A 271,785-nucleotide genomic window follows, 5' to 3' on the forward strand; every position below is an offset into this window, starting at 1 on the left:
GAAGACAGATCTGTGCATGGACTTCTGTGAATGAGAAGTCACCCCCTCTAACAAAGGAAAAAATATCAGTACCTGATCTCTCTCTTGTCTCTGTGATGGTCTCTTTGAAATGGCCGCTGCAAACTGCTAACAGAACAAGTGCAGCATTTCTGAGCATGTGCACTGTCTCTTTTTAACCTTCTCTGAAAGAGGTTATTACTATGGGGAGATTTCTGCCATGGCAACAATGCAGAGCACTGCAGCACACAGCACAGATTTAAAGAGGAACAGGCTGTGTCTCCCAGGACTTGGGAAGGATGTTTCTGCTTCGACATGCAAGTTCCAGCAGCGACTTAACTGCTCCAGGTAAGGTTTTTAAAGCCGGGCCATTTGATTCATCCTCTGAAGCCCACTGAATGTTTTTCTCAAAGTCTGCTTAGCTGGATGTGGTGCCTGATTCAAATTGCTTCCCTACTGCCTGAAAATAACAACGACAAATGACACCTGCTTTATGGGCAACTAGGAAAAACCATGGGATCACACTCAGGAACTGCAGGACATGTCACAGGTGAGACTTTGGTGAAAGCCAGGAGTTGTTCAGTCCATAGTTTGCCATTTGAATGGTTTTGAGTTACAGGGATCATAACCACTCATGCCTGCTTTCCTGGGTGTTTCTGCGATCCCAGTCCCAGAGCTGCCAGAATGGCTGCAGGAGTCCAAACTGAGTAAACTTCACCTCCCTTTTCCAGCCTGCACCTCTGTTCCCCTTCCAATGCTCCACGAGCTGTACTCCAGGACAACTCTGACAGCACTTGTGCTGAATGCAATACAATAACGGAGTGCAGATGATAAAACACTTCTTTCAAAGCAAAGCTAAATTCAGGGGTCGCATCACCCCCTAAAACACATTTCCCATCACAAATTAGACACCAGCAGTTCTTGTTCCAGAGAGAATGAGCACAGCTAAGAGCAGGCACAGCACTGAGAAGCATGCACAGACCTTCAAAGGGACCGTGCTCTGTGTTTGCTTTAGCCGGTTCAATAGGGACTCAGTCTTAAATGCTTTTATGGTGAAAGGTGGGGGCACTCAGTGTCCACAAAGGTCAGGCACACAACCTTTATTGTTTTCATGAGCAGAAACTCCTTTTCAGAATTATGACTACATTGCTGGTTAACATTTTTCTTTTCAACATGCTCTATAAACTTTCTATCCTGTACAGCCCTAGGGGAATGGTTTGCTCCCATTAATTCAACTTTTTAAGTAAGATGTAAAAATTTCACATGCTGCTGTATGAAGTCACAGCATCCATAAGCAGAGTCAAGTGGGGATTAACTATAGTACTGTCATCCCTATACATCCAAAAACAGAGAGAAGGGGAAAATAATTTTTAGAAGCTGTTCTTCTGGGCAAACAAGATTTACCATTGTTCTTGCAGAGATAACCATACAGGATTTGGTCTGATTAAGTATCTGCCTATACACAAATTACAAACGCAGAACTTTATTCTCACACCTTGGCCTCTCTTCTTGAGAAATAACATAGATACTAATTCACTTACACACACACACATCGTCCCACCCCCCGCCCCCCCACCTTTTCTTAACCTGTGCTCCTGATCATTCCCAGTAAATTTTACCCTGTTCTCCCAAATCCTGTCATTTCTTTATCACAACAGTAACACCAAGCAAGCAAACCTTGGAAGCCTGAGTGTTATCACTGATACATTCTTCTAGACCCATGCAATGGACTTCTGACTCCCATTAAATAATTTTTTAAAAATCTGTTTCTGCCATTCTCAGCTACCAAATTCCTTGCTCTAAGCATATCATACCAGCTACTGTGATGTCCCTTCTTTAGCCTTGTCCTAAATCTGCTTGTCCTGCAACGAACAACTTGCTTTTTAGCATTTTAACCATATGTCGTCTTTAGGCACTTCTCCCCGCTCTGTACTGTGCTAAGCACCATCTTTCCTTTTCACTGAAGCTAATATTTTGTCATCTGGAAAATATCAGTTCACCAAGAAGATCTTCTACAGAGGAGGCAGAAACCCCATTTTAGGATACTTTCACTTGAAAATGTTTTGAAAAAAATTATTTTGACACTTTTCAAACTGACAATTTCTGGCTTTCTGCTTCAAAATTATTTCCTTTTTAAACTAAGCTTAACACAGTAAAAATACATTTCATGCTCAGTTCATGAAATTGCAGAGTGTGAGCAGCTCTTATGTTAAGGGTATTGGGGAACATTCCCATGAGAACATTACAACACCAACAATTTCCTTATTTCCTTCATGCACAAAGCATGGGTGGTACAGATACTAGCCCAATGACACCCTGAAACTGGAAGTACAGACCAGAACTGGGACTACACAGCACCTAGCACCTGCACAACAGCCCTCAGTGGTGATTTCACTGGTGTGCCCAAAGTTGCAGTGGTGGTCATGTGGCACCTCTGGCTGAGCGTGAAAAGGGACATTTGGGTGAATGCTGGAATTCCCTGACTCCCCTGTTGCCCTGAGGGACCATTCATGAGGTAAGCAGAATTTATAGTCTCTTTATAATGAAGTTGAACACAGTGGGGTTTTTTCCATATCCCCACCAGCTAAAAAGCATCAAAGCACAGTTTCTAAGATTTCAATTTTTCATCTTGATAGCACATGTTTTTATACTGTAATATTTCTGTGGGACTGAGAGAAAAGCTCAGGCCTTCACCTTTAAATCTTTTCGCTGCTTGGTCTCTCCTTGGCCCTTAAATCTAGTACTCTGTCATAGCAGCAAACTTTCTTCCCTCACTAAAGGTAACAGATTCTGTCACTTCTCCTGCAGACACTTTTACTCTTTCTCAGAGTCTGCCCTCTAAATTACGGTAAAACTCCCCCCACAAGGTAGCATCTTGTCTTCCATCAAATCCTCTTTTAAGCTTTACCTCTGCTGCAAATCCTACAAAGCGATGCTGCCTGGCAGAGCCTGGGGAGGAAGCTGGCTGTGACTGCTGATGGTATGCAAATGTGCTCGTTATACCAATATCTTGCTGCTTCACACCTCTGGCTGAGTCCCTCTCTTGTCATCCCACCATAATACCGGGGCTGCGATAGCTCGAGGGCAGGGACTGTGTTTGCACTTGTTGGCACAGCACCACAAGGCTGGAGTGTTGATTGAGGCCTTCAGGCAGATGTGATGAATAATAATATCAAACCACCTAAAGCTGATCTCATTGCCCCACACTCTGATATATGAGCTATTCATAAAGCAAGACTCTTACTCTTTTCCTTCCAGTTTAAAGCTCTTGGGAAGTGTCAGAGTGACCAGATTAAGAAATTAAGCCGTCCTTTTTTCCCCAAAAAGGTCTCACATATCTTGGTAGCAGCAAATAATTGCAATTGTTCCTCCTTTCATTTTCCCTACCAGTAATTTTAGGAATAATTTCCTTGTCAGTAACTCCAACTCCTGCAGTCCCTATCTGTCTAAGTATAGCTCACCTGAAATCATTCTAGACCCCAAAAGTCTTGAGTTTCAGTGCAACACTGAGGCTTGGCTCAAGTCCAAGTCTGACTTTTCCACACAGCTCTTGGGGAGACCTGCATTGTCAGAATGACTTACTGCTCTTTGGATGAGATGCTAAACTGAGGTCAAATCTTTCAGCATCTCTCTGGAAGTTGAGAAGCATTTAAAAATCTCATGACAATATTCAGGAAGGGTTAGCATTAGCTGAGCTATCCTTGGCTTGCACTGTCCCTCCTGCACACATATCTTTTGGAAATAAGCTGCACTCCAAGCTGTGTTTGAGCTATTTCTAGGTACATAATAGTTTCAACTTTAACTAGTTTGCTAAGTCCACAGGGATGTTTTGAGTACTTTGCAGCAACTACACAAACACGCACATGTAAGAATGGGCTTTGAACTGGAGGGGGACCAACTGCTTTCTTTCCAAGCTCCCCATTCCAGAACCAGACTTCAGAGTCCAGGGGCCTTTTCTAACATGGGCAGCCTAGAAAGGTAAAGAAGAGATCTCTCAGCTGAGAAGCAGTGCACCATTAGCCATTTTCCTTGCAAAGGCTGCCTTGAAAAATAGCAACTGAGGAAGCTAAAGGAAATGAGATTGCTAACATTGGAAGGTTATCAAGGACTGGTTTTCCCCAAAAAGATGTTTATTATCTAAAGTCTGCACAAGGACTCTCAAACTTCAGAATCCAGAAGACTCGCAGTCAGGGGGCTCCAAATCCATTCCCTGCTCTAGGAATCAAGTCCTCTGCAGCTAGGACACCGATCCAGGATAACTTTTATGACACCAATACTTGGATCTCATTGATAATAGTTCTGACATTAAGATCTCTGTGATTTAATGGCCTAAGGATGATGTATCTTCATCCATTTACGTCTGAAAACATCATCTTTAACCCAAGTTCATGTTTACAAGATATGTACAAGCTGACAGATGCGGCTTCTCCTTTTTACAATTTTTTTCCTTTCTACAATTGCTGTGCTACAAATTGCAAGCTGGTTAGTGCAGCACTATCTTGATGTTGCACTAACTGTGATTGCACAGTTTCCAGCTAAGAGCTTACTCATGTCTGCCTTCAAAATGTCTTTTGAATTAATTTCTTATTTGTGATCCAGGGATGTTTTTAGACAGAGTCCAGTGACAAATAAGGAATTAATATTCCTTAAGTATCATTATAGTGGTCACGATCTTGGCTGAGATACTGGAAAACAGACCTGAACCACCATGGCTAGTTACAGTGTAAGTGACTGAGTCAAAAATCAGTGATCAGAGCTGGGACACACTCCCACCCCCAGGAAGTCTAGAACTTGATCTAGGCAGGGATCAGATTGTAACACACAGTAATTAACAGATTTCACTCCCTGGGTCCTCAGGCTCACCTGGCTATCATTCTAGAAGAAAGGCACAGTGACCACCAGAGCAGAATGGGTTATTTGTTCTCTGGAGAGCTTTTTCTAACTGTTGGCAAAAAAAAGTGTATGTCTACAACACTTAAACAGAGTAGGTTCTTCTTCTGAAAGAAAAAATATGAAGAATTCCTAGTCTTATTTACTGAGTTACAGTTAGTAGTAGCAATTACTGCTAACCTGTGTTTGCACCCCCAATGATGTCCATATGCACTGCAGGGCACATCCCACACTGGAGGTGACTGCCTTCCTATGCTCCACATCCAGTCCCAGTTTCTAAGCAATGCATTCTTTGATTTCTGGCATCTTCGGAAATATCTTTGTTTTCTTTCGCAGTCATCCACCTGGTTGTGTTATTGGCTTTCACTGCATACTGTTGTAAATCACATGAATTTATGCAGAAAGACAGCATCTAGGGTCTAGCTAGCACAAGATCCCCATCCAGGTTTAGGCAGACAAATGCATGGCAATGCTGCTTCAAGACTGTTCATTCACTGTTCATTTCCAGCACTTGTTGGAATACGTGAGGCAGATAAATATCTCATGCCCCAGCAATATCAGAATCATGAATCACAATGGTAGTTCTGCAGCTCTGAGACAGAAGGGCAGAGATTCATCTATAACTCATTTACCAATATGAGAAGGAGATAATGATAAATTTAATATTGGCAAATAGATTGAAGGGCATGTGAGGAGCAGCCCCACATACAGGTCAGATTGAAGCGAGATTTGCGGAGAAAAGAGCAAGCATGGTCATGCAGGATGCCAACAAAAGTGGGAAGATTAAGTTAACAGCAAAAGTGGTATGAGATAAGAAAGTAAGTTGGGTAGGGAGAGAAAAAGAAGGGCTAGTTTAGCTGGAAAAGTGGAGGAAAGATCCATTTTCTTAAACCTTTCAAGTCCTCAGACAAGGTTGGTGTAATTGTGATGCACAAGAATGCTTTATATTTGGAGGTGAACAACAAATAATTTTTTTTCTAGACCCTCTCAAAAATGTCAATAATGATATATAGCACTCTGAGGAAGAAACAGATATCCTGACTTTGAAGGTCTAAAACCGATGCATGAACTGTAGGAAGAGTATAAGGACACTGCCCAGTTGCGTAGGGATGGGGTCAGGGAAGCCAAGGCGCAATGGAAGCTGAACTTGGCAAGGGATGCAAAGAAAAATAAGAAGGGCTTCTACAGGTATGTCAGCCAGAAAATGAAGGTCAAAGAAAGCGTATACCCCCTGATGAGCAAGGCTGGCAAACTGGTATTAATGGATGAGGAGAAGGCTCGTTAACAACTTTTTTGCCTCAGTCTTCACTGGCAATCTCTCTTCCCATACCTCTCAAGTGGATGGACTACAAGACAGGGACTGGGGAGCAAAGTCCCTCCCACAGTAAGAGAAGATCTGATTCATGACCACCTGAGGAACCTGAACGTAAATAATTCTGTGGGACCTGATGAGACGCATTCCAGGGTCCTGAGGGAACTGGCTGATGTAGTTGCCAAGCCACTCTCCATGATATTTGAAAGTCATGGCAGTCAGGTGAAGTCCCTGGTGACTGGAAAAACGGAAACATTGCACCCATTTTTACAAAGGATAGAAAGGAGGGCCCTGGCAACTACAGACCTGTGAGACTCACCTCTGTGTCTAGGAAGATCATGGAACAGATCCTCCTAGAAGATATGCTAAGGCACAAGGAGAACTGGGAGGTGATTTGAGACAGCCAGCATGGCTTCACCAAGGGAATTCCTGCTTGACCAACCTAGTGGCCTTCTATAATGGAGTGACTACATCAATGGACAAGAGAAGAGCTACAGATATTGCCTATCTGGACTTCCACAAGGACTTTGACATAGTCATCTACAACATCCTTCTCTCTAAACTGAAGATATGGACTTGACAGGTGGACTGTTCGGTGGATGAGGAATTGGTTGGATGGTCATAGCCAGAGGGTAATGGTCAATGGCTCAATGTTCAGATGGAGATCAGTGACAAGTGGTGTCCCTCAGGGCTCTGTATTAGGACCAGTACTGTTTAATATCTTCATTGATGACATAGTAGGATTGAGTGCACCCTCAGCAAGTTTGCAGATGACATCAAGCTGAGTGGTGCAGTTGACAAGCCTGACAGATATGATTTCATCCAGAGGGACCTGGACAAGCTCAAGAAGTGGGCACATGTGAACCTCATGGGGTTGAACAGACCAAGTGCAAGGTCCTGCACCTGGGCTGGGGCAACAGCTGGTATCAATACAGGCTGGGGGATGGAGGGTTTGAGAGCAGCCCTGCTGAGAAGGACTTGGTGACACCGGTGGATGACAAGTTGGACATGAGCTGGCAATGTGTGCTCCCAGCTCAGAAAGCCAACCTTATCTTGGGCTGGATCAAAAGGAGCATGGCCAGCAGGTCGAGGGAGGGGATGCTGCCCCTTTGCTCTGGTGAGACCCCACCAGGAGTGCTGCATCCAGTTCTGGAGCCCTCAGCACAGGAAAGACATGGACCTGTTGGAACAAGTCAAGAGGAGGGCCACAAATCAGAGGGATGACCACCTCTCCTACGAAGACAGGCTGAGAGAGTTGGGATTGTTCATTTCAGAGAAGATAAGGCTCCAGGGAGACCTTATAGCTGCCTTCTAGTACCTGAAGGGGGCTTATAAGAAAGATGGGCAAACTTTTTAGTGGGGCCTGTTGTGATAGGACAAAGGGTAATGGTTTTAATCTAAAAGAAGGTAGATTTAGACTAGATACAAGGAAGAAATGTTTTATGATTAGGGTGCTGAAACAGTGGAACAGGCTGCCCAGAGAGGTGGTACATGTTTCATCCCTGGAAATAATCAAAGTCAGGTTGGACAGGGTTCTGATCATCCTGATCTAGTTGAAGATGTCCCTGCTCATCGCAGGGGTGTTGACTAGGTGACTTTTAATGGTCCCTTCCAACCCAAACTATTCTACAATTCTATGAACTATAAAGTATTGCTCAAGTGATGTAGACACATCGTAAGGAATGGGATGCCATTATGCAGCTTTGTTGTACGGGGTACTCTCTAGACATGTTCCATTACCATGACTTCTGTGGATTATTGTTTTAAGAAGTTTAAACCCCAGCAAATCAAGAAAAACAAGTTTCACTCTTATGCTGGAACCTAGAACTGTCAGGAAGCTGTAAGCATGTCTGTCTGATAGGTGAATCTGCCTGCCAAAACAGCTGAACACTTTTTCCAAAATTCAGCAATGCCTGAGTGGGAGTTGGACAGGTACTTATACAATTTTAATAGCTTCAAACAGTGCTTATGTTTAAAAGCATGAGCAGGTTATTTACAGTGCAGCCAAATTTTCAAGGTGAGGAGAAAGAGAAGTCACAGAAGATATTTTACTAAGTGCTTAGAGATGTGCACAAGACAGTATGGCAGCCAAGAGAAAAATGAAAGAGGTGTCTGTCAACTAAGCTCTTCCCTTTCTGACTTTGCCTCTGCTCCTTTCATATACTCCTCTTGTCTCTTATGCAACTTCTGTTGTAATTATTCATTTACTCTGGCTCTAAGCTCTTTGTCTCCCATTTGACATCCTTTGCTCTTCCAGCCCCTGATATTCTCCTGCAACCCAACGCTCAGCTGCAGCATGTGAACACTGACCTGTGGTTTGGGCCCTCAGCTGAGCGCAGTCTAACGACACTCCAAAGGAAGTTATTTGTGCACTTCTCCACCACCTTATCCCTCTGCCAAAATGCTACTGTTCTCTAGTGAACATTCTCTGGGTGAAGCAAACACATTGGCTTCTTATCCCCTTGTAGTTGACAGTCTGGAATGCTATGCCAAAACGGATCATAAAGTGCTTTGTAAAGGACGACGTGGAGTGTCACTGATTGACTACATGCTTATCTCATCTGCCAGAATTAGCATCAGCTCGGCTGGCTTTCTGCTCCTAACACAGCTAGCTCCAAGCAGTGCAGGCTGTAAACAAATAAAGTATAGATGAATGTAAAAGAAAGAGACATTCCTGTTTTTAAAAGTCACGTAACCACCCCAAGAACTTCAAACATGCATGGAAGTCTCTCAAAACACTGTGGAGATAGGTTCCCTGAGATCAGTCAATAAATTGATATGTTGGATACTGGGACTGTGCTGAATCAGTGCATATCGGCTATTTGGGGATAGTAAGACACGTGTCCCCTTTTTTTAAAAGGAATGTTATAGGCAGGGGAGGGCTGGGACAAAAATCTGCCCAATCCATCTCCCCAAAAATAAGAGCTGGCTCCAAGTCACACCCTCAGCCATTAGCAGGAGGCCATAGGAGTGCTGAAAAGGCTCTCACTAGACGTTCTCCACCAATTCCACACTGAAGCCCATCTTACCTTTTCTAGGACTTCCTACTTATTTTTAGGGATATGGGAAAGACAAGGCAGTAACCACCTGGTTATTCCTCTCCATTGCTTCTGGATGAAGATTCCTCAACAGGGAGGACTGCCTTGTCCCCAGGAATGGGGTTAGCCCACAGTACCATCCTGCATTATTTTAAGTACTGTATTTGAATCTGTGATAATGCACAAACTACTTCTCATCTCCACATCTCAAAAAAGGAAAGAAAAGAACAAGGCAGAGCCCTCAGTTGCATAAATACTTTTCTCTTGCCAAGGAATCTTCTCTAGGCAAGCATCCTGCATTTTTATCCCAGAGAACAGCATCCTCTCCTCAGAAAACAGGTATCTTTAACTTACTTTGCCACTACAGTCTGGACATTGCAGCAGAAAGGAAAAGAGATTATGTGAGGCTTAAAAGATCCAATTTTTCAAAGCATAAATTCCGGTGATGTCTATGCTAATGGTGTACTTGTGATATGCTAATTTTGCTCATGAGCAGCCATCTCTCAAGAGTATCTAATCTAATATGACCCTGAATCACTATGGGGCAATGGGTTCACATCTAGGGCATGTGGTTGTCATATGGGGAGATTTTTTAATAAGCAATTTGAAATAAATATTTTCAAGATTTACAAAAATATATATTCTAGTGGATTTATGTCAACTTTACAATATACTTGAGGCAAAGACAGGTTTTCAAGTAACATTAGTTGAAGTCTCCTTTTGACAAAGAAATAGCAGGGCTCTCTACAGTGTTTGAAAAAGCATACACTATACATGGCAGATAAATGTGCCTACAGTATATTAAAGCTGAGTTACAGCTTTTATCATGATATTCACTTAACCTCTCCAACTGCTATTTTTTTCATACACTGTCCCAGAAGAGAAGTTAATTTAGGGAAAGCACTTTAAACAGAATTGATACACTAGTGTGAGAACAAAACAAGCCTACCATTCCTCACTTGTTCCAGTAGGTTTTTTGAGCCTGAAACACTCCCACTTGGCTCAGCTGTTTTTGTATTTAAACTTCAGGTTTTGAGTCAAAAACAAAAAACATTTGTTCAGCAATTTTAAAGCTAGAAGTATTTAACATTTTTCCCTTGATGTGTAAAATTTGATTCACTGCCCTGTTGTATTGATGTTACTGGAGAGGCTTTACACATGATTTAGAAGAGAGATCAGCATTGCAGGACACCCAAGATGGCAAGTGGGCAGACAGCATGCTGTTGGGCTGGCGCAGGGCAAAGAGCCACAGCTTCTTTAGAGAGGCATTTGTGAGAGGCAGTAGCTGTCAGCTCCTAGTTCAAATTGAATCCTGGGTTCAGCAAGAGCTGCTGCCTTCCAGAGAGGCAAAGTAATTCCCATTAGCCAACCAGCTGCAGGACCTTGTTTCCTTGAGAGGCAGGATCACCTGGTTCCAGCCAGGTTTCTGCAGGAGTATATACCCTCTTTCTGAGGGGAGAAAAATTAAGCACTTCAGCAGTGTAACCCTCTTTATCCTGAACCTCAGGAGTGCCTGTCCTCATTATTATCACTTAGACCTGCAAAGCTGCTTTTCTGCTCCAGGCTTGCAGGGGAGGGGGGCAGGGGCAGGGAGAAGCATACATATATTCTGAAATTTAAAAACTCTGAAAGGGAGGAAAATATTTGCTATTTATTATCAATTATTTTATTAGTTGGACTCTTTCTACTTAGTTTTTATTTATTGGAGAAAGTGTCAGATCTATTTTTTTTTTAAGCCTGTAATTAAGCACAGTCAGGAGTCATTAGATAATTCAAAAAGCCTGCTGTTTCCCATTAACTAAGAGCAACTAGCAAAACAAGGGGTTTTTTTAATGGACTAGGCCTAGCTCTAAGTGTAGAAGTATCTTGGCGGGCAAAGGCACACACTATACTTAGAGATCCCATCTTCATGCTGTAGAATGCTGTAATTAATTCCCTCCAAACTGGAGTTGAAAATTGCCTCTTTCCAAACACTGAAATTAACAGAGGATTAAACTGTCATCTTTTGCATAAAAATGGGCTTTGAAGATTGATTGTGCTATGAGTCACCTTTTATCTTGAGATCAGCTATTTATATCTCATGCAGGTTGTGCTTTTTTGCTAGCACTTCATCTAGGTGGGAAAAGACTGCATATAGTGGTGTGGGATGTTTGTGAATCAGTGAATTCTGGCTTTTCTATCTTCTAACCAGTGTTATGTTGCAAATGTCACTGGAGAAAAAGAGAAGAGTATGAAGCTAGCAAAAATGGTAACTCCAGTATAAAGAAAATAGAGCCTTAAGACCCCATCTTCCTCCGAGACAGGCAAATGTTAAAAAATACCTTTGTTGCACCAGCAAAAAAAAAAGACATAAGAAAATGTTTGGGCGCTGTTCATGTCACACCATACTATGTTGGCATTTCCATTTGACATGCAGACTTGTCAGTTTTAAGTGTAGCTGTGAACTACAGATGCTTTTAAAATAAGGGATAGAGGAAAATAGATTCCCATTCAAAATAGAACCTGTGCTAGGTCTAAAAAGGCCTGAAATTTACTAGTCATACAGACAATTTTTCAGCTGCACTAACACTGAGGGAGGGAGAGAACATACTGAGGTGCTCTCTGTCCTTTATCTTTCAAGCTGGTTTTGAAATCTCCAAATGAAATATTTCCTCAGTTTCTAGGGACCAGCTGTTCAACAAGTGGTGGGAAATGGAGGGAGCAACAGACAAGCAGCTTTGAAATCTGCTCATACTGGCATGGCTGAATTGTATTCACTCATCTTTCCAGAAGCCACTGAACCGATGCACTCATGCAGCAAAATGGAACTGGTACATTCATATCCTTTTCACCTTGGTACTTGCATAAAATATTTGCCCTACCTTTGCTGTTCCTTTGGATGCCCATTGGCCTTTTATCTATTTACCAAAGCAGGAAGTACCTAGTAGGACTGAGTTAATGTCTGACAGATCAATAGTATTTGCCAGGTACTATTGGCTTAGGCTTCCTAACAACCACTACTTTTAATGAAAGTGTTAAGATCTATAGGTAGGTGTTCCTTCTGAAGTTACACCACTGAACTGAAATTTAACCCTTCACATTTCCAAAAGTCAATCAGGCTGTCATTGAAACAATGGAATAAAATCACCAGTCCTTGATCTATTGCTGTTTCTATTTAAAGTTGATAAACAGTTGATTTCACATAAGATCTCATCAGCATTCCTTAGTCAGCATGATTGTTTCTGGACTTCCTGGCATTCCGACTAACTAAGCAAGCAAGTTAAGGTTATTTAGGAGCTTACAGCTAGGATGGATGGAAAGGGAAAGTAGACAACATGCTGCCACCTTTTGGTTACAGAAACAAGAACAGGTATTATCTGGACAGATCTATCTAGTGGAAATTAAAATACATCTGTGCTTGTTTTCTGTAACAAAACAACCCCAAAGTCCATATAATGCAAGGTGCAACCCTTCATGTTCTAAACTGCTGCTCTGAGTTTAGCTCACATTTCACACTTGTTCAGTCTTGTTTGTGCTCATTAATAATTACCAATCAATAATTAATAATTTCTCTCATTTAAAACATACAGGCTTGAGTTCTCTCACCTAAAACTAATGCTTTGCAACACTAAACTGACTTAAGGAATAACTGCAGAATAGAAGGTACAAGATCTCATGAATTAGTAGCTTGTAGAAGTAGACTACTGCATGTCATAACTCCTGTTTGGCTATTTATAGGGACGCACATAGTTAAGGCAGCCTGACACTTTCATTACTAGATTCGTTATCAGTATAATTGGCACGTTACAACTTTTAACCTTAACTGTTCGAGCGAGATTTTCTGTGCTGGCAGGCTGCTGAGGACCTGAAGGGTATTTTGTTTCCTTGCTTATTAAAACATTGGTTCAGCTGTCTTGTGAGAATAAAAGATGGAAGAATGCCCATCTTAATAAAAGAAATGCAAGATTGTTCTGTTAAAAGTTTGCATACCTTCTAGTTTGATGCAGAGCATTGGAATTTAACAGATGAGCTATCTGTATCAGGGATGTGCTTCTCACTGCTCAGATGAGTCACTGCACAAATTTGGGCCAAGTGGCAAGCCTTTGAAAATCCCAGTTTAAATATGTTCTGTAAAGACTTAGGGGAGCTTGTGAGCTCAAGTCCATGAATGCTCTGTTACTCCCAGCTCCCATGTGCCAGAGGCTCTTTACATTTACTGTGCATACAGATACACTAAGCATGCCCCACCCCGGGGCACAAAAATCCATCAAACACTTGATCTTCTGTTTTCCGACACTGGCACTGAGTTCTCAATCTCTTCTCCTAGCGTATGGGTAATGTAAAGGAGGATCTCATCTGCCTGTACTGCAGAAGGGACAGGAATTCTCCAGTCACCATCGAAGCAGTGTTGGTAGCCCTGTAATGCTCTATACCAATGATCCATTAGTCCTTGAGACCTGAAGCCCCTGATAGCCTACAAGATCTAGCTCTGGGAGTACTTGATAGGGTGCTGAGGGCCCCTCAGGTGGAACACCTGGACAATATACCCTAAGGGTGTCTGGCTGTGAGATCACCTTACAGGACACTGCTCAAGCCACCTGTGCAAACTGCACTTTGGTGCACCTCCCACCCAGATTAGCCCCAGTCACTCAACCATGAGCAAAGCTGTGCAGCAGACCTGAACTTGGCCCTTATGCCACATCATGCCGTTGTTACACTTAACACCTGGGTGCTTGTATGCAAAATGTCCCTGTCTCAGGGAAGACTTGCAGTCTTGCAGACGTTTAATGTACTAATGGTGCCACCCTACACTGTCTGCTGCACCACACTCAAAAACTGGCAGTTGGTGTGCACCCTTGTACCTTGAAGAGTTCTAAGCTCTCCTGCCATTTGGAAGAGTATCCAGAGGACCACAGACATGAGGAAAACCACCAGGAATTATCTTGTTTCTGCACTGACCACTTACTGACTGTCTCAGCAGAGACACTCAACAGCTTCACAGACACTGTCATATAAAGATCAAGAAGCTGAAGGAGACCTACAAGAATTGTTGGTAGGGATTTTGAAGGAAAACAACCCCCACCCATGTGTTATCACTTTTTCAGAGAGTTTAGCTTCATCACCTACCAGGAAAAGGAAGAGAGGAACTGATTTTTCTTTTTAAGGAGGGAAGTGGTACATTGATTTACCATGCAGTGTGGTGCTTAATCTCTCAGGGAGGAGGGCATCTGTTATCTTTGACAGGTCAGGATCATGCCATTAGGAATCTGGGTCAGTGGTGGGAAACAGCAAGACAGATCCATCCAGAGGTAAATGAGGCCTCCTTTTCCTACCAGTAAATTCCCCTAAACCTCTTGGCAACCAGAATTCCTTCTCCCAATCTCAGCACTCATCTTCCACACATCTCATGAACTGTTTTTTACCCATCTTCCAAGGGCAGTTTTTTTATCCATTTACCCTACATGCTCAGCATCAGCACAGAAGACACGCAGTTGCCCAAAGCAGTCACTGAAGCCACATCAAGTTGGAGAGGCAGGGAAATACCTGGACCAGCAGGCCTGCTAGAAATACTTGCAGGGATAGGCTTCTATTTTTTTTTCTTTTCTCTCTGTCTGCAACTTTCCCATCATTTTTAGAGAAGCATATCTAGCTTGTAGATATAGAGCTGTATATAGCTACTCAGTGCACAGAATGGACCATGATATGGAGATGAGTCAGGATTGTGTAATTAATCAGATCATGTCCAGAGGATCCTGGCTCTTTTGTTGCAGAAAGTGAACACAATGACTGCAGGAAGCAAAAAAGTGATTGCTGGCTGAGGTGTTTGTATGCTGCTCGAAAGGACTGGATTCTCTATTTGCCTTTCACACAGACTACTAGATTAGCCACTTAAAAACCCATTTTTCATGGGCGGCCATGAACTGGATATAGGGTTTTGCTGCAAGCCTAAATTCTAACCTTGTGTAGCTGCAATGTAATGTAATAAGCTGTAATGCTATCTTCTCCTTACTTTATGAGGATGTAATCAAAATACATTGAATTCTGTCTGTGAAACTCTCAGTTCCTACACTATTGTGTACCATTGAAAAGTCCATAATGAAATTACTAACTCTGTCTTCAGAGCAGGATTTGAACAGTAATTATTAAGGCATAGAGTCCCACATCAGGCATCAAAGAGAGAACAAAACATTGAATAGTTGCTCATCAAGTGACCACCATCCTTTCTGTGCACTGAATGGGCGCATGTCATGACTACTTCGCAAAATGTAAGGGGAGACAAATCAAAGTTCTGAAAACATGAATTCTGGCATTTTCTAACTTCAGAATCCTTGACTTTGCAGCCTTAAGATATAAATCCTATAAAATAGGATTCTTGTGTGGAATTTGAAGATACATTATGTAAAACAAAGCATTAAGAGCCATAAAAGGAATCCCTGTAGATTAAAAGTGCAATTAAGACTGACATTTTTAATACTTTAACCCTGATTATTATTAATTAATTTAAACCTATACATTCATCAGCGCAAGCTTTATCATAATATTAGAACTGTAAAAAGGTCCACAGAGTTTTGAAGTAGTTGAACTAAACTACTGTCAAACAGTAATGAGGCAGTGTAACTCTGTGTGTAAACAGACTTAAGATAATAATATGAAAGACATTTAAAGAGATTGGGAAAGTGTAAATTAATATATTTTTCTATTTCAGCTAATTATTCTCTTTGGAAGATTACACTGATGAAATTATGCCTGTAGCTAACATACTTGACCATCTGTGTCCCATGCTTCAGTGCGTAAGTTGACACACTTGGCTCTAGGTCTGTGGCACTGCAGTAGGTTGGTCTTACAGCTCCTTCTCTGTATTCATCAGGATATGGGTTGTTTGAACTGTCAGTAACAGAGTCTGCCTCTTAAATTCAAGCTGTAGGAGGTAAAACAAAATCCCAATACATCAGTCAAGAGGATAGGATCACACTTGTAAGCCAGCTATTAGAACACTAATGTTTTTCATGTTTATGGTTTTACTCAGAAGGCCTCTCTCTACACCCATGTTCATCTGCCCTTGTACCTCAGCTGCCAGAAATATGTTTTGCAAAGACCTTTAACTGAATTTACTCTGATGCAACAATAATCTCATCTCTGCACTTGCTTTTTCCCTGGATTCCTGCCAGCTCTTCAGAAAAGCTGGTTCCGGAATCAATTTTGTAAGGTTTGTATGTGAATGAACAGGACCTTTAATGTTTCATCTATGAACATTTTAACAGTGAAAAAGCAAATAGCAAATGACAGTAAAACAAAAAAAACTTGATTCCACCATTGTTTTCATGTTCATCACCACCCCATGCTTGGCTGGGATCAGCTTTCCCTTTGCTTGCTCATTCCCTGTTCTGCATTTTCCTGCCATGTTGTCAAATGTGCAAAGAACTGGTTTATCCCTGCCCCACCAGCATCAGCATTTTACCACGTTATTCCCTGAATTACTGTGGAAAGATTCTGTGTAGCCTGCAGGTTAGGACTATGATATTTCTATTTCAGTTTCAAGGTTTGCATTCTAAGTGCTAGTATTAAACTGGGACATTTACAAGGCATCTGGCAGCTTTGCATTTGGCAGTTTGCAAAGAAGCTGGGCACCTAGTTCAATGGTGGAGTTACTTTCCTTGTTCTGTATCACTTGATATATAATTAAGATAAAATTGCACTACCAGGCTTTCTGCATGTCAGTGTACGATCTATTCCATTTAGTCACAGTAAATTACACACTCATCATTATCCTATGAAACAGCATAGTACCAGTGAGTCAATTATACCTGAGGTCAGATTGCTCTGTGTTCAATGTCTTCCTATTATGCCTGATTTTCCTGCCATTAAACTAAATGATGGTCTCCTATTGATTTAAAAAAAAAGTAGGATTTGAAGGGATTTAAGAAATAATGTAAAAATTGCTATCATTAACTTTTTCCAAAACATTTACTAAAATAAAAAAATATTTTTTGGAATTACTGAGGTTTTTTAATTTGCTTCTGTTTTTCTTTTCCCTCTTTTGCTCTTCTCATTCCCCTCCCCCATCAGTTTGAAAACCTGAGTGCATAATGTCACCTTTGAAAAGGGCTTCGAGAGCCGTGGATCAAAACCTCTTCTATGTAAGTGTCAGCACAATCAATTTCAAAACATCTTCCCTCAAGCTAACTGACATCACCTAACAGTATAAAAGGAATTAAGAAATTAAGCTGAATTTAAACATCCCCCTTATTAATACAACTGAAAATTGGGAAAAGTACAACATTCTTTTTAACTCCAGCTGTCTCCTCCTTGGTTTAGCCCAGTTAAATTTCAGATGAGGAAAAATGTAGAGTAAAAATCACTGATCAGATGCTGGAGAACTGAGTTAAAGACCTGCCTCATGTAGTTTTCTTACCCAGCCCCAAGCATATAATTTTATCTACCCTAGTCCTTAGCTGCCTCTTTGTTAAATAGGGTAACACGTGTACAAATCTCATAAAACTGTGAGAATCCTTTTCATCAGGGATCGAGTCATTAAAATCCAATGGCAATTAGAACCATACAGACGGATACAAATAGTAAATGTGAACAAAATATGTCTTCTGAAGCTCCCTGTGGATGTGTCCATCAAGACATCCTCAGTTACTAAATACAACAAAAGCCTTGCTAAAGTTATAATAATAATTTTGAAAAAGGAAGAAAACTCTCAGCACATCAGAGTGAAACAAATAATACTTATCCAAAATGCATGGAAAAGTAAAATGGTTTAAGCACTTAATTTACTGGGTCTATTATGGACATTCAGTATCAGTTTGTACTGAGTAGCAATGCCTCAATAATTCATAAACAGTCACATGCTAAATATTGTAAGTTTGCCAGCAAAAACTGCAACCTTGTAAGTTATTATTACAGTCCCAGAGGAAATCCAGCCATGCTGAGAAAATTTGTACTGAAAAAGAAAGTTTGTAAGGAGAGGTATTTATGTTTCATTAGATGAAATCAGACCAAATACAAGGACTGTAAGCCTGAAAGCTTGTTTATTTTTCCAATTATATCTGATAAAATATGATGTCTTCCTACAAGCCTAACTCTTCTTATAGATTACAAAAGTATTACTTTAAAAGTAAAACATTTACAAGAAAAACTTCACTACAGTTGATAAATATTACAAACAAATGGACATGTGAAATGACATAAAACACGTCCATTTGGAACCCTTCCTTCACCAATAAAGCCTAAGATAACTTATAACTGGAAAAGATTAAAAGAATTATAATAATTTTCACTGTTCTCTACATAGCTCTAAAACTGCAAAGCTAGTAATTTTCCCCTGCTTATTTGTATTTTTCCCATAGCAATGAAAAGAACGAAAATAAAAAACTTTAAAGAGCCGTAGTAAAAACATAAAAATGGGTGGAGAAAATTCACTGGCTTGAAAAAACTTGAAAAGCTTTTAGTTCATTTTAACTTTCAGTGACTATAGTTCAAGTTCACAGTATCCCTTAAACTATGAGAGATGTTTTGATTTCAGCCAGACTCTTCAGTTATGCATATCTTGTCTTGTCATGCTCTTCAGAGGTGTCTGTATTTTTTTTCCACTATAATCGGTGTTTTTCAGAAACTCCAGTTCTCAAAGCAGTATCTGAACTAACACTAGAGATATTTATTGCCAGGCACTAACTGACATTTACTGTTTATTCAGACAAGCTGAAAAACATGTATGCATTTGAAATTTATTGTGGGTAAATTTGTACAATTTTATGATTGGGGGGGGGGGGAGAGAAGGAGAGAAAGAGAGAGAATTCTCTGGCTTTATATGCACTGCTATTAGAACTTCTCTGGAAAAAGTATTACTCAAACACCCATTAGCCCAAGCATGTCTTGCTGAAACACTATCCTGAAGCCATCCTTCTGCAATTGCTAAGTGGTTCCACCAAGAAAACCTCATGATTTTGCTGGCTACCCAGATTGTCCTTTCTATCAGACTTACCAGTTGCCTCTACAGCCTGAACTACTGGTGTTCCAGCTTCTGACACTTGCCTGTACCAGCAGACCTGTTGTCCATACAGCCAAGCATCAAGTATCAGTGTAGTCTGGTATTCAGCTCCTGATTTTATTGTCCTTGGAAAAGGAGTACTTGCTGTCCTAATGGAATCCTGCCCAGCAAGCTGCACAAATACAGAGACAAATACCAACAAATGAAGGAAACAAATGGGACGTAAGCAAATACTGCCATAAGGAATCTCTCTTTTAATTATAAGGAGCTACCACTAAAAGCAGGAAATTTTGTCTGAGGGACTTCTAAATTCAAGGACTTCTATCTTTTATCACTGCCAATGACCACAATCCAGAGCCAGCAGAGGTGGACTGTGAAATCCAGGTTCTCCATTGACTCATAAATACGGAAAGAGTTTCAGGCCCAGATAACCTACATCTCCTAAATCACACCTAGAACATCCAGTTGTATCACGCATGGAGTTTCTTGAACAGTGGAATAGGTACGTACGATACAATACAACTTTATGGTAAGACTGAGATACCGTAACTCCTGACTGAATATTTTAGTGTGTCCTTTCTATGCCTCCTGAGTTTTAAACTCTTCTCCAAGTGCTCAGTGTGGGACCTGTGCCAAAAAATTTACAAATTTTCAGTTCTTTCCTACTTTACACGGTGACATGAAAATGGTCTTTTTTGAGAAAGCATGGGCTGGGCTACCGGGCTATCAGATGGTTTGAAAATTGGCTGGACTGCCAGGCTCAACTGGTAAAAACGAATGGTTGACATGTAGCTAGTGAAGAACTTAGTGTTCAGCATCTTGACAAATGACCAGATGAAGACAGAACACACCCTGAGCAAATTTATGGACAGCAAATTATGCAGTGGCTGACATGAGGACTGGCAGAACTTAATCCAGAGACCTCTCAATATATTTGAGGATTAGGTCAACAGATGCCTCAGGCTCAGTAGAGAATAACCTCAGGCATCAGGACAGTTGGGAAACTGGCTGAGCATCAGCCCACAGAAAGGACCAGGGAGGGGATCATGGCGGTGTCAGGCTGAGCATGAGCCCATTAAGCCAACAGTGCACTCTCACTGCAAATAAAGCAAACTGCATCCTGGACTCCATCAAGAATCGAAAGAGGTGTATCAGGGAAGATACTATCCCACACTCATTAAAACAGAGAAATTAGGAGCAAAAATTTTCACAGAGGCTGAAAAATTCTACTTTAACTAAATGTTTATCCAGTATGCATAGAAAGTAAAAGAGCACCTTTTCATAAAAATGGGCATAAACTAGCTGGGAAATTAGAAGGTAGTAATCCTTACCAAAGCAGTGAGTTTCTGGAGTAGTTTTCTGCCTTCAGTAGCAGGGTAAAACAATCAAGGTAGTTGCAAAATGGAGTTTAATAATTTATAAAAAGACAAACGTAATAATGTTGCACATAGCAGCAAGTGGTGATGTCAGAGGTCGCATCCAGTCTTACATTCCTGAATGCAGCATGCTTAAAGAGTGATAAAAAATGAAAGAAGATAAAAAATAGTTTCTGAAACATAATAAATAGGGAGAGAAAAGAGGAGGCAATAATATGGTTGTTGGCAAACAAAGTCCCTGGAGGTAATGAAGAGGGAAGCAATCTTCCTTGAAAATTTGGTGACTTTCTTGTCGAAGACCACAATGCTGTCTCAGTGTGGCCTGATGCCACTGACTTTAATAACCCTCATTTTGTAGCACAGTTTTATTGTGATGGCTGCTAGAAGCATTACTGCTTCTAACAAAACAGAAATACCACATTTTATACAGTGTATGCCATGGGATGTCAAGTAACAGATGAACCTGTATGATTCCCTTGCATCCCTTATCTACAAAGCAAGGCCTTTCTACCATTTGATCATATCATCATAAGCAAAGATGATACAAAGCATCACACATGCACAAATATATGACTTTGAAAGAACAAGTTTATTTGTGATCAGCACTTTGCATTTTAGGTCCTAGTGTTTTTTTAAAACCCCTAATGGTTTTTAATTTTGCACATTGTTATGCCTGATTAATGATATTTGTACTGCTCACAGTGGTTGTGTTCTTGTTTATTAAAAAGTAATTGAGAAGATAATTGAGCTCTGCATTCATCGTTTTATGTTTTAAATAACTATTTAACTGCCTCCTTTTGTTACAATAACACATTAAAAAAACCTTACTAAAATCAGGAGTGAAAGAAAGGCAACATAAGAGGTGGCAGAGGCAAGTGCTTCTATGTCAGTGGAAGCGCAATGGCTGTAGACAGAGATGTCCAGAAAAAGCTAAAGGAATACTCTTCAGCCAGGCCCACCAGCCCTAAGAACAAATACCCTTTTGATGACCTCTGAGGTCAAACATGGGAAGCAAATAAGACTTTAGTGAAACCTGGAAGTCCCATTAATCACCCCATATGCCCTGCTAGGTAGGAGAGCAGCACCTTTTCCAAAGCAGTGCAAACTAATGAAGCCAGGGCAACCCTAAGGAGGATGCACTACCACTACACTGAGTAGCTGCTGCTGAGTGACATACGGAGATGGAGGAATGTAGAAGGGGAGTTTCCAGTCAGATGGCTGGCTCCTCAAGGATGGGACCTATCACACAGGTATGCTGCTCTGCAGAGACTTCAAGGAAATTGTTTCATCACTGCTGATAACCTTCAATTTTCAGGCCCCATTAGCCACTACTAAACATCAGAGCCCCAAAGTGGCAGTGTATCGAATGCAGCTGCTCTAGAGCAAGATAGAAAGCAAATGGCTGTTTTGAATTCTACCTCTCACTCTTCATGGGCCTTTAGCATCTTATGATTTAAGTCACTACACCATGAAGTTTATTTGGGGAAAAAAATAATCACAGAATCGTGCGGCTGAAGTCATGAGAGAGTATGACAGTAATATAAGTGTAATGGTAGCCAGATGGAGCACCATTGCAATAATTGCATGGCACATCAGGCCATGCCCATTCACAAGAGAAGAGGTATCCAGGACAATTTTCATAGCTTTTATGTCTATTTATTTCTGCAGAACAGAGTTATATAAGTTTCAAGAGACTTTGCTTGCCAGGGAAGGTAGCTGTGTCACAGCTGACACAAGAGGTTACCAGGAGCAAGCTTCCCATTTGTCTTGAGGAAGTCAGTTAATCTGGTTTTGAGAAAATTCTTAGTGTTTCCTTTCAGATCCCATCACTACAGCAAATTTTAAGACAAAATTAAAATGCAAAAACTCCTAAAAAAGTAGCATTTTATGAACTGAAGCAGTATAAAAATGTACTGACAGGTACTAAAACTGATAGTAAGTATCATTTTATGAAATCAACTACTGCTTAATGATTATTTCATTGTGTATGTAAAAGTACTGAAATAGATTTTCCTTAAAATTATGTTCACCTTAGACTTACTGGCAAACCTCTGTTGTCAGTTAACATAAAGGATATTAGCCTGTTACTACTATCAGTCGCTCCATTAGTGCCCCTAACAGCTCTAAAGGTTTAACCACGCAGACAACTTATGTGCCAACCTGATACCACAGGACAAAATTTTTCCTCTTTTTGTGCTTTGAAAAATAGGAAACTGCACTTTAAAAACATACTGAAATATTGAATATACTAAAAAGTTGCAGTGTTTAGAACTCCAGTTACAAACATGAAAGTAAAAATAAAAGTGCAGAAAAGCTCAGTTATTCAACCTTAATGGCAATGTGGGGGGGGTGGGGTCGGAGGGTGTATTTTATGTTCATACACAATCTACTATATTGTCTACCTTCTTGGGCTGTCCCCTGTCATTGTGGCATGAATCACAGCCTAAAGCCTTGTTGGCTCAGAAACTGCCATACTTGCCATTGTAGGATGAGATGCTCATCCTCAGTGCCACTCAGTGCCACTGCTAATGCTGTTTATTGCATATGCCTCAGTGCTTCCTAAAACACAATAAAAGCAGTTTCTTGTTCACTGAGAACTCAGTGCCAACACCAGCCTGGGATCTCTGCCTATTGGCATACACCTCAACTTAGATGCCCAGCTGAGCAGTGCTGCTTTCCCCTGAACCAGGAAAACTCCAGGCTCTAACCCTGTGACGTCCTTCTGAGTATACACAATTATTCTGAGTCAGACAGGTAGTAACACAGCACTCTGCTCTCAGAAATGCAGGACTGATTCACACCAGCATATATTTTTCAAGAGGTAACAAGACAAACTGCAGGTAGGGAAATTCCTGGAGCATGGGTTTTGATGTGAGATAAAGTCATCTCTCTTTTAAAACAATTACAAAGTGGATTCAAGAGATGAACCCTTGCCTATGTCTGGTTTTTATTTGAATACTGTCACAATTGGGCAAGTGAATCCAGGGTGCCTCCTCCCAGTCTATCTTGTAGCATTCTCCAACTCTTCTTAACAATCTGATATTCAACATCACCATCTTCGAAAAAGGGACTTGCGACTTAGAGGAGAAAACATCTGCAGCCAGTTAAGAGTGCAATGCAACATCATGTGGGATATAAAGCACTTCCAGAGAAATCAAGTATACCCTTTCTAGCTCCAGGAGTCCCTGAGGAATGAGCACTTTTATATTTGCCATTTTACTCTGAAAATCAATACTCAAACTAAATAAAATTTAGGTAAAAGAATATATAAAACTTTATTATATTCAAACAGAAAGTTTATGTAGTAGTAACTAGACAGGACAAATACATGCTCTTACAGCTAGCTAGCACTTTGTCTTAATCTCTACAGTGTCTGTATGCTCAGTTAACAGCTAATAGGGACAAAATTGCAGGTGATAGGACTGGAGCCAAATCGACTATGCAAAACCTTATATTCCAGATACATATCACACAATAGGCTCCCTTTTCAAGTCACGCTTCAGATAAGAACATAGAAGTGATTACAGTAGCTCAGACTAGACAGCCGTGCAGCTCTGTGCTTTAGCACTCGACAGTGTCCAAAAATAGATGCCCCGAGGAAAGCACAGAAAAAAAGAAAGAATGTAATAATACCCCTTTAGTTTCCAGCAGCTTGACGTTCCCTGAGAAAGCCAGTACCTAATCCCAAAGAAAGTTTACTGCAACAAAGTTACCCTGTCAAAATACATTCAGTCAGTGTGAACTGGTAGAGCGAGGCTGTACAACTGCACACTTTGTACTGTGGCCTTGTGGAGCCTTTATCAGATCTGATGCTTAAAAACCATTTCATGTCATCTCATGGAACCAGGTTAACTCTCTGTTAGCTACTGCTTGAAGGCAACCAGCTGCACAAACCACTGCATGTTCTCTGATTTACTTCCTCCAACCCACCTTTAAAAGGAGTTGGTTACTTTTCACATTTGAAGGCAAGAACATTGCTAGCTTTCTTTGGTTAACTGGGGGGGGGGGGGGGGGTTGTAATTACACTCTCTCATGGATTATACATTTCCAAAAGCAGCTGACAGTAGAAAACAGAGTTAAGGGTGAGATATTAAGCTATGCCTCACCAACAGGTTTGGGGAATTCTGTCACAATTGTGCCACTTCACACTTTTTTTATTTTCAGAATGCTTTCTCACAGCAAAGTCCATACCCTTAAGTAAAATCAGACCTAAATCTATGAGGGACTATGTAAATCACAGGAACACATGTTCTCTACCCCAGTTAATCCAAAACCCACTCTCCTGACACAAAACAAATAGTGACAGTGGACTTGATAGGATTTTGCACTACAGTTAAGCATCTACCTAAGTTTTACCAATATTGGTGGCTACTTTAAACAGCTGGGTATAATTAATAGATGGTAAAGGTTACTAGTGAGTGACATGTTAATTATATGTCTAAACTAATACCATTCATTTTACAGCTGATTTTTAAAACTTTTGCTTTAATTTATTCCTATTCTATTTTCAATTTAATCATTTATCCCAGTCTCTTACTTACTTTTTTTATTTCTGTGCAAACTAACAGATAGATAGTTACTACTGGATAAATAATTATCCCACAATTATGTATGGAACTAACCTACTGAGATAGAGGTCAACTAAAATTCTGGACAGAACAATTTATGTGTTAGACAGACTGTCTCAACTTTGATTTTGCTGTTCTAAAACATCAGCTGACTGTACACAAAAGCTGTGTCTTAAATCACATTTGTTTTGAGTGTACATTGATAGTAGCAACAAAATTCATGTGTTCATTTGCACACATAAATGATTAGCTGGGGAAAAAAAATCCTAATGTACTAATATATAGTTTATTCACATAGAAACTCTGCTCTAAAACACTTCCACCCTGATAAAAGTCAGTGTTTCATAGCACCCAAGAGCTGCAGACACTCAGCATTTTGTATATTAGTAAAAGCTGGGAACAAGAATAAAATATAACACTCCACAATGCTGTATTAAGGAAATATAAAGCACTCAGCAAAAAAAAAACTGCGCTACTTCCCTAGAGAAATCAGGTTGTAAGCAAGTTCTTTAGAGGAAGAATGTTGTAAAGAAAACGTTTTCAATCAAAAACATAAGAGAGGTGAATTTGCTATGCACTCCTACAACTCCTGTGCTTCAATTTCAATTAGAAAGACACTAAAATGAACTGTTTATGTTGCAGTTGAAAACCCCCTGAGTCTTCTGGGATTTAGGCAATTGATTAATTTTTCATATTTAAATAACAATGAGCTGAATCACAAGGGAATATGAACGTATGTGTACCAACCCCAGCTCCTGAGGGCCTGCCGCTAGCTTTACGAGCCGCTGAGGTAATCCCCTACAGCTCAAGCACCCAGCACAAAGCATCTCTGGGGAAACCGAAGAAAAAGACACTCAGCTCGTGCCAGACCGTGGCACCACCGGGGGATTCACCATCCAGCACCACATCCGCAAGCTGCCTTTACCTTGGCCGAGAAGCAAACCAAGGGCTGATAGGACCTGAGGAAAACAGGGAGGTGAGTGCGCTTTAAGGTGCTATTAGCACCTCTAATAAGCTCCCCATGGTGCTGGCTGGGGGAAACAGACGGCCGTTTCAACGCCGGCCGACCAGAGCGAGCGACAGGCGCGCTGGCACGGGCTCGCTGTGCTTGAGCGGCCGCCGCTGCGGGACTGGGTTACCCGCCCCCTCGGGAACATGGGGGCTGCGAGGAAAGGAGACGTGGTGCTCCGCCGAGCGCTGTGTCGGAAGGCCCGGGGGCCGGCCTAGCCCTGGGGGGGAGGGGCGGGCTGGCAGTAGGGCCTTAGCGCTTCGCCCGCCTTCAGCGGCAGCCGCTCGGCGTGCGGGGCCAGTGAGGCGGCTCCCGGGCAGGAAGGGGGAGGTGGGAGCCCGGAGCCCGGCGGGGGGAGGCTAGCGGCCTCGGAGGGCGGGGCGGGCCCCAGTCTATCCTGAGCTGTGCCGCCAGGCCCCGCGGTGGCTCACCCCCCCCCGCTCCTGGTTTTTATCCCTTTTCTGCCTAGGAGAGCCCCGGAGAAGTTAGGGCGGACTGTGAGGGACAGCGGGTCGGGGCTGAAAGAGAAGCTTCTCCGCGCTGAGGCGGCGCCATCTTGCAATACGGATAAAAAAGCTGTGCTGGGCGCCATTTTGCATCTGAACGACAGAGAGCCTCGTTATTTTTCGCCGTCAGGGCGCCGCCATTTTAAGTTACGGCTGACTCTCCGCCTCCCCTAGCGCAACCTCATAGTGCGCCGCCATTTTGGCTTGCGAACAATACCCCGACCCGCAGGGGTCCTCACCTCCTCCATCCCTCCCTTTAGGTGTCTTCATAAAATGCCCGTGGAGAATCCCCTCTTTTTTCGCCCCGCTCCCAAGATGGCGTCGATGCGGGAGAGTGACACTGGCCTGTGGCTACACAACAAACTGGGCTCCACAGACGAGCTGTGGGCGCCGCCGAGCATTGCCTCGCTGCTCACGGCTTCGGTGATCGACAACATCCGTCTCTGTTTCCACGGGCTCTCCTCGGCCGTCAAGCTCAAGCTGCTTCTAGGGATGCTGCACCTGCCCCGCCGGGCAGTGGATGAGGTGAGAGCTGGGTAGGAGCTTGCGCGGGAAGCTTAACCGAAGCGGGGTCCGTGTGTGTGAGGGGAAGAGGTCGGTCGGAGACGGCGTGAGGGGAGACGGGGGCGCAGCGCCAGCACCACCTCCCCCGCCCGCCCTTTTCTTTTCTCATGGTGTCTGTGGGGCGGGGAGACCCCAGGGCGCGGCGCCTCAGGCCGCCTGGCGCTGCCCTCTCCGGCGCGGTGGGAGCGGGCAGCCCCCCGCGGCAGCCCTGAGGCAGGGAGCCGGGCAGCGGCTGCTCCTCAAGGGCAGGTGCCCGGCCGCACTCGGCACGGGGTGTGTAATGAGGCTGGTCCCCACAGACATCCCTGCATCTCCCTTGCAGCCTTTCTTGGACGGGGAGGGGGAGGAAGAAGGTCGCGGCTGGTGGGGTGGTTGGTCGAGGCCCAGTGTGGAGGACTCTGTCCTTGCTGCGAGGAAAAGCGCTAACGTTCCCTGTGATAAAAGGGAGTGAGTGGAGTGGAAGCTTTACTGCTGCTGCTCCTCCTCGCCCTGCTCTCCGGGGAATCTCTGGTTAGCACTAGTTTTTTGAAAGCAGTTTCGACCTGAAGCCCATCTTATGCCTCCCCATGGACTCGTAGTTGTAGGGCTGTGTTTTGACAGTCTGGGTGCCTTTGGGAAGAGGGCTTGTGGTCCTCCTAGGATTAGGACAGAGGCAGGACCGTTTGGGAACAGCCGTGTTAGGCTTCCTTCACTTTCCTTAATACTGGCAGCTATGTAGGTGTCCCAAGTCGAACATCTCTGCTTAGAAGGACAGCAGCAAGTGCTGAAACTTATGGAATGGAAGATCTGGGGTCTGCACTGAACAGTGCTTTTCGCCACCTTCTTGCAGTCAAGCATTGCTTGAAAAAACTGCCATGGGTGGGTTTTTTTGCTTCTCTTTACCTTTCTGGGAACAGCTGGTGCTTTCCTTTACTGACCTACCCCAACTAATAAGCTGGCTGGCTCAAGTCTGAGCTGGCTCTGCAAGCTTATTTGCTTGGCCTGGGACCATACCTCATCTGCAGCTGGCTTGTTCTTACCAGTAGGCAGTTACTGATGTTTGGGGCAATAGCAGGACAATGACTGGGAAACATTTTAAGTTTCTTCAGCTAGGTTTAAGGAGTACCTCTCCTACTTCCACCATGTATGGTATTGGATCCCAGTAACGATCATGGAGGTGGCATGTAGTTAATCCTCACATTCTTGTGTAGAGTATCCTTAGCTGTGCTTGCACCAGTCTCTTTCTTGGCTAGGACACAGCTGCTGCTTAGGCTTAATGTACATATGTACTAGGCAGGGTGTGGGGAGACGGTATGTAACTTGGATTATTGTATGCTCAGTTTTGGGGTACTTCTAAGCTGAAAATGCACAAGGATCACAATTAAGCAGTGGTTTAGTGTTTGCCAGTGCCTGTCTTGCCACATGCATCTGTATAATTGATCACTCTTGCATGTAGTCAGTGTCACTTAAAAAAAAATGAAATAATTCTTGTTCAGCATAATTACTCTAATTTTCAAAACATGGTACTTGTGTTTAGTGCCTGTTCAGTGCACAAGCTGTCGTCTTCCTGTGTGACAAATGCAATTTTGTTTTGGCCAAACAAAATAACCAAGGCCAGAAAGGGGCATGGGGAGCTATGCATAAGCTCACATGAACTCTTGAATATGCTAAATTCTTCTGAAATAGTGTGAAAATCCAAGTAGCCTGGAAGAAATGAGTATTGCGATGTTTGGAAAAATCTGACAAATTAGTGATGTTTTTAGATCAAAAAGAGCTTAGTTTAGGGACCTTCATAAGTAACACTGTTCAGCTCTTTGAGGGAGCAGCATTTAAGCAAATTAACTTGTTGAAACGCTGCGCGAGTGTTCACTGGGTGGGTAAAATAACTTTTTGAACTGATTCAGAGGAAGATGGTACCCAGAAACTTGGTCTGTGATTTTGTTAGCCATGGAGATAAAGTATATGTAAAGAAGAGCAAGTCAGTTGCTGTACCTTTTAGTGTAAAGTTATCAGTTATGTTCCAAACATAAAGCTGATCTTACTGCTGTAATAAAAGATATTCTAGGATTTTCCGCTGTTTTGGTGCAGTGTGTGAATGCAATCATAGATTTAATCCTTCATTGTAAACAAAGCACACTTGATTGAGATCTAGGGATTTAGCATATTTTCAGTCCTTTGCAAAGTACCTATAACATCTTAGTTATTTCAGGGATGTGACTTTTAAAAAATAAATAAAGATTTTTTTTTTTACTGAGAGGAAGGGATTAAAAAATTGATAAAAATTAAAAAGTTGTGAGACAGAAACCCTTAACATTGGTTGTACCGGAAGGAAGCCTAATGATATAGCAGACCTACCAGCAAACTCCTGACAGAAAGGGATGTTGTCTTATCAGATGTTCATAATTTGTAGTGGCTTTGCTAAGATAGGTGGTATCATCATAGAGTGGTATGGGTTGGAAGGGACCTTCAAGATCATCTAGCTCCAGCCCCCTGCCGTGTGCAGGGACACCTTCCACTAGACCAGGTTGCCCAAAGCCCCATCCAGCCTGGCCTTGAACACTGCCAGGGATGGGCCATCCACAGCTTCTCTGAGCAACTTGTTCCAGTGTCTCACCACCCTCACAGTAAAGAATATATTCCTAATATCCTGTCTAAATCTGAAAACTAATCTAAATATATGTTTGTGTTCAGTATATGTGTGCTGTGCACCTCTCTGTAGTGTTCTCTGCTCAGTGTATTGTACTGAATATGGTGTCTTTTTGCTGGCAGAAGTACACTGGTACAGGATACCTGTAGCTGCCTGGAAGTGAAATTCATCATTTGGGAATCCTACCCATATCTCAAATGGTTAAACTTAACTGTGAAAGTACTTCATTAGTCTCTGTGGAAAGTCATATGTGTGTTTTCCATGCCATGTGCCAGTCTGTATTGATCATGTGTGAGAAGCACTGAGCTGGCATTTGGAAACTTAATAGCATCGGAAAACACATTGCATCAGCTTTGTAAAGCTTTGGGAATCTAGATAGGAGATGCAGGCTGTGTTACTAGTTTATGTAAGATGTTAAATGATATACCCTGCTCTAGGTATTGGACTTAGTTACTGTTTTCTCTGCAAAGTACTGGGTTTTTGTTTTCTACATAATAGCATTTTCACTGAGGCACAGAATAACATGGAGACCATTTGGGAGCAGAAAACTGAGAAAGTTATGTGGGAATTGAGGAAAATGTGGTGGTGCTTGGTTTAGAAGGGGTTTACTTGGCTGCTGATCCTTCCTAAATCTCTGTGAAAGCTTCAGTCTAGACAAGTGAATCTTCAATGAGCTGTCTTGAAGGCTAAGTCCTTTACTTAAGTGCTTTTTTCCTCAAATGTAATATCCTTCAATTTTCGTAATGTTTTCATTCAACACTCCAAATATTGTATATCTATAAGCAACTTAATCCTCATAATACTCCTGTGGGATAGGTAATAAACCTGATTTTTTTTTTTTATCATGCTGTGAACCTCATTGCTGCTTGTGTGTTCCTGCTGACTAATAAGAATAATTGGCTCCCATTTTTAAGTGTGTTTTGTAGGCAGTTATCAAAAATATCCTTTCCTGCTGTAATTCTCTGGGCAGAATTTGCTAACTCTTGAATCTCCCTGCCCCCCAGCTTTTCATCTGTTACATTTTTTCTAGATAATTGTGCTTATTTGAAATGATGCCTAAAGCTCAGTGTAGTGCTGACCAGAGTTTCAGTTGTGAATTTGGCAGAACAATTACTTCTGTTTATTTTGTATGTTGTATTCTTGTTAACCTGATTCACAATGCCAATGCAAGTTTTCTTTTTGTGCCAATGTTTAATTTATTTATTCAGGGTTAGACTGTGATGTTACAACCAAGTCTGGAATGAGGACTGTGTGCTTCAGTGCTTTCTGAATTTCAGTCTTGAGAGGAAGATCTCTATCCCAGCAGCAGCCTGCACTTTTATTACAGTAGCTGCAAGAGACCGAAAGTCAAGACTGTTTCTTCTTGCTTGCTTATGTGAATCAGGAGTCCTCTATTCATGCAAGTGGGACTTGTGGAGTACTACTGCAAAGGAGTAAGAGGGCACGTGATGCTTGCCTTTCCCTCTGTTCAGAACAGGCAGGCTGCTATGCATTTTTCTGGCCTGCATTTAGTGTTCTTAATTTTTTTGTGATGTAATATGGTATATTTTAATCTAATACTACCCCTGGCCACTTCTGCTCTTTTTCATGATTAAAATAAAAAACATATGACAGTGGTAGTTGATGCATCCTGGTTTTGTATTGCATAAATATTAATACTGTACTTTCAATCCAATGCTTTTAGCTTAATGAAAATGCTGTATAATAATACAGATACCTATAAATAACACCTTCACTATCCCGCATGAAAGATTAAAACTTGATTGCATTTATTAGTCAACTGTTGATGTAATTGTGTAAAGGTATAGTCACATAAATTGAGGTGTACTATAAAGCAAATGAACAGGAAACCTTTTCGAGAAGTCATCCTGGAGTTATCACTTTGTGTGTTTCTAGTAACATTTCTTTCTTTACCTCTTCTCACGGTGCTGTTTGTGTATTCTTCCTGCACAGCCATTATTAATCTCCTTTTGTCTCTGTTCCCAGACTTTCCCCATCCTGCCTGATCCTTTCCTTCTCAGATGTTTTCAGTTGTGCCCTATTGGGTTTTTTTGTGCCAGCAGGCTGAGAAAAATACTTAAGATCCTTAAGTTTTAGATGAGAGAAATGCCAGAACATGTTGCATCAGATCTTGACATTCATGCTTAACAAGATGCTGGTTGAAGCTGATGGGGCTCTTACTGACCCAGTGTTGCAATCTTACACAATTAAGAGCTTGGGATTATGGCTGTGCTCTGTAAAGTAACAGAAAAACTATACGTAGGTTTCTCAGAGTTGCATTTCGTGCATTCTCAAACCACAAAGAAAACTTTTCTTCAGTTCACCACTGAACTGGCAACATATATTTAAATTGCTATTGAAAGACAAACCTGAGTCAAAACTCAAATCCAGGCTTGTTAAATGCAAACCCATATTTAGGCAATGTCTCTGGTTAGCTCACAGTATGTGTTAGTGTGCTTCGCTTCCCTGTGTATGACGGTGGCTGTTTTTTCATCCTGTTCTTTCTGCCATGAGGCCTTATGATGATGTTATTTGCCCAGTGCTAGGCAAACAAGTTGTTTATGGGCTCCATTCTTGAAGGAGCCGAAGTCATGTGAAGCAGTGGATTGTGGCATAGGTAGGTTGCCTGAACTTTAGTTGCTCTGTGAGCAATGTGGATTTGACATACCCAGACAAGAGCTACATAGGAACATACATAGTACAGGCATAGAATTGTTTAGGTTGGAAAAGACCTTTAACATTATGGAGTCCAACCGTTAACTCAGCGCTGCCAAGTCTACTACTAAACCATGTCCTGAAGTGCCACATCTACCTGTATTTTAAATACCTACAGGGGTTATGACAGCTCTGTGATTTTTTTTGGTGCAAATGGGAGTTTTGTGGAGCAGATATGAATAGTAAATTGGGATGATACAGGAGACATCTTTTCTCCGACTATTGCCCGAGTTTGATTTGGTGGAGGAAATTACATTCTATACATTTACCTGCATTAGTTGTGTCAAGATAAAAGCTTGTAAAAGAGCTATAAATAAACCATAGCTTCATCAGTCCTCATGGCGTGTTTTAAATTTTCAGGTGTTTTAAGTAAATCAGTACTGGAATTCCTGTAGGGATAGATAGGAGAATAAAGGACTCTTTCAACAGTATTGATGCTTGTCCTCATCGACTGTAGTGGAAGTGACTTCTGATGAGCAGTTTAGGGTTGAAATAGAGATTGCTGAGCCTGTGTGGAGTCTAGGTGGGGGTTTTGTGTTTACTGAGAAAGAAGTGAGCAATGGAGGGCAATACAGACTAGAACTTTAGGAATTTATTCTTTCCATTGAGTAAGTGTTGGTTAAACTTGACAACATGTTAAACAGTGTGTGGTCATGGTTATGTGGTCAGTTTAATCCAAAGCAAATCAATAGTGCTGCTGAAGACTGTAACTGACAGTTGTAGTATCTCTGCTCTACTCTTGTGGTTCTAGTGTTTGTGTGACAGTAGTCAGCCACGCTAAGGGGCTGATCAAGCTTAAAGCTATAGAGAGATGCTGTTTTGGGTCAGATAAACTGATCTAGTTTGTTTCGCAAGCATGTTACTGTAAGTGCTAAAACTTGCAAGGAGGGGTAACGGACAAACTGCCCCTGTAGTGCACTTGTAAACCTTTCTGAAGTGAGAGGGCAATAACATTGGGTGAAAGGAATTAAGAAATGTCAATGTTTGCCTGTGAACCTTGAAAGGCTTGGGTGGGACATGGGGGTTGTTAATAGAGAGCAGAGATTTAACTTTTATTTCTTAGAGTTGCATGGGTAGAGTAAGCTTATTTTACTAAACTTTTTCATAAGAAGAGGATGGTTCTAAATAAAGGGAAAGAAAAAAAGCATAAAGGTGAAGGTGAATCTCTTGCTTGTCTCCCTGTGTTCAGAAACATGTAGGCTGTAACTAAGCTATATGTGCCTCAGTGGGTTGTGAAAAATTGAAATTCAAGTATTTCCTTACACCTGCTTGTAAATTCTTCAGTGTTAGTGCCACACAGATAGTGTGTCTAAATAATTTACATAACTTTACTGTTATGTTTTGTGGATTAGATGCGCATTACGTCTCAAATATCTTAGTTCTGTGAAGCTAATGTTGTAATGCTGACATGAGAGTTTACTTAAAGCAAGCGTTCAGTCTGTATTTGAGGGGTTTAAGCTTAGCTGTGAATGAAATAACTAATTTAAGAGATTCACTATGTAAACCCCTGTCTGTAGTAACCTTGACTCTAGTTCATTTCATGGTGCCAACAGACTTGTTTAGTAATTTAAAAATATTACTGTGACAATTAATATTTTTTTATGCATTATTTCCCCTTTTTCAAGATGGATGCTTAAAGAAAAATGACTTTTTTCTGACTATAGAAACTTCAGATAGATGGGAAGTCTTATTACTTGTGGCATATTAGAGGGCTGGGTCTGTTTCTGTAATATGTAGTTTTTATTACATGAAACACATTTTGCCTAAGCAGTAAATTTTTGAGGACAGTTTATGTTCATATGATGCAGATATGGTCTGTCTACTTAATTATTCGGTAGTCCAGAAAGGGGCACATCTTCATTTAGATGACTGTTGTACATAACTTGTTTTCTAGTTGTGCGTTTTTATCACTGAATATAAGGTGTGGGGACACTGGGAGTGTAAATGTAGAATGTAAAGAGACAGTAGTGTAATGATCTGGTCTGTTACATTTAGTAAAAATGTTCAGTGCTAAACAAAGCTTCAAACTGCCAAAAGCTCAAAACAAACTTGGGTTAGATTGACCAAAAGCAATATAAAAAAAAAATAATCTTGGTTCATTCTTTAATTCTTTACTTAGTTCTAGAGTTGTGTAACTGTGTTGAAGCAGCCTCCCTTTTCCCTTCCCCAGTAGTAAAACATTGTGCATGTTTATGCTAGTGTCTTATTAAAATAAAAAAATCCAGCTAACCTGTTTAAAACTGTTTCCAATTGGCTGATTTTCTTTTTCTTTTTTTGTTAGATGAAAGGGGCACTGACTGAAATTATCCAGCTCGCTACCTTGGATTCAGACCCCTGGGTCTTAATGGTAGCTGATATTTTAAAATCCTTTCCAGATACTGGCTCCCTTAACCTTGATCTTGAAGAACAGAATCCCAATGTTCAAGATATTTTAGGAGAACTTAGAGAAAAAGGTAAGCTTTTTCTGTTGGTGTGAGGTATAGAAATACAGTGCCTTTTTTCAGAAATAACTTGTTGTTTCACAGACAATCTTGCTATCTTAATGGTACTGGTACCAGGACAAGTAGTATGTCTTGTCTCTTAACTGCCACAGTTCAAGATCTGGGAACTGATATTTGAGGAATGGTAACTTATTAAATTATCTTTTCACATATCATCAGAACTTACATGTTGGCTATTACCCTGAGTGTTTGTGAAGGGCAACACATAAGGTAATGTGGATTCATTAATATCTGACAGGCTGTATGTGCGCTGGTAGGTAATAACTGGCTTACTGCAGCTTAGGAAGTTGAGGTTTTTCATATATTGCTCTGTCTTCATATGTTGTAGTACCAAAGAAGACAGTAAGGCTCAGCTTCTGCAGTGCTTGTGTGGACAGCCTCGTGTGTGTGTAAGCACCACTGTTGTGTTGGGCAGGTGGGGTGCATTTCTGCTGGAAGTCCTCCTCTAGGCAAGAAGTGATAGGTGCTGGCAGAGAGACTGATCACAAGAAGAGTAATGCTGCTGATGACCTGACTAGCTACACATTGCCTAGCAGCTAAAAATAGTGGCTTAGGCACTTGAAGAGTTGCTACTTCAAACGATGTAGTAAATGGTGATGCAAAGTGCTCCTACTTCAGGGAGTCTGATTTAGCACATTGTGTAGCAAAAGTCCTTAGGCATCAATGGACCGACATGGTCTTGAAGTTAGGATTGCAGCAGACCAATAATGAAATGAACACAGTGGTGGTGGAAGTGTTTTGCTTTCTTACTATAAACAAATGATCATTTGTTTGTTCACACTTTGGTTTGGACTTTAGTGTAGTAGTTTCCTTGTTATGTGTAATTTTAAGGAATCTAAAAATTCAATCATTTTTATTATCTTTTACTCTAATAGCATATTTAAGATTCCTGCAATATGACTAGGTGTAATTAACATGGAAGTTCTTATGAAGCTAATGTAAAAAACAAACATCCTAATAACTGGTTACATACTGTGTAATAATTGGAACTAAATTACTCTCAGTGCTTAAACAAGTAATCTAAAAACACCTGTACAGTCTAGTTGTAAAATGTTTTGTAGTTAGCTATCAAAGAGGTGCTAATACCCATATGTACTGTGTTAACTTTTTATGCAGTAAGTGAATGTGAAACTTCAGCTATGTTGCCGTTGGAATGCCAATACTTAAACAAAAATGCCTTGACTACACTAGCTGGGCCACTTACTCCCCCAGTGAAACACTTTCAGCTGAAAAGGAAACCTAAAAGTGCCACTCTCAGAGCTGAACTCTTGCAGAAGTGTAAGTAGTAGTACAGCTAGTTGATAAGGTTGAGTAACAATTTAAATGGTGAAACGAAAACTTGTATTCAGTCTTATTCTCCAATATGGGGATATACGTTAAAATTATCTGTTATAAGAGCTTTGCTGGCTGATTGGTTTTTTTCTTTGATAGACTGATGTGTGGAAAAGCAGGTGCAAGTCATTCCAGCCATGATTACATTAAAATGCTAATCTTGATTTAAATGCTGTTCAGATTTCAAGGCATACGAAAAGCTGTAGCTTTTTAAATCACAGATACATTCTCTCATGTGTATATTTAAGGCAGTTGTGAAGACTCATGAGGGACAGCTTTGGTTAAAGCTCCTGAAACAAAACTGAAATGAGAACCTAGTTCTTATTTTGCCATGTTTTTGCAACAGGGAGCAAGAGCTGCTAAGTAATGCTTTTGCTCAGTGTGGTTATATAGGGTGTGAAAGCTAAGAGGGTTTTTGCTAACAAAAGGCAACATGTGTACATACATGTATTGATAGCTGGTTAAACTAAGCAATCTTAAAATAGTTTACTGTACCTGCTGTTCCGTTGCAGCAGCTTGCTGCTTTCTTGCATGTGATTTGAGTAGTTGATCTGGTTAAATACAAAACATCTAACTTTTTATGATGTTATTTAGAACTTTAATTATTTCAGTCTTTATCAAGTAGATTTCTGCTCTGATTTCTTTTAGCTCAGACCATCTTGTTAGTTGCATAGTTATATTGATTTTGCATTTTTTCCAGATACTGTTTACCTTGCAAAAATAACATATATATTTCTTTGTTGCTATTTCCATCTTTTCATGTATTAGTTAATAACATTTTATATAAGAAGCAATGTATTGTATTTTTTCAGCACAGATTCTGTAATAACTACAGACCTTTCTCTTTTTAGCAACAGAAACTGCACAACAGCTAAAGAAGACTGCAGGAGTGCCTTTCCATGCCAAAGGCAGGGGACTGGTCAAAAAGATAGATACAACAAGTATGGCTCGCTTTTATCACTTCCAAGAAAGAAAATCTGATGAAATAGCCTTGATGAAGAATAAAATTACAGTCTAGCTTTTATAAAATCTTACTTTTAGAAGCAAGAGATTTCTCCCTTTCTGCTTCCCTCTCTCCAGATATTGAAATGTTTCTGACATGTCTTGTCAGAAAGAACAAGAGTGTGGGGTTTTTCTTAAATGGCATGTATATCTGCCATGCTTCTAAAATGTACGCAGCTAGATCATGCCTGTAGACTTTGGTAAGAACTTAATTTGCATCACTCCAGGAATAACTCCTGACTAAGCCATGTTGCTCCAAAAGGGAGCAGAGTGTGGATCTCTGTGATCTGCTGTGCTCTTTGAAATGCTGTGAAGTAGACTGAAACTATCCTGTATTTGTTTAATCCTGCATGTTGAAAGAATGGGGACAGTGTGTTCTCTGCAGCCAAGGCTTCTATTTAATGGACATGACAAAGATGTGTAATCATTCTTCAACTTTGCATTAATAGATTTCAGCTGTTTGCTGAAGTTCCTGAACTGCTTCAATTTTTCAAATAAGTTTTTGACTAGGAGCAAGAAGAGGGTTCAAAATTAGTTACATACTTTAAATCACTGCACAGATTTAACTTTTCTGACCACCAATATGATGCTGAGATGTGAAACTTGTGTGATTTCTTGGTGTGGTGGCTAGAAGCCATGAAGTTCTTTGTGCTGATGCTACTGAAGATGTGGTCTTGAGCACCAAAGTTTGGCCACATGTTCATGCAGGAAATGCAAGAAGTGTAGTTGGTAATTTGAACTAAAAATTTTCCCTGTATAGAAATTGACCATTAGTTCTTGGCATTCTTTTTAGCTGTTGAACTCATAAAGCTGGCTTTCATACTTGGCCTTCAGAGCCAAGTGGTCTCTAGAAAGATGAGTTATAGGACTAGCTGAGGTTTACTCTGCTGAATCTTACTCACATTGGTCAGAGAGGATTGTTCTGTGGTGAAAAGGTTTTCAGTACAACATATAGAGGGATACAGAGTACCTAACCTCAAACTAAAATTCGGTGTTCCATCTTCAAATTGTAGGGTATGATGAGTATGTCAGGAGGCTCAAAGACCTCTGATAGATATGTTTTTGTCCCCCTAATTTTTTAGCAGTTGATGAAAGAATGCTGTCTTCAGGACTGTTACCCTTCTACCTTCACACTTGACAACAGTGTAAAGTTGGGGGAGAACAGCTTATAGGTGTAGCAGTTTCTACTAAGTATTGAGACAACAGGTTTTCTGTTCACAATATAGACCCAAATTGGATCCTTCTTGTGCAAACAGCAGCTCTGATTTCAAGCCCTGGTGTGAAGCAGTAATTTATCTTTCCAGTAGATTATTAGCCCTGAGCCCTTAGCCCTGCAGAGCCTGGCTAACAATCTTTGATCAAAGACAGTTTTACCAAGTAACTAGATCTTAAAGTTCAAAGAGCAACTTTGGTAATAATTGGATTCAGAACATTCATGACCAGTACCTTTTTATGTGTTTCAAAGTTTTTGTTGTCAGTAAGGAAAGTAACAATGTATTTAGGAACAGTATATTTTGATAGCAGTGCACCTGTTCGATCACTTCCTGTGGAATGGAGTTGCAAGCATTAGCCTGGAGATTGGCTCTTACTCCTTGTTAGAAGGGTAAGATGTGATCTGACCTTTGAGGGACATGTAGTGTATTATAGACAGTTCCACATTATAAACCTTTGAAATTAAGGGGATGTGTGTGTGTTAAAAAGGGGAAAAGTCAAAGAACTCCTTGTTACAGTTCTTTGTAACTAATTAGATATGTATTATAATTGTTGCTTTTTTTGATCTTCCCTAAGCACCACTCAAAGGAATACCAAAACAAGCTCCATTCAGGAGTACTTCAGCACCTAGTGTATTTAGTCCATCTGGAAACAGAACCCCTATTCCTCCTTCGAGAACACCTTTGCGCAAAGAAAGAGGAGTAAAGGTAGGTGCACTTTTTTTAGTCTCTTGCTTTCCTGCTCGGTTCTTCTCCCTGATCTGAAGTGGATTTCTGATGCTGTTTTGAATCAAGTACCAATATATTAAAGAAGAAAATTAAGGACAGTATTTAGAGATAAACTATGTAAAGTTAACGATGGTTATTAAGTTCTCTGTGGTCTTTTTAGCTTTTAGATATCTCTGAGCTGGATATGGTAGGTGCTGGCCGTGAAGCAAAGAGAAGAAGAAAGACATTAGGTTGGTATGCATACTTACAAATGCTATTAATATGCCTGCAAATAGGATCTAGATTTGTAGTACCATTTTGTTCTTCAGTTGTTAAAACTTCTCTGCCCCTGAACTTTAAAAAAAAAAAAAGGGAGGGGGAAATCCCAAACCAAAAATGCTTAAAGAGAGGATTTTAACTTCTTTTAATGCTCCTAATCATACTGCCATGTGCCTAGATAATAACTTGAATCAGTTGCATGAAGGGATGGAACTAGTCAGTTGTGCTTTGGGCAGAACATAGGTGAATGAGCGTCTTCAGTACTGGAATTGTTCTGAGCTGTTTTGATGTGTTTATTTCTACTGGCTGTGTGACCGGGTAAATTAATTGAAAGTAATGGTGAAAAAACGTATAGTGCTCCAGCATTCTGGCTGAGAGATCTTAACAAGTGGATAGTATCTGATTTACTGCTCTTAAGTGACAGTACAGTGCTGTACTTAAGCATATCAGGAAGATACACTAGGCAGCATATTTGCACCAAGACAACCTTTTTGTATTTTTTTGCAAAAAAGAGTACCATTTAAGAACAAAATCGTAATTTTTTTCTTGGGTTTTGATGCTTTCTGGTATTACAAGATTAGCCTAATTGTCTCCCTAATACTCAGTTACTATAGTCTGCCTAATACTCAGTTACTATAGCTTGATGGATGTATATTGTGGTTCAGTTCATAATTGGGTTGATTCTAAATTTGTGTATGAAGATTATCTACCAACCTTTCAACATATACCTCTTTAAGCGTGTGTTAGCAGACTGAGAAATGCATTTTTATGTCTTTGTTTTTTAAAAAAAGTGTATCTACTTCAGTATTTCAGGAGACTTCCTTGAACTGACTTCTGTTTTTATGTAATAGATACAGAAGTTGTGGAAAAGCAAGCCAAAGAAGAAACAGTAGTAGAAAATGCTACCCCAGATTATGCTGCTGGTCTTGTGTCTACACAGGTAAAATCAAACAAAACCAAAATAGACAAAACTCAAACAAACAAAGAAAAGAGGAAACAGTGGTGGATGTTATTCTTAAACACTGTGTTGATGTTTTACTAACTTGTTGAAACATGCCTCTTAGTGTAAAAATCTCTACATAGTTATTTCAAAATTCCATTATATTTTCACTAAACTAGATAAAGAAACAGGATAAGGTAAAGCTTTTGATGCTTTTTTTGCTATTTTAGCTTTGTGATGGGGTATGGCATTTTTGTAACTGAGGATTGTAGTCTTCTGTCAGGTGAAAGGAATAGGAGGGCTGTCCGACCATAGGTAGGTAGAATAATTTTCAGTAGTTCCTGCAGGTTTCACTCTGTGCCTGTGCATCCTTTGTTACCCTGGTGGAATAATGTCCACAGAAGTCTGTGAGGAGCACTTGTCACTGGCCTGTGCCCAGGACAGATAGCTGAATATAAGCAGCTGAGTAAGAAAGAAGTCTTTACACCTCACCTGTCTTGAGTTCTGGCTTGAGGGAAGAACCTATAGCCTAGTACCCTTCTGTGATTCTTTCTCAGTTTTTAGCTTGTAATCTTTGAGAATTGATGCTTTAATCCTGAAGGCAGCTTTTTCTGAGGTCCCCAGGCCTGTCTAACTAGGTTTAGCCAGTCCCATGACTACTGAAAGGGGAGGAGAAATACAGTGGAATTGATCTCCATCCAGATTACCCATGGTTTATAATTTTGTGCTGCTTAAAACCCATAAAGTTCAGAGGTGGCTGCTCCTTCTCTTTGACAGTCTTTTTTTTTTCCCCTCTTTTTCCCCTTGAGGATCTACAGAAAAAGTTAACCTGTTGCTAGAGGTAGTTCAGTTGTGGGGTGGGAGGTGAGGAGAGGAGTTGCATACAGGGGTTTTTAACCTGTTCTTTCAGATACTGTGCACTGGAAAAACTGATGCAGCTTTTTTTTCTCAGTCAGGACGTAACTTTTACAAGAATGTGAGATCCTCCCTCCATTTCTTAGTTAGAAACTGCCTCTTCTATTCCAGCAAACTTTGGCCTAGAATTAATTTGGACAATTGTGTTCTTTAGGTACCAATAGATAACTTGAGGTTGCTGCATCCAGTGTTTGCAAGCCTCTTGGGATGATAGAAATCCATCTCAAATCTTAAGTGTTGTGTCTTGTTCTAAATTTAAAGTGGTTATGATTCCGTCTGCCTCTGTTAGTCCACGTGTTGCCATGCAATGCTTGCCTTTGGAGAGCACTCTTATTTAAAAGACCTGTGCTTTTGTTGGTGAGCCAGGAAATTTTTCCTCTAGAGCTTAATGGTAAGCACATGCAACATTGGTCCCATGGGGGGCAGCAATCTTATGGTACATGTGCCAAAGACAACACATAGGCAGGTGTCGGTAGACCTGTGTAGAGTGAAGGTCATTGCCTGTCTTGCTGCAAAATGCAAACAGTATCTTTTTTGGTGGGTTCCACATTTTAGAGTATCAGTCTTTTGTCTAGTAAGGCTACCTTAAATGATTTGTCTGCCAGATTTACTCACTCAAAGCTGCTTTCCTCTGTCAACCCCTTATGTTTATAAGGCTGTATTGGACCAAAGTGAAGTTCTTCATAGAGATACCATGCTGTTGACTTTATGCTGTGTGTGTGGTATCACGTATAGTCAAGTACAAAATGTGTCTTTTTCTTTGGCTTGATCCTAGATGACATCTGTCATGTTGTGCTGACATCTTTCAGTGGAGACAGGGTTTTACCTGTACTTTACTGCTACCTTCAGCTTTCTTATGTCCCAGAGGCCTTTGCATTCTACTGGGTGATACTTTAGTAGGCCTTTTGCCCATGGATGAACACAGGTTTCTGCTTGCTATTAATAAGGAGCATTTTTGCTCAGGCAGAAGATTTCTATAGTGTAGTTCTTCAGAGAGTACCACCTGCACAAACTGCATAGAGTGGTCTCCTTGCTACCAGCTGAGGAATGGGACAGAGGAACAGCAGCTTGACTCTTTGCAGAAGTACATTCTCTGTAATAGTATTTTTTTTCTGGCTCGTACTGTGCCTTCGGAAGCAACTTTGATATGAATTAGGGGAAACAGAAGCTGGTTTTTCTCTTCTAGGGTAATTCAGATGTCTGAATTTTGTATAGGCAGCTAAGGTTGAAAGGGGAAATATGCCCTAATGGAGGAGTCCGTAATTGAGTTACCAAAATGAATATCATAGCAGAACCGATGTTGAAATTGTATTTAAAAAAACAGTGCATGAATATATGCAGTGTGGCTATAACACTTTCTTTTCTGTTTTACAGAAACTTGGTTCATTGAACAATGAGCCTGCACTACCTTCTACAAGTTATTTACCCGCTACCCCCAGTGTGGTTCCGTCTTCCTCATATATCCCAAGCTCTGAAACACAGCCAGGTAAAAGACATGTTTTTTGCTTTTGGGACCTAATACTTCCAACTCTATACAGTTTTACTGTCTAGCTGTTCTTTATTAACAGACCTACTATCCCTCAACTCCAGTGAAACAACCTTAGCAGTCTAAAAATCAATTGTAGGAACCCAGCCTTTGGATTTGGGATAACCAGACCTATCATTTAACCTAAATAAAGAAAATGCTTGTTGGTTTGAAGTCTTAAAATGACTGCTAGTTAAGTCAAGCAAGCAAAGGAATTTGCTGGTTGGGGTTTTTCTTACTCTGTAATAGAAAATCCAACTTCTTTTTTTTAATCCGTAAAGAGACACCAGAAAAACTCTAGACTTGTGTGTATGTACTCCATACATGCATCCATATGCATGCACTTATCTGACTCTTGAAAGCAACTGTTTCATGTTTCCAGAGGCAAGTACATATTAGTTTTCACACAAGCTGGTATCAAGCCGTCCATTTTACTTTCACCTTTTATAACAGTCTGATAGATTATAGCTGAGCTGCTGCATATTTTGAGAAGTGCTACATTATTTTCAATTCTAGAAAATTGCCTGTAGTAAAAAATAGTGTTTGTACAAATCCTTTATTTCTACACTTTTTATTTTAACATGGTTGCTTTTACTTTTCCTTCTCTGCTGTGTGTGAAGTCTTAGATGAGTGTATCAGTTGGCACTAACAGATGTGTGTGACTGGGATTCATTACCAGACCTTGTAGTTAACTGAAATGTTGGATCTCTTTAATGCATTATTTTTACTCTTGCTTGTTCTGACTTGGTACTGTAATGTTTGTCTTGATGTCTGTGAGCTGTGGCATGTTGTTCACTAGAAAAATGCGTATGCAAAACCTGATCACTTCACTTGGCTCTGAAACAGTTCAGAATCTCTGTGAAGGTCCATGCAAATCTTTGTCTGGCAGAAAATTGGCATCTTGGAAGGAATGCAGTCAAGAGCCCATCAGTGATGTCTGCAGCTAGTAGTATTTTCCAGAGCCTTGGCATTGTATTCAACATCAGAAAAAGCCTAGTTTAAAATTCTCTGTTGTTTTTGTTCTCTGTTTTTTCTGACTTATTTTTTTTCTTTTGGAGTATTGTGTATGTAGCTTTTCTTATGGACAAAGAATGTAAAAATTCTTTCCTTGATACTAGATGCACACAGAAGATCCACAGATTTGGTCTCATGTAATCTGAGGTTGCATAATTAAGACGTTACTTTATGCAAGTTGGTTATTCTGGCATGAAAGGAAGCCAGTAATAAAACTTAGACATTTGTACAAAATTAAGGGATAACTAATTGTTACAAATGTTTGTCCTCAAGTGTTCACTTCCCTGTTCCATATACTGCTGGGTAATAGCCATATCGTTGAAACCAATGCTGTGGCTGTGCTTAGATGGAGAGTGGTAGACATCTCATTCTCTAAAATCTGACCTGAGGGTCCTCAGTGTAGCTCTGGTCTGTGTCTGGCTTTTAGTCTACTGCAAATACAATGTAAATAGGTTAGCTTCAACCCGGTGAGATTCCTGAAAGATAGGTAAGCAGCTGTGTCTGTCTGAGCTGCAATGAATGTAACTGGCTAGAGTGTGTGCTGGGTAATTAGTGTTTGCTGGGCAGACGGTAACTTACATATACGATCAAGTTACTGTGATTTTGTAACTGCCACCTGCAGCTGGGTTTGGAATAGTAGCTCCTTTAAGTGCAGATGAATGGATCAGCTCTAAGAAATGACAGTTAGGACTTGTCAATACTGTGGAGTTTTAACCATCTTAGCAGTTAGTGTTTAAATAATGAGTGATTTGCGAAGACTACCTTTAATTCTGTCATCTGTTTAAGTATTTGTGTATTTTCAGTATTTGTTACTGGCTGAGACTTAATTGCCATTTCCTTTGAAAGCTGCTGCTACATTAGGTAAAAACTGATGAAATGTTTTTATAGTTTTGGCGTCTGCATAACAGTACAGCAATAATTCTGGTAGGGTCAGAGTACAGTTGTTACAGTAATACAAGCTAAAAAGTAAATAAAGCACACTCAATTTAATAAATCTGATGTTCATTAAATATAAAATTTGATGCTAAATATAGAGTAATCCATATTGGACAGCTAGTCAGTCTAATTATTGCTAAAGATAATTGTGTGGAAAGAGTGCTAGCTTTTCAATTTTTCATATAAATATTAGATGGCGTGTTGAATCATGGTGCTAAATGGGATAATCAGAATTTTTACTTTTCTTTAAAGGCTTTAAATGGTGATGCTAATCCTTGTTTGAGGATTGTTTTTAATTATCCTCATTGGTTTTTGCAGCTGGCTCTGCACGAGAGGCCTTGCAGACTAACAGACAGCCTGAAGAGCCTGCAGCTCCAAATGCTACTACAACTCTTCCTGCACAATTTAAACAAAGAACACCTATGTACAATAGTAACTCTAATCCACCTGCAGCTACACCTACCTCACCCCTAACACCTACCACACCTCCTGCCATTTCCCCAGCAGCACAAGCACCACAAGTAGCCCCTCAAACTCAGCAGCAGCCACCACCAAAAAAAAGCCTGTCTCTCACAGTAAGTAAAACGGGTTTTTTGACAGCTGCTTTTGATGTAGATTGGAAAACACAGCTTCTTATTGTTGGTCTCATTTAGTATGTTGGCAGTTCTTGGCCTTTGGATCATAGAGTGGTTGAGGCTGCATTTTTATAACCAAAGATAATGAACATGTTTTGTGGCTTTGTTAGCATTGCTGTCTTAATCACAACATTTTTGGTTGTGCAGTCTTAATAACACAGTATTTACTGCTATTTATTATGTAAAGTAATGTTGCATTACTCATAAAGAAATTTGGAAGAAAGGTGTATTTCCGGCAAAGCTGTCACCCAGCCAATTAAATATAATGAAGCTGTTAAAAAAAGATCCCGTCATTACCATGGTAGAAGAAAAGATACCAATACATTATTCTAAGGTGAAAACCTTTATTTCTTGATCCCCTCACCCCCACCATTGCACATCTTTTAAAGCCTGAGAGTGGGGCAGAAACCAAACTGAATTATATATGTCCCGGAGCTTCTTATTGCTGGTATGTTGGTATATATTATGTGCATTCTTGAAGTTAACCAGGTAGCTAATTCAGGATGCAACTGGTTTGAGGATTTTGCTAAGCAAATCTGTAAGCCTGGCTTGCAAGAACTGAACTTTAAGAAGCTGGGTGACTTTCTTTTCAGTACTTCTACTTCATTTATTAGAGGGGGAAAAAAATCATCTGAAATTATTGCAAGCCTGGGTTTGTTGGACTGTAGAAGAAGCATTGGGTTTTTTCCTCCTTTTTTCCCTAATGTCATAAAGAACACAAAATTGATAATGTAAATGTTAAATCTCTTAGCATATGTTTCCGTAACTATCTAAAGGTGTGGGGGTTTTCCAGTTTCAGAATCGTTGTCGCTGCTGTGTTAGGTGTAAGCATTGAAGAGGAAAGCCTTGAGATTATGCTTTTTTCTGTTTACTTTTTTTATAGGTCTACAAACTTCCACATTACTCTCTTATGCTTGTCTGTGGCTATTAATATGGTACCTGTTTGTAGTGTTTTCTCCACTGGAATTCGTGTTTGTTGTATTTGTTGCAGAGGGAGCAAATGTATGCTGCACAGGAAATGTTCAAGACTGCAAACAAAGTTACAAGGCCAGAAAAGGCTCTTATACTTGGATTCATGGCAGGATCAAGAGGCATGTATAGAGACTAATTTAGCTTGCTTTTGAGTACCCAAATCTGAAATACAGCCTAGCATTTCTAATTGTGCATATGTGAGTGCAAGACTTTTGCTTTAGCTCTGCTCTATACGTACTCGACTCTTTGCTTTACTCTGGACTGTATGTAGTTTTATAGTTTATATTTCTAACTGGTTTAGTGCTAACTACCTGGAAACAGGTCTTAGGGTCTCTTTCCAGTAAGTCAAACGGTCTGTCGGAGCAGCTGCTGAACACAATGTATACATAACTGAGCACATGTAATACAGTGCTCAGGGGTTGAAAAGAAACAAAGCAGCCAGTCAAAACAGTGAACAGACTGGTCAGGTTGTAGCGGTCTGTCTAGAAGGCCAATGAAAGTATGTTCTTTTGTGGCAAGTCAGGGTACAAGCTAGGTAGTACAGAGCTTCTTTGCTAATCGCTTAGCATTAGAAATGTAGCAACTTTTGTCTCAGAGACTTTAGGTAACTGCAGGAACTGTGAATGACAGGGAGATAAGCTGTCTGTTGGCTAGAACCTGTCATATATTGGCCTTGATAGACCAAGGCTGTTTTACCCAGAAGATTATTGGATGTAAGATGAGAAGGGGCTTAAGAGTCCTTGAGTGAACTCTCTCATCTGCACTGGCTCTGATTTCTGACTTGGTATTTGAGGGCTGTTATCACTGGATTGCTGGAGCCTAAATGTGGCTCGTGCATTTGGATTAATGCAATACATTACTGAAGATGACCAGGGTAGAGTTACTGTGATGTTCCTTGGGCTTTAAGAAAGTTTTGTGTATCTTGCATTAATGATGGTGCTCTTACTACTAGAGGCTACCTCAAATTCCAGTAGGAGGGGTATAGTTTAATATTTATATGGGTAGGTTTTTGTAATGCAAGGTAAAATATTTTGGAAGTGTGCATGTGTGTGTTATCTATATATGCATATGTGAATATATAACAGTATGAATTCCTTCAGTAATATCAGCACCTTCTGAAGGTTGGATAAATAACTGCCAACTATGATATTCTTGAGTGCCAGTTCCAGTACCTTGAAATGTAATGTTTCATACTTCTACTGTCATGAAGCTGAGTCTTGGATGAGTGATTTCAGTGAAGCTGTTTGGGCTTCTAGAAGAGCTGAAAATTGTTGCTTTTAACTAAAAATGTATCCCAAATAAAGTAACTCTGGTAGTTTAGGTTTACAAAGTCCCATTTAAATATAAGCGTCTCTTATGACTCTTCAAGCAGAGAGAAATGACACTGACATGTTTTACTCCCCTTTTGTTGTTGTTCCCATTACTTTAGCCTTGGGGTTCATCTTCTGGGGTCTGGTTTTGTTATCCTTAAAGCTCGGTCTGTGATGTATGGAGGGAAGAAGATCTTTGTGTGGCTATGTGTAATAGGGACATTACTTGCTTAATTTGGGGTTTGGGTTTTGGGTGGGGTTTTTTTTCAGCATAAGTGAAGAATCTCAATCAAGTGCACTTTACGTTTTCTAATACAATGTTAAAATGTGTAATTTGTTTCTATTTGTTTTCACAGAGAATCCTTGCCAAGAGCAAGGTGACATCATCCAAATTAAACTTAGTGAGCATACAGAAGATTTACCAAAGGCAGATGGCACTGGCAGCACCACTATGTTGGTTGATACAGTCTTTGAAATGAACTATGCTACTGGTGAATGGACCAGATTCAAGAAGTACAAACCTATAACTAATGTTTCCTAAGAGATGCAGCAACAGCAGACTGGACCAAATCAAGCTTAGAGTCAACCAACTCATAGAGTATGTCAACTGTACAAAATGGCATTCATGTGTACATTTCTTATTACCCTCCAGAATAGAGAAGTTACGGCTCTCTAATAACTGGGCTCAGTGAATGCAGAAGAAGATGTCAAACTCACTTTGGTTTTTTTTTTTTTCATTGTGGGAGAGGGAGAGGTGATCTTAAGGTGGGGGGGAAGTTGTTGGTGTGATTTTGTTTTCCTACAGTTCAAGATGCCGGAAAAGGAGATCACAACTGAAAGATTATGGATGGGAGCAGTTTACTTCTCAGTACTGAAAGATAACTGCTGCAGTCATTCACAGTTTACCATTAAATGAGGGCACAGATCTTTATTGTAAAAATATTTTCTTTGGCTACATGGGTTCTATTGTAAGAATAGACATTTAAAGCACCACAGATCAGTGCTTGATTATTTTGTAGTTCAGCTGCAGTATAACTAAATATTGCAGGTGGTATATGTCCAGTGTCTGATGGTACCCACTGTATGTTAGCTTATTTATGCTTGGGTCATAGGCTGAGATTGAGCAGCTTTGTTAACTCGCTTACTGTCCATGTCCATGCCCAGCAGAGTTAATCTATATTTGGCATTATTTGAGAGAAACTGAGTATCGTAGCTTTCTGAGGAAAAACACCATAATAAGAAAGAAATGATGGTGGCTTGTCACTGCCTGGAAGTGATAGCTAACTCTTTGCCCTCCAAGTCTTGGGGTAGAAGTTGATCTATGGTTTCTGCATAGCAAGCCCTTTGAACTGCATAACTTACCTGGGAGGAAGTGAAACTATTACATCTTGAGACCAATTGCAGCTGAATGTAAAAATGGCCCTAGAAATGGCTCAGTGACGCATCTGAATGTAGATAGTTGGAAGACTTGTTGTCTTGAGGCAGTGTTAATTATGTTTAGTTGAGCAGTCATATCGCGTATGAGCCCTGATCCAAAAAGATTTGAATGACTGTAGCTGTGGTTGTTACCAGTGCAAGTTATATCAGTATAATCACTAATGTGGCCACAATTATATGGGTGTATAAATGTGCCTTATACTTGTCCCCTTCTAGTAGAAGCACATCTGTGTCTTTATAACTGTGTTCACACCACTGGTATAATCTGGCTTTAATAGTACAAATAAATCTTGCAGTTATTGAGAGGGCTTATGTACGTAGTTCAGGATTCATCATCTGAAGGAGACTTGGCTTAAACATCTGGTTTCTGCAAGTATGCGTGTGTGGAGCTGTGCTTGGTTGAGAACAGTGCTTAAAAGGAAGAAATACAAAGATGAGTAGCATAGTGGTTGGTTGGTGCTGAGGATGTTATCTTGGGCTGATTAGAGGTTCGTGTTAAAGTGGAACTCTTAGGACAAAAAGGCTTTTTGCTTTCTTTTTTCCAAAAAGAAAGCAGACCAAATCCCCCAAGTACACATATACTAACAAAGGCTTTTAGGTGATTGATTAGAATCTTTTTGTATTGTGGAATTTTTATTGGATTTTATTTTTAGTTTTTCAAACAAATTATCCAACAGAACAGGGCAAGTATAAATAATAAGAAAATCTATATTCTGCAGTGTTTTAATATGTGACCAAAAGTACAGATTTCTTAACTTACATAAAAGCAGATATACAGAATGTTCTAGCTTCTGTAGTGGGCAAGTTATTTGATGGTAGCTGCTACCATTACAGAGTTGTGCATGTAGTAATGTGATGTTTACTAACATGTAACTGTCACACCGGGGGCTCTCCTCTACATAATTACCCCATTTCAGAATCGATGCAGATTATAATTCCTACTGTGATTTTTCTTTAAACAGAAACCAGCCTGAGAAGTGAGGATGAGTGGTGGGGTTTAGTTTTTAGGAGTTCAGTAGAATGAGTTTTCATGATTTAACTTATTTGATTATAGTATGTTACACAGTAAGGGCTAACAATAGAATATGAAAGTATTTGCCTTTTAAAAAGAAAGGTGTAAAGAAAAGTGACATTCCTTTTCTTGTCTGCATTCAGATTTTTAAAGCTTTCTTGTGATGACCAGTTTCCTGTAAACATGTATGATACTTCTGTCTTAACTGTTCCTGCTTGCTAGATAAGCTGCAAGTACCAAATACAGTTTTTACAAAGAACTTTTAGAAAATTAGCTGACCTGAGGGGCATGTATTGACATTGTAAGTTGTTGATGCAAGGCTCTTTGCAATTTAGTAGTGTTCAAGAGGTGCTGTGTGATGGCTCTTTTGGCTTACTTGAGATTAATGGGGGTCCCTTGCTAAACTTCCTTGGTCCACAGAAGTCTGTATCTCAGACTGTGCTGTTGGGATGGAAACAGGTGTCCCTCTCCTCTTCAGGAAGCCCTCCGAGGATGCAGTGGGGTCATTTGAGTGCAGTAGTGTATAGGAAGCTTAACCGTGATGCTGTGTGTATTTGCTGCATAACAAAGTTGGTCTCCAGGCCTATTTGTCTAAAGTCAGTCATATGCAATAAACTGAAATTTTAAATAGAAGCATAGGATCTTTTTAATTCCTTAAAGTCATTAGTATGTGAAAATTTTAACACTGCAAAAATAATTTATTTTTAAAGTTAATTTACGACCCTCAATACGAGAGCATTACTTCATCTTGATCTGTGAGTCTAGAATTTTTTTTAAAATGCATAATGAAAGGGAAGTTTTTGCCACGTTAAAACCATAGGGTAAGAAGAAAAACTACGTGGAGCTTTTTGGTTCAGAGAATGCAATCGTTGAACTGGTGGCCTGAAAGTGGGGATAATGGCAGACAATTTGGAAGGGGCAACATCAGCGTTTAAATTCCAGTATAATAGAATTGTTGCATACAGAACAAAATCTGGCCCTGGAACTTGGTATTTTTTGTCTTGAATATTCAGTCACTTGGATGTCAGCTAGATTCTATCCAGTGAGGCTCAATGTGTGCTGTAAGATTAAACAACAACATTTGTTGACTCTAGGATGACTTGCAGATGTACTGACATATTGACCAGAGAAGTAGCTCAGTTTTCTTAAAGCTTTGTTTGTGTCCTTTTCTATTTCCTTTTATCCAAGCATGAAGTTTTAGGAAATAGCAAGCCTAAACTCCCGAGGTGAATTAGTGCACCTCAGCAAGGCAGGATGTCCTAGCTTCTTTTGCCCTTGCTTGTAAAGAAGCACCTGTCTATGCAAGCCTAGGCATGATATGAATTAGCACGTTTGGTTTTTAGAGTATGGAATACTGGAAAAAATCAATGAAAGTGGCTTGTGTTTTCCCTGTCCAATCCAAACTTTTTTATTCTTAGGGGAGAAAAAGCACATACATGCATACCCAGGCTTCTTTAACAACTTGTCCTACACTGAAGTGCTGTGTTTCTTTAGGCTCCTTTTTCTTTCATGAGCGCTGTGAGGACCAGAAAGAGTGAAATGAGTGTAATGAAGATGGTGAGCCTGGGGAAGATACTGAGCAAGAGTTTTGATCATAGATTCCATCTTCCATTTCGACTTTCCTACCCTAGTGCTCTGTAGTTATCTCCATACAGAACAGTCTAGGCTTAATGTGGTTAACACTAGCATTGGGCCAGTATTTTGTGGGTTGACTTGATTTTTCTCTGGTAGCTTTGCTGTTTAATCTTTCAGTTAAATACCATAGGATGCTGGATGAAACAGGGAGGACCCTTTGGTAATTGCTTGATGTCTCTCTGTGAAATTGGTCTTTCCAGAGAAGAAAAACTTCTCTCACTAAGTTGTGTCAAACTGCAGACCACTTGTCTAGATGAAAGAAGCTTGAGACTTTGACATTATACAGTTTCAGAATGAATCACATTTTCATAGTAAGATCTGACTGGGAAAAAAAAAAAAAAAAAGACTAAAAAATGTTAAGCCAGAGCCCTCTGGGAATCTGGTGCCTTTAACAAGAACTGTCATTTTGTAAAATGTTTCATCTATAGTATAGCCCGTATGTTTTCTATTGTTTTTTTGTACAGTTGTAAATTCAAAATATTCTGTCTTTGGGTACGTATTTTCAGTGTAATACAGTATGTATAATAAAAATTTAGATTTTCTAAGGAAGTGGACTGGGACTGTCTTTAATAACCAAGTTGCATATTGTACTAACAGCTGAATTGGTGATGAGTACCACTAGCTTGAGGCCAAACAGCCAAATTGCATGATAATGTGTATCCATTTTGATTTGTCACATTGCTTCTGTAGATGCATTTCAAAGTTGACATTTTGAAGTTGGCATGTGCTAGTTTTGTTGGTTAGGATATTTGCGAGTAGGAGGTTTACCAAAATACCTGCTGCTGTTTTCTGGGTGGATTTGCCGAAAGCTGATTAACCTTGGGTGATGCAGCCCCACAGTGTGTGGGTGAGCATGTACTGAAGCACTCAAGCCACAGACCGGACCTGATGGTACAAGGAGGGTATGCCATGCACAGGTTCTGTGGGTGGCTCACGTGGTTGGAAAGCAGAAGAAACTTTTTTTTCGTTAATGCCACCTTTAGTTGAATTACAGCAATGGTGGCTTCTCTCAATTATAGAGTGCTGCAGAAGGTGGCTGTCTTTTGGCTTGGGATTGGGGTTGCTTTTCAGGAATAGTGTTCATGCTCAGAGACACCATTTCTATGGTCTAGTTTATCCTGTGATAAACAAAGGCTTATCTTACAATGTTGAATTATATGGATGTGTGCAGCTGGCCTCATTCCAGTTCTTATGTACGGCTGTGTGACGTGGCTGTGTTACTTGCCTGTGCTGGTGCAGTGCCAGATGTAGTCAGGCTTTGCTTTTCTATGTCAGATTGACCTTATCAAATAGCCAGAGAGGGAATCCTGTTCCAGGTCAACTGCTCTGGTAGAATGCTTGCGACAAAGCTTTGAGAATAGGTTGAGATGCACATTTTATTTCATATGGCACTTCTGTCGAAGAGGTTTCATGGCGCCCAGATGAGTGACTTGCTGATACGTTTTATATTAATAGGTATGTGCCAGTTTGCCTGTCTTCTGAGAGTGGCCTGTACAGAATCTGGCCCGCCTATTTTTAGCGATCTCTGTGTCAGTAGACATTTTGGACAGACTTAGCTGGTACAAGCACGTAGGTCTTTTTAATGTTTAGGATGCTGCTCTGATACTGTCATGACTGATGATTGACCAAACATTGACCTCTTTAAGACCTGGACAAACTAATGCAAAATACTACCCTGAAGCTGTCCTGTATTCCTAATACCTTTAGACAGAACCTAAAGCATCTCGGACTTCTTCTCCCTGCCTCTGTGTGTGTATGGTTTCTGAGAGCAGGAAAGGAAAAAATAAGGCAAGAAGCAAAAAAGTGATTGCTCTAAAGCAGACAAGGCAACTTTTTCAGAACCTGCTGTGTTTGAAGACATTTGCATGGCACCAGGCCTTCTCCTGAGGAACCTGGGGATATTGCTTCATCTGGCTCTCAGAACATGGTTCCTAAATAGCATTTGGTATTAAAATATACTTACCCCTTTCTGGTAGAAATTTCATGAACAACAGAAAACAATCCATTTCTCTGAGTAGTTGATTCAAAAACTCAGTAGCATGTAAGTTTGGTTCTAGTGGATCTAGATCCATCGTTTGGTGTCCTTGTAGTCCATGGTGTCTCTTCTTTTTCATCTTTCAATGAAAATGATTTTATTATTGGCTTGTTTCTTCATGTAGGAGGGCTGGAGGCAGAAGCTCACGTGACTGATCTTGCTTATGCTAAAATAGTCATGTGCATTGATGCAGAGCTGTTGGCTAGATGTGACCCAAGCCGTACCTAAGTGGAAGATCAACCTTGTTGCCTTCTTCCCTCCCACAAACACTACAGGCACTGACAGCAGAAGCAACAATCTGCAATGGATTTTTATAAGTCCTTCTCCTCTCTTGGGTAGAACAGAGCTCTTTTGGAAAACACTCCAGTCTCTTCTGCAAAGACCTTAGTGATGTCCATTAAAAGCTGTCCCGCTGAGTTATGAACGGAAACAGATTCTGTTTTCAGTGTCTTCCACAGTGCCTGTGAAGTATTTTGGTTTACTCTTACAGACCACCAGCTACCCTGTCAGCATTCCTGAAGTTTGAGGCCTGGGGAGCTAACAGTTGGAGCTGTAGACATGCTAGATAGAGGAAGCCTTGCCAGAGCGGTTCTTCATACTGCTTCGTTGATTGGGGCGTTCTGATGGCTGAAAGCTGCCCACAGTATGAATGTGTATGTATGAGCAGATGGGTTGAAGGAAAATGCAAGGCACCTTACCTTGAAATTCTTTGAGCTATGTATTGACAAATGCATCTCCCTTTCTACGGAGTCCTTTGTTTGAATCCCGTAGAGCTGGAGCGCTGTAGGAAGGCCCCATCCTTTATATGTGCTGTTTTGTCACGAAGGAGGCAGGTTATTGAAATGCCCTGGGAGTGGCTACTGGAAAACCCAGCATCTTCAGTTTAGATGTTGGTCATGTTCAGGGGTTTAAATCCCCACAACAATATGGGCAATATGTTAGTCTCCAGCTGCTGACGAGCGATCTTTCTGACTTGGTAATGCTTTTAGTGGTGTCTCAGCTGTATCTGATCCTAGAGTGCGTTTCAGATCATCACACTGACTCCCTTTTACCTTTATTTCTTTAAACCATTCTTCTGCGTATTCTGCTCTAAGGTAGCTGAGCAATTTGTATAATTTTTCTGCCTAGAGCGCTAGATGGGTTGACCTGCATCCTTGCATCCTTAGCACTGACTATGCCCAAGACATGCTGGTCCATTTTGGACTTTTTCACATTAAGACCCTTTTTTTAAATGATGAGGACTAATTAAGATTTAAGTGTTCGGTGCTGCTTGTGAGAAAACAAGCTTCTGGACTCAGGTTGTGTATTTTCATTGGATAAAGTCAGATCTCTGCTGCAGTACCACACCTTTCCTTTGACTATCTCTACTTTTTTAAGTTAGTATTCTTTCTAAATTCAAATGCAGAAGCAGCACATTTTTTAAAAGAAGTTTGAGCTATTTGTTTCAAAGTGACTTTAATAACTCTTCTTATTACTTAAATTTCTTCAGCTCCCTCTTGTGCGTTTTGTTATTCCATCTGCACAACACCAATGATGGAGGCTTCTGCTGGTGTGGTTTGAGAAGACCAGCGCTGCCTTTTTTTGGTTAAGAAGGGTGTTCGTTTTGACCAAGTGCAGGGATGTGTCCTTGCTCCCCGAAGCTGTGGTGCCATCATGTGGCCATTTGGTCAGGTACAAGTTTTAATGTCTGCTCAGAGCATAGAAACGTTCCGTCAGGAGCGCTGACAGCTTTGGCTTGCTGTTTTTCTCTTACCCGTGTAGAAGTCTCTTGGCCCTCCTCTTGGGCACAAGGCTGGTTTCAGGATCGCTCAGGAGCAGCGCAGTACGGCAGAACTTCTCTTCTTACTTGAAATGAAGGAAAATCCTGGTGGCCTCCTTCCTGCTCACTGAGTTCTAGATCTACCTAGAACTGTCGAGGAGTCTGGTCGTAATTCTGTAGCAAAGGCCCTCCGGACTGGGAGGCTCATCCACTGCATATGCTCGTAACTGTTTTGCTGAAGAACTGTTTTGCAGAAGCTCGTAACAGCTGCTGAAGAGCCTGCAGTGGATAAAAGCTGCATTTACATCGCTGACTTGCAGGCTGTTGACTGGCGGCTGGACCTGTGCTCCTAAAGTCTGAGCTCCTCTGCTGTTTCATGAGTCAGTTTACATACCAGGGACTTGGGAGAACCTTGCATCTGAAAGGGAGTTCTGGATTCCCAGTTGCTTCCCAGCCCAGCTCATGGGGTGGTGCTTCCCATGGGTGTCAGGAATGCTTTGGTGCTTTTTTGTCTGCGAAGGAGGAAGTGATACCTGCTGGCCGCTACCTCTTCTATATGCAGCCAGGTTTTGGTCTGACTTGCAAGCTGCATCACTCAAAGAAAAGTTACTTTCCAAGAAAAGCGCCTGTCGGAAGCCGGCTTGCAGTTCGAGTATCTTGCTCTTTCCCAGGCAATAGATGCAGCCCAGCCCCTGGTGCTAGCTCAGCGTAGGGTACGCATTGGGAACACGCTGCCAAAAGGACAAGGCTTGTCAAATAGCTGGATGCAGCGCAGCAAGGGCCGTGGCTTCCCCTGGCATAATGGCAGCAAGAATGGTTTTGCAGTGGCTTGCTTGGCTTGGAGCACGACAGTCATTTGGCACTAGGAGAATTATCTGTTAAGACCTTAGCAGTGACAGTGGAGTGGTGGATAATCGTGGGAAGAGCCTAAGGATACAAGAATAAAGTGATCTTTCTGCTCTCATCTGCTGGCAATTAACAGGGACTTTCTGACCTTAGGGGATCACCCAGTGGTTGTGACCACTCTCAGGCTGATGGATACGTCCCATCTGCTCTCAGCACCACGGGCTGCTGATTGAGAGACTTTTCCTGCTCAGTGTTTCTTGTTTAATAAGTAGCTCTCCTTGTAAATAGACAAGTCACTTGGATATCTTAACACCCAGGTGACTTGCAGCCAATTGATGCACGGTCCTGTGGTGGCCCTCAGGTATCTCAGAAATTTAGGTCTGCCCTCAGCAAATTCCTTTACCCAGCTTGGATGGATGTGTGGTTCTGGGCAGCCTTGGACAACAGCTTTCCTTTCCAAGCTAGGCAACACTTGTGGGAGTTGGTACAAGCTGTCGGAGTGTTTCAGCAGGTTGACATATCCCTGGGAGAAATGTCACCACTGCTGCTTCTGCCCTGTAAGGAGCCAGCTGAGTTTTGAGGGTGGAGGGCGGTGTCTGGTTTATTTGGGGACACAAGGTTCACCACCCATGGAAGAGCAACTGAACTGACAAGAAGAGGACCCTGTGCCAGCCTAGGACATCACTTTTGATCAGCTATGGCCCTGGTTTTATTCTTTGTGAACCAACTAGCGAAAGCATTTAATCTCAACGGAGACAAGGCAGGGCAGGTCGGGAGTTGGTAAGTACTCCTCTGCCCTGAAGTGGCATCAGACTTTTCCTGTTGGAACAGTATTTCCAACTTACCTAGTTGCTAAAACAATTGAAAGCAGCCTGCCTTGCCTCCCAGCTGGGCTCTGGTAGCTCATCCAGAAGGGGGGCTTTGAGGGCACAGGAAAGGGTTTAAAACGTAGTTTCCCTTTCTTCCCTCTGTTGGGCTGAAACTTGCCAGTGAAAGTACTGTCACAGTGGTGAGTGTCAGCGTCCAGTTCTTAAGCGCTTTTCCTGTGTGTATGTGTGCTCTAGCTGCTCAGAAAACATGTGACCCGTTCCTGGGACGCGGGGGTGTAGGGAAGGCTCTCCACAAGCGAGGGGTGCAGTCTGTGGTATGAAGGACTGGTCTGCCATCAGCTCCTCTGAAAGAATAAATCTCACTGGGTAGCTGCCGGCAGTGTTGTGTCAGTGCACGGGGCTGCTTTGCCCTGCAGTGATGCCCGTGCAGAAGTTGTGTACCGCTGCGAATCCTCAGCCCGCCAGCTGGGCTGCGAAATGGGTGGCCCCACACAGATATGGGTGGACCAGGTTGTTGCCTTGTTTACGCAGCCAGAGATCAAACATGCTGCGCAGGGACTCGGAAAACCTGTAAAGCCAAGGTGAGAAGTGTCGGGTTGAGAGCTTGCCCCCCTGCAGGGAAAGGGCAGCCCTCCACTGCTGCCTTGCCCCGAGCTGCTGCGTGGTATCTGTGTGAGGGGCTGCTGGGGTGAGTGCTGGGCCCTTGAGTCTGACTTCGCTTGCTGGCGGTCAGCAATTCAGGTTAAGGTTATGGTTGACAATGGGAAGCCAGCTGGTCACTGACTGACCTATACCCACCCAAACCTTAGATACCAGAGCTGGGGAGGCTGCCTGCCCCCCCTGCAGCCACCACGAGGCATGTTAGCATCAACAGACCGTTGCTGCTGGAGACAGGAGGACAGTGTCCCTGGCAGAGCTGTGGGTGTCAGGGAAGGTCCTTGGACCGGAAGGTGCTTGCATCTCCTGTAGCAGGGGCTGTGCTCTCTGCAGCTTGTGGGAAGCGCTGCTAGGCTGCGCAGGCAGGGATTGCACCAAAACGTCTGTTGTGCAACCTCCTTGCCCATGCGGCAGTCATGCAACGTGGGGGAGCAACCACACGTGCGGCACGGTGCTGTCAGAGCACTACGTGCGATGCCAAACAGACCCTACCTGGGCTGCTGAGGAAAGCTGGAGGGTTTGGCTTGGAGCACGCTGGCTGTTGGCTCGCCGCCTTGAGCCCTGTGGAGGATCCTGGAGCACAAAACACACAGCAGTGCCTGAGCCGCTCGCTGAAAGCGTGGCGTGTGGCTGGGGGGGCTCTGCATGTGGAACATCCACAGTCCTGCACAAGTAGCCAGCTGTTCCCTGAATGTGGGGAAAAATGTGACGTAACGTGAGATGCGGCCTTCAGTTGTGTGCAAGAAGAAATCCTCCATGGCAGCGGAGGCTCGGCAATGCTGACTACCAACCGATGGGCACAGAGGCGAATGGTGGGTGGGGTGTGTGTCTTTCAAAGCAAGGCTACAAGATGAGAAAGCCATAGGGACATCTGTGTCCTTGGGTAGCACAGGCACAGGAAGGAGAACCTGGCCTCTGGGCATGAACAGCAAGCAGGATAGCCACCAGATAATATGTGGAATAAAATGGGATGGGGCCTCGCTAAACGTAATGTACTCACTTCAGAATCGTCATAATCGGAGCCATTGAGTTTGATCCTGACCACAACAACTTGATGCATCAAGTTTGACAACTTGGGGGCAACAAGGGGGGGGATGAAATGCTGATTGGGAATGCTCTATGCTCACCAGAAAGTGAATTTTGGTTATGGCATGGTTGATCTCAGTTAAAATGGGAGCTGCTTTGAACCGTGTACTCTTCTTGGGGTTATTTTTCTTCTTACAGGCAATCCTGGGTGTCTAAAAAATGAAATCCTTTTTATTTGACGAGGTCACGGGGGGCTGGCCAGCAGCCAGGCACAGGGCTCCAGCACAGCTCTGCCCCATCCTCTCTACAAGCCCATCACTTCCCCCAGGGTGCTTCTCTTGCATGTACTTCTGCACGCTGCAAGAAGAGGCTTAGGTTTGCTCTTCTGCTCGGTATTTAGCTTTGCACTGTGCTTTGAGGTCAGTAACGTCTTAAGACCTGTTGCAGTCTCTGAATATAACCCCCCGCCTTTGTTGGGGGGAGGTTGACTGAGCCACATGATCAGAGTCAGGTGACAATATTGGGCACAAAACCAGAGGAGAATAAACAGTTGGGTGTGGGAGATCTGTAGCTGCTGATCTTGCCTTTTGACAAGCTGTGTTACTCCTCAGGGAAAAATGAGTGCCTGGCCCTCTCCTCTGCTTTGGAGCTTAACCACGGTGTGTCTAACAGGTAAGTCCTCCTGAACCAGCGTTTGCTGGCTGAGCATGGAGGTGGGTAAAGCCATAGAGGGCTTGTGAAAGCACTGGGCTTTGCAGTCTCGGCGTGCTGCAGGAGGGCTGGGAAAGAGCAGGGGGGGAAGGCAGAAAAGGAAGTGTTGAAAGATAGGCACTGTTGGAAACACGCTGTATGTGGTAAATATAAACACTGGCTTTTGTAAGAGGGGGGGGAAAAAAAAAGGAGGAAAAAAATAGAGCCCTGTTACTCTGCATACTGAGGATTTGCAGTGGCCTCTTCATGGCTTGTCTTAAACCCCAAGGAACAGGATCCCCCAATATGTTCACTTTCTTGAGGTATTTTAGTAACTGGGCCTTTATAAGAGAAAGAGCATATACAAAAATATTCAGGCATTTTTCTAATCATGCCTCTATCTGCTCCTTACCTTGTTCTTTTCATCCTTTTGTACTGCTTAGCTATATATATATATAAAAATAAATATCTGTGTTCTTATAGTTAATATTTTTGCTATGTGGAATATGCAAAACTCATTGCACTTCAGATCACGTACCTTCCTGCAGTCCACCTGCATTCGGGGGGCTGGAGGCTGCTGGGGCCCTGCAGCCACCTCCCTTCTTGGATCAAGAACCCATCAGCCCTGCTAGAACAATTTGCATTTTACTGAGTTCCTTGTCAAGGGGCAGAGCTGCTCAGAGCAAATACCTGCCGAGCCTCATCTTATCTGCGTGCGTACAGGGCAGCCTGGGCACGTAATGAGGTACGAGCCGTAGTCTGGCACTCTCATGGAATTAAATGACTTGAGGAAACTCTCCGTTTCAGGATCCAATTATTCACCTGTTGAATTCACCAAAGATGATTATTATCTTCATCTAGATGTGTAACTGTTGGCTTGGTTGTGTTTTGTTTGGCTTGAAGGATTAGTTTTTCAGAATGGCAGGCTGTGCAGTTGTGCAAGATGGAGAGAAGGAAAAATAAGGGAGCATCCGCCCGATTTCTGCATTTTGTGAGTTCCCAGCCGATGTCCGTGTGCCTCGCAGGTCAGCAGGGTTGCTTGCCTCATAAGTCAGGAAGGATTAGCTCTGTAGTTAAGAGTTCAGTGACCTTCCCTGATGTCCTTAAGGCTCTTGAAGTGACACATGATGCCAAGGTGTCACAGAGAGTGACCCATCCTTGAAGTGTCCCTGGAGATACCTTTGTTGATTCACAGCATCCCTAAAAAAAAAATAATAAAATTCTCTAGGAAGCAAGATCACTGCTCCTGGGCATAGACAGGGTAAGTGCAGGAGAGAAGAGGGTCTGATGAAGCTAAGGTTGTTTGAGTATTGTTTTTTCTCCTGTGATACTACAACCGGTAAAACAAAACATCACCCATTTTTACTAGATGCTCAAAACTATTTTTTCCAGCCTGCCTACTTTATAATTTCGTTTAAACAACTTCTGGAGGAAAAAAAAAAAAAAAAATGTAGTACTGGCTACTGAAGTTTTGCAAGCGCTTTTTAGTGACTATTTCAGTAACATGTTACGAAAAGTTGTTTTCCATTTTAAAAAATTCATCCTAACAGTACCACGATTTACCACCAGAACCAGCCAGCCAACGGAAGCTTACAAAAAAGCAATATTCAACTAAAAAATGGTGTGCAGCCCAAGGCGTTTAAATCCCCTGCAGTGCCTCTGGCTGACAGAGCTGAGCAAATGTTGGGGACAAGCTGCTCTGTGAGAGATTGGACTTTGATCCCAGTGGTCCTGAGAGCTTTTCCCAGGAGAACTTGATGGGGCCGTTGACTTACTGCTAGCATTTATTTTGAGATCAGTGCAATAAAACTCGGCACCGACTCTGCTGATCGCTGGATGTGAGGAAAGAGAAGCAGACTTACTTCAGCCCTTAAAGCAGGTGAGTCAGGTGGAGAACTGTGCATCTTGGCCCAGGGTCAAGGCACAGCCGAGGCAGCAGTGTCCTCTGCGGGGTGCAGAGCTGCGCTCCCTGCCTAGGACCAAAGCTGGTGTTTCCAGGTCACCTGGATTTGGGCCTGGGGCAAACAAATATGCCACAGAACGTTCACTGTTAAATTCAGCATCTGTGCTGGGGGCTACAGCAAGAAAATGTGGGCAGTGGCCCAGATGGTCTGGCTGCTTATCTGCTGCTTCCTTCAATAGGTACAGAAAGATAGTTTTTTGCACACAGTGGAGTACAAAGCAGGCAGTATGCAACAGGGGGGAGAACTTCCAGTGAGCTCTCTCCATGTGATCGCAACTTTGTAAGGACTCTTTTATTCAGTCTCCTGATCTTGCTGTAGAAATTTAACTAGAGATACTAGTCAGCTTGGTCTGCATATTGTTGTTCATACTATGGTGGGGCTAAGCACTGGTACCCATGGTGCCCAGCTTCACGTGCTGTAGCCAAAATTGAGAGAGAAATCATAGGCTGGCTGGAGGAGAAGCGGGCTTGGGAAAGAGCCAACAGGGCCCTGTAGGTCTGCGGTCACCTGGTGCTTGTCCTGTTGCGACTCAACAGTGCTGCCCCTCTGAGTCCCTAGCTTCTCATCCTGCTCATGTCATTCCTCATCCACACCCTGCTGTTGGCTGTCAGCTGCACTCTTTGAGCTCCTTGAAACCCGTAAAGCAAGTCCTTAAAACAGTCATTTTACTTTCCATGCCAATGGCCGCTTGATTTCAGCAGGCCCTCTTGCTGGCGTGGCTTAGCACATGTGTGGTGGTTGGAAGAGCATGTAAACACCATGTTATTAGCCACAGTTGCATACTGATGCTGTGTAAAGTTGGACATTTTCTGAAGCTGCAGTTATTTTAGAGTAAATCCTTGCCCTGAGTTTCTGACTCAAGCTGATGTGACAGCTGTTGTGGCAGGAGCTGGCTATTTTGTTTTTGCGTTGCTTCCTTTGCTTAGTACCACACTGCTAAATTAAAACCAGCTTGCTACTTTTCATGTTTAGGCTTATGGGTCTCTCCTCTGTTCAGAGACTGGAAGACATCCCCTGTGCTTGTGTGTCAAGAGATGGCTTTCAGCAGCAAACAACATTTCGGTCCACTACGCATCATGGCGAAACAACTTGAACTGTAGTAACACCACTTTTCTCAGAAGATTACAGCTGTCCCCACTCTGAAGGGGGGATTTCAGAATCAAAGCGAGTCTTGGCCTGTGGGTTCCCTTCTGGTTACTGGCTGTATCTCCAGAACAGCTTAAAAAAAATAAATAATCTCACACCCATGACTTCTCTGTTTTGATCCCTTTAACTGAGATGGGATAAAACAGCCAGCTACTTGACAAGCATCTTAAGTCAGACTGTTGTGACATCTCAGGATAAAGTGTCTCGAGGAGCTGTAGCTAACAAAACCGAGTGCCTCAGGCTGTTGTTGTGCCTTTTTATCCAGGAGAGTCAGACCTCCTGGACATCTGCATCTACTGAGTTGTGCCCTCATGGACCCACTAATTTATTTCCTTGATAAGTCTCTGGTATGCCAGGGATGCTTAGATGCTGCCCATGTTTGCCTCCTTTTTTCTGAATTGCTCTGCAGTGGAACAGAGCAGAAGGGGGTTTCTGGACATCAGACAAGGATACAGGGGTTAAGCAACTGATAAAGCCCTAATGGGAAGCCTCTGTTAAAGGCAGAACAATAATATGGCCACTAAGGATGTTACTTCTTCTCTTAGGTATTACTTTAGGCCAGACAACCACCGCCCAGGTCCCTACTGCATCAACACCAGTGCCTCCCAGTGCAACTACCACGCAGGTCCTCATTGCGTCAACGCCAGCACCTCCCAGTGCAACCAATACCACAGCTTCTGCTGCCCCAACTGCCCCTGCAACACTCTCAGCCAGCGTGGCATCAACCACTGCAAACCTTGTCGTGTCCACAGCAGCACCCTCTGCTGATCCAAGCACAAAAGAGCCTGATAAGGCTCTGCCCACCGCGAAAGATGTGACCGTCCTCATCTCTGGCAGCATGGCCACCTCTCCAGTGTCTACGGGACCGATGGCTGCACCCACCAGTGCCCCAGTGTCCCCTCCAGGCATGACCACGTCTCCCAGGGTCCCATCAGCAGCTCCATTCCTCACCACCCCCAAAACCTCGAACTGCAGCAGAGTGAACATGACGGCCTGTGCCCGCTGCTCCCCAGGGACGTATCCCAGTGAAGGTAAGAGTGTTAGGTGGCAAAGTGACTCATCAAGGGAGGTGAAACCAGCACACGTTCCCCTGTTGGAGGCTGGGACAGGCAGCAGGAGTGGGAGCTAATTCATTGTACTTTTCTGGTTAGACTTGGCCGTTGCTGGCCTTGTGCTGTGTATTGGTCTTCCCGAGGCTTCCCCAGTAGGATGAAGAAGCGGTGGGGTTCTGGCACAAAGTGTGGCACAGGTGCAACCCTGATCTGTTGGCCGGAGGGTGTTGCTTTGAGGTAAGGTGCCAAATATAAGGACAGCTTCTAAATATGTCTCGAATGTTGGAAACGGAATCTCTGCTATAGAAACAGCCTTTTCACTTTGGCTTGGGAAGCTACTCAGTCAATCCCTGTTGTGGTCAAGAGTGCATAGTATTACCTTTTCCAGAAGTTAGTTATGTTGTAACGTGGTTGGTTTTGTGTTTCTTTTTCGTTTGCTTTTTTGTTTGTTTGTTTGGTTGGTTGGTTTTGGGTTTTTTGGTTGGTTTTTTTTTTGGGGGGGGGGGAGGGGGGTGTTTAAACATCACCATCACATTCCCCAAAAAATCTGAAATTTTTTAAAAAAATCCCTAAAATACAAGTCATGTACTTTTTGCTTACTTCCCCCACTGAAGGGCACTTTTTAAAAGAGGAATGAGCAGCTCTGATGCTTTGGGGTAAATCTGCAGAGGACGGGAGGTAATTCCTGTCTCACTCACATGCAGGATGTTCATCTACGGGGTCTTCTCCTTTTCCCATGCTTGGTTGCTGCAACACCAAGGACTGGGTCCTGCAAGCGGTGGGATGGCAGGTCTGATGTGTGCAGCTACAGCAAATCCTGCATGATTACTCTGTGTAGCTTGGATTTGTTTTGTGGAGCAGAGAGGGCTAGAGCTTGTATCTGGTGGGAATGCCATGGTACCTGTCCTGAAAGAAAAGCTGTTGCTGCTTAAGGCAGATCCTCTGCTCTGGGGTTTTATTCTTCAGTTCTGCTTCCCACAAGCCTAAATTATCAGTTATCCAAAGGAGTATGTAGTAGTTTTTTGTTTGTGTGTGGGAGAGAAAACAAGGGAAACGCTCCTGGCCCCTCAAGTTAAAAGAGAAGAAAGCAGTTATCTTAATTACCAGAAATCCACGCTGACAGACTTGAGACCTTAGATCATCTTATGGCTATTCTTCAGCTTGCTAATGATGCACAGCAGGATAATTAGCATTAATATTACAGTTTCTATTCTCCAAGACTGTCTTGCAGGTGGGGTTGCATCCCAACGCTTCTGCATCCATGGCAGCCGGAGTTTAAGTCTCGCGATCCTAATCCTGACTTTTTTGTTCCAATTTAGGCACCTTGAGCTGCTCGTGCTGTGGGGGGGGCTCGTGCATAGACCCCAGTGCCTGCACCTCCTGCCCGCTGGGCCACTACCAGCCCGAAAGTGGGCAACCATCATGCCTGCCTTGTCCTCAGGGCCATTATGCCAAGTAAGTGACTGAGCTGCTGGGCATGGGGTGGTGGCTGCTCTTCCTCAAAACACTTCCCAGCTGTCAAAATCTCCTTTGGGCTATAGGAAAAGCACTGCCAGGGTTGTTTCTCAGTGGGAAACACAGGGGGTTTTACATCTCTGAGAGAAAGAGCAGCTCAGGGCTCGCTGCACCCACCCATGATGCAAGATAGTAGGCGGTGGCAGCGAGAGGCCGTGCGCTCCCTGGCTTCTCACTGGGCTTTGTGGCAAACTGGGTCAGGGAGCTCAGTCACTGCAAAGCTGAAATAGCTACGTGCCTGTTAAGCTGACCTACAAACAGCCCTGCCTCTGGAGAAGCCCCAGGCTGCCCTTCTCTCTGCTCTTCAAATGAACTCCCCGTGGGGCCGGCAGAGGTGTGAAGGTGTGTGCCTCTTAGCACTGCTACATCCTTTCCATCAGGAAACCTTGGTGTGGGTGTCCTTGTGCCGAGGGCTTCCCAGACGCAGCTCCAGCTCTCTGCAGGCTGCCTTTTTTTCCCCCGCAGTCTTTTGTATGTGTTAGGAGGGAGAAAAAAAAATCTTTTTTTTTTTTTTTTTTTTTTTTTGTGATGGGGGCACACTTGGGAGCGAGGTGTGGGTTCAGTTCCTCAGCTTTTTTCTAGGATATCTCTAGCCAACTGGCTTTATCTCTATGCTTTGCCCAATTACTTTCTCAATCCCTATTCTGTTGCCTCCAAGGGATTCATTACATTTAAGTTACTGGCATCTAAAGCAATATATTTGGGATGCTATAGTGTGGAAAAGCTAACGATATCTCAGCCAGAAGCCCAGCCTTGCAGTTTCACCAGGCTGCCTCACTCTGGGTACACTGCACAAGTGTCCTCTGGCTGCAGGGACACAGACATGCGGTGCTCTCGCCGTTTCCCATTAGGATTTCCCTAGCTGTATCTGATGCTTGCTGCCAGCAGCCCGTGGGCTTTGTCCCGCAGGCAGCTGCAAGGACAGGCGAGAGCTTCCCAGGACAGTGTCCCTGGCAGAGCACCTCCATTCAGGTCAGTCCTGGGGAGAGGGAACATGCCCACGGGGACGGGTGAGCTGACCACACAGTTTATTTGCAGCAGCCCCTGAGTCTGAGGGGCCACCAGCTTCCTCCTCCGTGCTCCTCCCTTGCTGTTGGTGCTGTGAGGACCTGCCTTACCTTATTTACCCCTTTTCCCCCCCAAGCGCTTTAGAAAAATAATCAGAAGCAGTCTTCAGGGCATCACACACACGTTGCCGTTGGGATGTTGGAGAGGGCAATGCAGAGCCAGGGAACAGGAAGGTTCAGCAGACAGCAGCTGGGGTTACGCATGTTGGAGGGGGGACCAGTAGAAGGGGGGATGCAGGGAAGCGGAGGGGAGGGGGTCTGATGGGCACAGTGTGTGCGTGGCCATCTCTGTGGCAGCTGCCCGGGCCTCAGGGCTCCAATGGGATTGTTTAACATTTTTGTGGTATTTGGAGAATCCAGCACTCCCTGAGCTTTGAGTGGCTCTGGCTGGTGCAGGCCCTGTATTGGTTTGTTCTAAGCAAAGCATTTGCTATGTTTCCAATTTATTTTTATTTTTTTCCCACAAATCTTGCTCAGCCCTGGGGTTTCCAAAGGAATTAAAGAACATGTCCTTGTTTTCCTCCAACACATCTCTGAGCATGTTAACAAATTCTTATCCCCACATGCTTGTTGTTGGGGATTTGGCTCTGTTGGTGACAAATGCAATAGCTTTTCTCTTTCTCTGCCTTTCCCTCTTTTCTTCCCCCTCCTCCTGGAGGTCTAACATATTGTATCCCCTTTCCCACAGTCTCTGTTATTTAAGGTCAGGACTCTCACACATCAGTACCTGTGGTTTAGCTCCTTTTTTTGACTCTGAAGTGAGTGAACTTTCAACAATCAAACGACTCCTTTAAAAATTGCTGATGAATGCTGAACATCCAGCACCTTTCTAATGCAATTCAATTTCCAAGTGTGAATATAAAAGCCTGGCTTTAAACCCAGGTTTTTAAGCCTGGCTACAACATAATTTTCAAGACCTAGAATTCAGACTAGAAAACCTGTCTTTTCCATATAGCCCACAGGCACAGGGCATCTCTAATGTCAGTAATACAGAAAACTTTATTTTTTCAGTGGACCTTAAACATTCAGGTGTGATTATATTATTGGGTTTCTGCCTGAACTCCTTCTTTATAATTACCCTATTTCTAGACTTCTCAGTAAAACGGAGTTATGCTCTGCTCTCTCCTCTTAAAGTCGATAGAGGCTTGGGTGACCTAAAATAGCATTCACCTCTGCTTCCTCCTCTCCTAGCTTCACAAGGAGCACCGTGTGCCTTCCCTGCCCACCTGGCCATTTTGCTAATGAGTCTGGGGCTGCAGTCTGCAGAGCGTGTGAGAAAGGTAGGCTTTGATTTATTTTCAACCCAAATGCATTTTCATCAGGCTATGCAATGCTTTTTCCCATGGCCAGATGCAATTACCAGGTAACTTAAAAGCACTGGAGAGTAAACAGGTTATTTTGTTCAGGCTAAATATAGAATAGCAGATTCTGTTCTGTTATTGAAATTTTTATTAAAATGAAAAGAACAGATCTCAGAGTCATGCTTCTGTTAGCAGCAGGCTAGTACTAACACTGCAATGAAAGCCTTTTCCAGAAAGTCAGGAAAGAAGGTTTATGAAATGCAGTTATAGCACAAGGGGGAGGAGGGTGTTAGGAAAATAAAATATTCTTCTATTTTTAATGACAAAAATTAGTCTAAGCCATCTTTGTTTTCAGTTTGGCAATCTTCTGTGGTCTGAATATTAAGTGTAAAACTCTCCTTATTGCCCAGACGTTAAAACCTGGGTTTTCAGCAAGCTACTTTGCACCTGGCTAATGCACTGTGAACCTGGTACAATGCGGTCGCAGTGTAACAACATGTTCAAAACAGACTAGCATTTACTTATGCAAAAACCTAATTAACACATGCAATGCAACAGCTATTCTGTACACAAATTAAGTGCTCCTCATACGTGCACAACTGTTCTTTTGAAAATCTGCCCACCAAACTGTTTGGCTGGTATTTAAATCTTGGCTATCACTTGCTAAGTTTGAGAGGGGAAAAGTCTTAGCTGCTGACAGTGCTGCAGTATGTCACTCCCTTTATTCATTTATAAATTGCAAATGCAATTTATAAATGTGAAATGTATTTCAGGGCATTTCACTCCTTGTGCTTTGGGGAAGGATCTGTACGTGTCCTCCTGCCCATTCATGGCCCTGGTGGTGCAGGGAGGGAGGGTGAACAGCAGATTGCTGCACTGAGCAGAGCCGTCCTGGGTGGTGGGTCTTGTGCCCTTCCTTTTTGGGGGAAGATGCACCCCAGGCTTCTTGGGGTGGGGGAACCCCTGGAGAGGCTTGCCCTGGCCAGAGACCTGCTCCAGCGGAATAACCTAGGAGTCGACACTGGAATCGCCTATTTCAGCTTCATTGCAGCTGAACCCAGTGCTAGGAAGGTTGACAGGTCGTTCTGTTTCCCTGGCAGGGTTTTGGATGTGAGAGTGACACCAGGGAAATCTGCCTAAGGCCTGCCCCAGCATGGCAGAGGTCGTTATGAAACTGTCATTGCTCCTTCAGGGCTTTTGACAAATAGAAAAACGAAAGTCCTGAGTTAGCCCATGAAATGGCACTTCAAGTGTGTCGTGGGGAGGTGATTTGGTTGCTTGTAAAATGGAGATGAGATGAGCAAATATACAACGATGTGTGGTGGTGGTGGTGGAGGAAAGACCCTGAAGCCTTACTTTTCTCTTTTTCAGGCTATTTTAGCTCTAAGCAAAATGCAGTTTTTTGTCTGCCTTGCCTGCCTGGATCATTTTGCAAGTAAGAAGTCTGCTTGTGATGCTGGCCATCAGGCAGACAGGGAGGGGTGGTTTTCTTTTAGCCACAGAACTAGAAGAACCAATGCAGTGGCCAAAGGCGAGTCGCCTGCCGTTTTAGCTGTAGGGACATTGGTGCTGACCCTGGCAAGAGAGGGATGGTATGATGAAGGGGGGATCCTGGCTACGTGTGGAGGTACCCCATGATGACATGGTAGAGCATCAGCTCACAACCCGCTTCCCAGCGTTGCTGTATTGTGTGGGCATTGCACACCACCGACAGACTGATCCTGGCACAGGGACTGAGCTGAGCACCGCTCTGCATTCTGTAGGTTGAAGCTGAGCTGGTGGTTTATTTATTCTGAGTAGGGATGTGCAGAAGGCAGTAGTTAAACTGCCCTGGCTGAGCTGTCACCTCCGGGGTGGGAGGGAGGCCCTGAGAGAGGTGCTAGTGTGGGGTACCTTGTGATGGGCTCTGCACCCACCAGGTAGGGTTGCCTGCATGGGGTTTACATCCAAAACAGGTGAATTAGCACATGAATACTTACTTACCTTCCTCCTGACCTCACCTTGGGCTCATTTGTCCCGTGTTATGCAGCAAATCTCTGCTGACCCTTGATTAAATTGCCACAAGACTGGACCCGGGGCTCACCCAACTGTATCACAGTCTCTCTCCCAGCTCCCTGCCAGTACCCACTGACTGGTTCCAGCCAAGTTTGCTAAGGAATAGCGACTTCTGGGTCAGCAAATTCCTACAAGTGTCATGCAAATAAGTAACCAAAGAGAGGACAGAAACATCATCATGTGCCCAGCCCTAATTAGACACGCAAGCAAACCACACGGGAGAGAGGCACGGTTAATACCCACAAAATGGCAAAAGCTTAGTTCCTGGTAGACCCTGGAGACTTCAGTCTGTGCATACATAAGAGAGCTGGCTTTGGTGGGCTGGGCTGGGCTTGGAAGTGCCAGTCCTACAGCGTTGTGTGCCTACTCTCCCCTCCGTAGCAGCAGCAGCTGCACGGCGTGCCTGCCTTGTGCTGCTGGGCAAGAGGCTCTTCGGGAGGCGTCGGAGGCGTGCATGCCCTGCCTGCCAGGTAACGCCTGCAGCTGAGGAGGGGGTGTGGGGGGGTGGGGAGTGGGGAGCTGCGGGAACGTGCCTGCATTGGCACCAGAAGGAACGGTGCATTCCTGAGACTTGAGCCTCTGACCTGGAGTTTGCCACTCCTTGGCGGCACAGATGCCCTGGCTGACATCTGCAGAGCAGACTGTTGCCCCCACAGTGATGGGAGGGTGCTGGGGGTTTTTGGCCCTTCCTAGTTTGCTAGGACCTACAGCTGGAGACTGTGCCTACGCCATGCCTTCCCGCAGGCATGGTTAATGGCTTGGAGGAAGGCTGGTCGCCTGCATGCCGGGGCTGCTAAGAGCTGTGGCTACATATGGTTCTAGCAAAAAAGTGTCTTCATTGGTGGTGGTTGTTTTGCTGATGAAACCACAGACTTGCTAGCAGAGGTGGGGGATGCTCCACACCCAGCAAGAGCGAGGCAAAGGGGAGGTCAGTGGGGGGTGTGTGTGTGAGGAAACGACCCTGCTCCTTGCATCGCTGTCTTAAATAACATCAGACTCCGGTGGGTGAGCCAGCAGGAGGGCAGAGTGCTCGGGTTGCTCCCATAGCCACCGATGGTGAGCCTCTGTTCTGGAGGCAGTAGCAGGGATTTCTTGCAGGTAAGTTGTGTTATAAACATGCAGAAAAATATTTGCTGCTTTGAGACCCAGGACTTCTGTGACCTGTCATTCCCACAAAGCTTAGGAATCTGAGCTGTGCTTTAAACTTTGCTCAGTGAGTTTCAAACAGCTAGAAAAGGTTTTGAATCCAGAATTGGAGAGGATGAAACACTACTGACCTCCAGCTCCAACCTTCTGTCAGCTTTAAAGCCAGAGCTCACTACTAACCCATCTCCTGCCATACTTCCACTCGTACTTGGCAACAACTCTGGTTGCCAAGACCTAACCTCAGATATCCTTTAGTCCCTCTGTCCTCGTTTGTTCTGTCCTGCCCCTTTGCCACTGAGCAAGGGCCAAAGCCCAGGCTCAGCTTTTGTTATACACGTGAAGTATTTCATGGTCTTTCTCCTTGTGTCTTTGAAAGCTCAGTCATCCGTATGCAATTGCAAAGGCCCCAGAGTCTAGTCCCAGATCTTAATTTTTGTGCTTATTTGCTGTTTTAGGTACGTTCAAAGGTCCCAGTGATAACAAATGCAAGCTCTGCAGGCCAGGAGAATACCAGTTACAGCAGGGCAAGGAGAGCTGTGACCTGTGCCCAGAAAATCACTACTGCCCTGTGAGTCTCTGGTTTGACAGCCTGGATTAACAAATACAGCTGTCCCAAGACAAGCAAAATACACTTAATGCCGTTTTTATCTGAGCCTCTTTCCTATTCTTAAACAGAGACAGGGCTGGTTAACGTTATGGCACCTGGAGCTTGGCTTTGTGCCACCCTTGGAGCTGTCTGGTCTCATCATGGGAACAGCAGAGGATGGTGTGTCCTTTAATGAGGGGGTGGTGGTGTATGGACATGCTGTATAATGACATCTTCTGCTCTTTGCCTTGCTCTGAATAACACCATAGGAGCAGACAGGCTGAATTTAATGATGGCAGGTTAATTGGTTATTTTCCTCATGTTTTTTTAATGCTGAAGTGTCACCTCCCTTCACACTAGTTACCTTATGCAGTCCTCGCTGTTTGCTGGTGCTGAGTTACTTCTTCTCTTGGGCAGAGCCCAGATGTGACCCCGGTCAAGTGCCCTCCCGATGCCTTTTGCCCCACGGGCAGCACTGAACCGGCGTACTGCATGGAGGTCTTTCTTTACAAGGCAGGGAACTCCTGCCAGCTGACTCCCCTGACGGTCATTCTCCTGGCTGTCTTCTCAGCAGGTAAGTGTCGGTCTTCTTCGTCCTCTGCTAAAACTAGACACCCTTCTGCAGCTGGGTGCCTTTGCGTTATGCCAGTGGTGCTCTCTGGATGGTGTGTTTTGTGTTTCTGGAAACCTGGATTTCTAAAAAAGGTCTTTCTGTCTGCCTTCAATGCAAATGATAATCCTTTCCCCATTTGTAAGTAGGGATATTGCTGTGCTTGCTTGAGGGAAGGCTGGCATAATGCTGAAGGTTTGTTTGCCTTTGGGAAGCAAGTACATATATGGGCCCCAAAACAGGAATTTCTTTGCTGCCCAAAAGTAGGAAAAAGGATGATTTCCTTTTGGTACGAGACTTCAAGTTTTCTAAAAGCATTTCCCCCTCTAGCTCTTGCCACAGCATCCAGCAGGACAAGGCACTGTCAGCTTGTGCAGTGTTGGTTGTATGAATGCTGTAGGGCACCTTGTAACCAACAGCATGAAAGACAACAAACACCTACTGAGTATGTAGAACGACAGAATCATTTAGGCTGGAAAAGACCTTCAAGATCATCAAGTTCAGCCCTTAACCCAGCGCTACCAAGCCCGTCACTAAATCATGTCCCTAAGCACCACATCTACATGGCTTTTAAATACCTCCAGGGATGGGGACCACCACCTCCCTAGGCAGCCTGTTCCAATGCCTGACAACCCTTTTGGTGAAGGAATTTTTCCTACTATCCAATCTAAACCTCCCCTCATGCAGCTTGCAGGCTGTTTCCTCTTGTCCTGTCACTTGTTATCTGGGAGAAGAGACAGACCCCACCTGCCTACAACCTCCTTTCAGGCAGCTGTAGAGAGCAATAAGGTCCCCCCCAGCCCCCTTCTCTCCAGGCTGACCCCCCCGCCCCCCCAGGCTGGTGCCCCAGCCCCTGCCCCAGCCCCTGCCCGGCTCTGGACACGCTCCAGCCCCTCAGTGTCTGTCTGGCCGTGAGGGGCCCAACGCTGAGCCCAGGCCCCGCGGGGCGGCCCCACCAGTGCCCAGGGCAGGGGGACGGGCGCTGCCCCGGCCCTGCCGGCCACACCGTTTCGGACACCGGCCGGGACGCTGCTGGCCTCCTGGGCCACCTGGGCACGCTGGGGGCTCATGCCCAGCCGCTGCCGCCCAGCCCCCCCGGGCCCTGTCCCGCCGGGCAGTTCCCAGCCCCCTGCCCCCAGCCCGCAGCTGCCGGGGGCTGGTGTGACCCAGGGGCAGGGCCCGGCGCTCAGCCCTGGGGACCCCCACACCACCGGCCCCGGCCCCTCGGCCCGGCCTGCCCGGAGCCCCCCGCAGAGCCCCCTGCCCCCGGCACAGCCACGCTCCCCCCGGCTTGGTGCCATCTGCAAACTGGCCGCGGGTGCACTCGATCCCCTCGCCCACATCATCCATAAAGGCATGAGACAGGACTGGCCCCGGCGCTGGGCCCTGGGGACACCCCTGTGACCGGCCACCGGCGGGCGGTAGCTCCATTCCCCACCGCGCTTTGGGCTCGGCCACCCGGCCAGCTCCTAGCCCAGCACAGAGCGCGGCACCCAAGCCATGAGCAGCCAGTTTCTCCAGGAGATGCTGTGGGAGATGGTGTCAAAGGCTTTACTAAGGTCCAGGTAGACACCACCCATGGCCTTTCCCTCAGCTACTTGTTGTAGAAGGAGATCAGGTTCATCAGGCAGGACGTGCCTTTCATGAACCCGTGCTGGCTGGGCCTGATCCCCTGGCTGTCCTGCATGTGCCACATGATGGCACTCAGGCTGACCTGCTCCGTAACCTTCCCTGGCACCAAGGTCAGGCTGACAGGCCTGTAGTTCCCCTGATCCTCCTTCCTGCCCTTCTTGTGAATGTGTCACCCTGGCTGAGCTCCCGTCTGCTGGGACCTCCCCAGTGAGCCAGGGCTGCTGCTAAATGATGGAAAGCGGCTTGGCAAGCTCCTCTGCCAGCTCCCTCAGTGCCTCCAGGTAGATCCCACCCAGCCCCACAGCCCTGTGCGTGTCTGAGTGGAGCAGCAGGTCACTGACAGTTTCCTCCTGGGCTGTGGGGACTTCATTCTGCTCCTCGTCCCTGTCTTCCAGCGCAGGGAGCTGAGTACTCTGAGGGTGACGGGTCTTACTATTAAAGGCTGAGGCAAAGGCGGCATGAAGTACCTCAGCCTTTTCCTCATCCTGTGTGGCAATGTTCCCCCCTGCATCCAGTAGGATTGTCCTTGGCCCTCCTTCTGTTTCTAATATATTTGTGGAAACATTTTTTATCTTTTATGGCAGTGGCCAACTTGAGTTCTAGCTGGGATTTCACCTCTCTAATCTTTGCCCTGTGTAACCTCACAATGTCCTTGTAGTCCTCCAGAGCTGCCTGCTCCTTCTTCCGAAGGTGGTAAATTCTCTTTTTCCCCACCAAGTTTCAGCCAAAGCTCTCTGTTCAGCATGTGGAGCATCCCTCATCCCAGATGCCACCTGCTGGAATTAGCTCATTAGGGCAAGCCAATGGGTGGATGAGCTTTTCCTCTTGGAAGCTACACCACGAATACTCATTGCAAAACAATGAATAAGCATTTGTAGTCTTAGCAAAGGGAAAAATAAGAGTTCTGTAGGTTTTAATCAGTATTTGGGGGAGGCTTAATCAGAGATAACCGTTACAATGCAAATGAGCAACTGTTACTGCTATGGATTGCAAAAAGGGCAGACGAGCGAGCTGGGAAGGACTCAGCTGTGCACAGGCAGATGAACAGAAACTCCACTGTAAGTGCCTCTTACACTACCAGCTCTCTTGCCACAAGATTATTAATCTCCAAGTTAGAGAGACGATTAAGTCATCTGAGGATAAGGAATTGCAGCCTTATATCCATGGGTTTCTCTGGCTTAGGCACCACAGTTAGGTGCCTCCTGCAGACCTGTTCTCCATGTTGTTAAAAGGCAGGGGAGAGATAAAAATTGACGTGTTATTCCCCATGACAACCGGGAGAACAAAGCTGCTTCTCCAACAACACAGCAGCACTAGTTGTTCTCATCAAACTCTTCTCTTGGCACCTGAGGAGAGGACTGCATGGATACACAGAAGGGGGGAAAGGACAGCAGGGTCTGGAGGAGCTATACCTCCAGGAGCACTGGTTGACTGCTCATCTCCAGAGGGCTGAAACATCCCTATGGGAGCAGATGAAGGTTGTGCCGACAAGCTGTGGCTTGGAGCTGTGTAAACGCTCCTCCCCTGGCCTGTATCCCCTTGTGCCAGGCTGCAGTCCAAAAATCTGCCAGAACAGATGTCATCTTAAGTGAGTATTAATTAGAAAAAGTAGATTAAAATTAATTGTATGAAAAGCCTGTCCACCTAGGGACAATGGCCCATTAACCAGCATTTCAGATAAACATGCCTGAGGGTCACAGAACAGCATTCCTCAGTGAACTCCTGCCTGTGATGGAGCTTGCTATGAAGAGGGGTAAAGGGAACGGCCATGCAGGAACCTGCGAGTGTTTCACGGCTGGTCTGACAGATCAGTTGTTTACCACGATACTGTCTGCTCACACAACCTAAATTTGGATATATTTGTCTGGCCACATTGCATCACAGCGACAGATTTGTGCTCTTATGTTAAGATCAGTTTTCCCTGATAATGCTTCTGCCAGAAAGAAACAAACAGAATGTCATGGTACTTGGTATTTACCAATTATTTCCATGTCTATGCCCAATCTAAAAGTAAATTTTCCTGACAGTCCTGATCTCAGTCTAGACTCAAAGTTAATCTTTAGTTAGTTAGTTCTTGTGCTTCAGTGTAAGTGCTGCACAGAGCAAGGTCATTTCTCAACAAGATCCTTTGGTGGGATCTGCAATGGGTAAGATGCCAAGTGCAAAATAACAGTTCCACAGAGTAGGAAAGGAAGTTTCTGAATTATTAAACCCTGCCATTAGTCATACAGCTTCCAGAGTAAAACCGAAATGCTGAAGTTGGGTCTTTATTATTACAGCTAGTTGGTTGTTTTTGGTTTGGGTTTTGGGTTTTTGGTTTTTTTTGGGGGGGGGGGGGGGGTTGGGTTTTTTTTGGTGCAGAGTATGTAGGAGAGAAAATCCCCTTATTTTACCAGAAGAGAATCCTTGAGTTGGGAAGGCCTACAGCAAATATCACCTGAAACTTTACTTTTCCATCTGAAAATAACTACCATACCTTATTTTCCAGGTGGAATCCTTGCTGTCTTTCTAATAGTTCTAAGAAGAAGGCAAGAATATAGCAAGAAATTGTTAAAGTCTCTATTGCTACCCCGAGGCTCAGGACGACACACAACTTATGGGGGGACTGAGCACACAGAACCTGTCTATGCTGGCTGGTAGCTAGGACATACTATCAGCAACCATCTTGCTTCTCTTTTACCTGGGACAATACAGATGTGTCTGTATAGGCAAGGTGTTCAACCATGAGCAACCTATTTCTGCATAGCTAAAATAAGTGCCAAGAAATAAAACTGAATTTTTGAGTTGTGGCTACTTGTGCTAACCAACCCTGGTGCCAGCTGTACTAAAATGGACTGACAAAAAAAATCTTAGCCTTTCAATTCCTGCCTTCTTTTACAATTAATACTGCTTTCCTCAGGAAAAAACCCCACACCACAACAGCAAACAATTAGGTCTCTTTTTCCATTTCAATAGTCAGCTCAACAAACTGAGTGAGGACTGACTTTTTCTTTTCCATTCTCAAAACTTTGCCATCACTTTAAGTCCAGGACAGGGATCCCAAAGCCTTCCCCTTCCTCTCAGCTGTGAGAAAACATGCAGCTAAAATAATGGTTGACTCCTGGACAAATATGTGTCTTTTCTTTCTTGTTGTAAGGTGGTCCTTCATACTAGAGCTACAAAAGCAACTCAAAACTTCCAGCAAAGCTCACGGGAACTGTTTCTTTCTCTGCTGAGCCACATGGGTTACAACGTGAAACTGGCAACCATTTGGAGCCAGACAGAACAGCATGCTGCAGCCATGGAAGATGCCTCACACATTTTTGCACACCTAGGAGATGTGCCTGTACTAGACCCATTGCTTTAATGCCCATGTAAAGTCTTTGCCCTGATCACTGACAGTTGATTCGTCTCCCACCCACAAGAGCAGCACGTGTGTTCTCTACCTGTTTGCCCCACAGAGCTGTGGCACTCCAAGCTTTCTCCTGTGTGCATTTTTTGTATTTGTGTATTTTACAGGGATGATTTCAAATCATGCAGGTGTTTGTTTGGCTGGTTGACCCATCTCTTTTCAAATTTGTTGTTTGCTCATTATGCGTGGTTTTTTTCTCACAGTGATCTTTAGCTTTCTGCACCTGGTCCTGGTGGCCATTTGAGGTCACCACACCAGGCACTCAAAAATGCCCGTCAACTGTAATGGAGCCAGCTTCAACTGCTCCGTAACATCAGTAACGGCAGACTCTTAACCTTCCCACCCTGTTGTCCTCCTCTTCCTACAGTGAAATTCATACACGTAGTAGGTGTGCTGTGTAACCCCAGACAGGCCAGCCACCTGTGGCCTTTTGTCACAGTCCTGTGCTTCACCAGCTCTATGAGCGCTAGTAAAAATAGCATCTACATTAAAGGATCTCTGCTTTTCAATGAATGTGTACCAAGGTGGAAGCAGGTGTTACTTCTCATGTTAAGTCTTTTGCTGGGCTAGTGCAGCAGCAGTCAGCTGAAGTAACCCAGCCGGAGGGGGGTTAAGTGATTACTGCCCTCAGCTGCTCAGTCTCTTCTCCCCAGGGGAGGTGTTACTCTGTTTAAAAAAAATAATAAAATATATATATGAGTTCTCTGATCTCTTTCAACTATGCCAGATGAATAAATGGGTAGGAAGGGAGGTACCTCATTCTTTGTGGTCAGACAAGTTGCTCAGAGAAGCTGTGGATGCCCCATCCCTGGCAGTGTTCAAGGCCAGGCTGGATGGGGCTTGGAGCAACCTGGTCTAGTGGAAGGTGTCCCTGCCCGTGGCAGGGGGTTGGAACTAGATGATCTTTAACATCCCCTCCAACCCAAACCATTCTATGACTCTAATCTGGAGCAGTAGCAACATGGATTAGTACCTATAAACCATACCCCAAACGCCACTGCACAGCACAGGCAAAGCTCCCCACATCCCAACAGTCTCTCTCACAGTTGATTTAGCAGACAGGCGTTAAGTTTCTCAAATGGCAAAAACCTGTGGTTATTCATGACAGCAGCACAGGGACACAATCCTGATGCACAGCACCAGATGATCTCAGCAGAACAGTAATCCATTAGTATCAAAGCAATTTTCTGAAATGCTCTTTAAAATATATATATATATATATGTATGTATGTAGCTGCTGTCAGACACGGGAGATTCCATGCATGAAGTGAAACCAGACCCAAACAAAAACCCGGCTCAAAAAGCAAAATGCAGTCAAATTCAGACCAGACCAAGCAGGAGCAGCACCAGTGACAGCTAAATGAACCCAAGAGAATGGAACTGGTAGGATTCCATGACCAGTTAAAAGTTGTTAAAGCCTATGAAATTATGAGCAACAGGAAAGAGCACTGTAACAGGAAAAACTGGACTGCAAAAAAATGTCAACACTTTTGTGATGAGCAACACTGTGAAAACAAGCCAAAGCACAATCATTATCACCTCCATACAAGCTTAAAACTATTTGCACAGAGTCTCTTAGGAAGACTTGGAGTGTAAGTTTTCACTATGAAAGAACAACATCCAGTTCCCTCACTGCCAAACCACAGTATGTATCATTTCCCTTTTTTCTTTAAAGAAAAAAAAAACAAACGTGCAAATATAACTATACAGATCTGTTTTACAAAAAAGAATTAGCAACTTCTTAAATAACTAGGAATGAATTTTAATATTTAATAAGACACTGAAGTTTCTCAAGCAATCAGACATGGAATAATGTGACTCAACAATGCGGAAAAATCCATTAATGTGTCTTTCAAGATATTTTGCTTTTCCAAGTAATTCAAATTAAAAAAACCCTAAAAACTGACCATGAACACAAAGCTATTGAACAAAACAGACATTTAATTTGATTAATCTTCCTAGATTGTATGAAAATACATCTAACATATTCAATTGAAAATTGTTTCCATGCTTGCTCATGTGATAAAAGAACAACAAATTGTGAATTTGGCTATTGTGTACCAGCTTTGAGAAGTTTGCTGGAAAAGGAAATACTTCTTTCTACTTCGATGGCCAAGACACTAAGTACATAATTTAATGCCACATAATATGCCATACTTAGATGTTATTTTGATGAATTTATAACAGAAAATATTTCAAGTTACTGAATGCTAAAAAGAATTGAGTTGCATCATGAGGAAGCTTAATTTTTCCAAGATTGTTTTCCCCTGTATTTGAACAGTGGGAGAAGGAAAGCAGCGAAACAACTTTTCTTTTGTCTTCTTTTTTTACCAAAACTTCAGCCTATTTTCCCAGTGCTGCAGAGTAGGGCACAGAAGCCTTCGTTAAGACACCTAAAAACCACCTTTCCTGATTCAGAAACTAAACTTCTAGCAGATCACCACCTGAGTGACTTAGCTGATCTCATGGTGTTACATGATCAGTACATACGAAGGGAGAACAGGATCCACATTTCTTTTACAGATCAATCTCCAAGTATGTGCTCAGCAGAAGGAACAAATTCCTCACAACTCAAAAGCAAACTCCCCAGTTTGCAGTCTCAGTGGTGCAAGCCTTTGTTGGCCCAAAGAGCTGAGCAGTAAAGAGCAGAGAAGAGGTAGAAGGAAGCAGAAAGTCAAGCAGCCACTTGCTAAGATCTGTTTGTGTGAATTTAACGTTACGAAAAGAGGGCTAAGAGGGGTTGCTTTGAATGCCAAAGTCTTTATTTACCCATAGACAGATACAAAATGGGTGGCTGACCTGCATCCTGCCATACTAAATGTGCTTGTGAGCCCACCCGAGAGGCAGGCAGGGAGCTGTAGGCTCTGTGACCCATCTTAGAATGGATGGTGTTCCTGCAGCAGTGCCCATCAGTAACTATTTGAGATGGTGGCTTCTGGAAGTGGGTATCTGCCTCTTAGGCCCTGGGGCATAACTGTTCCAGGGTGCCAGAGCTGTTACACTATACATGAAGAGGAAAAAGCAACGAAACAACTAAAAAATTAACAAATTATAAAAGCAATGGAATGTAAAGGTAAAATTTTATAATAACTTATTTAGAAGTATTCTTATAAAGCCTTCCTTACATAGTAACAGTATTCAAAGAATGGTCCCAATGACATCAAATTCCTTCATTTTGTTTAAAAGCAATGAGGAAAATCTTTCTGCTTTACTAGCTGATCTCACTTTCCTCTCCTTAAAAACCACTATTATAAAAACATACATAATACCATTTTTTCATTTTGGCTTTAGGCACATCTCATGCTTCAGTCCTGGTATAACAAATATCCATAGCAGAGGGAGTTTCCCTTCAAAATCAATTAAGAAATGTTCATTTTTAGCTCAAGTGCAAGGCTTGGCATACCACTTTAAAAAATGCAAAAATGTAACACTTCCCTCTATACTGAACTGTGCTATTTTTTCAAAATTGTTTGAAAAAAATTAACCTTCCAGCAGTGTTTACGAAAACGGATGAAAAGAACAAAGCAGTCTGGTCACAAAATAGAACCCAAAGAGTTCAGGATAGGGCAATGCTACATTTCAAACCTCTTTCCATAAATTTCTTCTAACAAAACCAAAGTTTTTACATGTTGGGAACAAAACAATTCCAAAAACTAAATCTGCAATCAAATCCTGAAGAAATACTTTGAAAAAAAAAATACACTTTCATGATATAGCAAGGCTTCATTTTCAAAAGGGCTACACAGAGTGCACTATTAAAGGCAAACTAAGCTAGAACATACACAAATTACTAAATGGACATGAAGGCGCACATTGTGTTTATATAGGCTAGGTAACAATGGCACAAGTCAAAACTTACTTGTAACACTGCCTAATCACACACCAATGACATGCACTGGGAAGAAAACAGGTAAAGACATTTTTCTTTACCGTTTTTTCCTAGTTCTAATATTAATTTCCATCAATACTAAATCTTGTATATTTATCTCTCTGCAAGTGTGAGAACCTAACGGGAGCAAATAATTCAAAACAGCTTTGCTGACACAACACAGTGGCAATAAGACAGTTGAGAGCAGAGCTCCTAAAAAAGTAAATAGTTTCAGTCTGCCGAGTCAAGTAGCCAGTTTTAGATAAACTACCAAAAGGAACAGAGTCAGGCTAAATTTCACATTACAGTTGTTCCTTATGTGGTTCTTCAAAAATCTATTTCACTTTTAATTAGTTGTTTTGAATTTAGTTCTTGCACTTCAGTCAAGTTCCATCTTCTGTTTCATTCATGGGTTTTTCTCTGTTCCTTGTTGGGCATTTTTTGCATTATCACAAAGTTGTAATGCTTGGACTCCAAGCATTCCAAAGAAATGTTTGCCTCTGTGTTTTACTTGACATTAAGGGGAAAAAAAATCAAGTAATTTTTTTCAAATAATAGGTTTGGCAAGATTTTTTTTTTTATTAAGGCACAAAAAACCTAGAGTATTGGGCCTCGATTGCAAGACAATATACCTTTAAATCCAGACTTGTACAGCTCTGCAAGATCAAGTAACTTCTATTTTGCTGGAATAAAATACAGGAAAAAACAGTATAGAAAAAAATCTCTTCCAATGTAAGACTTCCCCTCTCTGGTACAGGGTGTGCCTTTCCCACCATGCACTGTATTTCTTGGTGGAAGGATATTTATAAACATGTTTGTTTAAGAATCATTGGAGAGCTATTTTATAAGAGCACAAACAAACTGTTATGTGTGTGGTTATAGCGAGATACGCACCTGGATCATGAATGGCATTCAAGCACTTGCTCAAAAACACACAAGGCAAGCAAATCTCATTGGGACCACAGACCAAGCCATTTTTACTTAAAAGGACTTGAGAGCTAATAACTTCTTTCAAGGATATACTATTTAAAACTTCTGTTGGTTGACAAATACTAACTCAAAAACCTATGTTTATGCCTACCTGATTTGATTTTAACCTACCTCCAGCCTGAAAGTATTTTGGAGGGAACCTTTTACATTCGCAACAATTCAAGTGTAACTGTAATGCAGAGTAATAAGTTTGGTTTGTCCTGAAATTTTCTGAACTATGCAGTTCGTTATCAGTGCAGAAGCAGCAGGAGACTGCTGTCGTTGGCTCAGTGGATTTATAAAAAACAAAACAAAACAAAATAAAAAAATCCCCCCCACGTAACCTTTACAGAATATATGTAAAATTGTGTCCTTCCCTGGTCATATTCACAACTTATCTACAAGATAGTGTTGGCAGTAGCAACTGCAGTCCATGACTATTTGCATTCAGCTCTCATCCATCTGTTCCTCTGCTTTCTCTTAGGCTTCAACTTGTTCAGTTTTTTGCGGGGTTTCTCAGACTTCTGAGTTTCAACAGAATCCACCCCGAGAACATGTTCAGAGCAGCATAACTGTCCATTCAACATAGAATTTAGTACTGTCCCATCTTGGTGTTCCTTGCAGAAAGAATTTGGGCAGAAGTGGCAGAAAGAAACAGAAGGTTTGCCACAAACATCACAGTGGTGCCAAGGACACTCCCACTTCCCTGCAATCAAAACCAAAGAGCGCATTAGTGGGGAGTACAAGGTGTCATCATCTTTTAAACAAGTGTTGTGTTTTAGCAGCTGAACAATACACGATTTTCCTGACAAAGCACGATGAGACAGCAACTATCAGGGCTAATCTCAAAAATCAAAATGCTACATCATACTTCTAAAGCTCAACTGACAGCAGGAAGTAGCAGACTTGACATCCTCTCATTTGAATACAGCAGTCAACTCTAGCTAGAAGAAATTATTCAGGCTTTATTCAACAGCATTTTATAGAGCTTGCATCTGGTAGGGCATCCAAACATCCAGTCAACTGCTGCCTACAGTTACAATGCTCGCCTGTTTGTTGCAAGTTTTGCTCAGGGACAGCTAGTGTGCTTTACCTAGAGACATCCTTTTGCCCCAGCATATTTTGTCAGTCACCGTTTTACTTGTTTCTAGAATAACAGGCTTTGCCTGCTTCACTTCTTCATAGCCCACCTGACACGGCTGACTGGAACCAGGTAGCTCCTGTGGTTGGTGGGACTGCAGCCTCATGTCTGCTGCCCTTAACATTTTCCTACTCGCCTTGTTCCAGATGCTGCTGCTATTTTTTTGGCTTGAACCAAAGTGGCTTCATGCGTTTCTTAGATATAATCAACTTTGCTGTGACAGGGCCACAGTGCTCCTACCAAGTGATGTACTCAGTCACCTACACTTGTAAAACAAAAAGCTCATTTTGCCAGAGAGGCAGGAGAAAGGCTGTCATCTTGTCTCCATACTCAAGATGAGCTCCCACATGATGCACGAACAAAGTTCTCACCATACGAGAACAATGTTTTCAAGATGACACCCGTGACAAGGTTTCAGTGCAATAAATGAGGCACCTGCACAAGTTTTTATTTACAGAATTTTAAGAGGCAAGCTGACTCACCAAAAGGACGTTTCACCAAACCAAGACAGGAGAGATGATAAGCTTTAGTACAAGATTTCCTGTCGCACAATACCAGCTGGCCTCCATCACCACAACGGAAACAATCATCTTCAGATTGTTTCTTCCCTTCATTTTTCGTTCTGCGTCTCCGTGTTCTCTTTTTGGTCTTTTTGCCTTTTTCTTCTGAGGCATTAGTGGAAGAATTCTAAAAGAGTAAGATCCAAATCTGTAAATGCCCGTTTTGCACAGGAAAACCACCACACAGCCTAGCAAAACTGTTGGCATGCCTGGCAGGCCTGTGCATGCAGGGAAAAATTTGCCTTGGCGCAGACTTATCCAGTGCCTCACCATGCCTCTGTGTTGACAAAAAAACTCCACACTGACCCTTGCAAAAAGCTACTCCGAAACCAGATCTTGTCCCTACAGTTCCTTCTTACTGGAAAGCTCTTCCACTTTCTTATCAATGGAAAAAGGTCTTCCAATTTCCAGCCTAATCTACTTGCGGCTAATGTACCCCCATCTTGTTCTTGCAGCACCAATCACTTCAATATCCATTTTTCTCTTCCACTTGTGTACTCACGCTCGAATTACTAAAACGAGTGTCCTCTTCTCTTTGAAGAACAGACAGCAGAATTTCAGGAACTGCAGCTGTGTCCCTAATGCTAGAAAGAATATACCAAACCTCACCCGCATTTCAATCTGACATTCTGCTACTTGCATTTCAACTCTCCTTCACGAAATCATAGAAAAACCATTCTGGATGTTTTTTCAACATTCCTACCATCATTCCTTCCAACCTCACCCCAGTAATCATTACCTACTTTCTTTAAAATTAGCCCATTCTATCTACCAGTGCAGACATCCCTGCAAAACTGAACTGTATCTTTTCATTTCTTTATGGCTGTCTGTGTAAATTGACCACAAGCTTAAGTGAAACCTCACTTTAGCCTAACCCTTAACAAAAACCAGCTGGGTGAATTCTGGAGATTTTAAGTCCACCCTCTGAAGTACCTGATACTGAGCAGTATGTAGGAGCACAATAAAGTGCTGCCTTTCTATATCCACAGGTGAGATTTTCCCTCGCACTCCTATGCCAGCCCTTCAGGAAGCCCCATCAACTGCTGGATTACAGGTTTTAAATTAACTTTGTATGACACAAATCATACAGGTCATTTCTTGACATGATTTGGTATCATTCAAAACTTACATTTCAATTTAATGTTTTTTAACAAATCTTAAGAAAATAATCATATTTTAAGGTTTAGATGGCAGAAATATAAACCCCAGTATCCAAATAATCTCGCTGACTGTAGTTAGGCTTGTTCTTAGTCAGTTTCTACCTCCTACAATCCTTCCCGTCCCCACACTTCAAATGGGACTGGGAAGGTTACTCCTCCTGTAACCCCTTTTTTAATATGCTTTTGATTCCAGAAGCTAGCACCAGCAGCTAGCAATATTTCTTATTCAGGACCCGAAGTAATAAATTTCTCATAGGAGAAACTGGAGAAATTGTTTTAGGGTGCTCGCAAAACCTTGCTCGCCTGCTGTACTATTACAGCATAAAAACGTATTCTTCAGCACCAAAGTTATGTTTGGCAAAAGGGTGCCTCCATCTTCCCAAGGAAGGGAAACCATAAGCTTCTTCCTCAGAGGACAGGTAGCCTGTGTTCAAGCAGCATTGACCCTTATAACAACACAAAACTGGTCCACAAAAAAAAATAACAAGGCTAGTAGGCGAGATACTGTTAAAATCTCAATGCATTACTTGCCTTTGGTCTGTCCCCAAGAAATCCACTGCAGTTTGGGGCACCACATTTGCAGACTGTTTTTTCATTGCCCAGACAGTCAAGGTTGTAATTAAAAGTCAACTCTGTACCTGAGTGAGATAAGACATACCCTTTCATTATGAAGGACAAGGTAACAAAGCCTATCAAAATTATTACAAACAGATACAGGTTTCATTATCTGTTGCCTGGTTTTCAGACTATCTGTCTGCTGATCTTTTAGCATAAGATTTTCCCCCTCTTTACTGCTCATAAGCATTGACAATGATTAACTAGATGCCAGTACAGCATGACATCTTATGCAATTACATTTAAAAATAAATTGGTCTGACCTCACAACACTGTGCATGTGTTGTGTCTGGTCTACATACACACACATTATATATCTCTATATCTCTATATACAGAGCTAGACATACCTATAGATAGACAGATATATGTGTACGCGTGCATGCGTGTACACAAACCAGAATACAAATACTTTCAAACAGCCGCCTACATCCACTCCTTAAGCTTATTATCTTCACTTGAAAAGATGCAGAAGTACTGTTTGAGATAACTAAAACAAAAACTGTGCTCTACAATGTGAAACGAATGCAAAGATACTAACTAGGGGCTCTTTGGTGTTCCCTTAGAAGCAAGCAAAAAAAAGCAGCCATGAGACTCTCTATTAAGAAACATTAAAGTAAAAGGCAGATCACAAAGCATCTCTTCTGTGTGCCGAGTTCTCTACAAAGACGTTTGCACTGAATCAGTTAAACCATGACCGTCCCACCCATAAGCGTGCAAAAGTCTTAACTCAGGGAATATTAAACCAAACCCAACATAAGCTGATATACCTGCAGGAATGTCGCACACAGCAAACAGGCCGACACGGGTGTCTCCATTTACTGTCCATTTTAGGGTTTCACAATTTGGTTGGCAGCTGTGATTCATAAACCGAGAATAATTTCCTTTGGGGCCAGCATCAATAATACGGTCCTGGAGATCAAACCAGCAACAGATTGAATGTTTTTTCTCCCCCCTCTCTTGCAAAATATTAAATATCCATAAATTATTTCAGTAGTTGCATTCAAAGCAGACATGGTGTTGCTATCCAGAAGCACACAAGCAAACTGATGGTACATGTTGTATTGAAAACTGTAGTGTCTCATGTGGCCTGGAACGTGACACTCCCAAAGCAATACTCATGCTCTAGCTCACATTTTCCCAGAACCCATCGCAGCCACACACGGCAGGATAAGCGTTCTTGTGAGCACTGTGGTGGTCATGTCAAAGAACCCCCTCCCTCCCTCCAGAAAGCCTCAAAACTCAAACTCAGTCCATTTACCTTTTACTTTGCATTCACAAAGCTGTGACACATTTACAAATACTGTGCTTTATGGTATTTACCAAGTCACTGCATGATTACTTGCAGAGATTACCAGTTTCTCACCAGCTTTCTTTCCCCAAATCAGCCTAGTTTAAACAAAAACAAGCTCTTGGTAACGTAAAAAAATCCCATCCCTATACACAATTGCCTTTTAATTTTTATCTTCACCAAACATATCAGACTAACAAAATAAGTCTTGAAACAGCCAGAACTGTGTTTCTTTGCACAGCTGCTTAAGAAAACCTTGCTTATTTATGAAATAATATTATAGTTTCCTTCTAACTCATTTTTGTAATGCACATATATGATTGTCATGACTACGCGCACATACATCCAGGCACTCTAACTGCATGGCCAGCTCAGCCTCACAATAACAGGCATTTTTGCAAGATAAAACCAATCAGCATTTGTTAACTATGGCAAGAGTCAAATACATATTTGGTCCAGATATCTAAACGCACTGATGTTGTATGTCAGCTTAGTAGCGGGGTGAGAAATTCAAGTGTTCAGAGAATTCTGGTTTCACCATTCTTGGGTGATAACCCCTGTGCAGGAACTCCTCAGTTACAGGACTAATGAAAACAGTAGCTGTGGAAATACAGAGCAGGACAGTCTTGAGCAAAATAAAGGTGATTACGACTGAAACAATATACAAGACTGACAGCCAATTCTTTGTTTTTCTCCTAAGTAGCTGTTTGGGGACTGAAGCTAATATATATATATATATAAAATCAATGCCCTCTGTTGTCCAGGTTCTCTAATTTCTTCTCTTTCTCAGGAATAAAATACTCAGAGGTGTGCACAGAGAACCACAGATCCTGAATTAATTTGCTGCATTAATTAATCTGCTGGATTACTTTGCTGCAGAATCGATACGTGGAGTGCTGGCTGGCTACAAAATGCAGTTAGTGCCTTCAGAAAAGTTTCTACAAAAGCACAAGTCTAGTTTTGCTATAAACAAAGAAAACTATGCATAGCAGCAAAAAAGAATAAATGCCCAATATAGGACACAGCCTCACAACTATATTCCATGCTATTCTCATGTGAGATTTTTTTGTGGTTAAAATTTCAGTAAAAGGATTGCTAACAGTAATTCTTTCAACTGTATCATTACTATTTCCTGAAACTTCATACTTCCTTTTAAGACTAGGTAAATAAATACCGTTGCTGTAATTGATTTCGAGCAACAAAGCACAATTTATAGACCTTAATATATTATAGACTTTATTACATTATATAATAATTATAGACTTTATTACATTACGCACTTAGAACTAATGAGATGCATTATATATATATAGAATGGAGCAAGCAGGCACAGAAAGTACAACATTGCGAATACATGGAACTGCAGAACATCAAAGGTAGCAGAGTGCTCTACCAAGGTAATCAACAGAAGGAAAAAAGATCAAAATAATGTTATAATTAAACAAGGGAAAAAATATACAATACTATACCTTATCAATAGTAAGCATATAGAAGTGGGTGATGTCATTTTCATGTGCATATTTGATTCTTGCCATACATTCCTCTTCATCAATGAGTTCACCAACATACTCATTCACAAACTCTCCCTGAAAGATACCAAGTATCACTAGTAAAGTATATACCAAACCCACAAACAACATCACAAGTCACCGATTCTTTGCCAGGCAAGAATGATTCATACCTTTTTAATGTCCCTCTTAGCAACCAGACCCCACCCTTTGCCGTCAGTTTTGATGATCTTTGTCTCAGGGTACTGACGTTTCGTAAAGCACTGGTTTTGGCACCGTTCTCCAGCTGGACAAACTTGTGGATGGCATTCGTACATCAGCATCCGATTTAGGCACTCAGAGTCAAAGCCGCAAGGGTTTTCATCTGTGGGTTTGCAGTTGCACTTGGGAATCTCAGAAATGTCAGCAGTATATATCTGCACTTTACCACAAGGTTTATTGACCTGAATAATACACCAAAACAGTTCAAAGATCACTATAAAACATTTGAATTTATTTTAAGTTATTGCAGTGGTTACTGATTTGGTTTTGCAATACTAGATGTTCCAATGGAAGCAAAATTTCATCATATCATGACTATAAAAGCATGATTACCAGCACATCATTGTACCCTCTCCTCCCCATCTCACCACTCAGCTCTTCCACTCCACCGCTGGCTTAGACCTTTGAGTATCCAGTGAATTTTCTCAAACTTTACCTTAATATGCTTGTATGGTGGAGGTTTACGTTCACTTTCTTGGGTTTCTTTGGCTTCTCGCTGTAGCTTTATTTCTCGAAATCGAGCTTCAGCTTCTTGCAAAGCTAAAAAAGATTGTTGTATTAACAGAAAGGCTAGAAAGAGGATTCCTTCCCCCAAGCTGACTTCCCATGTGTGTTAAAGAATCATCTTCTACTTCCTAGTCCCATCATTCAATTTTCTTGCAAACAATGTTTCTGGAGCGTTAATGCTCTTACCATATGTATCAATTCTACTCTTTTTGTCTCCCAGTTAGACTCACCATTTCCTTTCCAGAAAGTAAAAACCATGAGAAATCACTCCCATTAGATGCTAGGCTTTTACAAGCCATGAAAATAATGCTTTCATTCACAGCAATAGTGACTACTGCCCAGGACACCAAAACATTTTTTTAATTCAATATCGTAAAACAAATGTACAAATCCAGACCCAAGGCTATGTGTGAAGAAAGTAAAGCATGCATACCGCAAGATTAATTTTTGTTTACTTTTAGCTACGTACCATTTTTGAAGACTTTTCCAATTCCTTTGATCCCGTGGTATCTACTCCCTCTGTCTCCCTCCATGTAAGGGAACACCCGTGCTTGGTGCGTCCAATAGTAATCCTTAGAACCAAAGAAAAACACAGGAAATTCTCCGATTTCATGCTTCATTTTCTGGATATTTGGGGGAACGTTTTTTGGATGGCAAACTTCTGCAGGCCACCATCTAGCACAGACGTAGAAATAAAAAAAATACAGCATTTTAGTCAAGCTCTTTCTGCAACAGTTTAACAAAATCACCCTAAACAGCAGTAACTGATTATTACTTCTAAGATCCAAGTGGATTTAAAATCTTTTCCTCCCCCCACTCGCTAGGCAAAGAGAGAAGACAGGACTAGAGAAGGAAAGCCCAACGCTCAAATCTGTGAGGCGCTTTTGCAGCCTGCAAGATAAACATACACATGAAGCGCCTTGCATCTGGTTAGCAATAACATCATCTTTAACAAGACCTGCAATCACTGTAACTGTCAAAGATCAAGAGACAGCTGATAATAGCTATTAATGCTTTCTGGGATAAACCCCACCCACCTCTGTCTCACTCAAATCTCAATGAAGTGTAAAACACTGACAACCTGAGTGACTTCTCTCCCAGCCTGCAAGGCAGTAATTTAGCCCATTACAAATTATACCAGCTTAATTATTTGAAGAGATCTCTGAAACAAAAAGGGTTGAAGACTCATGCACTGGAAACAGATGTCAGAAGACCACAAGGAGTCCTGTATGGGTAATGCCTTGGCCCAGAGCAGCAGTGAAGCTACAAGTCTATGAACTTGAACCTTGCAAGAAGATGGGGTCCCTATTTCACAGAGGAATGGGAAATCTATGTGCAGCCAGGCTGGCCTACAGAAGCAACCAACTGTATGATCCTGTACTGTAAAAAATAGAACTATTAATCAGACCTGTAATTTCCCAGTTTAACCCAAATAATATCCTGGAAATGGAGCTTCTTCCCTGCCCTGCAGTCATTGCAGTACCAGCTCCCATCTGGCATTTCAATGTTTAAACAGTCTGGGTGAAATGCTGCAGGACATGACTCGCAGCACAACAAGCTTCCTCCTTCAGAGAGAGAGAGTGAAAAAAAAAAAAAAAGGTTGGAAACATCAAGACAAAAATAACAGTTTTGCATCCCAACCAGGTTCAAAGTAGTGCGATACACATGTGGTAGGCTCAGTTAGAAAATAAATGGTTAAAACATGCTGGCCTGCAACAAATACGTATCGTTTAGTTGTGTACAAAAACCAAAAGGTCCTTACTAATTTGAATGCTTAACAGACTAGGATTAGAAATATATACAAAATAACAAGCAAGCTAGTGATAAAAAAGCCAGAATAATGTACCACAAATTATAATTACTTTGTTTTACTTTAATGACTACATTATAGTTAACATAGTTTACTATATATTAATATTTCACTGTCTGCAAAATTTTAACAGATTTCTCTTGTGGTTTTTTTCCTGGGGGGAGAGGGAATGAGGTTGGTAGTTTGCTCCATGAATTATCAAGTGGAAAGTTACCTACAGCTTAAAAGCTGCTATGCTGCACGTTAATTTGTTACCAAATCAGGTGAAATTTCACGGCTACAGTTTAATCAGCACTATGAATTCTGTGGTTCTCAATAAGAAAAACAATTATTCTACAATGTAAAACAAAACACTGTTAATTAGTGGCTCTCCCAGCAACAACTAATACTGATTCAGTTTGCTGTCTGTGCTAAACTAAAAGCAACTCTTAAAAATATTTATGTTTTAATGTTACATATTAGCAATAAAGAAAAAGCTTCAGCACACTGAACACAGGGGAAAGCACAGAGATACTTCTCATGACGTGTCTCTGGTAAAGAATTAAATCAAGCTTCTGGTTGCTGGACAACGTCCAAGAAAAATTCTTTAACAAATGGTATCTGCAAAAAAAGGATACTCAAAAACTTGAAGCAGCACAAGCCAACCTGAAGTTATTTCAATACCTAACAGAGCCTAACTTAATATGCCACATTTCTAATGATTTTCTATAAATATATTAGTAAAATAAAATTTAAATTAAAGATTAAAATGCTCTGATGCTGCATTTATGAAGAGTTTTGCATCGGTTTACCTTTTGAACACACAAAGCACCAGCTCACATTGACATGCGCATGATGACTTTTTCCTTTCATGGCAGTGAAATGATTCGTACAAACAATGCTGTTGGAAGCGATGACTGCACATCCCGCGGCAATGCAAACGTCTCCAGCATGGTATGCAACAGGACAGCGAACACAACGCATCATCTTTCCTAGCAAAGCAGAATACTGCCACATTATTTTTGAACAAAACCGATTCATTATTTGAGCTAAAAAACGGTAGTACTGCCTGAGGGAGCCTACATACACAAAAAAAATGTATCAATTATGTTTTCAAAGCCTGCATATTTGCATTTAGCAACAATACTGAATTAACAAAGGGTTTTTTTTAAAAACCTTACACTGAGTTTAAAGCACGATAATATTTAAACATGAAGGCTTTAATTATGCATACCAGGGTAGACAAGCTTTCCTCAGTCACGCAATTTTGTCTACAGATGTTGCCCAAAGCTAAAAATATGCACAGAATCAAATGTCTCCCCATTCCGCAAGCCTTGCCGCAGTATTTGTACATTCACAGGTCTTGCCCTCGCTCTGCTCAGCCTGTCTCTCCTCATCATATATGCATTCTAGAGCTCATTCTCTCTTGAGAAGAAAACATGGTTAGCTATAGATAACTGAAAGCTAGTTAAAAAAAAGAACACAACCAAGGTAAATACTCAAGTTGGCTAAAAATGGTTCAATTATTGTTTTTAAAAGAATTCTGAATTGATCAATAGTGTATGCATGCCTGAAAAATTACAGCTAGCAGCTATTAAATGGGCAAATTCCTTACCTTAATATACCATAAAAAGACTTAATTCATCAGTCATAAAAACGTAAAATGAAACTACCTTTTGAAATTCGTGGATGTAAGGGGTTACTAACATGACAACTCAGGCAGCTGTGGAGAGGACATCGAAACCCCCTGTTCTCAAACACAGTAAGATGAAATTTTTTCACACAAGCTTCATGGTAGAATTTTCCACAATGGGATACGACGCAGCGTTTCACATCTGCCTTTCTCTCCTTACACACAAAACAGGTATGCACACCTAATGGCAAAAGTAATACAAATAATGTAACTAATTTTTCACCCAAACACGTGAATTTAAAATGCTTCTGCTGTGAGTTTTTGTTATGCATGAGGAAGTTGCTTTTGTTGTGGATTTTTCTTTTAACAAACTCAGATCAAATCCTCTTACTTGATGCAAGTCTATTTACTTTAACTCTTCAGTAAATACTAATCTGCTCAGATACATATAAAATGAAGTTACAATGCAAACCCATTGCAGTTAAAATTGTACACAACACCCAAAGCTCACCGATCTGCTTTTACATTCTTATTTATAAGCCTCAGTACACCGGGATGACTGTGAATTTAATTTTTTTTTTTAAAGCAGTGAACTAGGATAATGAGTTGTCTGTGATCCTGTGAAATTTGAAGCAGGTCCACAAACCAAAGACAAGCATCCTCTAATTTTATCTCTGGACCGCTTGGAACACCTTTATTTTGAAGCAGCCTTGTTCCAACAAGGTTTACTGTGTGTACTGAAATAAGCTTATGAGCAAGAACGCAAATCTTTTATGTAAAGTTTTGAGATTCAGAACTTCCAAGCAGTTATTATAGGATTAAAAGCAAATGAAATTAATAGCAGGAAGGTAGTCTTTTAATAGGAAGAGCGGAAGATTGATATAGACAGACTGAAAAAGGACTTAAAATGTTTCACTTGCTGCTGTTTTCTAGGATTTCTTAACTCTTTGTGGCAGACTAAATCGAATCTGTAATTGTACTCAGAGAGCAAATATTGTGCAGTTAAGGTGGCAATGGAATTCAGACTAAATCAGCCAGGTTACAAGACAGTTCTCACTGAAAACAGAGTGAGCTTTATAAAACATGGCACACTTAATGGTACTATATGAATTCCCACCCTGTCAGGCACCAAAGGATAAATATGGTTTCTCCAAAGATACATACTCTGTCCAGGAGGATTTCCTAGAACAACTTATGGGAAAACTACAACTTTTTTTTTTAATTAATAGAAAGGGACAAACTTGCCTGATGTACATTCACTACAAATGAATTTTCCTGCTGGTCTTCCAGAGAGGCCAAGGCAGCTTACATGAAAAGCTCGATAGCAAAGTCCTTCACACAGTAGGAGATCACCTGTTTTTTCACACAGCTTTTACAACACAAAGGCATTGAATGTTAAAGAGAAATTCATATGTGGAAAAAACTGTTTATTCCTTTTCATATATTGCTCCTGAAAATCTCTTTTCCCGTTGTGGAAACCAAATTTAACAAGTGAAAGATAATTTTACAAGCATCATCACATGCCCTGGCTTCCAGTAGAAACAGGTAAGAGTCATTAAACCGCTAGAAATACCACTCATAGAACCACGGTTCATGAGTAAATATAATCTGACAGAAAAAAGGAAAAGAAAAAAAAGCTTTAAGAAATTTTCCCTGAGCACACTGATGCATCTGAGTAGGGTTAAAAAGCATCCTTATTTTCCTCCTCCTTGGCAAAAGGAGATTAATCTAGGTGGCACAATGATACTTGTATGTCTGAGTGGTTAGCAATGACACATGCATAACTAAAAATGAACCGAACAATAATGCTGGCAGAATTTAAGGGATTAGCCAACATTTACAGACGGCTATAACCTCATCATGACTACGTACAAGAAATGGAAATATAACTGCTTGCCCAGTCTCGTGAAAACAAATTCCATCTGTTCATTTGTATTGTGTAGTCATTTCATAATCTAAGCACTCTCTAGAATAGTTTGAGAAAGCTTTTTGCTTTCAATTAGCTTGCCACACAGACGTGGCTACCAATGCATCACTGCAATCTCTGCTGCAGTAGCACAAAACCCACTGGGTTTTACTTCCCCCTCTTTATTAACAGATAAGCGAGCAGCTCTTCTCAATCATTTAACTAGTTACCTGGCAACACTCATGCGCTTATTCTGAGGTACAAATTACGCTTATCATAGAGATCTGGAAACTCAAGCAGAAAGGCTAAGTCACTTATTGGAGGTCAAGAAAAAATAATAACTAGGAATTAAGAACGCCATTTACTGCCATGGCACCCTCACCGCTCACACATGATAAGCCTGTTTCTGGCCTATTATTGTCATTTTCATATTTAAAAAGACCTTTTCTAGGAAACCTCAGAAAACACGGCTCACTGCCCCAGCTAACATCTCTCACCTGACACACATATTCTTTTTTTGTTCCTGCTCCTCGCTCAGATTTTTTGGATGATATAGACACTTCAGTCTGAGTTTCATCAGCACTTTCATAGGGAGACTCTGACCGCTCATCTCCTTGGCCATCGGAGATCTGAAGATTAAACATACATGTTAGAGAAAGCAGTCATGTGTGGTCAATTTTGTACAGAATATCATCTGAAGGAAGCAAACAGGCTGCAGTTCAAACTAGCAGATTTAGGCACACTCTTTCAGTTTGGTTTCCCCCACCTTTAAAAAACAAGCTCAGTTAATACCAGAGTATACATTTGTGGAAGTCTCATCAAAAGGACTATATAACAATCATCCCCAGCAACTCAAAAGCAGCCAAAACAAAACACCAAAACTTCGTAATAGAGCTTTTTATTTATAGTCATTTCTGTAATACAGTTAGCTAGAAATGCCTAGTCAGTAACACAGGGATACCTTCAAATCCTTTGATTAAAGTCTGAATATGTATTTTATGAGAGAGTAACAGTTCATTTTTAGAAAGAAACTCAGTAAACTTCAAGCTGCGTATGAAAGCCTCCGACCCAAATACTCTCCAAGAAAGTGGGAACAGTATATAGAAGAGAGGCAGAAAGAAAAAAAGTGGCTCCCTGAATATGTTTAACGAACATTATAGGCAATAATTAATTCAAAATACTACAACAGATAGAGCTGTTAGGGAGAAATCTTATATAACAGATCTAGATATATTAAAGATGGAGGATATTTAAAAATATTCACAATGTACCTAAAAAACACCCCAACCTAAGTAACATACTTAAAACAAAATATTGGGCAGTTTTCAGTTCAATAGAATTCAGGGAGGAATGGACAACAGAGTCATTTTTATCTCATGTTACACCAGAAAATGCAGAATTTCACACTGTTGCCCCCGGAGGGTACTCAGTGAGTTGTGTTTCACTATGTACATTCTCCAGGAGAGCACCAATTGGATGCTCTCCATCAATCTGGAATCACGAGAGAAACCTGTCACTTCTCAAGCTTGTTCTAACGGTTATCACACATACCATCAAAAATACTGCCTCATGTCCCTTTCGAGTTGTCTAAGCACAACTCACAGTTGATGATGATTTCTCCAGGTATATCAGCTATATTAAAAGCCTTTGGAAGCAGACATTTTCCTCTTGTGGAAGCATGCTGCAACTAAGCCCGTTTCAATCCTTTTTGGTAAGCCAGAATGCCCTCGTATTTTCTGCCTAAGGAACTTTTTCCAGCATCAAGGGAATTTTGGTGGGTTTTCTCTAAAACTTATCTGTACTTTAAAAAGGCTGTTGAAAATTCAGGCATGAAAGCTGGAAGCAATAGCCCATTAGGTCTCGTAAGTACAATACCCAAATCAAACCAACATGCTACTCTTCTTCACCGCTTCTGTTCCACTGTGTAAGGATTTCCCTAAGTCTTTTCAATACAGCACTGAAAGTCACTGTAAATTGCCGTGGTACTCAAGAGATCATTTTGCCCATAGCTGTTTGCCAGGATACAGACACTCTGCTTCATATGAAGAATTTGCTTTCTGGTTTGAGACATACTATCTCTTATTTATCTACAGTAAAGCACATTTTATTAAAAACGGTCCAGCTTACCAAGTAATGGAGACAGCTACGTGCAACCTCCCTATCGGCCAATCTTCACGTCATGTGTGTAAATTTATTAGAACTGATTTATTTTGAAATCAGAGAAAAATGTAAAGCTGAACCAGGCCTAGCATTACTCTATGGAATCCCTTTAGGAACAGTGGTTTTGAGCAATTACTTCTCACTGTTGCTGCCAGCTAACTTGCATTCCTCCATTTAACATTTGCTTTCCTTGACCATGTCTAAAAATATTTTGCAAATTGGATCAGATTGGCAGTTGTTGGTTGGTTGCCTGTTTTTTTGCAGATTACTTGCAAGGGTGTAAATGCATTTCCTCTGTGCAAATTCATACTATCAAAGCGACTCGTACCTACGCTTCACCTATGAATATTCCTACAACTGGAGTAATTTGGAGATTCTGCCCGGCTGTTTTAGAAGCGGTTAAACGAAACTGCATGTAAAATCACTGCTTTGATCAGGCACCAGGAAGTCCCCTGGAAGGAGCTGTGAAATAGTAAACTGCAAATGCAACCTAAGTGCTCGGCCAGGAGCAGCCAGTCCTGGCTGGGAAGGGGCAGATACAGAAAGGTAGCGTGGTAGTTTGGCAAAAACACAGGAACAGTTTCCCTTACAATGTAAGTAAACTTACACACATGCTTATTTCTGTTTAAACTATTCCCACAGAAACATCAAGTATTATAAGCAGTGCACTGCTCTAACATTTTTAGTGCCTCATTATGCTCCTGTTTCAACTAGCCAGAATTAGTCATGTTTAGAAAAAAAAAGAAAAAATAAACTGGAAGGTCTTAAATCTGTATCTTTCCTAAAAGAAGTACTCTTCTATGTTGTAAACAAAACAAGCAGTCTTATTATAACTTGACACTACGGTTGTCCTCCATCTCTTACCCACACCAAAAAGTACACCTAAAGCCCTGAGAAAAACTGCTCATGCAGCACACCGTAAAAGTTAAGACGATCTTCTTTCCAGCAGCAAAAGCTATACAGTCTCACCCTTGAGGATGTACTCCTCTTCCCCCAGATCATTACTTTTGAAAGCAGAGCAGAGAAACAGAACATATTCAGTGAGAAATCTACTCAGTCACAAGAGAATGAGGTTTGTTGCAAAGCAATGGTTTCCCAGATCTTCTTTGGTTTATATACTTGTAAAACGTTCAAATGAAGGATACAGACTTATAAACGGAAAGATAACCCTACTGGCAGATGACAGTTTTTCAGAAACCCCCTAAATACAAGTCACAAAATCCCAGCCGCTTGTGAAACACAGTTAACAGCCATTTTCCTACAGAACTGAGATCTTACTGCCTCGACATCAATGCACCAGCCCTTCATTTAAACTAAACTGTTACTGAGCCAAAAAGGAGCAGTGCTGGCAAGAACAAAACTACATCACAAATGCAACCACAAAGCCCAAACTGTATCAGCCCATTCCACAGAACACTTGGCGATTTACACCCGCCTATAGATTAATGCCAGATTTCAAGCATGAATACCAACACACATAGCATGAACAAAATACTTCAGTTCATCAATTGTATAGTTACCAGACTGAGAGTATCTTTCAAGATCTCTCCTTTACAGCTGTCAGAAGCCTCATACACTTCGCAAATCAAATGCTCTATTAACCATCAGTTTTGCACTACAGACAAGCCTGGATACCTGCTTATGGCTGTTGCAATTCCTAAGAATCAATACGTTCCTAAGAAGCTCAGCAACACACTTCTGATGCAGGCTGCTGCTGCAGAACGCGTTTCTTGGTCCCTGCTATCATTACCAAAGGTTTAGTGATGATACAACTGATATTATGTGATATCCAACAGCCACGTCACGTGTAACTCATGCACAGCTCATACCCACTCCACAATCATCTGAGACTTTTCGTATCCTCTAATTTTAGGGGGCTAATAAAGGGGGAGGCTAGCAGGTTCCCTGTTATAAGAGAGGGAAGCACTTCTTCAGGGTAATACGAAGTTTGACCCCAATTTCGTCTTACTTCTATCCCGCAGAAGGCGCAAGACCCCGTACCAGCCATCTCTCTTTGCAAGTAACCCCTGGTCTATCTAACCACCTTTTGGGAAAACTCCCTCTATGAAGAGAGCTGGAATTCAACACCTGAGCTCCTGAAGTTATTCCAGAATACCCGATGGAAATACCAGGGATGTAAAATGAGCACCTGTTCCTTCAGGCCTGTGTAGAAGAGGCTGAGACACCCTTCACCTAACGCTTCTTAGAGAAGACTCACAACCTAAAGACAAGTAGAGCATGAAATGTTTGGGAAAACTGTATGTGTACCCCAAACAAGCTGCAGCGGCACTAAAAGGTTCTGATTCACCAAGGGGACAGCAGAGTTGCACAATAAAAATACCTTTAGATTAAAACAGTCATTAACAAGATGATTGCTGGAAATCGGCTCATGCTGACATGAAACACAGACATCTCTAAAATTAAACATAAGGCTTTTGTGGTTTTTTAGCACAACTTTCCATCATGGAATGTTTAATAGTTCACATACAAGTGCCCAAATCGTGGCACGCAATAAAAATCAGCACAGGTTTTTGGGGGCTTTTTTCTTTAATTGTTGAGTTACAAATGTAAATCTTTCCCTTGTGATCATGTCAGAGCTTGTCTTGTCCTTACTTTTGTAATATAATCCCCTTAGCAAAGTAAATTGCATGTAATTAAGTCTTCTGATATTCAGGCCAAGGTTCAAAGTAATCAACGTTTAGATTAGTGGCAAAACCTGTTAATTAGCAATTTGTAGCAATTGCCGGTTTGCTCTTTTAATCTGTTTTACTGAGTAATTTCTTATTTCTCATAAAGACAAAATACTATCTTTAAGGTGCAAATTTAGGGGGAAAAAGGTGAGGCTGTTCAGACTCACAGCAAGTGACAAGCTTCTGCAATGAAATTGCACCCAAACTCTGGAATCGCCTCCACTTTTCATTAGCAATTACCGATGCTGCAACACAGAAGACACTTTTCTTCTGCTGAAGTTAGTATCATTGCAAGCAGCATCAAACTTTACATTCTGCACATCAATCAGGCTTTCCTTCCCATTTCCTTCCATTACTGAATGTCAACATTATTTTGCAAGGACTTGCCGGTGGAGGCTTTCACACTGCACTGCCTGAACGTTCAGCAGCTGGGTGGTATTTCAGAAATCAAACGCAGCTCTTTCTACTGGCAATTGTGCATCTGCGTACACAAGTGAGAGGAAGAGAAAAAACTGGCTTAAAAACAAATCATGAGCTTTGCTCTTCATTTGAGCTGGCCCGGAACTGACTTCAGGGATCAGTGAGGTTCAGGATAGGGCTGCTCACAGAAGCGACAAATCTACCGCCAGGCTCCCAAGGCAATCTTTCCTTTCCCATGTGTACCAGTTATTATTCATTACTATTATTCACACGTTAAGACTCCATGGGAACATGTAAGGACAAATTACCGCATTCTTCTGAGTTTTCTAGAGCTTTGTTATTGGGAAAACACTCATTACTGAGTCAAATTGGCACAAAATATTGGCATCTCTCTCAATTCTTTGGGTTTAGTATTATATTTTTACACATGAAAAGATACAAATTGTGGCAATGTGTCATTAGTTTAAGGATTGGGTCTACTCATCTCAAGGTATTTTGACCATACATTTCCGACAACAATTTTTTTTTGCAACCGTTACTCAAGCCCGCAACAGTCTGGGAATCAGCACATCAAGACTTTCTATCCCCAAAGTATTTTTAATTTTCTTTTGAACTATACGCTCAAACTCCCGGTTTGCAATAACCAAAGGAAGTGTTTAATGGATTCTTTCAAACATTGATCTATTTTTAGACAGACTATATAGGAATGCTTATAAAAACAATCTTCAACATTTTTAACTGAATGAAGATGCTTTGCACGCTGCAGTATTTGACGTATAAAGCCAGATTATACCAGCAACCACACTGAATACTGGGTAATTGTTTAATTGCTAAATGTAAGGATCAGACTGAGTGTTTTTTACTGCTGCCTGAACTACTACTCCCCGTTTTGTGCAAAAAGGATATATAATGTGCATAGGATTGTTTGTGCAATAACGGTTTCCTTCTCATGATTACTCTGAGTAACTAAGAAGTTGTTTTTGATGGAGGCTGTTGGGCAGACTAAGAAAAGAGGAGGAAATACATGCAACTCCATACATTTGAAATAATACTTAAGACACTAGACTATTAAAAGGAATTAAATTGAGTCAGCTATGTGATCTTGTGAGCTTATATGTTTATATTCTTAATTTTGCCTTTTGATTGAAGCTTCCTAAAAGGGTTAAGGGGGGTGTGGGCAGGAAAATTATTTGACATAAGTAATTGTGTAGAAAATAATTTCTCAAATGTTTTCCCTACTGCAAGACTTTCCTCAGCTGCAACACCAAGTTTCAGTTAACTGCATAGTTCACTGCACCATAAATTAAAAGCATTTAAAGGTGAAAGGATAAACATTGCTCACACTGTTCAGTACATCTAAATGCTGAGTTCAATTCTACAACAATTTTTCAAGCATTTTTTGCAACCAGGTACCTGATTCCAGTCCCAGCCACATGCCTCAGCAGAAATGCGAGCCAAATCTTCAGTGCCTCTGGCTTTAAAAAAAAAAAAAAAAAAAAAAATTGGATGCAGGCTGGTATGTACGCTCAGCTTGCATATTTCTAGAATCACATGGGTGTACTTTGCAAATGGTATTGTTAGTTCCACATCTGGATGGTTGAAATTCCACTTATTAAAAAAAAGATAGGTACTGACATATACTCACTTGGCATTCAATAATACTGATATGCATTACAAGAAAGGGTAGTCTGGAATTTAAAATTCAAGTGATGTTGTGTTTCAAACTAGGTGAGGCTGATGTGAAATATTTAAGTGGACATTTGCTCTATCCAGTCACCCACTTGAGGAAAAAAAAAATATTTCCATTTAAATTTTTCTACTTCCTTTCAGACAGCTCCAAAATCACAGTAAATACCAGTGCCAGCAAAACCGTTATACTGTAATTAAAAGGAAAAAGACATTCAGAAACTCCACGTCTGAAAATAAATGGCTGTACTCATCCTGTCTGCAGCCCGAGAATTTAAGAAGTGACTACAGCAAGAACATAAAATACAGCTGTTCTGCTTGTCAAGACTGGCTCTCAATCAGCTGTTGAGCAGGCTATTAAATGTGCTTTTTGTTTTAGGCTTAGGATTAAGTCTTCCATTTTTAAAAGATGATCCATAAAAGCATCTTTGCTGGCTCAGTGTTATTCTGGGGGGTGGGGAAGGGGTGTTGTGGTCTCTTTTATTTCCCTGTAACTCTTAGCTAAAGGGTGTCCTAAAGGACCAGAGCATCAGTACTTGTTAAGGCAAAAACTCATGCCTCATGGAGCACGAAGCAAGTTTCAAATACCACTCACTGTGTGTTAGCAATTGCAAAGGGAACAACATTCACACTTCTGGGCTTATCAGCTTCACTGGGACTCCTCTCCTAGATCCAATTCAGACAAGCTTTCCCTGCCCAGTGTTTAAAGGTTCAAAAGGAATTCGGAAATTTTGAGTGAAAGAGTTGCCAACATTTATGCATCTATGGTGCCCACACTGGAATGGGCTCCAACAGTTACTACTCCACCAGTCCCACACCTTTTCAGACTTCTCTAGCTACACCAAAGTGCAATTTTCATTAAAAATATTTCTTCCTCAGAAAACTCACTTGATTAACTCATTCAGTCTTATAAAAACATTTCTTATATTAGTTATACTTGCTTAACAGCCCTTCTTAAGCACTAAGAATACAAGCTTTGGTCTTAGTCATATTCAAGACAACGGTGGTGTTCTGTCTTGTGCTTAAGCAGTTAAAAAAGCAACTTAAAGGGCAAATTTCTCCAGAGCCAAAAAAGTTAACCCTCCCACTTCCCCTTATTTTACTCTAGCATCTCCTGGTTTATAATCCTGGCTGTAGAACGTCAAATGGAAACAAAATCCACTATGTATGCTTCTTTTAAAGCTAGGGGTATATAAAATGAAAACAAAAGCATGCAGAAAATTATTTCCTTTTGGGTTTTTTTGTTTGGTCACCTCCACAGCAGGATCAATAAAAGGGCCCACAAAGAATGACCTACCACTCTTTCAGAGTTGTCTTAAGACACTTACTGGCTTAAGTGGCATCCTCTCTCAGGTCATCTGCTATCTTTTAACAGATACATTGCATCTTTTAAGAAGCATTTTAGAAGCATGTTTCCATGACTTCTGAATGCTGTTGCCTATCAAGTTCCACCTTGCTTAAAACTAAGGACACTGCTACAAGCTCAGACTTCCTGACCTGAGTTTAGAGGCAGTGATTGCTACACCACAGCCATCCAGGAGGAAGTGGTCTGGACTGGCTAAGAGCTTTCTCTACAAAGCTTTGAGTATGCATGTTCTGATAAGCAAACTCTTTAGTCTTTCCACAGACAAACCCCAACTGCATTTTTTTTTTTTCTTATTAAGAAAATCTCAGTGGCTAGAGGGTTGGGCTATTTTAATCTAAGCACAATTCATATCAGAGTAAGTCAATAAGCAACATACAAACAATAGATCAGGCTGTATTCAAAAGACAATCTATTGTGCACCCACACGGAGACAGAAAAACTGACAGAGCCAATTGAGTTACAGTTAACATTTCCTTTATTTCAGTATAAGAATTCCTGAACTGAATGAAGAATGATATTTTGGCCCATACTGCTAGACTAGATAAATTCTTTAAGTATGCGGTGCCACAAGTGTACACAGTACTATAATAGCAAAAAAAGACGGCCTGGGACAGGTTTCATTTTTATTATTAGCAGGAGTTAAGACGTTTCAGATAAGGATATTATGCATTTCTGAATTTGCCTGGAAAGTTAATTAAAACTATCAGAACACTTTAAAACATTGTAAAATTGCCTACAGATACTCATGATACTTTGGTAGGGGATGTGGAATAAAAACCTACATCAGGTAAACATTCAGTAAACAGATTCTCTGCATTCTGAAGCCTAAGTCATACACAGGATGAAAATAATTACAGAAGAAACTTAATTTTCTACACCGAACGTGCTGCCAAAGAACAGAGCCAAGCCTAGAATTTTTTTCCATGTCAAAGTAGAAGCAATGTAACAAAACTGTACGATCTGGTGGGCAATGCAGGTCATTTCATTTGTTAGAGGCTTTAGCAGAGGTTTAGCAAGAGACAATTACTCGCAGTGTTCCACAAAAACGTACCCCTGACAGCTTACTGCTGCTTTGAAACGGGATGGGAAAAATATCTATAGGCATAAAGAAATAAACACAGCAAAGAACTGTCTGCTAAGTCAGAGGATTTAAGGTGGCACTATATATTAAATTATCCTTAAGTATTGTTTTGAAGAGAAAATTATCTTCTTAGGAAGCTAGAATGAAATGCTAGAAGCACACTGATTTCGCTTAACAACCTGCAAGGCTAGTTTCAACTATTTTTTCTTTAGGGCAGTAGTTTGTTTAAAAGAGCATGAATTCCTTTCTTCCTTCCTGTTCTTAGGATCTCAAAGACAGTTATTTTTACCTTCAGTATGCGTGCTTAGAATATTTCAGTTGTATACTGTAGGATAACTAGACTCTAGGGTTAATAAATGGAGCTGACATACTTTTCTGTTCCAAGTTGCACATGTCTTATGACTGCATTCTCGATTAAATACCTTACCTTTTAAGAATTGCATGTTTTCTCCATTGTGTATACATGTTAATACCCATTTAAAAATGCAGCTAAACCAAATCTGCCTCAAATTGGTAATGTGAAAAAATTACACTGTTTAATATGCAGAAAAAGAGCAAAACTTCAGGTTTGCATTATTATAACTTGCATTATTATGCCTTAGAAATGCAAGAAGTTGTAGCTATAACCAGCTTGTTTTGACACTGGATGTTACAGAAAAAAGAAATCCCTCTAGGGAGGATACAAGGAACTTATGATAAAAGGAACACCTTCAAAATCTTTCACAGGCTTCTTTAAACTGCCGTCTGCTGGTCAGCTCATACTTGATGAAGATACGATGAATAACAGGCTAGCTAAGAATTTAAAGTATTACATGTTCTTTATTTTGTCCTCTCTTAGAAAGAAATTACAGTTTCTTTGCCAAAGTTCAGAAGCAGTATCTAGACTCTGCAGAATACTACGATACTTATCTACTGTCAACAAATCCATCCAATTTAATGAAGCCAGCCGATAACCACAAAAACTGAACAGCTAAAGCAGGTATGTTTCATGCAAACACACAAAGTGCCAATAATCCAGTAGTAATGGTAATGTAAAGCCTTTTTTATTTATTAAAAAAATACTGGTTACACTTTACTGGCACCTACTACATTGTTGGGAGGTGGAGGGCCAAGGTAAAAAATGAGAATACACCACCTGTATCTCTTCTCACAAATAACATGGATTTTGGATGGTTACACCAAGTCTTACAGAGGCAGTAAAAAACTACTCCGAGCTTTTGCAGACTCTGAAGTGTTGAGTTTCTTTCTCACATCTGGCCCTACCAGTTGCTCATTAAGAATTTAGATTTTAAATAAAATCGTATTTCACATGAAGCACTGGAGGAAATGATTACTGATGTCAAGTGCCTAGAAGTAAAATTAAGTCTTTTGTTTCAAGATTAAATGCAGAAATGAAATTTATTCATTCATGTATAAACACCTTACTGTTTCTGTCCATCCATCTTAAAACGACTTCAAAACCCAATTTTTTGAAGGGAGTGAAAGCCTACCTTTTAATCCCTGATATGTTAGGTCTATAAATGTTTGCTTGTTCTTATGGCAGTAGCGCACACCTCCACCTGTCTCTCTCCCCTGTACATTACATACCCAAAGTAACTATCAATTGAAAATTTGGCCTTGACTAATTTTACAGTATTTCAAGTAAACCCCATTAAAAAATTCCCCCAATAACAATAAAAAGTATCCAAAATATTTTTTAAAAATGTCAAATAAGATGCATCTTTCAAACAAACAAAAAAACCTGAGCACACCCTTCACACTGAACACTCCTTTCCTACAACTTAGTTGCAATGAACTGACATTTAAAAGGTGTGCAGCTAGCAACAGTCCTTGACAAATAAGTCATATCCAGGTTCCATTCTGGAACCAGCTGTCCACAAATGGTGGGGGGCAGGGGGGGCGTGCGGGGAAAGGAGAGGGGAAAAAAAGGTCAGAATCCACTTAGCATTGCTTGTGGAGGTGTATGTGCTTGTGGAATATGCATATTTTTTTCTATCTTTGTTAAGAGAGCATCTAAACAACATTTAGAAGTATTACAGTGAACACAGAAATATAAAAGTTAAACAGTAAATGTATTTAATGTTGAGCAGAATTACATCCTATTCAATTAGCTGTGCACAGCTTTCATCATTGCATGATTGTATTTATTTTTTAAACTCTTTCCCTTAGCATTCTGGAGAAGGTTCCTCTCTGGATGACTGCTCTCAGGGCACACACATATTTAACCATTTAGACAAGTGCTAAATAATAATACAAAAGGGGAAAAAAATTTTAAAGCCACCCACACAATCCAAAATTTACATCTTTCCTTGTTTTGTAGAATAAATCAATAGTAAGTTCAGAAACACATGCCTGACATTTGTGTTTTATTTAAAGGCAAAAAGTATTTATTATTATATGAAACTGGGTCCAGTCCTTAGTTGGTATAGGTTCAGGTTAGTATAGCTTTAAACCATCTAAGGATCTAGCCCACTAATCCAGTCCCTGATGCACCCAGCCCTGCAAAATCTCTGTTATTTGACAGGGTGTTATTTCCTGTTATGTCGATTGGGATTGTTCTGATATTTTAAAACCTTTTACACTCTTGAAAACAATTAATTCCTTTTCTAGTTTTTTGTATCTGTGTTCTGTAAGCAGTGTATGATACTTTCTCACATCTTCTGCTGTTTAGCAGTAACTGAGTAAATTAAGAGCTAAAGTTTTAAAAATTTCCATCTCAGCCTATATAACCATACCCTTTTTTACATGTGAACCATTAAGTCACAACCGAAAATTAAAAAAAAAACTAGTCTTTTGTTGAGAAAGATTTCTGGAGATTTCAGTTTATAAACACCATATAGCAGAAGATTCTTTCTCCCAAGATTACAACATTTAGAGACACTATTTAGAGCCACAAAGACCGTATGTTCTTTAAACTGGCCTGGCTGAATAGATGGCCCCAAATACAAACAGCCATTACACAGCAAGTCCCAGCAGTAAAGCCAACACAGCAGAAGCTGTGGTAAGTCAATAGATGGGAGTCTCTTAATCCAGAGAACAAAATGAGAACAAATATTGCTTTGACTGCTGCTATGGATATTATTTCCTGTGGGACTTCCTTTGCCTGTTTCATTGGGTTACAAAAGGGGAGAATTCAGTAGGGTTTTCTGTTAAAATATTTTTCCAGTTACAGTAGGATATACAGCCATTAACATGCAATCTTTTTTCCCCACCCAAAATGTAAACCATGTACTGAACATTGCCTAGATATTTTAACTGCATTCATTATAGTGTCTAAGCACCTCATGCATTTGTTAGGGGAGATGAGTCTCTAGGATAGCTGGAAGCCCTACTCCCTTGTTAGCAGGCAAGTACTTTCTCTACAGCTTTTGTAACACAAACTGCTTGAAGCCGTTTGTCTATAGATATTTTACTAAATCCTACCAACTACATTTCTGATTCCACCTGCAAAACAGCATGCGTACTTCACCCTCATGCTGCCACTCTTTGGCTGATTGGTTTTAACAGTGTAGATGACTCGGAGAATGGTTTAATGGATTGTATGAACACACTTCTGGTACATACATTTCATTTATTGTATGTCAATTGAGAAGAATTACAGTTCCAAATATGCAGAGGTAAGACTATGATTAGTAAGTATCAAAAAGATTCATCCTTCACTGCCTGTTTAGCTCTATTGGGAATGAAGCTATTTGCATCACAGAGAAATAGCACTTAGCCTGAAAACTAATTTGAGCTTGAAGGGGCTCTGCTCAGAAAAGTGTCCAGTTCTAGATCAGAGGATCAGGAAAGTTGCTTCAATATAAAAGCTATGGCAACATGACGATATTGAGTTACATAATGTAACTAATGTAGTACACTTACATAAAGTCTGTAGAAGAAAATACAGAACACACCGGCAATTTACTTTGCCTCTAATAGAAGGTTACAATTCTAAAACTTTGTTGGTAAATACATTAAAAACCACAATAATATCTCGACGTCCCCAAATCAGACGTTCGTATTACAATAAATGAATTTGCAATGCACACATTAACAGGTTTCACAGAGGCCAAAACTGTAACTTGTCTAGAGCACCAACGTTAGAGAATTCGCCTTTGATTTTGTTTTTAAACAAGATTCACACCTGAAAATTTCTGTAATTAAATGGCTGTGTGCAAACACCACTTTTTTTTTACCTCATTCTCAGTTAAGGAAGCTGAAGGAGATGAACTCTTGCTAAAAGCAAGAGTTGAAGATTCTGCTGCTGAAGCCCGATTTCGCTTCTTCAGAGGTTTACAAGCATCAGACAGATTTTTCGTTGCTGTAAAATAATTTTGGTTTACAAAGTGAAGTTTGGAACTTTAAAATGTTATCTCCCTGAAGCTATTTAAAATACTCCTTCAGATAAAGGAATGATTTAAGTAGGTCTTCTGGGCACCTACGTAGGGCTGAGAGAACATGAAGTTTCTGAAACCATGTGTTTTGGCTTGATTTTACAAATAAAGAAGTTTCTATTAATCAAATATATACTACAAATGGCTAAAAAATGTCTTCCCGATTTTTTTTGGCTCATTTCTATTAAAATAAAAGTATCTTGTGACTTATAACCTCTTTAAAGCAGAGGTAACAGTTATCTCCTCAGATAAACATTAGAAGGCCTATATGATCTCACCACAACCTGAGTACCACTAACACTTAGTTAAGAGAATGGTTATATACAGGAGCCAGGTACCAGACATTATCTATGGCACGTCACCACTTCTACATTGCACAGAACTTGCAGAAGCTTACTCGTCTTTGGCATATCATTGTAATACCTAGAGACATGCTCTTACAGAAGTTACTTCAAACTTGAGCATCATTAATTAACAAGTTTTGGATTCTGGTCCAAGGTTATTCCTAATTCCCTCTGGTGCTCCACGCTGCCTCCCATCAAGCATCATTTTAAAAGACTAAAATCACATAGTAACTGATTACATTGATGGTCACTGCACTTGTTTTGTTGGGCTAATGCACAATGAAAAACTGGAGCAGTAGGATTTGTATCACTGCTCGCCAAGATCACAGGGCAATAGCTTTAATTTGGTGCCATCAAACGGTGAACTTGTGAACTGCTGCTCTAAATCAGCAATACACAATTCCATTCAAGTATATACTGTTGCAAACTGGTGGTAGTTAAGGAAGAGGGCATGCTCCCCCCCCCATCTGTGGCATAGTGGCTATAACTGGTTATTATGTCAGCAAAATTTAGCCGGCTGCCTCAGACAACCTGTTTATTTTAAAATTATTTACTTGAAAAAGTTACATTAAAACTTATTCTGACCACATTACCTGACTGGTTCTTTTGTGAAGAGGAGGTTTCTGTGACCTTAGAAGAGTTTGTTTTTGCTGTTTTGTCATTGCTTGTCTCCCTCTGTCACAAAAAAAAATATGAAAAAATAAAAAAACTCCTAATTTATGAGTGGTTGGATAAAACTGGCAATTACTTCTGGATTTATGTTATTAAAAAGAAAGTGTCTTTACAAATATCTGAATGCTAATGTAGTTAAGCTAGCCCCATTTAAGTGATTTTAAAAACTCATTCACAGCACAGGGTACAAACCCATAAACAAATGAGAAAAATTAAAGAACACAGTATTCCAGCATCCCACTTATCCATCCCAAACTCAGCATATCAAAAATGGGAGCTCTAAATGAACACGAAACATGTAAATTATCCTTACTATTCTTCGTCTAAACTGGTCAACTTAAAACCTTTAATTATTAAAGGTAAACTGCAGAATCAGTATATAAATTTAAGAATAAACCCTGTGCAGAATTTTAAGTCTCAGAGAGGCTTGCTTTCAACTCCACAACTTATAGCAGTGCCATTTTTTAAATTACTATGGTTAAGATTGTTTCAGCATTTCCAAAATAAAAACACTATTTTCAAGGGAGCATAAACAACACATGAATTTGCTCCAGATTGAGAATTTATCATTAAAACTTTAGGCCAAAACCTGGGGAAATTTTTGTTAAAGCTTTGTCAAAATCAGACACTGTTCCTTATACATGCCATTATTTTTTTCTTCTTGTATGTTACAAAATTAATTCTAGTACTAAGTCACTCCATTGTAGCTGAGAACGCTTAACAAATGCTCACCTGATTTGTAAGAATAATTCTATTGAACAGAAGGTTTTACATACTTTTTCAAATTCATCTGACATTCAGTTTTACAAAAGATGTGTAGGTGAACACCTCAAAGGCCAGAGAACCGGTTTACTTTGTAAAAATAAGTATCAATGACTACTGTACTACAGATGTGCTACACTGTGCTTTTACTGACTTCTAAGTAGACTAAGATGCCCTACCACTAGCGCCACTGGAGGCTCCCAGTATCAGTTTTGTAAGATTATGGTTACGGTTCTGTGTAAAAATGAAAGAAAACGTACAATATAGTTCACTCTTAAATTTAAAGCGTGCTTTACAGAACCCCCATTTGCTAATGTGCATTTTTATATACATCATGAAAGCACCAATGAACAAATCAGTTTTTCAAAATTTTCATATGGGTATTTATGACTTAGTTTGTGCAAAAACATTCAGATTTCATAAATAAGAATTAAGGACAAAAAGGAGTGGATAATGCACAACTCTCATGCAAGAAGTAAAACATCATGGAAAAAAACCCAAAACATTAAAGCTCCTCCTATCCAAAATGACTGTAACAGAAGCCTGCAGGTAAACTGAGAATAGCAGAAGGAAGGTGTATGGTTAGTGTTTGCTTTTTTGAATCATTACATGGACATTTTCACTGTCATTCACTAAATGTTTTATGAAGCAGCGGCACATACAGCTAGAAGTACCCTGGGCTGGTGAAGGCAGGAAAAAGACTAAGAGATAATTCATACAAGAACCTGCAAAGCAACCATTCTACAGTATCTGACCCTTCTGTGGACAGAAGCACAAACACTGCTATATGCATTTAGAGTTTCCAAATTACCTAATACTTACATACACCAGATTCCTTGTAACTCGTTCTGATAAATGGATCAGATAGAGAACAACACTTTTAAAATGCACATTACTAAGTCAGTGTTATTAGTGGTATGTATCTTATGGGAACCATTAATCTCTTTTATGTATTTATTTTCTGTTAGCATTCACATCTGCATCACTGCATCAAAGATACCAGAACCTCGTCTGCATGAACTATATACTGCAACCACCTTTCATTCTACTTGTAATAACGTAGGCTACTGTACTGTACGAATACTGGTGGGACAGTAAAGAAGTAACTTTAGGGACAGTCAAAACAAGGACTTCATAGCAGGAATTACTTGCAATAAGTCAACTTAATTATTCCATGGATCTAGTGTATTGTAGTGAATTCAAATCAATAAGACAAGTTTAAAAAGGGACCAAGTGATCAGATGAATATTCAACAACTAATCTGTTAGAGCAAGAAGTGCAAAAGCCAGCTTTGGCCCTTCTTTCTGCAAAGGTAACAACATTTCTCAAAGAATTATCTTTGTCCCTTGCTAATAAGCTCATTAAGTCTGACTATCTGAAATTCTATTTATTTTTTATACTGAACTCTAAACAAGCTGTCTGAATATCCACAATATTGAGAGAGGTACTAAAATAACCAGCCTACCAAACAAACTGGTATCTACAAATGTAACCTCCATAATTCATTTAAAAAATAAATCCACTGCCTTTCCTCATATTAGGTTGTTTCGTTTAATCGCTGTACCACTAAAATCCTGAGATGAGGTCTGCAATGCGATACACTACAGTATGATACTATAATAACATATCTGAAAACACTTGTGAGCTAAGCTTTCCACACAAGTAAAACCCAGGAAGTTCACTGGTCTACATGCATGACTAAATAAACCTACGCTTAAGTCTCTACAAGATTTGGGCTGTATCCATATGCAGTTTCAGTGACCTATGTAAGGAAAAAATCTCATTCTCACAGGCAAACTTAAATGAAAAGGACACTGTGGTTTGCACCACAAATATACTGTAATACTTACTGCAGTTTCCTAACTTAAGAAATGGGTCAGCATGCCACTCTAAAATGTTCTATAGGCTTCCAGTTCTTGAAAAGGAGTTTGCCTGTTTTGCTTTACTTGCTTTCGTCTCTCCCCCTGCTTTTGTCTCAATTAAGTATTGACTAAAGATTTTTTTCTTTCACATTCTTGTATAAATCTCTGAACTCCACTTCAGGAGCAAAGAAGAAGAACTACAAAGCATGACAACACAGAAAGGTCATGCCTCTGCACATTCCTTCAGGAAACAGGTTTTCTGAGCATACATTTCCACCACAGTTTAAGTAGCAAGTGCAGCTTATCATACCTCCATCCTCAAAACCAAAGAAACCCCCCCCCATAAGCTCACATGTATCTCTGAATAGTTACAACAGTTTGGTTTGATATACAGACATTACTTTTTTAATCCTGAAAACGGAAATGCTGACAAACTTAACTACAGCAATGTGATTGGTGCTGCTATAAATCAACCCAAACAAACCAATGACATAATTACCTTCCGATTATTCTGTTTATCCATCCTGAGTCTTTTCCTAGGTGCTTCCTGAACTTCAAAATCTTCTGTAGGTTCCTTTGTCCTCTTTTTTTGGTTTCTTTTATTTCCATGTAAGTTACCTTGGGATGGGGGATGGGGGAAACTTACATGAAAAATAATCTAAAACCCACTTTCAAATTATTTTGAACTGATCTAGTTAAGTTACTTTTCTTTCAGTCATTATTTTAAAAACACGGTTAAACATTAACACAGTTTGATGACCTCTTAATACTTAAGGTCTGGTTTCTGGTGCTGAAGACTAACTCTAGAACACATCCAAATTGACTGCTTCATAGTCTTATTTTAGAAAGATGAGTCTACCTGCATAAGCACTAGTTTAAGATCTGAATACTACTGCCCAACATTTGTTTCATATTGTCAGACTGCACATGATCAATCTATACAGCTTTTAACTCTCCTGCCACTTGTAACAGTGTCTCATCACTGAAATGAATTAAGTCTCCTCCTTAAGTCTCCTTTAAGTTCTCCAAATGATACAGATGAGGATACTGGCGACATCTAATAAGGGGCCTCTAGAAAAGACAAGATATCACCAACCACAGAGACTAATTCTCTCCTTGTAGTATGACAGTTTCAGACTCTCTCTAACAAGTTTACTTGTATTTTAAAGGAGACTGTAAGATCCCCTTCCTTTGTGAACCAAAATCCTAAGAACAGGATCATGTTGGTAATTTTAAACCAACGGACTTACTTACATATTTAGATGATCGTTTACCACGAAGTTCAAGCAGCTGCTAAATTACAAAAGGTCAGTGACTGACCTACATACCCCTTGCACAGGTTCAGCTACTGTTTGCACTTTCTCTACCTCAGAAAGATAGATGAAGGTTTAGGAAGTGGTCTGCTTCATCAGGATGAAATGACAATGTTGTTATACTCTCCAGTACTCTCTACTTTATGAAGCTACAGAGTATTATTAGTACAGATTGCAAGCTCCAGGGGCACAGATATATTAACTGAAAATTGCCCTACTGCTACAAGCATTTTATTCCAGTGGGAACAAATAGCTGTAAATATTAAAAATATAGCAACTTGAAAATATGGATAATTTTCAAATTAATGTTCTTATCTAAACAATCTAGGACATACTCTATTATCAGACTCTGAATCCACAAAGCAGATTGAAATGGCTCCAGGAGAACCTGCTACTTACAAAAAGCCAGCAAAAAAAATCCCACAATATTCTTTCAAGTTTAAGATAAGAGGATTTGGGTAGGGGAACGATTGAACTGACATGTTTTCATCTGTAGATAACTATAAACGTACACAATATATGTACTAGAAACACCTGGTACAGGTACAATTTCAATTACATTTCTTGCAATATGACACTGAGGAAGGTGAACAAAATTCAGCACTACAGTGTTTAGATATTTAATTTGGGATCCATTAAAATTCTAATGTCAAGGAAGACAACATCTGAGATAAAATAAAGAGATTATGATACGTGGGCGATTACATAAAAAAATACACTCAATAGCTACTTATAATGATGAACTATTTGCACACAACACAAATTTCAATTACTTCTGGATCTTGATCTCCTTTTAGGTGAGTCTTGAAACACTTTACGTTTGGCCTCTCCAATATTCTTCAATGATGAACCTTGAGAGATACAGAATGTGTTTTTTTTTTTAAACTGATATCCAAATATTTCACATTTAAAATTTAAAGTTAAAAACTTTTCAGTTTTCCACAAAATGTTATTTCACACACACACATAGTTAACAAAACTGACTGCCATTTTTATACAAGTTTTTCCAAGTCTCACAAACTTTCAAACACTCCCTCTCATTCTTGTCATTGCCCAAAGCAGCACCTGTAGGCTTCTAATACTTCCATAATGTCTTCTTGCAGTGCTGTAAAGCTATTTAAATTTGAAAAACGATAGCTAGTTAAATTTGATAAAGTTCATGCAAATGCCAAACTGCCTTCCTCCATCTTTCTCACATAAGTGACTCTAAACCCCCTCAAATATTTTGCAAAATAATTGAGACCGTTTATCAAAACCAAACGCTAGACAACAGCAATAAAAAAATAAAAGGAGAAAAAAGAAAATATTTGCAATCTTGTACAATGTCCTAAAAGCTTTGAGTAGCACAATAAAATGCCAAATGGATGGAAGTTTCAGAATAAAGTTTGGAATACTTCTTCCTGAGTTGATAATGATATGAGGTAATATACTTTAGGTATAAGTGAAGAAAAGATTAAACTTTTTAAACCATTTCCTAACTATTCTATAAAAAAACAACTCAGATTTTACAAGTAATAACACAACTTCCCTTCCCACCATCCACTCATAACAGGCAGTGGATGCAATGGCAGCTGCTTATGGGCAGAAGAAGAATGAGAAATTAGCAATCTCTAAACAGCAGAAGGTTTACATATAACAACTTTGCAGAACAATGAGCAAGAAATGTAGACTTCATGGGTTGCGTTTATTGTAACCATTGGCATTCCTTTGCTATTGGCACAAACACCAAGAATTAAAACTGGAAAACAGTGTGAAAGCTGTTTTCCCTACAGGTCTCAAATATGTGCTTAGTTTAACGCCACTATGTATATCAAATTTAGTTAGAGTACACTAGCACAGTTTTACGTTTACCAGAGTCTTCTTCAGATTTGGGAGAGGTCACTATGGCAAACTTTGTGTTATAGCGAGCTTTCTGTTTTTCACTAAGCATGTTCCACTGCGATTCCAGCAATTCTTCAATCTCCTCACTTGAAGCATCTGGATGTTCAGCAACCACCTATACATGCAGAAACAGGTTTGTATTTAAAAAAGGTGACCATTGAAAAGAATGGTGTACACAATTCTATTGCTTTGGAAAAACTGGATGAAAACAAGTTATCTAACATTCCCGCTATAGACAGAACTAGATTAAAACATGTATCCAGTTTTTCTTTGAATAACCCCTTCTCTCTTGTTCTCTGTCTCTCTAAAGAAAAAAAATATTGGGTAGCATATTTAGAAGTATTAAGAATAATTTTGGAAGCATCTAATTTGCCTTTTCACATTCAAAAACTGGATCAGTGTAAATTTTGTCTTGTGGTCATTCAAAAGTTTGTATAATTTCTTGATGAAGTTTAAATCTGTACCACAAAAGACAGACAAGCAATATAGGAATATATGCTAGCCTAGAAAGACATCCATCAATCTACAGAACTCATTAAAACCCAGAGCTCATTACACCTACCTTAGAAGAGCAATTTACATAAACTAGTACTTGATGTAACATGTAATACATCATTTTATGCTACATATATGACTATTAAGAACTCAAAAAGCTGTGCATCTTTTCTTAGTAACATGAGCATGACACATAGAATGTGTCAAAATCTTATCAACACAGAATTTAAAGAGAGTTTCTGGAAGTTTATTCAACACAAACAGAAAATCCAGTATAAAAACAAAGAAAAAAATCCTCTCAAACTCCTTCAGTATTCCCATACTTCTGCTTAAGGAAAACCAGATTTGATTAATCATACAAGTCAGAAAGCTCCAACACTGTATGATCTACAGAAATAAAATAGTAGCTTTAAAATTAATCCCTCTCATCTCATTACCTAGCATTCTCCAAAATCCTGTTACTGGAGTGATGCAACCGATACGCCAAAATCATAGAGTACAATAAAAACTAGGCCAACAAAGCCATGCGTTCAAACAGTAACACCATTCAACAGAACAGATACAAGTTTTCTGTGGTAAGTGGAAATGATTAAACCTAATTTCTTAGTGTCTTAAAATTGCATTTCGTGTTGTCAAACAGGATACATGTGTGACTAAAGCTTCTCCAGGGGGTTAGAATAGTTGTACCACCTTTCTTCTACTGGGATTATTCAATGTCTAGCAGGGAAATTTATGCTGTAATTTTTCTCCTAGTACAGAACTAAGAGTTCTCTTGCTTCTGTGTGCCATAACCCATCTGCATATAGCTTGGGGAATACAGCTACCTTTGGTAGCCTGTACTCAGATTTTGATTAAAATCCAGCAATGTAAAAAAACAAATCTGAGAGGTGAGAACATAGACAGACCTATAAGATACCCCTCCCACAAATCTCACTTCTTTAGGAAAAGAAATTAGTTTCAATTTTGACTATTGCTGCTGAGCGTATAGTTCATTGTGCTCAGCTAGGGCACAGGGTTATTTAACTCTCTAAGAAATAACTAGCCCTGTTCACACAAATGAGATACAGTTTAACATCACCTCCAGTCCCACCAAAATACAAATAAAACCTACTTTCAACGGAATAGGAGCACTGTGAAATAAGAAAAAGACACTCATGATTCCTAATGGCTAAGGAATCCTTGCAAAGGTGGCCCCCAAGGAAAATGCCCAGCAGTCTTCTCTGAAGTCTTTATACTGTAATACTCAATCCTGGCATACATACTGGAAATGATGTATCAGGTATCTTGACGTACATGAAAATCATGCACTTCTCCCTGGCACTTACTCTAACTGTGCTACAGAACACATGGAAGATCTTCTCTTGGATCTGGGAATTAGTATCACCATAGCTGTGGAAAACATGGTAATTAGACCAAGCGTCCTAGCTTATCCAAGGAAAGCATATTACCTTCACTCTCACTTGTCTTAATGTTCAACAACTCCTTACACATGCAGGAATCTTCAATTACAAACCCTTACTAGTGAAATCATATCTTAATTTACCTCAAAACAGACATAAGGCCCAGATCAATGAACTAATAAACATATAGCTGTCTGCCTCTCACTGAACAACACCTTTATCAAGTCAGACACCCCCTTCCAATGATTACACTTCACAGAAGAAGGACGTAAGAATGCCAACAGTACAAAATATATCTTTACTCTTTTGGTAACAGCACAAAATACTTAATGCGTCACTACAACCATGAAAGTGCTCCAAGCTCTCAATGCCTCCCTCAGGGAAGCATGCCTCTTAAATCATTAAAAACATCTTCCAGCAGAGTTTATCCAGTCTTCCAGCAGCCATCATTCATTTCTAAAAATTTCAACTATTCCTCACCCTCCTATCCCCAGAAAAAGTAACACAAAAAGTAGTAATTAATAAAATCAAATTGATACATGAGTCCTACTACCATACAAAGCTAGTCTCCAAGCAAGACAGAGCAGAAATGGCTCTACTTTTGAGAGAGCTTGTGATTATTAGAGGTCCCAAAAGAATATAGTCTTCAGTCATTTGTTTCCATTCACTTCCATCCCTTCAATAGTCTGGGGGCAGAGAGCCTCTTCTGGATCTATAACTTCCCTTTCTTCTAAGTTTCTACATGTAAATACTCAAGTAGCTATACACTGAACTCTCAGATGTCATCAATAAAGTAGCTCAAACCCAGGTCTGTTTCTTAGCCGATGTTATAACTCCTTCTAAAGCATCAGAACATCTACAACAGCAACAAAACAAATCCTTGGATGGAAAGCAAACCATGCAAATTGAACCAGATAAGCCTAAACAAAGGCGAAACTGAACACTAGTTTGGATACAATCTCCACCTTCCACTGAAGGCACAAAACTGCCATTTTAAAAGCGATGTGACAGGCTGGAAGTGTTAACTAAACTCAGGTAACTTAGGTTCTGTACAAAAAGCATGAATATCTAAAACAGTATTTCCCCACTTCACCAGTTAATTTTGAATCAAGAGAAAGACAAGTTCTACTGCCCTGATCGGGATCGGTTAGAGGGACTGTTATCTGCAGCCACCTTGTATCTGCATTTTTTGTAACCTAGTTCTCTTCTGTGTGCAGAAGTGCTTTGCTACCTATTAGAATGGATCACACAATCAGGTGGATTTGGGTTTTCATGAATGATCTTATTAAGGTATTCTAGGCAGAAATGGTAGGATGTCCTCTCTGTAAACATATGTAATATTTTGAAACCTACTTCCTTCTACTTTAATTGCAGCATTAGGCACTATCATCAGTGTGACTTTCAAGTTTACGCAAAGTTTTCAGTTTCCTGAAATGATGCTGAAGACATAGCAGTTCCTCAGTGTTGAATACTGCAATAGTATTCATATTTTCCATCTATTAATTTGAGAATTACAGTATAACCATAGTAGGGAATGAAGCTTGATAACTGGCACAGAAAACAGAAATATAACATCAGAGACTCATCATGTCTCTTCTGTGGTAAGATATATTTGGCTAAAAGTCCATAAACCCAGTCATAATAATCTCATTTCTTCCACAGAAGTAATTTCACATCCCTCAGTATTGCACAAGACTTCTTGCTACCTATGTTAGAGGCCAAGGAAATTCCCCCTTACCACTATACAAGACACAAGGTTACTTACAGAATAACTGGAAATAGAACTCATGCCTCTCAAACATAAGACAGATGATTTACCATACAGCTTTTTGTAATGAGTATGTCAAAATCTGTATTTAATACAAAACCCTTTCCTTCCCGGAACCAACAAACTGAACTGCCAATGCTTCTCTCAATTTAACCAAAGACATTAAAAGGTATGTGTCATCTTGCATTCATTTTCATTCTTAATACTAGCTTAAGTTGCAATGATCTAAAAAGATCCTATGTTGAACCACAATTAATTCAGTTTCATATAACGGAATTTGTTTTTCAGTTTTTCTTTATAAGATTCATACCTATTAATGTTTTCTAATGCAATTATCCTATAACAAAGTCAGCCATTCAGTAGCTGAAGAGTGTGGCAATGTCACCACTAACTTTCTGGTCCTTCTGTGGGTATTATGGAATAGCACTGCTACAAGAAAATGAGAACTCATGCTTCTTTCGGTGCATGGAATTGTACTGCAAATGGATCAGAGGGTTGTAAGGAAGAAAAATGACGGTCATGACTTTGAAATAATGAGCTAGAACAGCAGTACTGTTTTTATACTTCCAAGAGGCTTCCTAAGAAATGTTGTTATTAGGCATTTATTTATTCTATCTTGTCTTGGAGCATAATCCTCTCAAGAGGACCTAATTTCTGTCCCAGCAGACTGCACACTGATAGTGATTTTCACAAGCTTTGGTAACAAGCTTCTTTTGAAGCTCAGCAAAAAAATCTAGGTAGGCAAACAGTTTTTGAGGAGTTCAAAGACAAGGGAACACACTGAAGGAATTGAGCCACATCTTCAGAAAGAATGTACAAACTAACTACAAGTAGACTGCCATAAACAGCATGAGCATATGCATGCATATCTACTATATTTTTTTAATGTATGTAAAATAAATGGCTAACACAAAGGACTATTAGATTACGTAGGAAGATACCAACATGACTTATGTTTAAAGTACAAGGGCATTATCATCATCTTGTTTATACTGCTCATCTACATTCCTTTCTTTCTCTGTGTCTAGACTAAGATTTGATGCAGGCATACCTTGTCAAGCCCAGAGTATTATGGATTCTACAGTAACAACTGGGTTTTGCCAACTAAGGAAGCTTCTTGAAGTACAGAAATGAGAAGAGGCAATCAACAATGATAAATAAAAGAGACTAACCTCATCTCTGTGCTTCTGACAAAAGACCAAAAACTGAGATACTGCATCGCCCTTTCGGCTTCGTGGAGTAGATCCTGGAGTTTTCTTTCTATTGAGAGGGGAGCCTATCCCTCTTTTGGATTCTGCCTGTTCAGATGACTTTTGAGGAGTAGTATTCTTAGTCCCTGGCTGATTGCTTTCTTGCGTATCATCAGTGGCAGACAATTTTGATGTCCTTCTCCTCCTCTTGTTAGGAATGCCAGACTCCTTCATTGATTTCAGATTTTGAGTGGTTTCTTCATTTGAGTAAGATGACTCATCTATCTCCTCCAACGGTTCCACAGCAATGCCAACTTCCTTTGCCACTCGAGGATTAAGATGAGGTCTGTCCCTAACATAGATGAAGGTGTACTTGGCCTTCCGTTCTTCCACTGTCATGCCTACTGCTTCACTTGCTTGTTTAACACCCATCTCCCACTGTGGCCGCAGCTTCCCTGAAACAGGCTTTAACATCTGCAAGATAAGATGACAGTGTGAGAAACCTGCCCACTTTTGATTTCAAAATGCCAACACTAACACAGAACAATTCCAGGAGATTAAGTGTATTTGATAGTACTGACACCATGCATGAATCAACAACAAAGCAAAAGAGTACTGATTTTTAATAACCAACAGTGGTAAACCATCCCATCCTCTGCATCTGTAAGTGAAATACAGGACTACAGGCCTCTGTAAAACAAGCTGTCTTTAAAGCTTTCTAGAATATCTATTACATACCTGTAACAGTAAAATAAAAAGCTGCAAATTTTGTCTGATTTGGTAGCCTCTTACCTTTATTTTCTCTGCTTTAGTGAGGGCTTGTTTTGCACTTTCCTGGCATAACTGTTCAAACTGGTCTTTTTCTTTGAAGGGCACAAGGCTCTTCTCAAATATCCAGGCTCGCTCTGGGGCATCTCCAAAAAACTGAACATGATATTGACGAAAACTCTTTTTCTGTCCTGAAAAAGAAAAAAAAAAATGTATTTAAAATACAGCTTAGGTTGTTCTGTACACTTTCAGACTTGAAGTCTTTTGTAAGCTGCTATAGTTACCATGATAAAAGCACAGTAAAACTGGTCAACCTTTCAAGAACCACTTAACTGGCTTGAAAGTCTCTGAGCTATGATGTTTGATACAAAAGCCCAATAGTTTAATTCCAAACAAGAACATGCTTTGCTAAATTAACTTAAGGTTACAATTGCCTTTCAGTGCTTTCCATGTATATTAACTTACATGTAGGTCTGGATGTTTCTGAAAATTCTGCATTTGGAAAAGTTTCCGAGGCTCGGATAGCTTGTGCATCCAGCCTCACTTCTGATTTACCTAAATTTTATCTTTTAATATTCTTGATCAGAAACACATACTTAGCTAGTTTTAACACTTGCCGTCACAACTTCATCTTAACTAAGCTTTTAAGGAATCAAAGCCAGAAATGAAAAGGATTTGCATGGTGGAAGGGAGAGAAGGAAGGTATGAGAACAATTCTGAAACCTAGCCAAGAAACATTCATTCTTCAAAGATTGTAAAGAGGAACACTGTCTCACTGTAGTAAGACATAAGCATACAATCTTCCCCTTCTAAGGATCTCAGCTATTGTACAACGAAGGGGGAAGACAACACCTTCAAAATTCAAAGTTCACAGTTAACAAAGAACTTCTAAAAGGTAAGAGAATCAGACTTAAGATGTCCTCTAGCATCTGCTTAATTAAATCTCACAGATTTGGCATCCAAGTGTTCAAGTTAGGGTCTCATTTAAAAATAGAAAAGGTTTTAACTGCAACGATCCACACTTCTGTGTTTGTAAATTCAATCCTGCTAGACAAGGATCAGTTACACCCCCTGCAGTATCTATAGTTCTTCAAGGTGTCACCACATTAGTATGTCTAACACATAGTCTGAGAGGAAGAGGAAATGAGGTAATGATGTCTACCCAGTAAGAACAAATTACAGTCACAGTTCTGTTACAGATGTCTTCATTCTATGTCTAGATTTTGCTAGGTTATTCTCAATTTCTTCTGCCTTAATCAGCAAATACATCTAGTTGATTGCTTCATGCACTATTATTAATGAGGTTTCCAGACTTAGAAAGAACTTTCATTTCATAATTACTCAGCCAATAGTTATTTTTAAAGAGGCTCGATCTTGTCTCAAGATATGTAATCTGGACTGGTAATATGAAATCAACCTAATAAATGGTATGTGCATAAGTTTTATTAAGCATTACATATATATATATACTAGCCATTACATACATAAACATATATATATATATATATATATATATATATATATATAAAACATACATGACAGCTACAAGAACAATGATGACTCATTTGAGATCAGATATGAGAATCTAGAGGAATGGCACAGGGAAAGGTCTTGGGACTATATGCATCATACATCTAATCCAGTAGTCTAATACCTGTTCCAGTAATGCAGTCAGGAGCAATTCTTTTGCACAGTAATTACTTTGTCCTCATCAAGAAAATGTTGCTTGACTAGGGACTACTGAGTTCCAATGTCAGTCTCTCTATGATGAAATTAAGGATAATATTTGTATTTTACCAGGATGGCCTAGCTGCAGAGAGAGATGGCACTGACTACGTTTACAACCACCTGTAAAGATCTGCCCTTGAGCAGCCAACAGCCCAGCTCCAGGCAGACACAGACACTCTATTCCTTTTACAATGTAACACTGGAAAGCTGTAACTGCCTAATTAAGGAGTCTCAACAATAGTGCCTACCACCAGAATCATTGAACCTAATCATGTACCTTCAGGTATCTTCAGTGGGCTGAAGACAGGATCAATGCTCCTGGATAAAATAATGGAATTCATTAAGGGCTGTTATATACAAAGACATAATTTCTGGCTCAGAATTCTGGAACCAATAGTTATTGAAGGTTTGGGAGAGTATGCTGGGGACCCACCACTATTGTCTTTTTCTGTATCCTAGCATCTGTGGTTGACCACAGTCAGAGACAGGATATTGAATGCGATGGAGCTTTAGTCTGACTCGGTATGGGTCTTTTTACATGAAAATGTACATCCCCCCAAGTCAAAAGTTACAAACTTTTAAGCCTAACCAGCTGGAATGACAAAATCAAGTATTAGCATCCAGAAACACTGATTGTTTATAAATGCTGTTTTGATCTATATATCCCATATATCCTATCCTAGAAATGAGAAATACAGAGAGCTAGCTGAATACTTCTACAATTTCCAGATAAAAGAACTTTTCTGTTTGGAACAGGAGGCTTTTGATAGTGCCTCAACTCTGAATGGTAGGTGGAAGATAATACAAGACTGGAGCTACATACTGATGGGAATAAGCACATCAGTGTGCATTCATCAGTCATGATGGTTGCCCAAACCTAGTGAAACCTCCTGAAGGCAGGCCCCAAGCCAACTCCAGAGCACATATCAGAAGTGGCCATCATCTGTATTACTTCAAATAGATGGAAGTTAGCAACTCACAAGTACATGGGCCTTTCTTTCTGTTAGTACTCCACAGGTTACGTTCAAATGCATGACATTGTTTTTTTGCTAGTTCTATTTCTATAGTTTCTTATAAAAAGCTACCAGACATTCTTGATAATGAAGCATAAACCTTGCTCCTTTCAAGGAGCAGAGTAATTCAGTTAGGAACAAAATAACAGCTTTATTTCTCTCAAAATCCAGCTCTTCTATCTCATAATGGACCTAATAATCCAAAGGCTAAAATCAGAGGGGCTGCCTGATCAAAACTCTGAAAGACTGCTACAAGAAATACTTGTCTGAGGAGTCTATAACAACCATTCTAGCAATTGCATGAATGCTTGAAAGGGTTACCAAGAAGAAATTTAGTTTACTACCAACACCAAGTCTAGCTATAATCCTAGAGATCTTCATTCAATTTGTTCTTAAAAAACTCCTATGAATGAGATCACACCATTTCTTCAGGCAACCCATTTGAATGCTGCATTACGTTTATCCCTTCCAAGTTATTTTTAATATGTAGTCTAAATATTCATCGCTACTAAACTCTCTTCTCCCCGGAACAGGAAGGGTTTATGCCTCTTCTTTGCATGTCACTTATTTAAGGCCAGTTACTGGGTTCTCCTTCAGCATCTCCTTTCAGAATAAACAGCCCCAGTTTCTCCAGTCTGCCTGTGCAGGTAGACTCCCAGATTTCTGTTCATGCTGTTCTCAGAAGCTTCTGTTTGGTCCATGTTTCTTGACATGAGATGGCCCAAACAGGAGGAAATGAACAAAGCATTGCCACTGGAAAAGCAAAGGATCTACTTTATGGTTTTTTATAAGCAGCACTATTAATTCATGTCAGTGTGACTGTGGTCTTTCTGCAGAGAAATCTACAATGCATTATCATGACTCTCTGTTTCCTTCCTGCAAAAATGCAGCTTTCCACTCATCTTCCAGCTTGATCACCCACTACTATAAAAATCCAACACTTACTGCTACTAACTGCATGGTTTTTCAGACCATACCTCTAAAGTGTCAAGATTATTCTGATTTCTAACCCTGTATGCTTACAGTCCCTCCACACTGGAAATTTGTAATTCCAATGCAAATTTCAGCTGTATATTCTAGTCCATTTTCCAAGTTCTCAATGCAACCCTTGAAAACTACATAAAAACAAAAACTCCTTTCCCAGACTTAGAAATACATAGTTCAAAGCTACTGCAGTCTCTAGCAACAAGGAAATGCCCTATTCTGTTTGTAACAACAGAAGCCAATACTTTCACTTGATCTAACAAAATACATGAAAGTATTTAGAAGCATAAATATCAAAACAAAGGTAACGTGCTCCTACTTTGGTTTGATATTGCTAATAACTTCTTGCTTTTCTCATTAATATGCAAGTTTTCTTGAGTCAGTTTTCATATTTTCTAAATTTTCAGTACAGTTTGGCATAAACACAATAAAAAACAGTTTAAAGTGTTCAGCTGGAGCTAAAACTAGTGAGGGATACAATGGGCAGCAAGATCTTCTGTAAATACAACCATAGCAAAACGAAGGCTAAGGAATGTTCACTGGGGCAGGCGACTGAGCGACAGGCTGGGGTACTCTATGACTTCTCTGTCTCAGGGCTTTGTTTTTTAAAACTGTGGCATCTGTCCCCAAGTCTCCAAGTCCCTTAGTCTACTGATTAAGGCTGTAAGGCAGAGGCACTACCCACAACACATTATGGAAAAGTCAGGGAGCACTTCATCAAATCAGACATATATGAGATTATGGGACCACATGGGATGCCTCAGAAGGAGCTGAAGGTGTTGGCCAGTGTGATTGCAAGAGTGACCTCTATGATTTTTGAAAGGCCACAACCATCAGGGGAGACACCCAATGACTGGAAAAAGGCAAACATTGCAAACATTGCACCTCTGTTCAAGAAAAACAGGAACAATCTGGGGGAACTACAAGCTAGGCTGACTAGCTTACTCTCAATGCCTACAAAGATAACAGGGCAAATTCTCCTCAAAGACATGTCCAAGCACATGAAAGACAAGATGTCTGGGAATAGCCAGCACAGACTCACCAAGGGCAAATTGTACCTAATCAACCTGATTCACACAGTGCTAATATAAAAGGCAATGGACACAGGTTGAAACAAGGGAAATTTCAACTAGATAAAGGGAAAAGTCTTCTTGCCATAAAGGCTGCCAGCTGCTGGAACAAGTTGCCCAGAAAGGCTATAAAGTCTCCATCCTTGGAAGGCATTTAATATTTGACTGGACAAGGCTCTGAGCAACCTGCTCTAACTTGGAGACCGTATGACTTGCAGAGGTCCTTTCCAGCCTGTACTATTTTATCATTCTACAACCAGCACAGATAAGCCTCAACAGTTTCACTTATCAGAACAGAAAACAAAGCAGCAAATAGGATTAAGAAATCGTACAGATTCCTACTTAACAATGTCACTAACACTTGGTAATCCTTGCATTCCAAATCAACTAATGTTGTCTGTAGGTAACCGTATTGATTCTGTGAATCACGGAAAATTTAGCTGCCTGAATTACAGATTGCTTTTATTAAAGCATAATCATCAGGAGTATTTAATTCCCATTAGCTTTCAAAACAATTTTTAGTCCATATCACTTTCTCCAAGCCTCTCCATAAAAACATTGGAAAGTACCATCAGGTAATTTTTTTAATAAGACTCCACACAGTTTCATAGATCACAATTTTGATACATTTTGGAGAATGTTTCGAGTTAAAAAGATGAAGAGTGGAAAAAAGGCTCTGTCTGCTATATGCTCAAGAATAGCATTCACCTGATTTTAACATTCCTCTTGTCAAAATGGAGCTGATTCAGTTACTGATACAACTGAATAGACACAATGAAGAACAGAATTTTCCCGAAATAATGGTTATGTATACCTGAAGAAATCTGGAAGTTTGTAGCAACACTCACATACCTTTTAGTTTAGTGTAGGAATGAAGAACAGGATCAGCAGAAACCATACATGGCCACCATGGGAAACCAGACACTTTTGACCACACTAGATCTCCTATATTATACTTCAACAGATGGACTTTGTCTTCTTTGATGATACTTTGAGTTGGATCCCTCTTAGCAGGAGCCTTAAAAGATTAAAAAAATAAACAAACCAAAAAACAAACAAAACAAAAAACTATCACCATATTTCTCCAGATGTGCACTAGGATTACTAAACAGCACACAAAAATAAACAACAAACTACAGTTCATACTCTGTTTAAACATTCTCATTATATGTAAAAACACAGAGTGGTAATGGAAGGAGGGAAGTAAGAAACAGTTCAGCAGAACAAAGAGCTATCATGTTTACTAACAAGCAATAATTATATTACACATGTAATAAAAAGTTTACATTGCAATTTTTGTTCTCTCAGAAAAAAAAAATCCAAGTTCCATTTATGTTCTTGGTTTTAGTTAGAAATATTGGCTAGTAAGCTGTGGTTTGCCTTTATCTTTTCAAGTAACTGCTGAGACCATCAGGAATGCTTAGTTTAATTTCAAACACATTAACTGAGCACTGGATGTAGCTGTGGAAGAGCCAACCTCCCTCTGTATTGAGTATTATTAAGTTTAGCAGCATATACACAAAAGTGTTCTTGGATTTAAGAAAAAATAAAATTAAAAAAATCCCTAACTAGAAGACTGAAATACTGTCTTTATGTCTGAATAGAAATTACATAAATACCCAGTTAAAAACCCCTGAACTCTGTCTTTCTACATACTGAGAATTTGTGACATAAGCCCTTCCCCACACCCTTTTGCAAGATTTTCTTTTTCTGTTCCACTTTTAGCAGTAAAAGTTTGTGAGTGCTCAGCTGGTGCTCTAGAGCTATTTTAGGTATTGGAAAACAATTACAGAACTATTTCCATTCCAAGTGAAAGCTTTAAGTACAAGGGAGTTTTGTGTTCCTCTACAATAGATACACATTTTAACTGCATTATAGCAAAGTTCAGCAACACAGACATTTATTCACCAACTAAAACCATTTCATCAAGTTAAGTACATTTTGTATTTTTGGCTTCATCTGTTCTTTTGATAGAAATAACGAATGCCTTTATCTAGGTAAGCACTAACTCTGGATGTAAGAAAGCAGAGAAAGTGTCACATTACAGATAGCTTACAAAAAAAAAAACAACCAAACACACATTTTTAATTTGATTTTTCATTTTTATAGTCCTAAATAGTTTAACATACAGAAGGCGGATGAAAGCTTCAGGCTTTCAGTAGTTTTAATGTTAGAGCTGGAGCAAAATTCTGGTTTAACTAATTAAAGTGGCAAGAAGAGAGAACACCTTTAAGAAACCAGAAATCTAGAATGCAGAAACAAGTGTTTGAAGCACTATGTTGACCCAGAGTAGATAAGGTTACTTAGTACAGGTTTTTAAATCCACAGAATACTACCATAACTAATTACACATTATTTTCCAAACACAAACAACAAAAAACTTTGATGTGCTGCAACAACACAGAGATTTTTTTGCAACTCAAACACAGAAGTACATCCAGTCAAAAAACCTAAAGCTTAATGTATTCAGAAACTTCTTTCCTCAAAGCTCTGAAAGCTGTGCCTGGTAAACACACATGATGCTATGTCATCTGATCATTAGGGACAGTTACTCATCAAGTGATTCAGCTTTTCTGATTAATTCAGACTTGGTTCATGTGCCTCTAGCTAGAGCCACGTTCCCATGTCTCAAGGTTTTTGGCTCTCTAAGGATTCTGTAAGACTCTCAGAAAACCCTTCTCACTGAGCTTGCCTCAAGTCCAGCACTCTCAATAGACCTAAAAGATTCCAAGCAGATGTGAAAAATCAAATGCTGCTTCTAGCAGTTAAACGTAACAGGAAAAGTTATGCTTAAAAGCTAAAAATTAAGAAATACATGCTGAGAACAGGTCTGGAAAAACATTAATCCTAACACACACAAAATGAATTCAGCAGTTAAACTAAAGAGGTGGGATGAAAATATTTTTCAGTGAGTTAACTTTTCAGAAATGTAAAAGTTACTCAGGATTCTGAATCTCATTTTTAATTTATGAGTCCCTGTATTTTTCAGAAAGTGCAACTAAGCTGCAAGGATTTACGACTACTGTCTGAGAGGGAACTGGCTGGAATAATGAAAAGGCTCTAGCAGTGCTTCTTATTGCAGCATAATCTAAAAAGGGTGGCAGTACAAGGGTGAACATCGCATTTCAATGTATCTAACAAGCACTTCGCAAATTTTAAAAATGCCCAGAATTCTTGTACTATACTGGATGACAGTAAAAAAAAATTACAGGCTCTGATAAAACCTGCAAGTTTTATCTATATAATGCCTGCTGTGTTTATGCTTTTTGTTTTACTGATAAAATGTGCAGTCTAAAAGAACAGCACAGAATTAATCTATTGTCATATGAGCTCTTAAAAAAATTCTTTTAAAACCCATAGATAATATCACCATGAACTCGTTCACTTTCATCTTACTTCTCCACATCACTCTGATGCACTTTCTCATTCTAGAAATTACTCTATTTAATACGTATCTCAACACTGAACAGTGAGCTGAAATTCCTGTCATGTACTTCTGAGACAAGCAGCTGTATGACACCAACATCTCTTCAACACTCCTCTCAAAAACATTTCTGCCAGCAGAGCATTAAATGCTTAACTATTTAAGTTCTTTTAAAACACCAGAAGATGCTAGATAATGGAAGGCAGTCACATGCATAATTTCACTTCAGTATCCAGGTTGGGTTTTTTAATTTATTGATGGGATGGGTGGAAGAGGGCATTTCTAAACAAATTTGCCATCCAGTCCCCTGATGGTGTCTATGTTCTCATATGACAACAGTGGGAGCTTCTTTACGAGGTACTTGTACTCTGCACTTTTTAAGAACAGCAGATCATCATTCAAATTGCAAAGTGGTATAGAAAAAAGTAATTTGGCTTGAATGTTTTTTTTTTTCCTCCAGAAGAAAACAGGAATTGTTGTTTAGGTAAATTTTGATTCCTAATAATATATAGTCAGACAAAACAGGGCATCTGACTATGCATCTGTGCAAGACGAGAAGGCAGGACTCGAAGTGCTCTTTTGGTGGTCTGTGTGACTGCACTAGAAGACAGGGAATACCTCTTCCTGCCATAGCCCATCAATTCCTTCTGTGATGATAGTTAAGCAAGCAAATTAAGATAGGAGACTCCCGATTTAGAGCATAACTGTAAAGCAAGGGAACGTCACACAAAATCAAACTACTTTAAAATACCTTCCCCTAAATTCTTGGTTCTCTACATCTTTCTGGCACTTCATTTCTTGAAAATTGTTCTCCTTTAACTAGATATCCTATCCATACATGTAAATAAAGCAAAACCTGTTGGGCTTTCCGTGCTGCAGAAGAGCACAGAACAGTCTTTGCTTGCCGTCATTGCTAAGTAAGCCCGGACTGCTCTGCGTACACCCTATCCTGTTACCTTTTACTGCAGTTTTGACAGAAGTAAACATACATTCAGTTCCAGAATTTCCCCTCCTTCTCCTTCCTCAATTATAGGCAAGCCCTGTAGCCTCCAAGGTAACTGCCACCTCAATTACCTTAGACCGAAACTTTAAACCAGTTATGCTAAACAGAAAGAAAAAGCTTGTGATTGTACTTCTTTTCTACTTTGGGAAAGAATTTCAGCATTTTTTTTCCCCTTTCAAACAGTAGACTGCAGAGAAGTTACATAGACAGGCAATCAAAGCCTCGGTGAGCAGGTGATGAGCCCCCCACAGACCAGCCCTAACACTGAATACACAGACCATTTGACAGGCTCTGCACTACTCAGTATGGCAGACATCGTAATTCCAGGCTTTCTCGATTAGTATCCTAATGAAAGACTGGCTCTGAAAGGCAGCTAAATGGATGTTAAGTTTATTTTGTCCATGAGGGCACAGAGTGTGGAAAGGAGTTAACTCCCTTATTACAAATGAGTTTTTCCGTGAGAAATTATGCCTTGGAGAGTACCAGTATCCTTGAAAATTCATTGGGGCCAGCAGCTGCAACAGGCTGAGAAGGAAAAAAAAAAAAAAAAAAAAAAAAAGAAAAAGAAAAAAAAAAAGTAATGCCTTTCTTCTTCCCTTAACATTTCACAGATTTGTTTGTCATTTCACTCAACACTTTCATAAGCCATGAGTGACAGGCAGATTGAGAAGATTTTATGACAATGCTGTCAGCATCCTATCAGCCCAGAGAAATGGCCTGGCTATAGAAAACATTGGTATTTAATTAACTTTGCCTACAACTGATCAAAAAAATCCAATCAGTTTCCATTTAGTTCTGGTCTGACTAATGAATATGACGGTGCAAGAACACACAGTGAGTGATGGGTAATTTTAAATCTTAAAACTACCTTAAAATTACCAAAGAAAAACACCTTTAAGGGCAGCACCTTTGCTGTACTAAGAGCTTTAGGTTTGTTTGTAGACTCTGTTATGAAAACACCATGATGAGTGTTTAGTAAACAAGGGACAAAGGTAATTTTAAAAAACCCAAATACCTAAAAGGCTTACTAGTTGGTGTCAAGAGAGAGATAACTTTATTTCTCTTAAAGTGATTAGTGGTAGAGATACTAATATTATCATTATCTATTTTATGTATATACGCAAGGAATTATAATCCCTCAAAATTATTAAAAATTACCTTAAGCATCAAAAAGCTACTATTTCACTATACAAACTTGAAAGCTATAGAAATGATTAAAAATATCTTCATCGAACTGTAAATTGTCAAAAAGGGATTAAACAAAGAACGATGTTGAGAACTGGTAATGAATACACCACCAGAACTTAATATTGGACAAAACAAACAAACAAAAAAAACCCAAACACCACAACACAAAACCAAACACAACAACAATTAGGACAAGTAAAACCTGTAAATGCTCTCCCTAACAGGGAAGTACATATTGAACAACTTGCAGATATCTGATATCCTCCTTTCTGTTTTCATTTTCAATTCAGTTCCATCCTATATCAAAGAACTTCTACTGGACTGCACTACAATAGGCAGTCATGCTACAAACACAGACTGCTGGTGGTCTGCTTGTACTCCAAAATAAAAAACAATCTACTAGCATTGCAAAGAAACTAAAAATAATCAAGGTCCCTAAACAGAATATGCAATTAAACCATACTTTGAATCAAAGTCAGAACACACAGACAGTCAAGCATGTTCTTAACTATGGAAAGGTAACATTGCCTGCTGACCAAACCCACATATTTTTCTGGTCCTGCTATCTACTTGTGCTGTGCTTCATCCACCAACACTCCTATTTTCTCCCATGGGCTTGTGTAATAAAAATAAAAGTAAAAATGTTTTCTCTTCTCTTGCCTCTCTATCAGGAAAGATAGTGAACTAAGGAAATGGTTGTAGAACAAACTTCATTCCTTTCAGAGGTTCAGGAGAGGTGGTAAATTTGTCTGGACACAAAAGGAACAACAGAACAGAAAAGTTTAGTTTTGTAATGCTGTTCTGTCACTTCAGAACTCACCAATGATTAAGGACACTATAAACAAGCCAACAAACAAAATATGTAATAGGGCAATGATTCCAAATGTTTCTTCCTTGAAAAACCACCATCACAATTATGTTCTTAGGAAAGCTCTTGCTTCCTGAAAAATTCAGGAATTTCATTTGACAAAAGACAATCACCATCCAGTCTTCAGGCAAAGGAACGAAGGAATGCAGTTACTTTCCCAATGAATGATGTCCTGTCATTCAGGACAGAGAAACAGCTTTTTCTCACTATGTGACAGAGGACAAAAAACTCGTGAAGTCAAATCACTTCAAAACCAAAAATTACAACTACAGCTGATTAAAATCCCTGCAAAACCCTCAATATACACTATTGCTTTGAATGAACAGGGTGGCAACTTAACACTGTTAAGAAAAGGCCAGTGTTCATTCTAAATGATATAAAAATACAGTATCATCACAAACATAAATGCTGTAGTGTTTGGTTTTGGGGTGGTTTTTTTTTTAAGAATATAACTCACATATTACAGTTCATCTGTTTATCCCAGAAGGACACATCCTTAGAGGCCCCATGTTCATCCAAATAGCTCCCACCTTCTGGGATGTGGGGAGTATATTTAGGTAGTAAAGCACAAGTCACTGAAAGTATTAAGAATAAAAATAAGTTTTTGCACTTTGTCTTGTTATGTTTATTATTTCATGTAAGAATGTTGTGTCATTACAGTTCCAGCAAACCACTGCCTACAGAGGGAATACTTCAGGCAGAAGACTGAAGAGTAAACCAGACCCTCACAAGAGGATTAAGAGAAAACGCTGAATTATTACTACAAAATGGAGAAGAACAAGGAAATACTATGAAAAAAGCAGTGAGCTGGCAAAGTTTTAGGTTCCATCTTCAGTAAAACAAAAAGGGACATTTCAATAGAGCATCCAAGGACTGCTGCCCTCAAAAGGCCATTGCATCAGCCTCTGCACAATCACATCTGCAACACTCTTAAAACATGCATTATATTGTGCAGAGAGGTAAAGACTGAGGGGGAAGAAGACATGAAAAGTCCAGATCAAAACCAAAAAAATTTAACAAACTATATCAGGGGCTGGTGTGTTAGTTTTTCAGATTTCTAACTGTTTTATACCAAGCCAGACGTTTAACTAAAACCTTCCAAATTCAATTTTGTGAGCAATTACATTAAATTTATTTCTTCAAGTTACGTTTTCCTTTCTTCTACTACTAAGCACTTACTTCTTTTCCCTTGTATTACTAAAAGAGAGTCAAGTCTGGCAGTATTAAGAATTATATTTGCAGAAGACACTACATTTGAGTCATCCTGCCACAACTAGGATTTGTTTTTCTTGAATGTACTTAGATGCTAAAGCTTTAGAAAAAGAGGACAAAAGGGCTGAAGAAAATTACTGTTCTACTTGCAGATCCCCAAAAAACTTTTCTGTGCTGGCTGAGGCTCTTTGAAACCAAATACAAGTTTCATGACAACAGGTTTGTTTCCTCCATTTCTTTCCACAAATTTGTCTAAAGCAGTTCGTGGACAGCATGTTATTACCATGCAGGACCCTCCCCTCCAAGAGGGAAAGAAAGCAGAAGACCATAAAAATCTAAGTTAAACAGGAATTCATAATGTAGATTATGGATTTTAAAACAAGATGAAAGCTCAAATTTGTATTTCAAATCAACCACTGAACTCCTGGTTACATTTTGTTTTTTTTTCTGGCTTTGGTTCCCTCATAAGCAAGTCTCCAGGAGATGAGAAATTTTTTTAAGATGCTTTTACATTTTAAAAAAATCTGTCTCTCCACATCAGCAATCTCCCTTTAAACAGACACAATATGAGCAAGTATTTTAGAAATAACACGGTATTTTAGTAACTAGGCTAAAATGCTTTTTTCCAGAATTAAGAGTTGAAGAGAAACAGATTCAATCATTCAAAGACAGATCCAGTAAAATGCAAGTTATGGAACGCTTCCCAACCCTCAATCTTCCTTAAAAATGTAGAGAGCAGTTTCTTTCAGCTGCTTTACTGAATTTCTGCATTTACATTTAGATGACCTCTTAAATTTTAAGTTACATGCTTATTATTGAGAGGTTCCATGTTTCAGAAATTAGATAAGGTTGATCAGAATGAATGAAACCTTCTTTTATACTGGGTATTAGAAAAAGATTTCTGCCTACATCCAACTTCTCTAACCTTCATCCACCCTCAAAAATTTAAACTTTTGATGTGGTATCTGGGTATGTAAGACAGTGTAGATATGAGATGCTACAGAAGTCTGGAAAAGCATAACTGTAGAGCCATGAAGTTTGGCACAGGAAACAGTTATTTCTGAATAATTTCCATATGAATTTCACATAGGATAACAGAATGAAAGTTAATCATCTCGGAATACCTACAGATTTTCAGAATGCCATATCCATATGTATTTTGTTATCTGCATGTACAAAGGAATCTGTTATCGGGGCCTTACTCATAGCGGTTCCCCATACCCTTATAGAGTTCAGTAGGAAAGTTTTTCCAAAACACTTTAACAGATACCCTCCTCTTGACAGCCCACAAACATCCAAGGTAGCACAGGCAGATGTGTTCTGAATCCTAATATTCTTGGTAAAAGACAGAAAAAAAAGCCTAGCTAATACTGCAAAGAGGCACCCAGATTTACAGAACATTTGTTTTCTGATGAAGGTAGCTACTTACCTTGATACTTTTTTGCAACAAGAACACTTCTGAAAGAAGTTGTCTAGGCTTAAACAGAACAAATACTGACTTGGCATAAAGGGGCTCTGTTAGTTAACTAATAATGTGACAGTCAAAGTACTACTTTGCCTTTGAGATTAGAGCTTTAAAATGAATCTGCATACCTAAAAGCAGGCACAAGAGGTCTCTGTCCAGGTTGTGTTGTTACATATACCTAGTAGGTCCTCCTCTTCTACAGATTGAAGGCAAGTAAACATGATCAGTGTTTATCAACCTAAGGGCAAGTGGGGGGTTAAAAACCAAAAAAAAACCCTAAATAGACATTACCTTGATTTGGCAATGCTGAAGCATATTCCTGAAACATTTCTTTATTTTCAGCAATAAGGATGTATAGAAAACCTTGGAAACCCCAAGCAGAAATGCCCCAACCCCACATTAAATTAAAATAGGGCAGACATTGCAATAAAACATCACGAAGCACATTATCAAAGTGCTGTCAATTCCATGAGACCCAAGATCCCAAGTTTTTTTAGGTCATCACTAGCATCCTCAACCTACACTCAGGTTGACATTATCAAAACAAAACAACAACAAAGAAACAAACCCAAGCTTTTCTAGCCTTAGTTGCTCTTACGAAGTCACAAATTGACTTCCCTTCTTCATACAAGTGCAGTAGGGCTTGTTTGGTCTGTGCAAGATCCAGTTTTCCTTCTTGCACTGGGCCGTCAAAATAAAGCATTTTTATGAACTGTCTTGAGAAGGGAATTAATTCCTTATTATTAACAACCTACACTTTTAGCTATTGCCCATTTTATTATGCACAAGAGAACAAGTCCTGTAGGTACTTGGTATTCACAAACAGCAGAAATATAAATGTTAGCCCGGCTGGACCTTTTTATTTATAGTAAGAGGCTAACAAAATATGGTTATAGACAAAAAAAAAAATAAAATTAGTGTCTGTGAACAAAGTTCTCTTTTGGAGATCCTAAAGTTCACGTGCCCTACATGAAATCCATTCCAGAACAAGGAAACTTGTAAAGGAGGCTGGTATCACTGTTTCAAGACACATCAAAATATTTTGCTTTCGCTACTTTGCCTAAGGGTTACTACAAAGCATCTTTCTTGACAAAAGTAGGCTTTAAGGGCCAGAAATGACATCTGGTACAGATCACTAAAGTTTCCCAAAAATTTGCCTGTAAATCCATCCAAGTAACATAACCCTGAACTGTAGATCTAACTCTCAGCTAAACATGAAAGTTAGACATGCATTATTTTGGTTAAGCAGAACACGGAGCAGAGCAACAGAAAGGCTTCACCATATCTTGGACAGAAAAGCAGTGAAAACAAGCAAATTCCTTGCCACACCAACTGGTAATGGTCAGTACAATGTGAAGAGGAGGTGCTGAAAGAACAGTATCCATTTAAATTATTACACTACCAGCACAACAACTAAGAATAAGTCTGGTCAACTTAAAAAACAATTAAAGCAAGTCTCATTAACCTCTCAGCTGTGTTATGGCTCATGACTGTGTTATCTCAACAATCTGCTGTTGAGATGTAAAGCGAAGTTAGTTCTTCCAGAGGGTAGCCTGGCTTACCACTATTTGATCTGTCATGTCCACCACAGCGCCCAAAAAGACAAAATAAAAAAAGTCCTGGAATGCCCAAACCAAAGATGACTATGAAACAATGCAACAGTTGCTGACATTCTTTGAATCTGAGTTAGACTACATCTGTTCAGCTCTTTTCCACAGAAAGCTGGCTCAGTGTTCAGAAGCACTCAGAAATCAAACAAATGCTAAGTATTATTTATAGTGAAAACTAATGAAATTGAGAACAATATAGAAAATTATTAACATGCCACTGTATGCATCCAAAAGACATCTGTATCTGGAATGTCCTGTTCTGGTCTGGTCCCTCATTCTCAAAAGAAGAGACAGCAGAACACAAAAGGCATCACAGTTCACAAAAAGGATGATATCAAGAAGTAACATTCTGGAGCAGCTCCTGTATGTTGAACAACATACTAGGACTCTTCAAGCTGAAAATGAAAATTGAGCAGTTTGTGAGAAATCTGTATAAATTTGTCCATAATCCCTACTTCTGGTATTATGAGAGAATCAAGTGAAACAGGTAGGTGGCAAATTGAAAAGGAAAAAGCTGCTCTACTGCTTTATTACTTAATATCACGGATGCAGGAAGTTCACACTGCCTCTAAAAGAAACTGAGGCCTTCTAAGAATTTAGCCATCTACAGCTATTAGATAGAAAGTCACCAGCCCTAGAAACCTGAGTCACAAACTGCTAGAGGCTGAAAGTATTCCAAGAGAGCATCCCTCCATGATTTGCCAGGTCTATACTCTCCATTATGCATTCTCCGCTGAACCTCACCCCCAAGGTGAGGTGCTGAATTATACGGCTCCTTGATCCAGCTTGATAAACCTATCTTTATATAGCATTTTTGTCATCACTTCAATATATTATTTCATATTTGTTTTGGATTCCTCCACCAATGTGTTATGAAGAGAGGAAAAAAAAAGTATTTACATATTGAGGCGACAGTTTTACGCAGAAAGTATACTTAATTCAGCCACTTTTATGGACAAGAACAGAAAGTCTGGTGTGAAAGGCCTTGAACAAATACTTAAGCTTTCTGTAATTAATTTTGTATCCACTCCAAGAATACTCATGGCTTCTAGTCTCCCTCCAAACCAGTATACTCTTGACACTGTATGCTTTTTGGTGCTTCTTAACCTACAAGTAGTTCTTTAAGATAATTTTTCAATGAGGTGTTAAGAACAAAAAATTAAAGTTCCAAAGTAACAATTACTGCTGCACATTGTTAGCTGCTTAGCACAAACAAATTTTCACGGCATAGCTGAACATAATCCCTTACGAACAGCTAACGCAAAGCAGTAGCTCTGGAACCCTTCCAAAGAGGATAAGAAGCTATTTCTCTTGTTCCTAAAAGGATCACCCAGAAGAGATTTTTAGGGTTACTCCTACTCCTTTGGGATTCTGATGACATCAGCCAGCCAGCCTGTTATCAATTGCCTGAAGACAAGATCAGATACTTCAAGAACAGCCTATTAAAAAAGAAAAAGCAATTGAGTTCACTTTACCCTACAACTGCAGAACTTGACTCCCATGGTAGTTTAGCTGCTCGTTTTATGACAAGTTCAGGATTTGTACTTGACCAGGAATTTCTAAGAACTGATGGTGAAAAATACTCAAGCAAGTCCTCATTCTGAAAAAGACACATTTATTTGACTTTGTTTTTTCTTTTTACTTTTTTTTGAAAAATAAAACAAGTCACCTCAGGGATCTGGCTGTAACACCTATAACAGGATAATCGGAGATTTCATGAGCACAACTCTCCAGTCTTACAGAGGGAACTTGGTTTCTGCTCATCTCTACTGACTAGATGCAAGCTCCACAGCAACATCACCACCTTCAGCGGTCCCCATCTTCCTGTATTTAGCCAGCACAGAAGCATAAAAAGCAGCAGCTAATCTTCAGACTGCTTCTGGTTCTACCCTTGCTGGATTTCTAAAACTTTGCCATTCACTGGGAAAGGCACTATAACATTACGTAGATAGCGGATATAGTGGAGTTGGCTGGAACATTTTTTCTCTGAGAAAATGACATAGCAACATAAATACAAGACAACGACTAGTGGAATTTCTCCAGTTAACTTGCACCTGCACTCTAATGTAGCTGCTGCAAAGTCATTATAGACTGTACCAGGCAGAAAGAGTAACAAACTGCCCAGGTTTCTGGTGTAATACTAGAAGAGGGCTACAAGACAACTGGGTAGGAAGCTATGTGGAAGGTAGAGCTTTTGGATCATGTACATTTTACACAGCTGGAATACCTAAACTAGGAAGTGTAGCAGCGTGTGGACTTCCAGGTTTGTTCTGGACACAGTTTTGCTACTTTTCCAAGCTACTGCACTGTGCTAGAAGTCATGCCAGGAAGCCATGCCAAAAGGGCAAATTGCCACTTGTAGGCCCAAACCGGCTTATGCAGAACAAGCTCAAGTGTGCCAGTATCACATACTGAGCTGTTCTCAGGGTTAGGGAGCACAGACCTACTTTGGGACCACCGGCATGAGAGCTGCAGATATATGTACTCTATTCCCTGTATAGCAACTCTGGATTGCTCTAGGGCCTGGGCTTGGATTACTTCATATTAGTATATGAAATAAAATCTCTGCCATTCTCCTCCAAACAGGATTGTTTCACTTCTAACGAAAGCATTGAGCGAGAAAAATCTAGGTAAGTCCTCATTCCTAACTGGCTGCGTGTTGCAGGAACCGACAAGAACAATGACTCAAAGAGCAGCCAGCCACCACAAAACCTAGCACTGAGGCATACTGCCATTCTCATGAGCAGCACTAGAAAGTGGGCAACTATCAAAGCCCATGGGTTTGGCATCGGTTCAAACATCTAACATGTGACACCTACCGCCAGCAACACAGAACATTCGGAGGTGGTGTCAGACCACTATCAGTGTGGTGCCTTGGCACAGAAGTTGTGAAACCAGGACTTATCAGAAGAGGCCTGGATTTTAGAGTAAACTCCTCAGGTAGAGAGATCCTAGAGGTAGGGGGGGAAGAAGGATGAAAGGCAGGACAGAAGGGAGGAAAGAGCCACAGCTTGTCCCACTTCCTCTCCGCTACCTTGGGAAAACAAAAGCAGTACAAGCTCTTTCTCGGAGGCCTGGAAAAGGTGGTGGTTACCAACAAAAACCCAACTCATGTCAGAGCTGGGCAGATCACGTTTATTTCCAACTGAAAACTGACTTGCAGATGAAGTTTTTAACAACCTTCCTTTATGTTAACAAAAAAATGCCCAAACAACAAGAAAATCTGACAACAGAGCACTGGAACATTTGTTAAATGATATGCCTCTCACCTCAGCAAGATAGTAATCTGCTATGTCCATCAAACACAGATATAATTACCTTACACAAAAGGCAGTATTTGAACCATGGTGATTTTTGCCAAATCAAAAAAGAGCTTGGACAACAAGGAAATTGAGAGAGAAACCAGCCCAGAAATAAAACCAGACAAACAGGTTTTACATTAACTTGCAACCTACAATAAACAGGTACCTAAGTGCAAAATTAATCAGCTTTTACTCCTATTATATTTCTCTAACTTGCACTTTGCAGCCACAATCAGCTACATAAAACCACAGTGTGATGCGCTAACACTAAAGCTTTGGATGTTGGCAATGAAACAACAGCTAGAGCAGGGGCTTGAAACAAAACAACATTGATACTGAGATACTATAGTTATGAGTACAGAGAATACATGTGCGTCACTAGTCTACATGCGGACAAAGATTTGAAAAATCTCCTTCAGCATGTTCCCTAGTATTGTGTTTTTCTTATTTTAAATCTGCAGTTGCAAACCCTCCCTGCAAGAGAAAGGAAAGCCCCAGACTTTTTACAAGGAGTTTTATCATAAAACAATATGTGTGACCTTCAAATGCTTTTCCTTTTGCCCTTTGTGCTTTTTTAAAGTGCCCTAAGCAAGGGAAAAAAAAAAAAAAAAAAAAAGGAAAAAAAAGCCAGAAGCATGACCCTCTGTTTCAAGTGCTCTGAAAAGAACAGGGTTATAATACTGCAAAGTCTGAGCTCAACCAGGTGGCTGTCCTGGTAGTTTGGCAGCTCATGTGTTCGGCACAGGAACAAACAACCCCATCGATCTCCAGCCATCAAATCTCAAGCATTCTGGGAAACAGTGTTGACATGGTTTTCTCCCAACCATTTCTGGCCAGAAGACAATGTGCAAAAGCAAGATGAAGCTTTTTTTTTTAACCTTAAATGAACCGCTCACCAGGAAAAATTAAAGGCCACCCGTAACAACCAATGTGAAAGGCCTCAGAATAAACTGTGTAGATGGACATATTAATACTGCCTCTTTTCTTTCTAAATTTAATAAAATAAAATGCCACACAAATATGCTAGTTGTTGATACTAATAAATACAGCACCTTTTAGTTCAATTTATCCTCATTAACAATGAGCAGGACAAAGAATTACTCCAATTATTGACTGTGCCCATACTTTTTTACCTCTGAGTAGAGATTTGGAAAATTCTGAACCAATTAGTGTTACAACATTCTGTTTAACAAAATTAAGGGAAACAAACTCTAATAAAATTACTGAAAACATCAGTATTAATCATTCTAGAATGAAATATATTCAAATCATAAACAAATGGTAAATTATTTTTGATACAGAGTTCTGTGAACTCATTAAGTAGTTTTAATGAAAATAAGGGTAAATGAAATCAGTAAAGCATCAGCTATGTGTGTGATTCTCTGCATGTGTGACCTTGGGAGAAAGTAAGAATCAACATTAACTAGTAAACCTGCAGTTGACAGGAAACTGTAACATAGCGTTTGCATTTAAGATGTGTAAAAAGAGGACCTGTTCACTAGCCAACACATTCATAAATGCTTACCACTGCTACACAACACTATTCTGAATTACTCACTGAGAAATCTAATATACATAGAAGTATCCCTGCTACGTAGGTTTCTTCCTCAGAGATAAAATGACTGCAAACCACATTCCTTTAAAGGGAATCTAGCAACAAAAACTAAATAAAGGGGGGAAATGGCTCCCAGCAGCATTCTTATTTACAACTTGGTAAAGTGAAATGTCCATTTCTGCCCATGTTTAAAAGAAGCCAAAAACAGGTGAGCTTGACCGCAAAAGTTAATGGCATTTAATGCAAGTATCTAGATCTTTCCAATGAATACAACTCACTAGGTTATAGCAAGCAAAACCAGCTCTTTTCAGATGACAAATAAAGGTAGGGACTAACATTCCAACTGCCAAAATCTGACAGTAAAGAGCCTCACTTATCAGCCAACTGACAGCTGAGTAAATGTTTCTTTAATTAAGAACAGGAATATAGAAATAGTTTTTCTCTGAAACATCTGGTTATTAGGAAGCCAGAATAGCTCATGCCCAACAGTTAAAGGCTATCTTTAAATTCAGAGGCCTCCCCAAATCCCTTGCCCAGGTGCACGTCCTGGCTAGGTCTTTGCTGCATGTCTGGATGAAGTTTCTGTTTCATACATCCCATACTATCACACCCTGATTTCATAGAATCATAGAATGGTTTGGGTTGGAAGTGACCGACCTTAATGATCATCTAGTTCCCCACCCCCCACCACGGGCAGGGACACCTTCCACTAGACCAGGTTGCTCAAAGCCCCATCCAACCTGGCCTTTGCTCTGGAGATTTATTTTAATTATAAGGCAACAGAACTTACGGTGTACTCCTAGTTTCACCAATAAACACGGATCAGAACCACAGTGCATCTGTTCCTTTGTTGAGACAGAGAGTATCACAGAAAGCAAACTGTTTATGGGAAGCACCTACTGAAATACCCGAAATGAAGATTAGCATATAAACAAACAAAATCTCAGTATGATTAACAAACCTAACAAAAGAAAGAATGTAAAAAAAAGTACTACCTTCTTTTCAGTAGGGCTTGAAGTCTTTGATACTAGTGCTGCTTCAACAAGACCCTGCTCAAGTAAGGAGTCATATTTTATGCTTCTTTTCCTGTTTCTCCTCTCCTTGTTTGCTGGCTTTTGTTCATTTTCCTCTGACTGAGACACATCTGCACCATTGTCTCCACAAATGGAAGATTCAAAAAGAGGCTTTCCATTCATGTATGTTTTAGTGATTTTCAGCTTAATTTCTGGAGAGCCATTCTTGATAGGAGTAGTGTTGGGTGGTGTTGCAACTCCCTTGATTTCCTGGGGTTCAAAGCGCAGCTTGGCATCTTGGGCCCCAGACTCGCCATTAAACACACGAGAGGTTAGATCTTTCAATTTATCAGCTGGAATAAACGGAAGAGCCTCATGGCCATTATATTTTTGCATGACACCTTCTTGTAGGGTGGCAGAAAGTTGTGCTTTGCCCAAGTAGACAGAACACTCACGATTCACTTCACAATTCTGAGTTTTCCCATTGGTATTTCCAAGGATCTCTGGTACCTGCTTCATTTTGATGTAGTTAATTTTTCGAGTTAACAGTTGAGAACTTCTTTTGATGCTAAAGTCCATTCAGCCCAGATGTTTCCAGTCTTACTCTGCTACATTAAGAGGAAAAGACAGAGAATATTTTTAATAATACAGAAATGTCAAAAGCTACCAAGTATTCAGATAGGTATGTCCCCACCAATACAACTCAATGTACTTCAAGTTTTACTAAAAAAGTGCTGTTTACAATCTTCATAACCAAAATACTTCAATATATATATTAATATGCATTACGAAAAAGTAAAAACAGATTGATGAATCATCAATTTTATTAAAGCAAAAGCAGAGCAAAACCACAGCTTTAATTTTAACTATCTGTTAACAATCTACAGCATGAGTCTTACCAGTCTTACCCACACTAATTAATCAAAGGCATTGGACTGTTCAAAACAAGTAAGAGTTAGACCTAAGATAATATCATTAATAACAACATAAAACAGATGAGTCTATTTCTAAGAGGTTGTGCCAGCATAAAAACCCCACAGGCTGTGTTCCTGTAGCACCTACACCATGGACAGCAGCATCACAAGCTTCTCTTCCATACTCTACAAAACAGGCACCTCCATCTTCCATCAAAGCACACCTCCTCAGGAAACAAGACATCTCAGTCTTCAGACATACCCCAAAGTTTTCCGGCTATGAGAATGAATAAAAGGCGAGCGTTCTGCATCATCAACACCAACCCACTGCGAAAAAGCTGATCCTTCAGGCCAGTGAACCCACTGTGCAAAATTTAAATGGTCAAAGTAATTGCTGGAGTTTCAGCTTTTTCGTAACAACATCAGCAGCAAACACTCACTTTTTATACAGAAATGTGAAAACATCCAGCAAGCTAGAACTGCACTATTATCTGCCCTAGATAGGTTTTCCAAGGGTTCTAAAAGCCGACCCAGCCCATTTAAACATTATATTATTGCAGCAAACGAATGGCAGAATGACTCCTTTGCGCTCCTAGACCAAGCAAGATGATTGTTTTCATTTCTAAAATTCATATGCATAAACTCTTCCTATTACCAGGTCCAGTGTATACATGATATAGAGAAATACACCATCATAAATATTATGAAAGCTCAGCACAATAATCATCATATGCATGCTCAGGTAACCAATTTCATATATGATTAAGTCCAAGAACTGTCACATCGAATCAAAAATTCATCAAATCTGGTCTCATACACTTCCAAAAAAGTGCAGTAAAAACCATGATGAATAACTATTGAATTGTCAGTTGCTATGGAAGAAAACTCTTCTGAATCTCACCACCTTGATTATTAAGCTACACCGTTAAAATGTTTACAACTGGTATATTTCTGAAACTTGCGTATTTGCTACTTCTACATCAGGAGTAGCAATGCACAAACTCTTATAAGTGAGCATTGCCTTAGTCTGGCAAAGCTTCTTAATGGTGTCAAGCCTGAACTCAAAGCAACTGGCCAACATGAAACCTGTTCATCCACAAAGATGCAGAAAAAGTAAGACATCTAAAAATCATAGCTCCATCACTCCTTAGCAAATGCTTGAATCTCCCTAACATGCTGCTCTAAGGTACCCTACACGATGCAAGGGTACCTCTCCATACAAGCCATGTACTCATTTAAGACATGAAAATCATTCTCCAGGGACAAGCAACAGTCTGATAAGCTGGTATTAAACAAAGTAAGGAGAGCAAGTATACCTGAACTTCAAGTGAAACTGTGGCAGGAAAGGTTCTAATCTTTCTTTAGCAAGATGAAGTCTGAATTACCAATAAAATCTCTGATAAAATGAATGGAAACCAGCCAACTGTATTAACTCTTTTGAAGAGGAGTCAGAGGTAAAAGCAAACTCAAAATTCCACCAGAACAGAACAAAGAATTCACTGAACTGAAAGAGAACTCATGTACTTTCACAAGACCTTCTCTGAAAACACAGACATGAGACAGAATTTCAACCTAGTTAATCATACAGCCATGTTTCAAACTGTGATTCAGCAGATTTAACTGAAATCATATTTAAGAAACGACTGATGACAAATTCTGTAAATCTCTAGGCAAAAGGCAAACCCATTACGGAACATGTGATGCTTATGGTTACGGAGATGACAGCAAAATTCCTTAATAATAACAATAATAATAAAAAAAAAGCGCCCAAAACACTGAGTTGTAAAATCTGTGCTTCCCCACCACAAGATTCTTAACAGAGTAAATCAGAGCGTAAAAAAGATTTGAGGTGGGCATCTAAATTCCCCCTACCCAAAAGCCAGCCAGCCTACAGGCGAGCAGCTTTTCCACGGCTGCCGACGCCCTCCAGTGGCTGCCAGACCCCGCCAGAGCAGGCAGCACCTCAGCCCCCACCGCGCTGCCTGACGGACTGCTGCCTATCACAGCGGCGCACAGCAGGACCAGCACCAAAAATGCCTCGTGGGACTTGTCCCGTGCATCAACTACACGGTTAAGCTGAAAAACGTTTTTTAATATGGCTCCATTAGCTTCTCATCAGGGTCTGGTGTCTGGATCGAGACATCTGCATTTTGTAACTGTCTTAATCCGTAATTCTACTAGTACTTTTTTGTCCTGCTTACTAATAACTCTTACTCTCATCACTTACTTCCTTAAGCTAGAAAGCCACCAAGCTTGAGGCAGACCAGGACAACTCAAAAAAAGCAACAAATAATCAAATTAGACTATGTTACTGGTGTAACTCAAACTCAACACACTGCATGCATAAAAACAAGCGATAGCTAAAGAGCTAAAAAACATAAAAATCACCACAGTCACAGTATAACTTAGGCTGGAAGGGATTTCCTCCGAATCACCTGTGCTAACCACCTTGCTTAAATCAGGGCCAATGCAGATCAAGCTGTTCAGGGCCTTGTCTGGACGATGACCAGTAAATAACTAAGTGAAAAGACAGTTCAAAGAACTCAAGTGACTTTCTAGCTAATAAACCTAAGAGTAGTAATTCTGTACCGCAAAAATATGAAGACCAGGAAGACCGTGCAGTGAAAGATCCTGAACTTCTAAGAGTTTCCTTGATTTGCTTAATAAATCCAAAGATACACAGCATACAGATTCTAGAACTTGAGGGAGTGAAGGTTCAGTTAATGATTCTCACTAACACGTCACTAAAAACAGCTGAAACCACTGAAAAAGGCCCCTGGAATCACTGGAGCCTAGAGAGACAACAAATCCAGGAGTATAAGAGGAAGTCAATGTACCCTGACTGACAGTAACCGGGAAAAAGAAGACAAAGGCAGTAATTTCAGACTGTACAATTTATGAGAATCACTAGATACAGATTAGAGAATATGGAAAGCAGACCATGTTTGAACAAAGATTTAAGGGAGCCACATGAGAAGAGGCTTAAACTTAGAGGCAGAATAATGGGCAAAGATAATCGATGCGAGTACCTGCAAGCAAATATAGTCCCACTGGGGAGGTGAGACATGGTGAGAGCAACTTGCAGGTCAGTCACCATCTGTAGGACAACTGATGGAAGGAAATTGTTGATATGCATCTCAGTCCTCCTTGTAAAAAAATAAGCTACATTGTGGGGTCTGATTAAATGGAAAAAGCTAGCAAAGCTACACATGGGAATAATAAAGGGTTAAGAAAGAAGGGCAAAATCAAATCTAGTTAAATTTTGTACAACCTTTGCTATCTAAAATTAATGGCAGCACAATACAAGCAAGAAAAAGGACTAGGCTCTCTGTGAGAAGACGACAATAGAGTAGAAAAGAAGAGGCAGCAAGGAAAGAAAATGATTAGCAACGATACCCAAGCAGTACTGTGAGTTTAAGAGTTAATGCAAGGAGATCTGTAAGACACAACATGAAGGAATGAATTCATAGATCACAGACAAGATCTGGCTCATCAGTTATAAGAGTAAGGTCCTGAAGCAGCTGAGCATATGATTAATTTGGTAGTTAAATTAAGCGCACTCATGCCAGACCACCATATCACATAGAAACAAAAGCAATCCCTTATCTTTTCCAGATGACTCTGCATCTATAGAAAAGGAAACCGAGGGAGGCAAGGGAAAGGAAGGGGACAAAAGCACCACAGGCTAGTAGCGGCTAATGACCTTAAGCTAGTATCATCCCATATTGACTGTCTGGTGAACACAACAAGTACCATTTTTGCTAACAAGGAGGAAAAATCATGATAGCCAAGGAGTATGCTGAATAAACATAATCTTTTGGCTTGTGAACAAATAGCTTTCAGTAAGCAAAAGATATAACTTAACAGAAGTAGGTCTCTAGATAGTTTAATTGGACAATGCCAATCGAACGCCCCTTGTGATAGCTTTGTACTTACTTTCATACTAAAAAACAAAAGTTCTATATAAGGCAAATTATTCTGCAGACATTTTAAGTAATGTTATTAATTACTTGAAGGTCCATCATCTGACAGGAGTCATGAGCCAAACACAGTCTGTGTGTCAGATTCCTCCTTCATGGTCCAGGCCACTATCATTTATGTGATATTTATTATTCATTTCTTCCACATCTGCTGCAATTTCAGAGATGCTTTTCTTGTGTGTCAGAAATAATGGAGTAGTCCATTCCTTCCAATTCTGCCAAAGGGAGCGAAGAGTAATCAACAACAAGCATCACTATTAAATACCACTTTTGTTTTGTTTAAGAGTTTTCTTAAAGCCATTTCTCAGGTGATTTACTCTGAGGTGAGGGGGGTGGAAGACAACATACCTAAATAAAAATTCACAGTAAGAAAACTTTATCCACAAAAGCTATTTTTATTACCTACAGATCAGGCTTTCAGCTGGCACTAAAAAAGCAAATAGATGGCTGCTACTTTTTGTCCATAAAGATAGCTTTCTTATAAACCTTCTCCATTCTCTCATCAATTTTAAGACCAAAGGTTATTCCTATTTTCAGATCAGAATGAGACAAAATACTTGAAGAGATTAATAAAGTTACAATACCTTCTTGCTAATACATTTGAAAAATTGAGTATGCTTACACACTTTATCTTGCATAAACCCCCTAAAATATCAAACAGCAGTAGAAGCATATTTACATTAATGCAGTACGTTGCAACTGTTCTTCACTGTATTAAAATAATGAAAAATGCTGCAGGATCTAAACAGAATTTAATTTTAGAAGAAAATGTGTAACCGAAAATTGCATGTAGATTTGCCGAAAATTGTTATAAACCAGCTCTATCCAGGAAATTCAAAAACATTATCTCTCATGGAGAAAACCATTACTGTAGGAGCTGGCAGGGAACTGAAAATAATTATACCAAAATGTTCTACAAATTTACCACTAGTCTTAGGAAAGAAAGAAAAAAGGAAACTTTAGTCCAAATGAGACAATTTTTAATTTAAAAGCACCTGAAGTAAAGACTTCATTAGTCTTGCAGTAGATGTACAATGATTTCAGTTAACCAGACAGCTAGCAAGGCTAACCTATGAAGTATTTTTAAATGAGTATATGAACATTTCCTTACACTTAGAGTACCCAATAATGTTTATATAGAGACATAATATACATTTCAACAAAAAAATGAAGCAATTTGAAACTTATGTGAAAAAGGTTAGTGTACTTAAGAGTTGCACTTACACTTACCTGCCACTCAATTTATTTAAAAAAAAAAAAATAATCAGTATTGATCTTTTCTAAGGTGTTTTGGGTTTGCTTCCTCCCCCAATGGATAAAATTTTAGAACTTAATTGGTAGTCTATTTTCATCAATTGAAACAAGTGAAGGCAATAGGCAATACCACCTTGTACAGTTAAGAACTGTAGAATGGCAAGTGAAGAATTCAATCACTTTAAGTGTTACTTGCTACTGCAGAAAGCAAGCTTACAGAACTGAAGCACTTGACTTTTTGTTTCTCCTCAGGAAAAGCTTTTGCAACCAGCCCTTGCTGCTGAGGATAAGGCTAGAAGATGCTGTAACAGGACTCCTCCCCAGTAATTGGTTTTCTTCAAAATCAGAAGAAATACTCTTTTTCCACTGCTGCAGAAATTTTTGTCAGTTCCACTCCTGCTGCTGGAGGTGGGTAGTGAAGGAAGGAGAGAGATTTGAGTAAATTCATATTCTTTTAAAACATTTAATTTCTGTCTGAAGAGAGAATACAGATACTACTGTATCAAATAGAAGCTTCTCCTCTGCAGATAAGCAGGTAGGAACTACTAGATTTACCACAAGTATTTAATAAACACTAAAAGGTAGCCCTCAACAGTTGCTTAACAGGTAAAAGTAAAAAACCCAAAAGTTATGCTTTCAAATGCAAACTTGAAACTTTTCTGTCTCTTGGAGAGTTCCAAATGGTTCAGCTGAAGGGAATGGGGAATGGCCCCTCTCCAGCAAAACAGGACTCGACAATTCAATATAGCTAGAATTCTCACCCAGTCTAGGTCTTTACCCACCAAAGAGATGATGTCTTTGCCTCTCAGGTGGGCCAGAGCTGTGCATCTGGCTTCTACTTAGCCTGGAAATGAAGAACCAAATGCAATCTCAAATAGTTTAGCAGTTAGGTGCAGAGTTCCTTATTTACACTGCTTTTTCATCTGGTCCAATCCTACTTTGATTTCCCACCTCTTTTTTAATCCCACTGCTTTTTCTTTTCAGCATCCTACCTCCACTGCACCATACACCTTCAAGACTTGGATCCTCTGGCTCTACATAATACTCACTGCAGCAGATAAATGCACTATAACCTGTTGGTTTCCTCTTCACTATGGCCACTGATTCTGCCCTTATTTCTGCATGTAGTAAGGACAGCACAGTAACTGCCTGAGGCTTCACTGAGAATATCATGAAAATTTCTGATTATGCAAATTCTGAGAAGGGAAGATCAAATCGGGGATGACACCACAAATTAAGTTATCAGTAGAAGTAATGAATCAAATTGTAGTATTAACGAAACATTACCAGCTACACCTCTACAGAAATAAACAGTGTTGCCCAGATCAGCCCAGACAGCAACTAATTTTAATACAGATACAATAATTTTGCCTAGACCCTTAAAACTCTATCTTTGTCTATCATGACACTAAAACCTGTTCACCCAAGTGGATAGATTTAGATGCCAGAAGCACACTTAGTGCATTGGAATAATTCTAAGAGCAGCATAGTGACACTGGTAATGCATGAGGCCTTGTCACTACAACAAAAGCCTAGCTATATGTATACATAGCACAGTATGATAATCTTTATGATAGAGCAGTATTTGGCCATGTCTTCTGTTGTTTATAAAAACAACACCACATTGCACTGATAATGCACCTCTCAGATGTAGGCAGGTAACGTGTAAAAATATGCATGATTTCTTTCATCCAGTACATTGCTGTTCACATCCCATAACGTTAAGTAAAGAACTGCAAGGTGAAGTTCTGAGGTAGTTAACACTGACTCAATGGCACTATGGAATTTTACTTATAGACTTGCACCTTCCGGCAAAAATTGTATATATCCATATCTGATCAATGTAACTACATCTACAATGTAATCCCGGCCATACTGTGCTAATTCTGGTCTACTTTACACATAGACCGTAACTATATACATGTGACTATGTTAGTTATTCTATCAATGTATTACCTCAAAGCAAAACACACACGCATACACCCCAACTGGTAGACGTATGCCAGGAACACTCAAGACCTGAGACCTGGAATGCTAGACATTCTCCAAACAAACCTAACTACTTGCTATTAAGTGGCTTTTGGTTCAGACATCTGAAGTACTTCCCTGTGCTGGCGCTTTAATGTACTCTTGCCGAAACGCATCACCAACATTCGCATGGTTCTTAATTCCCTTTCCATTTCTTTCACAATGTCTACTTCAAAAAATCTCTCTAAAAGAGCAATTAGTGTAACTGTTACAGGTATGAAGTCTGGAATTTGAGGCAAGTTTCAGGTTTCTGCAAGTACAGCGTAGCTTACCCATTTAACTTGGAGACAGAAAGATAAAACATTTTCCTGTCCAACAAACCAATTCCTTCTTGTTCACTTTCCAAAACTTGTGTTGAGAGGTTTGCAATGGGTATCTCTTGCCATTTTTGACATCCTTTCTCTCAGCATAGCACTAGCAGTGTGGATTACTTCATGGCCTTATCAAGTATAGTTCTTGAGACAAATACTGTTGTACCCACTTCTCATGGGAAAATCTAAAGTTTTGACTGTAGAAGTAAGTCATAGTAAGCAACTGTAGTTGCTAGCCTTACTTGCAGATTTTCTGAAGACTCAGCTATCACTACCACTTGTGCCAAGCATTCATCTGACAAACAGATATTGTACACGCACCTTCTACTACTTGTTTTTTGCACTATTGCTGAATTTCAGCCATGTTCCACATTCAATCACAGCATTTGTTTCCCGTTTGTTCAGAAGCGCTACTATAAAACAGTTTCTGATGGTCTGCATTCTGCTTCCACAGAAAAATCACATTAATTTCATTCAGAAGTATCTGATTGAAAGTTCTTGGCAACTACTCCATATATCAAAATGATCCATATTCATACCTTTCATCCTACACTGCTCCCCAGGGTTCATACTTTGGCTTAAATCCCCCTGGTTTTATTATCAGACTAGAATTTGGACATTCTTTATTACAGAGATAACTCCCCAATTTAGATGTTTCTGAGTGCCAGTGCAGTCAGGTTCTTTGCCTTGATGGCATCCCACCAAGGCTGGCAAGTTCCACAACTGATTTATCTGATACACGATCTTGGGAACCTCAGCTCCACAGACTCACCCGTGCCACAGCAGGAACATTTACACTTCAACTTATAATGAATAAATACATGAAATGGGTCCCAAACACTATGACAGGAGGCTGTATTACTGCATCTCCTTCCAACTGCTTCTTTTATTCTTTCCCCAGTAGCTTTTCAAAATATTTCAAATGGTGTTTAGATTACATTCCTAATAAAAATCTTTCCTAACCTCAGACTTCTTTCTTGAATGTATTTGTGTTACAAAGTATTTCGCCTTCTGCTCCTTGGTGTATCTCTTATTTAGTAAGGCAGAACTCAAGAGAACAGGACAAGGTTCACTCTCTATTATGTTTTCAACTATGGCAAATAAAATGCGGAATCCTGATGTTAGCCCTCAAGGCCAAATATGTTTAAAGATTATTATTATTTTAAAACATAATTATTTTTTTTAATGTGTGCTTTAGCACAGATGTGAGATGCCATTATTTTAGTGTTTTGATATGAGGCACAGGCCAGAAGAGGTTTCACAAAGACAATTAAATGGCCATCTCTGTCAGCCAACAGAACAAGACCGCCTTGTGCTTCTCCCAAGGACCACACAGAAAACTGACAATATCCTTCACAGACAGCAGAAGAAAAATATTAAAGCTTCTATGAAAGCCTATTTCAACAGCACATCATGCTATAGTTTTCCAGTCATTTACCACATATGTATCCTTACCCCAAATATGGATGAATATAAAATAGCTCCAATTTGTGCTGGGGAGCTGAATACCAAAGTTTAAAACAAGATCAAATTGCTATCTTGCACAAAGATAAAAATAGGACAAGTTTAAAGGATGGGGACCAAACTAGAAACAGAGCCATCACCTGTTGAGTAACCCTTGCAATTTAACACATGCTTTAAGTCACTTACATATTTTATTAGTTTCAAATTATGTCAAATGCAAGAACCTACATCAATGGTGCTCCACAGCAAAGTAATTTTACCCAACATAAGAATGCTCTGAAATACATACAGGCTGATGCTTCACTTTGCCATACTCAGTAAATTTAATTTTATTGCCATGAAATGTTGAAAAAGATTTTCAAACATCTACTTTCAATATGTAGCTCATCACACCATTGTACTACCTGAACAATTTCCATATAATGATATTATTTCTTAACATTAGCAAGGAGGACATTAGAAACCTTGCTTTAGTTTCAACCATGATTAACAGGTATTTGTTTACTGCACACAAAATGTGTTTTGTAAAATTCAGTTTATGGTGTAACCTACTATATGCTTCAGACAGAAGCAGCTTTTCAAATGTACTTGAAAGTCAATAGATTATCTGGTGCTAAAGTTTAGAGTTGCCTGTGAGCAAAGTAATGCATGATGGACTATGCATTAACCTATCATCACCATACATAAGGTATTAGTATATATGATCTGTTCTCCAGGAATCCTGCATATTTTTTTAGCTTGCTATTCACCAGAAGGGCAGCAGGATAGAGTATGGTCTAAGTTTCCCTTCTAACACATTCTAAAAACTTCCCTTCCTGCTGGTGTTAGAAAATATAAAATAACTATGCTAGACACCATCAACTTGAAAAAAACATTTAAAATAGCAATTGACATATCACTTTTTTGTAATTTCTGTCAGTGTAAACTGAAAGGAAAAAAGTAAATATGTTTACACAGTGCTTATTACCTCCAATGACTGCAGGTCACAGAGAAGCTAATTTGAAGGTGCAGTGAAGGAGGAATGTAGGTAGTTTCTCTTTTCCTCCAAGAACGTTCTTGAAACCAAAGCCTTCTAAGTAACCATTAATTATATAAAATAGCTAACTGACCCATTCAACCAGCTACATGGATTTACAAGCTGCGGGGTGACTACTGCCACGTCAACAAGGCTCTCTCCTCACCCACCCCTTTGCTCTCAAGTCCTCAACATTTATGCACCCAAAGAAATTTGGACTCCCATGCCAAGCTCTGATGGGACATTATTTTCTCTCTCCACTTTACCACCTGACCGCTTATCCTGGTGCCAGTCCATCTCAGCCTTTCTCATTTACACCACCGAGATTCCAGCATATCCTTGGTGAAGACATTTCTCCAAGCTACATCCTAACTGGAAAGCGATGCTTCCTAGAAACATGGACTTAACCACTTAGATCCACTTCAGTATCTCCATTCTTCCTTCGTCCAAAGGCTAGATTCAAGAATTATACTAGACTGTCTAATTTCTACTCAACCATAAGGCCATTTCATGTCTCTTTGCAGAAAAGTAATGAAAGAACTAAAATAGTATAGTCGCAAGCACAGTATTAAAATATGCCATCATCATCGACTGCATTATTATTACTCCTACCAAGCATTTCTTAGTGGTGTTTGATTACTGAATGGTAGGGTATCTGTTGTTTTTAGCAATAGCACTTGGTGGATACTTTCCACTGTGCAGCACAGTACACTTGGGAAAAGATGAAAATATTTTTCCGAGGCAAGGCTAGGCACTTTACCTTGTTCTACACTGAAAATACTTGCAATTTCCATGCATTCAACCATCTTCTACATTTAAAACCTAGGAGATGTCTTGTAGTTACGTACGCAGAAAAGACCAGAGGTGACCAAAATGCTGCAAGAATTGTGCTTCTATCTTCTCATCATAAACTACATCCTTGACCCAGTAATCTGAGCAGAGCAGGTGGATCTTTATATACGCATGGAGTCCCAATGCAGTCAATAGGCTTTGATCGACCACAAGTAAAGACACGCATTTATCAGTCTGTAGAAATAAGGCCTCACTTGGGAAACAGAGACACACCGGTGGAACAAAAAGCAGGCTCAGTCCAAAAGTGAGAGGTGAATGGGCCACAAACAATAGGACACTGAAAAATAATCCCTTCTTGCCATTCCTTTGCTATTTTGTTAGTGAAATGCTTTGGACAGAAAGTCATACACACACACACACACACACACACATATATATGTATACAAACCCATATGCATACATTTCACCACCCAAATATCAGAAAGCAACCCCCTCAAGAATAATTTTTGCTTCCAGTCCAAAACAAATACTCACTCTATTGCAAGCAGGCAGTAATTTAAAATGCAATAGTCTCTTCTGCAAAACCACTGGCTTCAGAAAAAGCACGTAGCCCTACAGATATTAAAACAATTTTTTTTATTCTTATTAGCCATTTGTTGGATTCCCGTTGAACTAAAAAGAAATATTTTACATTTAAATTCCATTTTCTAAACTACTTTAAATCTATACCCTTAAAGTATAATGACCTAGTTTCTTCTGACATTTTCATATAATATTTGATAAATTAGTAGGTTTTACTGTACTTTTAATATCTGAATTCTTCTGAGTATGTATGAGGGTGGATACTCCTATAACCCTCACAGGAACTAGCCATATAATCTCCAAGAATATCCAGACCTTTTATATTCAAATACAGAAAAAAACCTGTCATATTTTTTGATGGCTGCATACTCCATGAAAAACCCAGCATGTTTTAATATATGGGATATAGATGCTTACTGAAACAACCAAAAATTGCATATACTGTAAGCACTGAGCCCTGAGAAGTCCTGCAAAACAGTGGTTTTATTCAATGATTACATCCAATAGTCAAATAATACCACACTGTGAAACTGAGGAGTTTATTAAGGTTGATATGCTGCATTTCCTGAGCAAAATTCCCACAGCAAAATAAGCAAATCATAGCTTCAGCACTAAATTTACAGAGATTCTACTAATATCAAACATTTTAACGAAGAGCCAATTTATTCTTGCAGCTGAAGCCACACATTCCATATTTAAGGAATCCTAGTAAGCATATATGTATGCATAAACCACCAGCAAGGACTCTTTGCAAAATCTATTACAAACTTCGTTGCCACCCTACAGCATTTACAGTTACCTTCCTTTGATGTCTGAAAAGGCTAAATGCCAAACATACCCTCCTTGGGTTTTGGGTTGTTTTTTTGTGTTGTTTTTTTTTTTTTTAAACCAGACCTCGTTTGGCTTACTCAGCGAGGGTAGCACTAGCTCCTAAATTTAAGATTCATTACAAACCAATTTTAATGCAAATGCCAATAAGAAACTATTCACACACACAAAATACATGGGCAATGACTGATACCAGCCTCTTGCCTGTTTAATGGCTGTTAGCAAGAGGCCCATTTTCTCTGAAATCTGTTTAAATACGGTGTTTACTGCCTCTGTACTTCTACTAGTATTTACTCCTCCTTTCAGCCGACATGTTTAAAAAAAGCATAACCAAAAAGCAAGTATAAATATATTCAAGAAGTATGGCAAATTCCCTTCTCCACCCCCAGAGCGGTAAAGCCACAGCGGATGAGCTGTAACTATGGCCTTGGGAATACAAGTTCCCCAGGCTCTTTTACCACACAAATATCAATTCAAGTTACAAGAGCCCTATCCTCTTATACTTAATGAAGATTGAGCCAACGAGCCCGCACGCCTTCGCAGGAATGTTTTCTTTCCGTTTTCCTAACAAGGCTCTCCTCCCATACAGGTCCAGGATGGACTGCAGAACGGTGTAAGTAGAAGGATCATCACACCAGTGTTTAGTGGAGAAATAAATCAAACATGGCTTCCCCCTCCATACATTTCCAGAGTTACATTCACTCCTGCTGCCGTACAATCCCAGTCCTACCCGGAGGGAAGGGGCAGGAGCAGCCTCCACCTCCCCACAGCCTCACCACCACGGGGGGGGGGGGGGACATCTGCAGCCACCCCACCCCTTAAGGAGGCGGTTTAAACCCTGGGGGAGGCTTTTTTTTCTTTTCCCCCCACCGGTCGTCCCCGTGCCCCCCCCTCCGGTTTTCTTTCTGATTTGCACTGATTGATCCCCCCCTCCGCGGAGGAGGGAAGTTGGACGGGTGGGCACCTCTCCCTTATCCCTTCATGCCACCCCCGACCTCCCGCAGCGCCGAGGAGGAGGAGGAGGGCAAGGGGGGAAAGGATGAAGCTGCAACAGCCGGGACTCGGGCTCGGCATCGCTCCTTTCCGCTCCTCCGCCACCCGAGTCAGGCCCAGCCAGCAGCAGAAATCCTGCGGCAGCCTCCGGGGGGCGGCGAGGGGCGGGCGGGGGGGACCGCAGCCCCTCAGCGAGGAACAGGTAATGGGGGGGTGGCGGGGGGGTGGAGAGAAGGCGGGGGGGGGGGGGGGGGGGGGGGGAGCGAACAAAAAAACCCTCCTCCGGGGAACGGGGAAACGGGAGCCGCGGGCTGCCCGGGCAGGGGCGGGCGATGGAGGCGGCGGGGCGCCAGGGGTAAGTTTGAGGGGAGCGCAGCCCCGGCGGACGGGCAGTCCCGGGAGGAAGGGCCGCAGCGGGGGGGCGCAGATGCCCCGCGACGGGACCCCCGACCCCCACGCCGCCTCTACAGCGTTTTGCCGGGCAGGGCCCGCGGTCCCAGCCCGGGAGGGGGCTCCCGGTGACCGCGGCGAGGCGCGGAGCCGGGCGGCAGCATCCCCGCGAGCGAGGGAACCTCGCCGCCGCCGCTCCCGCCTCCCGCCCGGGGCCTGCGGGAACGTGCCCCGGGTGCCTCCTCCCCTCCCCGGGGAGGCGGCGGGGGGGGGCGCTCCCGGCCTACTGACCTGTGCCCTAGCGCATCCTTCTCCCCCGAGAGCCGGGCGGAGGCGGCGGCGGTAGCTCGGTGCCGGGGAGCAACGGCAGCGGCGGGAGCTGAAGCGACACGGCAACAGCGGCGGCAACGGCGGCGGCTCCGGCGATCCTGCGCGGCAGCCCCGCCCCCTCCTCCGGCCAGAACCAGCGCGAAAAATCCGGGCCGCTGATTGGCCGCCGCCGCTGCGCTGCCCCTGGAGCGGCTGTTTCAAATCCCCCCGCACGGAGCCGCCCGCACGCGCGGCCCAGCGGCGGCGGCCGGGAGCAGCGCCAGCCAGAGGGCCGCAGCCCGCCCCCGGGGACGGCGGCGGCAGCGCGGCCGGCTGCGGGCCCGCCGGGGGCCGGCCGGGGGCCGCCCGCCCTGATGGGGCCGCCCGCCCTGATGGGGCCGCCCGCCCTGATGGGGCCGCTGCCGGCGGGGGGGAGGAGGAGGACGCGGGCGGGCCGGGTGCCAGGGGAGGGAAGGCCACAGGGCGAGGTGGGGCCGAAGGCGGGAGCTGTGTGGGGCCCGGCCCGCTCGGGGGGGCGGGGGCTGGCTTGCCGTGGCGACGGCCTCAGGTGGGCGACAGCGCGTCGAGGGCCCGCCGGCCCCGCAGAGGTCGGTGGAAAGCACTTGTTTTCGAATACTTTTTTTGGTATTTTTTCTGTCCACGGTGGGTTCAGGGATGCTCGCCGTGGGTCGCGCTGCCTGGTGGACGTGCCCTCCTCACCCGCTGGGCTCTGCAGTGTACATGTGCGCTCTTGGAAACCCCAGATTTAAGCCAAATGTTTTGCCTTTCTGCACACATTTCTGAGGATGGTGGATACTTGCAAGAATCCAAATGCACCTGGCTGTGAATTACCAGGCTGTCTCCTCTGGAAGTATGGTCTGGTGGTTGTTGTGTTGTTGGGTTTTTTTGGTTGGTGTGTTTTTTGGTGGGTTTTTTTTTTTGGGGGGGGGGGGCGGTTAGCATTTGCATCAAAACAAGTACATGTGCTTGCAATTCCCTAGTTGAAAGCACAGCAATTTTTTTAGGCCAAATTATTAAGTAATGTCGTGTTATGGTAAGAACAAATATTCTCATGAGCCATTGCACCAGATAATGTAAAGCAGGTAACAGCTCTTTCAAGCTTCTGGTGGTCTGGTAAAGGATTTGTGGCGCACAGAGAACGTGTTTTCTGCACAAGGCTGAATATAGTTGCTCAATGTTACGGATACTGTATTAACCTGGTCACTAAGGGCCTAATGCAACTCCTGTGAAAGGTAAACAGGTGGTAAGGGCGGAGGAGGGGGGACACCAGCATTGTATTTTCTGGATAGTGGGTGAAATCACACCATCCGATACAGAAAAGCTCTGATAATTTTCTTTTACGTTATCCTTAATTTACTTTTATATGTTTTTCAGCGGTTTTCTGTGTGTTTAATTGTGGGTGCACCTTTCTTAGCATGGCAAACAGCTGAAGGGTGCAAACTTAGTGTTAATTACTTAGTAATGAAATAATTATTGGCTGATTAAAATGTTAATCTCAAGGTGGCTGAAGGAAATGAAATCTGTAGTGGTGAAGTTACCTTATTTTACAGCCTTCCTGTAAAAAAAAAAAAACAAAAAACACCACAACAAACTATCTTTAAGGTGTTAGACAAACATGATTTAGCCTCCGAATGTCAGTATTTACAGCATTAAAGAGAAAGATAAAGTGCCATCACACTTTAAAACTGCTAATGTGAATTGAGTAGGATGATTTTATGTTCTAGCTTCCTTTCTAAAGTTGTTACATGCATTTACAGGGGAAAAACACCTGTTCTAAATAAAAATAGAGGCAGCATTAACAATACAAATAAATAGAAGAACAAATACATGAATCCTGGTTTTTTGCTATGTAAGGGCATGTACAATTGTGCTTTTCTTCAGTGTGCTTCAGTAGATCAATAATGCTAATGTATGAAAAGTACAAAGCTTGACATGTTTGCAGGGGTGCTTGCTGACCCCCCCTGTCCTCTCCCACCCCCAAAACAAACAAACAACAACACAACCTTGTATAAGAAACCAGGTTAGTATTAATTCTTGGCATGCTACAAATGCATTTTCTCTTGGGAATAAATTTTGTGTTCAGGCTCAATGATACAAATTCATCTCTATGTATGGGTTTGAGAAACAGATTTTTCATTCTCTACTTTCTACTAATGTATAAGATCCTCCAGATAATGCAGTTCTCCTGTTTGCCTTCTGTGGTGGTTTAAGATTTAAGTGGAATGATTTTGCTATCATGGTCAAGGTGACAACAAATCTTTGTTACTCCTTTCAACTCCTATAGATCACTGGCCTTGTCTATGCTACTAAGATTTGCAACCATGTAATTATCTTCTAATAGACCCACCATACAAATTTCCAGGAAAACTTATGCTGGGAGTTAACACTTTAACTGGAATAGCACCAGTTTATATGGTATGTAAATACCAGTACAAACTTCTCCAATGTTGTGACCCTTTTAAACAGAAACTGTGCATGCAGGTTTCCTAACTTCAAAAAAAGGTGTCTTTTTTCCTTAAGTTCATATTGTGATCATAAAAATCTCTCAATTCTTCCACTGCAGTACACAGGCTGATTCCTTGAAAGTGGATATAATTATATTACACATCTGAAAACGGGGTTCAAAAAAGTTTTAACTTTAACAGTATAAATGCACATGCAGTGCAGAGGGAGCTTGTGCTGACAAGGAACAGGCACACTGCATTATACTAGAGTGATGGCTTTGAAAGAGGTGACAAAGTCCTCTAATCTGTTACTAGTAGTTGCAAATTTCTAGACTGAACCTCTTAGTGGTTTTATTATCTTTTTCATTTTTCTATGTGATTTTGAATTAGGCAGTATTTTTTAACAGTTTGTTTCTTGGATAGTCAAACAGGTCATTGAAACCCAAAGATGTATGATTAGAGCAGATAATAGTATTTATTTATTAATGGCTCCTGTGTCATTTGCAATCTAAAATTTTATTGCTCCTTTCAACTTTTATGGACATACTGTGTTAAGAAGTATTATCAAGATCAATATGCTTCTGTTGAACTCAATAAAGGAATTTAAAGAAATGTAGTGTTTGCATATTGTTCTGGAAATATTTAAATATTTTGGAAATTACCAATTAGTTACTAGACTGAAAGACAATTTACAATTTAAACACTTTCAAGGCTGACTATTCAGCAATAATGGTAAAAGTACCCCTGGTTTTAGGGCTATGTTAGATATGCTGAAATTCTGAAGCTGAAAGGTGATTGTGTGTGTGTGTGTGTGTGTTTGGGTGGGTTTTGGTTGCTTTTTTTTTTGTTGCTGCCACAGGGACAAAGTGCTAGAAAAGCTAAGGCCTACATTGTAGTTGCTGTAGTTTCACTGTGTTAGGCAGAGCTCAGAAACAAATTCTATGTGTGTGGTACTACTCCACGCAACAGTGCAGAACTCTCCTCTGAGTTTGGTCAGCCCAGTGAACAAGGGGATGGGGTACTTCTTGCTATTAGAAATAATGGAGATGAGCCGTCCCTGTGCTGAAGCTTTGCCTTTCTCCTGGCAAAGGCCAATTGTAATGATGGTGCAGTTAGCAAGCATGTTTAATCTCATTGTAGATGAGAGAATGTAGATGAAGCAAGAGCTTCATGTTTACATTTCTTTCCTGTACAGATCTTAAGAATTGATTGCTTACTGAATTCCTTTCTTATATCCCTTTTTATTTTTGTTTCAGGATTTTATATAATCATCTGTTTAGTAAGTATCTTCCTGAATGCAGATCATCTTGGTGGCAATGTAAACATAAGTATAGTTAAATGGAAGTTACTGAGTGCAGTCTGTGAGTTATTCGGATACTCCTGAGTTAGTACAGCAGCACAGCATGTCCACAGTGTTTATTGTACTACAAGCGTTTAATGAGATGAGGACTGTACTAGGCCATATAGAATCTAAAATATGGGTTTTTCTTGTTTCACAGACTTTTCTAGCTATTAGGGCTGGATATGCTAGAAAAGTCAATGCTGCCCATTGTCCTGTTTTGTTATAGCACTGATGCAGTTACCTTCCCAGCGTTGTCCCTTGCCATCACCATTACTCTTTCACGCTATCAGCTGACAACCCATCACCTGAGTGCTAACTTTGGCCAGCAGTCTGTGTTTTTCCATTGGATTAATGGTAATTGTTGTTTCCAACCTGCTTGAACCCTGTCTGAACCTATCCTTAGGTATGTTAGGCATAGCTAGTCAGAGCCACTGATCCTTTAGCATGTGTCATCACAACTGTTAAGAAACATCTTTATCAGCAGATATGCATTTACGTCTTTGGCCATGCAACATACTGCATGCTGTTTAATATGGAGACAGCAAGCTGCTGATGTAGAATTAAGAAAGAATGAGGTATAAAACTTAAATCAGAGTTTAAAAATACTTTAAAATGTAGCATAATTGTCCTAAAATTGTAGTACTGAATGCATTATTGAGAACCTACCAGTATATTTACTAATTTGAATGAAAGTTCATTGAAGATGGTTATTTAAAAAATTCAGCATTGTGTATTAGAATTGTTTTTACTTGAAAATGAGAAGGTACAGGCTTTTCAGACTTCCTGCATGTTTTGTGTAATCTCATATAAAAACAGAGTAATTATTTTTAAAATGAAAGCTGATTCTTTGGGAAAAAGAAAATAATCTTCTTAGAGAATTTCAAACAGAATTAGTCTCTGTCCAAATGACAGACCTTAAGGGCAGCTATAGCTTATAGCTTAAATGCTGTTCAGAGTAGGAAATTACAACCTTGATGAAAATAAAGTTAGGTGATAAGACCTTCTTTGTACTAGAGTTGTGCACTGGTCTGTTTACCAGATACATCTTCAGTTAGGAAAAGAACGGAGTAAATGTCACTTTTCTCTTAAATGCCTATTTCTGTCTGCATCATTTGTACTGAGCAGAAGGAAGGGAAGTGTCACAGAGGGAGAAAAAGAGAGGAAAGTTGTGAGGGAGTGGGATAAGTCTTCAGGGGAAGGCAGAGGCCAGGAGAATGGAAAACTAAGGAGCATGTCCCTGCTGTTTTCCAGTGTTGGGATGATAAAAACCAGCTGTGTACCAGTTCTAAGCAGCTAACATACTCCAGCCTGGTATAAGTAACTTCAGTGGGCTAATAAATTTATCTGTAGAAGTTATATGTCTCTAATTACCTTCAACATCAGTATGACTTAATTTAAACATTGCTGACATTCAGAATAAATCTAATCTATGTAGAAGCACACAGCTTGAGGATTCAAAACACATTAACTCTTCTATCTATTGATAGCATAGTACGCTACTGTGTTTATAAACATAACCTCATTTAGAAGTATAAATACTGAAATACATTCATTATCAGAATTAATGTTTAGCACTACAGAGCAAAACTACAGTGTTTTTGCAGTATGTTTGGTATGCATATGTAGATCTTAGCTTGTTAAGCCTAAACCTTAACTCTAACTTAGCTTTTGAGGAGCTGTAATGTAGGTTTGAATGTTAATTCTACTGCATTTCAAATTACTGACTTGTGTTTAATCTTCATGTAAATCTTGTTCAGTGATAAATACAATGTAGTAAGTTATATAGCAATGGAAGTCTTGAAGTTGTTTTTTGCGTGATTTTTTTTTTGTTTGTTTTCATTTTGGCAGAGAAGTGACTTGGTATTTCCAGTCTATGCCAGTGCCAAAGAATAAAGTTTCTTAAGAGTTGAATAGGCCAGATAGATAATGCTACTTCTGTTTTCTGCAGACGCTAATGCAGTGTTTTATTTTGCACTATGTTAATCTTTGCTGCCTCAGTACAGAATGGTGAGGGTAGCTATGTCAGTCCTAAAGGTTAATTTCATTCTTTTTTTAAGGCATGCCATTATTCTGTTAACAGTAATTGCTCTTTTTTGAGTGATTAATTTGATCATATGAACTCTTTCTAATTATGTTGGTGGCTGGCAATTTCCTGTACTGAGAAATTGTAGCTGTGATCATATCCCATTTACTTGGTATATGTGCATGAGAAAAATGCTTATTGACAGACATTTTCAGAATTATCCAGTAATTTTGAGAACTGTTTGGAGACTTTATGTAAGATGCCTAGCACTTGTTTTATATTAGTGTTGAGTACATGCAAAATGTACTTGACAAATGAGGGCCGAAACAACTGGATTTGAGGCATAGGATGAGCAGGTTTGCAAATGCAGGCCTAACAGCAAAATTATCACCTGTGCTGTTTTTGCTGTGAAAACTCAAAGGAGTAGGATGTGTTTCTTGCACATTTTACCATGTTCTTACACTCTTCTTGAGCTTGATAATGCTTGCTCCTCTAAGCTATATTTGTTCGCTTCAGTTATTGTTAATGAGCCAGAGCTTACACTTTGCAAATCAGTGCAGGCATTTTATGAGACACCCTTGCTTGGTGAACAAGCCCTGGCAGGGAGTGAGAGGTAGCTGCTGAGCTGCCTGCAGGAGTTACACTGCGGTTCACTGTTGGCAGCTCAATCCTACACGCAAGAGTGACCCTGCTGTGGCAGTTCTGGCTCCAGCACTGAATCTGTATCCAGTTTATGTACAGCAGAAGATACTGGAATACTGGACTGCCTCAGCTGCATTTACAGCAGCTGAACTGAACTGCAATTCAAATGAAGAATGTACTTAGCAGAGAAGAGGCATTGTGCTTGGCCAGCGTGTAGCAGACAGCCCACGTGAAGTTTCACCCACTCTATGTTGTCTCACACTGAAGCAGGGCATGGTTGTAGTACCAGTATGCCAAGAATAGCATCATTCCCATGGACACAAGCCACCATGTGTTGGACTCCTCCTTTCACAATTACTGCAGCAACTGGGCATCTGGTATTTGCTGAAGGGCTGAGGTTATGTGCATCTTCTGACTTTGAGCTGGTTCTTCAAGGCAGGAAACTGTGTGCACTGGTCCAGAGGGGGAGATAGGCACTTAAATGGCACTCAAAATTTAGGAGTCTAACCAGTGATTCAAAGCCTCAACTTCTGTCTTACCCCAGAAGCCCCCTATAGGGGCTAGAAGAGGTACTTCTGCTTCTGACTGAAAGTACACCACTGGCAGCATGCAGCTCACCTAAAACACCAGCATCCTGAAACTGAGCATTCTTGCCAGTGATCTGACACAGAGGCCTTCAAAGTGTGACTAAATGCTTTGCCACAGCATACATACCATCTTAAATGCACATTCTACATATGTTCCTTATTTCACATACACTTGTAAAACTGTTACATTTGACTTATATTTGGAGACACTCTGGCAAATATATGTACTTAGTGTTACATATGTGAGTTGTCTCTTGGCAGCCCCAATCCTGTATGCTTCAATGCAGCTGTAATCCCCAGCGCCTGTGGGGAGTCTGGTCTAGCCCGCTCTAGACCTGCAGGAAGGAATAGCTGCAGACCTTTTTATGTGTTCCCTGATTTCCCTGTAATCTGTTCCAAGGATTTTTACAGGCAGGCAGCAGACAGCGTGTAGGCCTGGTATGGCCATGTCCCTTGCAATACATTAAAAAATGCCATCAGACTTTCACTGGCTAGTTAAGATTGGACCTGTGTTCCCTACCCCTTATACGCAAACTGCCTCTCTAGCCACATATCACCCTTCCTGATCACTGGTTGCCACATCTGAGGCTGGGACATAAGATCGGTTTGTGAATCAGCTTGGGTACTGCTGCAGTTCTCAGCCAGGCCTGCAAAGGTAAACTCATTCCCTTCATGAACGGATCAGAAGTTCCTGCTTCAGAGCTTTGGGCCAGAGAGCTCCTGCTGCCCAGCTACGATCCACTGCTGCATGGCTATCTGCCTTCATCTGCCTGGTGTCATCTGAAAAGTGTAATAAATTAGGAGGCATGCTCTCAGAATTTGCCAGTTTGCTGACTGTACAAACAGCAAACAGAAATCTGAAGGATGCTTTGGAGATGCTTTTTACAATGCAATATAAACATAGTGACTAGGCCTCCTGAAAGGTCTATGGATATGCCCACACTGGGACAGTTGCTAGGTCTAGCTGATTCAGGAAAGAACATAAAGAAGTCATTGATTCAGTGGGAAACGTTTACCCAAGAGTAGTGTTTGAACAGCTCGGGTCTCGGAACAGAATTCCACTTTGATAGCAGTCAATATTCATTTAAAATTTTACTGTGGCTTCTGAGAATTGATTTCTAGGTCAGCTTAAATAATCAGTTATCCTATTCTTTCATTTCCTTTTCATGCTATTGCAGGCAAATTAACTGTATGTTAAATCAGATCTTTAAAATTATTTAAGACTCATGACCCAACTATACTTGCCTTTTAAAAACTCTCAAGGGCAGAGAATTAAATGTCTTGCATGTTTGTATGGCACCAGTACAGGACCCCTTGGCATATAGGTGTCCTGTAGGCAATATTGAAATATACATGTTAAATAATGGTGTTTTCTGAAGGTAAGAACCATGGGTTTTGCCAGCTTTTTGCACAGTTGTATGTGCCAGGTAGACAAGCACTCTGGAGTTTGAAAGATGAACGAACCCCTTTTGAACTATAAGCATCCCATCCAAGTGTGATTCCTAGGGAGAAAATCTTCTCTTGTCCAAGCTTTTTGGATTTATGATGGCCCTGTGGAGTTCACTGGTGGGTTTATTTGGCAGGTGGGCCTTATTAACCTGCCAGCAAGGGACTATTTGACCTGCTTAGGTTTGTACAGCTTGTAAATAAAGATCCTGTCAGGGAAGAGAGATTCTCTTGTGCTTCAGACTATTTATATCTGTTATAACTGTGGCTGTTAAAGCTTATAAAGAAACAGAAGGTCTGGGATGTGAGACAGAAAACCCTGAGGGAGTCTTACATGTCGTATTTGGATTGCTGTGTTAATATCCTAAAATAAACACAGCATGCCAGAAAGTGGGGAATACATTTATTGTAATTATTATTAACTCAAAGACCTAAATTATTGGTTATTGAATGGAGTATGGCTGAGCTTGGCTGCAGAGGACAATAAAATAACCTCTTAATTTAACACTAGCAGCTATTGGCAATCAACGGGAGCCAGACATTTAATCAGCTACATTTCCCCTTTTTTTATTATTTATCTTTTTTTTTTTTTTTTGCATTGTTCTCAAGTGTAATAATTAGTAGTATTAATATTTTCACAGCTCAGGTTAAGAATGAATATGAGTTTACAATAAATTGTAATCATCATCAAACTATGATAGACTTGCCATCAATACGATTACTTTAATCAGGCAGAAATATTTTAGTGAAAGGTATGTTGTATTTCAGATTTTTAAAAATCCCCTCAAGAAGTCTTTCTGTCTGTCTAGTGCAGGTCTGATGATAGGGCCCTCTTAACTCTATAATGTGTAACTTTTAGTAATGTGTCCGCATGAGTGAAAAGACTTTATAATTTCATTTGTATTACTTATAATGTAAGAATATGGTTTTCTTTTATTCAGAAGCCACCAGTTCAGACTAGTTGAACAAAAGAAATAATTTTTAAGAAAGGTTTCCTTCCGCTTTAGCTGACCTACTGGGACACCCAAGTGCTACTGCAGATCTGCCAGAGTTCAGATTTTGAGTCTGTATTCCATGTTCATTCATTTGAAAGTCAATTTTGCAATATTTCTGTCTTCTGTTCTGAAGGGGCTCAATAGCTATTCTGTGACTTTGGTCAGGTTAGACCGATCTACTTACGCATTCTAGTGATATTTTTAAATATTAACAGTCACCAGTTTATAGAAAATCTGTTGAATTTACATTTACAAATATATTGTCTGCAATGTACTTCACCCAAGCGATGCTGTGGCCCAGCAGAACTTGATACTGGGGAAGGACAAAGTAGAGTACTACTGCTGATGTGCACTGAGCAGAAGAGAAAGGCTTCCAAATTCTACTAGGCACCAAAACTTTACAAGTGGAAGCCACTCAGGAGAGATGCCAAGACAGGCAGTGCCCTTGTTTTGTTCCACCTCTCTTCCAAATGGGCACCTCTTTTACGGGCTGCATCCCCTGGCTCCCAGCCCCTGCTGTGATGTGGGACTGGCAAACTGCTGTGCACCTGTTCCAGAGGGATTAGCCACCAGTGACAGCCCATACCCAGAATTTCCTCCACAGATGCTAGTACCCTTCAACAAGTGAGTCAGAACCATTTGACTTGGAGCTTTTTATAGTTGTTGAGGGTAGTGATAATCATCCTAATAAAGTCTAGCTCTTAATCTCTCATACTTAATGTTTTACCATTGGCTGAAGAAGAAGATACCATGCTGCTCTTCACTCCCATCCCTATCTGCTTTACCAGCATAGCAAAACACTGCTAAGCTTTTAGGGTCATCTGTCATTACATTGGAAAGCGAGTGTTGTCTGGTGGATAAGATACCGGGCGAAGTCCAGAATTGACTCCACTAATGAATTCACCATTGGGAAATCTAAGACTATATTACTTCCTCTCCTGTTTTGATTTTCCTACTGATAAATACATTCATTTGAGAATTCCATAAACAGCTCATGCTGAAAGTCAAGCATGCTAGGATTGGTTTGCAGAACTGGGCTTTATATTAAGTTTTCTAGTCCCAAGAAACAAATATTGTATTCGTATATGTTTATATGCACCACATATGATTATGGTGCTAATTGATTATAAAAATAATACGCACTGGGGTTTTTTTGTCCACCGCTTACAAGACTTTATGTAATTCTAGTAGAAAACAGATTTTGATATAATTTATTTTATTACTCTTGAAAACTGTGTCGATATAGCTGAGTGAATAAATGTCCTAAATTTAATTCCACCCAAGTCCCCTCTCCTTTTTCCCCCTAATACATAAAAAGAATGAGGCACTTCCTGCTAACCCTAAGCAGAAATTTAGTTCCTGGTATATCCACTCAAATGTATTCAGGAAGGAAGGAATACTCTTTCTGAGGCTGTAGTGCTTTTACAGTGGCTGCAGTAGCTGTAGCTCAGACTGTCCATAAGTGAAAAATACTGGAGGAGTTGTGTAATGTTTGGTCTTTGGGAGTAATAAGGAACAGGCTCGTTCATAGGTGAGAATAATATGCTTGGGCTAGCATTGTGCAATACAGCGAAGCAGCAGACAAATGTTCCTGCACGGAGGAGACTACCATCTGCTAGAATTAAACAAAGCATTCATACCAGCCACAAAATGTACTGAATAAAAAGATTTTTTTCTAAAATAAAACCCTCCCATTTTCTGGCTAGGACACATAAAGATTGATTAGGTACCACTTTTAAGAGGTGGATTTTGTCAAAGAGGAGGATGTTTAGTGCTGTAGAGAAAGAAGGATTTGCAGAGAAGGGTGATAAGATAAAGATTTGTCCAACATAGGACTGGGAAGTGGCTAAGTAGGAACTGTGAGCTGAGTGTGTGGGAGGGAAGGAGGCAAGCATTCATTTCACCCAAGACGAAGAACAGGAAAAAGGCACGGGGTGCAGGACAGATTTCTGTCTCTTAGTCCACTTAAAATTAAATGACCTGTTGATTTAAATTCTGGAAGGTATTAAAACTGTGTTCATTAGGCTTTTAATATAAATTTATCAACCAGTTTGTTGTGAACAGTTTGTATCTGTCCCCTCTTCTAATTGCTGTCTTTACCTCATCAAAAAATCCAGGAAGTGACAACCAACCTGATACACCTTTCAGTTCCGTAAGATTCTGCTTGATTTAGATCCAGCTCCTTTGCTTAAAGACATCAAGTATCATTTTTAAGCAGCACACCGTAGGGCTTCTCTAGCTTCACCTGCTAGTGGTCAGAGACAGGTCGAACACACCCTCACACTGTTGATAAGCCTTCCCCTGGCCCCCATGACAAGCGGATGTTAGGACAGAATAGCAGAATAGATTATACTGCTGGTGCCGGAGGAAAACAGAGCTGCCTGGTAAAGCAGTCCTTTGTGTGGTGTATTAGGAATCAAGCTCTGGCCCTGTTTTGCCATAAATTAGCTGATTTAATAAGCATTTCCTGCAACTTTTAGTAAACAGATTGGTTCATGCTTTAACTTATTACCGTGCTCTTATCTTTGCTATAAAAATGTATATAATCAAGAGGTTTCTGAGTGACAGAGTGGAATTGTGAAAACATCCGCATAATGTTTTTCCACTTGCTTTCAGCCTCGTTCTTGGATTTGCTGGCTGAGACAATGTTTGGAGTAAAGTCACATGATCAATCTGCATTTTCTTGCAGTCTTCCTGAGCTGTTGCACCACTCTTTTTCATGTTAGGTATTCTGTTGATCTATAGATCTAAGCTCCTTCTTTTAAGGGTAATAAATCAAAATTATACAGTGTTTAGGATTTCAGTCAGAGAGATTATGTCAGAATTAGAACATTCCTGAGTGAAGGTCACATAAATCAATCCTTCAGTTATTCCATTTTCAGTTTCATTGTAATGAACTGTACCCTGCTTGCAGTGTAAAAGCTTATGGCGCTAGAATACTGATAAGATGATATTGGATTCAGAGTACATTTTCCACTATTGGATGAAATCTGCAATGCGATATATGACGTATATGCAAGGGTCTGTGTTGAAAAGCCTTGAAATTGCCAAATTATAACATTCTAGGGATGAGGTTGGTTTGCAAAATCATTGAATCATCTTTACTGCAGAAAGAATTTTAAAGGACAAAGTAATGACAGAGGTCTTGTAGTAGAAATGTAAAAGGAAAACATATCACTCTTTTAAAGCTATGATATTAAACAAGTTAATGGTATATTGTTGTGCATTCTTAACACTGGGCTGTAATTTTTACCTGGGTAGTAATGCCTAACAATTAACATAACTTTTCATACTTACAATACTTGACAAGTGATGTTGCTCATAATAACATAACATAGCTAAGTAGCCGCCTTAATTGCTTGTGAAATTGTAACACTGAGAAGTGAGGAACTTGGGACTGGGATCAGACTGGTGGGATTTGGTGTATGCTGCTGATTATTCACGTTGTCGTCTAAATCCCCTGATCATTCACACATACAACCTATAAATACTTCCTAATGTGTATATTGAACCTGTGCTCGACAGACAGTATAAAGCAAATAGTACTCTTTGAACACACTCCTACTCACTTTGCCCCAGGGAAATAACTAAATAGTACCTGTATTTATTTATTTACTATACGCAGCCCTTTGCTGACATGCCATTATACCAGGGCCTGCATATTCCAGCCGATTTGATAACTCTCCTTTCACTGACACTGCTCTTCCCACCAGCTTGCCCTGGGTTAGACATACCTAGTTACCACTCAACCTTGATTTGCATGTGGCTTACTCCAGTTTCTGTGCACCCCTGCCCTGTGCAGCGGTGCAGCTGGAGGCCGCAGGGAGGAGGAGGAGCTCTCCAGGGTTCTGCTCAACCTGAGGTGCAAGGATTTGGGGAGAAATTCCTCAGATCTGCCCTTCCATCCATCCAGCTTGAATCAGCTTGCAGAAATGAGGACACGCCCAACGGCTGTAGAGGGCAAGTAGTGCATCAAACTGGTAAAGGCTCTCCACTGCAAGGTTAAAGATGGAAACAGGAATTCTGGCAACCCTCTATCTACCTGCCTGCATCATGATGCTCTGAGTAGTGCCCTGAATGTGGAGCTTGCAGTCCTCCATGTTGTGTTTCTGGAGGGCTAGTTGGCTGGTGGAGGTGGGAACAATCGTTGCACTGAAAGAGACAGTTGAGGAGCAGGTGGCAGAGTTTCAGGAGCAACAGTGAAGTCGTGAGCTCACCAGAAGTGGGCCTTCAGCTGATGGATTCAGTTTCTGAGGGTCCATTCAGGAATGATCTCATGGTTCTGGTAACTGGAGGGTAGTCCTGAAGCAAGGTGGAACGTAGTTTTTAAATAAAATTTTAAAGAGGAATTTTTAAGGGGGTGACTTAAACACTATCCTTCTGGTTGTCCTGGAAGTCTAACAGCATCACCTTTTTAGTGGCAGCTTCAGCTGGGACATTTGAAAGACTCAGTTTCTCCTTGCAACCTGATAGATTGACCTTCACTTGGGCTACGCAATCAGAGAAAACATTTGCAGAGTTTTTACACGGCACTGAGCCTGCTGTTCCGGAGTGTAAGAACTGAGGGATGACAAGCTTAAGACAAAGCACAAGGACCACAAAGGCCAGTGATGATAACCATGTGAAAAATAGAGGAACCAGAAGGAATGAGGGAGAAGGGGGTACAATAAGAAGTGCACTGGGATATTATGCAGCTCTTCAGGAAAGAATCACAGATGTTAAGCAGCTCATTAGGGAGGAACAAATCTCTCCAAATCATAATACCATACCTGGACAACTACAGTGTGAATGTGAGCGTGAGTACATAAGCATGGGTTGTGTGTGCCTCTGCAGTGGGGAGGCTTGAAGACAGGTTTGCCACAAGCACACATGTACATGAGCTGAGACACAGCAATATACAAGTAACCTTGGTGACAGAGGCAAGACTGAAACATGCAAATTCATAGCTCCCAGCTCTGTGCTCAGACCACTAGACTACCTTCTGTGTTTCTTTATCAGCAGCGATGAAATGCAACAGTCACTGCTGCAGGCAGAGTAGGCTAATGGCAGCAACACGCTATGCTTGCCCTATTTCTCATACTCTTTTCCCAAGCACTCGTTTCTGACTATGACCAGAGACTGGATAAAGGTACTCACAAGCCTTTGGTTTAGCCCAGTGCAGTTGTTCTAGTTTGCGTAATGCCAAATGAAGCCCTCATCCAACCTAAATAAAGAATAGGATGTGGCACTGTAAGTTTGTTTATAGTATCTTAATAAATTTTAGAACAAATGTACTCCATTTGGAAGCAAAAGAACATTTTCTTACTGTCAGCTCTACAAGCTGGTTTTGAAAGCTGATAGTCACTAGATTTCTTGTTCAGTACATTAATGCAAATAAAGCTCTGGAGAAAAAATCCGTGTATTTCTTCTGCAGTACCTTCTCCCTGCCTCCACATCCTGTCTCAGCACTGTCTGCAATTCTTACCTTCAGCAGGTTTATGAAATGTCTCAGCTGAATAAAAATATGTTGCTACTGATATAGGAGAAGGATTGGAATTCATTTCATCTTTATTACAGTGAAATGAAATTAGTTATGTTGACATCTCAGTTATAAAGGGAGAAAAAGCGACAATATTTTTTTACCCACGTAAGTGAAATAACTCTGTTGATAAGCCTGATATGCTATATAGGAAAACTATTTTTGTATGATGCCATTTCACAAAATAATGTAAATATATGGATTGCATAGGTGTTAGTAGGAGCAGAAGTTGCTCAGAACAAATAATCCGTGAACTTACTTTGTTTCAGTTAAATTCCAGTTTATCTTCATTTCATTCATTCTTCTTGTGATACTTAAGTTTGCCATACTCTCTTGGGATTCTAATTAGTGAGGAACATTTGAGGAACAGCACTACCATAGTGAATTGAACAAAAGATCAGTGCCTCAAGGAACCTGGAAAATACTTGGACTAGAGCAAAATATCTTTCCTGTTGGTTTATTTAGATAAATCAAAGTTTTAAATAGAAAGGTAATAGGTAATGATTAATATGAAGCCTGCTACCACTTGAGAAATGTATTATTTTGAAAGCCTGACCTAAAAATTTCTTTCAACCAGACCTGTCATTTTTCATTTGGGCAATATTGGCTTGTTCATCTTGTTTTTTGAAATGTGCTTAACCAGACAAAAAAATTAGAGTAGTCAGAGAAAGGAAACACCTTTGTGATTCATCTCTAATACATTTCCATTAATCTCAATGGAGTAACAGTAATAGTATCTAGCCTGTACACTCTGCAAAGGAGAGAAATGTGGTTCTGTAGACAAAAGGCATGGTCTGGTTAAATCAATTTCAATAGCATCTTGTCTCGACATATTTGAGAGCACTATCTTTCTCAATTAATGTCAGCTTTGCTCTGGGAATACTCTTTGGTAGTTAACTGTTGCTGTTAGAGAACTAACTTTAGATATAACACAGCTGGCTTATGTATTTTGCTGTTAATATGTTTGGTAATGGAACAACAAATGCAAAGTGAACAAACTACTAAGCAGAATGCAGATGATTTTCCACCCAAATAAATCAACTTTGAGGATAAGAAAACCCAATTGTAAATTTCTTTTGACTGACCCCAGATAGGAAAAGTGAATTACAAACCTCAGGAACCCATTTAAGGTAGGTCTTAGGGGTTTCTTTTTCCCAGATTTCAAAGTCTGCATTGTACTGGGGGTTGCACACGTGCCTCTGTTGAAACACCACCAATCTCTGGATTATTTCATTTAAAATTCATTCTTGGGCAGCTTCTTTATTTTCATTTCCACTTACATCAAAGTCAAATAGAAAACCTTCAAACAGCCCGACTCCTCACAGAGCACAAGGATGGGGGAAGAGCAGACATGGTGCTTTAGAGGTATCAAGAAAACACTGAATGTATTTGTGAGAAATATCAGAGGGGAAAGAAGAAGAAATCAAACTGAAGAAAGAAGATAATGGAAAGCAAGTGCAAGGCAAATTTTTAATGCATGCCACTTCATGGCTTTCATGGGTAACTACCCGCTAGAGTGAGACACACTGTAATGTGTTGCCAGGTGGATTATGGCAGAAGTTGGACTTTACAATGAAGTCCAAAGAAGCAGCACTGTGGTAAGAAAACCAGAGAAGATACAAGTTCCCTATCCTGGTAGAGTTTCATGCTGCAAAGTTCTGTTTAAGATACCAACGGGACTTAAATTCTTTCCCCTTCCGACCTGGGTTTCATTACGCTTTTATTCAAAAAATCCCCACCTCTGCTAACCTCTTTGTTCTTCTGTTGGTGACAGCAGCACCTGGAGATGTAAGGATGGCAGAAACAGTGTGGTGTCTGTCTAGGACTAACTGAATTGCCATAGCCCCCCAGCATGGGGTGAGCCATGCACGCCTCAGTCAAGTGCCTTGAGACCCACCAATGGTGACCCTTCAGTCTACCTCAGACACCTCCCTGGTTCCAACTTAGGACTTGCATCCTATGGTTTTCATTAGCTGCCCATGGGTAATCATTTATGGTTTCTTATTCTCACCTCTATTTATGCAGAATGGATAAGGCTTTTAAAATTCAAAGCAGGCTCAGGCATGTCCTTTCCTCAAGGGAAACCAAGAAGGGAAATAGTAATGGATGCTTATCATAGGAAAAGCAGCTCTTACCCACCTGTGTCATTCCTGCTTCTGAAAATCAGTAGTTTAGGGACTTTCTAACTTCCAAACCAGACATTGCATCTAGATGAGCGTGTGTCAGAGACTTAACTAAGCCTAGCTCCTTTGAATTTGTCTATTTTCTTTTTGAACCTATTTATTTATATTTGGGGACTTTAGAACATCCTGTAGCAATGAGATCATATCAAAACATATTTCCTTCTGTTCTTTTTTAAACCCTGATTCCAGAAAAAATGATTGAATTAATATGGTATTATAAGCAGTGATAATTACCATTTTCTAGTCACTTTCCTCCCACCTTCATTATTTCCCAGACCTCTGTCTATTCCCTTCCTGTTGCAGTACAGAATGCAAGCCCCAGTCTGGCTCCTGTTTATAGTAGGATTTTTGATTGATATAAAGGCTTTTCAGAGTCAAGCTATTAGGAATGACAAGTCTTCTCTTAACTCTAACCTTGCCTCTGCGTAAGAGCTTTTGGACAAATAAGAACATAATACAAAATCAGAAAAGATGCATAATTATTTCCATACAGGAAGTTTGCAGTTGATAGTTCGGTGTCACAGACAGAAATGACTAGTCTAACGTGCTGTGAACTAAGTTGGAGCCAAAACAATTATCTAATGCCTGTGAACCTTCAGGGTCAACTATACTCTCTGCTACCATGTGTAATGCCAGAAAAGTTCTCCGACAAACACCAGCCATCAAAAACACCTCTTCCTCGCAAACTCCATGTCACTAGTTTCCAAAGTGGCCTGCGCCTATATTCCACTCCCCTTCAAATTCCTTCAGAAATAGTACCGGGGTTCTGGGCACTACTGGTTTGTCAGCCCTGATTTAAGGATTACCAAAACCAGCATGGCTGCCTTTGTCAGTACCCTGATACGATCCTCAACACAAACCAGGTTAAGGTAAATATTAGTGTATTTGCAAAAAATCCAAATATAAGCAACACCTTTGCATTGCTTATCCAAAGCAATACACAGAAATGAAAAGAAATACGGTACACAGGACATTTGCAGACCTAGAAGAGCAGCTGGCAGTGCTCTGTAAGAAAACTAGGCACAGGTGCTGGGATTGAGCCCAGGGCCCTGATTCCCAGCTGGCACGCTGAAAGAGGCTTCCCACTCAGGGAGAGTTAGATGTCTGTTCCTTGGGAGGAGAGGCCTCGGAAAGGGGAGGAGGTTGCTCCCTTGGCACAACAGGAGAGCACTGCTGGCTGAGCCAAAGGGGAGTGGAGTCTTTTTCTTGATATCTGTTGGGTGTATTTCCTCTATCTGCTGTTGGATTAGTGATTAAAAAAAGAAAATTATTGATATAAGTAGTATTGGAATGAGTGTGGGGTTGTCACCCTGACTGATGAGCAGTCTGGATGGCTTACTTTTACCTGTTGCTCAGATTAGTCCCAATGAGTTCCTCTCGCTCTAGCCAGCTGATGAACCGCTACATATTTGCAACCCCCAGCTGAGGCTTTGGTTTGTACACAAAGTTCCTTCTTGCTTTCTGAGGAGAACACCTAGTTTGGGGGGCTTTACTTCCCCCGGACACTGATCAAATCCAATGGTAAAGCTCTTTTATGTCAACTTTTTATTTTCTTATATGTACATATAACTTGCTAGCTACAGTTTCTACACTCATGTAACCAGAATTAAAACATGTAACGGATTACTGAGAAAATAATTAATCACTTTAAGGTACCAGGACGTTTAGGGGTGAATGCCTCTTAAGTCTGTCTCTAGGAGATACTATAATAGTAATAAAGTGAATGGAGGCCTAAGACAGGCAGGAGAGAGATTGCTGATTACATGGGAAAGCTCAGACAAAGCATCTTCTGTTTCTGATGCCTGAAGTTCAGCTGCCTATGAAAAAGGCAGGATACTGGCAAAGCACCGTTGGGATGTACTTGTGCTGATGGCTTTCTATTACTTTGCTATAGCTTCACATCACATTTTACCAGGCTATTTCACCTCAAGATTCTCATATACCTACAAATCAGTCCAAACCAAGTGCTGTCAACAGAGCTGCTGCTTCACTTGCTTTGGAGGCTGTTGTTCTTTCTGTGTCACAAGAACAAAGTTAATAGTGTTAATTTTTAGCCCTTTCCAACACTTTTATGGTATTATCTGGCAAGCACCAGGATTTATTTTTACAAATACACAACTGCACTTGTTTCTTTAGCACTCTGTGTCTGCGAATCTCACTGATAGCAAAGGGATATGGCATGCATATGCATGTGTAGGATTGGGGCCCAACAGCATAGGTCCTGCTGAGGTCAAGGCACAGACATCCATACAAACACTGATTGGAAAATTTACAGTATAGAGGATGGTTGTAGAAAGGGAAAGCGCACTGACCATTCCAAAGGAACCAACTCCTTTTTCAAATCTCTTAATCTGCTTTTCATTATCTCTGTGGGGAGGCCTCTTGAGAAAAGCAGCTCTTTGACTTGAATAAAGGAGGGGCTGTGGGCTTGCATGCTGGAATGGGCAGGTCATTGTACAGCAGCATGGAAGATGGGAGTGTTAGTCAGGTCAAGGAGAACAGGATAAAAAAGTGTGAGATCTGTGTTACAGGCTTGGTCTGGATTATGTAAGGTAGAAAGTTTAAAGCTGAAAGGTAAACAAGAGAGAGCAATTCAAAGGTTAGAAAGGCATATTCCGGTAGGGTCATTCAGGAGGATTGTTAGGGAAAAATATGGGCCAGGACTGATAAGATCATCAGCACAACCAGCAAGAAAGAGGTAACAACAGCTGATGCCCAAAAGGGCTGAATTCTGCACAGGAATTTTAAGCATCAGGCTTCAGCAAATCAACCTATCCATCTTCAGTATCTTATTTATTCTTTTAACAGAAATGCTTAGTTCTGTTTCCCTCCTTGGAGGCAGACAAAGCCTGAATATGCCTGGGGACAACAGAACTACATAGCATTTTGCCTGCTACCAAGTCATACAGCTGTATCCACACACTGGCTTTAATCCTCTCCCCTCTAGACCACTGCTTATCACAAGCAGCCTCACCCTTCCCAAATTGCTAAAGAATTTAAATAGCCCTTGGAAATAGCCCGTTTCTCTCCCTTTTAGAATAGAAAGGTAAAAATTCTCCGAAAATGGTGTGCTGACCTTCTGCTGTTTCTTTAATGGACTCAAACCGAAAGGTATCTCTGCAGGGACCTCCTATTCTTCCAACACTCATATACTACTGGCTGACTTCACCAGGAATTTGGAGATATGTGAGGAGTGCAGGATCAGGTCTACACAATCCAGGGTGGGGTGGGGGGAGGGCTTCCCTGGTCACAGTCTGTTCTTGTCTTGCTTCTTGGAGGGTTTATAAAAGCAGAGGTGGCAGTTTTAGGGCTTTTATTGACAGTAACACAACATTTGGTGTTTTCTTAAAGACCTAACTCTGAGAAGCAGATGATGGCATAAGATTGTCAGTTTTCTGTGTTTCTAATTGCAGACAGGAACTTGCAAATTTTACAGACTCACCCCCCCTCCAAAAAAAAACCAAACCAAAAAAACCAAAACAACCCACACCAAAAAAAAAAAACCAACCAGGAGGCAAAGAATAAATACACTTTTGTAAAGCCTGTCATTCATAAAATCAAATTTGACACATTTGGAGGTATAACAGGTTATCTTTAAATACAGGGCTGGTAATTTTGCAGCAAAATCTCAGACCCCCTCATATCAGCTGGAACTAACAGGTGCATTTTTAATGATAGACTTCCTTTTGTCCTTCTTTATCCCCCCTCTGTTTTTCTCAAGGTCTAAATCAGTTTACTCGTTACAGCTACGTTCTTTCCTTTTTGCTACATGTATTGCCTGAACACTGCCTGCCCTCCCTCTTCTGCTTGATCCCGTCTTGGCCAGAACCTTCTAGCTTTTTCCCCATGTCCTCCTCCAGTCCTGTAGACAGCAGCGCCCCAAAACACTGCTTTGTGCACTGATTGTGCATCTTTTCCGCCTGTTTGTTTCACGTAAGCTCCATCTGCTGGTTAACACTAGAATCCGTGTGATTTTCACTACGAACTGCAAATGCTACTTTTTCCTCAATTTGAAAAGATTTTCAAAATTACGTTTGTATTCTCTCAGCTGTGTTCTCCTTGTCTGCCTGCATGTCGAATTTCATTAATGACAATCTAATACATTATTTTGTATTGCTAATTTGGGTCAAGCTTATGCAATCTTGTAAAATACTGCTTTCTGACTAGAATTTGAGCAAGTAATTATCCTTGGATCAGGAATGACTGTTTACAGCACGTTATTACTGTCAAGGAAATCTCTGAGTAGCTTTTCACTGCATTGTTTGAAAAGGCACCCAAGGCAGATTGTTTCTGTGCTGTTGCTAATGTGAAGCCACTGCCGCTTGATTTTGGCACATTACAGACAGCAGTGAACTTGTGACCTGGACGTACATACAGAGCAAGTCTGTAATCCAGTGACCACTTGAACTTTTACCTTTGGGCTCTAACATTTACAGAGCAACAGGCTTTAGTATCTCACAAGTCTCTCCTCAAAAATCTGTGATGGTGAATGGGAGTATTTTTTAAAGAACTAATAATCTGTTGGTTTTCTCCCTTGGGTGGGAACTTAATGCAAGTTGCTACACAGTAATGTCTTTTTTTTTTTTTTTTCCTTTCTTCAGAGTTACGCTGAACAGTGGTGAATAAAGATGAGGTTAATCCCATATTGTTAAATCTATTCAAGGAGATAACCTGGGGATTGCCATGGAAACAGATTCTACAGACTAAAAGCGTAATCCTACTTTTAAATACTGTATATGGGCCTGTACCACTATGTAGCTTATAGAATCACACTGTACACAAACATGATCTTGCAGAAGAGAAACGGCAGACCTGTCTCCCATCTCATCAAATGCTAATTATGCTCCCACATCCTCCTGCTTACAGCCCAGAGCATCAAGCATCGCACCTCCTTCCCCTCCACCCACCGAATATTATCTCCCCTGTCCCTTGCTGCCTTTGCTGCCAGGTTGGTTTGTCATCCGGGTATAACAGGGAACTGAGGCCGTGCCTGTGTAACAAATGTGGTGGTTCTGGCAGGAGCATCATAGATTTGGTATAGTTACACAGCCACTTCCACAAGCTATAGGGCAACTGACTATGTGTCTGAAATAGGGAGCTGGAATCCTGTTATCCCTCCTCCAAAACAATCAACAGCATCTAGGAACTGCTTCCTGGGAAGGGGTGACAACTATGGTGAGCATGGAGGGGTGCCCCCTCCAACTGAGCAGGTATTTTTGGCAGGCCACAAAGGAGTGCTGGTCCCCATATGCACCTGCTTACCACCCACGAGAGCTCATTAGATGGTGAAGAGGGAAGGAGTAAAGGACAGTAGCAGATAAGAATGTCATATAGCTCTTTACTATGGGAAATCTGTTGCACTGTGAAGTGTAGACTTTCTGAAAGAAAATACCGCATATATAGCTAGTTACCTCAAGGTTTTGCTCCCCAATTTCTAGACAGATCTCTAAGCTTCCTCAATGAGAATTATAGGCTCATCTGCTCCTTTTCCATGTCTATGCACGTAATGCACAGACATAGGCATATTCTGTGCTTTCATAGGTCTTATGCATATACCTATTTTAGACAAGTAAAACATTCTTGCTTTTTTTTAATCACTGAGCTGTGCTTGTGTATCAGTACAATACAGGTTTCAATATTCCCACAGCCTGTAAAAGGTATCACAATTTCCTGTTATTTGGAGTATGTTTTGTAATTTTTCAGACAACTGTCACCTTGCTTTTGCTTCTATTTAACATTCAGGGGACAAAGTTTTGATGTTCAGTACCAAATAATAATCTTGATTTTGTTTAAATATGACATTTATTTTAATCGTTCTCAGATCCTTATTAAATCCATCTAGAAAGAAAGGTTTGTAGTTCTTCCTTTTTTAGTCTGTTGCCCCCTATTCCAGCTAGAAAACACATTTTTCAACAAGATGGCTGACACCTTTTCAAACAACATGGTTGCTTTAAGAACCAGGTCTAAAACGGCTGTAGCAGCTTAAGTCTTTTAAAAATAAAACCCTAGTAACTGTGTGTATCGTGGTTTATTCTGGGGAGGGGTGTTGTCTCTGTGAACTCACAGGCTGTTGGTCTGGATGGATGTTTTTGTTTAAAACAAAAAAAGACTTATGTGGAATGCCCATGCATCACCTACCATCACTGGGCCTTTTCATGTGGGAGCAATTTGTACAACTATTTGAAAATTATTACTTCATCTTTTCTTAAGTGTTATTTCACAATGCTTGGTAAATGCACAGAATCAATTTGTATTTTGAAACTGTATCCATTTAGGAAATTTTCAGAATGTATTATCATCCCTTTTCATATACAGTAGAAAACTGTATAACTTCCAGGTATAAACAAATCTGGAACAAAAGACTGTACAAAAACATAACGGATTCAGCTCTGAAAAGGCTCATGCATCTACATTGTCTGCCACCCTGAATACTAATGAATTTAATGAAACTATTGAAAGACTGGTTAGTTGTCTGCATAAATGTATTGAGACCTCTGTAATCATCTGTTTGCTGTCTGAAATCTCTTGTCAATAGTTTAATGACTTCAGAGCATATTATTCTTCTTGTATAGGCTTCATATAATGTTTCTACATAATTAAGCAGCTTTGTTAGAGGAACTGCCATTAGTTGCCCCATTTCATTTGGTTTTGTTATCAGCCAACCAGAAAGAAAAAAGAATAACAAGAGAAGGCTACAAACCCAGTCTAGTGAGAGAAACGTATAGATTGGGATTATGTTTTGTTGTTTTTTTTATTGTTTGGTGTTTTTTGTTGGCTTTTATTTTTTTCTAAGATTGCCATGTTAACATAAAGCACTGTTGTTACGTTGCACATTTGAAATAGTTTAACCATTTAAATGCACTACACATTTAAATACCTGTAAAGACAGCTGGCTAAAAATCTTGCAATACATTTGGGAGCCTAACATTTTAAAAGTAGCTCTAATAATAGGTACATAAATAATAATACAAATAATTTTTTTTAATAATCACTAGATTTAAACAACACTAGTGTTTCTGTCGCTAACATGGTGAAAAGATGTGAGAAAAAGCTCTTTTTTTAAAGATTCAGTAGACTGAATATTCCATCTTCTCATATTCTTTTGAATTAAAAATGCACATAGTATAAATTCAATCTAAATTTTTCATACTTAAGAGAAACTCTGAGGATTTTCTTTAAATACATAAAAGAACTTTAAAATATGACCAGTTAATTTCCTGCATTTTCCAAGTCTCAGCCATGAAAGGATGACTGCAGACACATCTGCTTTTTCCTGCTATGAGATGGTGTTTCACTCACATTTTGGGTCAAACCTGAAGCTTCTGCTAACCCTTTACATATAAGGTTAAATAACACATATTTTCGTTGGAGCTTGGGTGGGTGTATAGCTGAACAAATGCCTGGCATTATAAATAACCTGTGAAATGTAAGAGGTCTAAACCTACAGTATCCTTGTCACTTTTGAGCCCTGTCCTTGAGGCAGCCATCTTGTTGACAGGGAGTGTCAGCCATCTTGTTGAAAAACAGTTCCAGCAGCTTCTCCCCCATTTTCTTGTGACAAGGCAGGCATTAGCACCCAAACACCACATAAACAGTTTTTAAAACTTCCCCATTCTCCGATGAAGTTGTAATTTCTGCAGTTTGATTCTGGTTATTCCCTGCAACTGTCTATACAGTCAAAAAATAAGCAAATTGATGGTACTATTTAATACTACACTGAGTACTGAAACATTTGATGAAAGACCCTAATGCTGGTCAGTGGTAGACTGGTATTTGAAGAAGTGCAACCTCTGTAGCAAAACTATTAACCAGCACTAGCAAAGCACATCTGTCAATTGAATAGTTTATGTGCTATTTTGTATCAAGAAATGTCTTAGCTCCACAAGGAGGGTATTTTTTTTATCACACATCCTGAGATCCACAAGCAATACATGTGCACGCATTGAAACAACTGCTGCTAAGCAGTACCTAACACCACCAAACCCGTCAGATTTTGGCCCCAGGCGTGAGGGAGCGTCGTTGCACTGACGGCCTGGTACTGGTGCCTGTACTTGGGGCTGCGGTTGCGCGCTCGTCGGCCGCGCTGGCCTGAACCGCTCAGGTGCGGTACCAGCGCCTTCCTCTCAGCGCACACGGCCCGCCCGACCTTCCCGGCACGGCAGGGGAATTAGCGGGCTGTGAGCCGCGGCCCCGCCGCACGCCGTTTCTACCGTCCGCTGGGGTAAACATAGGCGGGGCGGGGGGGTGCGGGGGGCACACGGCCTCCTGCAGCCCCGACCCCGCACCCACAGCAGATCGCTGGAAATCTGCCCACCCGCCGGCCGCTGCCGTTCACCGGCTGCCGGCGAAGGAAAGCGCTGCGGCGGCCGGCGGGCCCGCAGGACTACATCTCCCGGCATGCACCGCGCCCCGCCCCGAGTCCCTTCCGCGGGCTGCCCGGCTGAGGTCGCGCCACACCGCCTAGGCCTACAGACCCCGGCATGCCGCGCGCCCCGCGCCCGCGCCCGGCTTACCGTGCGCCCCCGAGGACTACACTTCCCGGCGTGCCCAGCTCCACGGGGCGGCGCTATGCAAACGTAGCCGCCGGTCGCGGCTCGGCGCTACTGGGCGTGTGGGGAGCGCAGCGCGGGGCCCGGGCGGCGGGACATGAGCAGGCCGTCAGCCCGCCGCCGCCGCCGCCGCTAGCCCGCTGCCGCCGCCCAGCCGCGCGCGAGCGCCAAGATGGCGTCCATGCTGCTACAGACGTGTGGCCGGCGGGCCTGCCGCCTGCCCCGAGCGCTGCGCCGCCAGTCCCAGCTGGGTGAGGCTCCCCGCGGGCCGTCAGGCGGCTCCGGCGGCGGGGAGGGAAGCGCAGCCGCCCCACGGCCCGGCCCTGCGCGCTGCCGCCTGGCCCGTGCTGGCGGCGGCGCTGGAGGCCTGGGGAGGAGGGTGGGCGGGCGGAAGCGGCGACGACGCCTGGGGGCTCCCGGTGTGGGCGGAGAGGTCCTTGCGGGTGGGAAGGGCCGCGGCGGGGCCCCGGCTGAGTCCCTGCCGCTCCGTCCTCCGCAGCCGGCGCCAGCGGGCCGGGGCTGGGGCTGGGCCCGGCGCTTCGTCTGGGCCGCCTCTCCCTGCGGGGGGCTGCTGTCGGCTCGGCGGCCAGGGCGGTTTGAAGGGATGATGCTTTCCCCTCATGGCAGTTGGGGCGCATGCACCTCTTAAATGCTAGCTGGCCGAGGAAGAAAAAGCCATGTGTTTTAAGGTGCAGAAGTATGTTACTACGTTTCAGTCCTGCAAGAGTTTATTTTCTTAGTCTGTTAGCAAGGAAATGTGAATTTGCCTTCTTCCAAGTGGCTTTGAAAGCTTGGGAAAATAAGGAAGTGCAGTACGTGATACTGTTTCCATTAATGATCATAATAATTTGGCAGTTTTTTGGGCGGCAAGTTTAATGACATGAAACAGCTGATAACATGTGACCTACGTGAGGCCTATGGTTGCTCTTTACGTCCGTGATTGGAATGGCAGGGGTTTAGCGAGGAATGCATGAAAGCTTTACGGGCAGAGGTTTGTCACTGACACAGAGCCCTGACTTGTCACTGAAGTGCTGTCTGAAAACAGGGTATCTGCATGTTCAGATGCAGGCAAACCTGATCAGCCATATGAATGCTTTTTCATTTTGATAAACAAGCTTGTCTTCTTGGTTACCAGTAATCACTGAAGTGTGGTAGCTTCTTCTAGTTGATAATATTTTTAAGCTGCTGTTGTAAAGACATTTATTTAGGTTAAGCTTGGACGGTGACCTTAACAAAAACCTGTGGTATCTTAGCCATCTAGTTTATTTAAGATGGGAAGAAAAGCATCCGTGTACCGTCAAATTAGATGGGAGTTCTTATTCTTCTTGTGATGTAGCATAAGAAGAAATGGTAATGATGGCTATGATTTTCCATGTTATAAATCTTATCCCATGTGAAAATACTTATTTGCTGAAATACTGTGATAAAGTAATTTGTGTGCAGTGATGCACTACACTTGTGATACGATCCGTACTTTCATTTTGAGTGTTAATCTATTATTAACACAGTATTTTATGGTGTAATTTTTTTATATAGTGTTTTGCTTTACTTAGCTCATCTTCTTTGCTTTACGTGTAAGTAATCTAAGATTAAGTGCTTCCAAGAATCCTAAATATTCTTCCTGTACAGATCAGGCTGTTAAGTACTGCAAGCTTACATGAAGTAAGTCCCTACAGAAGTGTTAGCTTTTTTTTTTTTTTTTGAAAACCCTAAATGTAGTAATGGTACACAGCTATTCTATATTTAAAACTTTTGGTTTTGCTGTTTCATTAAATTAAAAAAAAAATCCTCATTACTGCTTTTGCATGAGGAGTATGTTAACATACAGCTTTTCTGGCACTACCACCTTTCTCACTTTCAAACCAAGTAATTCTAACGCAGGTTTCTTAAATGGGCACTGCTGAGTATGGTAAGCTACGTTCACCTTGTTCAGACACTTCTGGATGTCTGTATTATCCTAGAAGCAAGGAGTATGGACTTTACTCCCTTCTGAAGGAAGTATATAATTTCCAGGCTGGCTTGCTCTTAAGTACATGATTGGAACAGACCCTGCAAAACATAAAGAACTTTTGTTGTCAGAACTTACAAAGCTGAAATTAACAGTTAATTCTGCAGAATCGTTTGGTGAAATGATGTTTCTGTGTACCTGTTCACACTCTGAATGGCTGTATGACAAAAAGTGTTTGAGTCAGCATGTATTCTTATGGTAACCTTGGAATTTTGTTCTTTGACCCTTTTCTTAGCATTAATGAGTCTGCTTGGAAAAAAAAAAAGTGAAATATATATAATAATGTGAAGGTGTCTTGCTGTTAGAGTTTTGTCTAAGAAACTCTAAATCAGTTTTGATCTCCCAGATCATACGTCTTTATTCTAGGGTACCTGTCTGTAGCAATGTCCTCTATCAGGTACACAGGCTTTGTGTGCTTCCTGGCACTCAGGTGGGAGAAGCAGATTACCATGCTGCAACTTTGAGTACTTCTCTGCTTTGCTTAGCTGTTGCTTAAAGTCACGGACATCCTTCTGAGACGGCTAACCTTTTGAGCCAAGAAATTCAGCTACTGATCTTTCTGTAAATACTAGAGAGTATCAGGAGGCCTTTACGGATTCTCAAGGCTTGATTTTTGAGCCAGAAAGAGACAGGTTTTCCCCTGGCTCTACCTGCCATGGCAGTGAATACCTGTTGGAGTTTGATATAACTTGAAATAGGTGAATCCTTTTCCTTTGACTTGATAAAGCCATAGCTTTTGCTGTAATAATATCAAAGGCCGCTTAGCATGAGACATCCCTTGCTTATTGGGCTTTTTCTTTGGTAAGTTAACATCTTCCTCTTTCCCCCTTTTTATATGTTCTAATTGCCCTACCTGATTTTGGAGGTATCGCTTTTCCTCGAACATTTAGGATATATTTTGTTGGGGAAGGCTTTTGGTGATCAGCATTGGGTGCTGTGTTTTCTCAGATACAAATTGTCTACTTCAGGTTCTGTTATGTATTATATCAGCTATACCTTAGCTTTGATGGTGGGAAAGTTGACCACTAGCCTCTAAAATGACATTGCTATCCTCCTGTCTCTTAGGACTGACTAGAAATAGTAGGTTCTAGATAGGAGAAACAAACCACAGCATGCCTACTCCATCCAGCCTTCCATTTTTGTTTTGGTTACAGTGAATTCTGAAAAGTTGGCCAAAAAGAGTCAAGGCATTTGGAGTGTTGCTCATGTATCTTCCTTTGATCTGTTCAGGAGTCTTTTTGCACTTGGTTTTGGAAAGCTACTGAGCTATTGCAGCTAGATATCAATACAAGATTTTTTGTTCTAATTGCTTTAGGGAGAGCGATCATTTACTAGTGAGCTCAGGGATGATTTTTAGTGATTACAGATTGCATGCAGCCACTAGGTAGCATTTTATGTCACTGATGGTGCTTCCATGGTGTTGGATGGTCAGAAGGCTTTCAAGCATGGCCCTTTACTGAAACATGTGAACTGACTTAGATAGTTTACCATTTGATGGTCTCCTCAGTTTATTTCCAGAATGGATACTGCTTGTCTCTGTACCTAGCGAATGCCCATTTATAGGTGTCAGCCCTTCCTGTGGACTTTATTGGTTATTATTAGGACTGCTTCTGAGTTAGCATTTCAAATAAAATTCATTTTGAGGAACTTTGCATTTGCTGGAAAGCTAACCTTTCATATTCTTTGGATCAGTCTCTTGCTTTTCAAGGCAATTTGTATCCTTTGCAGAGAGATCTGGGGTAGAGCTATTTTTACCAGGTGCTAACCAAAATGGGCAGCAATGTATTGAAATGGCATAGTGTGGTTCCGCCTCTTTGTTGAGGTGTGTTCAAGTTTTGTTTTCTTGCTTAAAAAAAGAAATTAATCCTAGATACTTTGCAAGTGCTCCATTTGGATCATCTTACTACTGTGTTAAGGAGCTGTTCAAAAATTACCTTTGCTTTTAGTGAAGTTTTTCTGAAATACAGTTGCTTGTATTGAATGCTTATGGAGATGTCAGCCATATTACAGAATTGCTTCCTACCTGTTTTCTCTTTTTTATCCTGTAAATTGAGATTACAGATTGCAAGAAATAAGAACAAGTTATGTGCTTTAATTTGTGTTGGCATAGGATGAGGTATTTGGGCTTCAGTGCTTCACATGGTTCTTGTCAAAGCAAAACAATTTTCAGTCTTGACTGTGATGCACAATCATCCAAAGTGTGAATGTGCTTACAAACAGTGCACTATAAAGAAGTTGCTGTTACATGGCATCTTTCTTGTGCTTTCATTAGTAGCCATTCCTAAGTAAAGATTGGTCTTTCGCGTATTTGTGTACAATTCACTATATGGATAAATGTAGTCCTGAATTTCCAAATTAATGCTAATTATTGGTATTTTTCTAGGTAACTTGGGAGATCGGGCATGTTTTAGCTGTACATCCCTGAGGTTGGCAAACAAAATGTGAGTAAATACGAACTTTTTTTTCTAAACTCAAAACTGTACAAAGCCATCAGTTAGTATACTATTGTAGAATGTAGGTTTATATCATCTAGACAAAGTGTGAAAACGTTGCTTCAGCTGTGTTACTGACAGATTAAAGGAAGTCTGAGTATTACTCTCTTCACCTGTTTGGCTGTGTGTGGGAGAAAGCAAGTGATGTCTTCCTTTTTTCTCCCACTTCCTCCCTTTTGTTTCACTTATGATGTGAAAGCAATAGAACATCAGTCTTGTTCTTGAGTGATTCCAGGTGACATCAGGGGATATCATGGGCTCCTTGCATACTTTCACTGTGAAGTTCCATAGAGTAAACATTCAGTCACAGCTAGTTTGAAAAATGTAGTTGACAGTTAGGAATGTAGATAATTTTGAGTTGTATTTTTAGTAAACCAAAGTAGTTTACTGTATGTTACAGCCTTGGGTGAGGCTCTACTGGGAGATGGTGTCCTCTTCTGGAAAAGAATTGAGCTGCTGTGTGGCCTTATGGAACTTAAGGAGTTGGGTGTTGGCAGAATCCATTCTCTGTTCATGACTTGGCTCACAAGATGTACTTGTGGATATAATTTCCTAGCGCTTCTTCATGGAATGTAAAAAATACATATTCTCTACTTGATTTATAGTCTAACTGCACAGGAAACAGTCACTAGTGTTTAATTTCCTAAATTTTCATTTTAACATGAAGATGTCTCCATGGACATAACCCTGTAATAGGAAACAAAGTAATTCTTTTTTTAGTCATGTTAGTTTTATGTCACTTACCGTATAATCAGTTATGAGAGTTTTTTTAATATATAAAGCATTTTTAAATCTCTGCTTACTTTTTAGTAGATTATTATATGGGGCCTCTCTCTTGGAAAATCAGAAACTTACAGCTTTAAGTTTGTTTTATGAGCATCTGAATATTGGGACAGAAATTCTTGTTGTTCTTTTGAGAAGTTTGGGGTTTTTTTACGATAAGCTACTGTTATTGTAATGTTGCTGCTTAAAATAAAACACAAGCTGCTGTTAATGTAATGTTGCTGCCTAAAATAAAACAAGCTAGTGCCCATACCCCACATGACCCAGATCCAAAAGCAAGGGACTCTAATGAAACAAGTACTGAGGACAGTTTGGGATAGAAGCTCTGTGTCTGACATCGTGCTAGTGAAAGTGTGTTCAGAGAGGCACATTGCAGGGGAAAAAATTTTTCACAAGACAACTCAGAACCAATTCTGCTGACAGACCTCCCTTCTCTGCACGCAGTAGAATGTAGGTATTTGTATGTAGGTGGAACTTTGTCTGTAGGCCTGGAGCTCTGTGTTTGGGAAATGATATGGAGTCAGGATCGATTGATTTATGCAGGTGTTTTAATCTGGTTTTGAATATGTACTTTATTTTCTTAAAGGAACAGTAATTCTCATTAGTTAATGTCTGTGCAAATCTGTAGTTTTCTAGCTAATCAAGAGTCATGGAGTTGAAGAATGGTTTGGATTGGAAGGGACCTTATAGAGACCACCTAGTTCCAACTCCCTGCCATGGGCAGGGACACCTTCCACTAGACCAGGTTGCTCCAAGCCCCATCCAGCCTGGCCCTGAACACTGCCAGGGATGGGGCATCCACAGCTTCTCTGGGCAACCTGTGCCAGTGCCTCACCACCCTCCAGTAAAGAATATATTCCTAATATCTTGTCTAAATCTATTTTCTTTCAGCTTAAAAACATTACCCCTTGTCCTATCACTACATTCTCTTGTAAAAAATCCCTCTCCAGCTTTCAGAAAAGAAAATGTCTTGTGTAGCTGTGTATGTTTCAGCAGTCATCTGACCAGTGAATGGTCAGATGCTTAATTTTGGTTTAAGCTAGAAAATAATGATAATGTGTCTTTAAAAAGAAATAATGTGGTCAATTTTCTGTACAAAGCTCTATTTGAATAACATTAAATAGATAAAACGATTAAAATTTATTGGATGCATGTGGTAAGATTAAAAAGTATGTCTGGCTGAAAAATGAGTGAAGCTAATACTTACAAATGTTCAATAAACTTTTTTTGTCATTGTCAGAGCTGTAGAGCCACTTGCACCTATTTTCTCTTCATTGACTGAAGACAAATACACGTTCTGATTTTGTTTTGGTAGTATAAGGGCTCCATAAAGAAACACCCAAGTCATTTCTATCCTGTAGATGACATAATGCTGGCGTTTCAGTTTGAGGGACACTTAATGGAGCTCGTTTATGTAAAATATTTTATTTACTCTTAAGTTTGGTATATCCTTTTATGTGTGTACAATCCTGTGTGTATTGAGTAGTTCTTCTGTGTGTATAATGAGTGTTTGAGCAATGTTTCCCGACTAACTTGAATTTACATTTAATTAAGAAAAGGGAAAAATTCTGAACAATGTAGAAGAGTGTTGGTTCTGTGTGCCTCAGCTCAGTACCATGATGGAAGTTTGTGCAAAAGTTTCTGCTGAAAAAGGAAAACTAGATGCATGGAGATAGTAAAAGAGGAACTCTTTTGGAAAACATGGAGGAAAATCAGATTTCTCCGATGTTAATTCTCTTCCTTTAACTCGGCACCTATCCCAAGACAACAACTTCTGGTTTTTTTTTCCTCCAGTGTTTTCTTCAAACAGGAGAAGTAATAGAGGGGGCTTTATGTTACTTATGGATTTACAGATTTATTTTCAAATGTAGCTTTCTAAATGGAAAGCACTTCTGGTTGCTACTCTTTTTTTAATTGGAGTAAAATAAGTTACCTGTACAAAGTTTAGTGGAAAGTTCTCTGCAGGGTTTTTTTGTGTCATGAAATAAAGCCAAATATTCTGTTCAGGTATAGGCATTGGATCAGAAGGGTCACAAATTTGGGGTTTTTTTTCTTAAATATGTGGTAAATATTTATCAAATGATGCATTTTATAAATGCATACATTTATATAACTATATAAATATAAAAATATTAATAACTTACGAACTACTGCTAATTACTGAATGCTTTTTTTCTTTTGAAGGACTGTACACTTTAAATATTGCACTAGTGTCCCTCCTGTTTATGGATACTCCAAAAAAGATCGCTACTGTTGTTGGACTAAAGGATCTGAACAAATATACTTTACTCTTAGGAGCTCTTATGGCTCATGGACGCCACTAGCAACCATGGGTGTTTCAGGTCCCCAGTATCTTCCAGTTAGATGGTGGCACTCTTCACATCCCCTTCAAGATGACTCCATAGTTGAAAAGTCACTGAAGTCCTTAAAGGACAGAAACAAGAAGTTAGAAGAAGGAGGTCCTGTATATAGTCCAACAGAAGTGGAAGTTGTGAAAAAACCTATTGGACAGAGGATTGTGGACGAACTGAAGCACTATTACCATGGTTTTCGTTTACTGTGGATTGACACTAAAATAGCTGCAAGGATGCTTTGGCGAGTACTTCATGGAAACACTTTGTCTCGTCGAGAGCGGAGACAGGTACTGAGTAAATACCAATTTCATTTGAGTATCCTTAACAATTGCTCCATTTTACTTTAATCTAGTTAGTTCTTTCTGTTGTCTTCTGTTCCTAGAATTAAAATTGCTAAGTGTATTTCCCCCTCCTGCCTATGTGGACACTAAAAATTTTGGATATGACCCCGAAACATTTTAGTCTTGTTCCCCATTACTGAAGATAAATTTGATATTTTCTAGTTGGAACAGCAGAGGACTCTTCTGCTTTGTTATGTGGACAGTGGTTGTGGTTTGTTCACAAGTTCCCATCCATGTGCTATGTGTGTACATGGTCACTTTCTCTGCTTTTTCACTTCAGCTGGAAAAGCAGAGGGAAGACACTTCTAGTGAAGGTTGGATTTGTGCCAATTCTGTTGTGAGGTTGCTGTGCTTTATTTAAACAGAAAAAAAGCTGCAGGCTAAAATGCATGATTGATAATTAGATATTAGTACAATCTCAGTTATAAATCTGTTTGTGAGATAATTTTAGTCCAAAGAAGATAATTTGAGGAAAGTTTTTGTTCTATACTTTTGTTTTTCTTCATGGCATGTAGCTTACATTTATGAAACTGTAAACATGCAACTGCTGATTTTAAAGAAAAGAGCATGGAGATGAAGTGTGGAGTGCAAAATGAGGGTGCTTTCGAATTAGGTAACACGTGCATTTCAATAGTAATTTCAGTTTGTGGATCAAGTAAATATGCTTATTCAGTTAAAATTAAAAGATATATGATAATTGAAAACATTTAATGTGAGCTTATATACAGAAAGACTGAAATAAAGGTGTTTTGAAACTGGTATAGTTTAAAACTTTTTTTTTTGAAAGGATGCAGTACTGTTTAACTTCACTAGTTCATTAGGAATATATGAAACATGCTGATTTAATAGTTCTCATCTTACTATTTTTAAAGCCGTTTATACAGATAAAGTATTTGTCTTCCTGCCTTTTTTTAAAAATATTTCAGCTATTGCTAGAAGAAACGCGGGCTAGTGAAAAGTGTATGTACTCTGGCAGCAGAGTTAAATAGTGCTGCTTGCATTCATGGTTTGGTTCTATGCAGTTTGTACACTGTACGCGCAATGGGTTAGGTTCACATCTCTGCCTTCCAAAAGCTTTTTTGTTGAAATGTGTTGAAATGATCAAAAACATGAATATTTGCTCATTTAAATAACTTCCTGATAAAATTAGGGACATAGTTGAACATTTTCATGTGTAATTGAAACCCATCACATCTTAATGCAGTATACAAAAGTGTTTTTCCTATATTCACCAAGTTAGACAAGTAACAAAAATTGTTAAATGCACATGTAGCAATTTTCATCTGTGACTACATCTGGTCTCTTTCTACAACAGCACTGGTTGATGGTATTTGGCCTGAGCATCTTCATGCTACTTATTTTTGCCCTCTTCCTTAGGCTGGTACAAGTGTATGCTTGGCAGCTGATCCAGCTGAAACGTTGCTCAGCAATAAATATAACAGTCTGTGCTGACATGAGACAGGGGATTATGTAGTGCCAAGAAAGGGTAACTGAGGATAGGGGGGGAATGAGGACTGCAGGACTTCTAGAAGTAGCAGTTCTAGCTTGTGCTGGCTTATTGAGAGCTTTGGGGAACTTGGAAGGCCAAGTGAGACAAATTAATTCATGGTTTAAAACCATGTTTAAAATCTTCCAGAGAGCAAGATTGGAAGCATTTGGTTTTCTTGCCTGTTTCATGTTCACATACTTCTGGGAAATTAACAAACAATAGTAAAATATGGATATCATGGAAATATTTCTGCTGAAAGATCAGGACTGTATTCTAGAAGGCATGAACCTTTAGAAGTAGTAAGTTATCTTTGGACATACATGCATTACTCCCATCAATAGATGGATTTATTAATTTGGTTGCCCTTTAATTTCATCACCTAGTGATGATAGAGCTGTCTTTCTCATATTTACATAGTGATCTGGCATTTGTCCTTCCTGAATGCTTTTTTTTTTTGTGCAGATGTGCGAGTTCAGTATCAGTTCCCTTATATAAAATAAAATAGAAATTTATCGTGCAGGTGTATATTAGTGTTTACATTGATGTAGCTTGTCTCTTACCTAGTGATGTGTGTATGTGTGTGTCTGTATGCATGCAATCCAGTGTAGATGATGTGGAGAAGATAGTTTTAAGTACTACAGTAATGTTACTTTCTCAGTCTAGCTTTTGTGTTTTCTTTATACGGAGGTAGAGAACATCATGTCTCTTGAATGGAGTCATGGTAGGCTTAGAACCCAGGGTTGGTGAAAAGCAAACCAGCTTACAGTTGAACAAGAGCCTTTACATGTGCTTTTTTAAAACCTTACTTTGAACTGTGTTGAAACAAACTTTCTTTTTATCAGTTCAGCCTGAAATTGTAGTATATTGACTGATTTAAAGAAGTCTTAAAACTTTGATGCCAGATTGGCTTCAACTTTGCAAAGGATGTTCCTGAAATTAAAAAAATCCCCAACAACATATGTATATATTTGAAGTACATATTGCTGTAAGTCCTAGAGAAATCTTATCTTCACGCAGACTGACAAATGAGCTATTTCTGCCTGCCCTTTCCTTCCTCTTTGGAGGCAATAATGGAAAGATACCCAAGTAATCCAACCACATTAACAAGCAGCTGTAGCATGGCTAATGCAAGCGAGCTATTGCTTACATAAACCAAAAGTCAGTTCCAAAATTCTGTTTGTACAGTTGCTAGTGGGGTTTGGATTCAACAGGATCCTATATCTGGACTTAGGAAAGAAGGCAGGAAGAAGTAAAACGTGCAAAATATGAAACTGGCTGTTTAAAAACTAATTGCTCTAGTGCTGCCTCCTACAGCAGGATGGTTCAGGACACAGAGGTGAGATGGTAAACAGTGTGGAGTTTGTGGCAAGTTTGCAAACCATTTTAGCCCTGCAGGGGAGGGAAAAGTGGAATTCGTGAACAGTAGTAGCAGATAGAGAGTAGTCACAAGCTTTTCATGCTGTGCTGCCAAGTAATGTGTGTGTAATCATGCACCATTGTATTAGGTTCCTATGCAAAGTTGTTGTCCTTGAGGTAGCACAGGGCTGCAGTTTCATGTTTTGTGTAAGCTGATCCAGGGCGGTGCTGCTGCAAAAAAGACCAGTCCTGCTTGGTGCTTAAATCAAGGCTTCCAACAGCTCTTCCACCCGCTTTTGGTTTCTACTGATCCTTGATCCTTTTTCGCTTGTCTGTGTATGTATTTATAGGTTAGTTTTAGCTGGATCAGTGGTGTACCTTCACATTGTGACTGCTAGTGCACGGTCATGACTCTTTATACATTGTCTCAGGTTAGCATTAAGTTAGCTTAATCCGGTTGTAAAACTGCTTCCTTAGATACGGATTTTGCCTTATACAAATACTTGCACGCACTGTCTGAAAATATACTGGGTACAAATAGGATCTCTGTGCTGTGCTCTAGAAATTTTTCAGGGTTTTTTTTTGTTTTGGGAAAATGTACTTTTCTTCTGACTTTAAAATTTTTCTTCAAAATTTTCTTACATCTTTTTGAACTCCCTGGTAGTCATTGTCTTCTGTTGTTTGAATGGAAAAATCTCTGAGCCTCTAAACAATGGACCAAAGCATCCCTTCTGGGTAACTGAATTTTTTATATACAAAGAAAAATGTAGAACTTTGGAACTGTGGAGTTTGTGCATTCCTTGAACAGTATCTAAAGATTTTGTCTGGTTTTATGCTAAGAAAATTATGGTTGAAGTTTTACTGGTTTTGTATTCTAGCAAAGCAGTCCTGGCAACGTGCAATCTATACTGCTTGTTGCTGCTGTTCCCCTGAATTGGCATGAGCTGCAGGGAGGGAATGGAGAGGGAAGCATGCATTTACTTCTGTAATAGCATTTATGTTGCCAGTTTTTGCCAATCATAGCAGTGTTTATCAAATCATAATATTGAATGACAGTGCTGTGGCAGTAGTGTAGCGTATGTCTGACCTTCAGTCTCTGATTTACGAATTGACAGTATTCCCAGTAACTGGTTATTTGCTTTGTAAAATGAGGTGGAGTCTGCACTCCCCACTATAAACCAAGTTATTAAGCTTCCAGTGAGCACTGAAAGATTTGGTTATAGACTGTACAACCTTACAGGTACACTTATGGGTGTACAGAAATTGGAAGGACAATATTTATTTTATGCCGTTCAATATTCAGTAAGTAATGCATCGGCCTGCTTCAGAGGATTACTGCTCTAGAAAAGCAGTGGTTTTAAAAAAAGGATCTACCAAGCTGGGCTCATCACCCTGGATTTAAATGTACATTACAATTGTTAGAAGGCTGAGAGGGAGGGATCTTTCATTTTATTCTTGATTACTTAGTGCATACTAGCTCATGCATGTAAGAAGTGGTAGAGCATAAATAAAGATGAATAAAAGAAGTTAAGCAGCTTTAACAACAACAAATGACCACCTCCTGTTTTCAGGTGCTTTTAAGAGGTTTAAATGAGATACTTGCTCAATAATCCTATTGAGACACAGTGAGGCTTGTGAAATACTTTCTGTAGTGCTGAAAACTGCTGAAACTCTGGTACTCAGTAGTATATAGCAACTTGGAAGAAAAAGATACTGAAAACTGACTTTGTTGCGTCCTTTTTCTGTGTTGTTTTCACTTTCCCTTGTAGTTAAAATATATATCTATATCTATGTGAGCTTCAGTGATAATGTGGATGATCATATCAAGCAATTTTGAAATAAATACTTAAGATTTTGCTTATCAATACTTTTTTTTTTTTCTTCCAGTTTCTTCGAATATGTGCCGATCTTTTCCGCTTGGTCCCTTTCCTAGTTTTTCTTGTTGTCCCATTTATGGAGTTTTTGCTCCCAGTAGCTCTTAAGTTGTTCCCCAATATGCTTCCCTCTACATTTGAGACAAAGTCTAAAAAGGTAAGCAGGTCTGAATTTGTTTTGAAAAACATATGTAATATGTTTTACATTACATACCATGTGTATTATGATATGTAATATCAGTAATATGTTTTGAAAAAATTACAACTTTCCTCTGTAAAGAAAGAAATTAGAAAAAGTCTTAAAATTAGAAAAAATCTAAAATTTAGAAATTCTTTTCAGTATTAGGGGAATGCTTTTGTCATCTGTATGTTGTTTTGATGAGCTTGCTGTTAACATATAATAAAGAATCAGAGCTGTCCTGGTTTACCTTTCTGTGTGTGCAGGTGCTTAGCTGTGAGGGCTATAAGTTTCTCCTGTCTTTTTTGCTCCTTTTTTCTCATGTTCCTCATCTCCATCTTCTATGACTCTTAAAGTAGAAGTGAAAGCTATGAAACTTTATTTTTCTAGATTATACTAAAATAGGCAGACTTTAACATTTGTAGTCCTTATTCTTGATGCAATGTTTCTTGTATGTATACTAAATAGTTAAAATAGCTTCTTATGCATTGTTTTGCTTAAACTTTGTTTCTTTTAGTTAATGTTTTCATGGAATTGTTGAGCTTTGTAAAAACACACCAAAAAGCCTCACAATTTCTCACTTTCAGAGCCCAAAAGACTTAGATGAGGTTAGTACATAGGGAGTTCCCAGTCAGTCACAGATGTAATCAACCATGTTTGTATACTTGGATCTGAGTAACCATTAATTTCTAATTCTGTGATAAATTCCTCTTTGTTTGGATGAGATACAGTGTAGGATTTCTGTGCTGGATACGAGAGTTAGGAATTACCCAAACCAGTTTTAGTTTCTATTTTTTTGTTACTAGTTCAGAGGGTGCATGTTAGTTTTAGCAGGCAAAACCACTCGTGCTGCACTTAACTCTGTTGGCATTGCATCTCATGCTTCATGGAGCTTTGAGCTGATCAATGTATTTTTCAGTGTGGTTTGGGAATCTTTGATAAGAGTGAATGTCCTCTTGTGGTGGGTGTGTGTGTTACAGAAGTTCAGGAGCACTCCACATAACTTGTCTGAAGGCAGAAGTGGTATTCCATGTGCATATTTTTGGAAAGAACTTTTAAAACCAAGTATGTTTTTTAACAGGAGGAAAGATTGAAGAAAGAATTGAGAGTAAAGCTTGAATTGGCTAAATTCCTTCAAGACACCATTGAGGAGATGGCCTTAAAAAACAAAGCAGCCAAAGGAAATGTTACAAAAGATTTTTCAACATTCTTTCAAAAGGTAAACATTTTTTAAAATGTATTTTCTTTTCCTACCAAAAAAAAATAGCTTGGTGTTTTCTTTGCTTTAGATACCTGTATTCTGTTGGATTTGAAAAAGCAGGGTGTAATAGATTTTTTGGTATATATTTCTTTTTTACAAGTAACACTTCAGTGTGCTGAAGTTTTACTGTTCTTAACTCTGGTATTCTAGCTGGTAATTTTGGTCTCTGATTCTAGAGATTTCTGCTCATTTGATGCATGTTCTCTTATTTCATTAATAAGTTAATTCTAACATAAAAAAAAAGCACGCTCAGAGATTACCCATGTAGTTTTTGACCACTTTTTTTGAACATTGGGTAAAAAGTGGGAGAAAGGATTTCTTTCAGAACTCATTAAAACTTAGTGGGGGCAGGGAAGTCAATTTTTTTTTTTCAAATTTCATTCTGCTTATAAAAACAATTTTTACATATAGTGTTGCTATACTGCTGAAATCCTTTTGGATAATGACTAGAATGTGGTATAATCTGGAGTTTTGCTAGAATGAGTGTGCTGTGTTTGGTACAAAGTTTTTCATTCACAAGCGGTTGCTGACACAGATTAGATGTCAGTTATCTGCTTCTTACATTGACGGCCTTTAGGTTTGACTGTTTCTTTTCACCACCCTGCAGGTAAGGGTAAGGTATTCCCTGGAGACATTAAAAGTATCTTCTTAGGATAGAATGATCTTGGTTCACACTTCTGATTTCTCTTAATTGTGGGACCGTTGAATAAGAGATTGAGCCAACAACCATCACCAGGTGCTTTGTTGAAAGTAAGAGTGTAGTCCCCATCTTTAGGGAGAGTGTATTTGCACAGAAAAAGCATATAAGCCTGGGGATTTCAGACCTGAACTTTACCAGTCCTGTCAGCTAGCTTGAGCTTTTCGTGATTGTTAGTGCTGAAGGTTAAGTTTTAAAGGGTGGAGTAATAAGATGATATTGATAGTGCTGCGTAGGTTACCTCAGATAATGATATTTGCCAGTTGGTATCTGCTTGCAAAGTCCATGTTCCTTGAAGCTTCTATGCAATCATCTGTTTCTGTTTGTCATCTGCAGAAAATTTGAAATGGTTAGTTACAGCAGTTAGTAGCTGAAGCACTGACACTGCAGACTCTGGGAGCATGCCACTGCCATGCTTCATGTTTGGAACATGTCATTTTCTTCTGAAAGGACTGCTACTGAGAATTTACATTTGGCGGTTAATTTCTGTGGAAATAAATGACCTATTACTCCACATCTGCTGGAGGAAGTCCCAAGTTCCTCTGACGACTAAAAAGAAGTTTCAAGCCCTACATTTCTTTTGTGTGGGTGTGCTTTTTACAGCTATGTATTTCTCATTTATGCCATGGAGACAAACTTTATGGATCTCATTTCATTGTACTAGGTAATAAATGTCAGAGCAAGAAGCTTAATGTTTCCCACCTTTTTGCTGTTCTTTTATACTGCTCTGCAGTGATGTATTTGATGCTGCAAGACCCATTGATTACAGGCTTAACATGTTTGCTGCAGAATTCCAGAATTTATCTGTGTTGCTTTGTAGCAGTGATGTGCTAGAGAGCTTCAGTTTGTACACTCAAGAAACACACACTTGGCTCTGCCAAAATTTAGCTTTAAACAAGGAAGAAGATACTTTCGGTATTTTTCAAGTTCCATTTTTTGCTCCTGTAGTGAAGGAGCTGGTGAAGTGTAACAAGGCCTTTGACATACCTTTCTCTGGGTTGGTTTCTCTGCTACACAGGTACCCTGGAGGTTAATGGACTCAAGACCGTCTTGTCTTTCAAATTTTTATCTTTTCCTATACTCAGTAGCTGCTCACTAAAAGATTTGAGGTGACAAGTAAAACAGGTAGGCATAATAAATCAGGCTGTATAGGTAATGTTAGGTTTTCAGGCTGTGCTTGATGTTACTTAGCTTATGTTTTCTTTACAGAGCATAAAGGTAGAAGGACTGGGAAGAGTGGGTTGTTTTTTACTTCTCTCTACTTAGTTTAGACTGGAGATGTCAAGTGACTGGGAGTACTTCATTGTTAAGTTCTGTAGATTTTGGATTTAGTAATATCACTAATAAGCACTTTTTCTACTTCTTTTGAACTGTTATTTCTGCTTCCAGTACTTGGATTCAATTAACGTGTTGCCAGATGGCACTGCACTGAACTTTAAAGGTTTGCATTTGTACAAGCAGTTATGTAGAACCTTACTTCAAGGATACAGAGTCCTTTCCCAAATAGTGGTTTACGCTTCAAAATAGCTTCAGGTACAAGTGCCTTTCCGTTGAGGTCCCACAAAACAGCTAGGAACTGGAAGCCAAATGGTGGTGTAACAAACATGGTTGTGGAGAGAATGTAGGTAGTTAAGTGTCCAAATCTGTGTTTCATAGGGACACCAACGTTACATCAAATGGCAAAAGTTTTGCATTTTCACTTTTATCTTCACAGGGTGGTGCTTTTAGTGTGCTCTCATGTTTAGTACTAAAGTATGGTACCAGAAAGAATACTTGTCAGTATACTTCTGTAGCAAGTATTTATTTGCTCAGATATACTTTTTTTTTTTTAGGTATCTCATGGCAGTATCAACTCAGACCTGCTCATTAGTATACAGATGCATCTAATATTTTTTCTTAGTTTTATCTCAAATATATTATGAAATGTTGTTGGAAACTATCAATACCATCAATTCTTTTGCCTTTTATAATAAGTTGTTGGGGGTTTTTAATCTTCTTTCATGTCTTCCGTGTGTCCTATTTTGTATCCCAGAATCGATGCAATGTACTTGACAAATGAAGAGAGTATTTTTGTTCAAAATAATGCCCAACCATAAGAATTGCTTTGATAAACTTTGTGTGTGTTTTTTTTTCTTACAGATCAGGGAAACGGGTGAAAGACCCAGTAATGAGGAGATCTTAAGGTTCTCTAAACTGTTTGAAGATGAATTGACTCTGGACAATCTAACTAGGCCTCAGCTGGTGGCACTTTGTAAATTGTTGGAACTTCAGTCAATTGGGACAAACAACTTTCTCCGCTTCCAGCTGACTATGAGATTGAGGAGCATAAAAGCAGATGACAAAGTGAGTCATTCTAAATAGGCACTGGTTAATAATTTTGGCATGTAAGAGTATTGAGTGTGTGTGGATATATATGTTTTTCTGGGCGTTTTCCTTTTTTGTCTTGTCTTATTTTTGAGCTAACTTCAAACAAAAAGGCTTGAAGAGCTTAAAATCGGAAGTGTCCTTATTTGTAAAGGAAAAAACTGACGTTTTTTTAATCAGCCGTTAACTGCAATGGAAGCGATTATGTCGCAAAGAAAAGCATTTCTACGAAACTGTAATTTGCAAGGGAGCTGACAGAAATATTAACTTAGAGAGATTGATAGTACCATAATGGAGCTGTTAAGACGACAGTACAGTGTTCAGTTTAAAAGGTGGAGGCTATTTTGTGTTATCACAGCAGCCTCTAGTGGCCGTTGTAAAAAATACCAGCCTGTGGGTGTGCATTGATGGTGGTTCTGCGGTTTTGAGCTGTTAGATGTTAAAGTTTATTTTACACTTTGGGCAGCTGATTGCTGAAGAAGGAGTTGATACCCTGACTGTTAAAGAACTGCAGGCAGCTTGTCGTGCCAGAGGTATGAGAGCTCTTGGTGTGACAGAGGAGCGTCTCAAAGAACAGCTTAAACAGGTATGTTTTAGTAAGGCTGAATACACAGATGTAACTTCGGTTGTTAGCTCTGATTTTTGTTATGATTCTGAGAAGTAATTTTGCTTCTGTTCTCATTAAAGGCTTAGCTAAAACAGTCTTCCTCCTTAGTAAGTCTTTGTCATGTGTACTGTATAAGTATATAGTAGCCATGGGTTTCTGGCTTTTGACTGGGCCATGATGTGATTGTGCACGTAGATAAAAGTATGTTTGCAATGTTGGCACTTTGTCTTGTTAATTAATTGTATTACTCTGTAAAGAACTTTTCACCAAGTAGACCAGTTCTTTGTCTTTTGATATTTTCCAGTTTAGAGGAAGATGCATGTGAAACAAAACACTTTCAAATATTCATTCAATACTGCTTGAAATACTTCAAACAAAATGCTTCTTCATATATTTCAATGTAATTGCTGTAATTTTCAGCTGCTTATAGCCTGTAGTTCGTCTGCTAGAATATTGACTGATGAGTTGTGGTAAAAAATATTAGTATTTACTTTTTTATGTATGCTTGACTTGATCTGTAAAAAAAGGAAGGAAAAAAACCTCAAAAGTTGAAGATTTGTTTTATTTATTGCATTTATAGTGGTTAGATCTGCACCTGAACCAGGAAATCCCTACTTCGTTGCTTATTTTATCCAGAGCCATGTATCTTCCAGATACCCTTTCTCCAGCTGATCAGCTTAAAACAACACTTCAGACACTACCAGAAAGTGTTGTAAGTATTGATGTACATGGTCTATGACCAGCTTGCAGTATCACTATCGAAAATTCATTCAGAGAAGTAAATACTGTTCTTGACTCCTTTCTTTTCCTTGAAAAGCTAAACCATGGATAGGCTTGAGTGACCTTCAAGAACAGGAGTAATTGACTTATATGTGGAGGGGTCTGAGAATAAAGCAAATAAAAGGCAATATTTCATTGCATGACAGTAGGCAGTAACAGCACAAGAAGATTTAGAATACACTTATATAAAAAACAGTCTACGCTCTGCACAATATAAGGATGTTAATACGTGAAAATGTTGATGTTGTATAGAGAGAGAAATGATCAGTGTAGATCACTGGTAGTCTTGAGAGAAAGGGAATCAAGAACATGTATGATTTCAGGGTGGAAAGTTCTCATTTTCAAAGAGTGAGTAATTTTTTTTTCTGAGAATTCAAAAATAGGGTAACTTCTGGGGGTTTTAACTATATCCATTAGAATACCTATACTACCAATCTCAGTAAAGATATATAAACTCCTTACATTATGTAGATGTACATATATATACACACACACATATAGACTTTAATAGACTACTTACATTGTTTTTAGGCCAAAGAGGCTCAAGTCAAAGTGGCAGAAGTTGAAGGTGAGAAAGTAGATAACAAAGCACGGCTGGAAGCAACACTTCAGGAAGAGGAAGCCATCAGGAAAGAAAATGAAGAAAGAGAGATGGAAAGGTTGTCTGAAGCTGCCGAGAAAGCCAAAGAAACTCTTCAAGCTACAGCCATGGTAAGTTCTACTCTCAACTACAGAGAAGTAAATGTCGGTGATGTAAAAACTAGCATGTTACGAGTTACTGCCTCTGCTCTGGGTCTTCCCTGCACGAAACTGGACTTTTAAGTTCACTTATGGAAGATACGGGAGAATAATAAAACCAACTGCAACACAGAAGGGTTTGCTGTGAAATAGAAGAGGTTGTCTGTCTTGCATATCTCTGACTTCTGTTTCCTCTTAGAGTAATAAGAGAAGCCTTTTATTCTTCTGGCAGAGGTGGTGGTTTTGTTTGGGTTTTTTATCACCTCCACCCTATACTTTCAATGTTTTTATCTTTGGCTCTGTTTGTCATTAACCTGATAATGTTGTGTAAGACTTCACTATAAAAGCTCCTGGCCTGCTTTACTGGTGAATTAAGCCGCAGGAGCTCACAGGCAAAGTTCATTAGTTGCAAATGGATATTTTAATGTGAAACCACTTGATATTTTGCAGTTTTTTAACATCATCTTCTCATAAAATTGTCTGTGACTACTTTGGCCGCTATTTCTATTTTGGGAAGTAATTCTTTACTGGTACTACTAATACACATAATGTTACCTTTGTTTTAATTAAAACTTCATGGGTCTTTCAAATTTAGAAAGAGGTGGAGTCAACAGTAGATCTTGAAGCAGCTGCTCTGCAAGCTAAAACAAGTCAGTTGGCTATGGATGCTGAGCAAGAACTGGCAAGGGCAGATATGGCGATGCATTCGGAGACACTGAAAGATACAGCACCAGTATTGGAGGGTATTAAGGTAATCTGCATAACTGTGTTTTTATACTTTTTAATGTAAAGATTCAAGACATCCATATAATAGCCATGATAAGTTGCCTGGCTGTCCTTCATTTTTAACCATCTCACCACATTCTGTCAGTTAAAACCAGCTAATTAGTGGATTGCAAATGCTTAACCACCAATGGAGAAATCAAAGTCAGCACAAAAATGTGTCTGTGTCATTGAAGTTATACCTGTTTTGGGGGGCTTTTACACTGGCTGTAGATACAATGGATCTGCACATGTTTAATCTGTGGATAGTTAACACATGAGGAGGGAGAGGGCAAGAGCAGGTAAAGATGAGTGTTACCTTCTTTTTGAAGGGTGTAGCTAAGACCAAATGATTTAAGTAAGGAACTAGGTTTGGACTAGATTTTACTAATTTGTATTGACTTCCTCTTCTAAACTGATGTGGGCAGTGTACATATGCTATAAAAACTTCTTAGTGTACTCTTTCACTATTTCTTTAGTATGATGTTGAACAAAATTTATACCACCATTCAAATAATAGGTGAATTTCTAGGATTAGCATGCTTTGTTCTGATCAGGGCATGCTTTGTTACAGTCATTGTGGTGGTTTTGTTCACTTGTTACCTGCCTGGCCTGGAGCTCCCCAGATTCTCCTCCTTGCCCTTACTGAAGACAGAGGTGACATCTGCTTTCTTTGAGCCCTTGGGAATCTTCCTGATGACACGTACTTTGAAAGATAATGGAGAGTGGCCTCAATGACTTGAAACCACTCCCTCAGCATGTGTGGTTGTATCCCATTAAGTCTCATGGACTTGTGTATGTTCAGTTTGTTAAATTTTCTGTAACCTGATCATCCTCCACTGATGGTAGATCTTCCTTGCTCCAGACTTCCCTGTTGGTCTCAAAGACCTGGGATTCCTGATGGCCAGTCTTATCAATAAAGACTGAGGAAGGCATTGACTGCCTCTGCCTTTTCCATGTCCTTTTACACCAGGTTCCTTGTCCCATTCAGCAGCAGGCCCGCATTTTCTCTTGTCTTCCTCTTGCTCCCAATGGTAGAAGCACTTCTTGTTGCCCTTCATATCTTTCACCAGATTTAACTCCAGGTGGGCTTTGGCTTTCTTGAACCCATCCATGCATGCTGGGACAGTGTCTCTGTATTCCTCCAGGGTCACCTGTCCCTGCTTCTACCTCTTAAATGCTTCCTCTTCATGTTTCAGTTGTACCTTTTGAGTTTTATTTGTGGCTGAGCACTTTATTTTTGTCCACGAGGTTTGATGTTGGGATTTTTCTCAGTCCCAGTGTTACTTCGCAGAATAACAACATTGATTTAAAATGGATGTTTTAAGTAGAAAAACATTTTCAGTTTTCCTGGGCAGCATCATTATCTACCTGCTATTATTATAACATTGTTCACTTTAGAATGCTGCCAAGGCAGCTTTAGTGGTAATAACAAACCGGAACTAGTTCACATTGAAATCATGCATTGTTGTGGGATGCGTTAGCTGACTTGGCGGACTGTGTAGCTGGGTGCATGGTAGTGCAGCCATGAGGAATGCTGTGGGAGGGAGGCAGGCAAAGCTGGCATGATGTTTGGAAACACAAGGGTATGTGATGTCACAGCTAGCTTACACTGCCACATCTAGCATGCTTGCTAAGCCACCAATGCCATGGGAATGTATGACACTGGGCCACAAGTAGGACTTCAACAACCCTAACTGAAAAGAGAAAACAAGAAGTAATGTTAGTGTGGCATTTATTAACAGAGGTTACAGTGTGGCCTGTCCCGTAAAGATGCTTCCAAAGACTTTAAACATCGTGGAATACAATCTTGCTTCTTAAAGGAAAAATGTTAAGACTGCCAACTTCTTAAAGGTGACTGATTTTGAGTCAGAGGGATTTGTTTTCAAACTGAGTTGCTTGCTTTCCCCCCCCCCTAAGGTGAACTACGGATACTGTACAGATACATAAAATCAGGAGTGAGGCTGATGGCTAGATATTAGTACACTGAAACCCTTTCTGAGTTGATGAAGGGGCTGGATATCTCGTGTGTGAACTGTTCTGTAGTTCTTTCTTAAAAGTGTATCATCCTTCTGCTCTGTGTTTATGGTATCCTTATTTGCACATGTCTTTCTGTATTCTGCTTATGTGGCTGTTCAGAGTGTAGCCATTAAAAAAAAAAGCCGGTGTCTGGGTAAGATTAACACGCTAACTAGCTAGTATTACGGGAATTTTTGCATTTTTAATGAATCATCTTGAAGTCTTGTTTTTTAAATATTCAGTTGAGGGTTAGGTTTTTATTTTCAGCTTTTCGAGAGACAGGTGTACTTCCCAAACTATGAATATTCATCCTCACTGTCACAGATGATGTTGGAGATAACTTTGCTCCAGGCCAACTTCCTGAATTTTGCTCTGCAAATTTTTTTGTGTAATTTATCTTTCTTATACATAGTGGATTGTTTCTCAGTTGTTTGGCTTTTTCACCCAGCAAAGAAGGAAGTAAAACATTCTTAAATGAGACAATTAGATACAGGCTTTCAAATAGCCAAAACCCATACGGTTTTTCAAATTCATATTAAAATTTCAAATGAATCACCTTAGCTGAACTTACTACTGGCGCACTTAAAAAATATGTACCATAGCAAACTAATTGCATTTAAGATCTTTGCATTGGTCTCAAAATGAGGTATCTGCATTAGCCTCAAAATGGCAACAACGCTATTGCCTCCAAACATGGAAGGAGATTCTTGAGTCTGTCTTGTCTGGTAAAAGGCACAAAATCTTTGTGGGAAATTACAAATGTGTTTTTGACTAATTTGTATTATTTTCTGTTACAGGGTGAGGAAATCACAAAGGAGGAGATTGACATGCTGAGTGATGCTTGCACCAAGCTGCAGGAACAGAAAAAGTCACTAACAAAGGAAAAGGAAGAGCTTGAGGAACTGAAGGGTGATATCCAGGAGTATAATGAGGTGAAGAATAGGGCATGGATGTTCTTTTTTTATTTCTGTTCATGTTTAATTTTAACATAAATGATCCACAAATTGAAATATTATCTTACTTGGATGCCTGTTAGCCTGTAGTTGGTTGCTGGGTGGATGAATTTTGTATGGGTAATGCAGAGCCTCATTTGCATAATATGTTTAAAGCCCAGTTAAAAATCACTGGAGTAGTTCTCACCAGATGAGAATCCTGTTCCTGCTTTTATTCCCAGGGTGACTAGACTCACAGGTGGTGTCTAACTGTTGCATGCTGCGGTTCTTTCTTACCAAGCGTAGATGTCAGTATTACAGTTACTTCAAGTTAAGTAAAATGAATCTTATTCAGTCCTATGAAAGATGTGGAAGACAACGTTTAAGGGATGCCTGAAAAAGTCAACAGTGTTAGAATTTATTGTTCTAATTCCAGTTTTCCTTTATATGTCTACACATTTACATTTCATTTGTAAATGGCTCCTGTCTTGAAATGCGAGTTGAAGCCAGTAGTGTCTGTTGTGGAGAATTCATACCAATAAAAGCTTTTCTCTCTCTTGACCATTTCTTTTAGGATTTGCAAGAGATAAAAGAGCTCTCTAAAACTGGCCAGGAAGAGGCAGTGGAAGAGTCAAAGGCAAGCAAGCGATTGACGAAGAGGGTGAACAGAATGATTGGTCAGATTGACAAAATTATTAATGAATTGGAGACAAGTCAAAAGACAGTGGATGTAAGGCTGGATGGTGCTGATAGTTCTTCTGCTGGGTAAGTGACTTCAGAGCACTGAATGTGTCTCCGCTCATCTTCAGCCTTGCTTGTCTGATGTGTGATTAGAAAAGAATTATCAAATAATTTTTAGATTTAATTAACATTCTAAAACAACTTAACAGAATTGTGCAGTAGAACTTTCTCTCTAAGGTATGTTAAATGTGGTTGAAATGAGAAAGAAAAAAGCAGGTAAAGTTCCCCATATGCTAGTCCTGAGGGGGTTTTGGAATTCAAATCATCGATTAGTATCTTACCATCTTGTTCATGCCTCTAGCAGTAATGGTGATGAATGTGAAATCATGCCTTTAGTCATGCTCCTCACACAGTAGGTTTGCCCTGTGTCATTGAAAAGGTGCACACCAGTATGGTAAGCATATTGGTGTTTGTTGTTCTTCAGTAGTGAAGATGCCAGTGAGCAAAGAAATTGCAATAAAGTCTATTCTGTCTCTAGAGAGAAATGAGGGAACAAGTATAAGGGAAGTAAGGAGGTAATTTTACATGTTCCCTTTCTGAAAATTTGTTTCATTTCAACTTTTTAGCAGCCTTGCAGATTTTCAAAGAAAGGTCTTTTTTGGTAGTTTCATTTCAAAAGTAATTAATAAACACTTCTCCAGGTCTTAATGTTACTGGAGAGTCTTTCAGGCAACCATATGTTGAGCGGTCATATGTTGCATATTACAGGCACTGAAATACCTAAAAAGTGACTGTAATTCTCAGTTTGTGATTATGAATGTTCTATTAATCTATTTCATGCCTGCGCCATTTTTTGTGATTCATTAAGGGAGCTTCCCAGCTCCCATAGAGCACAACTTGAATAGAAATAAGGGTTCTGCTTTTGTTGCTTCTGAACTTTATTTTTTCCAGTCCTCAGGGCAAGTGGTCATGTGTTTCAAATTTTGTGTAATAAGATTAAGGGAACTGTATGAATGGTGCTGTAGAGAAGCTGTTCATCAAAACCATCAGAATTTGTAAATTAAAAATATGATACAGAATCTGCTTGTACTTAATGTAATTATAGGCTGTGTAATGGGTGGTTTGTGGATAATCTTATAGGTGATTGTGGATTACTGAAAATTACTAGTTTAAATATTGCTTAATTGTTGAAGGCTTGCTTTTTAATCTTTACGTTGGTGCAGTCATTACCAAGCTGCCAGGAGTCAATAGAAATGACACAAGTCCAGGACACTTAGTGGCAGCTTGAGAAATGCTCTTTGACTAAAAGTCAGTTTGTTCCCAGAGGTTAGGGCCAGATACAAAGCTGGGACTATACTGTTAAAGACTTTCTGTTTAGTATTTATTGGGTTCACTGTCTCCTGCATTTCAGCTTGACCTGTGCTGGAAGAATGTTCTTCAAACTAACAAAACTACATAGCAGAGGCTTTAGGCTGCAGAAGACAGACAGCTTTAGCTTCATGAGACAGCAGAAACATCTGAAACCTGCTAGTCATGATGTCAAGTTTAGTGCTTTCTTCTACAAAGTCCCTTCCTTGATATGAAGCAAACAAAGCCTGTTTTAATGAAACAGCTCAATTGCTAAAGTGATTAGTTCTCAGCTTTTGTTTTCCTGTGATTTTTCATTAGTTTTGTGTAGGCCAGCAATAAATCTGAAAGGATGACAGGTGCATGGCACTGCATCTTTGGTAAATGGGGCAAGACAGGGAAAAGGGCATTAGATACACGGTCTGGGAAGCACAGCAACTGCAAACTTTATTTCAAATGCTACTGGACACCGGTATTTGTGCAATAAAGCATGTGGAAACCGAAAGTGTGAGATTTGATGGTAAGGTAAAGATTTACTTGAAATCTTCTTGCTGATCAGTAACTCATTTTTGCTTTTTTTTTGCATTCTGTTCAGGATTATAAATACATAGTTAATGTCTTTACAAATGACCTGTAGTGTAGTGACTTTCAGTACTGCCTTCTGTCAACTCTTACTCCTTTGGAGTAACTGCTTGCTGTGTACAGATTGCGCTTCCTCTTCAGGGAGAATCTCATCAGTATTGCTGAGCTAATTAATGCGATGAAACAAATTCAGAAGATTCCAGAGGAGAAGCTAACCAGGATTGCAGAGGCCCTAGATGAAAACAAGGATGGCAAAATTGATATAGATAATGTTGTTAAGGTAAGTCTGTGGACTACTTAAAGGAAATAAGGCTAGCCATCCTTTGAACATTGTACCTGTTCTGAGTTAAATTCATATTGCTGTCTTTTGCAAGAGTCTTTACTTGATGCCAGTGATGATTTTGGTAATCTATTAATATTAGCATCTTCAGAATTTATATGGCTATTTTTGGGGGGTGGAAGGGTAAAGGTGGTGGAAATACAATCTTTATCCTGAGTCTGTTACCCACATTATCTTTAAAGCTGTAGGTTTTCTTGTATGCCTATGTCAACTTCTGTAAAATACGGTGATTTTCTACATATATAATACTTAACACAATAAAGTGCTACGTATGAATGGGAGAGAGGATGGGAAGAAGGTTTGGAAAAACTACTTTAGGAATACCACCATTAGCCAAAGTCTCGGCATAATGCATATAGATATACTTTATGTCAACACAAGATAATAGCTTCTCTTGCCTGCTTGCATGCCTTAGAAAATACAGGTCTCAATGAAGTATCTGTGCTTGAAAGACACCAGACCATCAGTTGTCCTTTAGATCCGTTGTATTTGTCCTGCTCTCATTTTGCAGAAGATTCTCAGGTTTTCCCTGCATTTCTCCTTCATTTTCTTATTTCTTTTTTACTTGGTAAATTTAGGTGTCCTAAAACTTACTTCCTTGCAAGTAATTTTCCTACTCAATACAGAAATAGTACTTGAACTATGGTCAGCTAGAAAGTACAGTATGAGCCTTTTGAATTTTTTTTTCTCTCTACTGAAGTTGTCCCAGTGGTGGTGATCTTCCCTGTTGCTGTAAACAGCCGTTGTATATTTAGAAACGCAGGTAAAATGTACTTCTGAATTCTGCATATAATGCAGAATAAATCTAGGTACTTGAGGAGCTATGCCAAGAATACATTTGCATTTGTGCAAAAAGTTATATAAAGAACTTTGGAATCACCTACTAAATTATTTTTTCATTTTGCTTTCTGAAAGGCTTACCCCTCCTATACCTTTAAGGTTTTGTAAATTTGTGTCCTTTTAGTACAGGAGGTCTCTTTTATAAAATTAAGCCTATAAAATAAATACTGTCTTAAATACTATTTCAGCAGGTGCTGAATCTGAGCTTTCTATTGGAACAGATACAATGAACAGGTCTGTTTTACTAATGCTTTAAAATGAGTGTCTTTGAGTGCCGAGGTCAAAAGTTCTAGATAATTTGCTTTTAAGTTTTAGCTTTTTTTTTTTATATATATATATATACTCTGCATATGTTTGAGGCACTGGTGGTTTGAATTTGTGTTTAATGTAAGAAAAAAAATATGCTGTTTTTCTTGAACATCAGAGGACTAATTACTTTTTTTTTGTCCTAACAAAATGTATGATATGAAAATTCCTCAGTCATGTAAAAACTAAATGCTCGCTCAATTTCATTTTATGTTCATGTAGGTAGTAGAATTGATTGACAAAGAAGATATTGATATTGGCACCAGTCAGGTTGCTGAGATTATGGCATTGCTTCAAAAAGAAGAAAAACTGGAAGAGAAAGAGAAAGCAAAGGAAAAGCATGATAAAGAAGCTGCAGAGGCAAAGAATTAAGCTTCAGAATCTGAAGCTAATCCCGGTTGTAACCAAAACCTTGTATATCTTTGTGTCTAATGGCTATGTATTACTTGAGCTTTGTGATTATGGGAAGTGTTTTGAGCTGATTCTAGTAATAAATTGTAGATATGTTTTCTGATATATGGAATGAAATTTCCGTTCATCAAAGAAGTGATTTAGTGTCATTCCATAGAGATGAAAACAATATATGCTTCTTTAGCAGTACTCCTGCCCACAAAATCATGGATTTGCACTCGTTGTGGTACAGTGATCCATTAAACTTGCAAGTTTGCTGTATAAATTAAGTATATCTATCATGGAAAAATGTTCCTCATTTATTGTCTTGCATCATTACGTGGGGCCCAATCTTGCTCTGCTTCTACCTTTCAGCTTTTTCAGAATTTATGCTTTCCCCAAGATCACGGACTCTTAACAGTTACCCTAGCACTGCCAAATCCACTACTAAACCATGTCTCTTAAGTGCCACATCTACGCTTAGGGCCATGGTTTAGTGGTGAACTTGGCAGTGCTGGGTTAATGAGTGGACTCGATGATCTTAAAGGTCTTTTCCAACTTAAGCGATTTTATGATTCCTTCACAACATTACATATTTTCTAACCTGTTAGTGAAGATTCTGTGGCTTCAGTAGTAGTTCTTCAGATTGAGTTTTATTTAAGCTAAATATCACCAAGCTGTTGCCTCACTGACAGAGAATGTGGCATTCTAATCACTTTTATGAATTGATGATGACTATTCTTTTCAGTTGAAGGGAAAATCAGATTTGTTTTTCCCTAGAATGGAAACTTCCCATGAAGTTTGTTTTTCTTATGGGTGCCTTGAATTTCTTAAGACTAGGGAGTAGAAGATGTTGCTTCTACTCAAAATTCCATGAATTACTAAAGCATTGGAATCACAGGAGCCTTTTTAAAATAGTTTCAAAACACAAACTATCACACAGTAAAGTGAGTTAAAGTGTTTGTCTAAATAACAAAATGAAAGTAATCATAAGGGGAAAATGTCAGTTGTGATCTTTATGCATGTAATATTTTTAAATGCAGTTATCTTCACATGTCTATTTTCATCTGGTAGTTACTGACACCGTAACTAGTTCTCTTACCTCTCAGTTTTCATCTCAGGTATAAAATCACTAATGAGGTATAGTCACAGTACATAAATACTTTCATCTCATGGCCTTGCTTACTGTGCAGTCAGCAAGTCACGTCTGGTATTGCCAGTGCTTTGATTACATCATGGGCTTTCTAATTAATTACTTACAGTTACTGTCTTTAACTGTGTGATTAGATACTGACAGTAGGTCAAGGTTTACTCATTAAAGTCTGTCCTTAGTAGTAACTTTTTAAGTTTAAAAACTAAAATACCAACTCTGGGATGTTCCATAATTCATGGTAGCCTAAATTTTCCACTCTTTCTTAAAATTTGTTATGAAAAACACATGGTGTGACCAGAACCATCAAGGTTGTGGGTGGTTTTTTTATTTGGCACCCAGTATTATGAAACACACAAATGTTGTTGGTTTTGCGTACGTTATAGAGAGCACATATTACAGTGGTGCTGTACACAGTGATAGAGGTGGGCAGTTAGTACTTAAAGCTTTTAGTTGTAGTTGCATATTTTTGTAGAAAATGTTGATTCCCAAGCGTATTTCAGCATAATTCCATGTTCAGTATTTATCTAGATTGGCTAACTTATTTGTAAAAACTTATTTGAAGTTAGTGGAACAAAAAAAGTTCTGACAGTCTCATGGCTTGCATGATGGACCATTGTATTTAGTTCCAAAGCAAGATGTACAGTACAGTTAATTCTAGAAAAAGGGTCAGTGTTTAGTTCAAATACTGAGTTCGTATTTTGTACAATTTGCAAAGAAAGCTGCTTACAATAAGTAAGATCCTCCTGAGAACTACTGTAACTGTATCTGAAGTCTAAAATTGCTGTGACAAAGCTGAAATTTCAAATCAGTATGATTTTTGTGGTTAATGTATCCCTAAGCAAGGGAGCTGTTGTCTTCCTTGTAAATCGAGATTAACTTGGAGATTTCAGCACGAAAGTCAGTTTGTAGATTTTGAAGATAGGATTTCGCTAGGTGCTTTTTTTTAGGCCAGAACTTATCTTAGAGGAAAGCGCAAGAGTAAAACTTATTTTCACAAAAATAAATATAAAAACTAGTTTTACATTGTATAATCTGCTATTAGAATTAATGGGCTTTGAAGTATGCTGATTTTGCAGTTGCATATTTTCAATTTGAAAACAATGTGTAACAGTCTTACTTGACATTCCTAAAACGTGATAAAGAGACTGTCTGTTACCTTTCGTGGAATATCAAAAAACCTAAGAATTGTATGCACTTGAATGCATGCAAGTTTAAAATGAGGAAGTTGCAGAAAAAGCTGTTTTCAAAGGTTTATTGATTAAAGTTTTACAGAGCTTTAACTGTCCTTACAATAAATTATCTGAGTGTAGTATTTGGGAGTTTAAGACACTTTGCTGCTGTTCTTTTTCTGTGTTTACTGTTCACTTAAATTTTCTGTGGATTAAATAAGAAGGGAGCCAGAGATAGCCGATTTTTTTAAAAAATTATTTTATGAAGAATATCCTGATTAAAATAATTGCGATACATTTATTTAACATTTTTACCTTTTGGACTTGTTTGAAATTTGGCATATTATGAAATTTTAACAGGTTACATAAAATACATTTAAATGTCAATCACAAATGTCAGTTTTCCCCTGTTCCCTAAAGCGTTTAAAGGATATATGCATCAGCCATAGTGAAGCGTTTTTGTGGGAAATATCTTCCTTCTGATGTTGAAAGTAGGCAAACAGCTGGACGTGAACACCACTGTTTTGCAACGTTAAAAAGGTTAGGAAGCTGTCAGTAATTCACATTTACCCAGTTTTGAACCTTCCCAAGCAGCTCTGGCCTGGTGATACAGGCAACTCCAGCAAATCGGTGGCTTGAGGACTAGCTTCAGAAAACGTGCTTTGTTGTCTTTAGTGTTGACCAAAAAAACAGAAGCTGCAGTACTTTCAGAGAAAGGATGACTTCTGAATGTACAGTAACTGGTCAGAACTTATTCCTGAATGAATATTTAGTCAGGAGATGTAAATATTTGTTTAAATAATTAAAGGATGTGCGAGATTTCGGTGACCTTGTGACTTACACAGGTAAAGCCTCTAAGCTCAGAGTTAGGTAATAGGTAAGACTGTTGTTGGGGTTGTTTCAGATTCAAGATCACATTTTGATAATAAACTCTTCAAGTGGAAAAAATGTAAAACACATAGAAGGCTTTTTAAAAAATCATTTTAGCAACAGGTAAGAGAAGTAAAGTAGGATGTCATTTCTGTTTCCCCTTCAAAATAAACAGGTTATAGGACCTATTTTATTGAAAAGCTTGTTTCTGTTTCATATTGGCTCAAAAGATGGTTTTTACTGAGATATTCATCACTATGTGCTGTGAGAGTAAATCTGCCTGCAAGTTAAGTACCAGAAATCTAATTTTATGGGTGGTTTGTCAGCAGGAGAATGTTTGCAGGTAGAGAATATTCTCTTGGCAGGATAGTAACCTTACACTTACATAGGCTTTGTCTGGGGGGAAAATGTTACATCTTTTATACAACCCTAGAATACTTCTTGTAACTTTATATCTACATACCTTGCTAATAACTTAAACTTTAGCTATTCAGTGTGTATTTAAATACTTTTAAATTGTTTATATCAAATTATTTGGTATATTTAATTAATAAAAATAATCCCATATTCTGTTCTTTGTATGTATCCCAAGTTTTGCTTTTCAGTTGAGGAATTTCAGCCCTGTGTTACAAATTTAAGTTGAAAATCTTTTGTCTGTGCTCTGAGCATACTGGTCCTGTGTTTGCCATAATGCCGTATAAAATTAAGTTAATTGGAGCTTGTGTCCTTTGTTGTAATAAATGTATCATTTTGAAACCTAATCTCTCAATTATTTTTCTGTTGCTTTTGATTATTTGGTGTTACTTTATTGCTGTTCAGATGAGATGCAATTCACAGAGCTGGATACTGATGAACTGAGTATTATAACAAATGTTTGAGGTAGAAGAGGGCCAGTGAAGGAGCAAATCTTTAAACCAGGGCAGGCAGTGGTGGGTTGTGTGGGACTTGGGGAGCTAGTAATTCTTGCAGAAATTTTCTTGACTAATGCGGGACTGCTTGCCTGGTGTAGTGAATTGTGCTAAACCATTATTTTTAAGTATTATATTTTAGGCATTAAAGTGGGGAGCAGTGTACCTTTTACTGTAAGGAACTAATGGAAAGGTTAAGATCCATTCCAAATAGAATTAAGTCTCCTTGGGAAGGATCTGGTTTAGGTCTTTGCTCAAGGTAGGAGAGAAAACACATCTGAAATGGTTCCAGAGATTTATGCCATGCAGTGCCACTCGCCCCTGATTTTGCAAAATTACAGGTATTCCTCTGTAATCCTAGTATTCTTCACAGAGTTCATCTCTGTGTACAGTAGTAGCCTTTTTAATTCTTGGGCATATCTAACAATATGCTTTTTCAATCAAAAGCTGTTAAGGATTTATTGTTACCTCTCTTCCTGAAGCCTTGGCAGCCGGGGTGGGAAGGCAGAGAGAGCCTGAGCCAGCAAAGTGTCCCATGCACGCCTGGACCCTTGGAAATAACTTGGCTATCTCCAACATAACTTGTATTGCTGCTGTTTCAGAAGCTTCGGTGCTCGTCTGGGCCCAGCTGTGGTTGGCAGGCACAGAAATGCATAGCAAGGAGGGTCCAGATGCAAAAGGTGGGGGAGGTCCTGTTGTATGGGCTTGTGTTAACAAAAGTGGTCTCCTGGCTGCTTTCAAACAGGATTTGTGAATGTGCAAACATTGGATCTACTTTCTCACATCAAAAGTATTTCAACAGGTGGCTTAAAACAACCTCCTGCCTTGAGATGCTTTTTAAATAATAGGTAAGTTAGGTTGAGTTGCAGATTTTTCCTTCTTTTGCTTAAAGCCAAATATCAAACAAATGACTTAAAAAGCAGCAGAACGTGTGCCTTTCAAGCTCTTGTTTTAAATTTTTCCTTTAATGGACTTGGTGAGGGTGAGTCAGACTGTTGTACTGTGCCGCAGCGTGGTAAAACAGACTAGCAGAAACTGTGGGTTTGAGTCTGTAAATTAAATGTTGACGCTGGCAGGTGCACTTGTTCGTGGTTGTCTGTCCCCTGAATGCCCAGGAAAGAGACTGACTTCTGGATCCAGTGTTGTCTTTGCCGAGACAAAGATATTATATCAAAGAAATCATACTCTCCTCTTAACACAACAACTATGTCTAGTTATTCTTGAAATCTAAAGAAAAAAAGGAGGGGGGTGTGGGGGGGTTTGGATTCTCTTGCCTTGATGCAAGGGGGAAACAAAACGTTGGTACCCAGGACTTAAGCAGAGTGCCTGGCTGCTCTGGCTGGTGCGTAGGTGGTAGGCACAAGCCAAATTCAAGTCCCAGAAAAGGTGAGGCTGGAAGGGACCGCCAGAGGCTGTGTAGTCCAGCCCCCTGCTCGGAGCTGGTTTTCCAGGGCCGTGTCCCATTGGGGTTTGACTATCTCCAAGGGTGGAGACTCCGCTGCCTCTCCACATCCTCTCTGGATGGACCTCTCCACGACCTGTGCCAGCGTTTGATCTCTCTCAGGAATAAGCGGGCTTTTTTCTTGCATTTCCCTTGTGACAGATGACAATGATCTATTATTATAGATGTGAATTTGTACATTGTCTGCAAATATACACAGAGGGAACGGTAACTGGCTTCACTAATTAGAAATAATGCGTAATGGAGATACTGCTGTAACTTCACCGGATAGAATCTTTTATATCAGGCTGGTAATGCAGGTGTGCAGAAAGCTGCTTGGAAAAACCTCTGACTTCATGAAATCATGGTCTTAAAATTATTCATATAGAATGGGTTCTGTTGCAGATTATTTTGGTGAAATGTAATTTAAAGGGTGCATATGTACAAATAGGGGTGGGGAGAGATGGATAGTCTTGTGGTTGTTTCATTGACCTGAGGCTTGAGTAATCTGTGTTGTGTTAATGGCTGTTCTTTCAGCAATACGTTGCTTGGCTCTTGTGCCACTGTAACACAAATGCTCCTTGACAAGGGCAGATGACAGGTTCGCCGCAGCAGAGTGTCTCTGTGCAGTATTTTGTAGTGATAAGGCTTTTAAATACTGAATGCAGACAGTGACAGACCATACCAAAACGTTTCTCTAACTAAGGAATTTTACTTTTCTCACTGCTTATACACTGAAAAGTGTTTCTGGTATTTTCTTGAATTATTTCTCGGCTGATGTGAGCAGGAGGATGTTTGCAGTGTGTTTCTAATTCCCCGTACTCTGTGCTCACTTCCATTTTTGTGTATTATTGGATATAAATCTTTCTCAGTAGTTAAATATCCTTCACAGGTCAAAATTCTTTGGGGGCTCATTAGCATGTAAAATTTTACCTTTGCCAAACCTTCTGTGGTTTTCAAACATCAGTTTCTCTCATCTAACTGGCGTAAAGGATTTCTGCTATGCAAGGGATGGATCTAATTCAGATTTGCCTCTTTCCGTCTAGTATTTCTCTATGTATATTGGCAGAGCAGACCCCTTCATGAATGGCCTGATTTATGTCTCAGTGAATGCTGCAGCCAGCAGTTCAAGATGTCAGGTCTCCCATGCATGTTGGGAGCGGCTGTGGATCCTCCCTCCCCCTCCTTTTGTCCTAGCTCCAGCCTGAGAGCCATCCAAGTTCCTGCCTAGTATTTTCTAACCGCATTTTCAGGTCCCTGGTTAGGCACGATCTTCAGGCTCCATCCTAAGGAGAGCTTCTGCAGGGAGCTGAAAGGCAACTGGGAGACGAGCAACGAAAGAAATAACTACGAAGAAGTCTGAAGAGTCTTTCTAAATTAAGATGGGAATTAACCTGTTATGCAGAAAACCTAGGGATCTTGGCAGCCTACTCCAGACTTGCAAGATTCTTCCCCCCTAGTTTTAAGCAGGTGATACATCCCAAAGCAGTAAGCAAATCGGCAGGTTTTTCCTCTCCATCCTTCCTAACCCCTGACCTTTCCCTTTTCTCTCTCCCATGCTTAATATGCAGGACTAAGTAGGAAAGATTTATGGAGTCCTTGTTGCGTTTTGGTTTCTCAGTACCTTGCTTTGCACTGGTGGGAGCAGAATTCAAATAGAGTGACCATTAATCTTTCCAGTGAATCTCTCCTCACTAGATGGTTTTCAGTGCTTGGTGTGTAAACTCAGCCATTAGTAGCCTTCATCAAGCTCCCCTCTCACATTCCTCTGTTGTAATTACACCAGTTCTACCATGGTCCCTGCACAGGCTCTGCATGCAATGCTTGTAAAAGCAGAATGCTTTCTTCCTTCCCTTTGAACCCCGTGTGCTCTTATCACAGGGAACTGTATATGCTTTTCCATAAGCCCCATTTCAACAGAAAATGAGTTCTTGGGATGAATCTTCAAATTCAGGAGTGACAGCGAGAGGAAGGCATGCACATCCCTGTTTTCCGATCTACCTTCTGCAACCAGTTACCCATTTAAATTCTGTGATTAAACTAACACTGTGGTCCCTTAGTGACTCAGTATGGTTTAATTTGAGGTGTATCTAAACCATTTGGGTCATCTTTTTTCCCAGAAAATCCTTTGTACCCACTCTGAAAAGGGGATCCTTTGCAGTATCTACCTTTTCGACTTGCAAATCCAAGAACTGACCGATGCCAGCCCAAAACAGCTCTTGAAATAAATGACGGCAGACAAGCATTAACAGAACATCTTCATTTGTACCTCCTAATACCTTTGTGCTCAAGAGAAATCTGGCGTGGAAAACAGCTCAACTAGCCTGGCCCATAGAGGGTCTGTAGCATTGAATGGAAATAAAATGGAAGGGAAGATCTGACAGTGTTAGTGTTGCGGTTGTGCTTTTTTCCCTGTAATTTTCCCTTGAGTGAGCAGGATACTATAATATTTATTTTAATTTTGTGAATATGAACATACCCTCCATCAAAAGAAATCTGGTATCACCAGGTCTGATACTATTACTGAAGTCCTTCGTAAAATTTGGGCACTTCAAGGAAGTGGAGTAAAGACTTGGAAAGTCTTTAAAACTTTTTTTTTTTTTTTTTTTTTTTTTATTAAGCTGTCACACAGAGGCTGATGAAGCAGGTACATGTCTCCTGTGTTGTGCAGAAGGACTAGCCGGGGAGTGAATTTACACACCCGAGCACCGGGACCAGCATCGCCCCAGGGTTCCCACCCCGGGAACGACATCCACGCTGCAAAACGAGACCCTCCCCCCGAAATCAATCCCCCACCTGCACCCCCTCGACCTAACCTCGCAGCCGCGGCTCCAACCGGGGCGGGTCCCGGCCCTGGCAGCGCGGCGAGCGGTGGCATCACTAGATGGCGCGCCCCGACCGCAGCGCCGCCCGCCCCGGCCCCGGCTCCAGTCACGGCCTCGGCCCCGGCTCCAGTCACGGCCTCGGCCCCGGCCCCGGCTCCAGTTACGGCCTCGGCCTCGGCCCCAGCCCCAGTTACGGGCCCGGCTCCAGCCCCAGCCCCAGTTATGGCCCCGACTCTAGTCCCATTCCCGGCTCCAGCCCCAGTCCCCGTCCCTGTCCCAGTCCCGGCCTGGGCTCCAGCCTCTGCCCCAGCGTCTGTCCCAGTCCCAGTCCTGGCTCCCGGCGCCGGCCAGGCTCCAGCTCCAGTCCTGGATCCAGGCCCCGGTCCCAGCCACAGCCCCTGTCCCAGTCCCAGCCTGGGCTCCAGCCCCAGCCCCTGTCCCAGTCCCAGTTCCAGCCTCAGCCCCTGTCCCAGTCCCAGCCTGGGCTCCAGCCTCAGCTCCAGCCCCAGCTCCAGTCCCAGTCCCAGCCCCAGTCCCTGTCCCGGCCCGGGTTCCAGCCCCCTGCGGCGGAGCACCCCAGGAGGGGCGCAAAGCACATCCCTTACTTGATCCCATTCCTGCTTTTCCCCAGCTTGCCTTTGCATTCAGTTTCTTGCCCTGTGCTCGTGGGCTCTGTTTCCCGGCTTCTTGTGTCTCAGATCTCTCTGGGCTGCCACCGAGGATGCTGTTAAGGCAAGGTGACCTGTGGCTGTTTCTGCCCCCGGCGCTTGGTCCCCCCATTCTCCCTCTGCCCATGTTTCATCTCCACCCTCTTTGTCCACAGGATAACCTTTGTCTGCAAACCAGAATGAGCATTTGTTACCTGATCAAATGACCTCGTATAATCAACCACTGGACTTGTCAGAATTAATGCCTCTTTAAAATACAGTGTAGTTTCTAGGAAGTTCTCCAGTCTCGGTTTAAAATCTGACAGTGCAAGAGGGTCTGCCACAAGCCTCGGTGAGTTCTTGTACTCGCTTATTGCCATCGCTCTGTGGTTTGTGGGGCTTGTCCTGCGGAGGAAGGGAGAGGGGAAAGGAGTCTTTAAAATTAGAAAAATAAATTAACTCCCCACCCTTGGAAAATCAAGTAACAAAAAGGTAATCTGTCTCCAGTGAATTTCTTTAATGCCAGTTTTTATTCATTTGACTTCAGCTGGCTCGGTGGAAAAGCCCCCGCCAGTGTTTTCTTTGTGGGGCTGCTTACGGGCTGCAATAACTTGGGTAACTCCGGAGCTGCTCAGCTCCTCCAAAAATTTTCCAACTCTGTTGTTAGTGACCTGTGTCCTTCCCGAGCCCGAGCCCTTCCCTCTGGGCTGGTGAGGGGTAGCGTTTGCTTATTAACTCCTCAGTATTGACACTGCCATTGAGGCATTCAAACGTGCCTTGTGGGGTCTTGCCTGCCTTGGCTGCAGAGCATTCACTTTGACTCCACATCTAGAGGTGACACCTGAACAACCCTGACCGTACGGTCCTTTTGTGATGGGTTAAATCACTAACCTGGGTTTGCATCTTCCCACAGAGCCCAGCACTTCCACGTTGCTACAAAAGCAGCGGTGCTGGTGTGCTCTCCTATGCAAAGGCAGATTCAGCTCTTGTCCCAAGGGCTTAACAAATGTGTTACTCAGCGCTATAAACACTTAGTTAACAAAACCTGAAAGTCCATTCTTACTTCTTTGGTATGAGGCATTTTTAGGATCAAATGCTACGTCACTTTAGAGTGGGTTATGCACATGTGATTCAGTGGTTTGGATGTGATGCTTCAAATGACTCAGGCATGTTTTAAAAAAATGTACCTTGGTGAAAAAGTATGAATCAGAGAATTGGAATAATTCAGACTGGAAAGGACCCCTGGGGTCAGCCAACCTTCTGCTCAGAGCAGGGCCAAACTTAGATCGGGTTGCTCTCAGCCTTGTCCGGTCACATTTTGCTTGTCTCTAGGGATGGAGATCACACACGTTCCTGGGCCCTGTGTCTAACGACCTTCATGGTGATAATTTTTTCCTAAAATCTGGTGGGTATGTTCTATGTCACAGCTAGTATCTGCTGCCTCTTGCCCTATTGCTGTGCAACCTGCGGAAGAGTTTGGCTTTGTCTTCTCTGCACCTTCTCATCACATCAGGGAGTGGCAGATCACAATAAGGTCCCCTTGAAGCTTGTCCTTCTCCAGGCTCAGTGGGCCCAGCTGGCTCAGCCTCTCTCCATGTGCTATGTGCTCCAGCCCCTGGCCATCCCGTTGGCCTTTGCTAGAGCTGCTCCAGTATGTCCATGTCTGTCTTGGGCTGCAGTGCCCACAACAGGACACAGCACTCCAGATGTGTCTTGCCAGCGATGAACGGAAGGAAAGGACCATCTCCCTCGCTTGCAGGCAATGCCCTTCCTACTGCAGCTGTCAGCTGTTGGCCTTCCTTGCTGCAAGGGCTCATTGCTAGCTCAGGGACAGCTTCTCTGCCAGGACGTTTTCTGCAGAGATGTTCTCCAACTGGTCAATGACCATCCTGTACTGGTGGATGGAGTTATTCCTCCTGAGTTTGCATTTGCCTTTTTACCACTTCATGATGTTCCCATCCCATCAGCTGGTTTCTCCAGCCTTTGCATGCAGACCTCCCTCCCCTCCAGCCTAAGGACCGCTATGATCACAACACAGAACACACTGCTGAACAAGAAGGGTTGAAATGGAAACAAGGAGGTCACACATTTAATGCACGATGTGGAACAGTTGAGTCTCACTTGCCAAATCCAAGAGGTTATTCAGGGTAAAACTGGTTTAATGACAGGCATGGAATTGATGACAATTTACACAATTATTATTAAGTGAGCAAACTACCATGTGGTGTTACAGAAGGTCTGAAAAAAATATTAATAGGCTGTTGGTTCAAATGTGAAAGTGCTAAACTCATCAACTATGATGTGCTCTGAAAACAGAGACTTGAGCCTCTGCATTAAAAAAAAAAATAATGCTTCCCTTAGGAAGACTTAACCAGGTCTAAACAGAAAGCTTTCTGGCTGATGTCCAACTACTTTTTTTTTTCTTTTTTTTTTAAGTCCTGTAATTAACTTTCTTTTCATTACTTTCTGGTGGGAAGTTCTCTTTTTTCTTTTCCCCGTTTCATTTAAGCAGTGGTGTGTGTTCAGTTGCTACAATGACGAGAATAATGGCATTCCTATCACTGTGAAACGTTATAAGTTGAAAAGTTTACATGTTTTTTTGTACGCACCGATCTTACAAGTTATAAATGACCCGTTCATTATTTACGCTACATGGGGTAAAACTTTAAACAAAAGGTTGTTCTTCAATTCACCTTTGAATTGCATGTTTTCTGTCCTGCATGCTTTCTAGGTATGAACTACAGCAGTACAGATTTTTTTTTACTTATTTAACAGAGCTGGTAGCTGCCGTTTAGAAGCTGCTGTGCAACAGCACTGGAACTTGCCAGACCTTTGTCCAAAGTGGATGGGTTACAGGGGTTTTGTTCAACCTATAGATACCTATGCTGTTTGCAGGTCTCCCTGCCGTACTGCAGTGATTGAAATGCTGCCCCGGTAGTTCAGAGCTACTGTTTGCTAAAAAGTGCTTCACAGCCATAGGGACCGTTGAGTTGTTTATTTCCCAACAGCATCTAAGGGTTATAAAAAAACAGATTAAAACCCTGAAACATCCGTTTCTAAGTCCAGGCAGAGCCTGAATCCAAGAGAGGATTCCTTCGGGATCAGCATCACAAGGCAATCAAGCGACTGCAGATCACAGTGAGAGCAGTGCGTTAAAAAGCGTTTTCAGACCATAATGAAACAGAATATAAAATATAATGATATCAACAAAAAATACAGTCATATCTTTCATATTGAGTTCCACACTCTCTGGCTCCCACCCCAGGAAGACTTGGCTTACGCGATGACTTTGCCTATAGCTGCTTTCTAGCTACCAAGCCTTTATATCATGCTGTAGCCTTGCCCACATAGAAACCTCCTGAGCATCTAGTGTGAGCAGAAAAGTAGTTAGCTGGAAGTTAACTATTGAAATCACCCCCCAGGCAGTGGTGGAGTCTCCCTGTCTTGCTGCCTTCCAACCGAGGTCTAGTTGTCATTCCTTGCATAGGATGCACAACTCCTTGCGGGGGCGGGGGGGAAATCACTTTTCAGGAGTTAACCACAAACAGCATCAGCAAAGATGTAAACAAGACGGTGTGATGCTGGGCACAAATTCCTAAAGACGAGGCAACAGCTGGTGAGGCTGCAGCACGGCAAAGAAACATCTGGAAGCTATGGGAGATGCTAATCCAAGTGGGACAGCGTGACGCCGTTTGTCTGCCTCGTAAGAGCTTTCTGGGCCAGCTTCATAGGAAAGCTGTATGTGAGATAAGGGAGGTGGCTTCACTGGGTGTCGATGAGATCTGAAGTACAGTATATTGAAGCCAGGTTTCGGTATTGCTCTTCACTGCTAATACTGATGAACTGGAATGAGTCCAGGTTAATGAGAATAACGAGCAATTGGTTGCTCTGAGCAACAGTTAATGGCATTGCATGGCTTTAATCTAGAAAATACGGGAGCGAAGTCAGGAAACACCCAAGATCGGAAACGTTTGCTGAACGGGGCCCGGTGTGCTGCTATCCTCTGCAGCTGCCGGGGTGCGACAAGAGCCATCAACTTAATTTTCAGTGAAATTACTGGAACAGTGGGGTTTCTGCAGACTCTCACTAGTGCAGCTTGAGGCTTTGCAATTTCTGGTGTCGGCTGGAGGCTGCTAGGCCTGTAGCTAACAGCTGTGACAGCTGCTGCAACTCAGCAGTTGATGTGTTAATTTAAACCAACACTACTCATGCTTTAAGTTATTGCACCAGACTACGGCACAGAAGGATTTGGGATGGGACGTCTCATCCAATGCCCTGCACAAAGCAGGTCCAACAGGACCAGGTTGCTCAGGGCTTTGTCCAGCTGAATTCAAGGACTCAGTCGCAGCCCCTCTGGACAACCTATTTGTGATATTTGACCACCTTTGTAGTGAATTTTTTGTCCTTATATTTAATTATCATCTCCTGTGCTGCAACTTGTGTCCATTGCCTCCCCCCCCATCATGGTGCAGTCAATATTAGTTATTACTTAGTAAATCCCTCAATTAGTAGAGCGTTTCTTGGTAACTGCCTGCTGGGCTCTGATTTAATGATGCTGTAGAAGTGGAGGGCATGCAGCACTCCCACTTTGGCCAGGTTTGAGCATCGTAACAGGGCGACTGTACCAGCCGAGCTGCAGAGATACTGTGCTCTCCCCACAGGGGTGCTGCTCCCACACAGCCCTGCTCGGCACAGCCAGCTGTGGCCCTGGGAACAGCTGCCTTGTCCCAGGGTGATGAATTCATCCTGGTCCATAGTTGGTGCGCAGGGTGAAAGCACTCTGGGATCCTTGGGGATCAAAAGCTCTGTAAAGCCTGGAGTTGTTTATTATGATGGTTAACAAATAAAACTTTAAAATGCCTTAATGTAAGGAGTTCATTGGGAGGTTTACAGTTTGGGGTGTTTTATGAGGGGAGAAATTATTTCCAAGAACCACATTAAAGTAAGTCCCCCTTAGAATGATGCAAAAGGAGAGTTCCAGTGTATTACAAAATGAGCATGGCTATAGCTTTCTAAGCATTTAAGATCCCTTAGTATCAGGTGGAAAGGGAAAAGGAGAGTCAGGCAGCCAGAACAGGAATCTGTCTCTCTTGGGAAACCATTAGAAAGATGCAATGTGGTGGCTGGGACCCAGGCAGAATTTGAATGCTATCCCTTGTCTATAAATAATGTGTAAGTATCATCATATTTTTGAATGCAGAGCCCAGAGGGAAATAATCTCTCTTGATTGAACTGGGATGTAACATTTTGGACTGGAATTCAGAGGTCCCAAGTTCAGGGGTACCGGGTGGTGTGTCCCAGCTGCTGGGTGCTCTCCTCTCCTGCTTGAGCATCTCAGGAGCAGAGACATGAGGATGCTGCACCAGAAGCAGATCAGAGGGCTGCAGCCTCTTACTTTGAGGATTGTCCGAGATGTACTGCAACCCCGACCAGGATAATAGGATATTTACCATGAAAAATTTTTCATCTCTGGACCATGAGTGGAGTATTTACCACCAAAGTCACAGGCTTCTATCTGTGTCAGCTCAGAGCGATGCAACTCAAACAGAAAGCTTTTGGGGCAAATGGTGGAGTTTCCCATTGGAATTCAGAGTGGACAAAGAACAGAGGGCATGTCCCATCCAGCTTTCAGGAGTAAAGCTGCTCTGTGTCTGGGTCACTCATGTGATGCCAGTCACTGTGCTGTGCAAGCCATTCACGTATTACTGTCATGATACCCTATGCACTGTCCCGTAGGTGATGGGACAATAGACTAAGGCCTTGGCGGTCTAGGCTTTTCAAGTTCTGTGAACTTGGCTCCAAGGAGGTATGCAGTTCTGGTTTTAGTGATAAAATCATGCTAACAAAAGTCCTGGTGTTTTATGCCACATCAACTTAACCTGTATGCCCTAGAGCACAAAGTCTGGTTTTGCCCTCGTTCCCTTTCAAAGCCCATTCACATGATCTTTGTATGAGTTTGTGCTGGGCATGGGAATCTGGCTGTGACTTGACATTGCTCAGCTCTGTTCCATTGCAAGCAAGCAAGGAGAAACTTGATTGTAACGTTTACCCTGTTACAATGTCCCAGGACGGTAGGAAATATCACAGCCCCTTTCTGCTAAGCACTGAAATCAGAGACATGCCCTTTGTTTAGTGTGTAAGGTGTGAACAGGCAAGGTACAAGCAAGGATTTGAGACCAAAATACAGGAGAGTTAAGCAACCTGGCAAGTCAACAGACCTGCAAAGCAGAAAACGAAGTGTCCCCCATCACATGTCCCATCTGGCAAAAGGCACTGTATTGCTCACCTCCTACCTTGTTGCCTTTGAATTGCTTTATTTGCAATACATTTCTGTGGGGGCTGGCTTATTTACACAGCCTGCCCTCCCTATGCCTGAACTAGAAAAGAGAGCTGATGGAAGAGAAATGAAGTGGTTACTAATTAGCAATTAGTTCATTAATAGAAGACATCTGCTTCACATTAGGCAGGGAGAGATGGAGAAGGCTGACTCTTACATCCCTAGTGACTGGCTGTTTATGGAGTCTGCATTAAGCTAGAAATCAGGCTTTTTTTAAGGTTGCTTGGGGTTGCTTTTTTTTCCAGTCTGGAGATGTCTGTGTATTGAGGGCTGAGTGACAGTGAATACTTGTGATGAGACAGGGTATCATGCAGCACAAGATGCTCACCTGTAAAGGTTCCCCATTCTGCTGCATGAAGGGGCAATCTGCCTTGCCCTGCCTCCTGCTCTGTTGCCAGCTCTCCTCGTCCAAATTCCTAACCTGGGTAAGGTATGGGCAGAAATGGGAAGGAGGCTTCTCGATTTGGAAGGAGGAACTGGAATTACCCCTGCAGTGAATTGAGTCAGGCTCGAGCCTGTGTTTTGAGAGCAGTGTCCTGTACCAGGTGCCCAAACGCTCTCCCAGGACTCACAGCCCACTCCGGGGAGGTGATGGGGCTCACAGTGAGTTTGCTCTCCTGAGCTCTGGGTGCAAAATCCAAATTACTGAAGAACACCAACAGCTGAATGACCAAACCAGTTTTTAAAGCACTTTGAACAACTGGCTTCCCCAGCCACCTGGGTGCTTTAGGAAATGCCCATCGCTGTATTGGGTGGATATTTCAAAGCATGAGCAGGAAAAGGTACCAGCCTCTCCAGAGCAGCAGTGGTTTCCTCCTAGAAGACAGGGAGGAGGAGGAGGATGAAGAGTTTCACATAGGATTCTGTAAAACTGAAATTTCACTAAGTCCAAAGGTGAGCTCCTTGTATGTGGCCGGAGAGCACTGGGCAGGAGATGCCAGGGAAGTTCTTGTAGTCTTATTTTCTGCTGGAGAATATGGAGACCATGCATGCGAAGAAGCAGGGATGTCAAAGAAAATTATTGTCAACAGCGTTTGGGAAAGCGCAAGCTATCTTTCCCAGGCCATACTTCTTTAAACGTGTCCCCCTCCCCTAAATTTTCCCAGACTGTTCTCAGTTACCTTTGTGTAAAAATTTCCTTCCTTTCCAAAGCTGAAGCACTTTCACTGTATTGAAAATAAATGAAAAACAAAAATAAATCCCTAACTAAACCTGAAAGTGATTTTTAAAAAAATAATATAAAAAGCTATTTTTCCTTGGAAACCGTGCAACTGGGCATAATCAATTCCTCTCCTATCAAAGCAGCAAAATTCCTGTAGATTTAAGGAGCGATGGGATGGGCGCTCAGCAGACTTTTGGTATTGACAAGGGCAGCAGGGTCCTGATTGTATCAGTTCTGAAACTCTTTCCTCTGGTCACTGGATGGATTTTCTACCTATGGATTGAGAGCGTTTGGATTTTGGGGCTTGTCTACCATGCAAAATCGTCCAGAATAATCTAGTTTGCAAGAGCTGCTGCTCAACTGTATTGAGGGAGTGTGTTACAGAGCAAGTATTTTGCTCTGGAAGAGAGCATTAATTAACCCACAGTAAAACGACACTTACTGTGGAAGGCAATGGTCTGAGCAGGGAGCTGTTCCAGACCGGTGACTGTGAAATAGCTCATTCCCCAATAGCTCTTCTGGTCAAGTTTCTCATGTCAGAAAGCCGTGAATCCCTGCTGCAGCATGGGTGGGAATGCACCCAGCACACGCAGCCTCTGGCGTTACAGACAGCTGTTTGGCTGCAAGCTGATGAATCCAATAATGTTATTATTGTGCCTGCCTTTGAGTGAGAAGGATCTCTATTAATGCTGCCATCTCCCGGATTTTTCCCCTCTGTTAAACGGTATGTACTCATCTCTCACTGCACAGGTACACAGGGTTGCTCAACCCTCCTCCCCCTCTTCCCACTGAAAAGCTGACTTGTTTTATCAACATTTCTTAACTCTCTTGACCTCATGACTTTTATCCCTCTGCCTAAATGGATGTAACTCCCTTTTATTTTAACTGCATCTGGGACTTCTTGTCAGTGATCCTTGAATTCCCTTTTTTTTTTTTTTTTCCCCCTGGAAAGCCGATGTGGTTAAACCGCAGCAAGCAGTGCTCCGGCTCCACGGTGGTGCCCACAGCAAGAACATGGCCACGTGTTGTTGCCCCGTGTTTACAGTCTTCTCAGGCAGCTTTCAATCAGCATGACTGTGTTCCTGCCTGAATCAACTTGAATTAATTTGGAGCATGATTTCAGGAGACAGTATCAAGTCCTTCAGTGAGGTCCAAATAGATTGCAGCTGTTCTGTGCTCTATTAACCCCATCATTTTGTAATTCTATCCAAAAATGTGGGGGGAAGGGCAAAGAAAGCGGGAGTCTAGCAGGATTTGGATTCCACAAAATCAAAAGTGTATTGCAAGGGGTATAAGAAATGCTCTCCTGGAGCAGGGTAAGGTCAGTGTAGTGGATTTCCTTGTCTAACATGGACTCTTCCTTTGCCTCTGCATGCCCTTTTTATCCATAATTGGTGCTTGATATATTCTCCAAAGTGCCAGTATTTGTGTCCCTCATGGCTAGTATGAAATTTTCTGAAGCACCTTATGATTTTGCCTCTTATTGTTCTAAGCTGCTATCAGCTTCCAGAGGGACTTCTGTTCCTCAGGGCTGGGTGCTTCAGAGTAGTTAAATGTAAAAAGCAGTAATAATTAAAAAACCCGTCTCCTTCCACTCCTCGTTAACTGAAATTTCCAGAGACCTAATACGGACAAAACCACTGGTTGCTCTTTAGGACTTCACAAGCCATCGATCTCAATAGTGCTGCGGGACACAAACCAAAGTGAGAATCTCACACAAAATGCTGTATATATTTTTTTTTTGAATGTACGTTATGTTAACTGCCTGTCGGCCTCCTAATGGGTCCTGGTTTTGTTTTCCTCCAGATGTTTAATAGTTTCTCTTCACTCAGCTATTGTTTTTCTTCTCCACACACACCTGCCTTATGTGGCTTCTATCCTTGTAATGATCTTTGGTATTTGCTGTTCGCTACATGTAAGTGTGCCCTGGTCTTCAAGTTCATAATGAAAAACCAAACCAGAAATGAACACCCTGATGGTATAAAAACTAGCTGCTTAATTCCCTCACTGGGATAAGAGAAGAGGAGCTGGGCAAGCTTATTTTTATGTGTTCCCTTTTTCCAGCAAAGAAGAGCCTTCTCTTCCCTAACTATGAGGCTGGTGGGCAGTTGCCCTTTCCTGCTAAAATATCCTGGCTTTGCACTTGCACCCTCCTCATCAGAGGAACCCGCAGCCCAGAGTGGGTATTTCCATGCACAGTGTCTGTGGTTTGGTGACAATGGAGACATCACTAAAGCTAGGATCCTGCTCGGGCTCCTGTAGGAAACAAGAGACTTGCTGTCGCTTCTGCCGAGTGGGGCTGGGACATGGCCATGCACTTTGGCATCAACATGGGCTGCTTTGCTGATATCAGGGTTTTCTCAATATAGTTTGTATCAGAGTACGGAGGGAAAGATATTAAAGATAAAACCTTGGGAGATGATTTCTGGGAAGCTGCTGCATTCATTTCACTTTCCTCCCAAACACATCATCCCTCTAAAATGACATGTGGTAGTACTGAAGCATCTTTGCCACTTACTGTGATGAGATACCCTCAACAGCCAAATCCTTCTCTGCTTCCCATTCTCTCTTCCTCTGAAAAAACAAATAAACAAACAAACAAACAAAACCCCCAAAAAAGCAGATTTCCTCTTTACTTTCCCAGCTCCAATGTATAGTTAAGAGGAGAGGCTCCTTCTGTGAATTACTTTCCAAGGAAGTAGTTTCTGTTAGGACATTTCTCTATTAATACCTGTAATGCATCGTAGCATAGATTTCTTTTCCTCTTCAAAAAGAACAGCAGAAGTTCAAAAAGTAATTATTCCTGTAGAAATACTTCTGGTATATCTGAATAGTAAAGGATGACACAAATTCCCCATGCCAGCATCAGAAGAGGAGGATGTGGGATGCCTTTATGCTGTCTCTAGCTCTGGTACTAATTGTCCCTGGGAACCTTGCTTAGACGAGACCCTGTACCAGGAGAGGGTGCCTCGCTCCCCTGAAGCTCTTGGAAAACTCAGGCTTTTCTTCTCTGTGTCTCATTTTTCCTGTCTCCAAAGCACAGGTTGTACCACGAACCCAGCTCAACTCCAGATGCTCAACTGATGCCAACCAAAACAGCGCCAGCACAGTTGGTGTTGGCCATGTACTCATCCGCTTGTATTGCTTATAGCTTTTATCCTTCCCCACATCATCTCTCCCCTGGTGATTTATTTGTCCCTTCATGCTGTCACATTTTGATTTATGCCATTGCCGCTGATGCTGGGGCCTTGCTGGGATGCTTTGCGCCTGGCACGCTCTACTCTGCGGCAAAGGTAATTACCAGTAGCAGAGAGCAAGAGGTTGATTCCAGGCTCCTTTCCTCTGCCTGGATCAAGCATAAATTCTCACTGGAAACAACTGTACAAGCGGCTGTCACTCAGTACAAAAATTAATAATTCCAGATTTAAGAAAGCTAAATTTTTATGCAGTGCATAACTGGAGAGGTAATATTTAAGGTTAATTTTGTACTTTAGGAATTAAATCTTCTATGTAGAGGTTTAAATACTGATTATCTCAGTCCATTTTCATTCAAACCCCAGCATGCATGGCCTGAAAGGAGCAAATATTTCTAAAAGGGTCTAGAACAAGAAGTCTGATTTCTAGATTGATGGAGAAACATTAAGTATGTGTTTTCCTCTTTCATTACCTTTGCTTTAATTAACATTATGCTTCTAGTAAGGGGGGAGAATAATATTATCCTGTTTGGCACTCTGTTTCATTAAGCAAACTGCTTCCTATTATAGCAAACTTAGTTGGCTCCTCCTTTAAAATCCTTTAAAGATTTTACCTGTAGCCCATGAAACAGGCTGATGACTGGTACCATCAGAAGGGGGCAAAGTTTGTACAGTGAAGTGAGGTTTTTCCTTATACCCATGATAGTTTCAGTCTGTCAGCAGGGTGCTGCACACACAAGCTCAGGTTAGTTTGTACACAGGTACACGTGGCACAGAGAACCTTGCACAGGGTGCAAGAGTTATATTTTTACCCTGAAACCCAGAAGTCAAAGAGGACAGGGGGCCATACAAACTCTGCCAGGAGAAGGTGCAGGTACATGCCCAGTATTTTTAGAATATCTCACTGATGCTGTAGGATCACTGTTTATGGTGCAGCTGCAGTGGCTTTTATTCAGTCTGTCTTACCTTACATTCACCTCTCACAGTAGCTCATCAGTTAGTGAGAATTTTGCAGAATTTGGTGCAGTTGGTGTGGTTTTTTAGACGTTATGAAGGGAACCAAACTATGGACTGTATTGTCCATGGCTTACATCTGGTGGTCCAAGGTTAGGGTGCAAGTGCAACCCCAATGATCTCATTCCTGCTGTGGAGGTGGACGAAAGCCCAGAGCAATAGCCACAGGTCTCAGGTAGTGTTCAACAGAGCTACAGCTCTCAGCAGCAGAGGGTCTGGGAGACCACCCAGCTGAAACATCTTATTCACCCAGCAATTGGGCTCACCTGGGGAAAGCTCCGCTCCAGACCCCAGAGCCCCGAGGGGTATAGTCAGAACAGTTCACTTCTGTGGTGCAGCCCTTAACTGGAAAGGCTCTAAAGCAACTGAAAATGTGGATCAAAAGTATGTGGGAGATTGCACCAGCATCAGGCAGCTGGCCAGGCAGAGCGTGGGCTGGTGCTGCCAGATTTTTGTAAGTACAGGAGTTGTGAGAGTGATATGGGAAATTTAAGATGTGAAAGATGGCTTTGGTGGCAGACCTGCGGAGCAGATCAGAAGCAGCTGCTGGAGATGCAGCAGCAGCAGCAGGTGATAACGGAAAGTGTCTGACTGAAGAGGTTTTGCAAAGGGAGCTGCTCTGAGGAACAAATCTTTTATAAATTGTTTCCTTAATGGTCTTGGCATAAGAAGCTGCAGTTTGCTGGTGGGAGTTCCTCCTGTACATCTCCTGCTGCTGTGCTGCTTGTTTTTTGGTCTGGGACTTGCAGTCAGTAGCGAGCTGCCTCAGGTTGGATTTTCATTGGAGTTGAGAGGGAACAGGACATGGCTGAGCAAAGGGTGGGAGTTGTCAGCTCTCAGGGGAGGGCAAGAAACTGTTTCATGAGCCACAGGAACCACTGTACCAGGCAGGTCACCTTGGAGATAACCTGAAGATCTCTTCTTCCCAATTTCTGGGGTAAGGGGAGGGGCTCAGGTGAAGGAACATATTAACAAAACATTAACTCCATGTTTATGCTTATTTGTCTTTGGGGCTGCAAGGAAAAAGCTGTGAGATGTGCAGGTAAAAAGTGCAGGTAAAAATCTTAGCACCTTTGGCGGAAACTTCAAGTTTGGGAGTAAAGCAGAGGTTGCAGGAGGGGCTCAGGTCAGGAGAAGCAACAGTGTAAAGCCTGGCAGAGGAAAGTCACTTCTTCAAAAAGGATTTTGGAATTGAGGAAGGACTAAGTAAAAAATAAACAGGAAGATCCCTAAAAAGTGATTTTTCTCATCAGCTTTATTTTGTGCATATCTGCCCAGGCAGCTCCCATTGATTTGATGCTGAAGAATTTTTCTGATTTTAAAAACTGCAACAAATTGCAAGCAATTGCACACGTGCTTACCTTTAAACATTTGTGTAGCTGCATGTCTGATTATAATTGTACTCCTGTGAAAATTTTTGGTGGACCCAAGGACTTAATCCCGCAAACCTCACTGATCACATCACTGCATGTATGAATTTATGCTTGAGGATTAAACCCTGCCTTCAGCTATGAAGCAATTAATTTTTATAAGCAGAAAACGTGCAGGGGTGGAGGAAGGCGGGCCAGGTTAAAACACACTGTAAGTGGAAGATCTTTCACTACTGGTAGGTATGTGTTTCTGCCGCTGAGGCTATTGCTGGGGAAGCTGCTGTCCCAGGCTTCTTGCTTATGAGGCAAATGCTGATTTACTCTGTTTGACACAGAGATGGAAATGAAACCTGATTTTAATTCCAGTTGCATAAGTGTGTGTGCGCCAGAAGCACTTTCCCGCGAGAGCCCCTACAATTCATTGCTCTGGTTTGCAAATTCCCTGACAGCCACCGAGCTGCCAGAGCCATGCATGCTGCAGGCACGGGAGCAAACCACTGCCACAGCCAGGAGGTGACCACCCACCTGAGATTGCCATGGACCAAATGGGCTGGGAACACCGTGTGAATGTGCAAGGAGAAAGCATGGGAAGAGAGGTTTGACTCTGAGTCAAGGACTGAGCAAATAAATAAAAAGATTAGTTGGTTCAGACACCCAGCTCTGAATTCTGCTCCATGGGAGGCATTTCTGCTGTGGCTGGATTGGAAGAGTGTGGTGGGGTGTGAGTTCTTAGGAAAGGGGTGGCACAGCCAAAAAGTTGTCCAGTTACTTCCAGTAACCTTCACCAGCTCAGCTGCAGACTTCAACAAGCTTTCTCCCTGGTGTGGGCTGTGCTCAAAGCCCTGCTCCTGTGGAAAGGACCTTTCTTCTTGCAGAAAGGAGCTTTGCTCAGTTCTGAAAACCCTCAGGGATGCTTCCCCCAGCACACACAGCCACATAAAGACAAGGCTCTGCAGAGGAGCACACCTACTCCTGCCACGCTGGTGTAAAAGGTGAGGTTCTTAAGTAGGACAAGCTGAAGCCACCTGGTTTTTGAGGTGGTCTCATCCACACCCTGAGGGTTTACCTGCTGATGGTGAATCTCATCCCTGTCTGGTGTAAATCAGGAAAAACACTAGTTCACCTGTTGGTGGCATTATCACCTCTTGTAAATTATCACTATCTAATTGGAATCAGCTGAACATCTAGATTGAGCTGGTTATCCCTTTCCCCTTCCTCCTGCAACAGTGAGGGGATAAACTGGGCTTCCCAAATGGCAAGAGAAACAGCCTGGAGTTGGCCCACAGCTCTCTGCTGAGGAGAAAGTGATTCTTTGCCTTCAACAGGTTTTAGAATAGTAAAAAGGTTTGGTATTTCTTTGCATTGCAAATGTATGGAACAGCATTAAGCTGCTGCAGCCACGATGGTCTAAGCTCTAAGAGTACACATAGAGTAAAGTTGGAGTTTTCTTCATTCATTTCATCTGACTACTTGGAGGTAGGGGGAAATAAGAAACTGCTGGACACCTGGGTTTTTCTTCCCATCTATCTCTGTCTTCAGAAATGGTCTGTGAGCCCTTCTAGAGATGGAGGGGTGGACCTGGAGCAATGACAATTCCTGGGACATGAGGGTGGGCATCTCTGATAGCTTTTTCAGAGCTATTTGTGACAGAGTTTATCTTACCTGTTTTCAGTTTCCCTGCCAGTGCTGTCCTAGAGCTGAAGTGGGCAAGCTAAACCTGTCCGGGCAGCAGGAGGCAGCTGCTGGCCCATGGTCTGGTGTGACCCACCAGTGTGGGGTGTCTCTGCAAAGGTGTTTGATGCCCATATTTGAACGAGTGGATCGCAGACATTCAGGATGTTCTGCCAGAAGCCCCAGTGGTTTGGCAGGCTTCCTGAAGCTCATGCCCCTTCTTGCTTTCATTGATGTCCGTCTTAATTATTTTATATATACCGTTTCTTGCTGCATGAAAGAGTGCTTCCACAGTCCTGAATGTGTGAGAAGGAGGCTTTGTTGTCTGTTATTACTCATGTAATTAAGCAGTACTGGTAACTTTTTTATAAAGGAATATGAAAATAATTAGGTTGGTTTCAGCCAAGCTCATTGCAAACATCAGAAACCCCTGAATTCAGATTAATTTGATGTTTTTCTAGGCTTGCTGTAGTCTTTAGATTAGTTTAGCGGGTTCGGTTGAAGGTACAACCAGTCTCTTTAGGGCTTTCTGTCTCTTTGTTGTTATATATCAACCTCTTAAATCATTTATTAAACCACTACCATTAATAATGGCTGGGAAATATTCTCATAGCTAAAACTAGACTAGCCCACACACTTTAACAACCTGCAGTGAAAATGCTTGTCACCAGCTTTGCTAGCGGTGGAACATGTAAGTCTTAAACAGAAACGGCTCTCTAAGACTAAAGAAACAAATGGAAGGCTTGCTGTTCTATTAGCTCGACAAACTATGTTTCACTCTTGTCTCTATTTGCCTTTCTGCGTAGCAGTATATGCCCCATTTCCAAAATGCTCGTGTAAACAGTGGGGAGGAAAGCCTTGTGTGTGGCTTTTGCTAAGATTGCAAATTGTGTGGGCAATGCAACTCAACAGAATTTTAATGAGATTTGCAAGCATGTATGCTTAAGCACAGGGAAATATTTCATAACTCGTATTCTCTCTTAACTGACATGGTTTTTTGCACACAATAATTTATGTGCAGGCAACAAAGGAAAGTGCTTTGACAAAACAGTCAAGACTGTCTTTGAAGAGCCCAAGGAAATTTTGTCTGGGTAGATTTATTCATTCTGTAATTAAAAGACTTTGATGCAAAAATGGCATACTCCAGAATTTGTAAACTGCTGCTCTGCTTAGTGCTCCAAAGGTCTCTTCTCTTCCCGTTAGTCAATATTCTGCTCAGAATTGTACATTATTTGCATATAAAATAGTGCATAATATACATTGTTTTGGTGACCACTTGAGCTATTACTTTTTTTAATTTTGGTATTAAGTCTTCACTATTTGGCTCCTGATGTTACTAAGAAGTTCAAGTTCCTGTTGTCGGTGCTGTATCCTCATTCATTCTTGATGTCTCTACAGCCATCGTTTTATTATGACAGTGAAGAGGGACTCAGGTACCGCTTGCAGCATCCAAACTGATGTGCATAATGAGCAAATCAAACCACTACCTACTTTACATTATGCAAAGAATATGCTGGGCAAAGTGTGTGTGTCTGAAACGCTCTGACAGCTCTGTGTGGTATGGTCTGAACTTAAGCAAAGTAGTAGGGCTACACTAAGTTTATGCTGGTTGCTCCAGCAGACTGTGAATGTGGCTTTCCACCTCCCTGTTTACAGACAGCTCTTTGCAGGGCTGAACACTTGTGCATTTTTGTTTGGCTTTCTTTTTTCCCATCTCCTCTAGCAGTGCAGTGTCTATTTTTATGTACTGGTGGCAGCTTCAGAAAAATGCAGATCCTACCTTTGTCGATAAAATCTCACTTTGTATGGATGGCAAGGCAAAAAAAAAACCCCAAACCCACAAAACCCAACCCCAAACAAAAGCACTTTGGGCACCTACTATAGGTGTGACCTTTATGCTTTTACATTAAGTTTCAGCACTCTATGAGGTTGGGATGAAGGCTGGCTAAAATCTTTCCCTCCCATCTGTTTGCATCTCTGGAGTTTTGAAGGAGTCAGTGGACTTTCTATAAGAAAGGGGTAAGACTGTTGTCTTGCCTCCTCTCTGCCTTTACCTACAAAGGCAATGACGTGAAGCTGCAGTCTTCATCTTGACTACAAGACTGTGGGAGCAAGGTATATGGTAGAAGGCTGAGGCCAAGTGGTACAGTGTGGGTCAAAGCTGACACATGGCAGTCAGATAGACGGACATGGAAAATGGAAAGCAGAACCATCTCAGCCACAACCTATTGGCAAGAGAAAAGTTACAGATGCACATACCATCTGAAAAAGAAGCTAAGTTGCATGGGTGTGGTTAATGGGCTACACTGGAGTGATAGGGCTGTGAGGCATGGGCTCATGGGTCAACCAAGGCAGGGTGCCTGCTGCCTGGTTTCTTGTAGCATGGAAGAAGCCTTGCATAGCAATGATGTGCAGGCCAGGAAACATCCACATTTGGGGTGTGAAGGTCTGTCTTTCACATAAATTTGAATGCATTCTCTAAAATTTTGGAGCTTTACAGTGTTCTAATATTTGGATGCATGGTCTCAAGCTCCTACTGGTACCAAGAGCCTTTTGAAGTATGTAAGACGGAAGAAAGTAAATAGAAGAATGTGGAAAGGTTGTAATACAAACAATCAAACACCTATCAAGGGCAACCACATTCTCCCTGGACTGGCAAGATCCTGCTGTGTTGCCTTTTCTTATGAATATCAGTTTTGTGCTACCATGCAATTGTAGCAGCAGAACCTGGGCAGAGAAACCTCTCTGAAGGACCCATGAGGTTAGGCTGAACAAGCCTGGTCCTTGAGAGGGGTGGATTTACATATGTTTGAGTAGATGGTTATGGTCAGAGTAAACAGGTGTATTTCAGAGGGCTGAGAGTGGACTGAGGTCTCCAGAGTGGTGGTTGTGACCTTTGCAAAACGCAGACCCTTGGGAAAGGCAACCAGTCTGACAGCTAAATGGATATCCTGGATCTCAAGGGGCCTCTTTCTGACTTCAGCTACATCTACTTAACCTGATGTGCTGACAGTGGAGGGGTGGCTTCATGGGACCTGTTTTGGGGGCGAGGGGCATTTCTTCGGCATTCCTTTGAAATAGGCAACCAGCACCACTAGCATTTCTAGTTCACCACTGAAGAACAGGGCCACAGAGCTTGCGTGAGGGACCCTTGGGGAGTGTCTTACAAGGGAACCCAACCACCAGGCCCAGCATGGGGAGCCCCCTTTCTTTTGGAAAATACTTAGGAACAACGGGAAAGATGGGCCCTGAGAATGTGGACATTGAATGCTCTCTTTTCCCTGCCCTGTGCAGATCAGCTCAAGGTGCTTCCAGTCCTCTCTGTGAAATCTCAGGTATGAATTTCTCAGCCTCCATTAGCTGAAATTTTTGTGTCATAAAGTGTGAAAACCCCCACTGTTGTACACAAAAGGAGGACTCAGAGAAACCCCGGTGGGCAGAAAGGTGGTAACGGAGGCAGTTCTGGTGCCGTTGCATCAGCAAGGACTTTTGTTTTGCTCTTAGCAAACACCAGTGGTGCTGGTCTCCTGGGTGAGAGGGTGCAAAGGGGAACTGTGCAAAGTGAGGTGTGGGGCTGGGATCCCCCCAAGCCCAGAGCGATCCCTGCTGGGAAAACCTCTGTGCTGAGCCTTTCCCATCCACGCTACTGCAGTCGCTGCTGTGGAGCATCAAGCGAACACACCACTCTCAATCTTGTAATGTGCTGCCCAAGCAAATGTAAAATATTTAATCTGGCATTGCCAAAGGGGTGCTTTATGACTTATGCCAAATTACATTATATAAACATAATTAAAGGGTTAGCTTTGTTTGAATCTGTCATTCTAAGCAATAAAGATGTCAGATAATTTATTGTTACATTTTGATACTCACCTTATTAAGCTAAGAAGTGTTTTTGTGTGTGCATGTATGCATATGTGAGCAGCATTCATGGAGTTAGTTTTTTTAAAGGTGACCGAGTCTGAAGATGTTGCTGATGGAGTCCAGGAACATTGTCTGCTACAAAACTGGCTTCCTTTGCTTTTGAGCCCGGATGCCTGTGTTCCTACAACTGCTTGGGGAGTCTGAGAGGGGCAGGAGTCCCTCATCATGCATCCATGGCAGCAAGGATCTGGGGAGGAGAGCAGTGAGGTGCTGGCATCACTGCCGGGGCAGAGCTGGGCTTGCACTGGGGGTGGCTGTATGCATTAAAGGTGGGACATGACCCCTGCAGACCAAAAATTGTCAAGCTGTGATGGGACAGGATTTAACAACATTAAAAACACATGATACTTCTCATGGGGGAAAAAAAAAAAAAAAAAAGAAAAAATATGTTTAATGAGTTGTCTCTTCTGCCCTGTAGGCCTTTCATGCCTGGTAGGTTTCATTTTGCCTAGTAGCGGGTAGCATCCACAGTGTGCTGCACTGAAGGTCCACCACTTCAGCCAAAACTTGTCCTTGTTTTGCAGGCAGGGGAACAGAGGTGCGGTTAACTGGCTTATTGAAGATGGGGGAGGATTTGGCTGGGTACCTGTTTGTGCTGTGGGTACCAGCCGCCAGCAGCCCCAGCACGGTGTGGGATGGAGCAGAGCAGTTGCCAGAGCCCAGGGCACATCTGTCCTTAGCTGGCAGGGAGCTGGGGCGGTTTCAGCTTGTGATGGTAGGTGCTTGGTACACCGGGGCTGGTGCAGGCTGATGTGCTGGGTATACGTACGTTCAGCTTCTGGACCAAAAAACCACCCTCCCTTCCCTGGATACTCTATTTTGAGACTGTGTTACAACCACTAAATCATTGGAAAAACAAACCCGAATCCTGTAAAGTACTAGGACAAATATTTTCAAGGTTATTTTAAGGTTTATAAAAAATATTAATCTAGAGAGTAAAATACACTTTACATGATTAAACTGTCTTAATTTTGCAGTCATGCACATGGACTCCTTACTGGGATACAGAAATTAAAGATGCCTCTGAGTCTAGAACTTACACTATCAGTGTCTGAGAGCATTTATGAATTAGTAGGTGCAATTATCCTCTTGAAATCTGTTGTCAAGATAGGCTTTGTTTAAAGTAGGCTCTCCTTTTGGCTGCTGTTGAGAAAATGCGCTGAGCTATAACATGCTGTTTGTTCACCTCTCCAGAACAGTGGGTGCACACATTGCTGAATTTGTCATTCGTTCACCATTCATATAGCATAAAGCCTCCTATTTAATATTGAGCAGTTGCTGTTAGATGCCTGAATGGCCAAAGATTTTTTTTTTAAAAAAAAAAAAAGTTCAATTAAAGACCAAGGCAAAAATAGATTCACAGGTTTTCTGTTTCAAATTAAACTCTTAAAAGCCTCTTTCCCTAATTTCTTCCATTTGAGTTTTGGATCTGGTCCTAAATGCTGGGTCTGAAACCCTGGACTACACCGCAGTTTGTGCCCGTGTCAGTGACAGGCTGGATCCAACCACACCAAAACCCAGGGAAGCTTTGGGTGTCCTGCCTAGGTTCAGCAGAGCCACTTTGCCTTGCGGAACCTCTCTGCCATGTTTGACCCCACCTGTCCCCCCACGGCCTGTCCATCCCATGTCTAATCCGCCCAGGGCCAGTCTGGGTAAATATAACCTACTATATAAATAACAGGATCTGTGTTAGCTGTGAGGAATGGTAGGGGTTAAGTCATTTATAAGTTCAATTAATGAATTAAACTCGGTGGGAGACCTGCAGTGTTTCCCAGTTGTTCTCCAAGTATCACAACAAACCTCATTTTGGGAATGGTATCTAGGGGGGTATCTGGCTTTCTAATGTGGGGTTTGGTTTGGGCTCATCTCTTTCCAAAATATTATTTTAACCACTCTTTGTATTTCGTTTCCATACTTTTCCTTTGGTATGCTTTGAGAAAAGATTCTGCCAAAGACAGAAATGCTTTGAGCCCTGGAAAACATTTTTTTGCCATGTATATGGAAGGCGTTGTTTTGCTTGGCTTAGCTTGTGAAATACATGGCACAACCTGCATGAAATATTTGAGGCTGTGAGGAGACATGAGCAATTCTTGAAGGAAAAAAAGAAAGAAAGAAAGAAAGAAAAAAGTTAATTTTCATTCAATGGTCTCATTTGCTTACAGCCACACCCAGACAGGAGGTGTGGGGCAGAGCAAGGAAGAAGAGTTGATTTATGAACTTGTAAAATTAAAGTTGTTATAAAGTTAAAAAGAAACAAAACACACACCCCCAAAAAAAGCTCAGGCTCATGGCAAGGTTACTACATATGTGAGCAGGAATTAAACCATTAGTGTTTGATAAAAAATCATGAGGCTTTCGAAGCACCAGGGGTTGAGATGAAAGCTCTGCCTCATGTGCCCAGGTTGTGAGGAAACAGGCTGCCAAGTGCCCCCATCCTCACCTGGGTGGGCTTCTCCCATAGAGGGTCGCTGTACAGTGTGGAAGGGTAACTGGGAGTTAATAGGGTTGTAGGGTAATCTAGGCTGGCAGGGACCCCTGGAGGTTTCCAGTCCAAGCTCCATCTCAAAGCAGGGTCAGCAGCAAGTGGTTGCTTCCCTGAGCTCCTCTCCTGCCCTTGGAGTGGCCAGGTGGCTCCTAATAGAAGTGTGAAGAAGAGATGGCAGAAGCAACTGAATCTGGCTTGACCTGCCCTTCAGCACTGAATTTGGATTTCTAGAGCAAACTAAAAACTAAAACCAGTACTGAATTTGGATTTCTAAACCAAACTAGAGCAGCCCCTGGGTTGCCGTGTTTCAGGCTGGTGCTGCTTGGAGCTCCTGGTGCAACAGGGACCTTGGGGTTAAAGCAGGATTGTGGCCACTCAGTCTGCAGCCCGTGCCCGCTCCTCCACGGCGTGGTGGAAAAGGGCTGTTTGATCTTGTGTCTGAAGTGCGTGACTAATCTCCATCCATCGGTTCTGTCTGTGACAAGATTTTGGCTACAAGAAGAGGCTGTGGTAGTAAGCACTGCTCCCAGGTGGTGTGCTGTCGCACTGCTGCCAGTCACATGCTGGGCTGACATAAGGGCACTTGGCCATCATCTGTACCCTAGTGTTCCCAGGGCCCTGTGACACCACACCAGAGCAAACCAAGATGATACGTCTCAGATTTCCAAATCCAAGTCACAGCTCCATGGAGGGGCAAGATGTGGGCAGAGGGACATAGAGCACCAGTGGAGGAGTTGGGGTTGCTGCAAGACACAGCAGCCGTGGGATGGTAGCTGGCTCCTCGGGACTGCTCCTGCCTACAGCTGGTGGCACTTTGCGCTCTAGTTTGCTTGTAGCTGATTGCTTAACACCTTGCCTGGCAGTTTTCCTGACGTGCCTTCACCTGCAAACGAACGTCTTCTCCTGCAGCCCCTGGCAAAGCAGGCCATGCTCCAGTTGGGAATGTTTCTTGGAGAGATGCCTGGGAAGGAGAACCAGGGCTTCGAGGGACCAGCTGGCCCCCAGACCACCCCCCTGACTCCATCCAAGCACTTTTCCGCTTGTCAGGGGAGCTTTTACTTCTCCAGAGCAGATAACGTTATTAGGATGGCAATAAAATTGTAAGGCTGAGACTGGGTGGGCACCTTTTTGGGTGCTGCTTGTTTGCTTCTCGAAAGTGCTGATTTTTTTTCTTAAATTGCAAAGTGTCCTTTGAAGGTGTCCTGGGCTGCTGCCAAGGGCAATTTCTTCAGCTCAGGGGAAAGTGTGTGGATCTGGTAGCTGTGGGACAGATGGGATCAGGAGCCTGGCAAGTTGCGTTTTTTGGGAGGTTTGCATGACCGATGGTGGCATAGGCCACCTGGTTCCAGTGGCCCCCATGTCTGCAGTACAGTGTGGACCAGCACCTCAGCTTGGTGTGGACCACACTAGCAGCTCAGTAATGTCCCATGTCTCTTCAATGCCTCTTCATTTTGCTTGTTGCTTGCAAGGGTCTGATAGGCATAGCTTGTGTTTTGGAAGGGGGAAGAGGAGGTTTATAGATTTTTAAATTTTAAAAAAGTGTTGCAATGAGTCTGACACCAGCCAAAATATCTTGACGCCAACATTCCTGCCAGCAGCCCATGCTGTGGCTCGAGCTACAGCTTGTCCAGCATGCTGGTGTGTGGTCCTTAGCATGTCCACTTGTTATTTCTGAAGACTTCATTTTCCTCTGCAGGCCTTCACAACTCTAGTGCAAATCCAGTTAATAAACCAAAAAAGGCTAGAAGCTGCACTTCTAGCAGGCAGTTGGAGACCAGATGATGCCCACAGTTGTTCCTATGGCTTCTGCCCTCAAACCCATCTTTTCCTGCAGCTGGAGCAAAACTCAGCAGACACACAAACGCTGCACAAGGATGAATGAGAGCAAAACCATTGAGAAGACCTCGGAGGACAGCTGGTTCCTGATACAGTCTGTCTGAGCTGGTTCCTTCCAGGTTCCTCCCAGCAGAAGCAGCCCCTCTAATCTGATTATCAACTCCTGAACCATCAAGCCCAATCTCTGTAGCTCATCTCCACTATGAGCTTTTATCGTAATTGATGGGGAAACATTGCTTTTCGAGTGGAAGAGTGGTTCTCCCTGTTAGGCTCTAGAAGCAGAGCACATGTATGAGGTCCTGGCATTTTTGCTGCAGGCGTCATTAAATCTGTTTAATTTGACTGTATCAGTGTGCCCGGTGCCTGCTGTGTGGCAGGGGAGCAAGCACCCATGCTTGTGCGCACTCCTGCAGAAAGACCTGGACTTCAGGAAGGGGAAGAAGGAAAATGGGAAAACTGCTGTTGAGGAGTGATGGTTTGCCATTGCTTGATTAGGATGATTTAAATAATCCATTAGGGAGCAGGCAGGAAGAAGGAGCATCACCACCCACTCTCTGCCAGTGAGAGTGATTCGTTGCTATTATCAAGCGAGCAGCTGCTTTTTTTGGAGCCGTGCACAGAAGCTGTGGGCCTCACTGGAGGATGGGCTTGGGGGATTGAAAAGAATGTTTTTGCTTAGGAGAGGGGGAGCCCTGAGTAGCTGAGACAAGTGCAGCTGGTCATAATCAGCTGAACAGCGAGGGAAGGGCGAGGAAGCTGACCTGCTGGCAGTGGGAGAAGAAGAGCCTTTGAGGAGGCAACAAAACTCTTTGGGACTAGGGAAAAGTTGCACAGTGCAATGCAGAAGTGCTGTGTGCGGTGCTTGGCTCTCCACAGGGGTTGCGTGGGATGTGGGAGGAGCAGGGCTGGAAGCAGAGTGTCTGGGGATGAGCAATGGAGCTGTGGGGGGCATGTCCCAAAACACCAACCACTCAGTCAGTGGGGTGTCTCCATCTCCCTCATCCTCACTGAAGTGCAGTGTCCTTGAAATCTCCCTTGGTTTTGGCCATGGCCTGAACATAATCTGGAAGAATTAAAAACTGGGTAAAAAAAAGCCATCCAGGCACTTCAGTGTGGTGAGCACGGGTCCCAAACGGGTGCTCTTTTTAGCCAGACAGGTTCTGCCATCCGCACTTGGTTTCATCTTCCAAAACAACAGGGTGTGAACTTTGATATTTCCATGTTGTATGGCAAGAAATAACATGTCTGTAACAGTTTTAATCCCAGGTATTACCTCTCCTCCAAACTTCAGAGATATACTGATATACACACCCTGCCTTCCCGCATGTGAGAGGGTAATTAGGAAGAAAAAATCCGGTTGTCTGTATGTTGCTACACGTCCTTCTAAGCAATCCCATTTTCCATAGGGATTATGTGCAGCTGAAGAGCAACCGTTATTGGGTATCCTGGGTGCTTTGCAGTGCATTGTGCACATAAACAAACAGTGAGACAGATTTCAGTACCTAATTATTTTACCCAAGAGAAGTAAATGAGAGCTTCAGAGCCCTGTGTCAGTACAGGAATGAATAATGTGTCTGACTTAAAGAAAATTTCAGGACGGAATAAATTTAATATATTGGATTGAATGGTCATGTGGATTGTAACCTTTGATTTTTTTCAATATCTTTTCATGACAAAGGTAAAACTGATGAATTAAATCCTCTAATTAATATCCTCTTGGCTGGGGATATGAATAGTATGTAAATGTTTCCATTTGCTTAGCTACACTTCCAAAATGGGGATACAGAAATGCATAGCCTATACCTCTAAAAGGTGATATTTCTGCCACTGTCCTGACATTAGCCTGGTCCAGTTGTCTGCATGTCCCCTTGTCACGCTGCCATAAGTCAGGAAAAAAAACTTAAATCTAAGGCATTTATAGAGAATTTTGTTTCCTCTTCTTTGGTTTGTTTTTGGTGTTTTTTTTTTTTTTTAAATGAATTCGTTAATGCCTCTTTAAAAAAAAAAAAAAAAAGGAAGGAGAAGTCTTGCATCTTCCTCCAGGTGAATACCAACTATTCACTGAGATAAGACAGTGGCAATGCCTCTGTTTCTGCTTTAAAGTCTAATATAATGGAGTTTTTGTGACACTAATTGAGTTATTAAGAGTACTGGACACAGGCTGAAGTCTGAGTGTATAACAGGAATCTGTACAGTTGTTAAAGACATCGGGGGAAAATTACACTTGGAGTTATAATGAAATAATTCCAAAGTATCTTCACTGAAATTAATGAGTTTACTTTGGATTAATTCTCTTGTAAGTAGGAGGTTGGCAGCAGCAGGGATAAGAAAGTGACTTTCTCTGAAATAGGAAAGGGAAAAATACGAGCTAGACAATGACACAGAATTGATTTCTTAAGAAAAACCCTCTCATTCTTTTTGCATTGTTGGACATTTTTTGGGAAAAAAATACTGTAAAAATTAAGTGGAGTGGTAGAGGGGTGTGTGAGGGAGATGGGACCAGTTTGGTTTCAAATTTGAGGTTATTCACATGGTCTTCTCTGGTTATATCATGTTAAAAGAAAAGGAAGAAAAAAAATTGACAGGGGAGAGGACACCAGCCCTGTCTCCAGCCGTGCTCAGCAAGGTTAATCTTTCTCAGGGGTCAGGCAGCCCCTTGGATACACTCCTCTTCCTCGTACTGCGTGGCAGTGGGCCAGGTACAAGACAGACTGACAAGCAGCGCCATTCCCAGGTCGGGCTTGGGTCCTTCTTTCCTTAAGAAGTTCAAACCCTGGTGTGCAGCAGATCCTGCTGTTATGGGGAATTGCAGCAAGTGCAAGTGCAGCCCAGTCATTTAATGTGAATAAATTGGGACAAATTCCCAGGATTAATGTGGTTAGAACATGTTTATTACGTGTCACACCCTGGGCTGCAGGGCAGGATGGTCCCTGTGCCCCGCTACACATGCAGCTGTGTCCTGCTGAAGTCCCAAAAGTCTGAGGTTTCTGGGGACTACAATGTCTTTGGGGTGAAGGACCACTTTTTGTGCCCCCTGACACCAGGAGACATTGAACTAAATGCTACATCACTGTGGCTGGAGATGCTGGCTGCAGGGCTCGGTTTGCCCTCTGCTGCGCTTACAGCTTCCACAATTCCTATAAAATGTTGTTTACCAGTCCACAAATACACTGTACAGCCCAATTTGACAGTGGTGGGGATACTACTCTCATGTCACTGGCAAAGTATCTGTTGACCCGTTCATTCCCGCAACCAGTTTGCAATATCCACCCATTTCCACTGTTGCACAGGAGATTTATTGAAACAACTGAGTCATTAGGTCAATTGGATTGTCTCTTTGCTGTTTTGAATAATCCCTAGGCAGGCTGGGGTGCCTTATGAGACCATCTGAAACCTGTCCTCTGTCTTCAGAGGCTGAACTATAGAAGAGACCTCTGCGGGCACAGCACATGCTCCATTATAATGGGAATTGTAATGTTCTTGGGCATGGCTGTGAAGTATTTGCAAGACGATGGTATGGCAGACAGCATAGTGCTAGAATTTTTGTTCAAGTGCGTCCAGATGGCCTTAAAGGAAAAAAGAAACACCTCAACAGATATCAGTCCTGAACTGGTCAGGCAGTTGTACTAGATGGTTGTTGTAGGCTCCTTCCAACTGAAATAGCCTGTTTTATTCAAAACATCTAGGATTTGGTATTTGTTGTTCAAACACAGACACGTGCAGGTATGTTTGTGCTTATCATAGGAGTAGTGTGAAAATGTTTCAGTCAGTTTTAAGTCTTCATGGTTTTAAACTGTATGTAGTCCCAAGCTCTGTGACATTATTACAGGTGACAGTGTCACTTGGTAATCCTGGGTAAGCTGTTGAAATGAGGGTAAATAGAAGAACACAACCCTTCCCTGGCATCAGGTACTGAATACTGATTGGAGAAAGCTTCATTAAAAGGTCTTTGACAGGTATTTGTGTATTCAGGGGTTTACTTAGAGAGACATAGTATGGATTAGCAACAGCTGGCTGTCATGTTGGAAGCAGGATTATTCAGGGGCAACCACCAGCAAGAGTCATCAGATGGATGATGAACCAGTTTGCACCTAGAGCTCATGCAAGGGAGGAAATAAAGATTGTTTCAGCTTAAGGGAATAGGGAAGCCACTGGAAGAAATATTTAGCATACAGAGTGCAAGAGGTATTGACTGGAGCGATGCTGAGTGCAAGTGGACTGGATTTTGTGCACGTGGGTTTGCAAACAGGTGGGTCAGGCACCAGTGGTAACTCATCAGCTGAGCAGCTGCACAGAGGGAATAACTCTTGTGTTCAACAGGCAGGAAAAAAGGGTGCAAAACAAGTTTAATTGCTCACAAAGAATCAACCTGGTGTTTATGTAGTGGTGAATGGTTATTTTAAAGGCCAGCAAGTGATGTCCTTAAAGCAGGGAGTGGGTTATGAGACGGAGTTAAATCTTGATATGTATAAAGTCCTGGAAAGGAAAGGATAAGCTTTCAAAGCAAGCATGTACAGCTGCTCACACTTGTTCACTAACCCTTCCAAAACGTGTCCTGTGGGCATTCCCACACAGCATCAAGTGAATTGCTGATTCAGGAGGAAGCCACGTTGCTGAATGGCAGATGTTCAAGTTACCACTCGCCCTCTGCCCCCTTGGATGGTAAGGCTGCCAGAGTCTGGCTTCAAATGTTCCCTTCCCTCCTCTCTTCCAGTTCCCTCACCCGCCCCATGCTCAATACGGACACTTTGATTCATTTTTCATAAATACAACCTCATGCACATTAATGTGCGTGATGAGAAAAGACAGAGTTTAGAAATACCCAGTGGATGCTGCTGGGGTAGAAACACCTTCAGGAAGGTGAACCTGGAGCATTTTTGCCTCTGCCATATACCAGGTGATGGGCTGAGAATGGTGCTGGGGGCTGTGCATCACCACTGCACCCTCCACCTGGAGCAAATTGCCTTCAACTTAGAGGTGTGAATTGCTCCTACTAGTGCTAGTGAAAGGAGGAGCGGAGGGTGGGACAGGACCCCTCTGAGCATGTGCCCACCTGGCAGGGTGGCAAGGGAAGAAAAGCCTGGCAGATGTGTGCCGGTAAAGTCCTCAGGGAAAGGCAGCATGGATAAGCCTTTGGGATGGCACTAGTAGGGTTGTGATCAACCAGGGTTTGATTTTCTCCATGAATGTGGTACCTTGGGTAGATTCAGCCTGCTCCCTTTACCCCTCTTTGCAATTTTTGTCACCAGATCAAGCTATTAAAATGTTAATACAAAATATATAGTTAGTGCATAGCATGCTGTATGCTTCTGATATGTACAATTTTTCCTTTCTGTATGCAGACCCCTGTACCATGCCCCAGTGTGTTGGTGCGTTTGTTCAAGGCTCATGGATTCAGGGAAAGACAGTTTCTGTGCAACATCAGACAGATGACTCTTGCTTTTCTAAAAGGAGGTACAGAAAGAGGAGTTAATGACACAGGGCCACAAAACTGAACCAAACTTCACAGTATCTCTTTTGCATAATATTTTAATATAAGAGACCACATGAACCTCTTGTCCTAGGGAAAGGTTGATAAGAGACTAGAGTTTGGCACTGTGCTAGGCCTAAGGGCACAGTAGCTATAAATTAGCATAACAAAGATAAAGTTGCATAATCATTCCCATTCTAATTTGTTTTCAGTTAGCAATTTGTTGCAATCTTCAGCTTTTGAGCTAAATTTCCTGGGCTTGTTTTCCACCTGGAAAAAAGCATAGTGCTTAAGTGTATACTTACTTAAGCCAAATATTGCTAACTCATCTCTGCATCTAAGGAGGGAGAGGAAACTTTTCTCCTTTTATTATTTCTTATAATTCCTTCAGTGAATGTCGATAGAGCAGACACAGCTGGTTTTACATTGAAATGTGGTCTGGGAATGGGCCTTGCGAAGAGTGTCTGTCTTTGTTAGAAAAGTGCCATAAATCTGTTTAACATCGCAAGTTTGCAGCGCAGTAAAGATATTGTCAGGGAGCTGAGCTGCAAACGACTTCTGGATCACAGCTCTTTACTTAAAGGTGTCCACAAAAGCTCCTGTACAGAGCAAAAGTAATAAATAACTTGGTTTGTGCTGAGCCTGGGAAGGCTTCAGCTAAGGAAGGCTTACTGATGCTTAATGAAAAGCATAACAATAAATGTGGTTGCTATATATTGCTTAGAAACATCTGAGGTGGAGGGAAGGGGTTCTTGCAAGGGGCTGAAAATCTGAGCCCACATTCCTGAGACTTTATATAGGGTAGCTTGGGGCTGTGACAAAATCCTTGCATGAGACTTTGCATCGGGCACCTTCCACCTCTAGGAGATAAGGAGGAGCATTATCTCATCTCCCCAAACTGTCTTGCGGGGGTCATTCTCTGCTGCATGAGGTAACTTGTGTGCGGGTGGATGTTGCAATAGCATGGCCAAACACATCCCACACATGGGCCCTGATTTCATGTGAGATACTGCTTTGCTTTTTGGTTTCAGGATTTTTTGAAGGTTTTCTTTTATTATTTTTTTTTCAGGTCTGCAATCGATCAGCCAAAAGTCTGGTTTCGCAGTTGCATTGATTGCTCAGGATTTTTTTATGATTATTTATATTAGAAAGACTAACCCCAGGGAATCCTGTCCCTAATCTTCTGTGCCTCTGCTCCTTCTCCTTTGGATGGGTCTCAGACAGGGGCTGGTCTGTGATGCTCCAGAGAGGGCAGTCAGCTCAGGTCTGGCAGCCCTATGGCGCTGGGCTGGTAATGCTCATTCCTGTGAGTGCAACCCAAAATTTTCCTTTGTAACTAGCAGCAGCATGTCAGCAAGGATGAAGAGACCTAGAACTGGATTTGATCACTGGGGTGGGTGGATTGGGATCACGTGATGCAAGAAGCTGTATAACAGACATTTGACCCCCAAAATGTGTCTTTCCAGGTCACAGATCCACTGGCATACATCAGGAGAGCCAACTGGGGAGATTCAAGGTAGGAACATTGACAAAGCATCCAGTTATTACTAAAAACACTTTTACTGGTAAAAGTGTTCACTAGAAGCCCTGTACAGTATTTATACAGGCCATGCGCAGAGCATGTCTGATTGGGGGGAAGTGTTTCCTCCAAAGCCTGGAGCTTTCTTGGTGCGCACAGTGCAGCATGTGTTTATGTTCAGAAAATCTCAGAAAAAATAAATTATTCTGGAAGCTGGAGAGGTCATCAGGAAGCCACTGAATTTCCTTGGGCCACCTTGCAGTGCTGGCACAGAGCTGCAGCCTGCATGGGGACATGACGCTTGTATCTGCACATGCAAAGAAATGTAAAATTGATTTGAATAGCTGCAAACTTCAGTGAGACTGTCCAAGTGGAAGGACATACAGTGCTGGTAACCCCAGCAACGGAGGCTTTTGCAGGGATGCTCCCGCTTGCAGGAACATGCCTGCGGCTGGGCTCTGCAGCAGCCCATTGCATACCAGCACGGCACAACAGACACCCCCCCATGCTGCACCCACAGCCAAGCCTTGCTAATAGCAGCCTGTTCATTTTGCATATTATTTTAAGCGCAGGTTTTTTATAAAAATCCCTTGTGTAGGTTAATCTCCCACCTGACTATTTGGGCACCCGGTTCCCCACCCCATCTGAGCGGTTAGACTGCATCTCTGCTTGCTGGTGTCCCTGGGTGCAGCTGAACCAGCGTTAACACTCATCTCCTGCAGTTAACACTGAGGCTCACTGAGGGGGTGCCCAATGCATTAATATAAAGTTAATGTCATTATGCTGCTATAATGAAATAGATTTATGTGTGCACCAGGTACGTTCTAGTATGTCAAAGCCAGTCAGAATTAATTCCATGGGTTTATTGTGCTCTTAGTGGCATAGTTCTAAACCCAATGTAAGATGTTCAAGTGGCAATGGTAAAAACAGTGAAAGCGGGTTTGAAAATCAGCCCCTTATTGCTTAAATTGCATTTAAATGCAGATCTTGATATCTGAGCTGGTGGAATTTTCCAGTGATACATAAAATTAGATCTTTGTATTTGTTTTTATTTGCTATCTGCCGTTCATTTTGTTTGCCTTGGTTAAGTTTCCAATTTTCCTTTCATACAGTCTCTGCATACTGATTAGACATACTTGGTGGGAACATTCTTGCTTGGTGCCTGGTTTATAGGAAGATGCCTTGCTAAGCAGGACCTGCACAGATCCCAGGCTGTAAATAGCTGCCTTCACTGGAAACTTGGGATATTTGTTCCCCTTTGTAATCAGGTCCACTAGCAAATATCACAGCCTAACTATCACATCAGACAGAACCAGGGTAATAGCCCGAGTGCTTTATTTAATGTCGAAAAAATGCAGAGCTGGAAACTGTATTCTTACCTCTGCCAGTGACCGTTTCAGGAGTTTCAACACACCAGGAATCCCCCTGGTGCCTATTTAGACCAACAGTGATTTGCCATCCCACGCTGTCACATACCTCATTGAGCTCAGCTGTGTGAAACTTAAAATACTCAGACAATTCAAAAAGATGCTTCAGCACAAATCATGCTCCTAAACTACTGTTTTGATCTTCTGTGCTTCTTTTGCTATTTCTGAAGGTAGTTTTTTTCATAAGCAGAAACTTTTCATTAGCTCATAATTTTTGCTGTTTGCTTGAAAAATGGTTTCTTAACACACCCACACGCCCCTTGATCTGTTAGCAAAGCCACTGACACTGCAGGTGTAGCCCTGCTCCTGGACTTAGAAGCTCTGTTGGCAGAAGAAGATGAGCTCTGAGGAATAAAATGCTTGCTTCAGTTGCAACTATCTTGTGTTCAAAGCCCGGAACTATTGCAAGAGTTCATTTGATTGATCATAGATTAGATGAAGCTGATCTTTCCATTTAATTTCAGGGGCTTTTCTGGCTTGTGCTTGCTCAGAAACTCATCCTCTTTCCACTCTGATGATTAATATTCATGCAGTGTAAGGTTTTATACAGGTTGTGCCATCCATTCCTAAAAATAACATATAAACGTGTTTAATAGAAAGCTAATAAGTCATTCTGGAAGGTTACAACTCTCCTAACGCTTTAGAGGACATGAACTATATTCATGAACAGGTAAAAGCAAACAAGAATTTTCCCCATTAAAGGCAGGCAACCCTCTGCTCAAGGTGAATGTGTTTCATGGGAGAAGGAGAATTTGTCCCTCAAAACCAGCCCTGAAAGACATCACGACGAGCTATGATTTCATTCTTAAAGAAGGGCAAATGACCAAACAAGCCACTTGTCTGCTCTAGCAAGTATCCAGCGTTAGGGGAAGTGGGCTGTGCTGGGCAGCAGGGCAATAGGGCACTTGCCAGGGTTGGACACAGCACCTGACTCCAGCTGGGAGGCTGATGCTTTCTACAGAACACTGGTTTTAATTAATAAACTGGCAGAATTTGTGCAGGGAGCATGCACTGTCTGTAGAAAAGAGCTCCTGGCTCCCACTGAGCAGAGGCAGTGCTAACACATCTGCACCCAGCAATCAGTGTGCCACGGGAAATTTGCTTCTCACAGCAGGCTCGCTTTTCCTCTGACAGCCATGGAAACTGTTTGGGATGAAAAAATAGCCGGAAGCAAGAACGGGAGAGAGAGGATGAGGTCAACTGATGGAGACATGCAAGTTTTCGTATTAGAGGACATAAAAGTAGCTTCCTTGCAGGCAGCAGTGCTGAGAAGTGCCTGACATGAGTATTCCCAAGGAATTTCTGGTTGAAAGTCCCAGTTTCCCAGCTGTGCTTCAGCCAGTCATCCCAACTGGCACCTTGTGGTTGCAACCTGGGGCACAGCATGGAGACACGGCAACAAAGCAGAAGGGGACCACAAAGCAGATGCTTCTCTGGTCAGTTTCTTGCAGTTGTTTGTAGAAGGATGGTGTTGCTTATTGTGTACTCAAAAGTGTGCTACAGAGATCATCTGACCATGACCAGGGAGTGACTGTCACATCTTTCTCATTCAGCATAAAGTAGATATTAGTATTTGCTAGATGTTAAGGTATTGCCCTTACAAACCTTAAAGGTGTATTGAACTTGCTGAAGGGACAGGGTAGTGATGGCTACATGGCTTTCTTAGCGGCTTTGAATCATGCATTTAGTAGGAGGTGTCTATACAATATGATAAATCTGGGGTCATGACATTTGTCCAGCACAGGACATTAGGTCTGTGGAAGGGAGATACACCTGGGACATCTCTGCATGTCTTGGCTTTTCAGGCCACTAGCCTGAAATTGATTGTCCAAAAAGCTCTTGGGCAGCTGGAAGTTCCCAGGGGAGCTGGGAGTGAGATGCAATCGGCAGTGGGGCTGTGTGAGTCCTTCACCATGCCACCCCAGAGGAGCAGCCTGTAGCCCGGACTGCACTGCAGTGTAAAAAGGCCATGAGAATGGTTAGGGAGCCATGTCTCTGTATGTGTGAAGTGGTGAAACAACAATTGAAAAAGTGACTAAAGCCACAGGAATAAAAAAGCTGAATATGATGATATGAGAAGGTCTGCTTAGAGTGGGCTGTGTAAAGTGTTTTCAATGAACTGCTTTAACCAGGGAAGGGTTGTAGGCGAGGAAAAGCTTTGCTCTGTGTATTTCATCGGTTGAGAAAACAAATAGAGGGGAGGGAAAGGAATGCAGTGGAAACTAAACAGGGAGAATATTGTATTGCCTGCGACGATGAGTGGCATGGCCTCTTATAGCACACAGCCTGAGGTGCTGGCCACCAGCCTTGGAGAGGGGGCTGAGATGAGTTACCCTGCTAAAGAGATGAAGGAAAGAGAGTGTCACCGTCATGAGAGAGGCAAAGAGAAGGAAAGACTCAGTAAAATGAAATAGTGAGGAATTCAAAACCAACAGGAAAGTGAATGATTTCACACAACACGAGCCTGGTGGGTCACAAATATATACCCCTGCCCCTCAGCCTGGCTCCATGAGTGTGGGATAAAGCGAATCAGGAGCTGGACTGAGCACACTTTGTTTGCTCATATTTTGTGTTCATTAATTCACTCATTCATTCATGAGCTGCCTTAAGGTGTTGCTAGAGTTAAATCCTGACAGGGGCACACAAACAAACCCAGCAAGCAAGGCACTTCCTCGAAGGGCTGTGCAGGAAACCAGCCCCCAGGGAATGCCGAGGGGAACACAGCAACCAGGCCATAACTCACTCTGTTAGTAACTTTTTTGCCTCTATCTCGTGGAGAGTTTATTTTGGCAACTGTGGAGTGTGAGGAAAAAATGAATGATCCAGTTGTTAAGTGTTGCATATCTTTCCTGATTGGGAGAGAACCTGGATGGGATAGGACAGGCTTGTTTGCTGAGAGCAATGGGTGGAGTCCGCAGATGGAAGGACAAGACTTTCCAGCTAAAACCAAGAAAAAATTTCTTGGATGCCCAGTCTAGCTTGACAGCAGACAGAAAACTGCAGACTGGTATTTGTAAATGGAATTAATCTTGGTGGAAGTTTAGGGTAGGGCTTGACAGTGAATGCAGAGCTATATTCAGTTCCAGAAGGGACAGAGTTTTTTCTACAGTGTAATAACCTACATATGTCAGAAATATTGCTGTAAGATCCTTTGGGAGACAAGTCACGTGTTTTTTTGCAAGGCAGCAAGGTAAGGCAATTTAGGGTTGTGTGTTGGTTGACAACTATCTAGTCACCTACCCATCAGGTGGGAAAACTTGCAGAACCTGGTACAGGTCCCACAATCCTCAGGTGCTCACAGGGGATAAACATCAAGCTCAAAGAGAAGCGCAACATCAAAATAATCCTTCTCTTGCCACTCTCTATTGATGTGCAAAGAATGAGCATCTTACAAAGGTCTTTTGAAGAACTAATCCAAACTAAAGTTACATACAGCATTTTGTTGTAAAAGCTTGTGGGAGTGCTGTGTAAGCAGCATTATCTGTACTTCTGGTTTTGTGTCCCTTTATGTGGCAAAGGCGTTGAGAGGGTGTCTCTGTATCAGCTTCCCTTGCTTGGGCAGCAGTAGCAAAGACAATGTAGCAGGAAGCATCTGACAGCCTCGGTGCATTCGTGTCCCTTGAGCAGGCAGGCCAGGCCAGAACATCCCTTGGTGCAGGGACCAGATTGCGAGAAAACCCTGGCTTGTTTCTTCAACTTGGATATGCATCTCCATACAGCAGCTACAGGACCTGCTTGTCTGCAAATGTGTGTTCCTGCTCTACAACAGCAGATTAACTTACACATTTTTCAGTCATCTGAACAGCAGGTACTATTGAGGTCCCTGAGGCCAATTAACCTCAAGGTTAATCAATAGGATTAAGAGGTGGTAGATAGTACAGCACACTGTGGCCAGTCTGTCTGTGCTGTAAGTGGTTGCACGCTGGAACCTTTGCTCCCCAAAGCTTGTCTTGAAACCAAACATGAGCTGGAGTCTCTGCAGTTAAGACAACTGGTGAACGTGGGCTTCAGCCTGTGCTTGGCATCCAGCTGAAACAGACAAGGGACATGACTGAAGGTACAGTGAAGCTAATGAAAATATAGATACCACTGATACTAGTGTCCCCAGAAAAGACCCGTGGGGCAGGCCATCAAAGGAGAAGTTGGTTTAAGCAACTGTCTCCTCATTCATCTTGGATCAAACTCCACCATTCTGGGCCTAAGGTCAGAAGCTGAAATTCATCAAACGTACTAGATATCACATGGCAGTTAGAGGCACCACTTTACCTTAAGCTTTGGTCAGTGTGGAGAGCAGTTCCTGTGATCATCTTGTTGGTTTAACTGTCTCAAGCCCTCTTGCTTACATTGCCCTACAGCCCTTCAAACCCTCAGTCTTGTAAGGCACATCGATATGGAATCAATAACCTCTGCAGACCAAATCCTTTCAGCAAAACCTGAATACTTTTTAGTTACAATCCTCTATTTAACTGGGGTATTTTCCTCTACAGACAATCAGAAAATTTGTCCCCTTAGAGGAGATTCTGGCTGAGCTCATAAGTAATTTTAATTCTCATGACTGTAGAATAATCTTTTGTTTTGGCAGCTGCAGTGTCCAGCCTTTTTAATTTATTTCTTGGTGAGATCTGAAGCGCTCGGATTAAGCTCCAAGAAGTGGTGACCATAGCAAACATGAGAGAAGAACAAAACTCTTCCTTCCTCTTTCCCTTCCCTGCCTCTCGGAGGCTGGGTGTTGCACTGAGGTTTGGTGCTGCGGAAACACCTCCTGCCTCCATGCAGATGTTCAAGCGATAAACCTTTCCTATCTCTTGTCCATGCACCATCTGAGGATGGATGAAGATCTCCAGTAGGGTCAAATGTATCTGCATTTTAGTCGTGCGAGCTTCTTACTGATTTTAGAGGGTTGTGGTAGGATGAATAGCACAGGCATGCAGCAGAGGAATAGGCTACGAGAGGAATATAAACCACAAGAGTTTGGTGGGTTTGTTCCGTTTCTCTTTCTGTGAAACATCTGTTTCTTTTCAATAGCAGTAACAGGCTAGATGTTGCCCTGCTCTGTTATTGCAGTTCCTATTTGTATTATTGTAAAGGCTAACTGTCAATGGCCACATCTCTCCTGATCACTGTGCAAATTGCTGCTATCTGGCACTGACACAGGCAGCAAAACTGTTCCCATCTGACTGGCAGATCTCCTTGATGTCTGTAGCTCACAAAGCAGTTCTGAAAGCTGCTGTCCCCTGGGAATGCCCACGTGCTGGGATTTATGAGGCTGCCTTGAGTAAAGGCCTAGAAATGTTGCCGTTGAGAAGAAAGTCTTTGTGCTACTATGTGTGTGTTATAGTCAAGCTGTTTTTTCAACAAGACAAATTCTGCAAACTTCTCCTTGTAATTTCTTTCCCCAGTTGACTATGCTATTTTGGGAGGAACTTTAATTTTTCCTTTTCTTGGAAACACTATCGTGATACCAATGTTGTAAACAAAGGCTTTGGTTGAGAGTCATGAGGATTACTGACATTATTCCAGTGGTGGACAATGAACGGTTAAATATACTTAATTGGCTTGTATGTTTTCTATCAGAATAACATGTTGAGTGCCAAATAACTAATACTCCATGGACTACTACAATTGCATACCAAAGCTACAAGAATGCCTCTGATAAGCTTTATCTTGGTCAGTGTTTATGCAAAGAAAGCCACTTCAAATGAATTATTGCAAGTTTCCTCCTTCCCCGAATAAATTACTACATTCATTGCAAATTACATCCCAGCAAATTTTGAATGATTTGTGTTCCTGTGAAAAGGTTTTTCCTCTGTACACTCCGTGTACTTCCTATTATTCCATGTCCAGAGGATTTCTTTCCAGTGACTGGGCTCCCTCTGAACGTATTGGTGGCCTATGCCGAAAACTGATCATAGTAAATACTCAGACTGTTTCAGCTGTGGCTCTGTGTGTATTAATCCTGAGATTGGCTGAACATTAATAAAGATGAAATAGGGATGGTTTGTTTTCCTGTGACTCCATCTGTTCCATGGACATTTCCATGTCTAGTAGATTTTACCCTGGTTGAGTATTTTATTGAAGTAAGGACTGATGAATGTGCTCTTTTTTAGAAGAATCTGCCAAAATAATAGATCATTGCACACACCCACGTATGAAAAAAAACCCTGTGTTGTAAATAGCACCTGTGATTATCATAAACAAAAACATTTTACAAATGTAATTAATTTGTTGCTATTAAATGCTGTCATAATAATGTATGTTTCTATTCCTGATTTTTGCTGATTATTGTGAGCACCACAATATTTTGGCTTTGTGCAGTACAAGGAAATAGTAAAATGGAAAGCTGTACGGTTTTTAAAAGCTGTCATGAAAATACTTCCATTAGTGGGTAGCCAAATAAAAAGATATTTAGTAAACATGAAAACAGGCATATAAGGGCATGCCTGCATGGATGGATGCAAACAGATGTGAGCTCCTCTCCTGCTCTCCAAGCCAACTGGGCACAAGCCAGCTTCATCCAGAAGCCATGAAGCCATGCTCATGCAGTGCTGGGCTTAAATCTTACACCCTGTTTGTTAGGAGCATTCCTTATTCCCCTCAAGTAGCCAGATAGCTCATGCGAGCACAGCGCTATGCTGAAGCCAGCTTGAGTCAAGCTGGCATGGAAGGCAGACAGAGGAGCCCGAGTGTGTCTGCGCCCATCTGTGTAGACATGCCCTAAGCCAGGCTGGGTGAAATCTGGAACCTCAATGAAAAATGCTGTTAATTAATTCAATAGCCCAAAATTTTGCCTGCTGTCAGCATGAATCTGTATTGGACAAGAAGAATGTTTTTCCACTTCCTGAGCAGACAAAATAATGGAGTTTGTATCTTTGAAGTTGGAGATGACAAAATTGACTTAGATTACTTCTGTTTGAAAACGCCTTTCTTTGTGTTTTCATCTCAGGTTGGGTGCTCATGTAGTTCCCATCCCCGCAGTGCCTGGACACCGTGTGGTCTTTGATGTACAACTCTAACAACACCCTCGTGACAAGGGAATATGCTGTTTTCCCCATTGGGTTGATGGGGAACAAAGGCCCAGAGGAACAGAGGGAGCTTTCCCAGGGCTACGTTCTTCCTCGTGCAGTGGCATCCTGAACCAGCTCCTCCAAGGAGTCATGAAGTATCCCAAGCCTCCTTCAGAACTTCCCTTTGGTGTTTTTTTCATACAGAAAAGTTGGTGCCTTTGCTTTTCTAAACTCTAACAAGTGTAACAAGTCACCTGGTGGCCTGGCGGCAGGAGGGAAGTATGGGCAGGTCACTCTGGTCCGTGGCCACTAAGAGACATGTGTGGCCAATACTTGGTCTCATGTCCTGGCCTCTGACCATCCAGACAATTTCAGTGTTAGCTATTGCCTTGGCACAGATATGGCCTGCATCAACTCACATTCTCTGAGATGGTGTCCTGGTACCATCTGGGGAAACACATAAGCACAAGGCTGTTCCCAAAGCTTGTCCTCTTGGGATGGGAAGAACATGCACTCGGCAAGCCTCTCCTGTGTGCCCAGGGCTGCTTAATGGCCCCTCACCCTGTTTTATCTGGCCTTTTAGGCATCACGTCACTTCATTTGCAAAATGCCCCCATGGACTTCCTGGGGAAATGGGGACGCTGCCTGTCCTCACCCTCAGTTGGGACAGGATGGAGGGGGGCAGAACACCACACCGTGGGAAAACATCTGAATTACAAGCCCCTTTGGGGGTGAGTGACTTCATGCTGATGACCTGCAAGAAGCAAAGCAGGCTGAATTAGTGCAATAAATTGTTAATTAGAAGGAGATTGCATTAATGTTACAAAAATATTTCTGTGCTGTTTTTCCACTGGTACTGTCATGGAAGCTGAACTATCTAGCCATGCATCCTAGACAGGATTATGCCTTTACTCATCTGATTATGGGTGTTTGACTTAGTAAAGCCTTTGGGCTGGCACAGCTTTCGCGTCAGTACACAGTGGGAAGAGCTGGGATGTGATGTGAAACAGCAGGGGCTCAGACATTTGAGGACCATGCAGTTGGCAAGCAGGGCACAGGCATTCATCTCATCCCAGGCAGTGCAAACGGGTGGCCAGTGCTTTGCAGGTGCAGAAGGGAGGTGTGTTTTTAGGGCACTTCTTGCTTCCCAAGGTAGGCAGATGTGCTTTGAAGCAGCTGAGGTTTTTGAGCTGTTCTCATGGCTCCTCCACTTGCCTAAGGACAGGGAATGGGGCCGGGCTTCAAACGATGAGTTGAATCCTGCCCTCTTTGAAGTTGTTGGCAGAAATTCCTGGTACCAGTTATGAGGTCTGTGTGCCTGAAGGAGCTACAGCAGAGCAAAGCACCTTGTCTCTGGCTGGCCATTTTAACTGGAGAGCCTGGCACCACTTGGTCCAGCGGGACCCTATGGGCACACAAGCTACGTCGGTCAGGCTGAGGTGCAGAGTGCTTCATGTACCTGTGCCCAGAGACATCATTAAAGCACCCTGTTAGTATTTATTACAACCCAAACCTATTTCCTTCCTCCTTTGAGAGCCCATACTTAACTGCTATGAACGGCCCTGAGTCCCGGGGTGTACAGGCAGAGTTTAATGGTCTCCAGGCAGGGTTTGCAGTGTTGAAAATTAGATAAACAAAATAGCTCATAGAAACAAAGCCAATTTGATCTGGAAGCTGTGGAAGAGAGAGAAACGACGTTATCAGCCTCTTGGCATGGGGATGTTTGCGTGTGTGTTTGCTTGGCTGTGTTTCTGATGCCTTGAGCTTCTACACATGGTGCCTGGCACAGCTGCAGTGGTAAAACGCAAGAGTGAGAGGAGCTCATGTGACTGGTGGTGGTTGGCCTTGACTTTTCATATAGGTAATGTGGCCCTGTATTCTTGACCTGCTCCTGTAGGCTTGTCATGTTCTTCAGTTCGCATGATCTGGCACAAAGCTATAGGTGTTAATACACCAAACCATTCTATGGCATGCAGTGGGCTGCAGCCATGCAAGAGACAGGACTGTGGAGCATCACAGCTCTGGATGTATTGCACTGGCCCAAACATATGAAAATTATTATAAAAATTCACTTTACCGTGTAGTCACTGTTGACACCAATCAAGCACCCCAGATGTTGAGCTTGTCCTCTGGCTGTCCCCATGCTCTTTAACACCAAGGGCACCAACAGAGTCCAGAAAACCAGAATTGGATGCTGCTGAAATTTGCTTTATGTCTTAGGGCTGCAGTGGCATAAGATGTGTTGGGTCACTGCTGCCCAGCATTTGCTTCAACAGCAGCTGTGTGCAGTGCAGCTCCCAAGGAGGATCTGCTTTGTCAGCTGCATGGATGGTCCCAGCTGGGTTGAAAGGGAACACCATGGCTCCACTATGTGTCCACTCCTTAATTTGTTTCCCATTATGCAAAATACCAGACATGTGTGATGCCATCTTACATTTAGATCAATAGAGTAGATGTTTGCAGGACTGCAAAATCTCTGAGGCAGATCAACCAGTCATTTGCCCTCTGTTTATTTGACTGCTGTTGTTCTCTGTAGTCTATTCCTCCCCCTGCCAAGACAGTTTTGCTATCAAAGGCCTGCAGCTGACATATTTCTAATCATCCCTTTATTGCAGTCTATCTTCTGTAAACAATTAATGAACCCTCTTTGGGAGTTGGAGTTATTGTGCTAACTTCCTAATTACTTAGCTTTTTTTGGCTCTTTTATTGCTTGGCAAGAAAGATTTAGTGGCCAGAAGACATTAATACAGTTACTTTCCAAGTTCCTGGGCTTTGGTTAATCACTCCAGCTGAAACCTGTTGATATTGGATGATTTCTGGAACTTTACTGTGTGAGTCTTTATAGTACATTTAACAAAAGAGCAATAAATGAGCTAGGTGGCAGGCATATTTCTGTGACGGAAATTGCTTTCCCCTTTGGGACAGGATCCAAAGACCACTGGACTGAGATTCTTTCCACCAGCTCAGTGGGTGTTTTCTCTGATGGCTGATGGGGGGTATCAGGAGGACTGTCACCCAGTCACTTACAGCTGGGATTCCTTTGCTCCCATTGCACCTTGTTTGTACGATGGTCCTAGGCAGGAGCTGTTGATGAAAAGCCTGTGTTGCTGAGCCTACATACTCCTCTTGGGGATCTGGAGGTATCTAATCAATGTGACGCGTGCTTAGTAATTCTGCTTAAGAAAGCCTTTTCCCTGAGGAATCTCACTATTTATGTTGTTGTTCTAGACTAACTTGTACAAAGCAAAATGATTTTTAATGTATTTTTCCTCCTGATGCAATGGTGATTATGAATTACAGCTTACACATTAGCTAGATTTGCTGCATGAGATTACTCAAGGAATCTCAAAATCATCTTTGATTGAGCTCAGATATATCCACCATAACAAACTGACTCAGACTAGCCTGTTTTGACTGTGAACGCTGGCCCATTCCTTTTATCTCCTCGGGTTGTGCCATCATTATATCTACATGCTGAAAGCTTGCTTTGTTAAGTTGGTGAAAACTAGTTACTCATCAGACTTGGAAGGGGTCTGCTGTCCTGTCCTGGCAGGCTGCTGCTCCCGACTAGTCCAGGGCACCATGTTCATCTGAACTCTGAGGAAAAGGAATTCCTCCCACCATTTTTCAGGCATTTCAATGTCAGCATTACATAATTCATGTACTGTTCAAGCCATGTTAGCATTGCTTTTTCTTGATTACTCCATACAATAGCGCTATGTCAGCGTATTAGTTGTTTTATTCTTCCAAGAGCTTGGCTCGATCCTTTACATATGCTAGTGCTCTCATCCGGCCAGTGTTATAGGTCACTGCGTGAATAACCTTTACGCAGGGAAACTGAGCTTTCATGCTCTGTGCCAGGCACTGTACAGGATAGTATTAATGAATTTCAAGAGGGGAAGGGCTGAGGAAATGCTGAGGTTTGGTGCCTGGATTACCCATGGCAGGGAGGCTGGAATGACATAGTCTTTAGGGTCCCTTCCAGCCCAAACCATTCTCTGCTTCTCTGATTCATCCCGCCTTGTTTCAGCACCAGAGGATGTGCCTTGCCTTAGGACTCTGGTGACCAGGGATCCTTCTTCCTTCAGTGGGAAGAGACAGACCCCTCTAGAGGGAAATTTGCATTTTCAGTGGTTGTGTTGACTTTCTGGAGAAGCCCAGCTCTGGCTGCTGACCACAGGGGAAGCTTGATGGGACCCATACCACCCTCACGACCTCAGAGAAGTGTCTGCCATTGCCTTTGGATGTTACTTCTACATGAGCAAGAGGTACCTGTTATGACTGGAGGCCCAAAGCTTGAATGTGGTCTGGTACCCGGGAAGGGTTAATCATGTCTCTCAGTGGAAGAACTGGAGAAAGCAGTAATGCTGTGCTTCCCCCGTTCCTCCCCAGGCCCAGGCCAGTAATTATTCATCTGGGATATGGGAGACTCTGATGAATTATTTTCCTCTGCTTGATGAGACTTGAACTTGCTTTCCCCAAAGAAATGTCCAAATGCAGCTCTCAAAGCCTCTCCCAGGCTCTAAAACTTTTAAAGATGTTCCCATTTGTATAAAATAATTAAATTGCCACTGAAACAGTCCAGGTCTCTCCACTTCCCAGCTTAAAGCCCTAATAACAGGGTGTAATGATTCAGGAAACCTGCCCACACAATTTGTGGCTTCTGTTTGAAGGTCTGAGATCTCAAAGCTTACCTCCATCAAGAAACCCTCTCTGGCTGGGTTAACAACTCCCACCAGGGTCTTTCCATCAAACAACCGGGTGCCTTAAGCGGAGATGATCCTCTTCAAATGCAAGCATCATGGACAGCACTTTAGGTCCTGTGGAGAAGTACTGTGTTTAGGGAAATCACCTGGCCTGTGGGGGGGACAGCAGGCAGCTCTCTGTACTGGATGGCACTCATCTGAGGGGAAAGCTGAAAAAAGGGCTGATGTGGAGAGCAGGCTTTTCCCCAGCTCAGGCTCATGGAAAACTACCTGGCTCAGGAGTCTCACCAGGGCAAAAGGACCTCACCAGGAGGGTGAACTTTACGTGCTCCAGTTCAGTTTTGATTTTCGAGCCTGCATACAGTGAAGCCATGAGTTTTCCAGGCTCTCTGTACCATAGATTTGCTGCTGGGGACAGCTTGGTGGGCCATGAAGACTTAGGCCCCTTCTGTAGCAAGTATATTTCACTCCAAATGAAATTTTTCCCATTAGCAATGATATAAATAAACAGTAAAAAATTTTCATGCAGTCAGTAAGAAGCACTGTATTTCATCGGCATTTGAACAGGGATTCATTAATGTTCTAGTTTTATTTTAACACGTTTTTCTAAGCATTAAAAAAATCTATTTGCTTTGCAGTAAAATATTTTATTTTCTGGTTGGGGGGTTCTATTTTAAACACATACATTGTGTGTGAGTTTATATATCTTTATATACATATGTATATGTATATACATAAAATATGTGTAAGTGTGTGTGTGTATTTTATATAATATAGGCCTGTGTGTGTCTATATTATATTTGGCCAGTATCCACTCTGGCCTCACTGCCCTGAGCTTAGAAACTAAACAGTTGCAGGCTTGGCTGGTGCTGGGATGGGGGACCACCTGGGAACCTGGGTGCTGTGGGGACTGGCCAAGGAGTCGTGGTTAGACACGTGGTGAATTTTAGACCGCAAAAATTGCATGAGTGGAAAGACTTCATTTGGCACCATTGCGGCTGTTGAGCTGATGGATGGGAGTTAGGAAAAAAAAAATTGCAAAAAAAAAAATCCCTCCTCCTCACAGTTGGGTGTGGTGCCTTAGATGTCTGAACAGCAGAGCCTCCCTACCCTCCGGAGCTTACACTCTGAGGCCTTGAACCTGAAAAAACAAAAACAAATATGCTTGATGGTATGCGTGTGAGAACTTGCATAACTGTTTGCAGGTCTGTAGCCCAGAGGGGAGCTCTGCGCAGGGAGCTGGAGCAAAGCTCGGGCTGGGCATTGGGGGAGGCTCTGGTGCGAAGTGGTGTCACCTTGAGCTGTCCCCACCACCCTTTGTCTGCCTGGCTCAAGCATGGTGAGGATGCCACCAGTGCTACCAGTGGGGAGGAATGATGTGGCCTTGAAGCTCTTCTTTTTTTAAGTACTGAAGCTGGTTTCACTGTTTTATATTTATGTGCATATATGAGTGCCTCTAAAGAGCAGTGTGCCCATGTTTCCTGCCACCTCATCCCCGCTCAGGTACCAGGGTGGAGCACACAGTACTGGTGAGAGCATCGTCCCAGGAGGTTCAGCAGAAGTTTGAACCGAGGGTTTTGCTTTGGTTCACATCACTCCTGGAACCCCTTTTTCTTGGCCTTCCCTGTGAGTAGGAGTGTGAATGCACTTACAGAAGCCCAGGGGACCACAGTATGTGGCTGTGGGACAGCCTGTGAAGACGCTTGTCCTGACTGGGCTTTGGGATGCTGCTCATCACCCTGTCACTTCTGCAGTCAGTGGGGTGTGTTCTTGGGGATGCTTTACGGAGCCAGGATGCATCTGCTGCATCTTTGTGAAACCTTTTCACAACCTGCTGCCAATACTCTGACAAGGATGATTTCATACTATACAACTCACTAGTTATTTATAGCAGGGCCTGGCCCTGGTGCTGTGTCTGGCGGGTTTCAGGCCCCCCCCCCCCCCCCCCCCCCCCCCCCCCCCCCGGTGCATCGCCTACAAAGGCCCCGGGACAAAAGCAGAGATATGAATAAGGGCCAAGGATCATTACCTTGGGCAACAAAAGCTGTCCCAGAGAACAAAAATAGCACAGAAAGAGCCCACAAAGGGCGGAAAATCCTTCCTTCCTGCCAGCTCGTCTCCAGGCCTTGCCTCCAGCGCAGGGGAGTGCAAGGGCAGGCGATACCCTCGGAGAAGGAGCTGCAACAAAGAGCGCATCAGCACGTCCCCAGCCCCGGGCTAACCTTTGCAGCCCTACCATGCCCTTCCCTGAATGCCGCCCCATTGTGCGGGGATACAATGGCGGAGAACCCCACAGTGACACTGAATGAGTTACAATGCCAACATCTGTGTGACAGTTTCTTTGCCGGGTGATGGAGAAGAGGCAATAAATTCCTGATAGGCTGACTTGGGAGAGCAGTCACCCATGGCAGGGCTGGGCACGCAGGATGGAGTCGCCTATTTAACGCTGCCAGCATGTGTCCCCAGCTCCCCGCCTGCGCCTGGAAACGGGGGGTCAAATGCTGCAGCCCCCCCTCTGACAAGGCGCTGACGAAAGTCAACAGAGAATTAGGGACAGGCAGCAGCCACCGAGCCATTTAGCTCATCTTCTTGTTGCCGTCTGCTCTTTGTTCAGCTTAATGTGAATTGACCCGGCGATTGTTGGACTGTCTAATTCTTCATGCCAGAGCCTACATGCCTGCTTTGGGGTTTTTTGTGTTTTTATTTTAATGAAATTACTTTCTCCAGCTGCCTCCTCTCCTCTAAAGGGGTGAAGCAGCCTGCAGGGGTGATAGGAAGTAATGACAATTTTAAGTTTGAGGAATGTGGGTCGAAATAAAATTGAATACAACTCATGTCTGGCCAGTACAGCTATTTGAGCTCCCCTCTGCTTGCTCACTTGGACATGAAGCAACAAGGAATGGATATTTTCTGTTTAAAACACAGCTACTCCTGACCTTAAAACTGCATATTTCTCTTAATACAGCCTTGCTCTTTATCTCATGCAGGTTGTGTGGTGTCACCTGGTGACTCCTGCAGCAGGGCCACCCCACCTGGCCGAGATACAGCAGCTCTTTAATAAGAATGCTATAATAATAAAATTTTCAACTTTGGGCTGAGATTGTGTTTTCTTTCCCTGCCAAGTGTCCGTCTACTCATTATCAAAGATGAGTTGCCTACTAAAAATAAGCCCCTGCATTTACATTTACGCTTCCCGAGGATCTTTTAAGAACCCAGAAGTGTTGATTAACAATCCTGTCACTGATTAATTATCAGAGTTTTAAGAGACCATGTCTATCTGTATGGCAGTACAATCCCACGTATGTTTAAACATTCTTTCTGCTGCATTATACATCATCCTCTTGGGACTACTCCCCATCTGACTTGGGAAGCGTTACAACTTTCAGCTCTTGTTTTTTACAAAGACCAACCTCCCTTTTAATGGTTGAACCTGTATAAACTTGTGGGTGAGCTAAAGCAAGTTTCCCTTCTGAATTCAAATGTCAGTATTTAGTGATGTACAAAATTGGTTTTGGCGAAGTTCCTCTCCAATCAACACACTATCTCAAGTTAATTATTATAATTTGACCTAAAACTGTTACATGTTCTGGAAACTCTCTGAGATTGAAGGGAAATCCTTTGAGTTCTTAATCCCTTAGCGTGCCATCTAAAACCAACTAAAAGCTGATGCATTGATCTGTCTTTTGATCTTTTCTCCCTGAGACTATAATAAAACTGCTGATCCATGATACCCTCAATTTGTCAGCAAAAACACTGCATATTTATTTATTTATTTATTGTTATAGGGATCCTTAATTTGACTTGGTCCCCCTAAACCTCTTATCTCCTAGTAAAGGTGCAGAAAGAATTGCGAAGATCAAAAAATAAAAATCACTTCTAAAAAGCATTAATTGATGGAGTTACAGCCAGTAGGACCAGAAGGGCCCATTAGCTCATCTAGTCCCAACCCCTATAAAATACAGAGGTCACAGAACTTCACCCGTTCACTTTTGTATTAAGCTCAATACTTTGTGTTGCACTGAATTGTATCATTCAGGGAAGTATGCAGTCTTAATGTTAACATGTTAAGAGAGAGATAATCCCCCTGGGTAAAAGGCTGAGCCTGCACAGCAACTAGAGATGAAATAAAAATAACCCCTCCACTCCCTTCTATTAACGTAGGATTTTATCTAAAATATATTTTGTCTGCTTTCATCCAGTGTCCATAAAAACTTCTGAGATGTGACTTTTTAAACTTCATTTGACAAATTACTCCATTATTAAAGGAACTCTGGAAACAGCAAATTATATTCAACCTAACTGTACTATATTTAATTCCATTTCCTTAAAATGGCCATACCTGTTATTATTCTCATTTTATTGCACAAGTGCTTATATTTGCCAGTCAGGAACCGTGGTCCTCTACACTGTATAATGCAAAGGAAAAAGACGACCTTTGCTTTAAACAACTCATGCTCCATCGTTTTTCTCATTCAACCCCTCTAAGTTTCTTTTGCCTTGTTGGTGACTAGATCCTCAGTCTGCCTGCTTTGGCTCCATCACGTAGACACTGAAGAAGACCAAGCCATACAGCCCACAGTGTCTGAAGGGCTTGCTCACTTACACCCTAGGTGGTATAACTTGTTCAGTTATGTCCTATGAGGATCATCCTGCACTTGGGATAACTGTGAGCGGTAGCAGGGTTTGCCCCTTCTCATGTCCCAAAGTGGTGGACAAGCTGCTCTTTGTCTTGATACACAGCCACGGGCACAACACACTGGCTTTGTCTTGCCTCTTCCACATATCTAAATCTGTTCCTAGACAGCTCGGAAGAAATGTTCGTCTCAGGGGAGCAAGTTCCTTTTATCTGTTGAGTCATTGGACTTCTGGGGGACCAATGTGATGTCCTGGATGGGATTTGGTGTTTGGCCTGACTGACATAGCTTCCCACCATGAACCCGCCATGCATTGTGGTGCGAAGCTCCCCCTTGGTATGGTGCATTTAGGCTAAAACCCCCTTGGAAAACAGGGGTTTGTCTCCTACTGAGAACATACTTAGCATGTTTCAGGCTGCCTGGACATGCTGAACTAATGCAGGAGCTCAGAGTGTCTGGTCACACTCAAAGCACTGCAAAAAGAGCTGAGCTCAGAAAGCTTGGCAGGGTTACAGTATGGGTCTTCTGTCATCATGGATGTATTGATGGGTTGGTGTCCATCCTCAGGCTCAGATCTTTCTCCTGTAAGGACGTGCATGTATGCTTGGGTCCATGCCTCACTTGCATTGCCGTATTATTTCACCTGGGCTCAGGCTGATGGCATGCTTGACCCTGCTACGCCTTTTCTCCAAAACTGCTGAGAACTTTTCTTATGTGGGAAGAAAGCAATTTTTGTCCAGGGTTAACCATAAACTTTTTTCTCCTCTCCTTCATAGCATCAATAATGGCCTGTCCAGAGCTCTCAGGGGATTCCATTGCCAGCAGTAGGCTATGGACAGAGAAAATCCAGCGTGTCCAGCCTGGCCCTGCTCTGCTGGTCCCCATGGACAACCTGTCCTGCCTCTGTGGTGACACTGTTGGCACTGCACGGCTGTTTGTGGGAGCCCTGTGTGGTGCCAGAAGAAGGGTTTTCCTTGGAAGTGGTTTCATTTGTGTCTAAAAACTACTTTTTGCTCCTAAAAGACATGGAAATCAGAACTGCTGGAAAGGGTTAAACCCTCCAGTACAGTCACTGCCTGCTCTTAGAAAACTGCTTCTCCATGCACCACTTTCACAAAGTATTTCAGGGGATTTGGGTGTCTGAGGCATTTGAAGCACCTGAGTCATTCAATTAAAATCACTGGAGGTAAAAAATTGAGGCTGTCTGGTATTTCCCAAAGGGCTGATTTTTAAATTATTTTGATCTCCCCTTTTCCCAGGGCTGAGTGCTGCAGCCAGATGGCTAAAGGCAGCTCTTCCTTTTCTGCTGTCATTTTTGACCGTCACGTAGCACTTCTTGGTTGCAGAGGTCTCGACTCCCATACTGGAGGTTTCTCCCTTTGGCTTTCTTTGGGACAGTGGTCAAGGCAGGCTCATGGGAGAAATGTCTTTGAGTCCTCTCACCCTGAGGAAGGAGCTGAATCTAATTTTGCTGTTTCTTGGCCAGATGCTGTGGCTGCCATGGTGCTGAGAGCTTCTACCTCCCTCTTGGGATGTGTTTTCGGTGAAGGTGCCAGTGACTGCTGTGCATCATGCTGGTACACCATGTTCAATTGGCCCTGACATTATGTGATGGTGGAAGTCCCTGTTCAGGGGACTTGTGTGTCCCGGGTGGATTTGGGCAGGAAATTGATTATTATTTTTTTCTTGTTTTATCCATGGAGGAGGTATCTCTGGTCATGCACAGTAACAGAACTTGGATCTCTCACTTAAATGTGATGAAAATGTAGTTGTTTTCAGCAACTAGTTTTTCATCAAATGGGAAACTAAAAATGTGATGTACCTTCAGACTCACTGTGCTGTTAATCCAATATTGTGGCAACACAACTACAGCTGCCCCAGCATGGGGTTGGCACAGCAGGATCCGGATACCTGTGGCAGAGAGTGTGGAGAGGAGGGTTAGGAGACCTGGCAGGGCTGTGCAGCAAGGCAGGGATGGCTGCAGTGCTTTCACTTGACAAAGTGGGAGCTAATGTACAGACCTGGAGGAACAAGGCTGGAGTGAAAGCTGCAGTGATGGTAATTAGTGTTGATGTTAATAGTCAGAGGACCATCAGGATTAATATTCTCATAGTTCTGCTCACCCTGTACATGGGTTAAATATTTCTTCCTGCCACCTGTAGGTTAGGATACAGCTCTAGAAATCTGTCCTGGATACTGAGGCATTAACATTGGCTTTTTATTATTCGTAACTCCATTCAGACCTCATGAATATGGTTAGCAATCCTTTAGAGCCACTCAAGCGGACACTCTATGTGTCGTGCGGGGTTTGTTGGGATGGGAGTGGAACCATGGTGTGCCTGGGAAACAGAATAGAAATCTAAGAATCTCAGTTCACATTGTCTTTGCTGATATCCCTATGGTTTGGTTTTATACCTATTTGTTTGTGCCAAAGAGAGGGATGCCTCCAATTACACAAAATCTGATTGCAAGCAGAAGGTTGGGAGCTGGCATTAAATTTGGCTACTCAGGCATGTTTGCACAGAGGGAGTGTGGATCCAAGGTACGAGAGCTGTTCCTGTCTTGGAATAGGAGGCCTCACTGTCACGAAAATAAATATCTTTGTGTTCTTCAGGGATCAGATTAACTAGTCCCTCGTTCCACATTAAACTGAATTTGTACATTCCCCCAGTCTTTTTATTGTGCCTCTTTGGGACTGTATCAGCAGCTGCTTGGGTAATGCCAAGTGAGTGGGACTGTGCAACCACTTTGCACAGAGAAAAACAAGCTAAGTGAACCTGTGCTTGGAGATTTGCTGTGGATATTGATGGAGGGACATGAAGATGCCTACTCTGGGGTTTGCTCTGGGTATGCAGGATCCAAAATACCAGCTCAGATGCCAAAGCAGCCATAGAAGCAGGGACTAGTACAAGAAGATCTTGAGCTCTTGGGAGGTGACCCCTTTCCCCTCTGTCTCTGTCCATCTGGGTTTGGCTCCCGTAGTGGTCTTACTGCTGCTGAACCCATTCTAGCTCCTGCAATAGCATCAGCCTCAGGAATCCTAATGAAGAAAAGACTCCATGTGGCCACAGCTGCCTCAAACACAATCCTCCAACTTTCCTTGGAGCAGGTGTAAAATGATGTCAATTGCTGTCTCCTTTCCTAAGCCCCTTGACTTTAGAATGTTCCCATTAGAGGACAGTTATTTTCTCTCCCCTACCCAAAGTATTGCAGCACTGGGCTGCCCCTAGAGCAAGCTGCAACTCCCTGTCCTCTCTAGTTCAAGCTGTTCTGCTCCAAGGCTTGTCCAGGCTTGGCACAAAGATGCTAACACACTCATACTGATACATTTCCAAATGAACAATGACATATTTTCAACTAAGCAGCTTTATCTTTTCCTGCTAACACCTGCTAAAAAGCAGCTCCTTCTGTCCACACTGGGATTTGAAAACTTGCTTGTTCAAATATTTTAGCTGACACGTTTCAGAAATGCTCTTTTAGCTGCCACCAGGATAAACAGGACATGGAGAGAATGTTCCTTCCCCACCTGTGAATTTGAGGCTAATGACAAAGCCTGGCTGATTTGAATGGTGCAGGATCAGGTTCAAAATGAGTGAAAAGCCCTCTTTGCTTTCACTCAGCATCCATGTTGGGGTGGGAGAGGAAAGCTTCACAGGCCAGGCTGTTAGCTGCAAACACCGACCTACTGCCATTTAACACCTCTTTTTCAGCTGAGCTTCCAAGTCAGAACAATTTGTCCTGACACCTACCATTCCTCTTCCACTCTTTTCTGATGTTGTCTTCAGCTTTGACTCATTTCTCATTGCCCATCTAAAAGTATCTAAACTTAATCAGAAAGATGACTAATTCTTTATTTTCAAAGGAACTGGCATCAGGTACCTCTGGCAAGATGAACAGCCTCCCAAGCCAGTTGGATTGAGCTCCTTCCTCCCCCTTCATGAGTCAGGTCAGGTCAGGATTACCTGAGGTCTCATCCTGAAAATCCTCCAACCTCATCCACACATGGAACTACTTGTATAAGTCAAGGAAGAGCTGTGTGAGTGAAGATTACAGGGCTGGGCTCACAAGTTTCAGGCCTCTTGGGGAAGGAATCATCATTCACTGTTTTCTTTACTAGTTACACAGAGACAAACCAGCAGAATAGCTCTGCTAATGAGGGGGGCAAGTTAAAGCTCAATCATGATGTCCTGTCTGGGCCAAATCCTGCCTGCAGTGAGCTCACTTGCAGCTCCTCAATCCCAGGGTGCTCATGTTGAACGTACCACGTCCTCTATTGGGTATAAGGAACAACCCCATGTGTAGGGGGTGGGCAGAATCCTGCCATTAGTTAGTGAATTAAAAACAAGATACTGCTCCTCCTGATGCATAAGGAGTGTAAGATATAAAGCTGGATGGACCCTGGGTCCAAAACTGTAGGCAGGGCTATGGCAAGGTTTATTTCAGGGCAAAATCTGGTAGAACCTAGTTAAACCACCCTTCATGTGACGGCACCTCCCAAGCCTTGTGCAGTCGCCCATATTGAGCAACACCACCTCTTACCTTCTTCCCTTTCACACAGTGCCCCAACCCTCACCTGCCTAGGCCTTGCTTTGCCAGCCTGGAGTTGTGTGGCACCTTGCTTTGGTGAGAGTTTTGCTGAAGATGGTGGACTGTGCCAGGAGGAGATCCTAGACCATGGGAAATCCATGGGGGTTTTCACAGGTCTCAAAGAAGGTGATGGAAAGATGGATTGGATGGTGGGGCCAGGTGAGGTTAGCTAGCATGTTGGT

The 271,785-nt window shown here is 41.4% G+C and overlaps 5 protein-coding genes and 1 non-coding gene across 19 annotated transcripts in view; 3 read left to right on the forward strand and 3 right to left on the reverse strand.

Moving 5' to 3' along the window:
* The window catches only part of LOC119151290 (neuropeptide-like protein C4orf48 homolog), a 9,903-nt gene extending 9,635 nt beyond the window's left edge, over window positions 1–268 (reverse strand). The window contains exon 1 of the mRNA XM_037395098.1: window positions 73–268. Coding sequence (XP_037250995.1) covers window positions 73–157 — 85 coding nt within the window. The 5' untranslated portion in view covers window positions 158–268. The remainder of the gene's footprint in view (window positions 1–72) is intronic.
* Window positions 269–19,019: 18,751 nt separating this feature from the next.
* Window positions 19,020–52,487, forward strand: NELFA (negative elongation factor complex member A). Of its 4 annotated transcripts, XM_037386532.1 has the most exons (13): window positions 19,020–19,712; window positions 25,907–26,130; window positions 26,930–27,194; window positions 34,856–35,027; window positions 36,192–36,353; window positions 37,259–37,348; window positions 39,198–39,328; window positions 39,510–39,579; window positions 40,459–40,547; window positions 42,837–42,948; window positions 45,256–45,512; window positions 46,564–46,663; window positions 48,211–52,487. In XM_037386532.1, exons 3-13 carry the CDS (start codon window positions 26,943–26,945, stop codon window positions 48,393–48,395), a joined length of 1,620 nt encoding a protein of 539 aa, XP_037242429.1. In that variant the 5' UTR covers window positions 19,020–19,712; window positions 25,907–26,130; window positions 26,930–26,942; the 3' UTR covers window positions 48,396–52,487. The 4 variants fall into 4 exon arrangements, with proteins under 4 accessions (XP_037242429.1, XP_037242420.1, XP_037242437.1 ...); XM_037386523.1 differs by lacking the exon at window positions 19,020–19,712 and having other exon boundaries at window positions 25,769–26,130; XM_037386540.1 differs by lacking the exons at window positions 19,020–19,712; window positions 25,907–26,130 and adding an exon at window positions 26,583–26,815.
* Window positions 48,371–77,960, forward strand: LOC119147481 (multiple epidermal growth factor-like domains protein 9). 2 transcript variants are annotated; one of them, XM_037386554.1, is made up of 10 exons: window positions 48,371–48,452; window positions 59,703–59,763; window positions 63,437–63,922; window positions 65,263–65,398; window positions 67,717–67,805; window positions 69,198–69,261; window positions 70,263–70,351; window positions 71,483–71,595; window positions 72,031–72,187; window positions 76,344–77,960. In XM_037386554.1, the coding sequence occupies exons 2-10, from the start codon at window positions 59,709–59,711 to the stop codon at window positions 76,493–76,495; spliced, it is 1,341 nt and encodes a 446-aa protein (XP_037242451.1). In that variant the 5' UTR covers window positions 48,371–48,452; window positions 59,703–59,708; the 3' UTR covers window positions 76,496–77,960. The 2 variants fall into 2 exon arrangements, with proteins under 2 accessions (XP_037242451.1, XP_037242461.1); XM_037386564.1 differs by lacking the exons at window positions 69,198–69,261; window positions 70,263–70,351.
* A 2,026-nt stretch (window positions 77,961–79,986) lies between these two features.
* On the reverse strand, window positions 79,987–182,798 carry NSD2 (nuclear receptor binding SET domain protein 2). 9 transcript variants are annotated; one of them, XM_037386645.1, is made up of 24 exons: window positions 156,965–157,226; window positions 147,047–147,231; window positions 142,105–142,727; window positions 126,335–126,500; window positions 120,712–120,878; window positions 119,902–120,393; window positions 115,037–115,181; window positions 113,959–114,036; window positions 112,372–112,490; window positions 109,170–109,251; window positions 108,035–108,159; window positions 94,951–95,082; window positions 93,793–93,916; window positions 92,588–92,788; window positions 91,727–91,906; window positions 90,534–90,690; window positions 89,595–89,800; window positions 89,055–89,158; window positions 88,531–88,800; window positions 88,319–88,435; window positions 86,329–86,470; window positions 85,476–85,582; window positions 83,707–83,911; window positions 79,987–82,789 (listed from the first exon to the last, which is right to left on the reverse strand). In XM_037386645.1, exons 3-24 carry the CDS (start codon window positions 142,699–142,701, stop codon window positions 82,521–82,523), a joined length of 4,185 nt encoding a protein of 1,394 aa, XP_037242542.1. In that variant the 5' UTR covers window positions 142,702–142,727; window positions 147,047–147,231; window positions 156,965–157,226; the 3' UTR covers window positions 79,987–82,520. The 9 variants fall into 9 exon arrangements, with proteins under 9 accessions (XP_037242542.1, XP_037242501.1, XP_037242515.1 ...); XM_037386604.1 differs by having other exon boundaries at window positions 142,105–142,730; XM_037386618.1 differs by lacking the exon at window positions 156,965–157,226 and adding an exon at window positions 148,488–148,603 and having other exon boundaries at window positions 142,105–142,730.
* Window positions 86,616–86,748, reverse strand: LOC119142576. The gene has a single exon (XR_005102335.1).
* On the forward strand, window positions 182,789–214,206 carry LETM1 (leucine zipper and EF-hand containing transmembrane protein 1). Of its 2 annotated transcripts, none has more exons than XM_037386671.1 (14): window positions 182,789–182,983; window positions 187,124–187,181; window positions 190,200–190,656; window positions 195,443–195,586; window positions 196,689–196,826; window positions 199,705–199,908; window positions 200,396–200,515; window positions 201,117–201,248; window positions 201,848–202,027; window positions 202,650–202,805; window positions 205,633–205,767; window positions 206,342–206,532; window positions 208,501–208,657; window positions 210,086–214,206. In XM_037386671.1, exons 1-14 carry the CDS (start codon window positions 182,905–182,907, stop codon window positions 210,233–210,235), a joined length of 2,301 nt encoding a protein of 766 aa, XP_037242568.1. In that variant the 5' UTR covers window positions 182,789–182,904; the 3' UTR covers window positions 210,236–214,206. The 2 variants fall into 2 exon arrangements, with proteins under 2 accessions (XP_037242568.1, XP_037242574.1); XM_037386677.1 differs by having other exon boundaries at window positions 208,519–208,657.
* Window positions 214,207–271,785: the final 57,579 nt, after the last annotated feature.

Source organism: Falco rusticolus, chromosome 1, assembly GCF_015220075.1.
Source record: "Falco rusticolus isolate bFalRus1 chromosome 1, bFalRus1.pri, whole genome shotgun sequence".
In the NCBI taxonomy this organism is placed as follows: domain Eukaryota; kingdom Metazoa; phylum Chordata; class Aves; order Falconiformes; family Falconidae; genus Falco; species Falco rusticolus.

Bases quoted from the DNA above. Each gene is read 5' to 3' on its own strand.
- LETM1 (XM_037386671.1), top strand. From the start codon at position 182,905: ATGGCGTCCATGCTGCTACAGACGTGTGGCCGGCGGGCCTGCCGCCTG. The intron at 187,182-190,199 runs GTGAGTAAATAC...TTTCTTTTGAAG, and splicing joins CTGAGGTTGGCAAACAAAAT to GACTGTACACTTTAAATATT. The intron at 190,657-195,442 runs GTACTGAGTAAA...TTTTTCTTCCAG, and splicing joins CTCGTCGAGAGCGGAGACAG to TTTCTTCGAATATGTGCCGA.
- LOC119147481 (XM_037386554.1), top strand. From the start codon at position 59,709: ATGAGTGCCTGGCCCTCTCCTCTGCTTTGGAGCTTAACCACGGTGTGT. The intron at 65,399-67,716 runs GTAAGTGACTGA...CTCCTCTCCTAG, and splicing joins CCTCAGGGCCATTATGCCAA to CTTCACAAGGAGCACCGTGT. The intron at 67,806-69,197 runs GTAGGCTTTGAT...TCTCTTTTTCAG, and splicing joins CTGCAGAGCGTGTGAGAAAG to GCTATTTTAGCTCTAAGCAA.
- NSD2 (XM_037386636.1), bottom strand. From the start codon at position 142,701: ATGGACTTTAGCATCAAAAGAAGTTCTCAACTGTTAACTCGAAAAATT. The intron at 89,159-89,594 runs GTACGTAGCTAA...AATCTTTTTTAG, and splicing joins TGGAAAAGTCTTCAAAAATG to CTTTGCAAGAAGCTGAAGCT. The intron at 88,801-89,054 runs GTAAAGTTTGAG...TGTATTATTCAG, and splicing joins CACCATACAAGCATATTAAG to GTCAATAAACCTTGTGGTAA.
- NELFA (XM_037386532.1), top strand. From the start codon at position 26,943: ATGCCCGTGGAGAATCCCCTCTTTTTTCGCCCCGCTCCCAAGATGGCG. The intron at 27,195-34,855 runs GTGAGAGCTGGG...TTTTTTTGTTAG, and splicing joins CCCGCCGGGCAGTGGATGAG to ATGAAAGGGGCACTGACTGA. The intron at 46,664-48,210 runs GCATGTATAGAG...TTGTTTTCACAG, and splicing joins ATTCATGGCAGGATCAAGAG to AGAATCCTTGCCAAGAGCAA.